Source organism: Alligator mississippiensis, chromosome 1 (genome assembly GCF_030867095.1).
Source record: "Alligator mississippiensis isolate rAllMis1 chromosome 1, rAllMis1, whole genome shotgun sequence".
Classification (NCBI taxonomy): Eukaryota; Metazoa; Chordata; order Crocodylia; family Alligatoridae; genus Alligator; species Alligator mississippiensis.
The window spans coordinates 207,884,018-208,172,375 of NC_081824.1; the positions used below are offsets into that span (position 1 = coordinate 207,884,018).

The following is a 288,358-nucleotide window of genomic DNA, read 5'->3' on the forward strand; positions in this document are numbered from 1 at the left end:
ACATGAGTGGTTGGACCTGGCTGACTGCTCCTCCCAGCAGATGTCTGGGTAGTTTAGGTCACCCATGACAACCACATCCCTTGACTTTACAGCCTCCATGAGCTGACCTGAGAATTCAGGTCCAGCTCATCCCCCTGGTGAGGCGGTCGGTAGTAGACGCCCACTCTCAAGTCCCTTTCCCTATGACCTCCTTGCATTTTTACCTGGAGTGCCTCAGTTTGTCCTTCCTCTGACCCCATCCTGATCATCGAGGACATGTACTGCTCTTTGACACAGAGCGCAACCTCCCACCCCCTTTTTTCCCTGCTCTGTCTTGCCTGTACAGCCTGTAGCCCTCAATGCCCACTGCCCAGTCATGGGTAAATCCCACCAGGTCTCCATGAGCCCCACTAGGTCTGGATTTTTGCTAGCTAGCAGGAGGGAGAGTTCCTTCTGCTTTTTTCCCATGCTTCGAGCATTTGTGTGGAGGCATTTGAGGCCTCCTGTAGGTGCACGTACTGCCCCCATGTAAGTCCCACCCATGTAAGTCCCTTACTGTGCTATATTTTTGTAGCTTAATGCACATCTGTCTACGGCCTTAATTAAATAGTAGAAAAATGCTTTGTAGGTTTGAAGATTCTAACCTGTTATTTATTGTTGGAGAAGGTCTGCAATAATCTTTCATTTGTAAACATAGGATGTTAAATCACATAGAATTATATGATACAGTAAAATGTCATGCCCTGTTTCTCTTTTCTAAATCTGTTTTATGTCATCAGCTAGTTATGTACTTGCTTTATATATGATATAGATTATAAGCACTCTAGGAGCATATAAATAGTTCCCAAATACATTAGAGGAAAATGAGCTCCAATTTTAAATGATTACAATTAAAAAATTTAAACAACTTCAGATTCTGATGTTTTGACTTAAAATAGGTTTGGAAGTGTTTGGACCTGTCTAGATCCTTATGTAGCTGCCATTTCTACACTGCCAAACACTGCACACCCCAAAGTGCAGCTTGATTAGTTCACTGGGATATTTGCATAATTTTATTCATGTGTGTGAGAGCAAGTGTAGCGTGGCTGTCTATGGCTGGAGTAGTTTTCTATATCCGAACATTAAGAGTTTTTAGGAGGTGTGGTTTGGAAAAGATTAATGATGTTTTAAGATTATTTAATAAAATAGAATGATGTAGGCTTCTATTTAGAGTGTGATTTTTCAAAAGCAATCAGTATGGAATTAACTGTGCTTCCATTAAAGACAGTGGTGATGCCCACTGACTTTCCTGGGAACAGTTAGATCTATACAAAAGGGCTTCTAAAAATCCTACCCATAATTAAGAGCCTGATCCAAAATATCTTGATGTTAATGGGGGCATTGACTTGATCAGGTACTATAAACATATATAGAAATTACAAAACCATTATTGAGGGCTTCATCCTCAATATGTCCAATGAACGGCACTAAGCACTGACATCAGTGAGAGCTGTAGATACTAGGCAACAATCAGTTGTGGGCTCAGAAAGTTAGGTTACCTCTGTGGCTTGCAACAAGGCTGTGAGGAAGAAGCAATGATAGAAAGAAAGATGTATCTTACCAACAAAACAACTGATTTAACATGCTTCATCAAACTTGGTGTTCTGCAGATATATCATTGTAGGCCACTTCACCTACAACACTTAGATTAGGGGTGGCCAGCCCACAGCATGGGAAGCCTCTCTGTGTGGCATGTAGCAGATCAGAGAGGGAGCAGGGAATATAGTGACAGATAGGACAGGGAGCAGAAACCTGAGGAACAGATCAGGGAAGGGAAGGGAATTAGGGCAGCACTCTGGGAGGATGCAGGGCTTACCTTGTGGCACACCTATCAAAAAGGTTGGTTCCCCACTGACTGAGACACTAGAGGGTAAATTAAAAGAAGATGCATGATGCTTATAGTAAACCTGACCTATGATTAGGGTCCTACTCAATTTGTGATTTCATGGATTTTGTGGAAATCTCAAAAGTGGATGATGTCTGTGAAATCTGCAGGGGGGAAGGGGCCTGCAGGCATGAAGAGGAGCAGGCAAGATAGCTGCTGCCCTCGCCCCTTGCTGCCGATTGACTGAGGGCTGCCTGTCATGAGGCCTTGCCCCTCTCCACCAATCAGTAGCCAGGGGCGGGGCCGCATAGCAGATAGCCCTTAGACAATTAGTGGTGAGGGCGGAGCCATATGATGGGTGGCTGGTCCCACTATCTGCCTCCAAAATCAGCTGCCTGCTTCCTCAAGTTGGGTAGGTCCCTACCTATCATTCAGAGACCATTGCATATTTAATATCACTGGGAAAATGCTTATTATGCCATGCTATAAGATGCAATTTCATACAGTTCATGGGAAGCTTAAAGGAAAGAACCAGGCTTGAGATGGCTAACTTACTTTGAAAAGCCACTTAACTTGCATATGCTCTGTGACTGTCCCAGTGTAAAAAAACAGGTTTTACTTTTTCACTTGTGCAAAGGTGAAACAATGGATCTGTTGAATTTTGCTTTTACATAAAAATTACAACAGGAATTTTAATTCCATTTTATGGAACGGGTCTGTCTTTTCTAACACATACACAAACCTATGCAGTGTAAACAACTTAGCTGAACATCTGCCGTTATCTAAATACAAAATGCAGTTAACTTTTTGCCCTGTTTCTGTTCACCCATGCTGATAACTTATTCTGTTGGCCAGATGAAATAAAATTGGTTTTTATACCAGATGTAGCACAGTTTTGGTTTGTATTACGCAGGTGTTCCCCCAGCTGGGGAAGTATGGAAACTTGCCATCTTGCTGAGATGATGGCTTGGTTTAGAAATGTGAGGGCGTTAAAAATAATTCTACATGTTAACAGTGGCTTTTGTCCCTGGTGGGCTCCATATGCCTAGCATCTGACCAGAGCAGCAGCTGTTCTATATTTTAATAGGAGAGTTATAAAGTTAGAAACATGTATGACCACTCCAAATATAAGCAACTGCTTGCACTCATGGAAACAGGATTCAACAATAAACTCTTATTTGTGAGGCCTCCAAAAAAAATAATCCCAGTACACTATGTTCAGGTGGTCTAGAAAAAGTGAATGAACGTGGCTTTCTATTTCTATTTATGTCTATTTCCATAAGCCTTGTTTACTCAAAATTCTACTTTTTTCTTTCCTATTTTTTTTCTTTTTCTGAGAAGACATTAAACTTTTTATATAATCCTATTTTAGCACTGTGCTTACAAAGGTGGCTATAAAGTCTTTCTGAAAAATATTTATAGCTCATTCAGTATAGCTATGTGTTTCAGGAAGAAGTAACCTAAATGAAAACATTTCCTGTCAGTATTGGATTGCTCAAGGTATTGTTAGCTCCTTTGATGCAAGCAACCAAAATTTGGAATTCTGTAGGTTGTTTCAGTCAAGTGGAGGAATTAGGATTGGAGTCAGATGCCGATCTGTTTATTTACAGTGAATGAATGTTCATTTACCTGAATACAGGAGAAATCAAACCTGAGTGTTTCTTTATTTTCAGCACCAGTGCCAGCTGTGAATTCTCTCAAAGTTTTTTCTTTGGGTCTTGTTACCAGATTTCTACCAGCTGCACTCTGTGCTAGAGCTTCCTTGTCACTGTTTCCATCTTGATTTTTCTCTTACATGAACATGCACAAGCCTGTAGGCCTTGCTGGAGCATGGGTTGGGGCAGCCACTGACAAGTGCACATAGAAATTACATGGAGGCCTGTTAGCAGCATGAACCAAAGTATGCCTCACTAATAGCACAGGGTGCTACAGGGCTGGGCTGGGGCTGTACTCTGTGTCCCAGGCTGGTATAGGGACAGAGACTGCTGACACCAAAGCAAGGAAAATGGGGGGTGGGGTGGGGTGGGGTAGGGGCACGGGAGTCCAAAGTGGCATAGGAGGTTAGGAGGTGAAGGTGGGGAACCTTAGGCTGCAGGGGGCAGGGGTGGAGGGGGCAATGCACCAGTGGGGAGGCAGCAGATGTGGCTCTGGCCCCAATCCAGGCTCAGGGCCAGAACCAGAACTGCCTGCTGTGCCACCAACCTGTACTCAATTCCCAGATGAGGGACTTTACCCCTGTGTTAATGGGAGGCAAAACCCCCAAAGCTTGGTATCAAGTAAATATAGTAAACAGCTTGGAGGCTTTTTAAGTTGCATGGGGGTCTACAGTGGCTACCTGTCAGTCATAGGACTGGGAGACGGTGAAGATATCTTAAATCACTCTAATCACCTTTGGTTTTGCATCTTGTACAGTTTTGACAGATGGGAGAACCTACACTAATATGAATAATAATCTTCATTTAAACTTAGTGAGTAAAATGGCATTTTTCAGAGGATGATGCCTGGAAACTTGCCAAGTTCAAAAGGTTAGGATCAAGGTCTGGGCTAGTGGTGATGGACATCAGTAAGTGAGTGCTGGAAATGTCAGGTGTCTCACTAGTCATATCTGGGATAGAACTATGGACTGGGATAATGTTAGTGTTGACAATAAAGAGGTATATGGTAGAATGTATGCTGTTTGCTGGCGATGGGAAAATTGTTGTTGGTTGGGGGGGTAATTTCTTAGAAGTTAGATAAGATCAGGAGGGTCAGCAGAGGTAGCAGGGGCAAGTGGGGAAAGTAGTGGAGAAAGGAAGGAGGTTATATCTGAGGCTAGACAGGGCTGGAAGTAGGAGTGGGCAGCAGAGAATGTGTGGGAAAAGGCATTCAGGAGATACTATATTTACCCAAATCCAAGATGACCCTGAATTTAAGATGACCCCCCCAATAATTTGAATATAAACGCCTTAGTTTGTCCATAAGGCTTTATTTGCACTCTGATTGGTTGTCTCAGCACAGAGACACACAGCAGGGCGGCGCCATGACAGCAGGGACTGAGGGACCCAAGTGGGGGGGGGGGGGCAGTTGAGGCCAGCAGTACTGGCCTTGCTCCCTCTGGCCCTGTTCCTTGGAGTCAGGGGCCAGAGCAGCCCCCCACCCCAACAATAGCTGGCAGGGAGAGGGAGAGAGAGGTGGCAGTGAAGAGAGGAGGAAGGGAGAGAGGGAGGGAGGGGAGTGGGAAGGGGAAGAGGGGGGGTTGCTGGAGACAGTGCCCCATTGCTGGCTGCTGCGGCCATGGCCATGGCTGTAGCTGTCCCTGCCGCAGCTGCAACTGCTGCCACCCGCTGCTGCGACCACCATCTTCCACCTCCTCTCAGCTTTGAGTCCCTACACCATTCCCCATCTGTGTGTAAGCTCCCCTCCCTCCCGCTGTTCCTGGGAAAAGGCAGTGGTGGCAGCATGGAGCTGAATGGCAGGGGGTGTAGTGGGGGCACATGGGCCTACACCTGAAGTGGCAGGGGATATGGGGGGTGATATGACCCAAAATTATGGGGGGAGGGGGGTAGCAGGCCCAGATCCAAAGAGGCGGGTGGGGAAGCTGGACCCCAACCCGAGGTGGTGGTGGGGTGGGGAGGAATGGACTCAGATGGGGGGGGGGGCAACACTGGCTTCTGTCCCTGTCTCCCCGCCCCCCCCTCCTTTGTTATGCTGGATGGACAATTGGCTAGTTAGGTTCTATATGTGGAAAATGTATAAATCTAATTATTGGAGGGTTTTCTTAAATTTGTCCCCATTACCACTGCAGCAGGGAAAACAGTGGTAGGGAGGCAGGCAGAGCAGGCAGTATGGGGGCACATGGTAGGGAAGGCAGCAGGGGAGGCAGTAAGGGGGCAGGCAGTGGGGAGAAAAGTGGGGGACAGGCAGTAGTGGGACAGGTAGTAGGCAGAAGGTATGGAGGCAGTGGTGTGTGGTGGGGCCATGCTGCATGCCACAGGCTGGAATGGGGATGGTGCTAGCTGGCACCTAATCAAGGGTTAGGGGTGAGGTAGGGGCATGGGAGGGGCAGAGGCTGTGCATGGGGGGAAAGATGGGGAATGGTGTAGGGGCTCAAGGCTGTGCGGGAAAGAAGTGGCGCAGGGGGGAAGATCAGGAAATGGGGGTAAAGGGAGGTGGAGGCCTGATGTTGCAGGGAATGTAGAGGCAGCAGGGGCGGGAGGCAGGCAGCAGCCAGAGCTGGAGCAGCTGCCTATCCCCCTCCCCCCAATTGTACTCAATTCCAAGATGAGGAGCTCCTCCCCTCCATGTTGAATGATAATAAATGCCTCGTCTTGGAATCAAGTAAATACAATATATGGCAGGCCAAAGGGTTCTGTAGTCAGGAGGATTTCAAAGTACTTTGCTGTACAGGTTTGACTGTGGGTTGATTGATTTCCAGAATAGGAGAGTGTCCTAAGGATTAAAAAGCCATCCAAAGAGAAGTCAGTAATTGACTAATACATTTAGTGGACCACTGACCCAAATTTCCTTAGCCAGTCTGTTTGAAAATTCAAAGCAAGAGGGAGAATAAGGCCAAAAAGTAAAATGTATTTTTCAAAGATAGTTTGTAGCTATCATGGCAAACTTTAACAACAGCATTTGTGAAAGGTACTGGATTTAACACCCCCAAATTCTTTTAGGGGTGGATTAAGAATAATTGGGGTCCTGTCCTGAAGGGTCAGGGCCTGAGACAAAACGCTCTCCTGGCTGCTGCGCTGCCTTTCTCCGGAATGCTAGCACTTCTTATTAGTCAGCCCATTCCACAAGCATCTGCTGTGCGCCCTTTGGCAGATACAGTATTTGCTCAAAGTCAGTGAAAGCATCAGAGCACATTAGAAAACAGGGTCCTGATTCTGGGCTTTGACTAGGCCTGAACTTCTGCATTTTAGAGCTGGTTCAATCTATACTTTTTGTCTTCTTTATGACAATACATAGTAGCTTTTAGTTTTTTAGAAAACTTAAAAAAAAAAAGGCTTGAGTTACTTTGGGCCAATGTGGTGTAAATTGTAATGCCACTGTAATCAGTGCATCTGTGCTGATTTCTGTAGTTAAGGTTCTGGCTCATTTACACTTGCACATTATACAATACCTTAAAAGACAAATTAACCCTGTATAAGAGAGAAATGTATTTATTAAAAAACTCTGTACATCAAAGTATAAACTATTATATTTTAAACAAGAAATAAAAGAAGTTTTAACATATTACAAAAGCAGGTGTAATTAGTTCTTGAATTACTACAAATTTTATGAACACTGTACATAAGACCAAAAATCTGAATGATAAAAACTAGGAATAGAACCAACTGCTTGAAAATATATGGTATAATTTACTAATGAAGCAAATGTTATAAAGCCTTAGTATACAACCAAACTGAAAAGTAGCATGTCATTTTTTTCCAGAAATGCAGTAACCTTCTGAACACGAACTATAAGTAGTATTCTCTTAAACAGTGATATTCATACAGAGATATTTTTCAGTATGATGGTTTTCCACTGAGTGTTTCATTCTTAGTAGACTGTTTCATTCTTACTAGAAGTTTTCCTATCTTGTCCCATTTTTCATGGATAATATAAAATATAACTGTATGGTATATTTAGAAAAATCTGCATAATATCTGGTGCTTAAGGAACACCCAATGCAAAATATACTTTTCTTGCCATGTAAATTTACTACAACCAGATTTGGACACCCCCCCCGCCCCCCAATATAGAGCATATGTATCTAAAGAAATAGTTCTGTATTGACTGCTCTCCTCTCTCATAAGGCAGTTAAAAAGAAGTAAATTTAACCTGTTAAAATAATCTTTTAATTTGTATAACATTTAATTTTATATTACTTTTTGCTTTTGAGATTGTCAGTGTAGCTGAATTAGAATTTAAAACTATTATAAACATAGATCACTTTTTTAATTGCATGAATTACTTGGCTAGGAAAAGAATGTGAACTTTTACAAAAGTATAAGCATAAATTTCTTGTACAGAAGTGTAATAGGTGTTTAATCCGAGTATGATAAGAGAGGCAAGATTTTAATCTTTATACAGAAAGTGACAATGCTCACATTATAATATGGAACACGTACTAATTTTGAGTTACAGGTATAATGTGTGGATTACAGATATCAATTTACTAAATAAATCTAAAAAAAGCAAAATCTATAAATAAAATAGTAAGTGCTTTCTTTGATAATATTCTTTGGCTGTTTTAGGTGCCAGTGAAGGGTCACTGATGACAACTAAAATGCAAAAGGTCCCACTATTATTGTTAATCTTAGCACTGAGCTTGTACGATAGTTCAAACTGTTGACTGTCAGCATCTCCAGATCTACAATATGTTCTCTTGGTCCTGACAGTGACTTCACCAATACGAGCATTGCACTTAGTGCACTTGTTTGCTGAAAGAAAAATGACAAAAACAACGTATTTTAATTCATACAATTCAAAACCATCAAAGTTGCTCACATTCGTTACTTCAGTATAAAAATTACACTAAAGTGACTTTGTATAACATCCGTGTTATGTGGAAAAAAGTTGTTGATGGCCGCATATCTACTACCTTCTAGGGTTGAGGATGGTCACGGCTCTAGCCTATAAGGATGATCAAGTGCATGGAATTATGAACAATATCAGTATAAATGAGAGTTCCTGGTATTCAGCTCATGGACTCTCTATTGTGTCATTAAAAAAAAGTTGCTAAGTATAAGGTAAAAAATAGTAGGGGTCCTTACTTTTAATTGATATGGTTATTTAAGCAGTTGTAGAGCAACCTGCGAGGCAAAGATTAGAACCTAGGAGCTTATAAATATTTGACAAAAGGGTACAACAAATTAAGATGCCTTTTCCAAATTTTTGAAAAAAGTGTAATTTTTTTACATCTAATTCTATGTGCATCTTTTTTGCCCATACAAAACCAACTTGAAATATTCAAATAATATGTATTTTTAAATTCTATGATTTGTTTTCTCAAAAATGTTTACAACATTCTTGAAAAATAAAGATATAAAACATAACTTTTGCTGCAACTGCAACTTATGGTGCTGCTACTGTCCCACTATAATTTTTAGTAATGCAAATAGACATCTTAATCTTGTCATATGGTTCCAGAAGCATGGGCTCAGGCCAAGAACTGACAGTGCGCATGCCTTAATTGTCCTCTGGTTGGAGTTGAGTGTTCCAGAGGTCAGCACATTAGATCTCAAACTATGACAGATGTTTTACTTTTTTAAAAGAAAGAAGGGAGAAACACAAACAAAAAATTAAACAAAAATTCCCCTAAGACTTGAAAGCTAAATAATGGTCATTAAAACCAGTTATTCTGGAAAGGGAAGTGAGGGTAGAAGCAGCCTTTCCATAGCCCTCAGTAAATACTTCCTAATTATAAAAGTAGATGTAAACCAAAAATAGTGGTGTTACACAGGAGTAACTGAAGTCTGAACTTAGCTTGCTGAACAGTTTTCCCCAGGTAACTGGATAGAAAGAACCTACCTTGATTCTCAATGTCAGATTGCATTTGCTAACAGTTACTTGACATGGAACTTAGGGAGAGATAGCAAACACGGTACCATTTTTCAGAGAACAGCATTTTACAGGTATGAAAGAGCCAGGGCTGCACCAGCACTCTGTATTCACACACTGCCAACCCTCTCCTTCAGCCCTTTCCCCCCTTCCCTGGATACTCACTCTCAGGTAGAACTCTCCATTTTCATTTCCAGACTTAATTCGGAAAGTATTAATAGTATTGGGATAAATAGTGGTTGCCTGGATTTGGAAAATATCGGAAGGCACATTTCTGTCTGAGCGGATACTCATATATTTGTATACAATAGAGTAGGGCAGCTCTCGACAAATGGTGTTTGACACCGGGCAAACACAGCGACTAGAAAAAAAGCAAACATAGATTAAGCATTGCTGATGTACAAACTTACAATATTCAGTTGCATTCAGTTGCACTTGGCAAAACTGGCTAGTAAGGATAACCCTAAAAACTGTACGTGGATTCTCTTACTTCTCAGATGTCAGGACATAGGGTTCTTGACAAGGATTTCTTGGATAACACCGAAATCCACCATGGTAATTCCAGCACATCTCATCCTCTCTGCATTCATTAGTGGTCTCACACTCATTTATATCTAGACGAGAAAGAAAGGAACCAATCAATTTACAGTACACACAAATAGATGGAACAAAAACTTGGTATTAAGAAAAAACTTAGGAAATGCTTTACTTTATAAAGCAAACAACAGTGCTTCTGGTTCTGCACTTCCTTCTCTGTGTAGTCTTCTGAAGCCTTCTGTAAGACAATGGAACAAGGTGCCAAGGGAAACCAAGGTATCTCATCCCCTGGAGGTTTATGGGATGGTTAGGAACAGCGAATCCTACATCTGTGCAGGGATTGGGCTAGATCAGTGATTCTCAACCAGGGTGGCATGGTACCCTGGGGTGCTATGAGATTCTTTTAAAGGTGCTCCGGAATATTATCAGTTGGGAAAATGATTCATAAGATAGACCCAGAGATTTCAAATTGGAGTCCACGGGACACGTCTACACGAGATGTGTTAAAACATTTGCACATTAGCCTAATTTACTGCACAATATGGGTGCATGTTTACATGTGTGCACGCTTCCTGCAAATGGATAATTGCAACTATATTTGATACCTGAAAATGCAGGTATCTAATTTAGGTGTGGTTGGTTAATGTGCAGTAATGCATGTATAGATGTGACCCAGCAATAACTTTAGTGTTAGGTCTGCCCAGCCACTAGGGGGCTAACCTGAGCCCAGCTCCAGGGCTCCTTGCTGGCTGCCTTTCCTGCTTCAGGGCTGGGCTGCTCCCTGGCTGCAGGATATAAAAGCCTCCACACATTTTGTGCCTTGGGGCACTCGCACCAGGGAGTCCGAGGGAGCCTGTTCTGTGTTCAGGAGCCCAGCAGGCCCCACGTGTCCCCCTGGACAGGCTGTCTCTGCCTGGCCTGACCCCTCTGCAGAGCTCCTGCTTGGCCACAAGTGAGTGTTGCAAAGGGCTGCAGCTTGCTGCACCCCTTGCTCAGGCCTGATTATCTCCCCAGGACTGCTGTCTGGCAGTGGGGCCAGCACCTGTTCGCTGCTGCTGCTCACCCCTAGCAGTGTCTCTTTGCTGCACGGCTCCCAGTCCCTGGCCGTGGCCCTCTACTGAGTGCTCCTGAGTGCTGTCCAGGGCCGGCCACACAGGTACAGCTATGCAGTGGCCCAGAGAGTAGGTGCGGGATGAGAATGTCATCCTTTCTGTTGAGCTTTGGCCCTACTTGTATGCACATGGCTGTGCCGACTGCCTGGGCCCCCAACTGGTCCCAGGAAGAGGCTGTGGTGCTCTGGGGCCATGCCGATATGCAGAGGCAGTTTGCACAGGGCAGGTACTTGAATAGCCACATTTTATGAAGCCCTGTCAGGTGGCATGCATGAGCAAGGGCACTCCCAGTCAGTGCAGTAGTGCTGCATTAGGGTCAAGGCCTTGCGGGCACAATGGATGGCTATGACTGACTACAGTCGTTGGTCTGATCATGCCCACAAGACCATGGTTTTTATGCAGGAGCTGACCCATATTTTGGCACCCGGGGACCCAGGCTACACCTCTGCAAGTGTAACCGGAAGAGCAGCCTGGCCAAACCGTCACCCTGCCCTGACACATCACCAGAGGGGCCCTCAGGCCTTCAGCATGCTGCCCTGTCCTTGTTCCTGGCTGCTGCATCCATTACCAGCTCAGGGAGCCCTGGCCAGTGGCTGCCTTGCTCTTGGTGGAGTCCAAGACCCCACCACAAGTCGCAGCTGGCAATGTCACTGCTGGTAGTGCTAGCTCCTCCACAGGGGATGGGGTCCTGACCAGGCGCTGGCCTACCATGGCCAATGGACACCAGGTGCAGCCACACACCATCACCGATGGGGAGGCCTGCACCAAGCCGTCAGCCTCACCATCTCAGGACACATGTAAGTCCCACACTGGAGGAGTGCCCTCTCACTCTCCACCCTGTCCCTGGTCCCAGCACCTGCCCCTGGCCCTGGCCCTGGCTGCTGCTCCCTGGCCCTGGCCCACCAGCACTCCCCTGGCCCTGGGTTCTCCCCGCTATAGCACATAGGGACATGGGACACAGTTCAGAACTTTATTCAGCAGCCTGTGTCCCTGCAGCTGGGTGGGCAAGGGCCTCTCAGACACTGAGGAAGGCATCAATGCTTGCGGCGATGTCCTTCTTTACAGCATGGGGCAGAGATGTGTAGTGCTGCCACAAGTAGCCCTCTAGGCAGTGGTGGAGGTTGCTGTGCAGCCTGGGCTTGCCCCCTGTGCTGTCGTAGCTCAGGGTCCCAAACCAGGAGTGCAGGTGTGCCTGGGGCACCAGGAAGATTAGCAGTAGCAGGGCATAGTGGCTCAGGCACCCCTCAGCCTTCACAAACAGCTCATGGCGCACCACCCAGGGCACACATAGCAGGGGCATGCTTGGGACACAGTGGCAGTGCAGGGGGAGGGGCTGGCCTGTGCTGCTTCCCCGGAGAGGCCCCCATCAGGAGGAAGTGGGTGCAGCCAGCCCCTTGCCCCAGTTGTCTGGGAGCCCTGCACGCCCTGGGCACCATGGCAGCACAGCAGAGTGGTTGGCCTGCAGGGGAGAGTGGGGTCTGGAGCCACAGCAGTAGGTGCTGCCAGCAGCCTGGCCTGTCCTGCCCTGGGAAGAGGCCCTGGAGCGGAAGCACTTAGAGCTGCTCTGACAGCAGGGGAAAGCTGGACACCCTCCTGGGCCTGGTGGCTGCATCCATGCCCCCCACTGTCCAGCCCCCGCCCATGGCTCCACAGGACCCCTAGTTCCCATTGCCCCATAGCAGGCCCCCACTTGGACCTGGGAGGAGCTCCTTGTGCACCTCTTGCCCACCAGACCCTGTGGCCCAGCCCCTGCCCTGGGCTTGCTGCCACCCACCTGCACCTGGCCCAGTCATTTTCCCTCATACCACGCACCTGAAGACCCAGCTATTCAAGAGGCTGCCACTGGCTGGGGTCACTGCAGCCCCTGGACCTGCAGGGGAACATCCCGAGGCTGGGGTGCATCTGCCCTGGGGCTGTTCCCTAGGCCCCCCTCCCAGCATGGCTCCCCACTCTGGGCTTGAAGACCTAAAATATTATAAATAGTGTTTCCATTTGTAAGCTGGTTTTTTATAGTTGGTGGGTGGGGAGGGTGGTGGAGGGGCTCTGTTAGTTGAGGGGGAGGGGATTCTGCTTGTTGAGGGGTGGGGGTGAAGGTTGAAGGTAATAAAGTTTTTTGTTTTGAACATGTGCGTGTCCTGAGAGTGGTGCTGGGGGTGGGCAAGGTGTAAGGGGGGTGTGGGTGGCAGGGCAGGTGAGCTGGAGTGAGGAGTGCAGGAGTAGGGGGTTGGCCAGCACCTCCTGCAGTCAATACCTGGGCAGCGCTGGCGGATGTGTAGCTCTCCTGGAGCCTGGGGGTAGGGAAGGGACTTACTGGGGGCAGCAGGGCCAGCACCATGCTCAGCAGGAGCACATGGCACTAGTCATCACTGGCAGGGATGTGGATGGAGCAATGGGGTGCTGGGTGTTACTGGTGGGGGCAGGAGCAGCCACAGTGTGGAGAGGCAGGGTGGGCAAGGTGGGAGCTGCTGCCTGCTGCCCCTGCACTGGGCACGTGGCTCCTGGGCAGGGAAGAGGATGACCAGGGATCAGAGTTTCAAAGATGGCTGCCAAATGCTGGCAGTGGTCAGAGGCTGGAGCTCCTCACAGTGGCCACAGGGCAACATGGCAGGACTGGTACGAACTGGCACTAATTTTAGTGCCAGTTGCCTGCATGTGTAGACACCTGACAAAAATCAGTTATTGCACATTAGGCTAATGCGTAGTACCTTTAATTGTGACTAACTACATGCAGATGTGCCTACAGTGTCATAAACATTCTGCCATGTTCTAATCTTTGAGTTCTTTGCAACAGAAGTATTGCTTTATTAGTATGAAAGCTCAGAGCTAGCATCTTCTCAGGGGTGTCCTGAGTCTAATTCAAGGTGCCTTGAGCCTAAAAAGGTTGAGAACCACTGGTCTAGACCAACCTTGAGGTCCCTTCTGACTGTGAGTCTATGAGGCTGTGGATGGGTGAATAGTGTGAAATGCCAGTAAACCAAGCTGGCCCCTGTCCAACCCTAGTTGGAAAGCCCTGGCACTGCATGCCATGGCTGTGATTTTGAAGTGTGCCAGTGGGGGTGTGCAATCTGAACTGCATGTCAATACAGCACTGAGGTAGAATTTGGGCCACTTCAAATGCATGTCTGACAACAGCTTGAGTCTCCAGTGGAAAAACTGAATATATCTATTTATTTGGTCTTGCCTCAAAGGTACTGAGTTATTAATGAGCATAGCCAGCAACAAGGTATCTGCAGCTTGCTGAGCTGTTTGCTGCTAGAAGTAAGATTTCTGATGGAGAGGAGAAGGCTGATAGATGGTCTTGGCTAATGTTGATTAGGAGGCTTATTTTGAATTGGCTGGATTTGAAAGGTTTGCTTTTTTGCATACAGAAATGAACATTTTAATTAACATGGCTTTAGTTAATTAATTTTATTTGTGTTTATCTCCAACTTTTTTGTCTGAGAATTTCTGTTAGTTTTGTGGACAGTATTTTAATGCAGACAGATAATGCAGTGGTAGACTGATTTAGGAAATAAAAAGATTACACCTGGGAAAGAGGTGAGGCCTGTGCTGCAGTGAAAGGGTTAACTGCAGGGGCAGGAAAATGACGAAGTGGTAGCTCTGTTCTGGCAATGAAGGGTGAACATCTACAGGGAAGTGAATAGGAAGGAAGAGAGGAAATATAGGATGCGAGCCTTGATATCCTGTTTCTGACAGATCTGGCTGAAAGTAGCCTCGGTTATCTTTTTTGACCTTCCCATCTGCTACCCCTGCCTATTAGCTCTGCCACTTTGCTCTGCCTTCCTGCCTTTCTTGCCTTTGTTTCACAGGCTAGGAACAGATTTTCAGAGAGGTTAGATCATAATAAAAGTGGCCACCTGATCTAATTTAGTTCACCCAGGTGTGGAGCTAACACTTAGATTGACCTAACTAGAAATCTAAGTGCAAATTGTACCAAAGCTCAGGTCTAAAAATGGCTGACCCTATCTAAGTTAGCTGTACCTCCGAGGTAGTCGAACTTGGATCAGGTCAGGCAAGACCAGTCTAATTGAAACTGTATATTTCCCAGCACCGCCCTGTAGCTGGGAAAGCCCAGCTGCTGGCCCCAGCTCCAGGGCTGTGCTTTTCCTACCTGTCCCCTGGCACTGTGCTACTTTTAGCTCCCTGACCTCTTTTGCCTCCCTCAGATGGACAACCCCTCCACCCCCAAGCCCACCAAACCCCACATCCTGCAAACCACTCCTGGTGCAGGGAGCCGATCAAAGTAAACTGGAGTGGGCAGAGGGGCAGGTGGGATTGGAGAGGGGCAGGCTTGCTGGGGGAGAGGGTTGTTTATTTGGGGTTGGGGTGGTGGGCAAAAAATAAACCCTGGTGTTGGAAGGGGGGTGAGAGAGCCTCCCCCAACCCCTGAAGCCACCTGTGGACTCTGCTTGCCCCTCTGTTCCCTCCTACAGACCCCACTTATCTTCCCAATTCCCCCCGCAGATCCTGCTTGTCCCCTGCATGCTTTGTTTGTCCCCAATGTTCTGCAGACTCTGCTTGCCCCCCTCACTCCCCTAGGCCTTGGGGATTGACCGCAAGGCCTTGACCCTCCCTGCTTGCCCTCCCCAATCCCAATTCACCTTAGATCGAGTGACTCGCTTTAACCTTCCCCTAACCTCACTAAATGTCTGTATGCACCCACACAGACTTTCTGCTTTGCTTTCCCATGGCTATGACACCTAGATGAAACTGAGCTCCACTGCACTGTGTGAGATGCCTGTGATTTGCTTTTTTCACTCTGCCAGTACAGCCCCACTGATTTGTATGTTAGTGTTCCAAATAACAGGTCATCTCAGTCTTGCATGGTTGGTACAGTAATTAATATGCCACATGGTTTCCAGGAACCTAAGACTCTGCTTTTTTCTCTTTCCTTGAGTTAAATAACTTTTTTTTTTTTAATTCCATCATGACCAAAGAAATGCCTATTACATGGAAGAAATGCCTCCCCACTCTATATCATCAAAGATGGTAATGGAGATTTTGGTTCTTGGGGGTGTATATGCATGCATGGAAACTCTGCCTATACCTGTCCCTAATACTCCCCTTGCAGGAGCTGAAGACAAAACATAGAAAACTTTTACTCTGCCTCATTGGGGAGGGTGGGGTGCAGTGTAGCCCTAAAATTTGCAGAGAGTAGTGCTGGGGGAGTTGCTACATCAAATAGCAAGTTTTAAGGGGAGTGACTAGGTGTGTGAATATTTCACCACTATCTCCTCACCCTTTCTGATATGAGCTGCATGTGTAAACTTGCTTGGGACTCAAGAGTAACTGCTAGGAGGGTTAGGGGTGGATAGAACATAAAAATGCAGATAACAGGTGGCTGGGCTACAGGGAGGATGAGAATAGTAAGGAAATGATTACTGTGTTTTCTCTGTGGTCAGTGTTAATATTCATGGCTCTTAAAAATAGTAGGAAAATTTGATTTCACTGGTATATAAACAGTTAACTGAGTTTATAGTCTTTGCCAGGGCATGCCAAGGATTTCAAAAGAGCTTTTAAAAATACTAAAAAGCATCCATTATCCTTGAGAAGAAATGAATGGAATAAATTTGAATTTTCTAAATCCAGCCATCCCAGAGGAGATGAATTTAAGGCATTATGCTTCTCCACAACTGAAAAAAGATCTTCAAGATGTTTTATCATACCAAGCTCCCTTTTTTCTTCTTTTTAATTGCTGCTGGGAAGAAAACAGGCAGGACAAACTGCAGGTGGAAAGTAGATTTTCTTAGGTTGCTTATGGGAAAGAATTGCCACATTAAAGTTTAGCTTAGTTATAACTTCAACTGTGCAGTTACTACTGAGACTGCAAAATAGTGATGGAAATTGTATGCTTAAAGTTCATAATATAAGTTACTCTCCTTGGTGATGGAGAATACCTCACTTCCTTCATTTAACATTTGCTCCTGCAGAGCACTTAGTACTAGATAGAAAAGAAAACTGATTTCAGGTCTGTTGTTGTTTGCACTTCATAAGCATATTGTGGATTTAACGTATTTCTAATTTTTTTACACCTATTTTCTGTTATTGGAGACAGCAGCTGTCCGTCACTTATGGTGTAACTTAGGAACCTTTTAAAACTGTAACAGTTGGTGCAAATCCATGTTTACAGACCTAAAACAACTGGGCAGCTTTCATCTCTGAATATTGCGCCCCTTCTTTATGTGCCTGAAAGTGGACGTGATGGCCTAAGTTTAGGCACTCCATTTGAATTTTTTTATCTTGGAATCATAAAACTCTCCAGAGAAAAATAAAAATGTAAAAAATGTAACTAATGTAAGTTATGTGATCAGTTATCACACAAGTGTCCAATCTCTCTTAGTGTAGTATAAACATCCCTATGGCATGTAGTCTTAGTCTTGTTTTAATATTGCAGTAGTTAAAATGTTAAGGTTAGTGCACTTACCTTGGCATGTTCTACCTCCTACTACTTGGTATCCTTCAGGGCAGACACATGAGAATTTCCCTGGTTCATTGACACATTGATAGTGACATATGTAACTTGAAGTTCCGCATTCATCAACATCTGGAGAGCAAAGAAACAGTTAGATCTTATTGTCTTAAAAATCTACTTTGTACAAAGACTAACCATTACATTTTAACCATTAAATTTTACAAAGACTAACCATTAAAAAATTCAACTGGTATTTTTTTAGCTATTTCCAAATATGAAACTGTAATGAAATGCATTTAGGTAAGTAGAGATTATATCAACACAGTTTCAGAATAGGCTTGAGAAAAGAGAGCCCACATATTTTTCTGTTTCAAACATTTTGGCGGCTTAGCTCTGAGAGATATTTTACCCTGGTCTGTGTATGTAACTTGCAGTGCAGTTAATATGAAATAGCCTTAGGAAGATGTTAAGGACCATTTTTTGCCTTCAAACACTGTCTACTATGTCCCGTTTTTACTTGGCTTTTGAAACTTTGCAAGTTGATCAATTGATTGCAAGACCATGTTAGGATGAAATGCTATTTAATTTCATTTTAATTCTATTTAATAATTCCCATTATTGTGAAAAAGTGAAGTAATAGAATTCAGATGTGGCACAGCAGTAGGCTAATGTGCCTGTTTGAGACCTGAGCTCAGTTCTTATGCTTGGGTGTGGAGTTCTTTGTGTAAAACTTTTTCCTGTTCCCTATTAAGAAAGTAGGGGTGCACTGATAAAGATTGTTTGGGTCAATACCAATGGCCGATTATTAAAAAGCCATGTTGACCGATACCAATCCGATTGTCGATATGCAAGCCTGGCAGCTTGGAGAGATGTGTCTGGCTGGTAAGTCTGCTGGGGAGAAGGGGCATGCTGGGGGCAGATTGAAGCCCCTGTCATGAGGGATGGAGTGGGAGTGGGGCTGGGTCAGGGGCAGGCGCTGCCCAACTGGGGTGGAGTCACAGGATGGAGCTGAGAGTGGCTCGTTTCGGGGGTATGGCGAAGGAAGGGCAGCTCCTGCCGCTGCACACACCGCAAAGGAGGCATGGGGGGCATGTGCCTCCTGGATCTGCGCATGGGGCAAGGGCTGGCTGCCTGCTGCATGCTTGGGGCTGGAGTCAGTGCCAGGCTATTCCTGACGAGGGGGTTGGGCTGGGACTGTGTTTGGGTTGGGTGGCAGGGGCACTGGGAGGGAGGATTTGGGGGGGGGGCTATGGTGAATTTTGGGGTGGCTGTATCCCACCCTGTAGCCCCCCTCCTAGCACCACCACTGCTTGCCCCAAGTACAGCTTCAGCCCAACCCCCCCGCCAGAAAGAGCCTGGAGCCAGCCCCAGCCCACAGTAGCAGCCTGCCCTCACCCTGTGCACAGATCCCCTCCCTGTGTCACCTGGACGAGCTCCTTGCAGCTCCGTCCTATGCCTCACTCTGCCCTGGCCAGGCAGCACCTGCTCCTGCCCCAGCCCCACTCCCCCTCTCAACGCAGGGGCCTCAATTGGCACCCCCTACACTCCTTCTCCTCCCCCTCTCGCCCCTTCTGCCCCACAGACTTAAGAGTTGGATGCTGCTCTCTACACTGCCAAGCTGCACTCCTGGCCGCATGCGTGCTGCAGCTGTGCCCATGCATGTGGCATTTATCGGCGACATTATCGGCCACATCAGCCAAAAAAAGCTGATTGCCAATAATGTCAATTTCACTTCTTTTGGTTCTGATATGATATGGACCAATGTATTGGTGCACCTCTATAAGAAAGTGGTTAAACTTCATAGTTCCATCATTAGTAGGGTCAGAAGGGACCTGATCAGATCATCAAATCTGACCCCCTGCCATGGCAGGAAAGAGTACTGGGGTCAAATGACCCCAGCAAGGTGTTCATCTAGCCTCCTCTTAAAGAGCCCCAGGGTAGGAGCCAGCACCACTTCGCTTGGAAGTTGGTTCCAGGTCCTAGCCGCCCTGGCAGTGAAATAGCACCTCCTGATGTCTAGTCTGAATCTACCCTCTGCCAGCTTGTGACTGTTATTTCTAGTCACTCCTGGTAGTGCTCGGGGGAACATGGACTTCCCCAATGCCTGCTAGTCCCCTCTGACTAGTTTGTAAATGGCCACTAGATCCCCCCTCAGCCTTCTCTTGTGGAGGCTGAACAGGTTCAGGTCCCTTAGCCTCTCCTCGTAGGGCCTGCCCTGATGACCCCTAATCATGTGAGTGGCCCTCCTCTGGACCCTCTCCATGTTGTCCACATCCCTCCTGAAGTGCGGCGCCCAGAACTGGATGCAGTACTCCAACTGTGGCCTGACCAGTGTCAGATATAAGCTGCAATTGGACCTAGACAGGTTACAGGGGTGGGCAGATGAGAACAGGATGGGTTTCAACACTGACAAGTGCAAGGTACTGCACCTGGGGAGGAAGAACCAGCAGCACACCTACAGGCTGGGAAACTCCCTTCTTGTCAGTGCAGAGGCAGAAAAGGATCTTGGAGTCATTATTGATGCCAAAATGAACATGGGCGACCGTGTGGGGACGCGTTCAGGAAGGCCAACCACACCTTGTCATGCATCCACAGATGCATCTCGAGCAGGTCCAAGGAGGTGATCCTCCCCCTCTATGAAGCATTGGTCAGGCCGCAGTTGCAGTGCTGCATCCAGTTCTGGGCGCTGCACTTCAGGAGGAATGTAGACAGCACTGAGAGGGTTCAGAGGAGGGCCACCTGCATGATCAGGGGGCAACAGGGCAGGCCCTATGGGGATAGGCTAAGGGACCTGAACCTGTTCAGCCTCCACAAGAGAAGGCTGAGGGGGGATCTAGTGGCCTGTTACAAACTAGTCAGGGGGGACCAGCAGGCATTGGGGGAGTCTCTGTTCCGCCGAGCACTACCAGGAGTGACTAGAAATAACGGTCACAAGTTGGCAGAGGGTAGATTCAGACTAGACATCAGGAGGTGCTACTTCAGTTAGAGCGGCTAGGACCTGGAACCAACTTCCAAGAGAAGTGGTGCTGGCTCCTATCCTGGGGGTCTTTAAGACGAACACCTTGCTGGGGTCTTTTTGACCCCAGTACTTTTTCCTGCCATGGCAGGGGGTCGGACTTGATGATCTGCTCAGGTCCCTTCCGACCCTACCAACTATGAAACTATGAAACCTCATTAATTCACAGAATTGTTTTTCAGAAAAATTACAGGAAGAGAGAAATGGTATTTATCATGTTCCAAGAATCTTTCTGTTAACACATTATATAGAAGAGAGCAGATTACCTTCACAGTTGATTCTATCACTGCTTAACTCAAATCCTGGATTACACTGACAGATGAAAGAACCAAGTATATTGTAACATTGTTGCGCACATGGGTTATTGGCATCACATTCGTTTATGTCTGAAAGGAAACATTACATATCTTTATCCACATCGAGGTCTTTGAATCCGGTAATTAAACTGATTAAGTGGATTAGTTGTAGTTTGGGTGCTTTGTTCTGCAGCCCAGTAAACTATCTCGGTAGACTCTGCAGCTGCTGGAACGATGTCAGATCTGTGCTTTTCATTCCTTGCAGAAAAACTGGAATAGTTTTCCAGGAATGAGAGTTATTCTAATGTGTAATGAACTCTTCCAAAATGTTTAGTGCAGCTATTAAACTCCACATTCCAGCATCTTTTTTCAGGTATGAAATGCCAAGTCTATAAATAATTGATATAAGGAACACACACTGATAAGACCTCTCAGCATGCAGTGGTTAAGATTTATCTGAGCTATTTATTACTCCTAAAATCTGTTCTTTTAAATTCCTTTTCAATTATAACATGCGCCTTTGAGACAAGTAGAGAGTTTTGCAATGCTCCAAGGCATAGACCATATTGGGGGAAGGCATTTTTCTATGTTAGATTCTTTCCATGATATGCCCATCTTAAGAACATATGTGAGGACAATGCAGTCTGAAAAGAGAAGAAAGGCATTTTCAATGGAAAGTTTGTGAACATGAAATTTCAGTATCTTTATCTGGAATCTTTAATACTTATTTTTCATATACTGTTGACTTTTTAAGTGCATACAGAGGAATAGTGAAGGAGAAAAAGCTTCCCATTCACTTTTTGATGTGTTTTGTAAGAAACCATCATTACTGTAATTCTAATGTTTTTCTATTTTTTGTGGAATTTTCAAATGCTTGCGAATTATGTCAGCAATAGCTATCTGCAGATACTAATACAATTGACAAAACTCTTCACTATATTCAAAGAATCTGTTAGAATCAGCTAATGTCAGGAGTAAAATATTTGGCGTCTATGATTTATGAAGGCTTCTAGTTTAAAATGAATAGGGGAGAATGCTTATATATTACTTCTATAGTTAGCTTTTAGCAAAAATGTAGTGAAGTTTATATGAAAACAATATTATTAGAAGCACTAAGTGAAAAGGTGGAAAATTCAATTTGTGAATATTCTTCTCTAGAGAAATTGTCCTACACACATGTATCCAGTAAAGATGTGATGTATAACAGTTACAGTCGTAACCTCTGACATATATTTGTGAAGTTACCTCTTGAGATAGGACAGCTTATACTTCCAGGTTGGTAAAGGTCAATGGATGGAGATGCCTGTAATACATCTGGTACTGTTCTGGAGTTATAACAACAATGACCTCTAAAGAAATGTTCTTTAGAAACCAGGGACTGTGCCTTTTCCGTCCCCAGTCCTCATCACAGTTCCAAAAGCATTCAATTTCCCACTCTAGTAGGGGAGGAGAGAGAGAACCCATGGTTTCTAAAGAAGATTATTGTTGTTACAGCTCCAGAAGGATGCTTAGTGTAATACAGGTGCTCAAAATCAAGGAATATTTGTCTTATGTATTTAAATAACCATTAGTTTAGCTATATTCAGTGAAAACAGATTCCTTCCAAACTCTCAGAGTCTGAACCCATACAATAACAGATGATATGGAAACATATATGGCTTCTTTGGTAAATGGAGTAGATTTTCCCATGAAAATATAGAAATAAATATATTCCCATAAAAGTATAGAAATAAATATATTCTTGACCCCTGAAAAATCATCCTGCTTATATGTTTAATTTTTAGAAATAACTTTCTTCTACTAAGTATTTACTAAGGAAACAGTCATGTGAAAGTAGCTTGCACCTTGTTAAGCAAACCTCTTTGCAGCCCAATGTCCTCCTTTAGTTATTAGAAGACTTTGAGTCAATAATAATAATCTTGTTGATTTTGTCAAACTCTGTCGCAATCAACTATCAGACCTCCCTCAGAAATTTACTTACAAAAGTCTGAATATGATTCCCTAACTCCTTCAGTTTTAGGTTTCAAATTACTTCTCAAAGGTTCGTATTTGAGATGGAAAGAGCTATATTCTGTTATTGTTACATAAACCATGTGCTACAGAGAATAAATACATGGAATCATTTCTTCTAGTTTCCAGCTATAGGGCCTGATTTTACTTGGACTGGTGTAAATCAGGAGTAACTCCATCAAAGACATTGAAGCATTAATATAAAACCAGCACAGTTGAAAGGAAAATTTGGCTTCAGATTAAATAATGAATTTCACTCCCTGATGTTCAAAGAACCAAACTTATGGCATACAGAAGCCAGCTTGCCAATACAATAATCCAATTTCAAAGAAAATTTCCATGTTTGTGTCCAAGAAATTTATGTTCCCCAAGATTTTCTTGGACCAGTTCCAGAAAACGTCTAAGCCTAGAAAGAGGTATGACAGTTTTTCAAATATTCTATTTAGTAACTTATGATGATGAAAGATAGTTTAAAAACACAACAGTATGCCAGTATTTGTTTTCCTAAACCAGACAGAATCATATATAAAGATACCCAGAAAAGTGCTTACCTACACAAGTGTGGTTGTTCGATGCTAATTGAAATCCTGGATTGCATTGGCAATAATAGGACCCAGGAGTGTTCACACATCTATGGTGACAATATGGAGGGAGGGTGCATTCATCGATGTCTGAATTACCACAAGAGCAAAACAGTAAAAAATGTTAGTACAGATTAATCACAACAGTTTACTGCTGCCAGCTTCTGTCCAAATAAAATGCAAAGTTAATTAGATCTGAATAAGGAAGTAAAAAAGAAAGGAACTAATATAAAGCTAGAGTTTACTCTTGCTAAATTTAATGGGAGCAGCACTGTTCCCTTTCCATTCATGAAGTAATTTTTGTTCAAATCTCTCTATGGTCATTGTTAAACCAATGTGGTGTCAATACATATAAAGGCCCTCCTTTATTTGGTGGCTATGGTATAGTATGGTATTGAAATCTATTAATTTTTGTTGACTATCACATGCCTCATTTTGGTTCTGAAACCCAGAACAAGCTTACTGATCACTTCTTAACCAGACCTAATGACAACCAGGATACTAAGTGTGGTTCATACACTCCTTTTCTGTGCAAAAGCAGAGTAACAAATTAATGCTTAATCTCTTTTGGTCTCTTTAGAGAACCCAAATCCTTCTCTGTTCTAAGTGCAAGAATGTATAAGAATGACAGGGGTATGTGATCTGTCTACATAGACAACAGAGATTAGGCATGAAAAAGAAGTGGGGTGCTGGAGTTCTATGGAGACATGGGCTCCATAACCCCACAGCTATATCTCTTGACTGTTCCCCACTCTTAAACTCTCTTACGTTCTTTCTGAAGTTAGTACCACTAAGCTACCAGCTGCAAGCCCATAGCTGTTTTCTTTGACTGTGTGAAGGAAAATCAGATTGCATGACTGAAGTCAGTGCTATCTCAGGCAGTATTACCTCGTTCATGCAGGTTAACCATAGTTTAAGGTACGGTAGTATGCTGCCTTTCCCAGTTCTGGCATTCCTCAGGTACACTGGAGCGTGCAAACTACATAAAGTGCAGAACAGCTGTCTTTATCTTTTGCACTTTAGATGGTGTGCATGGAGCTGCTGGAGTTCCTGCCTCAGCTCATGTGGATCTGCAAAACACTTTCTCCTACTAGCTAAATTGGCCACGCATGCATGTGCACAATCTTCCTTAGGCTGTGCCCTTCTTGAGTGTAGTCAGAAAAATCCACACAGTGTCTTGTGCACGAACAGAATGTCACTTTTTTTCCCAGCAGCTTGGCTTTCAGTCAAATAAATCCTGGTTTTCACTGAAATGAAGAAAGGAACTTCCCATTTCCATGCCAAATTTTGAATTTCCTACTTCCAGCTGTTTCCACTGTAGATGTGCTTTAGAAAGAAGCCAAGAGTTTTTATAATGGGAAAGCATTACTTTTTTCACTTAATATTAAATATTAGTTAACCCCCTTCACACAAACTTAGTATTTATATTCTGAGGCCAGATCCTAATCAGTGTTTAGATAGTGAAGTGAAAAAATGGGCTTAGGTTGAAAACCCTTTTGCAGCCTTCACTATTGTAATGGTTGTCATTACAACTGTTTTATAGCAGAGAGAATTCATGAAGTAGAAGAGGGATGGACCAGAAGATCCAGCAAATCCTTTCCATCTCTGGTTTTTATAGAACCTCATTGTAGCAGGACACGATGGTGTGCTTGCCGTTTTTGGGGGAGAAGCTGCCTGAGAGGCAGCTTCCAGGTGGTGTGGGGGCTGACGGGGTCTCACCTGACCAGCAGAGGGCCAGGCTAGGACAAGATAAGCCCAGTGTCTGAGCCAGTCAGGGAGCCTAGCTCTGATAGCCTGAGGAGAGGAGCTCTCTGCAGCATGGCAGAAGGACTCCTGAAGGGCCCAAGAAGGTAGGGGATGCAGAATGACTCTGCAGGCCTGGGAGCCACAGAATATTCCTCGGGGCAGAGAAGAAATGGTTTATGCAAACAAGGCACCTTTGTTTATGTTGGTATTATTGCTTGAGTTACAAGCTTTGAGCCCTGCTGGAGAGAGGCTCAAGACCTACAGAGAGTTCTCCAGCCCGGAGAAGGGGCTGAGCGGGGATACAGAGGGTTCCCCAGGCCATGGAGAGGGGGCTGAGTGGGGTATAGAGGGCAAGGGGATAGAGCCTAGCAGCCCAGAGAAGGGGCTGAGTGAGGTACAGAGGGCTCCCCAGCCCAGAGGAGGGGCTGAACAAGGGAACAGAGCCCTCCAGCCCAGAGAAGGGGCTAAGCGGGGTACAAAGGGCTTCCCAGCTCAGAGAAGGGACTGAGCCAGGAAACCGAACAGAGGACCTGCCGGCCAGGAAGAGTCGAAACAAGGTATTAGAAGGTATACAGTCTCCAAGAGAGACTGTGTGAGGGGTGAGGGGTCTGAGGACCCAGAGAAACAGGGTGGAGAGACCCAGAGGGTCTAAGAGTCCTGAGTGGGACTAAGAAAAGCTAACATCTGAAATGATAACACCTGCGAGGTTTGGGGTGTGATGTAGTGCAGGAATGCAGCCGCACAATTTGGCCATAAGGCTATAGATGCCCTGCAGGGGCACTGCCAGGCTGAAAGAGCCTACTTAGCATTGAAAGTAGTGGGGTCTGGGAGGGACTCATTGAGGAGTTGATTGGATTCAGGCTCTTTGTCTAACGCCCATGGGTAGCCGCCCTTACTTAACCTCAATAACAGTAAGGCATGGTGGGTGAGCAATTAAGGGAGGGCAACATTAGAGACGGAGCCGGGCAGGAGCCACAGCAGTAGCTGTACCAGGGGGCCTCAAGGCCACCCCTGGGGCATGAATCTGCTACACTCATCCTCACAAACATTCAATGGCTATTTAAAGCCCATATGATGCAAATTTAGGCATGGGATTAGTATCACTGAATCTTTGAGTTCCATGGGACTACTCGTATGTCTGAATGTTTGCAAGGCAGGATTCTAATTCATGGGGATTTTGCTTGGAGGAATAGGGTACATCTTTTGTGTGTGCATGTGATTCTGTAACAGGCTATAAGATGCCTTAGGTTAGTAAGATCTGATCAACAGAGCCAAATGTGTGTTTGAAGCAATGTTGCTGAAAGTGTTACCTTGCATTTGCAGCCCCCATTTTTCAGAAAATAACATCTTTGCTATATCTGAACACATGACTTAAAAAAAAACAAATCAAGGTATAAAAAAGAATCATTCAGGTTTCTAGATTAAATTAAAAGTAAAAAAGAAAGAATTAGAAATAGGTTTCCACCTCTGCCCCCATTTCCCCTCCTCCTCCCCTTCCCAACCAGCCTTCAAGCCAAAAATATCTGGAGCAATTTCACTCCAATTTCAGAGGAACACTTCCTCCCTGTTGAGAGTCTATAGCAAGATTTAGACCCAAAGGAATATTTTTGGCTGAGGTATTACAAAGCCTCAAAAGATGGGTTTCATTTTGAAGTGCTGACACTACAGACTGTAGCATTATTTTTATGATGTATTCTATTTTGACCTACATTAGTGATATATATATCCTTCTTCACTTCATCAGCCCGTCTTGGTTTAGACAGATGTAGGAGAAATTTCTCCTTCTAAAGTTGTTAATTATACATAAATCATGAAAAATGTAAGTTGTGCCATGTGGATTTCTTACTGTCAGGGTTGCAATATGTTTCCTATTAAACCTTTAAGTAGTACTCTAGCTCAGCTGATATTAAAAGGAGTAACTAACTGTACACTGGAATACATGCCTACTCTTACATTCTAGAGAAAATGTAACATTTTTACATGTATCAACAACGTGTCAAAAGTATTCTCCTACCTACATTCCAAACTACTCATCCTACTCCTCCACATAAAACTAACAAGTATTGGAAGGAGCTCTGTTTACAGAAATCTGCTTGTCAAGCACCCGATCCAAAGCCCGCTGAAGTGATTAAGAGTCTTTCCATTGATTTCCATGGGCTCTGGTTCAGACCCTGAAAGAAAAGGTGTACAGCTTTCTTTTTTTACCAAGCATTTAAATAGTAATAAAACCAAACAGCTATTGATATTACCTGTTCTTCCCTCCCAGTAATCCCTCTAAGGGGACTGCTAAGGGGACTGCTTGAATCTTAGCAAGCCTTCTAAACAGAGATTAGGGAATTTGCAAACTTTCAACTGCAAAATTCCTGATCTGTGAAACACTGGAGAACACCTTGAGTTTTTGTCTTGAAAATGCCTTTCCCTCACCTTGTCTGATACAAATGTTGCATCTTGTAGAGATCCTATTGGGTTCATCATGTTTGATTTGATTTCACACTTGTTCTCATAAATGTGATAAATGCAGAGCATAAGGCCGATCCCTTATGAAAAGGCAACTTCCACAGAAGTCAAGATTTAAGAGGTGCTCTGTAAGAACTGCAGGTTCAGAAAGATGGCGTCTTTGCATATCTTTTCAGGCCACTATCTTTCAGAATATTCCTGGAGGAGATTGGACTGTGTAAGATATAACTGAACAATGTGGTTTAGTATATCACTATATTGGCAGAAGTGCTGCAGTCTGATTTGCACAAATCCTGTTCTTTTATGTATTTGGGCTTATAATGATCCCAGTGGTGTCAGTAGATCAGTCTCCAGCCCCTACTCCTGGCACTAAGAGTAAAGACAGTGGTTAATGTGTGATAAATTTCATACCTCTGGGCCCAGAGCTTCCACTGGTTTGTTTTATGCAAATAAATAAGTGCAACTGAATTCTATTGTGAAAGTAAGCTCTTCAGACTGGGTCTTTCTGTGTCTCTACAGTGTGCCTAGGCCTGAAATGCTGGATTCCACTGAAGTTGATGGAAAGACTCCCATCCACTTACAAGGGACTCGTGACTGTGCCTGGGGCCACTGGGTAGTACCCAATACAAGTAAGGCATAACATAAATAGCTAAGTAATTTTTTGTTGGAAGCTCAATTCAAAGTTGAGAATACAGTATGCTTAAAATACCTGCTAGCTCTATCCACTAGAAATTATTGCCTTGTTCTCCCACAATCTACCAAAACTATGTGGCAAGGTATTTATGAAGTCTGAAAATGAACCTAGATAGCCAAAGAACATGGTTTATGCTAGTACACTTACCGATGCATTGTTCTCCTCGTTTCTGGAAACCAGGGAGACACTGGCATCTGAAGGACCCTCTTAAATTGACACATGCTTGATCTGTCCTGCAGTTATGGGCTCCTGTTGCACATTCATCTATATCTTTATAAAACAGCAAACAGAAAATTAGTTATAAACTCTGGTTCAGGCGCTCGCAGTTGAAGAATCTGTATTCATCACCTCCACCCCAAAGGTGCTTTTTTTCTTCCCATAGCTTATTCTGTTTACAAAATACAAGCACATTTTTTTGGGACAAAAACACAAAGCTTTCTAGTAGTCCTTAACTCTCACCTATATTTCTAATATATATAATTTTTCCAAAACCATATATTTTAGGCAGGGTTAGTAGCACTGCTTATTATTAAGGTTGTCTTATAGAATCAGAGAAAGCTAGGGTTGGAAGGGACCTCAGGAGGTCATGTAGTCCAGCTCCTGCTCAAAGCAGAACCATCCCCAACTTGATCATCAGCTAGATCATCCCAGCCAAAGCTTTGTTTTGCCTGGTTTTGAAAACCTTCAAGGATGGAGCTTCCACCACCTTTTTGACTAACCTGTTCCAGTATTTTACTACCCTCCTAGTGAGAAAATTCTTTCTAATATCTAACCTAAACTTCCCTTGCTGCAACTTGAGACTATTGCTCCTTGCTCTGTCATCTGCCACCACCGAGAACAGTCTAGTTCCATCCTCTTTCGAACTTCGTAGTTGAAGGCTGCATGTAGTTGAAGGCTCAGTCTTTTCTTTTCGAGGCTAAATAAGCCCAGTTCCCTCAGTCTTTCCTTATAAGTCATGTCCCCCAGCTGCTTCACCATTTTTGTTGGCCTCCACTGAACTCTCTCCAATATCTCCATATCCTTTCTGCAGTGGGGAGCCCAAAACTGAACAGAATACTCCAGATGTGGCCTCACCAGTGCTGAATGGAGGGGAATAGTCACTTCCCTTGACCTCCTGGCAACACACCTATCAATGCAGCCCAGTATACTGTTAGCCTTCTTGGCAACAAGGGCATACTGTTGGCTCATATTCAGCTTATTGTCCACTGTAACCCCCAGGTCCTTTTATGCAGAGACATTGCCCAGGCAGTCAGCCCCTAGCCTGTACTGATGCATGGGATTGCTCCATCCTAAGTGCAGGACTTTGCGCTTGTCCTTTTTGAAACTCATGAGATTTCTTTTGGCCCAATCCTCCAATTTGTCTGTCATTCTGAATAGTGTATGATTGCACAGGTAACTACAATTCAGAAATTTCCTAACCACTGACTGTTTGCAATTTTATTTTAAAAACTACATTAAAGGAATATTATAAAAATCAGTGACACATTTTAATGCACTTTTCCATCTAGACTGAATGGATATATACATGTACATGTGTGCATGTGAGTGTGTGTAGTTATATATGTGTGTGTGTGTGTGTGTGTGTGTGTATATAAAAGTGACAATGATTGGTATTTAACGACAACACTTGAAAATTGTTTCTGTTACAAAAAGAAATTACAATTTGTTTTATCATTTAAAAATCCAGCTTGTTTCTTACTGTAACCTGACACTTCACAATGAAAGGATTTTGTAATTTTGACATTTTGGAGAATGTAGGCTGAATAAACAAATTCCTTAAGATGTATGATCTCTAGTTTACAAATTTCAGCTGAACTCACTATTTGTACAGGCATTATGGATCTTCGAAATTCACCAGTGGCACATTCTGGGTGGTGCTTTGGAAAAAATTATGCATTCTTTCACATAAAAATAAAAACAATTTTGACCATGCAATTCAATAAAAAATAAACCTTCAACAGTTTAAATTAATTCCGCGTGTTTGCCTTTTCCCAAATGTCCAAATATTTTAGACATACTTCTTTTATTTGACAGCTCAAACTCTTGTGCTGTCCTGTCCTCTATATGTCTGAAAGGTTCAGTTCTGTAGCCACCATTCTTATATGGAACTAGCTGGCTTCATTCTTCCGCACTATCAGAGGAAAAGTTCATTCTCAGTTGTAGAGCAAGATTTAAAAGACCTATATTAAGCTAATATAGACAGACATATAATTAAGGGCTTGATCTAAAGCACAGTGGGCGCATCTACTAGTGCGCTTTACTGTGGAGTAGACAAATTATCTCAACAGTAGGGTATCTTCATCTACAAGTAGGCTGGCATCTTATAGCCTGTTACAGAATCTTATAGCCTGTTACAGAATCACATGCACACACAAAAGATGTACCCTATTCCTCCAAGCAAAATCCCCATGAATTAGAATCCTGCCTTGCAAACATTCAGACATACGAGTAGCCCCACGGAACTCAAAGATTCAGTGATACTAATCCCATGCCTAAATTTGTATTGTATGGGCTTTAAATAGCCATTGTATGTTCGTGAGGATGAGTGTAGCAGATTCATGTCCCAGGGGTGGCCTTGAGACCCCCTGGTACAGCTACTGCTGTGGCTCTTGCCCGGCTCCGTCTTTAATGTTGCCCTCCCTTAATTGCTCACCCACCATGACTTACTGTTATTGAGGCCCTAGCTCAGTAAACTAATTAACTCTACTGAAAGTCATGTGTAAATGCTGACCACAGGACTAAATTGTGGCCAGTCAGCCCAGCCAGCTGGGGGTCTGCTTTGCCCTGACTCAAATTGCTGCTGTCCCGGGCATGCGTGTAGATGCTGTGCCTGGGAGCAGTTTACTCCAGCTCAAACAGCTCTGGAGTTTATTGCTTTGCATTAATTGCACATGTAGATGCATCCAGTGAAATCTACTACAGTTTTTCCAGTGACTGTAGTGTTTTTGGTATGAACTCCTACTTCCTACAAAATAGGGAAGAAAGATGCCTACAATGTTCATATTGTTTCATCTCCTGGATTGTGTTCTTGGAACAAAGCATATTTAACCTCTGAATGCTTGTCAACATGGACACATTTAGAAAGTTAATCTGATTATTTTTAAAAGGATTATTATACTGAATTGAACCCTTTGTGGATATTCATATTGAAAATTAAAGTAGCTTTAATTCAGTTGCACTTATTTCACTTTGGAAAAGTGAAGTATTACTTTCAAAAGAAGTAAGCTAAAGTCAGCTGGGCCACTTCCATTCTGAAAAATAGTATCCATACAGGAGCTCAATGATCTACTTTGAAGTCACATAATCAGTTAATGTGGGTTAATTTTCCTGAATATTTCTGTGTAGGAAACCCCTCACTGGGACTAAATGGTTAAGGGTCTCACTGCTCCAGAGCAAGCAATATTCTAAGTAGCAGACCTCCCCAGGGCAGTAAAACTTCCACCTACTAGGCACTCCAAAGGCATATTACAATACAAAAGAGGAAATAAATGTTTATTTAATTTGTTCTTTGTGAACTGCTTGGTCTTTGATGAAAACTTTGGTACAACTGACTTTCATTAAGGACTTTTTAAACTTTAACCCATCACATAATGTACTACTGCTTCCTTCTCAGAGATACATTTTTTTAATTGTTAGGCCATTTTAACATCATTAAAATAAGTTTTTTCATTCACTGTTGCTTTATTGGATTGTTAGATACAGTTTAGTCTCAGAAGTGGGGACTATATCTCAAATGGCTTCTTATTTTCTGCTATAAACTAGGTAAGTGCATTTTTCCTAAGCTCTTACTACAGTCTGCCAGATGATTAGTCTTGGAGACAGTGCCTTGCTTCATCTGGAAATAACAATTTTTCCTTTGCATGTGATACAAGTATCCTTGTACCTCCAAAAACCCTAACCTAACCCTATCATTTGGTTGAGGATGTCATTAAATCACAGATAAGCTTTACTTCTATACAGTTCATTTCTACATAGATCTAATATATGCTAAGATCTTTTTGTTCCCAGATTACTTCACTCACACTGTCCTCCCCCCGACAATCTATTTTCCTTGGGTTTTTTTAATGATAACTTTTTATTAGGACAAATGGAATAGAATATCCAAATCACTATTAAACATAGAAAGGAGAGTGTATGATCTGAGAGGGTCATTAAATGTTATAAATCAATCATATTTCCAGTAATTTTCATTGCATTTTTTTCCATGCAAGAAGAATGCATGTATCTTTATAATGTCTGTTTGTAAAGAATGTTAACTTATTTCATAAGTCTTATGACGTTTTGAGATGTTATACTTGTGGAATCCACTCTGTGGTGCATGTGCCCTATGTAATTTAAACTAGATTATTTCTGAACAGCAGTGTTCATTATGGCGCACCTCTGCCCTACATGTCCTTCAGACCATTGTAGATGAGGGTACAAAAGGCAAAGTACCTTCAATAACAACTTTCTTCCTTCAAAATAAGAACCTTGAGAATAGAGCCCCAAATTAGTGGTGAAAAAGGGAGTTCATGGGATCTGTGCAGAAAACGTTTACTGTAAACTACATAACGATTCTCTCTTCTTTTTCTTCTTTCTGCAACTTTGCTCACACAAATTCTACTCTTAACTGATTAACAAGCAGTTATCTTGAGTTAGGTCCTATTAACCTAGTAGAAGAGGGGGGCTGTCACTTGAAAAAAAGCACTGGGTATTGCCCTTCAAATATCTTAACACCATGGGTTGTGAAAATGCATTGTAATCCTGTAGAATTAATAGTGGGGGTTGCTGCTAAGTGTACTCTGACAGTCTAGATTTCTTCAGAGGAAGCAAATAAGACAGGATAGTCAGAACTGAAGCTGATAGCTCAGAGAGCTGTTGCTGAACCACCTAGATGGACAATGCTTCCTCTTAGTTATTCTGGTAGAATTCCTATTTTGTGAACAATGTTTGAACATCAGGCAAGTAGCCACACTCTAAAGAAGTTGTTGAGTGCAAAGATGCTGGATTTCATAAATTTCATAGACCTTAGGGCTTGAAGGGACCTTGGAAGATCATTGAGTCCAGCCCCCTGCCCCAGGGGCAGGAAGTCAGCTGGGGTCATAGGATTCCAGCAAGATAAGCATCCAAATGTCTCTTGAAGGCATTCAATGGGGGTACTTGAACCACCTCTGATGGCAGGCTATTCCAGACCTTGGGGGCTCGGACAGTAAAGAAATTCTTCCTTATGTCCAGCTTGAAATGGTCTTGCAGGAGTTTAAAACTGTTCAACCTTGTTATCCCTTGGGGCACTCTGGTGAACAAACGTTCCCCCAGATCCTGGTGAACACCCCTGATAAACTTACAGGTCACCACCAGATCATCCTGAGCCTGTGCTTTTCCAGGCTAAAGAGTCCCATAGCTCTCAGCCTGCCATCGTAAGGTCTGTTTTCCTGACCTCTGATCATGCGTGTGGCTCTTCTCTGGACTCTCTCAATCTTCTCCACATCCTTTTTGAATTGTGGAGCCCAAAACTAGACACAGTACTCCAGCTGCAGCCTCACCAAGGCCGAGTACAATGGGACAATGATGTCTTGGGATCTGCTTGAGAAGCATCTATGGATGCAAGCCATTGTTTTGCTCGCTTTATTAGCTGCAGCATCACATTGAAGGCTCATGTTCATCTTGTGGTCAATCATGACCCCCAAGACCCTTTTGTCTGTAGTGCTAGCCAGCGTAGCACTGAAGAGCCTATAAGCATGCTGCAGGTTTTTCTTCCCAAGGCGGAGAACCTTGCATTTTTCGGTGTTAAACACCATCAGGTTCTCGTCCACCCATTTCCTGAGTCTGTCGAGGTCAGTCTGGATTGCCCTCCTGTCCTCAGGTGTGGATGCTTTAACCCAGAGTTTGGTGTCATCAACAAACTTGGCTAGTCTGCTTCTGACACCAAATGTCTACATCATTTAATGAAGATGTTATATAGTATAGGCCCTAGGACAGAGTCTTGAGGGACCCCACTGGTCACAGCACACCATGACAATTGACTTCCATCAACTACCACCCTCTGTGTCCGACCACGGAGCCAATTCCCCAGCCAGCGGATCATGGTGGATCCGAGGCTGCAGTTGGCCAGTTTTGCCAAGAGGTGATCATGGGATACCAGATTGAAGGCTGTTTTGAAGTCAAGATATACAACATCAATCTCCTCTCCCTTGTCCAGGTGATAGGTCACCTGGTCATAAAAGGAAATAAGATTGGTCAAACAAGACCTACCCACAACAAACTTGTGCTGGCTATCCTTCAGGATGTTGTCATTGGCCAGTCCATAAGAATGGCCTTTTTGATTATCTTTTCTGAGACCTTCCCCGGGATAGAGGTCAGGCTGATGGGCCTGTAGTTTGCCGGATCCACTTTCCTCCCTTTCTTGAAGATAGGCACCACATTTGCCTTCTTCCAGTCTTCGGGCACTTCACCAGAGTGCCAGGAGTTCTCAAAGATCCGTGCCAGGGGCTGAGCTATGATGCTTCCCAGCTCCTTGAGTACCCTGGGGTATAGATTGTCAGGGCTGGTTGACTTGAAGGTGTCCAGTCTCTCAAGGTGTTCCTTCACGAGGTCAGCATTGATGGAAGGCAAGGAATCTCTCTCACCTGGGCCTCCCTGTCCCGTAACAGGACTGATGAAAGACTGACGCAAAGTACCCATTTAGTAGATTGGCTTTTTCCTGGGCGTTGGTTGTCAGTTGTCCCATCTGGTTCATCAAGGGTCCAATGTTGCCCTTGCTTTTTCTCTGGCTCCCCACATACCTAAAAAAGGACTTTTTATTATCCTTGATACTTGTAGCTAGTTGGAGTTCAGTTGCAGCCTTGGCTTTCCTGGTTTGCTCCCTGCAGGTACGGACCAGCGCGGAATATTCCTCCTTGGAGGTGGATCCCATCCTCCATCCTTTGTAGGTCTTTCTTTTTAGCCACAGGAGGTCCGTTAGTTCCCTGGAGAGCCAAGAGGGCTGCTGTGCCCTTTTGCTGCCTTCCCTCTGAGATGGAATAGCATTAGCTTGTGCGTCAAGCATTGCTCCCTTGAAGAGCAACCACTCTTCCTGAACTCCCCTCCCCTTGGGGTCGTGGTCCCTTAGGGCCTCACCGGCAAGGCTCCTGAGTGTGTCTAAGTCAGCTTTCCTGAAGTTGAGGGCTTCAGTATTGCTGACTGACTTGCCATCTTTACGGTGGGTGGTGAAGGTAATCAGCTCGTGGTCACTGTCACCTGGCTTTCCATCGATCGTTAAGCTGCTGATTAGGTCGTCCCTGGTTGCCAGTACCAGGTTGAGCAGCGCTTTACCTCTCGTTGGCCCGTAGACTTCTTGTGTCAGATAGAGGTCATCCATGCACGAGAGGAAGCTTTGCGACCACTTGGATTTAGCCAAGTGCTCTTCCCACAAGATGTCTGGGTAGTTGAAGTCTCCCATGACAACCATGGACCTGGAGCGTGCGGCCTCAGTCAATTCCCTGGCAAACTCCTGGTCAAGCTCTTGACTTTGGGTGGGAGGTCTGTAAATAAACTCCCACCATTGTGTCCCCTGTGCCGTGTTCCCACAGATTTTAACCCAGAGGGTCTCCAGCCGTCCATCCTGGTTGCCAGTGTTGGCTTGCAGGGACGCGTAGCTCTCCTTGACATAGAGAGCTACACCCCCACCCCTTTTGTCCACTCGATCTCTCCTGTACAGGGTATAGCCATCTATTCCCATGGTCCAGTCATGGGTGGAGTCCCACCAGGTCTCCATTATCCCTATGACAGTGTAATTATTTGTGTTAAGCAGGAGGATACATTCCTCCTGTTTATTCCCTAAGCTCCTGGCATTCGTGTACAGACAGGCAAGTGTCCTTTTGGGGGCCCTTGCCTTGCCTACAGCTTGTTGCAGGGCTGGGGTAGGGGTGGGCTTCCTTAAGTGCCTTGGCCTGCTGGCTTTGCAAGGGTTGCTCAGTGGGCCAGCAGTGGCGGTAGTCCCCCCATCCCCCGGCAGGGATGTGGGTTCTGTATTTGGTTCTGTTTTTGATAAGCTATGTTGGGGAGAAGTGAAAAGGTGGGCAGATTGGCAAGTTCATCAGGCTGGAGAACTGGTGACATCATGATAAAACAGACTGTATCTTGCTAAGAACTCAGGACATCAGCAGAACTGGCAAAGGCATAGGACAGTCTTGGTATCCACAGAGGAAAAAAGGCATCTTTCAAAGAACTTGGGCTTACATCTACTTTGAAGCAGAACACTTGCCACTTGTTGAGGTGCAAAAGGGACAGGGCTACCTTTGAGAACCCCTCCCTGAGGTAGATGTAGATGACATGGGATTTTGTGAAAATTCCCTGCAGAATTGGTATGCTAAGGTGTTGTACAGAGTAGGTAGGTGGGTGGCAATGTATATTATATGGCAGAGTTTGGGCAAAGAGGGTCTAGCAAAAGAAACTCTACTGCATATTGTTAGTGGTTCTATTTGCCAGTTTAAAGATAACTGGGCTTTGAATGGGAAAGGGACAAACAGTTGTACTGATGTGTCTGTTGGATAGATATATTGATCACAAGCAACCTTGAAGAGGCTACCATGTGGCTTATAATTCTGAGGTACATCTTCACTGGTATTCTGGGATTTGCCCAGAGTTTTCTGATAAGCTATAACACTGAAACTGCTGCTGAATTAAGTATGCTGTCATTGACCTTGAATTGACCATCACTTCCTGGTGAACTCTATAGTCTGAGAAAAGGGCAGGATGGGTTTTTCTATATTGATTTTAAGCCACAGGAAAAAAAGGAGGATCAAACGAACAAGTTGATTACCTGCTGTGGCAATTTTCCCCACATAGGCTTTTTATCCAGCATTCACTGTCTGCAAGATGATGTAATCACTAGTGACAAAGACCCAAAGGAGTTTCATGAGGCTCTTGAAGCCAGAACTCTGTCAGAACTCTTCTACCATGAACCCCAGAGCTACATGGATAAAGATGTGAAATAAGTCTCTTGAAGATCAGGAGCTATGAATCAATCGATAGAATCTCTTCTGCCACTATGACAGGATACCAATAGAAACCTCTTCCACTGAAGTTTCAGACCAATGCTCCAAAACACAGTAAGGAATTCCATTCTGATTTAATAATCTTTTGCAAGGTGGGTCCCAGACAATGACTGGAGAAGTTACCCCTTGTCTATATGAGGAATCATCAATCCAAATTGAAAATAAGGAAGATGGCTTCCAAATGTGATTCATAGATTCATAGATGTTAGGGTCGGAAGGGACCTCAATAGATCATCGAGTCCGACCCCCTGCATAGGCAGGAAAGAGTGCTGGGTCTAGATGACCCTAGCTAGATGCATATCCAACCTCCTCTTGAAGACCCCCAGGGTAGGGGAGAGCACCACCTCCCTTGGGAGCCTGTTCCAGACCTTGGCCACTCGAACTGTGAAGAAGTTCTTCCTAATGTCTAGTCTAAATCTGCTCTCTGCTAGCTTGTGGCCATTATTTCTTGTAACCCCTGGGGGCGCCTTGGTGAATAAAACCTCACCAATTCCCTTCTGTGCCCCCGTGATGAACTTATAGGCAGCCACAAGGTCGCCTCTCAACCTTCTCTTGCGGAGGCTGAAAAGGTCCAGGTGCCCTAGTCTCTCCTCATAGGGCTTGGTCTGCAAGCCCTTAACCATACGAGTGGCCCTTCTCTGGACCCTCTCCAGGTTATCTGCATCCCACTTGAAGTGCAGTGCCCAGAATTGCACGCAGTACTCCAACTGCGGTCTGACCAGCACCCGATAGAGGGGAAGTATCACCTCTTTTTATCTATTTGTCATGCATCTGCTGATGCACGATAAAGTGCCATTAGCTTTTCTGATGGCTTCGTCACACTGCCAACTCATGTTCATCTTGGAGTCCACTAGGACTCCAAGATTCCTTTCCACTTCCGTGCCACCCAGCTGGTCATTTCCTAGGCAGTAGGTGTGCTGGACATTTTTCCTCCCTAGGTGCAGCACTTTGCATTTCTCCTTGTTGAACTGCATTCTGTTGTTTTCTGCCCACTTGTGCAACCTATCCAGGTCTGCTTGCAGCTGTTCCCTGCCCTCCGGCGTGTCAACTTCTCCCCATAGCTTTGTGTCATCTGCAAACTTGGACAGAGTACACTTCACTCCCTTGTCCAAGTAGCTGATGAAGACATTAAAGAGTATCGGTCCAAGGACCGAGCCCTGTGGGACCCCACTGCCTACACCCTTTCAGGTCGAAATTGACCCATCCACCATGACTCTCTGGGTGTGACCCTCTAGCCAATTCGCCACCCACTGGACTGTGTAGTCATCCAAGTCACAGCCTCTTAACTTGTTCACCAGTATGGGGTGGAATACCGTATCGAAGGCCTTCCTGAAGTCTAAGTATACGACATCCACCCCTACTCCTGTGTCCAGGCGTTTCGTAACCTGGTTATAAAAAGAGACTAGATTAGTCAGGCATGATCTGCCTGCTACGAACCTGTGCTGGTTTCCCCTCAGCATAATTTGTCCTGCCGGGCTCTCGCAAATGTGATCCTTGATAATTTTTTCAAAGACTTTGCCTAGGATGGTGGTGAGACTGACTGGCCTATAGTTGCCCGGGTCCTCCTTCCTCCCCTTCTTGAAAATGGGAACCACATTGGCCCTTTTACAGTCCTCCAGGACTTGGCCCGTGCGCCACGAGCATTCAAATATGTGGAGTGACAAAAGAAAAAAAGACCTGGAAGTAGCAGGATCAGGCCCTTGAATTCTTGGTCAAAAGCTGTTTTTTGCCAAACACAGTAAGTAGAAAAATGGAAGCAAGAGTTTGATGGCCACGGGCTCTCCTCCTTGGAGTTCTAATGGTCACTATTTGACAATAGTATTGGGACAGAGTGGTCCTAGGTATGACTGTAAACTGCATCCAGCTAGAGGGCTTGGTGGCAATGTGGTGGGGCTAGTTGTGGCAGGGTGGCTTCTGTAAAATACCACAATGCATTCTTCTTCTTCATGCATTCAAGAATAAAAATCATGGCATTTTTCTTTGAAACAGACTAAGTAGAGGCTTCTACACCATCGCCAGGTTTAGAGCAAAAATCAAGGTGAAAGAACTGGTATTGAGAGACTTCCTGTTTGCAGATGAGGCGGCCTTGGTTGTCCACAATGAATCTTCCCTATGAAATCTCTTGGGCAGATTTTCTGAGTCATGCAAGAACTTCAGAATGGCAATTAGTCTCAAGAAGACCGTGATCATGTACCAAGAGGTGGAAGAACCAATACCTGACATCGCTTTGGAAGATAAATCTCTTGGTGACATTGACAGTTTTTGCTACTTGGGTTCTATGAGCAGCAGAAATCTTGACCTTCAGATTGAACTGACTAACAGAATCAGAAAAACAGCTAAGACTTTCAGACTATTACAGAAATGTGCATGAAATAAAAGCAAACTATCAGCTAACGTGAAGATGCAAATCTCTGAGACTTGTACGCTGTCATCCCTGCTTTATTGTTCAGAAACATGGACTACATATGGTGGGCACCTCAGGAGACTGAACAGCTTCCACATGAAATGTCTGAGAAAGATTCTGAAAACAAAGTGGGAAGACAGAATAGCAAACACAGAGGTACTGAAGCATGCAAGACTGACATGCTCAGCAGCCACTATCAAGAGGAGGAGGTTGTGACGTTGGCCATGTCAGGAGAATGGGAGAAGACCGTATCCCCAAGAATATTTTGTATAGTGAATTTGAGATGACCAGGGAAATAAAAGAAGTATGTTTATTTGAACACATGAACAGGAAACCTGAGACCTGTGTTTAAAATGGATAGGATATCTCTTCCTGCTCTTTTCCCAGTTCTCCCAGAAATTTCTGAGGAGGTAGAGAAATTAAGTTTGCAGGAGAAAAAATCATGGAAGGTGGAAAGTTGAGCCATCGGTCACCAGTGTCACAGGAAGGTGAGACAAATTTGCTCTGGGTTCTCTGAAGTGGCAGACAGGTCAGTTTGAACTTTTCTAGAAGAGACAATTTGGATACATTTGCACTACTGGATAGGATCAGCCTCCAGGCTGCCTTCAAGCCTGTGTCCACTGATTACCTAAATTCAACCACAGAAAGCCTGGAAGTTTTGCTGAACTGCATGATCTGAACTTGAGCCTGCCTCAGCCTCTGCAAGGAGTACAGATTTTGCTCAGGTCTTTCTTGGTTATCCCTCAATATGAGAATGATGTGTGCCAGGAGGGAGGCAGGATTAGAGGGATTGCTGGTGAGTTTTAGATAGCTGAAGAATCCAATCCATGGTCTGCAAGTTTTTCCACTGATATAAGTGGTGCCTTGTGGGGAGGGGAAGGAAGGCACAGCTCTGGGCCAGGATGTAGTGTGCTTTCCTTCCTCCTCTGCCATTTCTCAGCTTCCTGAGCAAGATGGCTCTCTTCAAAGTGGACTGTAGCTTGATGTAAGGTGCAGCACCATTGACACCAGTTACCAGCCAGCACTTTCCAATTTGTAAGGTTGATGGCGCCCTTCTTAAGGTATGCTTTCAGGGTGTCTTTGTTGTGCTTCCTCTGCCCTCCATAGGTCCTCTTACCATGACTGAGTTAAGAGAAGAGGCCTTGCTTTGGGAGATGAGTGTCAGCCATCCACACACAGTGGCCAGCCCAACAGAGTTGATCTTTCATGATCTTTGCCTCAATGCTGGTTATCTTAGCTTCAGAGAGCATGCTGGCATTGGTGCAGTGGTCTTCCCATCTAATGTGAAGGATGTTCCTGAGGCAATGCTGATGGAACCATTCTAGGCACTTAAGGTGGCTTTGATATGTCACCCATGTCTCACACCTGTAGAGGAGCATGGGAATAACCACTGCATTGTAGACCAGGATCTTAGTTTCCATCTGCAGATCTTGGTCAGCAAAGACATGGTGAAGCAGCTTTCTGAAGGATATGCTGGCCCAATGAATCCTATGTTTGATTTCTACATCAAGACTGACTAACTGGGAGAGGTGGCTGCCAAGGTATGGCTTGACATTTTCCAGGGGTTCTCCACCAATGGTAATTTGTGTGGGGAGAGGAGCAGCTTGTGCTGGGGCAGGCTGATGGAGCACCTTGGTCTTTCCAATATTAAGGGATAGTCCTGGGCTATGGTAGGCACCTGAAAAAAGGTAAAGGGTGGACTGCGTGAGGATAACAGTAGTCAGCAAATTGAAGGTTGGTCATGCCAGTCTTGCTAACTTTCATTTTGTTCTGGAGGTGCCACAGGTTGAAAAACTTACCGTTCAGTTGCTATTCAGCCCCAATTCCAGGAGGAAAGTGGTCATGGATGAGAATTAAAATCACAGCAAGATAGATGGAGAAAAGGGTTGGGGCGATGACACAGCCCTGCTGGACACTAATATGGATGGTAAATGGGTCTGTCTCTGATCCATTGCAAAGGACTGTGGTGGTCATCCCATTACAGAATAGTCTGAGGATGCTGATGAACTTCTGTGGACAACCAAACCTAGCTAGCACATTTCATAAGGCTTCACAATTGGAGTCAAAGGCCTTGGTTAGGTCAATGGATTCCATAAACAGCTCCTGGTGTTGCTTTTTACACATCTTGCAGATCTGTCATGCAACAAAAATGATGTTGGTGGTACCCAGCGATGGTCTAAAGCCATACTGGGGTTCTGGAAGGACATCTTTGGCAAAGGAGAGGAGGTGATTCAGAAAGATGTTAGTAAGAATCTTCCCAGCAATGGAGAGGAGGGCAATGCCTTGGTAGTTCCCACACACTGACTTGTCCCTTTTCTTGAAGATGGTCACAGTGTTGGCATTTTTTGCCATGTGGAGCTTCCTCGTGAACCCATTGTGGCAGAGCACTTGTAGTGCCTGCCACTTTAAGGGCTGAGTCAAGCAGCCAGCAGGCACTTGATTGTAGTGGCCATTTTGAGACCCTAGTATATAAAGGCTGCAGTCTGGTGCTACCAGCCCAGGCAGAAACATTGTCTAGCTGAGCTGCAGCAGGAACAACCCAGGAGGTAAGGGCAAGAGCTTATGATGGCTAGGAGGCTCTTGGTCCTGGGCATGACCTAAAACTGCACCCTGCCATGGATGGGTGGTTTGGTGGGGCTCCTAGTGGCGTGGGAGCCCCCAGAAAATGCCAGGCCAGTTACCACCCCGGTGAGAGACGGATCAGGGCACCTTAACCCCTAGCCCCCACAACACTGTAGGTACAAGGCGGCCAGGCATGGCTGCAGCCACCTGAACCCAGAGATGGCACAAAACCCAGGTGGTGCCAGGCACGGCTGCGGCCACCTGAGCCTCCACAGGGGAGAGAAACCCCAGAATCCCAAAGGAGGGGGTTAGATGTGTAACCCCAGAATAGGGGCAGCAGAAAGGGCCCAGAAGAGGGTTGAATAGTGCTGAGGGCCAACTTGAAGGGCAGCCAAGGGGGTGTGCTGAGTAGCGCTGTGGGACAGCCTGAAGGGCAGCACATGGGCCAACCCCTGCAGAGCAATTTGAGAGAAGCGTGGAGCCCCAGAAAGGGGGAACAGAGGGCTGGGAGCCCAGTGTCTGTTTGTGTATGTCTATGTAGAGCTGCCCTAGGAGGGGCCAGGGCAAGTTTGGCCCAGGTCAGAAACTTGGCTGGCCACTACCCAGCTGAGGGTCATGGGAGAGGCCCAAAAGACTGTACTTCTGACACCCAAGGCATGATCCACATAAAGCCTATGGCCTACAGGAGCTGCTCCAAGAGGGAGCAGGGCGGGACAAGTTGTTGATGTGAGAAAGAGGCCCTAGTGAGAGGAGGGCAGAGTGAATGTGCGTGTGAAAGAGGCCTGACAGTGAGGGCTAAGCTTGGCCCGGCTCTAGGCCGGGAGCATTATGACACCATGGATGCCATCTGCAAGGCATGGGCTGCTGTGTAGGGGAGGTTCAGAGCTGCAGATAGCACCCCGTGGCATTGGGCATGTAGTGGGCAGTCTACCGCATTTTACTACCCGTTTTGAGAACAGCAAAGTTGTGGCAGGCGAGATTGGGCAGACTGCCCCATAGACAGGTGGGTGGGCTGGCATGAGACCCGGCTTCGAGAGCTGCCCCCTGTCACACCAATATTTTGATGAGAATTTGGTGAAGTTTTTGTGTTAGTGCTGTTCCACCAGCTTTGAAGACCTCTGCAGGAAATTCATCTGGTCCTGGTGCCTTATTATTCTTGGCCTGAGTAATGGCATACCAGACTTCCTTGAAGGGTGGGGGAATCAGCAAGAGATTTTATTACTGTGTGTTGAGGGATGGAGTCAATGGTGGCAGCTGAGACCTCAGATTCACAGTTGAGTAGAATCATGAAGTGCTCCTTACAGCATTGTTTGGATACCTTATCCGTGAGAAGGGTGGAGCTGTACTGGGATCACAAGGGGGTTGGACCATTGGAACATGGTCTGTGGATGGCTTTTATTGCTTGAAAGGAACATTTCATCTTATGTGAATCGGCAAAACTCTGGATCTCTATGGCCTTCACTTGCCACCACTGGTTCTTGATGTCCTGTAGCCTCCTCTAAATTACAGCTTTAAGCCAGTCGTAAGCCTCTTGTTCTTGCTGGTTGGAGGGGTTCATTTTGCCAAGTGCAGAACACAGTTCTCTTCTGATGGATAAGTGCTAAGGTTTCCTCATTATTCCCATCAAACCAATCTTGGTGATGGTCAGTAGAGTATTTAATTGAATCAGCGCATGCCTTGTGAATAATGTTCTTAAGTTTCTCCTAATGTGCTTGATGTCATCAGGTAGGTCAGAGAGCCTCTCTGAAGATCCTCATATCTAGCTTGGTCTTGAAGTGCCTTGATGTTAAATCTCTTCCGCATTCCTTTTGGTTGTTTATGGTGTTGTGGCGCAAGCTGTGTGTCCATGATTGATCTGACCAAACAGTGGTCTGTCCAACAGTCATCTGCTCCTCTCAGGACTCGGGTGATATGGACATCAGTATGATCATGGCCTCTGACAATAATATAGTCAAGAAGATGCCAGTGATTGAAGTGTGGGTGTTTCCAAATGGTCTTACATTTGTCATTCTGTCTGACAATAGTATTTGTAAGTTCAGATTTTGCTCAGGTGCTGTAGCACCAGAAGTTTGCCAGTAGGAATTCCACAACTTCTTAAGAACATAAAACATAAGAACTTCCATTTACTGGGTCCAATGGTAGGTCCATTTTGCTCAGTATCTCGTGTCAGTGACAGAGAGTGGATGCTGAAATGGACAGTGAACAGTGTGTGACCAGAGTTTTTAACCCTGTTTCTCTCCCACTTGCAGCCTCCAGCTAATCTAGGGTTCTTAAGGTCTATAAAGTTCTGATTCAGAGGCTGTACTCCTAACTCCCATGCTCAATAGCTACTGAGGCATCTTTCCTCCATGACTTTGCCCAATACTTTTTTGAATCTAAAACTATCAGCTTTCATAATGTCTTGTAGTAATGAGTTCCACACTTTGATTACATGTTGTGTGAATAATAACTTAGTTTTGTTAGTTTTGTTCGTGACTTGATATACCATTCTGACACCCTACATAGCATTACATTATTGTGGTATTACCAACATTTTTCTGAGTCTCACAATGATGATTGGTCCATGGCCTCATCTGAATTATGTTGAGCTTTTAAGTTATTCTCTCAGTTAGTTCCCAGCATTTGAAAAATCAACTAAGTCCCAGGTCTTAATTCCAGAACCCTGACAACTTATCTAGTGCAGATCAGATTTTTTCCATCCATCAGATTTCTAGGCTGTTAATCATAACTATTATAAATTATGTTGTCTGAAGGCTTCTGATTTTGTGCCATTGATTTGGAAGTCAACTCCTAAACTTCCTTATATTAAGGATAATAAATACTAGGATCAAGGCATCAATTATATAGGAACAAACTATGCAAATGATTTTCTTGGACTCTGCCACCTCTTTCTTTCTAGACAACCTCTACAACTGAACAGGAATTGCAATGTGGACACTGGTAGTGTTGGAGTGATGCTGTGCAGAAAAAATGGGATTTTTGCGGCTGGTAACTTTTTTATTGGACCAGCTGCATGATTGGGATAGACAAGATTTTGAATGCAATGGCCTTTATCTAGCAAAGACATTTTTGGTCTTTCCTTGTCCAGTATAGCTGTATAGCAATGTGTATGGAAGCATACACATTATAGAAAAAGAAAAAATAAAACAAGGCAGTCCATTGCACATACTTCATCTCCAGGGAGAGGATGAGGAAACAAACAGGACATATATTTGCCATGTTGCTTAAGGCACTACTAGAAGGCACTGTGATACCACACTGATGAGCACAGCATAAGAACCAATACAGTGTCATCATCATACAAAATTTTAATTCCTTGTGGATGCTATTTTTTTTTTGTGAAAAATACCTGAAACTATCCCCAATCTCTTTTTTGGTGAATGGCAACTGCATTTTTCTATGCCCTTTTTGCATGTCATACACACATTCCATATCTATATAGTAACATCAAAACATATCACTAACCCATAGTAAATACTGTCTTATACTTTGCAGATATTCTCCTTTTATTTTGTAATCAGAGCTAGTATTTTAGTTGGTATAAATCTTAAAACTAATGGCTGTAGATCTGTGGTAAATAGCTAAATGTCCTTTATCATGTTTAGCAGATGAGTGCAGTGTACACACTCTGATTTTTTAGCTTATTATACCTATTGTAGTTTTATCTACAACTTTTAAGTTTTCAGCAGCTACCTGTTTCTTTCCCAGACTTAGTGTAAGGTACTTTATGCCCAAAGACTTGTTTAACCTCTTTTCCAACTATACAGCTGGTTCAATAAAAGATATCACCAGGTTTCAATGGACAGTGATGTGGCAACTAGCCAACTCCTCACCAGAAAAGATACCAGGAAAACTTGGATTCCCCTTTGAACCTTCCTTGCAGTTATACAGTTAAGATTCATCCAGCAAAGCCTTGGATGAAAATCTGAGCATCATCTTTTGGAAGTTAAATCCTGGCAGCATGCCAGAGGAAGCAAGCTCCATTGTAAAGCACCCTTTACTAAACTTGTCTCTAGATGTCAAAAGTAGATATCTAGGGGCCAACTGGCTGACGTCAGCCATGGCCTCTGGCAGATGTTGCATTTTAAAGTGTAATGAATGTGTTAATGGAGCAATAAATTGTGACGTGCCACATGTCCAAACAATTTATTACCCAGTAACAAGCTGCCAAAATGGTTATACAGCCTCAAAGCTGTTACTTAAGTGCAGAATTTCTTTTCAGTCATTTGTAAAACACTTTAATTTGAATGAGTGGTATGTTACACATGATGATAGTGTTTGGCCAGGTCCCCCAGCATCTCAGGGTGGACTGCTCTTTTCCTGCAAGGGGACTCTCTGACTCATGCTGAACTCTCTTGCCCAGGGTGCCTCAGCAGATGTTATGTCTCACAACACCTCCTCACTTTCCCAAATCAGCCTTCAAGGCTGCTTCTTCAAGGAGCTATCTAGCACTTTTTCCCTGTGAAAACACAGTGTAAATAAACACTTGATATGACATGCTTTACTTGTATACAGTAGGAATGTGTTGAGGAGAGAGAAAAAGCACAAACACACAAGATGGGGAGAGAGGAAAAGTACATACACAAAAGCACCTCATAAGGTATCCGGAGTATCCTGCCACTCCTACCTCCCCTTCCCCCTGCCCTTTGTATGGGTCTCCCCTGCTCTGTGCAAGGGCAATCGACTCCTTTACCCAGGGGGAGCTCTGCTTGTGAGTTTAGAGCTCACTTCTCACTAACAGTAAAGGGGTGGTGGAGGGGAGGAGTGGTGGGGACCTGAATGACAGCCCGTGCCAGCAGCTCTCATGGGTGCTCTTGCTGGCGAGTGCTAGCAGAGTCAGTTTCCAGGACACTTTTTCCCACCCTCTAGATAGCTTGCCCTGTGAACATGAAGCACATTTCCATCATAGTAACTTAGGGTTGGAAGGGACCTCAGGAGGTCATCTAGTTCAACCCCCTGCTCAAAGCAGGACCATTCCCGATTAGATTATCACAACCACACCTTTGTCTAGCCGGGGTTTGAAAACCTCCAAGGATGGAGCTTCCATCACCTATCTGGGTAACCTGTTCCAATGTTTTACTACCCTTCTAGTGAAAAATTCTTCCTAATATTTAACCTAAACTTCCCTTGCTGCAACTTGAGACCTTTGCTCCTTGTTCTGTCATCTGTCACCACTGACAGTCCTGCTGCCTCCTCTTTGAAACCACCCTTCAGGTAGTTGAAGACTGCTATTAAATCCCACCTTGGTCTCCTCTTCTTCAGACCAAATAAGCTCAGTTCCCTCAGCCTCTTCTCAGAAATCATGTGCCCCAGCCCCTGAACCATTTTTGTTGCCCTCCACTGGACTCTCTCTAATTTGACCACATCCTTTCTGTAGTGGGGTGCCCAAAACTGAACACAGTACTCCACATGTGGCCTCGCCAGTGCTGAATAGAGGGGAAGAATCACTTCCCTTGACCTACTGGCAACACTTCTACCAATGCAGCCCAGTATGCTGTTAGCCTTCTTGGCAACAAGGGCACAGTGCTGGCTCATATTCAGCTTACTGTCCACTGTAACCCCCAGGTCCTTTTCTGCATAGCTGCTGCCCAGCCAGTCAGCCCCCAGCCTGTACCTCTGCATGGGATTCTTCCATCCTAAGTGCAGGACTTTGCACTTGTCCTTGCTGAACCTCATGAGATTTCTTTGGGCCCAATCCTCCAATTTGTCTAAGTCACTCTGAATCCTAGCCCTACCATCCAGCATATCTACATTACACCATATTGCGTATTCCATCGAATACATCATATTGCTCATATGGGCAGCGGTGAGGGAGGGGTGGGGCTGAGGCAGCCTAAGGCTACGGGAGGGGCAGGCCCTGCACAGCTGGTGCAGTGCAGGACTGAACTGCAAGCGGTTTGTCTGAGGAGTGTGGCTCCTGCTGCTACGTGCAGCCCAGGAGGCACGGGGGGCATATGCCCCTGGATCTGCATGGGGCAGAGCAGGCTGCTGCTGCACGCTGGGGCCGGGGCAGCACCAGGCTCTTCCTATTGGGGACGGGGGTGGGGCTTGGCCAGGCTGCGCTCATGGAGGGCAGTGGCAGAACTGAGAGGGGGCTATGGTGGGGGGCTGCAGCTGCCCCAAAATTTGCCGTAGGCCCCGTGACACCCCCCTCCCAGTGCTGCCACTGCTTGCTGGGAAGAGCCCAGTGCAGCCCTGGCCCTAGCCTGCAGGAGCAGCCTGCCTTGCCCCGCATAGATCCACAGGCATGTACCTGCCCATGCCCTTCAGGGGTGTGTGCAGTGGTGGGAGCTGCCTCCCCTCTCCCTCCCCGCATCTCCTGGACAAGCCGCAGCTCCATCCCATGCCCTGCCCCACTCCCCCCCAGCCCTTTCCCCTCCCCACACAGACTCGCCTGCTGGGGAGGCGCGGGTGTGCATGCATGCATGTGTGCACCCCCCCCACACACAATTTTTTCTTCCTCTGCCTATGTGTATATGTGTTTGTTTTAGATGATTACAAACTGTTTGGTAGTTTTTTTGACTTCCTAGAATTTGTATGAGAATGAGTAGTTATGTTCCCATGTTTTGTTTATAGTTATTACAACCTCATAAAATTACATTAGAGGAATATTAAAGTTGCAAAGTCAAGCACTCCAAAATTAGGAAATGTCAAATTAAGGTTCCCCTGTGCAACCTTAATTTCACTTCATTATGTGTACATGTATACAGTATTTAATTGTATAATTACATTCTATTTTTTCAGAGAGGCCTGCATTTAGTCAAACCTTACCATATTCAGAACAGGGTCAGGTTGTATAATTTTTCTTTACAAGCAGAATGTAGTTAGGCTCTTAGTATTACAATGATGGGTGCTGTATAAAAATCTTAGAAAGATGTAATGGGTCAAAGTGAAAGGGAAATAAAAATAACTGAAATTAATTAAATTAAAGTTTAGTATAATGGTGTCTCACGAATTCCAGTTAAACCAGAATGCTCTTTCAGAAATGTTTATGAAAGTCCACAGCTGTAATATGGTAAGCAGTGCCATCAGACCCTGGTGACTCATCATAATATAAATACTGTCTTTTGCAGTAATCTCCAAGTCTCTTTAAAAATCTGTTTTAGGAAGCTTTCATGTATGTAACTATCTGTAGATTAAGAAAGTGCTTGCTGATTTGCATTGCTACTGTTTGAAGTTTACAGGATGCTGCAGAAATAATGTGAGAACCATTAAGGGCAGAAGTTTGCCTCCTACATTCTTGCAAAATATAAATCAACTTGCATTTCATAGTTTTAATTCCACAAGCCTCACTAATAGCTATACCCAGTGATTCTCTCATTTTCCAAAAATGTACCCACGCTCCCTCTTGAAATGATTTACACAATTATGTCCTTCTATTGCTGACTTTGGCAGCTTCTTCCATATTTCAATCACTAGTTGTGTACAGAAACTTTTCCTGCATTGCTTTTTGCTATAGTTTTAGTTATAACTTTTCTCAAGTCTAATCTAGAACTTCTTGTTATAGAGTTAGTTATTTTTTCACACTCCTCACTGGAATCCATCCTGTCAGTCTCTTATCTATGTCTATATGATCCTCTTCTAGTCCCTCTTTCTGAACTACATGCCTGGCTCTATTCCTTCCATGCTCTGATTCAGTTTTTCCCAACCCCCCAGACTCATGCTGCTTGCTCACTTATGCAACATGTTAATTTTTTCAGTTTTCTTCCAATAAATTGGAATCAGACTTGCACACAATATTTCAATGTGCATTTCACCAGTGCTTCAAAGTTCTGTGCAAAGAAAAGAAAAAAAAAAAGAATCTATGTCTATTCTTTATCTAGCCAAAGGTTTTATCTCCCTCCTCTTTTAACTAGTACCTAGTACCAGATATTGAGTCTATAATTGCAGAACAGTATCCTCAACCAACCCAGATATGTGCTACACTTGGGGATGAAGTCCTATATTTGCTTTTGCTAACTAGTTTCCATATTTTGGCCTTCATTACACTGATTTCTGTGACCTACTTCTTACACGTACATTTATCTCTTTAGATCATTTTGAATGTATTTTAGGTTTGTCAGTTAACTGTCAAAAAATCAACAAATGTATCTGTTCTTTATATACAACAGGGTAAAGACAGTGGCTTTCAGAATGACACTTGTGAAATCCCAATTCTTACATCTCTTTTGTCTTAGTAGTTACAATGCACCAGATTCTGACTATAATTACACCAGTATAAATTTAGAGTAACTCAGCTAACTTCATTGAACCACTTGCCATTGATTTTAGTGGAGCTATTCTGGATTTGTATCAGAAGCCATTGGTAGATACACATTTAAAAATCAGGAATTGTTGAGGGGAAAAAAATAATGGGCAATTATTCTGGATAAATAAAATCAGAATCTTACTAAGCCTGTGCTACCATTAAAAACACTGCCTAAGATAATGTCACCCTGATATTGCTATGTTGAGTGCAGACTATATTTATATCAAATACTGAGGTAACTTTATATAGCTCAGGGGTTCCATTGCACTTTTCACTTTCAATCAATTTCACTAACTCTTTCATGATACTTTTATTGCCTTTGCAAGATAATCCTTCAAATAATATCACTTTCAAATAGTGAAAAACAGCTGTTTAATGGAAGGTTCTTAAAGGTAAATTAATTCACAATTCATTGATTTATGCTAACTTTAGTTTACAAAATTATATATATTGTCCCTTTCTCTTATTATTTTTACAACTGAGGCAGAGCTCACTACTACTTCATTTCCCAGGTCCTCCCTGTACCTTCCTTACATATAGAAACATTAGTAACCATTCAAATTCTGTTTCCCTCCCCAACCTTAGCAAGCTATCAACAATTTTGTAAAAGACTTTTCCTATTTCTCTTGCTCCTTCCTTCAACATTTGGGATATTATTCATCTGGGCTTGGTGCCCAGACAATATTTGACTCACTGGTTTTGGAAGCCTGATTTCCTTAATGGTGAGGATCAAGAGAAAACTCCTACATCACATCAGATCACCAGGTACAAAAAAGTTAGTGTTTTTAGTTGCCTATCAGTTTTGAAGTCATAGAACCTATTAATATTTCAGTACTGCTCCATCATACACAGTCTACACTAATTAATACTCTTGCTTTTTGGCCTTCTAGTGATGTGTGTCAGATGGATGCACCTAGCAATTGAAAATTCTATATTTAGAAGAAAGACTGCACAAACACTTTTTTACATAAGGAAAATATACGCATCTATGTGAGCCCAAGCTTGCATTTGTCCAATCACCACAGGTAATTGTGAGCAAACAGCTGCTTAAGTGTTTAGTTACCTGGAGAATTTTAATATAGGAATGGAAGTTTTTTGCATGTTCAAATATATACACCTCTACATTTTGTATAATAAGGGTCCTTGTAAACTTGTCTCATGCTCTACAGAAAATCATTACATACAGTACATAACTTCAGAGTGATGAGAAGAGTAGAGCTGAAATAAAACTCCCAGATGTAATGCCTTCATGCAGTCTCCAATAATAGGAAGAATTACCCCATAATAATGAATTTAGGAACATGAAGGCAAAATTATCCCTTCTCTGTGTGCTCAGCAGAGTTAAATGAAAGAGTGATCTGTAACAGTCAAGACTGGCTTGCAGTACTTTGTCACAATTCTGTATTAGTTTTTGGTATGTCCAAATGGAATTGACTTATCACAGCATAGCTAAATAAATTGAGTGAGCCATAGCTTTCAACACTGGACCATCTACCATGTTTGTTTGGGAGTAGCAGGCAGCTGAAAGGAACACAGTGAATGAAGTTTAGAACCAATGTGGCACATCCTTCCTGTTACCATCAGCCAGTATTTATGGTGCCATCTTTCTTCACTAAAGGAAATGCCAGGCAGTTGAAAATTGTAGTAGACAAGGTAAAGTGATCTTGATTCAAATACTGTTTTATATCACCTAACACAAGCACTATGTCATTGAACATTTACTATTAGAATATGTACACAACTATTTTCTTTTTGATGGCCTTTTGATTAAGATAATGTTAAAATTAAACTTTTGTTCTTAAATTAAGCACAAGGCTGTTCCAGCCATTCAGTGGGAAGTGTACAGCTTCCCCTAATGCAAGAATAACAATGTTAACTATTATTATTCAACAAGATAAATGTTCCACATAGTAAAAATGATTTACAGTTATTTTAAAGGCTTTATTTTTGGGGCTTCTTATTTCTAGTGGACTTGTAAACTGGACTGTATTTACTTCTAAGTTAGAATCTAACAGCACAGTGCAATAAGTAAACCTCAGAAAGCCTCACTGGCTTGTATGCTAATAGTAGTTATCAAAATGGTAAACTAACTAATTTACATTGTAATAGTTTATTTTTACATCCCACAAGCATTTCCTGCTGTTGCGTCTTATGCTAGAAGACTGCAGCTTAGGCAGGCACAAACCAAAAAAGCACAAGTAAGGCTCATCCACCCATGATGACCAATACTGTTGGACTGAATTCAAAAACAACAAGGGTGGATAAAACTATTCCATTATTGCAGATGAAAGAGCTTTTCCCGACATCTGGCATAGCATCTTCAGAAACTGATAGGAAATATTTCCACAAATTCAGATTAACAGTATTTGTGCGAGTGTTCCAAAGTTAACATGAAGAAATAGCTTACAAGCTAAACTTCCTATTTGAAAATTAGGGATCTAGTTTGTCTTCTCTAACTAAATAACTCAGTTATGAAAGGAGATGATCACTTAACCTGAGGCAAGATGTTTTGTTTAGTTAAGTTAATGGAAAGGATAGCTAGTAGTCGATGTAAAGCTGTCCCCTTGCTTGAAAGAAAACTAAATAACTGGTTGTGAATTAGGAATATCTTCTAATAGTTTCCAGAATTATCTGAACTATATATTTTTTCTTAATTACATACAGTTTAACAGTTCCAAGTTCCCTACTCATTTCCATTTTGTTTATTTTTCTCCTTGGAAACCACATAAGCATTTTCTTTTACTGGGCTTGACTAAACAAAATATTGCTGTTACAATTTGCAGTATTAGGCAGATAACTGCACAAACTCTTAGTGTGGGTTTCAATTAGGATGTTGAAAAAAAATCACATATTAAAATCTTCCTTTTCACTAGCACCTGCAGTCTTTTTCCAAAGAAAAAAAAACAAACAAAAGCCAAGTGCTTCTGTATGGTACACTTTAAAAAAAAAATCTATGTATGTTTTGGGGGCAGAAAAGAATTACCTAGAAAATTCAGTTACTGCACAAGTTGCCTTCTGACATCTTTCTTGGAATGCTATTTATAACAAAATCAATGTAAAGAACAATTCAGTTTGCATGAAAATCTGTATACGCTGTAAACCATGGGTTTTACAAAAATACATAGGAAAGCAAGCTTTTTAATCACCAAACTTTTTGGTGATACCATCTGTAAATCTTCTCCAGCTGTATCCCAATCCAATTTAAAATACTTTTTGAACCCCCTATTATAAAATAGGTTCTCTGTCTTTTTTCTGCCAGTTCAAGTTATGCTTTGGGAATCTTCTGGTTGCAAGAATTGTGACAAGATCTTAGAGCAGTGACCCAACAAGGGGTTACTACCACTGGGGTCATGTGATCCTGATGAAAACCTAGTTGTAAAAACTGATCTTGCACTCAGTTTTGAGGAATTGGGGAGGGTGAGCCTGGAAAGATTGGGGACTGTTGTCTTAAAATATACTACAGAGATTGTTGGGTTTCAGTTTCTTTAAGTAGTATTCCTTACCTCTAGGTGCTATACCATAAATAATATATATGAGGACTATAGTGACCAGCTTCTGCAATATAAAACAGTTGGAACATAACCATTACAAAGCTCAATCTATGACCAACTTGAATCCTAGTCTTCCCTAAATATACCAATGAGTAAAAAAATCTATTCTGTAGATAAACTGAATAAAATGTGGGGTTCAGGTATTCCTCATTTTGCCTATCCCAGTCATCATCCAGAAACAGATCAACAGATGGAAGAAGACAGGGGCTGAACAGCTTATAAAGGATGGACAAAATGAACTGTGCATTACAAGCACTGCAAAATGTCTGAAACACCCCTGACATTTTTCTCTGAAGCAGAACTATGTCACTTCTGGTAAACTTGATTTTAAAGTCTTTAAAAAAACTCAACACCTGGGTACTAACTCAGAAACAATAATAAGTATATAGATTTTTAGTTTTTTCATACTACTGCAAAAATCATATACTAAAAATCAAACAACTGCTATAGCATATTTTAATTTTATTTAAAAAATATTTTTGTTCTGATTTACGTGTGTTTGCATAGTGTATATAAAGGTGATTGCATAATAGCTTAAAATATAGTCTTATTCTTGTATATTGTATATGGGGGTAGGGGTGGGGTGTGTCAAATTTGGGGGGGGGCTTATTGGTGGGTGTGGGGATGTGTGTGAATGGATGTGGGGTTTGTGGGCCCCCCTGACACACAACCCTTGCCACAGGTAGCAGTGGCAGCAGGAGGCCCTTGGGGTGCTCCTGGCCCATGGCAAGATGCAGAACTCCCCCCCACCCCTCCCTGGTGGCATGTGGCTCTGGCTGAATCCTGGAAGCTGCATGTGGTGGCACAGAACCTGCCCAGCTCAGCTTGTTGGCATGCGCCTTCAAATGGGACTGGGTCAGCTCTGTGTCAGCATGTGGGACTCGCAGCACTGCAGGCAGGATCCATGCACCATCAAGCTGGGTCAGTTCTGTGCCTCCACATGGGGTTTCCAGCACTCCAGTGGTGAGCCGCACATGGAGGCACAGAGCCCACCCAGCCCAATGGCATGCAGACTGGGAGCTGTGGGGAGTTGGGCGCCATTGGGCCAAGTGGGCTCCATGCCTCCACATGCAGCTTCCCACTGGAGTGCTGGAAGCCCCATGTGGAGGCATGCAGCTGGCCTGATGGCATGCAGCTCTTGCCTGCAGGGCCAGGGGCCCCATGTGCTGGTACAGAGCATATAAAAAAATACATATAAAAAAAAATAGTAGAGGGAGCTTGTTCGAAGGGTTCTCCAGCTGGCACTGGCAGGTGGGGTGGGAGAATTGGAGCTCCTCTACCTAGGGGCGTGTGTGGGGGGAGGAGGTCAGGCTCCAATATACCCGCCCAACCCTCTAGCAGGGGCTAAAAAACCCTAGACTGAACTCACTCCTTTTCTTTTTCCCCCCCTCATGCAATGAGGGTTCACATTTTCACTTGATTGGCCATTTTTGAAGCAGTCTCCAGCTATGCACTTGTATTTGATCATGGCTATAGACTGCTTTCTGTGGCCAGATTGGGTGAACATTATTACTTCTGTCTGCACCTGCATTACATTTCTAACAGGAGAATCACCATTCTCCCAGTAGAAATGATAAGCATACAACCATTCATTCAATTTCTCCCAAGAGAAACATGCCTCTTCTCTGAGAATTATCTTCCAGGTGCTAACATGGATGTTTACCATTGCAAGAGAAACTCTTTGGCAAGAATGTCCCCCTCTCAGTATGGTCCAAGAGGGGAGGGGTGCAGTGGAGCAATCCTCCTCATCTCCTCCTCAGACCTGGGACTGTTGATTTGGGGAACAGGGTGCAGGGTTTACCCTGTTGCTGCACTGGTCTGGGAGGGGACTGGTGCAGAGGGGCAAGGCCCTTTACCTGCTCCCCTGGTCTGAGCAGAGCAGGGGTTTATCCATCTACTACATCTGCTGTGGTTCAGCAACTGGGAGCAGAGCAGAGAAGCAGCTCATCCTTGCTTCTTGTGAGGTGTGAGGAGTGAGTGCGGGGTTTCCCTGTCTTGCCCTCCATGGGCAGGATGTAAGGGCCCGGGGCCTAGGAACCATGATGGGGAGAGCTCTTCCTACTACTACTGATGGCTCCATGGACTTTGAAAGTACCACCTGTGCCACCCAGCTGGCTTCCAAAGCTTACAGAGTTGGAAGCTCTCCCCACCCTAGTTTCTGGCTTCACAGGCTTTAAATCATTGGTTCCCAAACTCAGGGCGCAACCCAAATCAGGGTTATGGGAGGTCCTCAGTAGGGTTGCGAAGGGACCACACACACAGGCACACTGCCTGAGAGCAGCGGGCAGGCGGGGTGTGGCCACCGCACACTAAGGGGGTAATGGTGGCTCCCCTGCCTCCAGGCCACCGCCACAATCCGCTCACAGCAGCCCCCACGGCACCGGGTCGGGAGGTCCTGCTGGTGGCCAATTTAGGGTCAAAGCAAAAAAAAAGGTTGAGAACCACTGCTTTAAATGCTGCATGTGCCGTACAGTTGGGCAGCACGTGGGACAATTTAAAAGTCAGGGATCCCTGAAACAGGGTCAGGGAGGCTCTTTGGGGCTGTGCTTACCACCATCCCATGTGCAGCCCAGATTTAAAAAGCTGGGGGATGCCTCTCAACATACTGCCCCCTTTCTAGATGGGAGAGGACAGGCTATCAAGTAAGGGGCTCCCCTAAGGGTGGGGATAGCCTAAAGAGCAGCCCTCTAGCACTACCTGGATGGAGAGCTTCCCCATGTAGCTCTCCAGCCAGTAGGTTAGAGTACACGTACGTTCCTGCTTCTGGTCTAGAAATGAATGCCTGTCTGTGGCTACTGTAGAGCAGTGCTTCTTAACCTTTTCAGATGAAAAGCACCCTTTGTTAGGCTCAAAGCACTCCTTGAAAAATGCCAGTTCTTACCTTTCACTTGTTTCTTGACTATTTTAAAAATAACAAAGCAAAGACCTCAGAAAGACCACAACAGGTCAGAATGTTTTTGACATTAGGGATTCCAATTTGAAATCCCTGGGCTTATCTTGCGACTTATGTGTAGGTGTACAGCTAACAACAGTGCTAAAACTGTGTGGCACTCTTAGAAGGATCTTAAGGCACCCCAGGATGCCATGATATCTCAGGCTAAGAATCACTGCTGTAAAGTAAGAGAAGGCAGGATTTGGGAATACCCCCAAAAGAGGGGGAAGGAGAGGCACTGAGAAGTACATAAAGATTATCCTCAGGGAGGAGACTAGGAATGGGGATTTTACTACTTATTTTCCTAAAAAAACTGTATCATTCAGCATTTACAATTATTGTGACTTTATTTGTAATATAGTTCCACCGAAAAGACCCAGTCTAGGTAGAGATACTTCTGTGTTATTGTACAGATATACTGGAAGAGAGAATACTCTGTCCTGAAGAGCTTGCAATATAAACAGATAAAACAGATGAGAGGAATTATCCCCATTTCACAGAGACCCATTTCACAGAGAGACTGACCTACCCTACGATGTCCAGCAAAGTTAGACAGAGAACCTACATCTCCTGAGAAACTGTTTTCCCGTCCTTCAAAAAAATGTTTTAATTTTCATAGGATAGAAAATGTTCCTATTCTACATACTACAATATGTACTACAAACTACAATACTATAGACTGTCAACTTTTTTTGCTAAAAATAAGAGAGAAAAAAAGAAATGGGCTTTCTTTCTGTACAAAAGTTTAACTTTTTGCAAAAAAAAGAATGAAAGAAAGGAAAAGAAAATACAGAATATTTAGCTAAAAACTGAAAATATTTCAGTTAAGAAATGCTGCTGGGGTGCCTCAGGGGTATTGTAATTCAGGAAATTCATGCTTCTGTTCACTTCTGTAGGCTGGACTCCCTGGTCAGACTACATCTCTGGATCACAATCTCCCCTTCTGGTGAAGGGAGGCAGTAACAGAGGCAAGTCCTTTGGCCCGGTGCATCAGGGAAGATGTGGACAGATAGGGCTCCTATAGACATGCAGATAGGGCTCCTATAGACATACTGGCTCCAATGCACTGTAAATCCAGCACAGAAATAATAAGCACAAAAATAAATGCACTTCAGCATAATCTAGTATCACGTGTACCAGAGTCCCCACGCTGAAAAACAGCAGCAGGGCGCTTTGAACTAAAGCTTGTTCAATGAGATTTAGTTCAAAGCACCCTGCCACCATTTTTCAGTGCAGGGGATGCTTGGACACTTTTAATTAGCACGGCTTGCTAATAAAAGTGCGCCCCCCCTCCAGAGCACATGTACAAATGCCCATAGAGACTTTTCAGGCTCTTTTTGGCATCTCTCATTACTTATATGTGGTATTGATTATTAATGGCAGATCACTGCAAATAGAAAAGTGCTTACTTAACACAGTGGAGGAGCAGATGTATTGAGAAGAAATTTCAGTCTGGTCCTAGCTTAATTTGTTTAGTAGCGATGTCTAAAACATGGCATAACCTGCCAGTATGTTTCTTTCACTTACTGAATTGAGATAGTATAGGTTTGTACAGCTTTAAGAGTTATTCCTATCAATAATGTTACTTGTTTGCTTAAGCCTTTTCAGGCTGAGCCCCACAGCGTACGGTCACTTACTATAAAAAAAAACCAAAAACAATAAGTCATCTGTGAAACAATTTAAAATGAGAAACATATTACCAACGTGTTTTTATTGTTTTTCTTTCTTCCCTGAATTAACTTCATTTGGTGAATGAGGTCTTTTAGGAGCTGAAACTATAGTCCCCAAGCTGAGGACATTTAAGTTCAAGCTGAATTAAATACAACTATCAGAAGTAGAAGCCTTATCTGAATGATGATATTGTTTTTAGCACTAATCATCCTATCTGTTGGCAGTACCAACATTGTACACCCTCTACAACTCCCTGTGTAAATAAGCAGATTCCTGATGCCATTCCAGCTTCAGAAATGCCTTTGAAGGCATTTTTCAGCTAGTTAGCCATGAATTTTTTGTACATGTTTGTCTGCTACTTTAGTGTGTTTCTGTGGGTGCCAAGGTATTATGTTTTGCAAGAAATATTTTTAGCATATATTTAATTGGCTTATTTGGGAGACACTGACCCAGTTATAAACGTCTTTAGGAGTCAAAAAATAGAATGAATAGTATAGTCAACTGATTTTTTTTCAGTCACATGTAACTGACAATGTAGTAAAATCCAATTGAACAAATGATGGTTTATTAAAAGACACAATGTTAGTAGAGGTCCAAAAGGTAGATGGTGGGCATGAGAAAGACAGACAGACAGACAGACAATGATATTTAGGTTACACTGTTCAAGTAAAATGAAAGCAAATGCAAAACTCAAGACTCCTACAGCAAAACTGGTTTGGCTGTCCTGTACAGAGATGATGTTATATGATGTGGAATGTAGAAATAAAAGTGGAGGCACACATGCAATTAAAACCTGAGTGGCAAAGACCAGATGTTTAAAGATACTGGGACACCTAACTTCATCAAAATCAGTAGGACTAAGCCCCTTTACAAAACTGGCCACTAAGTAATTGCTCAAAGTTGCACAGAAAGCTATGACGATGCTGGGGATAAAATGCACATGTCCTGATCATTCTTCTTCTCATTTTACAATACAATCAATGTTTACAGAATCCTCCCCAACCTATTATAGGTTTGAAATAAAACAAATGCCTATGATAGATGATTAGAAAAGTTTCAGTTGTAAAATATTAAAATTAAACTGATTACTTGCCTGAATGAATTTGATGAACTGCGAGATGCTGCATATTTGAGACTGTGAAATACAAGTCAGGACTTGTGATCTCTCAAAGATTTGGCAGTTGAAAATACTGTACCTCTAGCTCTCTTTCCATTGTTCTATACCTGCTAGAATTTTAACTTTGAAGTGTTTTGTTTAACAAGATCCATGTCTTACTTCTGTGCATTTGCACAATTATAGAAGAAAGCATGTAAATTCATCCAGAATTTAACAAGGAGCTAAATCTTCCCCTTCCTTATGGCTTGTGTTCAGGAAGAGAAAAGGGGCTGAGAAAAGTGGGAGTATAATCTTTAAAGGATCCTCCTAAGGGAGTGAGGCCAGGAAGCACCTTAAAGCCCCATTTTTTAGAAACCCCCACAATCTTTATAGATTCATAGATTCATAGATGTTAGGGTCGGAAGGGACCTCAATAGATCATCGAGTCCGACCCCCTGCATAAGCAGGAAAGAGTGCTGGGTCTAGATGACCCCAGCTAGATGCTCATCTAACCTCCTCTTGAAAACCCCCAGGGTAGGGGAGAGCACCACCTCCCTTGGGAGCCCATTCCAGACCTTGGCCACTCGAACTGTGAAGAAGTTCTTCCTAATGTCCAATCTAAATCTGCTCTCTGCTAGCTTGTGGCCATTGTTTCTTGTAACCCCCGGGGGCGCCTTGGTGAATAAATACTCACCAATTCCCTTCTGTGCCCCCATGATGAACTTATAGGCAGCCACAAGGTCGCCTCTCAACCTTCTCTTGCGGAGGCTGAAAAGGTCCAGTTTCTCTAGTCTCTCCTCGTAGGGCTTGGTCTGCAGGCCCTTGACCATACGAGTTGCCCTTCTCTGGACCCTCTCCAGGTTATCCGCATCTTTTTTGAAGTGTGGCGCCCAGAATTGCACGCAGTACTCCAACTGCAGTCTGACCTGCGCCCTATAGAGGGGAAGTATCACCTCCTTGGACCTATTCGTCATGCATCTGCTGATGCACAATAAAGTGCCATTGGCTTTTCTGATGGCTTCGTCACACTGCCGGCTCATGTTCATCTTGGAGTCCACTAGGACTCCAAGATCCCTTTTCACCTCTGTGCCACCCAGCAGGTCATTCCCTAGGCTGTAGGTGTGCTGGACATTTTTCCTCCCTAGGTGCAGCACTTTGCATTTCTCCTTGTTGAACTGCATCCTGTTGTTTTCTGCCTACTTGTCCAACCTGTCCAGATCTGTTTGCAGCTGTTCCCTGCCCTCCTGCGTGTTCACATCTCCCCATAGCTTTGTGTCATCTGCAAACTTGGACAGAGTACATTTCACTCCCTCGTCCAAGTCACTGATGAAGACATTAAAGAGTATCGGTCCAAGGACCGAGCCCTGCGGGACCCCACTGCCCACACCCTTCCAGGTCGAGACCGACCCATCCACCACGACTCTCTGGGTGTGGCCCTCTAGCCAATTCACCACCCACCAGACTGTGTAGTCATCCAAGTCACAGCCTCTTAACTTGCTCGCCAGTATGGGGTGGGATACCGTATCGAAGGCCTTCCTGAAGTCTAAGTATACGACATCCACCCCTACTCCTGTGTCCAGGAGTTTCGTAACCTGGTCATAGAAAGAGACTAGATTGGTCAGGCACGATCTGCCTGCCAGAAACCCGTGCTGGTTTCCCCTCAGCATAATTTGTCCTGCCGGGCTCTCACAAATGTGAGCCTTGATAATTTTTTCAAAGACTTTGCCAAGGATGGAGGTGAGACTGACTGGTCTATAGTTGCCCGGGTCCTCCTTCCTCCCCTTCTTGAAAATGGGGACCACATTGGCCCTTTTCCAGTCCTCCGGGACTTGGCCCGTGCGCCACGAGCGTTCGAATATTCCCGCCAGTGGCTCTGCAATGATGTCGGCCAGTGCCTTCAGCACCCTCGGATGGAGCTCATCCGGGCCTGCCAACTTAAAGGCATCCAGTTCTTCCAAGTGACTCTGCACCATCTCAGGGTCTACGCATGGAAATCTGGCGCCTTGCTGCTGTCTCTCTACAACCCCAGTGAGAGACTTGTCGTGTCCCTCGCTTAGGAACACTGAGGCAAAGAACTCGTTGAGGAGTTCAGCCTTGTCCCCCCTGTCCGTCACCAATTGTTTCTGCCCATTTAGCAGGGGTCCTATTCCTCCCTGGGCCTTCCTTTTACTCCCTATATATCTAAAAAACAATTTCTTGTTGTCTTTTACTTGGGTTGCCATCCTCAGCTCCATGGTAGCTTTGGCCTATGATTTAGGTATCATGGAAGTGAGCTTGGGTCTACTATCAGCTCTCTGGGAACACAGCTGGCTCCCCAGAGGAAGCAGCTGCTTATCTCACCCTTCTGCCTACCACAAGCTCAAGAATCAACAGTTTCAGAGTTTTACCATATTAAAACTTTGACAGGTTCTCTAACATTGGATAAGAATTAGAGATTATACTGGTGCTACTTCTCAAATAGCCATGACTTCTCTTTCTCGTGTGTGTGTGTGTGTGAGTGTGTGTACGCGCGCGGGTGCAGGGGGTTGGGGCCTTGTTCTCCCCTTTCCACAAGGCAGAACAGCAGGAAGCAGGGCAGGTAACATATTTGTTTGTAAAAAATTTAAACCTACTTAAATGAGGTAGGACGGGGTCTTTTGATTATAAGCCCTTATGTATTAGTGGGAGCAAAGCAAGGACTGATTAGGTTAACATATGGTACAGGTCTGAAGTTTGACATTTTTTCCTAAAATTTTCCCATATACAGTAAAGGAAACAATCAGTTGCTTGTCTGAATTATATGAATTATTGTCTATAGTTTGTATAAACTTAGAGGGACATCTGTCACATCATTTAGATGTGGTTTTCAACTTTTTAGAATCAAGGTACTCCTCCATAACCTTTGTGAATTGAACTGCACCTGTTGCGGCGCACCTCACTGCCCCGCTGCTAGAGAGGGGAGAACTGCTGGGGAAAAGCCTTAGCAGAGATTAGGGAGTACAGCTGTGGGTTGCCGGGGCAACTAATAAGAGTCAGCTGCCTGTAGGGGGCAGGGCCTGGCTCCTATAAAGCCAAGAGTCAAGGCCAGGCTGGCAGTTCCCTGCCAGCAGCCAGGGGGGCAGGAGTTCCTGGAGTTAGGATGAGGGGAGCAGCCTAACAGCAGGTACTGCTCGATCAGAGTTGAGCAATGTTAAGTTATAGCCAGGAGGCTCTAGTTTATGTTTGTGTTGTTGTGTATTACGCCGGTGGTTTGGGTGAGGCTATAGGGGTTGGAGGAGGCCTCATAGGGACCCCAGAGGGGTGGGGGCCCTAGCGCCAGTAAGGGTGCAACTTGCGGGGTGTGTAGACCCCAGCCCAGAGAGGGGCATTTAAAGAGCCCAGTGTGGGCACAACAAGTCCCAGAGAGAGGGGCGATTTTATTAGGGAGCCCAGTGTGGGCACAGTGAGCCCCAAAGAGGGGGCGGCACTATTAAGAAGCCCAAGGCAGGCACAACGAGGCCCGAGAGGGGCAATATGTGAGGAGCCCGAGAGGGGCAATATGTGAGGAGCCCGGTAACTGGCTAGCGCTGCAGAAAAACCCAAGAGAAGGGCAGGGTGCTGCGGTGGACCCCAGGAAAAGGGGTTAGCAGCACGGTGTGCCCAAGAGAAGGACAGGGTGCTGTGGTGGTCCCCAGGGAAAGGGGATAGCAGCACAGCGTCCCGGAAAAAAGGGGAAGCAACGCGGTGGGCTTGAAAGACCAGAGGCTCGATATAGAGTCCCAAAGTGAACAAGGGTCCCCGAGTGGGACGACACTTCTAGGGGAGGCCCCAGAGAAGGGGGCAGCATTTTAGGAAGCCCAAGGTGCGCATGGCAAGCCCTGAAGAGGGGAGCACCTTATGAGAGAAGGCCCCAGAGAAGGGGGCAGTGTACGTATAGTGAGACACACCAATGTCTATCACATCTGCGAGGCTTGGGGCGTGGTATTAGGGGTTGGTAGGCGCCACGCATAGCCCATAAGGCACCCATGGCACCCATGAGGTGCAGGATAAGACCCACGAGGGGTCCAGGAGTTTACGTGCCCAAGGAGACGCAAGGCAGCCTCCCTATTATATTTACCAGCAAGACGTGGCGGGCGAGAATCGAGGGTGCCCTTGGGCCGAATTGGTACGGAGAGAGGGCCTTAAGGAGATCACGGCCCTCCTATAGGACCCTGCCGTGACAGCACCCCATTTCAAAAACTAATTTATTTATTACAGTGTTTACCTGCTTGTAGAAATGTTAGGCAGTAGGGACAGGGGAGTGGCCAGGCAGGAAGGGCCTGAACTTGTCCTTTATCTGCTTCTCTTCTCATAGCTGGAGCCTGAGCCTGCCTTCATTTGCTTCACTTCCTGAATCACCCTTCAAAGGATCTCATAGCATCCCAGGGTGCCATAACACCTTGCCTGAGAATCACTGATTTAGATCTATCATCTCCCAAGAGATCTTTGTTGAAGAAAGCTATTCATTAATCAAAGTTATTGCCAAGGAAACTTAATTGCTATGGGCCTGACCCAGCTTCAGGTGAGAGTCTTGACTTCAACTGGATAAGGACCTAAAAGGATAAACAAGCTTCTTTTAAAATTCTTAAATGATCCACTCTCTTTAGTTTTGCAAAGTTAAATGTAGAGTTCATTAGAGATTGGCAAAAGCCACAAAAATTTAGTGTAATGTCATCTAAATCTAATTAAAATTTGTTTTGAATCCATTGTAGGTAAACTCCCCAGAGACCTATAACATTTTATTTTCATTTTGACAATACTACGCCCACAGTTCTCTTTGTTTTTTCCCCGCCGTATCCTTCTTTTCTCTTTACCTTTATACTCCTTTTATTTTTTTTCAGTGTATTACTCCTCTGGGTTGTGCTCTTCTAAATTCTTCAGGACAGTGAATGCGTCTACTCATCTTACTCTCTTTGTAAAGAGCCAAGCAAGTTTATGGCACCCCCATTTGTTATATATATTAATCATAAATAACTGAATTTTTCCCATAACCCAAATGTGGTCATTTGCCCAAAGACATTCCTCTCCTTGGATATATTTCTATTTATAAGGTGTATTTTAATTTATATCACAAGCTGAAGGAAAGACTTTCTGCTTGATACCACTTCTGCCAAATGAAACCCACAGAGAGTCTGTGGCCAAAGAAACTCTATATAAAAGTTGTCCAGGGTCTGTAATTTTGTTCACATGGGTGCATGGTAGAAAGTATTAGCTGCCAACAAAAACAAACAAAAAGAGACATCACTATGCAAATCCCAAGATATTAAAATCTATGTGACACAGGTAAGTGAGAACTGAAAAGAGAACACGCTCCAGTAAAATGCAGTTCTGTGACAATGGTAGCTTTGCAAGATGGTCAGGAAAGAATAAGAGATTTCTCTGATAGTCCATTCCACCCTACACAACCTAATAAAATTCCACAAAGAGTAATTTTTAACTGAATTAGAGAAAATTGTTGTTTTTGAAACGCTTTGTGGCTGTGACAAAGTGTAGGTGCTTGAGGGAGCATGTTAATGTTAAATATACACTATGGCAGGGAAAAGCTAGGAATTAACTCTTAGTGCTCTAGTGAGTTGTTGGCATTGGTAGTTCCTTGGCAACAGATTGCTGTTTTTTGCTTCAGGCCCTGTTTGCTAGCTAGTTCCACTAGGCACATCTGTGGATCAACTGGCTAAGTTTATGGGATGTTTGTCATCCAAAGCAGTTTTTGCATTCCTTGGCCTAATGTCTCATCCCAGACCTGTTCCTTTCACCACAAGAATTCCCATTAAACTCCCTTTTGCAAGCAAGGTAGATGGACAGGTTCTCAATGACCAAGTGGGCAAGTATTTGTGTTACTGGTTTTGTCTGTACAGAGATGCTTTTCCTACTCCCGATTCCACAGAGAATGGCAAGTATGGTAGCTCTGCTTCTATCACAATGGAAAATGAGTAGTACTGATGCCCTTTTCCTTATTCATTTTTTGGGAGGTGGTGAGCCTGCTATGTAATCAAAAAGCCCCATTCTTTCAGAATCAATATTTCTGAGCTACACACAACCATTTTTAAAAATTCTATATGGATGACTGTCTGTACTGCTTGGCCACAGAATAACTTGCCTACACCTTAGTTCTCCTGAGAGATGCATCAAGCTGTTCAGCACATCACTCAGCATAACTATTCCAGAGTCCAGTAGCTACAGCATCTAGCTCTCGAGGGATAGTTATAAATGACTGCTTAACACCTAATCCAGTACCTACGTAGCAGCTACTGAAGTACTGAAGTATCAGGGATCAGCCTACAGGGAAGCACAAGGAGGCTCTGTTCTTCTGGATAAAGGCCAACACTTGTTAGCTAAATATATTTTGCTCATATAAAAATGCATTCTGTATGGGGTGAGAAGAGATTTTTCACTTAATTTAAAGTTTAGAAACTTTCATTGAAGCTATTGGAAAAAGCTATCAGAGACACCTTGATGTTTTTCATAAAGCTCTATATTCTTCAGATGCCTTCCAGATGGGGTTAATCCAAAAGTGAGCATTTACTCGGCTTTGCGGTTCAGCCAAAAGGCCTGCATCCTGCTCATTCCAATGCTAGATGGCAAAGATAACTAATGGGTTTTTGCATCAAAGTGAATTTTCCAGTGTGTGATTAGGGAAGAGATGAATTGAGAGGGGAGATTACTTTTGTCCAAGTCATATGTACAAAAAAGAACAATACATAAATAAAGTGCAAAGCAGTGACAGGCACTTATGCATGCTTAACTAAAGAAAGGAAAACTGGATATATTTGATACGACTGCTATAATCATGTAACTGTATTTACAAAAAGAAATATAATAGCAGTGTAAGAGTCATGTTGTAGCCATGATGGTCCATAAATTATGAGGCAAGCTTGCAAAAGTTTAAGAAGATGTTGCTGTGTAGTCTGGCTTCTTTTTTTTCCTAGGTTGTGGATTTTCCATTGTAAGTAGCCTGTTGCCTCTCACAAAAATAACAACATTATATTTAAAAGACCCTATCAAGTTAAAGTAATGTTACAAACTGTAATGTTATAAAGAATGACTGATATAATTATAATGATTGCTAATTCATGAGTAAATTAAAAAGCATAAATTGTAATCAATAAATCAAATTACTCAGCCTCCCTCAGGAGGAACAATGAAAAAAGCCTTTCATGTTTATTGGCTTAGCTTCCACTCCACTTGGTGGCATAACTCTTTTGCTGTTGTAGTGTTGTAGCACTAGGAGGGGTAGTCATGAACCAGAACCCCATGGTTATAGGGTTTGCACAAACGGAACATAAAGTTAGTTCTTGCCTCAGGGAGATAACAGTGCGAGTATAGGACATAAGAAAGATGGATCCTGATGACAGAGGATTATAAGGAAAGTGTAGTTGGTGTTAGTCAGCATGATCAGCTATGATCTTACCAAACAAATGACCTAACTTTTGCCAAAATTGTTGTAAGTACCACAAAAAGGAATGTTAAGGAGGGGTTTGAAGGAGGAAAATAAAGAGTGTATACTTAACATGTCTGTTCATTGCTGTGTAATATTCTTTTTTAATGAAATGTGCAGTCAATTCCAAAACTTCAGGTTATAGATGTTAGGGGCTTGAATGGACCTTACAGATCATTGGGTCCAGGCCCCCTGCACTTGAGCAGGAAACACTGCTGGGGTCAGATGACCCCAGCAAGGTGGGTGTCAAGATTGCCAGGGTGAGTGACTGTACCACCTCTGGGGGGGAGCCTGTTCCAAAACTTCAGAACTCGACCTGTAAAGAAGCTTCTCCATATGTCTAGTCTGAAGCGATCTTCAGTCAGTTTGTGCCCATTATTTCTAGTCCTCCCCTGAGGGGCCTTGGTGAATAGATGCTCCCCCAGGACCTGTATGCCCCTGATATACTTGTAGGCTGCCACCAAGTCCGCTCTGAGTCTACTTTTCTCCAGGCTGAACAGTCCCAAGTCTTTCAGCCTCTCCTTGTATGACCTGGTCTCTAGGCTTCTAATCATGTGCATGGCCCTCCTTTGGACTCCCTTGAGCTTTTCCACATCCTTCCTGAAGTGTGATACCTGAACTGAATGCAGTATACTCAGCCTTGGTGAGACCAGAGCTGGAAGAGTGGGAGAATGACATCCTTAGCCTTGCTTGAGATTCTTCGGTAGCTGCATTCCAGTGTTTGATTAGCTCTGCCAGCTATGACCTCACAATGGGGGCTCATATTCATTTTGTGGTCTATCACAACACCCAGGTCTTGTTCAGTTGCGGTGCTGACAAGTGTAGCACTGCTGAGCCTGTAAGTGCATTGCAGATTATTTCTCCTCAGATGGAGCACTTTACATTTCTCCATATTAAACTTCATCAGGTTAAGGTCTGCCCACCTTGCAAGCCTGTCCAAGTTGGCCTGTATTGCCAGCCTGTCCTTGAGCATGACCACAGTCCCCACAGTTTAGTGTCATCAGTGAACTTTGCCAGTTTGCTTTTAATACCCAAATTCAAATCGTTGATGAACATGTTGAAAAGCACTGGTCCAAGTACCGAACCCTGAGGGATGCCACTGGTCACCTTCTGCCATGTTGACTCAGTTCCAACAAACAGTACTCTACTCTATGGGTCGAACCTTGGAGCCAGTTACCTAGCCACCAGACCGTAAAGTAGTCGAGGCCGTATTTTCATGGCAGACCAGGTTGAAGGCCTTTTTGAAGTCCAAGTATATAACATCAACCTCATTTGCTCCATTCAGGTGGCGAGTTACTTGATCATAGAAGGAAATGAGGTTGGTCTGGTATGACCTGCCCGTAACAAAGCCATGTTGGGTATCCTTTAGAATACTGCCTTCTGTTAGCTTAGCAATAACAGATTCTTTGATAATTTTCTCCAGGATTTTACCAGGGATTGAGGTCAAATTGATTGGTCTGTAATTCCCTAGGTCCTCCTTTCTTCTTTTCTTGAAGATGAGCACCACATTGGCTTCCTTACAGTCTTCTGGGACCTCTCCAGAGCGCCACGAGTCTCCAAATAACTTTGCCGTAGGTCACGCAATGATGTTGGCCAGTTTTTTTAGCACTCTTGGGTGTAGTTCATCTGGTCCTGCTGATTTGTAGATATTTAGCCTTTGTAGGTGCTCCCCCACAAGATCTTTGCTAACTACCTAGATGTTTTAGATGTTAATGGGAAGAGCCTTATTGATTTGGGGGGGACAATATGTGAGCTAATGGGAGGAAAATGAGTGATACATAAAACCCTTAACTGGCTTAGGCAAAACTGAAATTGCCTTTAGAGCACAGAACTGGATGGTCGTATCAGTTATCATCTTGCAGTATAACAGTATCCCCAGCACACCTCTGCCTGTTTTTGAAAATGAAGTTAACATGCCGACACCCTAAATGACTTTTATTCTAGAGAGAATGAAATGAATACTACTTGTGGAAGAATGAGTGGTGCACAAAAACCATGTTAGGGTGGTGGGAAGAAAGGAAATCTTGGCATGGGGAAGGGATGATTTAGGGTCTACACAGAACCCCTGATATCAGGAGAGTGGAACTCTGTATCATACAGAGCCCCTGGCACTGAGGAAGACTCTGCTACAAAAACTCTGGTATGGAAGACAGAAATAGGGAACCTTGGGTGAGTGGCAGGAATAAGAAAGAGAGAATAGGAAAACACAGTTCCCCTGGCTTGGGGTACAGAACGGGGAACTCTGATTTGGAGGAAGGCAAGGACTGAAAACGTATGCAGAGCACCTGGCATAAAGGAGGCAGTGCAGGTGACTGTGGGGAGCCTCTAAACTAGGAAAGGATGGAAGGGTGGCCCAGAGGAAACCTCAGTAGATGCAGGCAGCCCCCAGCTTGTGCAACGTAACTGGCCTGTAGAAGCTACAAAGTGTGCACTTCCAGATTCCCATGACTGAGCAAAATGCTAGAATACTTGGACTGCAAGTACTACATGGGAGTGAGAAAGGGAAAATCTTTTCTATGAGATTAAAAAAGTTCCCTGGTGACATTTATATTGGTCTCATAAAAGCCAATTTTAGAAACTCAACTCTGGGCTAAATTTGACCTTCCCAATTAGTGAAGTTACATAGAAATCTCATAGGACCTAATTTTCAGTGGTGCTGAGCCCTCAACTCCAGGTGATATTAACAGGAGTTTGTGTTTATCAGCTCTGAAAAATAAGGCTTCTAGCATGTCCCCTCCGAGTTACCATTTCCATGATGTATACTAAGAGAAGCAAAAGGGCCAGTACCTTGTATTTCAGGCTAAGATGACAGAGCTCCTGGGCAAGTCATTTAAACCAATTTTTTCAAATTTAGGTCCCTGAAATCAGGCACTTAGTCTACTTTTAAACCATTAAGTAAAAGGGCCTAGTTTTCTGAAATTCTAAGCACCAGTGCCATGTTCTTTTTTTGGGTGGCCACAGTTACTTCCTTGGTTTTACTGTCTGCTTCCAGGCTCTCTAGAGCAGAGGTTCTCAATCCCTGGGCCATGGTGAGTCAGCTGCCAGTCCACAGCACAGTCAGCTGCCAGACCGGAAGTGGCCATGGACTGGCAAACCGCCATCCCCCAGAGCTAGGCGGAGAGGCCGCGGCTCCTTTTGCAGGACCCGTGGCAGCACAGGGAAGTGGCTGCAGCAGCACTCAGGGGGGTGGGGGTATCCTTACCTGTCTTCTGGCCAGAAATTCCAGCTGTGGTTGGCTGAGACTGCAGGGCCACGGTTTGCCGGGCTGTGGCCATTTCTGCAGCATAAAAAAACTTTGGGAACCCCTGCTCTAGTGGAAAAATGGTAGGTGATTTCACTGCTGTGCCCTGTATACTTTCCTCCATCAGGAGCTGGCTCTCTACATTCCACCAGTAGAAAGAAACAGGTGCCAAAAGTGTAATCCCAGAACAGGTAATTCACCTGAAAGGATTAATACAAATATAGGATAAGACTAGTCCATGTAAGTAAGGAAAGACACTGTAAAAATGGCAGACATCAGAAAGATTTTGGATAAAGACAAAAATCTGGTCAAATTAATATCATTTCTTGCTGAAATGTAGATATCACACGTAATTAAAGAAAGTACATTTGGAACCCTTTCTACAGATGTAGGAGGGTAGCAACATTAATTCAAGTGCTTGTTTTAAATTACTCAGATGTTAGCCCATTCAATAGCTGTATGAATCACAGGTGAGGGAACAACCGCAAGATTAAATCCTAGCTATTTGTTGAACATTGTATGAGGCAGAGCCTGTCTAGACCTGCTCTTATGAAAGACCTTGGTGGGCATGTCTACACGTGACCCTATGGCACCATTGTTACTGCGCCATCATTTAGTACTTCCTTTTGGAAGTACTACATGGTGGTGCAGTAACAGCCTGTTTTGCGCTGTGCACGTTGCACATGGTTATTTTGAGCTGCTACATTGCTGTAGGTATGTGCTATACTGAGGAAGCATGTCACCATGGTGATGTAGCTGCCACATCATGGTTTTTGCTTGTGGACTCTGTTGCCATAGCACGTTGCTACAGTGATGTAGCATCACCCGTAGATACACCCAGTATGAAGAGACTATTTAGAATATATACTAAATAATATTACTATTTTTAACCCCTGTGATAAAATATCAGTGGAGACAACATAGTCACTTTAACACTTTAAGTTTATTTTATGGGAATATAAACTAATAACTATTACCAAATGTTCCATTGCTCTGCTGGCCAAAACCCTTTCATCCTGCTTCTGTGCACCTGACTATGAATATGGTCTTCATTAAATTAATATACGGCCAGATATTTGAAGGTATCTGGGCACATGAAGATGCAGATAGGTACCTACTGACATTTTCACAAGTTCCAAGGCACCTAATTCTCACTCAGTTTTGAAAATCTTGAGGTACTCATCTGCTTTTTCATGTATTTACAGGCTTTTTTAAAAGCCTGAGTTGTACTTTCCTTAAAGAATTAGCAACATGAACCTTGAAGCACAATCTGAAATAGTTTCCCTTGTCAATTGCTTGTACTCAATAATTGCAAGTGGAGTCAAGAAAGAAAAAGTGAACATAAAGAAACAGGGAAGGCGAAGAAAATGTTAGGTAAAACACTGGAAAGAAATAACAGTTGAGGTAAAGAGATGAATGTTGATATCCGACACAATTTTTGCCCCTAAAATATGCTCTGGTAACATAATTCTATTGTTAGTTAACAGAGCTGTTTTCTTAGGCTTGGGCTTACTCTCTCTCATAAACTTTGGTATTTTCCCTTCTTGCACTGGAATGCTTTAGTACAGGGGTAAGCAACCTTTTCTGGCTGTTGGCTGGAATGACCCACCCTGAGTCGGAGGTGGGTAGATGGGTGCTAGCACCCAGTCACAGCTGGCATTTGTCCCCTCAGTGGGATGAGGAAAGAGCCCACAGCCAAAGCCTCCCTCTACAGAACACTGCCAAATGTCCTTGTTTGCAAGCTGGATCCAATGGTGCTGTGGTTCGTGGGTTGTCAATTCCTGCATCTACTGTCACACCTTCAGACTCACCAGACAAACTTTAAACTGAAAATATTTTGAATATTGAAGTTTAAGTTTTAACAACTAACTAAAGCCACGGTTCAGGAAAGCATTCCTATCTAGGCCAGCACTTAAACAAGTGCTTAACTTTAAGCATGCACCATAAGTCCCTTTGAGGTGAAAGCATGTACTTAAAAAGTTGAGTGTTGTCCTGAATGGGTGCCAAAAAATAAGTAGTAATTCAATTTATTCAAGTGTGCACTGAAATATTTCCAGTGCCTTACAAAGAATTTGGTTGAAACTGGCCATCAGTTTAACTTTTACATAGCACTTTGCATGTACCAAATACTATGCAAATACTAACAAATTACATTTCACATCATCTCTTTCTGGTACATGGGTAAGCATTCTTAATGCTGTTTTTCTAGATGAGGAAAATAAGAAAGAAAAGTGCAGTGACTCACCAGAAGACAGAAGGGTCACAGCTAGAGTCATGAATAGAACTCAGGGCTTCCTGACTCCTCACTTATGCATACCACTGCTTTCCATTGAAATTATGTTAATGAAATTCATTGTTGCCCTGTCAAGTTGCCTTATGAAAAACTTCTTTCTCCTACGGGAAAATAAATACTATATATACATATGTACATATAGTATGTGATAATAATAAATTGGTAGCATGATTATCATATTTGGGGCACTCATCCTTTACTTTGGCCTGTATGTGCTATTGCAATATATATATATATATATATATTTTATTAGTTATTATTTGTATTAATTTGCTAAGAAAGACAGCTGAAACAACAATACAAATGAGTTAAAAATATTGAGAGAGAAGTAAAATATATATACACTGAGTATTGGGACTGTGAAACTTATGGGTAAGATTCATTAGACCAAATGGTCTCTTCTTGTTCAGCAAATTTGTTTTGCCTATTTGTATACCTGGGTAATGAATGATAAACATATTCTCAGCCATTAACAGTAACAGAATATATCTCATCTTTCCTCTGTTTGGCTTTTAAATACAAGATGCATATTTCTTAGAATAATAATGTTCCATAAGCAGTATTTGAGGTTCTTGCAATAATAAATTTATGAAGTCTGAATCAGAAGTTTGTTCCTTGTGCAAACTAAGCAATAAATTAAATAAATTCAGGAGAGCTGTGAAACGGAGCCTGAAAAAACTGTAAGAAAAAATTATTTTCCATAATGTTAAAACAGTAAAATTAGTATATAGTTCAATGTCACCAACTAGACCAAAAAGACTTTTTTCAAATGCTGATCGACTTAGATATCACAAGAGCAAAAAGAAGTAATTTTCATCATAGATTATCTTTTAAGAAATTAGTAGGTTTTAAGATTTAAAGACTTCTTTTGATAAATAATGTTTAAAGTAAATTACGAAGTCTGTGAAAGAAATACAGTGTGAAAGTGGAGCTTTTTCTTTAAGAAGAAAATCTATTAATAAAAACTAGCTTGCAGTTAACATGTCCTGAAAACAGTGATGGAGGCATGGGCCCAACTGCCAGCTTCTGAGGGTCATTCTCTTTCCATCCTGCGGAGACATGCAAAGGAGGTCCTGCAGGTCTTTGCTCTGGAGCAGGAATACAGCTTGCTATTGAGTGAGATTTTCCAGCTAGACCCAGCATCCATGGCCATTCAGCTTGAAATTGAATGGGTAAAACCTCCTCTCAACTGCCATTTTTCATATTTTTAGACACCGGAGATCCTTTTCTCTGGATGAACCTCAGATTAAGGATGAACACTAAAACTGGGAAAATCCCAGTTAGTATTTTTAATCTCTTTAATATTTTTCATAGCTTACTGTCATATGAAGTTGACCCCACCCAAAGGAAGAGGGACTATGCAGTGGCTTGTTAAATCATAGATTAGGTGTGTATTTGGAGACCAGGAGGCTTGTGCATCTTCTATGAGCAAGCAGTTGCTGAGACCATTTTTCAGCTGGCTTAGACACAAGAAATAATACAAAAAAAAAAAAAAAAAATACAAATGCAAAGAAAAATGATATACAAAGAAGGCACTTTCACCTTCATCTGTATGTTAAACACAGGAATAACTATGCTTAGAGCATATTTTATTAAGCTAAGAGAAGTGTCAGCGGCGTAAGCTGTAGGAAAAGGCCAGCTTTTGGTTTTATGTGTCTATGTTTAGATAAGTGGAACCCTAATTAGGGCCTGTATTACTGTCATACAAATAATAATACTTCTAGCCTGCAGTCTGAATTCTGTGAGCTAAATACATAAAACCAAAAGATGGTGTATTTTAGCTTTGTGCAATCGTTACAATAATACATTCTGACTTTTGGTGACAGAGATAGCTATCCGATTCCTACTTATTGACACGAACACACATTAAACTACATTTGGTAACCAAGGGCATTTACACATGCACTTCAGGTGTGATGGAGGAGAACTTTAATTAGAGTGGCTCCACTCTATTAATTGATTCGTTGAGTCTGCTCCAACATGCTGCATGTGTATAGGCACCGTAATGCTTTTATATCTATTAAACGGCTAGTACATCAGCTTGCCAAATTTACAGGAAATGTTTATGTTTTACCAGTTTTCCCTAAGTTCTTCATGCCATGTTAGACCTATGAAAAAAACCATACTGATTTGCTGGCTTTAAAACTTAGGGAAAAAATAATGCTAACCTGAGTTTCTTTGACCATAAGGGGGAAGAAATCCTTTATGACTACATAAACCTGGTGTGAACAAGACTAACGGATCAGGGGTTCAGATCACAGAGCGGAGGTTGAGGGGATCGGTGTCTGATTCATGCATAGCTGTCGGTAAGATGCAGGAATTGTCAGTGGCATGGGGCTGAGGTCTTACTAGTCCTCTGTCCTACCTCCAAACTGGTCAGCACCAGATTCTTCAGAGAAAAAATACAGGAATCCTACAGTAGGCAAATGTGAATACTCTGCCTACTAACATAGTTAATTATTAGTAGGGACCTCCCCCATTTGTGCTGGCTGCCTCTGGATTTCATGGTTCCAGAGTAGCATCAGGTACCATTTTCATGGCAGAGTGCAGCATGCCCAACCCTTTGATTGGCCAGGGGGCCCTGGAAGTCCCGCCTCTCCCCAGAGATTGACAGATGGCCATCTGGGTACAACTTCCAGGGCCCCCTGGCTCCTGCCCCTCCCTGGAGATTGATAGATGACCATCTATCAATCTCCGGTGTGGGGCAGGACTTCCAGACCCCTTGGCCAATCAGAAATGTGTGTGTGGGGGAGGGAGTTCCAGCGCTTTGCCGCAAAAAATCTCCCCCCTTCCTCCCCTCTTGCCACATGCTTCAGGACACCATAGCTTCCCACTCTGTTTTCACCTCTCTCCCCTGCTTTTTTCCCCCCAGTTGTTGGCCATTTTCATGTTTTTTTGTGGTCCTCATGCTTTTTTACGGGGACTGGGATTTTTCACAGGGGACCTACCAAATTTGTGCTTTCTGTGAAAACTGTGAAATTGTGAATCTGGTAGATCCCTAACTACTAGATATCAGAATGAAACAACTACGTTAAAGCCTGAGCATCACAAAATTATCCTTAGCAAAATTCTGACTCTTTTGCCTATACATATAAAATACCTAATTTTTTTTTTAAATCTTGGTTTCACCAATTTATTTGTGTTGTAGCAATAAAAGAAAAAGGTGGGGTTTTTTTGGTTGTGTCACCTTTCAGTTTCAATGAATTTGCCCTTTCTGTTGAAACAGGGCTATAATCCTGCTCTGCATTCTCTAGATAATTATCTATTATCTTGTCGTGTCTTCTCTTATTAGGCATCTTCCACAATTTTTCCATCACTCTGCATCTCTTAATTAATATCGCTTCCCTTCTCAGAACATTTAATATTACAGTTTCACATTTGAGGCAAAGTGGCTAGTACTATATGCATTACAAGCATTTCAGTAGGTTAGAAACTAATGCAAGTAAACTCTTTCTCCATCAAGAACACGATGGTCCTCTTTCTTTACTACCAGAGCTATAGCCCTTAGGAAGCTACAAGGGTGGGGAAGAGAGACTAGTATCCTAAAGCTGTGCCTAGGGTTAGAGGTTGAGGGTGTTGCTGGGTGGGTCTCTTTGGCTGGTTTTTGGCTTGCTTTATTACATGGCTCTTCTTTCAGTTATTTTAAAGGTGTCTAGAGCCTTATAAATCTAAGCAAATACTTAGGAAGAATATTTCTTGCTGGTGGATACTGAAACCCTAAACTACTGAAATTCCAAGAGAAAGGAGGGGGAGACTTGAAAGAGTAGAACAATGTTTCCATAAAGACTTATTCTGGAATGAGTTTGTAGCCTTTCATAACTATATGGCATGAATATTTCTGATATGTTGCTTCTTTTGCCATTTAACAAGCTCCTTATCTGTTCTGCACAACCTGGATAACGGGTCAAGTTTATGAACGCCTACTCTGGATATTCTGGATTAGTGAAGCAATAGAAGACAGTGTTGCTGGAGATGGAGAATCATATTCTAAACTACATCCAGACTTAGTCAGAGATTATGTCAAACTGCTGGTTATAATTGTCTAGTCCAGGGGTGCTCAATGCCTAGCTTGTGGGCCAGTTCTGGCCCCTGGTGATGTGCCACCCACCCCACACGGCTCCCTATGCATCTGTAGGGAACCCTAAAGACCATAGCCCTGCATGCTAGATCAGATGCACAAAGGTCCCAGCATGTAGGGCTGGGAGGGGGTGGTGCAGGGCCCCATGGTCCAGTCCTGGTAGGCAGGGATGGATCCTGCTGCACTGGGATAGACAGAGGCGATTCAGGGCCCTACAGCCTGTTCCAAGCACATGGGCCTAGGCAGAGTTGACATAGGGCCCCAGGGCCCGATTCAAGCATGTGGACCTGATCAAGGTACACAGTCTGATCTAGACTGCGGACCAGCCCCATGCCACTTGTTTGGCCTGTGGGGCCAAGACATTGAATACCATTGAAGCAGGCTTAGATTTTAGTTTAATCTATTGCTGCCCTTACGTCCAGTGACAGGTAAAGGGCCTCCAACCAGGGATTGTTCAAGTGCATTATGCTTCGGCCTCTTATTCCCTATACTAGATGAAGCAGGGAGAAAGGTACAGGAAGTGGCCCTACAAATCCTGGGAGCATCTTTAACAAGGGTCTTAGAGCAATTTTTATCTTGAATGGAGCAAAGGGAGTCAAGTGTGGCAGAAAATCTATCCCAGTGGTTCCAGATCAAGCCTTGGAGGGCTGGAAAGATATGGGTCCAAGGAACATGCAAGTCCTATCACCTCAGAAGGATTCATAGAAGTAGGGTCGGAATGGACCTTGTAGATCATCAAGTCCGACACCCTGCCCTGGGCGGGAAAGAAAACTGGGCTCAAATGACCCCAGCCAGGTAGACGTCAAGCCTCCCTCTTAAAGACCCCCAGGGTAGGAGCCATCACCAGGGTAGGATGACCAGAGGAAGAGGGAAGAATGCTGTTTCCATAGTCCTTGGGAAATGTGAATTATTAGTTTAGATTCTGTGTCCTTTAAGGGGCACTGGGGAAGTGCAGTATTTTGTTTTTAGATATTTTACTCCTTCCAAACATTACTGACATTCAAAATTGATTGACTTTAAGATTGCATCTTAATAAAGTACTGGTTCGTCTATATAGTTATTTGTCCCTTTCTGTAATGGTGCATAAATAACAGTGCATAGAAATTGTTTGAAGCTGCTTAGAATTGCAAACATGACAGCAACAGAGTTAAGGCTCTCTATTGTTTAAGATGATTCAGTTCTACCTTTTTAAGAATTTAATTGAGATCTTTTTCTTGATAGAACTCTTAAGACTGGTGAAGGATTAGAAGCATGTAAAATGCAAGAGTTTGTGGTCATAGCTGTATTGGCAAAGTTTCTTTGGGTAGATGTGATATCTTTTATTAGACCAACTGAGTAGTTTGTTCCAGCTACTCAGTTGGTCTAATAAAAGATACCATATCTACCCAAAGAACCTTGCCTGCAAATAAAACCTGGTAATGCAGATCCTAAGTACCAGCATATTTTTAAAACATGAATGTATTAAGTCTGGATTCATTTCAAACCTCTGAAAATTACTGCATTTAAGACTTTTGGTAAAAAGCAACTTTTTTCTTTTTAAAGAAGTTTGTTTGTGTCCCAAGTCAAATTAGCCAGATCAGCCAGATCAGTTCCAAATCCTTTGAATCATTCAAGAACCATATGTGGCCCTACTACCAGGAAGTATCCTCCACTCCAGACACTTTTTAGCTTAGGGCAGGGGTTGGCAACCCCTGGCATGTGTGCCAAGCATGGCAGGCGAGGCCATTTTCCTTAGCACGCATTGGGGCTGAGGCTGGGAGGCAGCAGCTGTTTGCAGCTGACCCAGGTTCTGGGTAGCTGCTGATAGCCACGGAGCCCAGGCTGCTTGCAGCAGGGCTTCCATCCTCCCAGCCACCTGCTGGGAGCAGTGCAGGCTCCGTGACTATCAGCAGCTACCCAGAACCTGGGCTGGCTGCAAACAGCTGCTGCCTCCCTGTCCCAGTCCTGGCCCCAGGCTCCGGGGAGGCAGCAGATGTTCCCCGCTGTGCTGCCCTTGCCGCCACTTCTGCAGAGCAGCGTTGGAACCTGGTGCAGCAGGGCACAGTGGGGGGGTGCAGAAAGCTGCCTGCTGCTCTGAGCTCCCCACTGCCCTGGCCACACTTCCCCTGCAGGCAGGGGCAGCAGTGATGGGCACAACCCTGCGTGCTGCCCATGCTGCTCCCGTACACACAGGGGAAGTGCGACCCAGCAGTATGGAGCATGCAGCAGCAGGTAGCTTCCTTGTGCAGCCCCTCTGTGTGCTGCCACTCTGGGTCACACACGCTGCATGCCCCAGGGGTGCAGGGGACGGCAGCAGGGCTGGGAGCACAACATTGGGTGACCCAGAGTGGCAGCACACAGAGGGGCTGCACAGGGAAGCTGCCTGCTGCTGCAAGCTCCATGCTGCTGGGTCACACTTCCCGTGTGCACGGGAGCAGTGTGGGCAGCATGCAGGGTTGTGCCCATTGCTGCTGCCCCGGCCTGCAGGGAGCTCAGAGCAGCAGGCAGCTTTTTGAGCCCCTTGCTGTGCGCTGCCGTGCCAGGTTCCATACGTTGCTCTGCAGAAACGGTGGCGAGGGCAGCAGTGGAGAGCATCGTCGGTATCTGCTGCCTCCCCAGAGCCCAGGGCCGGGAGGCAGCAGCTGTTTGCAGCCAGCCCAGGTTCTGGGTAGCTCCTGATAGCCACGGAGCCTGGGCTGGGAGGCAGGGGCACAAGCAGGGCATCCTGCCATGTACCCCCTGCCCTTGCCCTCGTTTTGTTTTTCTGGCATGCTGGCACTCCGGCACCTTCCAGGGTAGGCATTGTCGGTTTTTTTGGCACTCTGGCCAAAAAATGTTGCCTACCCCTGGCCTAGGGCTTCGGATACTTCCAAATCTTTTGGCAGGCATCCTATATACAGGCCCATCTCTAGTGAAAATTTAGTACAAGAACTGCTTAATTTAAAGACTTTGGAATGCATTTTGCCAAGGGAAATTCTAATTCTCTTTTATGCCTCAAGATTCTTCTTTTGTTAGTACTATAATATACTAAATAAGTGCATAGCAAATGCTTCCTTATTATACTTTTTCAGCTACTAAACTACTTATTTTACTATATAATTATATATAAACAAAAATTAGGCATTCCCTCACTATACTTACAATAGAACCAACTTTTAACATGATTTGAGATCAACAACACGGCAACAAATAAAACACCAAAATGTGAATGACTAGACAAGGTATTTGTATAATAATTATGTGTTCAGCAAACTAATTTATAAGTCTGTAATTTGCAAATCCCCCTCCTGCCCTGTATTTTAGTTGGGTCACAATTTAAATTAAAGAAGGTATAACAAGGTTCTTAAACCTCCAACATGTTACTCAGGTTAACCGTTATTATACTATCAAATTATAGTAAATATTTTTCTAAAACAATGATTTTATGGCTACTAATGAAAGGAAATATGTAGTGAGTAACTTGTTCTTAGAATTGATAGAAAAAAAAAAAAATCACTTAAACTTTGCTTGACAACAGAGTTAAGCTTTCATTCTTTTAATCACTGGCCATATCCTAATGCTCAGTCAGGCAACCTAGCCTATATATTATCCTCATCTCTCCAGTCTCAGTCTGAGATCCTTGAATTAGTGAGTAGAGTCCAAGTGAACTGTATGGCCAGAAGTAGGTATTTTGAGGAGTTTGCTGCTCCAGCCTCACTCTACATTGCATACATGATTTTGGAATCCATGGATAATGGTGGAAAAGCTGAGAAACCAGCCCATGTTTTAAAAGAGACAGAAAATTATGGTACTGATATTCTCGGTGTGAGTGCAGATAGATGGTCAGCAACAGATTATATCAAATGGAAAGGTATTAAGAAAATTATGTCCTCAGGGATTCCAGCTGGTGGAAGAGAAGTTGTTCTGATCAAGAGTGATACTGCACAAAGAGCTACAAACAGTTAACAGCAACATAAAACCATCCAATACAAATCCATCGTCTAACCTCTTAGCAAAACAACACAGTCAACTCTGATACAATGCAAGACCTAACACCCTAACCTGTGATAGGGGGACCATGGTGGTCAAAGTCCTGTTTCTGTGAAGGTCGTTACTATATGCTCAGGAGATCCCAGGGAGAGGGCCAAACCTTGTTATACAGAGGAAGGCATAAAACCACCACATCTATACTATGGGGTAAAATTCCTTCCTGACCCCAAATATGGTGACTGGTTTGACCCTGAGTGGAAGGTCAAAACCCTCTAGTCAGGAAACTCCAGGTTGAAGTTCCAGCAGGAGCACTTACACTCCCCAGTCAAACTCCCCAGCCTTGATTACAGCTGATATCAAATGACTCTGAAGAAGGCTTATAAAAAAATCCCCTGATACATTAAGCAACAGAAGGGGATGAGCTGAAAATTCCCTCCTAGCCCCAGGTGGCAGCCAGCAAAGCCCAGATCATCCCTGATCAGTGGCTGTCCAACCTCTTCTTGAACACCTCCAGTGATGGAGAGTCCACAACTTTCTTAGGCAGTCTATTTTTCTGTTGCACTGTTTTAACAGAGAAGTAGTTTTCTCCGATATCTAATCTAAACCTATTTTGCTGCAACTTCAAGCCACTGCTCCATGTTCTATTCTCTGCAGCAAGAGATAAAAAGTATTTTCCCTATTCTTTATAGCAGCCCTTCAAGTATTTGAAGACTGCTATGATGTCCCCTCTTAAGTATCTTTTCCATAAGCTAAACGTGTCTGCCTTCTTCAGCCTCTCCTCATATTACTTGCTTTTCAAGCCCTTTATCATTTTTGTTGCCTACCTCTGGACCCACTCTAACTTTATGTCCTGTTTAAAACGTGGAGCCCAGTACTGGCCACAAGTCTCTAGACGAGGACTAAATGGTGCCAAAGAGAGGGGCGCTATCACCTCCCATGTCTTGGAATGCATCAATAGAAGCATTAGGTGCAAATGTGCTCTTGCCTGTTGTGCAGCTGCATCACTGCAGATTTATATTGAGTTTGTGATATATCAAGACTGCCAAATCCTTCTCTATAGTGCTGCCATCCAGCCACGTCACCCATTTTGTAGTTGTACTTTTGATTACTCTTCCTGAGGTGTAGCACCTTTCATCTGTCTGCATTGCATTTCATCCTGTTAGCTCTAGCCCAACCTTCCAATGTGTCGATACCCTTCTGAATTGTGTTCCTGTCCTCCACCGTGTTCACAGTCCTTCCCAGTTTCATGCCAGAATCCAAATTATTAATAAGTATGTTGAACAGCAGTTGACTCAGGACAGACCCCTGTGGGACTCTACTTGAAACCTCCTGCCATTTTGACATGGATTCATTTAGAGTTACCTTTTGCTTGCAACATAATACGTGCAAAATTTCAGATATATGTGAAGAGGATAGTCCTTCATTACCATGCTCCCTAGAAATGATGTGATAAAAACAAAGACAATTTCTGTACTTTCCTACAACAAAGACATTATTAGCAGAGTCCGATAACTGAGAGAGTAGGAATTGACTGTGTCCTCATTGACGATATGAATGTGCAAATAAGGACAAACAACCACAGATGAGGCAACACTAATACCACACTTGGAATAGAAATGGAGAATGGAATGTCATTAATAAAATAATCTTGTAGTAGAAACACTTTTTCCCCTGAAAGAGGTTCACAAAACAACTCAGATACAGCAAGGAAAAAAGAAAGAAAGAAAAAGAATGAAATAGATCACATTTACATTTTCAGAAACTTTTGTCTAGCTCTTCAGGATGTTTGTATGTATTGAAGGAAAAACACAAGCAGCAATTATGGTGGTCAGGGCATGCTTACCATGAAAATGAAGTTAAAGAAGTTACTTGCAATGAAAGCAACCATGAAAATCTATATATCCAGACCTGAATCCTCCAACAAGAATGGAATCTGAACTTCAGCTCTTAGATTTTCACCTTGCTTGACTTGGGATTTTCCAAGCATAGGAAAGAACAGTCAGTCTGCAAGACCACATGGGATGCCATTGCAAAAAAAAAAACAAAAAAAAAAAAAACGAAACAGGTAAAGCTGAACCCCCTAATTGCTAATGGACAAAACATGGACTATAGAAAAATAAATAAGTGAAACATTTAGCAAGGAAAGACAATCAGGCATTAAAAATGGCTTGGAAAGTAGGGCTAACAGCAAAAAGACATACAAAAACTCTATTTGTGGATTGCTAAGGTAGAGGTGTACTGATACATCAGTCCATATCACATTGGTACCGATAAAAGGAAAATTGACATCATCAGCAATTGACTTTTTTGGCTGATGTGGCCCATACTCTGGCTGGGCACTGCCTACGCCTGTCCTAGCCCCACTTCTTCCCTCACAGCAGGGATCTTGATCTGTGTCTCCATGCTCCTTACCCTCCCCACCCCCTTCCCCCTCAACAGACTTAGAGAGCAGCATCTGGCTGGTAAGTTACCGGGCTGTATACTGGCTATCGGATCAGTATCGGTCAATATGGCTTGTTAGTAACTGTCTATCAGTATCAGTCCAAAAAGTCTTTATTGGTGCACCCCTAACAAGAAGGCATACAGGTGGCTTCAGTTGCAGCTACAGTAGACTAGTAAGAAACAAACACAAATATTCTTACCATCTCCAAAGAACCTATAATAGTGATCTCAAAGAGGGTGCCAGGGCACCATAGGGTGCTGCAAGATCCTTTGAAGGGTGCTGCAAGAAGCGTGAAAAGTGACGCATGAGGAGATAAGCAGATAAGGGCAGGCTCAGGCTCTTTCTGCCTGGCCATTCTCTATTCCCCATTGCCTGGCCTCTTGTCAACGAGGTAAGCACAACAACAATAAATTTGTTTTTGAAATGTGGTGTAGGTCAATTCACAAAAATTATGAGGGGTCCTCAAGTCTAATGAGGGGTGCACCTTAAGTCTAAAAAGATTGAGAACCACAGATATAACAAAAGAACTCCATCCATCTTCTTTATATTATATGTTCAATGACTTCTGCCTGAAACAAACTTTGAATTCAGCTTTCACAACCTACACAAGATGGAAGAACTGTAGCTTAACTGCAGGAAAATCATCTTGATGGAACTCAAAACAGCTGACAATGTACTACAGAACTATAAAACTGGAAGTCAAGGTAAAATAATTAAAGGTCAGTTCCAAAGAAGAGGTGAAGACGAAATGCTTCAACTGATTAGGAAAAAAGGAAATGAAAAAACAAAAGTCATCATAAAATTACCTATGAAAAGAATTTTAACTGACAGTAACAACTGCAGTGTGATCATACTGCTCAATCCCCTGGATTTTTTCTGCACAGTTATAGTGACCAGCACCTGCCATCAGAAGGCAGGGCAGATTTGCACCTTATCAGGTAGATATATAGCTAACATATTATATAATATGCATAAGGTTTCATACCAGCAAGATCAGATTTGGAGAACAAGCTGATTTTTATCTTATTGGCTCCTACATTAACCATAATTTCATGATACACAACAAAACAATTGCAGCTATCAATTACCCCAAATGTAATTAGGGTGTTATGTCACTTCAGACAGCTTTTGACAGTATAGCCTGCATCTTTTTTGGTAGATGCTGGAAATCTATGGATTTTTTTAAAGACTATTTAGGTTTTCCAGAACCTTTATCAGGGTGCCAAATGTCTCCTAATCAGTCACCAGGAACTAACCAACCAAAAGTTATTTTATACCTCTGGAAACAGACAAGGGTTTGTCCTTTTATGTGTTATTTGTTGTTGCCACTGACTTTGCTTTTTAGTAGACCACCAGCCTGAAAACAGAATTCTGTGGAAATCAGACCTTGCATAACTATATAAAATGCAAAGAGGAGGAGGAAGGGGAGAAAAATCAATAGCCTAGGCAGAACTGATGATGGTATGATAAATATATTGAAGTGGATTCCATGTTTGTACACTCAGAGGGAAGGGGAAGAAAGTTCACTCCATTCTTTTTTAAAACTGTATTCTTTGATCCCCATTTCTTGTAGAATTATATCTGCTCTCATCAGGAAAACCTTTTATAAGAGACTCTACAGGACGCCTTTGAAATGGAGTGTAGACTTCTTAAGTCACTACCTACATTACACTGCTTTCTAAAGAATAATAGAAAAGGATAATTTACTTATTTTTAAATACTAAATCACTGGCTCAGTTGTGTAAGAACTCCTCCACCTTGAAGTCTCTATGAGGCCAATGGGAGTTCCAACAGTATATCATGTACAAGAGACGTTCCAAAGATAATGATTACGGAGAGAATTGGAGAAAATAATTTATTCTGCCTCTGAAGATGCCAATGTAATTTCCCTGAAGGAAGGTAGAGAATTAAATTCATATTAAAATGTGGAAGATTTGCTAAAGATGGCCAAAGCTGCTGGTTTTTAGTATCTGAACTGATGATTTAGAAGTTCTAGGTCTGTCTAACCATAAAAAGCTATTGCCATTCACTGATGCCAATGAAACAGTATTACCACTACTATTACCTTTTCACCATGTAAACAATCAGTTTTATGCATTCATATCTGTATATAGGTACTTTGCATCGGTCTTTCATCAGTCCCATGGGACACCCATGCCCGCTACGGGACAGGGAAGTCTGGGTGAGGGTGATCCCCTGCCCTCCGTTGATGCTGACTTCGTGAAGGAACATCTTGAGAAGCTGGATACCTTCAAGTCAGCCGGCCCTGACAATCTTCACCCCAGGGTACTCAAGGAGCTGGCGAGCATCATAGCCCAGCCTCTAGCGCGGATCTTTGAAAACTCTTGGCGCTCTGGTGTAGTGTCCGAAGACTGGAAGAAGGCCAACGTGGTGCCTATCTTCAAGAAAGGGAGGAAAGTGGATCTGGCTAACTATAGGCCAATTAGCCTGACTTCTATCCCGGGGAAGATCTTAGAAAAGTTTATTAAGGAGGCCATCCTTAATGGACTGGCCGACGCCAACATCTTAAGGGATAGCCAGCACAGGTTTGTTGCGGGTAGGTCACTTGACCAATCTCATTTCCTTCTACGACCAGGTGACCTATCACCTGGACAAGGGAGAAGAGATTGATGTCATATATCTTGACTTCAGAAAAGCCTTTGACCTGGTTTCCCATGATCACCTCTTAGAGAAACTGGCCAATTGTCTCCTTGGGTCCTCCACGATCCACTGGCTGGAAAACTGGCTCCGGGGTCAGACCCAGAGGGTAGTAATTGATGGAAGTCACTCATCGTGGTGTCCTGTGACCAGTGGGGTCCCCCAAGGCTCTGTCCTTGGACCCATACTGTTCAACATCTTCATTAATGATGTGGACACTGGAGTCAGAAGCGGACTGGCCAAGTTCACCGATGACACCAAACTTTGGGGAAAAGCATCCACACCAGAAGACAGGCAGGTGATCCAGGCTGACCTGGACAGGCTCAGCAAGTGGGCGGATGAGAATCTGATGGTGTTCAACGCCGATAAATGCAAGGTTCTCCACCTTGGGAAGAAAAACCCACAGCATCCTTATAGGCTCGGCAATGCTATGTTGGCTAGCACTATGCAAGAAAGACTTGGGGGTCATCATTGACCACAAGATGAACATGAGCCTGCAGTGCGATGCTGCGGCTAGTAAAGCGACCAAAACGCTGGCTTGCATCCATAGACGCTTCTCAAGCAAATCCCGGGATGTCATTCTCCCCTTGTACTCGGCCTTAGTGAGGCCGCAGCTGGAGTACTGCGTCCAGTTTTGGGCACCACAATTCAAAAAGGATGTGGAGAAGCTTGAGAGAGTCTCGAGAAGAGCCACGCGCATGATCAGAGGTCAGGGAAGCAGACCCTACGATGACAGGCTGAGAGCCCTGGGGCTCTTTAGCCTGGAAAAGCGCAGGCTCAGGGGTGATCTGATGGCCACCTACAAGTTTATCAGGGGTGACCACCAGTATCTGGGGGAATGTTTGTTCACCAGAGCGCCCCAAGGGATGATGACTAGGTCGAATGGTCATAAACTACTACAAGACCGTTTCAGGCTGGACATAAGGAAGAATTTCTTTACTGTCCGAGCCCCCAAGGTCTGGAACAGCCTGCCACCGGAGGTGGTTCAAGCGCCTACATTGAACACCTTCAAGAGCAAACTGGATGCTCATCTTGCTGGGATCCTATGACCCCAGCTGACTTCCTGCCCTTTGGGCAGGGGGCTGGACTCGATGATCTTCCGAGGTCCCTTCCAGCCCTAATGTCTATGAAATCTATGAAAAAAATATGGATGGTCACTCTCCAGTTAAAAAGCTAGTATTAATGCTTTATTTATGGTCTTTAATTGTTTGGTAACATCCCTTTAATAAATATTTGATAACTAGTATCTTAGTATGGGCCCCAATTCAGAAAAAAACACCACACATAAAATCCACTAAAGTGAAAGCTAAGCAGCTGCTTAAACACTTTGCTGAACTAAAGCAAAACTGCATAATTTATATATATATATATCTTACATAATTTATAGAAATCTTGTCAACTACTGTATTTTCTTGCATATGACACATCCTCTAATGCCCCCAAATAAAACATTTACCTTGATTTTGGAAGACCAAATGTATTTAAATTTCCCACTCCCTGCCCAGTCATTGTCATCTATGCGATATTCTGCTACACTTCCTGGAAACTGATCTCAGGGGAATTTATACTACAATCACACAAGGTTGGGCCCCAGACCCTTGCTACAGCAGTAGCAAAACTGATTGGGCACCTATACACGAGCAGCAAGGCTGCTGTAACGCACTGCAATTACAGCACATCAGAGCAGACTATTTATCGAGTCTGCTGGAGCGTGGTAATTACCACACTCCAGCGTCTCATATATCAGCATCCCCACGCTTAAAAATTGTGGCAGGGGTGCTTTATCTAAAGCTCATTTAATATTTTAGACATGCACCATTTAACAAGCTTGATCTAAAGTGCTCCCACTGCCATTTTTAAACACAGGGAGGCCGATACACGAGATGCTCCAGGTGCTTTAATCAGAGCAGCTCTGGGTCCCCCCCAACTCACAAAGCACATGTATAAAAAGCCCTTAGTTATTTATTGTAGGTAGATCTTTATATAAATTTCCTGTAAATAAAGTGTAGTTTCCATATCACAAGATGTATCAAAATATTACCACCAGCTCATATGCTGCTTCAGGCATAAACTATAGTGCTCAGTGAATAGCTATAGTTGTGAGAGAATTAAACACAAGACTCCACCCCTTCAATTTCCTGAGCAGACACAAGTAGCAACCATCTTGGCAGCTGCATGGCACACAGGTCTCTAGGCATGCTTCTTTTCCAGCAAAGAAAAAAAGCTTCTCTGCTTTAAAAAATATCCACCCTAGTTTTGGAAGCTGATTTTGAGGGGAAGGGTGCATGTTTAGCATGAGAAATTATGGTAACTCCTGTTGGTTTGGAAAAAAGGCTGAGAAAGTCCAGGAATGACACATTTATTAGCCTTAATTCAACAACTTTAAGTCTATATACAAGATAGGGTATCATAGGTAATTCTGCATGCAGTTAGCAGGAAAAAGAAAAACATTATTAAGATTCTACAGTAAATCTGAGCTAACCATAAAGAAACAAACCCAAATGTACCTTTTAGGGGCTGTATATTGTGGAATATATGTAGAATATCTGTGCACTATAGGTGGATACTGTTAGATTGACTAAATATAAGCATTTGGATTTGGAATATATAGTACTTATAATCAGGCATTGGTCAACTCCAGTATAAAAAACCCACACATTTTGTGGTCACTATACTACAAAGAGTTACAGGCAGACTGTGTACAGTGTTGTAAAAAAAAAAAAATACAGCAAGCTAAATTAGGGATTTAGCTGGGAGCAAAAATAACAGTTTGCTTACTCTGTTGTTTGTGCAGCTTCCATGATAGGATCCTACAAAACCTATTTTTTCTTCCTAAACTTGGCAGTTTCTTGGTGCATTTATGATAAACTTTGATTGTCAGGCCATTCCAGTAACTGCTAATACTTATATATAGGCCAGATCCTGAAACTGACGTCACTGGGAGTTTTGCCACTGAATGAAATGGGAGCAAGATTAGTACCTCCGCCTTCCGAATAACTGAGAAAATAAAAATCTACTCCTTGTATATACAACAGGAGTGAAACGCTGGCCCCATTAGCATTAATGGCAACAACGGGAGCACTTTAATGTTGTTTCATTACATTGTAAATATTTATAATCCATTAGATAGCTCAAAAATTCATTAAAAAAAAACAAAACATTTTCTCTGCTGTTTCTGTTTAATAAGCTTGCTGACTCTTCCATTTGTGTAACATTTTCCTACTGAGCCTTGCATTTAGTAATGCGAGAGCAGCTGAAGCCGAGTACTTTTCTTAGCAGCCAGGCAGGTAAAGGACACACTAGTTAGCTCAGCAAGTCTGTACCACTTCAGATGCAGTCCTGTACATCCATTTAGAAGTGACAAGAATCTGTTAATAGGAATTGCCTACTTGAATCAGACAATATGGAGCAAGTTAAGGGCATACAATAACAGGGGGCAAAGGCTTCTGTTACTTTAAGATGGAGAGAACAGCAGGCTGGGGCTGCAATCTATTGGAAATAGCTGCGCTGGAGCAGTTGCATGAGAGGAAGCAGCTGCAGGAAGGGCTGAATTCAACTACTTGGGAGCTGGCTGCCTGGCACTGGACAAACAGGGTAGAGCTCCAGGCAGGTAGGAAGGGCTGCAGTTCAGCAGACCTAGCTGCACCTGAGGGAACACACTTCCAGCTGATCAGAGGCACCCATGACAAGAGGGGATGGAGCCCAGAGGAGTTACACGTTCAGCTTCTGAGCCAGAGCAGTTAGTTTGGCCCTGACCCCTGCAAAGAGGAGCTCCTGTCAACCTAATCTGTTGAGGAGCAGGAGCTTTAGACCTAGAGAAATACCTGGAAGGCTGGATGAGAACAAGCAGGTAAGGGATGAGATCTGCAGCAGTATGGTACCTCCAGGTGGGCTTTAAGTTTGAGTTGGAGATCAACTGGTTGGTGCTGGTGTTTGACTGGTGATTTGGGAGTAGCAGTAACAGGCAGACCAGAGGCCACAGAGCAGGGTGGTCCTGGTTCTAGGGCACTCTAGATCAGGATTGGCCAGAGTTACTCACTCTGGGAGCCACATCTGATCCTCCACTGAAGCCAGAGTAGGGAGTGGCAGGGAGCGGGGTGCTGTGCGACCCGGAGTGCACCACTGAGCCACTCCAGGTTTCCCCAGTGTCCCCCAGAGCCCCCTTAGGGAGAAGTGGGTGGGTCTTTGGCAGAGAAGCCCTGGAGAGCTGCAAGTATCATGCCAGCGAGCCACATGTGGCTCACAAGCTGTGGTTTGGCCACTGAGGCTCTAGATCTCGAGCCCTGCAATGCACAGAGATGCAAGGCTGGATAAGGCTTTGAGGGCTGAGGCCTAGGTAGAGGAGCTGGAGCCCAGGAGGGCTGAAGCCAAGATAGGGTCCGAGTCAGGGACCCAGTGGGTTCAGACAGGCCTGACCCTGACAGGACTGCTGTCTATCTGTCATGGAGTGAGGTAACCATGGACCTAAGCCCACTATGACAACCGTGAGCCTCTTTTAATTAGGGAGGCAACTTAATACATAACAACAGATTCCTTGGGATACCTCATTTAAAAAAAAAACAAACAAACAAACCAGGAGTTGGGGGGTGGGGTGGTCAGAGGTTCATAATAGTTTCGTAGTAGCTAGGGTCAGGAGGGACCCGAACAAATCATCTAGCCTGACCCCCTGCCACAGGCAGGAATGAATGCTGGGTTCACAAGACCCCAGCCACGTGATCGTCCAACCTCCTCTTGAATAAGCCCAAGGTAGGGGCGAGGACCACCTCCATGGGAAGTTGGTTCCAGATTTTGGCTGCCCTAACTGTAAAATATTGCCTTCTGATCTCCCACCCAAACCTATTCTCCATCAGCTTATGACTATTGTTCCTCATCACCCCAGGTGGTCCTGGGGAGAAAAGAGTTCTGCCTATTTGCTGTTGATCCCCCTTGATGAGCTTGTAGGCAGCCACCAGGTCCCCCCTCAGCCTCATGTTGCTGAGGCTGAACAGGTTCAGGTCCTTCAATCTCTCCTCGTAGGGCCTGTCCTGCTGCCCTCACACCAAGCGGGTGGCCCTCCTCTGAACCCTCTCCAGGCTGGCCACATCCCTTTTGAAGTGCAGCATCCAGGACTGGATGCAGTACTCCAACTGTGGCCTGACCAAAGTCGCATAGAGTAGGAGTATCACCTCTCTGGACTGGCTTGAGATGCGCCTTTGGATGCACGACAAGGTATGGCTGGCCTTGCTGGCTGCAGTCTGGCATTGGCGGCTCATGTTCACGTTGGAGTCAATAATAACTCCGAGATCCCTTTCCGCCTCTGTGCTTTCAAGAAGGGAACTCCCCAGCCTGTATGTATGCTGTGGATTCCTTCTCCCAAGGTGCAGCACCCTGCATTTGTCTACGTCGAACCCCATCCTATTCTCGTCTGCCCACTTTTGTAGTCTGTCTAAATCTAGTTGCAGCCTCTCTCTCCCTTCAAGTGTGTCCACCTCGCCCCCCATCTTAGTGTCATCAGCAAACTTGGACAGCGTGCTTTCCACCCCCTTGTCCAAGTTGCTGATGAAGATGTTAAACAGTGCGGGCCCGAGGACCAAGCCCAGGGGTACCCCACTGCTCACATCTCACCAGATCGAGTACAACCCGTCCACCACTACTCTCTGGGTGTGCCCCATCAGCCAATTTTTTACCCATCCAACTGTGCAGGCATCAATGCTGCAGTCACTTAATTTATTGATGAGGATGGGGTGAGAGATGGTGTCAAATGCCTTCTTAAAGTCTAGAAAGACTATGTCCACGGCGACACCATCATCCAAGGATTTAGTTACTTGGTCGTAAAAGGCAATCAGGTTGGTCTGGCAGGACCTGCCTTAGGGGCAATCGGCATGGGTTCACTAGAGCATGATCTCCCTTGCAGGCCCCCTACAGATATGCTCCTTGATGATCCTCTCCAAGAGCTTCCCAAGCACTGAGGTGAGGCTTACAGGTCTATAGTTACTTGGGTCCTCCTTCCTCCCCTTTTTAAAAATAGGGACCACATTAGCCAGTTTCCAGTCTCCTGGCACCTGGCCAGATGACCATGAATGCTCATACAGCCGGGCCAAAGGCTCCGCGATGACCCCTGTCAGCTCCCTCAACACCCTTGGGTAGAGGGCATCTGGACCTGCAGATTTAAAAATGTCTAGCCCTTCCAGAAGATCCCCAACTACATCTGCACTGACTGAAGGCTTGATACAGCTATCCCCAAGATTGTCCCTACCTCTGGTAGGTGGGATATCCCAGTTCCTGTTCAGGAAAACAGAGGCAAAGAAACTTAAAAATATCAGCTTTCTTGTCTGACGTGGCCACCAGATTACCATTTGTGTCTTGCAGGGGCCCTATATTGCCTGGTGCCCTCTTCTTGCTCCCGATGTACTTGAAAAAGGACTTTTTGTTGTCCTTAGTCCTGGACGCTAGCCAGTGAGTGCTCCAAGGGGGAACACAGAGCAGAGCGCCCCAGCCCATGTTCATGGATCCTTGAACAAGTCCAAGGACTCAGTGGATATGGCCCAGTGACGCTTTGTCTGGAGACATGAACAGATGAAGTACTGGAAGATGGACCCACAGTCACTGCAGGTCTTCCAGCCAGAGCCTCCTTCCTGGCCTGGTATTTGGTCAGCTTAGCCAGGGCTAGCTGCCATAGTCAGGGACCCAGTGGCTGGGTGAGTTGATGTGCCAGAGGACCTGATGAACAAAGCTAGAGTAAGGCCTGAAAAGCATGGGCATGGCCGTAGCAGGATAGAGGCCACGATTAGTGTTTTTAAGGAACAATTAGGGGCAGGAGGCCACAATTAAGGTGAGTAGGGTCCTGATCAGTGCCAGTAAGAAGCACAAGAGTCAGTGAGGCCCAGAATATTAGGTAGCAGACTTAAGGTCAATGCACATGATGAAAACCAAGGAGTTCAGCTAAGCAGATTGAACTAGGCCCAGTGCTGATCCATTAGGTTCACTCAAGATCTTTGAGGGTAGCCTCCCTTAAGGTAACGTCTGAAGTCCATCAAGCTGTGGCAGGTGAAGCAGTGAGGAGGATACCCCAAGAAGCCAAAGTGGGAAAGGCTCAGCTGCCAGGGAGTGGTATGCCCACTCAGAGTCATATTGATTTATCTTTGTTATGCAATATAAAATAAGGGAAAAGGCTAAAACTTCTACACTTGTAAATACACACTTGTATTTTCAACTATCCATTCATCTGATATAGGACGTACAGGATGAGAGATGGTCCCGTGTGTTAAAGTGTATGTGGCAAACACCTCAAATACAAGAGTCATTCATATTTGTCTGAATAAACGTATCACTTTTTTTCTTCCAGAAGCCCGAAGTGGCACAAATAGAGCAAATTATTTGTAATATTTCTCTGTTTAGCAAGTTGCATCAGTTACACTTTTGTTGGAGGAAGTGCAGAGTAAATAGCTTCCATGGAAGTCAATGAGATGTTTCTCACTGATGTCAAAAGAAACAGTAACTGGGGCCACTATGCATGCTTCACCCCCCTTGTTAGCTACCTTTATGGGCAGGAACCTACCCAATACACTGAGGCTGCCTCCAGATTTTGTGGTCAGGCACCATTTTTGTAGTGGAGTGCAACAGCTGTCCCCCCCATGCCTCCAATTGCCTGAGTGGCCCTGGATTGGAGGAAGGATTGCCTCTCCCCAGAGATTGATGGGTAGCCACCTGTCAATCTTTTGGGGGGGGGTGGGGGGGGACTCCCACTCCTCCCCAAAGATTGATGGGTGGCCATATGTCAATCTTTGGGGAGGGATGGTTCTTCTAGGGCCCTTACACTTGCTCCCACCTGGAGATTGACAGATGGCCATCTGTCAATTTCTAGCTGTGGTCCTGTAAGTCCTGCCCCTTCCTGATCACCAGGGATCCTAGTTTTCTCTGATAAACAAAACAAAACAGAACCCCCCCCGAATTTGCAAGTTGTTTAAAAATAAAATTAAAAAAAATAAATAACCCCCCCACCAAAAAAAAGTATTGTAAGTTCTCTAAAAAAAACCCCCTAAAATCTGTGATTAATATTGAAGGTCCCCTCAGCCCCTTTGGCCTTGCTGGTGCCCCTCACTCCCCATGCACAGCCACGTGGCCCTGTTCATGCCTCTCACTCCCCTCCCCCCTATCAGCCTTGTTGCTGCTCCTTGTCCCCGCATCCATAGCCCCTACTCCCCCAACCCTGCTGGAGGAGGCCCCTAGCTGCCAGGGCTATGGACCCAAGTCTGCAGCCGCCTGCTGCAGGCAGAGGGGACCTGCATCCCCCAGATCTGTATGCCTGCGTCTGCTCTGCTCAGGCTCCCCCCAATGCTCGTCTGCCCCGGGGCCTCTGCTGTTCAACAGGCAAGGCCTGGTGTGGCAGGGGACAGTAGAGCTGCACAGAAAAGATGCTTACCACTGCGAGCTCTGCACTGCACTGGCACTGTGCCTCCTATGCATGGGGCTGCAGTGAGAGCAGCAGCGTTGGGTTGTGCCCTTCGAAGCAGCGGCACGCACAGGGGGCCCAATCACCAAGGCAGTGCGGAGCTTGCAGCAGCAAGGAGATCCTTGTGCAGCTCTGCTGTTCCATGCTGTGCCTACTGGGCTGTGGAGGCCCCAGGGGAGGGAAGCAGGATAGGAACCTGAGCATGCAGCCCATGTCTGCCCCATGCAAAAATCTGTGGGGTGCAGGTCCCCCCTGCCCCTCTGGAGTGCACATGGCAGTGGAGAGCTGGCCCTTCCCATCCTGCAGACAAGCCACTTACGGCCGCATCCTGCTCCCTGCTGGGGCCCTGCAGCCACACATTACAGCCCCAGGCCCCAAGCACTGCCTGGCTGGGCAGCAGCCCCATCCCTACCCTGCTCCCTCCCGCCAGGGGCCTCAATCCTCCTCTCCTTCCCCCTTGCTCCCCCCACCCCCTCCCACTTACCTGTGCGAGCTGTTCCCTGGGCTTCCTGGGGTCATGTTCATGTACATGCACATGGTGCCCCCTGCCTGACTGCCCTCCTCCTGCTCCTTCCCAGCTGGAAGTCTGCCAGCCTGCAGGGAGCTTATTGCAAAACTGAAAAATACAGGTGCTTCTCTGGTAAAGTGAGAAATCTGCATTTGCCTCTAGTAAGAGGTATAAGTCTGTGGTTTACTCCATTTTTCTGCAGGAAACAGAAAACACGGATCCCTGCTGATCACCTTCCCCACTCCCATGTTTTAGGATACCAGGGCTTCCCACCCTTTTCTGCTGGCAGGTGCCTCCCCCCTGCCTTTCACTGGCTCACTGCCATTCTCCCACTTTTTCTATAGTCCCTGTGTGTGTTTTGTTTTGTTTTGTTTTTTTGCGGGGACTGATTTTTCACAAGGGACCTACCAAATCTGTGGCTTCTGCAAAAACCAGGAAATCCTGATTTTGATTGAGCCCTATTTAAGGGGTTTGAAGTGGGACCAAAACGTTATTACTAGTGTATAGACGAAAGTGAACATTTTTGAATTAATCGCATGATCAAAATGCAACATTTAAAAAAAATGAATAGATATTTTTGTTAAAAAACAGAAGGTCCTTCACCCTCCAATATAAAGTCAATGAAATAGCTCCTTAGAGTTCTCTTTTGTTAAACATAGATCTTCATACTTTTATACTGGTTATAAAGTATTATTTAGTGCTGCTGGACTGGAATTAAAGTGTCATACATCCGCAGATGATTAAGAGGAAGTGGACTGTTTGACTTACTAAATAATAAAAGAAGCTTAAGTTTGACTGTATGTATAAGTTATATTCCCTAGGTATTTGAAGCAGTTATCATATGAAATAAGCATTTTTAAACCAACTTAATGATCACCAGTGGTCCCACTGTGGGTTTAAGTATATCTTTACAAGATTTTTTCAGCAATGCATGAAAATATTCAAGTTTTAAAGCTTTGAAAATTCTTGTAAACTTTCAAACTTAACTACTGTTAGTTTGCAACTGAGACTCATTCAGTTCAACACATTTCAGATTTAAAATACTAGTAATTGCCTCTTTCTTTTTGCTTTTAGGGCGAGATCTTGGCCCAAGTCAATTACAAAACTCACTCCAAGAGGCCAAGATCTCACCCTCAGTTCATATATTTGGCTTCTACAAAACAAATTTGACCAAGTTATTTAAATTATTAATACAAAAAATTAATATTATATCAGTTTTGTGCAAGTTTCCTGGAAGCTAAATAAAAGTATTAAAATCACAATCAAATTTTAACTTAAAATGCTGGTATAAAATACTTTGGCTAACTCTATCACCCCATTAATTTCGTGGCCATACCTAGTGTCCGATGAAGCAGACTGTTGCTTACAAAAATTTATGATTCTCAATTAGTTTCTACTGTGCCACCCTGCCCTACCTTTTGCCTTCAGACTAACACAGCTAACCACTTCTTTGAACTCTTATGAAAATTCAAAAAAAACCCCCAACAACCCCCCCCCCCCAAAAAACCAACCAAACAAACAAAAAAAAAACAAACCCAAACCAACCAACCAAAAAAACCCACACATCCAAAACTCATGAAGGCATTAACACCACATAAAATTAAGCATTTCCATACAGGCACTCAAAAAATGGAATACCTAGAAGTGTGAACTCTTGAATTAAAAGTAATGTACTGAATATCACATGAAAGTTCCATGCTGAAAGTCAGACTTGGGACTAATTAAAAAGAGCATCCATTACAATAACTATGCTTAAATGTGTCTGAGAATTTATTTACCAGTAATAATTAGTATTCATATATACAATACCAATATTAAGAAGAAAAAGGACTACAGCTGTGATGTACTTGCCCTGATTATGACTACTTTAGTATTAATTTTATATAGATTATATTGACTTTGAAGCCAGATTTCACTGGGCCCAATCAAGCAGTTTGCTGGGAGCAAGAGAAGCCAGGTACCAGGCACCAGAGCCTGCTCCTAGAAGGCAAGTGAGCCAGGGCTGTCTGTGTGTTGTTTAGGTGTGTGCTCCAAAACAGCTGGCAGTCTTGCTGCCTGTATCTGACAAAAGCTCTAACAAGGGAGTAGAACTAGTTTAGTTTAGTACTCCCAGGAGAATACAAGATGGAGACTCCCTGGACCCTGGAGTAAGCAAATGGGGACAGCAAACAGGGCAGATCACAGGTCCGTTTGCTGCCTTCTTCTTTGAAGGGGAGCTTTTAAAAGGTAAGTTCTTTCTTTAATTCGGAATAACTAGCCAGATATTTAGCATAAGTAGCTAAAACTCAACAATTATATCAATACTTAAAGTTCATTCTTTAATTAGTGACAGAGCAAGTGAGGAGTTCGCCAAGGAGTTTGCTCAGAAACTCTCTCTCTCTCACCTTCCTTCACTGTAAGCTTGGTGAGAGGAACCAAGTTAGCAGGGGAAAGGGAACTTTTCAGGACCAAGGGGGACTGAACAGGCCAGCTTACAGGGGCATTTGATAGGGAAAGTTTGCTTGGAGAGCAGAGCAGGAGTAAGAAGATAGTGGATTTAAGAGATTCAGAGAGATGGATGGAGGATGTCGCAATGCCAGGTTTTCCCTCTGCTTGAACCTGTGAGGTGTCTGTCCAGGCAGGACCATTCACCACAGAGGCTTCTACCCAGGTCCAGGTTTGGTGCTGTAGAGACAGCAGCTTGCAGGTTCCTTCCAGTGACAGCCAGGTGGGGGAGTGCCTGCAATGTGAGTAGTGCCTCCTGGTGGTGTCCCTCAGGGAAGCAGGCAAGAGGTGGCAAGGCTCGGAAACATGCTCAGCCATGAGGAGTTCATTGACTTGGTGCTGGAGGAGACCTCTAGGACTGCAAAAAAAGGACTGCTCAAAGCAGTGCTGAAAAGAAAGAGGACATGGAGTCCCAGGGAAGTGAAAGCTTGTGACCTCTGGCAGCAAGCAGAAGTCTTCATCCCTACCTGCAGTGGTTTGGCTGGAGAACAGATATGGAGTCCTAGCAACAAAGGAGAAGGAGCACAGCAGAGGAGGGTCAGGCCAGGCCTCCCCAAGTTTGGAAGGATTGAGACCACTGCCACCAAGAGGAAGTGATGGCTGGTGGTGGCTGGCAACTCCCTTCTGCAGGGGATGGAGGCATTTATCTGCTGGCCTGACTTGTTGTCTCAGGTGGTCTACTGCTTGCCCAGAGAATGAATCAGAGATGTCATGGAAGGATTACTGAGACTCATCTGGTCCTCTGACTACTACCCCAAGCTGCTCATCCATGTGGGCATCAAATGATACTACCAGGGGGTGGGGGGGACCCTGACCAGATCAAAGAAGTGACTTCAGGGCTCTGGGTACAAGGGTGAAGGGGAAAGGGGCACAGGTCATGTTCTCCTCAATCCTCCAGTCAAAGGGAAGGATCTGGGTAAAACTTCCTGCAAATCAATGTATGGTTGCAGAGACGTTGTTACCGGCAGGGGTTTAGCTTCTTCAAATCATGGGACACTGCTCCAAGAAGGGTTGCTGGAAAGCAGTGGGATCCACCTGACAAAGAGAGGGAAGAGCATCTTTGCAGACAGGTTTGCTAACCTGGTGAGGAGGGCTTGAAAACTAGGTTTGCTGGGGGGATGAAGAGCAAAGCCCTGAGGTAAGTGGGTGACCTGGAGGAAGCACAAGCAAGATGGGGCTACAAGGGAGTCCTTCTCATTCTTCCTGAGAAACTAGGGTAGTCTGCTCGTTACCTCATGTGTCTGTACATGAATGCATGGAGCCCGAGGGGAAAAAAGCAGGAAGAACTGGAAGTCCTCACACAGTAACAGAGTTGTGATGCAATTGGAATAACAGACTTGGGATAGCTCACATGACTGGAGTACTGTCGTGGATGGGTATAAACTGTTCAGGAAGGACAGCCAGGGGAGAAAGAGGAAGATGGAGTTGCTCTTTAGGTAAAAGAGCCATTTGCTTGCTCAGAGCTTCAGTATAAAAAAAAAAAACCAAAAACTGGAGATAACCCTGAGATTTTCAGCAGGCCTAGGGTCAGAGGGGAGAGCAACAAGGGTGATGTCATGGTGGGTGTCTGCTATAGACCACCAGACCAGGAGGATGAAGCTTTCCTTCAAACAACTAATGGAAATTTCTGGATTACGGGCCCTAGTTTTCATGGGGGACTTCAGTCACCCAGACCTCTGCCAGAGGGAAATACAGCAGTGCACAGGCAATCCAGGAAGCTTTTGGAAAAAGTGTTAGAGAGACCAACTAACAGTCATGCTCTTCTTGACCTGCTGCTTATAAACAGGGAAGAATTGGTGGGGTGTGTAGTGGTGAATGGCAGCTTGGGCAGCAGTGACCATGAGATTGATAGAGTTCAGCATCCCGAGGAAAGGAAGGAAGAAGAGCAGCATAGTAAGGACCCTGGACTTCAGAAAACAAAGAATTTGCCTCACTCAGGGAACTGATAGGATCCCCCAGGAGTCCAGGAGAGCTGGTTGTACTTTAGAGAAACCTTACTGAGGGTGCAGGAATGAGCCATCTTGATGTGCAGGAAGACTAGCAAGTATGGCAGAAGACCAGTTTGGCTTAGCAGGGAACTCAGTTAGCTAAAACACAAAAAGGAAGCTTACAAGTGGAAACTTGGCCAAACAACTAGGGAGGGATATAAGAATATTGCTGGGGCATGCAGGGATGAAGTCAGGAAAGCCAAAGCGCAATTGGAGTTGTAGTTAGCAAGGGATGTGAACAGTAACAAGAATTTCTACAAAGTATGTCAGGAACAAGAACAGGATGAGAGGAAAAAAAAAAGAAGTGTGGGTCCCTTACTGAATGAGGGAGGCAACCTAGTAACAGAGGATGCAGAAAACACTAAAGTACTTAATGCTTTTTCACTTCAGTCTTCACAGGCAAGGTCAGCTCCCAGACTACTGCACCTGGAAGCAGTTTGGGGAGGAGGTGAGCAGCCAGCAGTGGCAAAAGAACAGGTTCGGCAATATTTAGAACAGCTGAATGTGTACAATGCCATTAGACCAGAAAGTGCACTTGAGGGTGCTGAGGAAGTTAGCTGATGCAATTGCAGAGCTGTTGGCTATTACCTTTGAAAAACCTGTGGTGATTGGGAGAGGTCCCGGATGATTGGAAGAGGGCAAATATAAATTCCCCATCTTTAAGAAAGGGCAGGAAGAGGATCCAGGGAACTACAGACCAGTCAGTCTCTGGAAAATCATGAAGTAGGTCCTCATCAAATCCATTTAAGTACTTATAGGAGAAGGTGATTAAGAACAGTTGGCATGGATTCACCAAGCACAAGTAATGCCTGACTGTTTTGATTACCTTCTATTATGGGATGACTGGCTCTGCGGATGCAGGAAGAACAATGGACATGGCATACTTTGATTTTTGATATTGTATTCCACAACATTCTTGCAAGCAAGCTAAGGAAGTACAGGTTGGATGAATGGACAGAAAGGTGGAACCTGGCTGGATTGTCAGGCTCAAAGGCTAGTAATCAATGGCTCAATGCCATTCAGAAGCCAGTATTAAAGTGGAGAGCTCCAGGGACTGGTTGTGTTCAATATCAACAATCTGGGAAATGGGATAGATTGCACCATCAGCAAGTTTGCAGATGACACCAAGCTGGGGGGTGGGGGCGAGCAGTAGATATGTGGAGGGTAGGGTCAGGATTCAGAGAGACCTGGACAAATTGGGGGATTGGGTCAAAAGGAATCTTACTGAGTTCAACAAGGACAAGTAAAAAGTCCTGCACTTAGGATGGAAGAGTCCCACACAATAGTACAGACTGGGGGCTGACTGGTTAAGTATCAGCTCTGCAGAAAAGGACCTGGGGGTTACAGCAGACAGTAAGCTGAATATAAGCTAACAGTATGCCCCTGTTGAGAAGAAAGCCAACAGCACACGGGCTTGCATTAGCAGAAGTATTGCCAGCAGTTTGAGGGAAGTGATTATTTCTCTCTACTTAGCTCTAGCGAGGCAACATTTGGAGTAGTGTCCAGTTTTCAGCCCCCCCCAAAAGGTCTGGACTCTCTCCAGTTGGTCCATCAGAAGGCAACAAAAATGGTTGGAAGGCTGGGGCACGTGACTTCTGAGAGGCAATAGAATTGGGCTTATTTGGTCTGGAGAAAAGATGACTGAGGTGGGATTTAATAACAGCCTTCAACTACCTGAGTGTGGTTGCAAAGAGGATGGAGCTAGAATGTTCTCAGTGATGGCAGATAATGTGACAAGGAGCAATGGTTTCAAGGTGCAGCAAGGGACATCTGGCTAGATACGAGGAAGAACTCTCATAAGGAGTGTTGTAAAGCAGTGGGACAGGCTACCCAAGGAGCTGGTGTAATTTTAAGATACAGGTAGACAGAGCATTAGCTGGGATGATCTAGTTGGGGCTGGTACTGCTTTGAACAGGTGGTTAGACTAGATGACCTCCTGAGGTCCTTTCCAACCCTAACTTTCTATTGGTGCCTATATACATGCAGTAAGGCTACAATTACATGTCAGAGCAGACTCGATTGAGTCTGCTGGAGCATGGTAATTATTGCACTCTAGCATGGTCTCAATGATGAAAAATGGCAACAGATGCATTTTAACTATAGCTCGTTCAAGAAGCTTTAGTTAAAGCACCCCTGCAGCCATTTTTTTAGCATGGGGAATCTGATATAAGATGCTCCAGGTGCTTCAGACTGACCGGGATATCATTCTTGGGATGCACTTCCTTCCCTTTTTTAAAGATGGGTACTTTATTTGCCTTTCTCTATCATGTGGAACCTCATCTGACTGCTACAAGTTCTAAAGCCAATGAATGGCTCTGCAATCACTTAAGTGTATCCTAGAGGACTAAAGAATTCATCTCATTGAGCCCAGATTGTCCAAGTAATTTCCAACCTATTGGGCACATCTACATATGTCCCTCCACCCCCCATGGCATAGTTGGTACTGTGCTGTTGTTTAGTACTGAGGAAGTATTAACTAATGGTGCAGTAACAGCTATTACTATGCTGTCCCAGCAGTGCACATTATTTTTTTAGACACTACGTTGCCATAGTGACATGCTATAGTGAGGTAGCTCATTGCTACAGCAATGTAGTATCAACATCACGGTTTGTGCCTGGTGACACTACGTTGCCATGGCTTCTCTAAGTCGATTATCTCCACCCGTAGCGTTACTGCTAAACTATGCTCGTCATCTGATAACGAGACCTTATTCAGGAAGGCTGAAGTAAAAAGACACTAAATACCTCTCCTTTGTTTGCATCATCCATTATTAGATTATCCTTCAGTAAGGGATCCAATGCTTTCCTAGGTCTTCCTCTTACAGCTACCAAAGGGCATAAAATAGCAAAAAACCCGTTCTACAAGTACGTTAGAAGTATCTCAATCCATTCATTGGTCTTTTCCCTGTGTGCCCATGAAGTATTCTTATACTTTTCCCTAGTAATATAAACAAAGTTTCCATTTTTCTTAAGATTCATTCTTGAATTGTAACTCATTGAAGAGTTTGCCATTTAGGTAGTCAACCTCTTGATGCATTTCCCTCTCTTACTTTCATAAAGTCTGTTCTTGTACTACCAATATAATCTTTTTTTAGACACCCCCCCCCCCCCCCCCATCTCAGTTGAGACCGGTCCACCCATTCTCAGAGTATGTTGGCTTCTTTGAAATTGAAGAGATTTAGGGAAATTTTAAGCAAATCTGAAGTTGAAGGGATATCCTTTGCTGCTTTTCACATATTAAATTCTGGACTCTCTTCAAGACAGTATATCTTTAAACACATTTAATGTAACCCAAAACGCATGACATAAACAAGTTTGTTTTCCTAGGCATTACATAAAGATGGGCAAACAGAAGGATTTATTCTGTTAATTAGCCTCCATAGCGGGAACACACAAGGTTGGTAAGTCTGCAGAAAAACTGAAAACACACTGTCATGTCCCATGACGGTAAAATACGAATGACAAATTCTGAAGGACATTCTAAGAAACTATATAAGTATACAGTGACGCAGCAATGCAGCTGCTGACGGATGAAACTCCTATGCTCTCTCTAGGTGTACCATTGATTTTTCCATCACAGAAAATATATTTGTGCTCAAAGTATACATGAGGCAACTTGCTTACCTTGGCATACATTATGTTCGCTTTGCTCATACCCAGTTGCACATTGTATTTGATGAGTTGGATTTGGAGGTCCTTGCTGAACATCCACAGGGGTACGTCGAATTACGCTGTTCCGTCCACCAGCAGAATCAGCAGTTGCTGCATCTTGCTCATTTACAATAATTTGGGCTGTTCTAGGTAGACAGAGGTATCCTCCATAGTGGTTAACACATTTCATCCCACCTTTACATGCATCTGGGACAATTTCACATTCATCAATATCTGTGGTTAGCAACAACAGAAGTCATGCTTTAATATGGAATCTTTGAGATTTTAAATACAAGTAACATAGCAAGGCATGCAAGCATGGTTCTACTGTCCAAAATCATTTGAGAGATTTGGAAGATAATACACTAGAAACTACTAAAAATATCATTAAGTAGTCTTTCTTTTGTAATGACTTACAGTACCTTTACACTGCTGCCTATAGGGATCCCATTCATAGCCATCTGTACATTGCTGCAGAAAAAGGAAATGCAGGAAAAAAAAAATGAATTAATACTTCAAAAATAAACAAAAAACAAACAATCAGTATGTACTTGCTACTGCTATAAACATTGTCCAGCAACACAAATAAAAAAAAGCTTAAATCATAAAAAAGAAAAAAAAGTCAGGCTTATGTTGTTTCTATATTGAGGACAAAACCAAAAATAGTTGTTACACAGCAATATTGCAACAAGATTAAATGCAAGTTGTGGGGGAAATGAATGATCCTTTTGTAAATTTTGCTCTCAAGTGCTCAGTGTGTCCTGAGCAGTGAGCACTTTCGATGCCTCCAGAACTCAGGGAGAGAAGATGGTGCTAAACTACTTTAACCCATTACAGCTGGAAGTGGTGATCCTGCCAACTGTTACTTGTTTTGACTTCAATAGTACTACAATACTGCCGACTCAGAAGTCATGAATAAGACTAGAGAATAAGAATAAAAAAAAATATATCATTTGGGGGTTCTTTATTTGCCTTTCCTTTTAAGCTAAGGTCCATTTTCTCAAGCTTTTCCATCAAACGTGATGACTACAAACTACATTCAGGATAAAGGGATACTGATAGTGTTACATAATTATTTTAGGAAAAACACCAACTATTGCAAGACTTGCAGTAAAATTGAGGGTGTTAATACCGTTATTGCTGGGACTATGAATATGGTTGTCAAAGCCAATGAGACTACAGTCCATGTAATCAATCATATCAACATGCTCTACAAACATGAGAAAGATTAAGGTGATGAGCCCCAGAAATTAAAAAGGCACCTACATTTTCTGTCTATTCAAAAGCATTCATTTCCAGAATGTAATAGCCAATTATCAACTGAAATTGCATGACTGAACAGTATTATGTAATTAAATATGGTCTGAATCAATGGATCAACTAAGCTGTGTAGTATGTGCATGCACCCATCTGTTCTGATTAGCATATTGTTCCCATAACATTACAGTAAGAAAGTTGAGTATATTAGGCAGCCAAAAAATGGTGAATAAAATTTAATTCTTGGTGTAATTTCTCCACTTTAGCAGAGCTACTCCAGAGGTGTATTTGACAAGTATTGTTGTGCATGTTACTTAATGTGCTATTTTGAAGTTGTTTTGTGAAACTTGTTACTATTGCAGATTGAGTCAGTAGAAGCTAAAACATTGTTTAGTCACAGGTGACACTAGTAATCTGCCAAAAATGCAGCACTGAACTAGAGTAGTCTCCAATGCTACGAAGGGGTAAAAGCACAGCTAATTGTATTATAATTCTAGCTCTCTAAAGGAATGACTACATGCCGAGTTGACACCAAAGTTAATGTAGCTATGAAAACCCAAGCCCACAGGAAAAACAGCAAATGCATGTATTTACTGAATCACCCAATTCCTGTTAATGCACAACAGAAGTAGTATCAACTACACATTGCTGAGCCAATTCTGCTCCTACTGAAGTAATTGGGAATTTTGTCTTTGATTATCTTAGTGAAACCAGGATTCATCATATATTGTATATTTGAATTTAAAAACATTAATCTATTAAAAGAGTATAACATTTTTAGGGACTTTTTGGAATTTTACATTAGGTCAAAACAAAATTAGGCAGGATTACAAGGAGGATGCTACAATTGTTAGCAAATACAAAAAGAAAGGGGTGGGGGTGGTGTGTGTATGCAAGACATCTGCATACTAGGTATTTGGGCCTACGTTCAACTCCCATGGATTTCACTGTATGCATTTAAACTATTGAAATCCATGGGACACAGGTGCCTAATCATCCTTTTGAACTCTAACTCTTATACATCTTAAAACCCTCAATAACACATAGATTGATCCTGGAATACTTACTCGGGCAAACCATCTGACTGAGTTCAAATGAGACTACTTGTGCAAGCTGTAACTGCATGACCTCAGGCTTGTTGGCCATGATCCTACAACTTGCTGCATGCTCTGTGCTTACTTGGATTTCTACTGATTTCAATGGGGCTCTGTACAGGCACAAGAGTCCATCCATATCGAACAAGTTTCAGGGCAGGACCTTTGCTTCTCATAGGGATCAAATATGAAAACATGGGATTTCCCCTCTTTGATCCACGTTAATATCAATGCCAGCTTTCACCAGGCCTTTTATTATATAGACTAGTGAGCAACCATAGATGGAAAAGCAACCTACCACCCTGCCCTATTCTAAAAATCACATCAAGTTTTGGGAAACAAAACATATTTCCAGTATCTGTTTGAATTTGGTTGAGAGCTCACAAATGACTGCTTAACAATATTATCAACGCTGACTTTAAAAAAAAACAAACAAAAAACAACCCCCCCCCCCCCAAAACCAGACCTACTAGAAAAAGCTCACACAGTTCATTACATTTTAAGGCTAACATTTCAGAGTACATACATGTTGTCAAAACATGTTGAAACCTCCCAAGGGAAATGGAGCAAAACAATTGACCCAATTCCTAAACTACATAACTACATGGTGTTTCACATATTTACTTAAAGACAAAATTACTAAACGTGTGTGTGTGTGTAAATTTTATTCAGGCTTTGACGGTCTTATTTCCTAGAATTAGGAAATGCATGTGTCAAAATAAATTTTCTATTACGGATGATACTACTTTGTTTTACACTTATCTTTTTAGCCTCTATTTTTCCCCCACCCATAAAACAGAACAAAATTTCTTTTTGAGTGTTCAGAACCTTGTGAAATTTGGCTATAAAGACTAAGTTCATAAATTTAGTTCAGTACCTTAAAAAACAAACACACACCAAACCCAAAACAAAACAATTTTTCAAAATAAATGAAAAACTAACTGCTGAACCCTGCAAAGCTTAAAATCCTAAGACACGGTTTCACTATAGAAGCAGTTTAGTCTAAGATTAACATATAACGTTACAGGACTTTTAACTGAGCAGTGTATATTGGTAGAGACCACAGTTTCTCTGCAGGGTCATTTAGGAAAGAATCTCTGCTAAGTAATAATTATCTCAAACTCTGTTAAACCTTACCGTGTATGTTATGGTTTCCTCAGTTTCCTGTGAACTTACTGTAGTAAGAACAAAAGCAGCCAAGAATGTAACTGTCAACATCATGAATCTTGAAAGAAACAAAAACAGGATTTTTTTTTTTTAGCATTTGTTTGCTGTAAACTCAGAATTTCCAGCTATGGGGCTTGGTTCTGCCCACCTTGTTAAGGTAAGACTTCCACTTGAGTCAATAGAAGGACTAAAATGGTAGAATGAGGAAGCCAGGACTGGGGTCCTTTTTATATTAGTGAGGTAAGTGCTGAAGTTTTAACAATGTTTCAAGCCCGCCTTAACTCAGCCGAAACTGACAAATAATGCAACAATTAATGCTGAAAAATACTTGACTTCTGTTCTCCAAAACAGTGTTACTCAAGTATCCTATACATAAAACTTCCTGGTAATTGTCTGTTTTGGTTTGTAAGTTAATTTTCCAGTGACTATGTGTTCAACCACAAGCTTGTGACCGAGACGCGCGCACACACACAGAGAAATCTCTAACAAGAGAAAGAAAAAGGGGAAAAAGATGGAAACAGGATTTACTTAGATTGTGCTAGTTCTTATAAACAACTTGCAAGTTGTATTATCTAAATATAGATCAAATGTAGCCTCACTTCCTGGGTTTTCCAGCACAGTACTCACACAACAGTGCAAAAAGAACCTAGATCTGGCACCTACATCCCATGGTTCTTACCATTTATTTATGCTTGTTGCAACCTGAAGATGTAGAGCTTGAGACCCCTCAGTATAGTGACAACACAAGAGGTCCGATTAAAAAAAAAAAAAAAAAAAAAAATCAGATCTTGCTAGACCTGCCTAAGCCCAAAAATGCACCAGGACATTATTAGAGGAAGTTTTGTGTTTCTGATTCCATCAAAACAATTGCAACCTTTCACCTCCTGGTACTAGAAGACTGCAAACAACTCCTTTGGCACCTGCACTCCACCAGATCTGGCCAGCTGCCTTATCTCTAGTCTCACCATCTAAATTGAGCACATAGGCATCATTGCTAGCTCACCGTGATCATCTGGATTCCAGGTTATCCGAGTGCAACAGAACCGCAAAACCTATGCATCCAGCAATTGAAACTGCCTGGGTTTGGCACTGAACAACTCCTGCCAATCACGTTTACCATACAAGCATGTGAGCCTTCCCTTCCAGGAATTCCCCTACCTTCACCCATGCATTTTGGTACCAGTCCGTTGTGTGGTGCTGCTGCTGCTACTACAGTTAAAGGTGTGTTAGAATCATAAGTAGGGCTGGAAGGGACTTCACAAAGTCATGAAGTCCAGCCCCCTGCTCAAGGCAGGACCTCTGACTAATCCACCAGCCAGGCAACTGTCTAGCCTGCTCTGGTGCAGTTATAAAAACATTCAGACTACCATTAACATGACTGTACATAGAGAAGTGCTATTTTTAAGCCATTTTGCTATAGTTTCTGATAGCACCAAATCTGGTGTTAGGTGTTGTGCAAAGGAAGGTGTGTGATCCTTGCCCTACACAGCAAATAATCTAAAAGCACAGGCAAACAGACAAAGACTAGTGCAAGACAACAGAGCACAAGTAGTGATCAGCATCTAGTTACTTGAACTATTTTTTTTGTTCTTTTAATATCGTGTCTCAGGCCAGATTCACCAAGTCAGTTCCAAATCCCATCTACCGAGCAGAGCTCACTGGCTCGGGTCTGTGTGGTGTTACCACTAGCAAGCATCTTATCCCCCACACTCTTCAGCCTGCAGCTTCAGATCCTCACAAATCCATGGCAGGCATCCTATGTGCAAGCCCCGAGTCTGGAGGTGTTGGGGTTCACATGCCTGAGTCTCACTTGCCCTTAGCCAGAAGGCTCAAGGGGCAAGAAAGGGAGAAATGCCCTATCTTCATAAAATAAAGTGTGTAGCTAAGATCCTCCCACTGGGAGACTAGAGTAGACCCTTGTAGCAGGGCGGGTCTGTGGTGCCATCCCTCAACTAGGCAAAGCCATCACATATCAGGGAGAAGAGGATCTCCCTTTCCAGGGACTAGAAAGCCACCTGGACTGATCTGACCTCTGCCATGGTGATCAGAGCATCTCCCCTGCCAGGGAGAGGGCTACATGCAAGCAGGGTTCAAATGACACTTTGCTTTTTTTTTTTTTTTTTTTGGGGGGGGGGGGGGGTCTCTGCAAAGAAAAAAAAAAAAATTGGACCACCCATCACAATGCCTTAGTAGAGATCCTCTAGGTTATGCTTTTCAAATCGAGGGGGGCTGTCATTAGTTCAAGACAGGAGTGTCCAGAATGTTGTTGCTGAACTCACAACACATCAGTCATCTCTTATGGGGGGGCTCAGCCCCCCCGGCACGCAGGGCCCCGAAGTTTTTGCAACAGCGGGCGGAGGGCAGACCGGTAGGGTCCAGCAGGCACATCCCGAGCGCAGGGCAGGGCTCATGCCTGGCACTCCCAGACGGGCGGCCAGGTAGCCTTGCGCTGGGGCACACACTTGGCAGCATCTCAGCCCAGGCCCTGCTGGCTTGAAAACTCCCTTTCTCCCGGGCCGGGAGCGGAGCTCAGTACCGCGCTCCGGCTCCCTCCCGCAGCCCCCTGCTCCTAGCAGCGCCGGCACGGGGCATCCTCCCAGCAGGCGAGCGGGAAGCGCCCCGCAGCCCCCGGGCAGGGCAGGGCAGAGCAGGGAGCGGCTTACCTGCGGGCAGCACTGCACAGCACAGCCCCGCTCCGGTGCCAGCGCTGGCTCTGCTCAGCTCAGCTCAGCTCGGCTCTGCCCGGCTACACACCGCTCCAGGGCTAAATAACGCGCTCCCGGCTCGCGCCGCATGTGCCGCACGCCCCCTGCCGACCCGCGCGCGCGTAACCCCTCCCGCCGCCGCCTCCCGTAACGCGGCCTCCCCGGCCCGGGCAGCGCCCTCTGAGGGGCCGCAGCGCTTCCTGCCCCTGCGGGCGCCGCCCTCCGCGCCTCCGCTCCGGACTTCCCAAGCAAGTGCCTGCCTGGCAGGGGAGCAGCGTGGCTAGCCAGGTAGGGCTTGGCTTCGTGGCTTGTGGTGACCCACCTGCTTCTTTCTAAACTCCTCCTTGCGCAGGTGTTAGTCACAGAAGTCATCTAGGCCAGTGGGTCTCAACCTTTGTTTTTTTCACCAGGACCCATTTGTCAACAGCGATGGGGAGCATAGATTCATAGATGTAGGGTCGGAAGGGACCTCAGTAGGTCAAGTCCGACCCCCTGCCCCTGGCAGGAAAGAGCACTGCAGTCAAATGACCCCAGCCAGCTGCTTGTCCAGTCCATTTTTTTTGGGCCCCCCTGCAAGATATAGTTTTGGGGCCCCCTGATGCAAAGTGGCATTGGCCAAATGGTGGCATTAGCAGTGGCGGGGAGGGAGCCAACGGCAACCTGGCGTGGTGGCAGCTGCCTACCCCACCCCTTGCCATAGCACTGATTGCTAATGTTCAGGGCTGCAGGGGGCCCCTTGGCTGCGAGGCCCCCACAGCCACAGGTTCTGCAGGATAGGGTGGGCCGGCCCTGATAAGGAGTCTTGGCCCAGTACCCCTCACATCCAACCTGTTGCTCCCGTCCCTTGAGGGGGGCTGAATCAGGGCAACCGCCCTGAGCCCCACGCTTTGGGGGGCCCTGCGGAGCCAGGTGGAGCGGCCACATCCAGCCACTCACTACCCGTCTCCCCACCCTGCCGCTGCCGCCGCTGCTGCTGTTGCTGGCCATGGCAGCCTTTTTTGGAACCGGGACACACGGGATTGGGGCGGGGCCTCACATGGGCTGATTTGCCCCAGCCCCACACCCTGCTTGGGTCAGCTCTGTCCCCGGTGTACGGGGCAGGGGCAGGGCTGGTCCAAGGGTAATTGGTACCCTAGGCAAACTGTGTACCTTGACACCCCCACCACTTCCACTTTTCTTAGAGGAAAATAAGAAGTCTAGAATGAACATTTACATGTACTTATTTGGTATTCAGAATGAACAATAAAACAATAAAAACAAAAATTTCTTATTGATTGTTTGGAGGCAATCAGGACTCGTAGTAGAGATGATATCTTTTATTAGACCAACAAGATTATTGCAAAAAAAAAAAATGTCTTTAATTGCAAGCTTTCGGGCACAAATACCCTTCATCAGGCACTGGAGAAAAGATTATAAAAGTTCTCCTGGGTAGAAATGAAAGTTCATATTTTATAGGATTTCACAGAGGATAGAAAACGCCTCTGGGCAGTCAGTTCATAGCTGGTATGGAGCCTCTCACCTTCTGTGAGGATCTGTGATGATGCAAATTACTTGGAAACAAAGGCAGGAGCAGGGTCTTGATTGTTATTATTGATTGTTTATTATTTATTGTTTTATTGTTCATTACTGTTGTTTATTGTTTATTATTTATTGATGGTTTATTATTGTATTATTATTGTATAATTGTTTATTATGTTTTGATTGTTTATTATTGATATAAGATATATCTTGATTATTGATTGTTTCACACCTGTTATTATACCTAACACAATTATATCAGACGGCCAGGGCTGTTATTTAGAAAGATGTTCCTGTTATTTTGTTCTGCATATAATTTTGGCGTCCCCCAAATTTTGGCACCTTAGGCGATCACCTAGTTTGCCTAATGGTTGGACCGGCCTTGGGCAGAGGGTGTATGTGTGGGGCATGGGGGTCCCCAAGCAGCCCCTCACAGGCTGGGACTCCGCCAGCCTGCAAGGGAAAAGCCGCAGTTTTCCACATTTTTCCTGTAAAAGAGAATTCATTTTTAAAGTTTACTGATTCATTTTTAAAGTTTCTTTGTGACCCTTTCAAATTTTCCTGCGACCCACTTTGGATTGTGACCCTCAGGTTGAGAAATGCTGATCTATGGCAACCCCCCTGCCTGAGGTAGGGTCATCCCTATCCAAATCATCCTGAATGCTCCAAAATCTAAACTCTACACAAGATGCTCGCAACCCTGACACAACAAGAGGTAACACGCAAACTTGCCACAGGTAAAGCAGGAAAACTGCGGCAGCCAATGTCTTGATTATATAAAATGTTGATTCAATGTAATTCCAGGGTAGAGGGCCACACCGCCTGCTACAGAGGAAGGCAACCCCCCCACAGTCCCAATCTGACTACAAGGGAAAATTCTTTCCTGATTGCAAATATGGTGAATGGTCTGACTCTGAGCATAGGGGCAAGACCCTCTAGCCCAGAACCTCTGGCTTTGCTCTCAGCAGGAGCATTGGCACACCCCAATCAAAGGCCCCAGCCTTGGCTGTAGCCAACACACAATGCTTCTGGGAAGGCTTAAAAGCACCCTGACATAAATAGCAGAAGGGGAGGGACACAGGGACAACCAGCAAAGCCCAGAAGCATGGAAAATGCCTATGGTAGAACATAGGTCTAGCTATATTTAGATCATCCCTGACCAGTGGCTGTCCAACCTCTTTTTGAACAGCTCCAGTGATGGAGAGTCCACAACTTTTTTAGGCAGTCTGTTCCACTGTGTTGCTATTCTAACAGTGAAGAAATTTTTCCACATATCCAATCTAAACTTCCTTTGCTGCCACTTCAAGCCATTAGTTCATGTCCTCCTCTCTGCAGTGAGAGAAAAGGTGCTTTCCCTCTTCTTTATGGCTGCCCTTCAAGGATTCGGAGACTGCTATCATTTCCCCTCTTAAGTGCCTGAAGTGTTCATGGCCCTCTCTTCTTTCTAATGGTCTTGATGTTCTACCAGTCAAGCTCTCCTTTCTTCTGCAAGTCTGCTGTCTGTTAGCTGCTCCTGGGGAATGAAGCTGCTATTTTACAGCCCTGCAGATTGTTTTCGACTCATTTCAATGATGTTATATTTGTTTTTTTTGCTTCCATTTTAAATGGAATGGTTTAGCCCTAGGCCCCTAATGTATTAGGAAAACTTCTAGTTTCTTTTTAATTGGAGAAAACTATGTGTTGATTCACCTCACCATCTGCACCCATCCCCTTTTCAAAATTCTAGATCAGCCCATGGGGTAGTTCCACTGGCTATATTGGAACAGCGGGCACGATGTGGGTTTGCGTGTGCTTGTTTTCAGGATCGAAACTAGCATGTGTAAGGTACTTACAGGGTAAATACTTGCAGGATTTGGCTCGACAAAAGGCAGGAGTGAATGGGAAGTAAAGAAAATGGCCAAGGGCATGGACAACTGGAAGGCCTTCAATGGTGAGGGAGGTAGGTATTCAAAAGTTGTTAATAAACCCCTCCTCCTCACACAAAGCTTCTCTCCTCCAGTTCTTTCAGCCAGTTCTTCCAGCCTTCCTTTGTAAGTCGTGTTTCCCAGGCCTCTAACCATGTTAGTTTTTTCCCCCTGGACTCTCTCCCATTTGTCTTTCTTAGAGTGCAGTTCCCAAGACTGGACACGGAATTCCAGATAAGGCCTCATCAGTACTGAATAGAATGTGGTACAAGAGCCAACACTGAATAGAGTGAGGGGTTGAGGACCTAACATAAAAACCAATGGATATGGTGAAGAATTGGCAGAGTTTTGATATATGTTTGTTGTCAGTTTCGCTTTTGCATTTCAATATGGGGTAGAAGTAGGGGAGCACTGAAAGGACCAAAGAAGTCATTAAAAGTATGGGAGAGAACTTGGGAAGTGAATTGAAAAAGGATAGTCACAGTTCATCACCTACCTAGCCATGAGCAGCAGGTATCATTGGAGATATGGAATTTTCAAAAGTTGATGGAAGTTGTGTTTGTTAATCTTTGTTAATCTTTTTAGCTTTTTGAAAATACCAACCAGGAAACTTGTATTTGATGTACAATTGAAGAGGAGTTAGTGAGAAGAATTAGAGAGGGGAACGACAGAGTGATGATCAAGAAAGATGAACAGACTTTAAATGTGCAAGGTTGCAGTAATCAACATCAGATAGGAACATTAGTCAAGGCAGAAAGGTCATTTTCCCTTCTGATATCAATCAAAAACTGTTAACAGGGAAGCTCAAAACGTTCCTTCGATCCTGGAAAGTTGAAGAATCATTATTTTATAATATGTATCTGAAATATTAGGTATAAACATAATTTCTTTAGCCAGTAGGAAGTCTGATGGGCATATTATTCCAAAGGCACAGATTAAGATACTTTCACAAGTATATTTTTCCTTTGAGAGAACAACGGAACAGATTCATATATGGGATTCAGTTATACTCCGTCTTTGCTCAGATACAAGGTAGTGGAGAGAGAGGGATGAAGAAGATGGTCCTTATGCATCACTGAATACAAGGGCTACTTAATTCTAGTAGCACTGGGTTCCCCAGGTGAATAGGAAAGAATGGCACTGTGCCCTCTGCAATCTTCCAGTCTGAGGCTAAGGTCTATGAAAAAGATAGCATAATCCTGGGCTATACTATTGTTAATGGAGAATCTCCATAGGTTTCAATTGTGTATCATCCATGACCTCCCCACTCCTCTCCCATCCTTATTAGTTTTGGCCTTCTCCCATAATACAGCAAATGAGAAGCTTATATGTTCACAGAGTGGTGGGAAGCAGTGTCAAGGAAGTAACTGAGGCCCCTGCTCATGTAGGAAAAGTTGATGTGCACACAAAAGGACCCCCTCTGTACAGGGGGCTAATGGATACCCTGGGCCAATGGATAGATCAGCAACTGTGCTCTCACAGGTGCTGTTCCTGCCTGAGGCATAAAGCTTCCTGGATCTCCTGCTGGGGTATTGCAACTGTGCACTAGTCCCTTAACGTAATGTAACCCATAAGGGAATTGGGGAGGCAGATGCATTCAATTATAAAAAAAATAGTCCAGTTAGGAGGTTATCTGGTTATCCAATGCCCTGCTCAAGAAAAGATGATCCATCTCTAAACCATCTCATCCTAGTGTTGGTCTAATCTTCTCTTAAAAAGTTCCAAGGATGGAGATTCCACAGCCTCTCTAGGAATCTCTGTCAATGCTTAACTGCCCTCAGAATTAGGAAGTGCTTCATACCATCTGACCTAAATTTCTCTTGTTGCAATTAGGACCATTATTATCCTCTATCACCATCTTCTTTAAAACAATGTTTCAGGTATTTGAAAGGTATTATCAAACCAACCATCTTAGGCTTCTCTTCTCCAGATTAATCATCCCAGTTCCTCCAACCTTTCCATGCCAGTCATATTTCCCCATTGTGGCAGGGCACTGGTTGTGTCTGCCATTTTAATGTCCTGGAGCTGGCAGCTGCTGGGTGCCTGATGAGGGCAGCCATTTTGGCATCTGGGGCTGCCCATATAAACAGGGCAGCTCAGCTGCTAGAGGCCAGGCAACAACATCGTCTGTCCGCAGAGCTGCTGATATCATCTGGAGCTAAGGGAGGGGCTGTAGGGGATGGATAGGAGGCTCCTGGTCCTGGGTATGACCTAAAACTGCACCCTGTCCGGAGTGGGTGTCCTGGTGGAGCTCTCAGTGGCGTGGGAGCCCCCAGGAAATGCCAGGCCAGTTACCACCCTGGTGAAAGGTGGGTCAGGGCGCCTTAACCCCAAGCCCCCACAACCAGCTGGTTTACCCCTTTGTTGGAGAGTCGGGAAGGTGGACCCCACGGCGAAAGAGTAAGGGTCATAGACTCAGGCCTGTCTGGACTTCCCCTGACTGGTCCATGCTGGGGCCAGGACCGGTAAAGGTCGAAGGGCCAGGGGCCCAACACAAGGAACACCCAAGAGCTGCAGGCCTGGGGTTCCACCTGGCCTCAAGGTGGGCCAGGGCTAGAGAGCCGAAGGTCCCGGGGGAGATCACACCCAGAAGGGGAAGCGGTTGAGGGAGCTATGCTGCCTAGTATGAAGGCAGATGAGACCGCCTGAGGAGAGGATTCTAGGTTGGGGTTCAATCAGGAGGATTCTGGGCCCCAGTGTGGGGCTGGTGATGATGAGAACAGCTAGATGCCATCTGCGAGGCTTGGGCTGCGGTGTAGGGGAGGAAAGGAGCCGCAGATAGCACCCCCTGGCATCGGGGCAGTAAATGGGCAGCCTCCTGCTTAATTAACCTCCATTAATTAATTATACCAACAAGGCGTGGCGGGCAAGAAGGTGGGCGGTTAGCCCAGGAGCAGGTGGGCGGGCCATGGTTAGATCGGCCCCGAGCAGGCCCCCTGTTACACCCGTCCTCTAATCATTTTAGTTGATTTCCACTGGACTCCTTACCATTTGTCTACATCTTTCTTGAAGTCCAGTTCCCAAGACTGGGCAGAGGATCCACACGAGGCCTCATTAGTACTGAATAAAGTGGAAAAATCACTTCCCTTGACTTGTAGGTAATACTTCTGTTAAGCTAACCCAGTGTGCCAGTGGTCATCAGCATTCTGTGGTGGATTTGTGGGCCAGGATGGCCAAGCTTAGGTCATACCTGGATTGGTGGAAGGACCCAGCTGTCACCATTGCTTCTCCCTGCCACCAGTTTTCCCTGATGCTCAGCTGCAGCATGGCATGGAAAGCTGCCTGCTGCCCAGCTACCTGGCTACAGTATGGCACAGTGCAGTGAGGCAAAGCCCATGTCACCCAATGCTGTCAAGAGCTCCTGCTTCTGAATGCTGCCAAAGCCGCAGATTTGCAGGATTGAATGGCTCTGTGAGCTGGATCTGGCCCAGGGGCCATAGGTTGCCAACCCCTGCTGTATATTATTAAGTCGTTTGCAACAAGAGCAAACTTTATACTCATATTCCACCTGTGGTCCACTATAACCCCCAGGTTGTTTTCTGCAATACTTAAGCCTATCCAGTCTTTCCCCATTTTGCATTTGTTCTGTCCCAAGTATAGGACTTCGCATTTGTCCTTGTTGAATTTCCTTCAGTTATTTTTCGATCATTTTTCAAGTTTATTCAAGGCTATTCTGAATCCTGCTCCTATCCTCTGACGCATCTGCAAGTCCATCCAGTTTGGTGTCATGTGTAAATTTGGTAATTGTCAATGAATTCACATGGGCTGTTCCTAATCACCTTCTTATCCTTGAGGTGTTTTGGAATAGATTCCTTGTTGACACACTTCATAATCTTTCCAAATATAGAGGTCAGACTGACTCGCCTATAATTTCCTTGATTGATTCTCATTCTCCACTTATTTGAAGATGGGCACCAGTAGTGTAACCATAGCTGGATGAGCACAGCATAAGCCACCCCAGGTGCTGCCTAAGAGAGGGTACCTCCTCACCTCCATCTCCCTCTACACTCAGCACCTTCCCTGCAGCAAATCTGGTAGCCAGGGCCTAGGAGTACCCATGAGGTTGGTGCTGGCCAGAATCTTGCTTCAAGAGGAAGCACTGTTCCCCAAATATACTAGTTATGCCTCAGCTCAGGCCTGCTTCATGTAGTGATATGAAGTACAGTATGTGTCTACAGCCTCTGTGGCATGCTGAACCTATTACCATTAAGCACTCCCTGTTCACTCCCCCCCCCTACACCGATGCCAAATTCAAGTTATGACCTCTCAATGTAGCTCCTGAGCAGGCACCAAGCAGCGCTGTCAGGCTCACTGTCTCCAGTATGGTTACTGCAGTGTGTGCTCAAGCGTACTCTAAGTGCATGGCCTGATTTCTGGGATTTGGCAATCCTGGAGTAGGAGCCCATGGACAGAAAGTGCTGCATAGCAGCCATCCCAGGGGCAGCACTACAGTAGTGTAGGTAAGTTTACAGAGTCTTCTTTCCAGCCCCTTTCTGCTTCTGCGGTGATGTAGAGGGGCAGTAAATGAGGGGATCAAACCACTGGGGAGTTCCTTGGCATGGGGAGAGTTATGTGTGCTGGAGAGCTAGCATAATTCTGCTCTGTTCTCTTTAAATTGTTAATCCGCCTTCATCACTAACGTATTCAAACCCCTTCCTATAATGGACCAAGCACTGTGACTAGCTTCTGCTGCAGATTCTGTCTCTAAGGGGAAAATGTTGTGTGCAATGTGCTACCTTGTTTTGGTTGTATCGTTTTGAGCATGGCTATTTATTTCTTTAATTAAAGTAAACCCCCTCTAACAATGCTGGAAAGTAGAAAATAATGTCTAAGGAAAGAGTCTGCGTGGTCAAAGTGCCGTTAGCACTCCAGCTAATTCTGGCTGCTGGAGGTGTCTCTGGGGGCTACAGACAGCTGGGTATAGTTTTAGAGTAGCTAATAGAGTGATCCTAGAGTTTGGCCTAAGGATAAGGAAAATACAATAGTGGTTTAATCTCCTTTATTCACAGATTCATAGATGTAAGGTCGGAAGGGACCTTGTAGATCTTCTAGTTCGACCCCCTGCCCTGGGCAGGAGAGAAAACTGGGCTCAAATGACCCCAGCCAGGTAAACATTGAGCCTCCTCTTAAAGACCCCCAGGGTAGGAGCCATCACCACTTCCCTTGGAAGGTGGTTCCAGATCCTAGCTGCTCTGACTGTGAAGTAGTGCCTTCTAAAGTGCAGTCTAAACCTACTCTCTAGCAACTTATGGCCGTTATTCCTTGTTACTCCGGGAAGCGCTCGAGGGAACAAGGTCTCTCCCAAACCCCGCTGGTCCCCCCTCTAGTAAGTTTATAGATGGCCACCAGGTCCCCCCTCAGCCCTCTCTTGTGAAGGCTGAACAGGTTCAGGTCCTGTAGCCTCTCATAGGGTCTGCCCTGCTGTCCCTGGATCATGCAAGTGGCCCTCCTTTGGACCCTCTTAATGCTGTCCACATACCTCCTGAAGTGCGGCGCCCAGAACTGGGTGCGGTACTCCAGCTGCAGCCTGACCAGTGTCGCATTGAGGGGGAGAATCACCACCTTGGCCCTGCTTGTGATGCATCTGTGGATGCACAAGGTATGGTTAGACCTACTGACAGTGTTCTCACATTGTCGGCCCGTGTTCATCTTGGAGTCGATAATGACTCCAAGATCTCTTTCTGCCACTGTCCTTTCGAGAAGGGAGTTCCCCAGCCTATAGGTATGCTGCTGGTTCTTACCGCCCAAGTGCAGCACCCTGTACTTGTCATTATTGAATCCCATCCTATTTTCATTTCCCCACCCCTGTAACCTGTCCAGGTCCTGGTATAATCTGTCCTTCCCTTCTAGCGTGCCCACTTCATCCCAAATCTTGGCGTCGTCTGCGAATTTAAAGAGGCTGCTCTTCACCCCGTCATCCAAGTTGCTAATAAAGAAATTGAACAGTGCGGGCCCAAGGACCGAGCCCTGGGGGACCCTGCTGCCCACTTCCCTCCAGGTCAAAAATGATCCGTCCATCACCAGTCTCTGAGTATGACCCCTCAGCCAATTTGCAATCCATCTGACTGTGTAGGCATCAGTGCCACAGTCACCTAGCTTTTTAATGAGAATGGGGTGGGAGACAGTGTCAAAGGCCTTCCTGAAGTCCAGAAAGACTACATCCACCATGACGCCTACGATCAGGTCACAAAATCACTGGACGCAGAAGGCAATCAGGTTGGTCTGACAGGACCTGCCCCTAATGAAACCATGCTGGTTGCCCTTGAGCATCATCCCCACTGCTGGCCCATCACAGATGTGCTCCTTCATAACCTTCTCAAAGAGCTTCCCCAGGATTGAAGTAAGACTAATGGGCCTATAGTTGCCTGGGTCCTCCCTCTTCCCTTTTACAAAGATGGGGACCACATTGGCCCTCTTCTAGTCATCCGGCATCTGGCCAGAGTACCACAAGTGCTCATAAAGCTGTGCCAGGTGCTCTGCGATTACCCTTGCCAATTCCCTCAACATCCTGGGGTGGAGAGCATCTGGACCTGCTGATTTGAACACATTGAGCCCTTTCAGAAGTTCTCTAACCCAGTCCTCCCTGACCCTAGGCTTGGTGGAGTTTCTCCCGAGTCTGTCCTGAATCTTGGTAGGGGAGTCCTGGTCCCTGCACAAGAAAATAGAGGCGAAGATATTGTTAAAGAGGTCTGCTTTCTCCTCTGGTGTGACCACCAGATTGCCAAACATATCCCACAGGGGCCCCACATTACCCGGGGCCTTCTTCATTCTCCCTATGTATTTAAAAAAGGACTTTTTGTTATCCTTGATCCTTGATGCTAGCCCTAGTTCTGTATCTGCCTTAGCTTTCCTAACAGCCTTGTTCCTATGTCTCTAGCCTTACCTTCTTTTCTTGTTGGAAGCATAGCTTACCAGAACAGAAAATCAAGCATAAAGTGAATTTAAGTAACTTGTATTTGTCAACTCAGGGGACTATCAGCATCAACTTAAGATAATATCTTCTCTCTGTCATGTCATATCAAGTAACAGTGGAGTTGTCTAAACTAAGAGTTGGAATGGAGGTATTATTTTCATTTTGGACACATTAGAATTTTTTAACATAAATTATTCTGATAACATGGCAAGCTGCCTTTCTGCTGTAGTGCCTGAAAACATTCAATTTGTTTCACATTTTTATTTGGAATTTAGAGTATGTTGGTGAAGGATACATTATAAAGAATTATATTTATAATTTTATTGCTGATTAAATATGATACATTTTGAACTGTTTGAGGGAAGAGATTACAGGTTTATGGATCTTAAAGGGAAATATTGTAAGCATATTAAAATATGATGCTTTCCACATTGCATGCTTTGTTATAAACCTATTTGTTTTTAAAAAAGGAACTATAATTGCAAATTGCTTTTGATTTTAGAGGAAACCAGGTAATAGTAAGAGGCAAGAATTTTTCTATAAAATTTCTGATCATAGACACTAACATTATACAAATACATCAGAAGGGTGGTAGTGGGGAACAGAAAGATGTTCTCCTTCTTTTCAGTCTCACATTAAAATTAATTAAATAATTTTATTATTGTAATTCACTTTCATTAGAGTATTGACTAGAGGCCAAGATTGGATATTGAACTAGACACTACACAAGTTCATAGAAAGTGTCCCTGCTTCATCTACCTTGCAATCTATGGTGAGGAAACAGGACAATTTGTCGGAGGAGGAGAAACTCTGGCATTTGTTTTGTAAAACCTCCTTTCTTCCTTTCTCCCCACCACCAAAAAAAAAAGAAAAAAAAAAGGAAAAGGTAAGAGTGTAATTCTGGATACTTTGAAGTCAGTGTCAAGAAACTTTCTGACTTGAATGGGCCAGGATTTTACCCTTGGTAATATCTTATTAAAGACATTTAGTGAATGGGAGTTGCGTTCATCTGCTAGGCTGAAATGTACTATCGCTTTTAGCTTCCTTATTGATTACATTCTGAATAACTAGTGATGCTTTTGTATAATAAGCACAGTGAAGTTATCCATTTTTTTTATCACAACCATGCAACTTGTTCTTCTGTAATTTACTCACTATATGGTTCTATATGCCCTGAACACTTATAATTTAGGGTGAGGTTACACATTATAATTAGATCATGTTAAGAGCACTTAACACTTGAATGATCACAAGTTATGGCTCATTAATTAGTGCTAAATGCCCTTTAGGCATCTTGAAGTTACAACGCTTCTGGCCAGGCTTTATCTTTAAGCTAGGCTACCTAGCTTAAATTAAATTTATTTCTGGGTGGTCACCTGAGATAAAACCACCAATGTGCAGTCCTTCAGTATCTCAGGGGGCACTGCTCCCTGGTGGACTATTGCCATGCAGGCAGTTTGCTGGGAGCAAGAGGAGGAAGGGGAAGAGAAGCCAGGCACCAGGCATCAGATCCTGCCCGGGGAAGGTAAGTGATCCAGAGCTGCCTGTGCCTTTGGTTAGCTATGTGTGTTTGGGGCATGCGCTGAGAAGCTCAGAGTATTGCTGGCTGAGTGGTTGTTGCTTACTGAGTGATTGCTGCCTGCGCCTGACAGAAGCCCTAACAAGGGGGTGCAGCCAGTCCAGGCCCAGCAGGGTATAAAAGGAGATTCCCTGAACAACCAGGGACACAGCAAACGGGTTGCAAACAGAGTAAGCAATTTGCAGGTCAGTTCGCAAATCAGTTTGACCCCCACCTCCTTCCCCTTTCGAGGGGAGAGTCTGTCAGCTTGGTGTGAGGAAGCAGGAAAAAAGGAACCTTTGGGGGCCAATGAGCAGTCAACAGGCCAGCTTCCAGGTGAGTTTGCCAGGGAAAGTATCCTTGGAAGAAGGGCAGTAAGAGAGAGAAGGCAGATTAAAAGACTCAGGGAAATGGCTGGAGGAGGTCACAATGCCAGAAGCACTGCCATGGCCTTTGCTTGCACCTGTGAGGCTTCTGTCCAAGCAGGACTGCTCATCATTGAGGCTTCCACCTATGTCCAAGCATGAATGCCATGTGCCCCAGCAGCTGGGGGGGCATGGCTGTGCCAGTGGTGGTGGAAGTCCAGTGGCAGTGAGCTCCCACAGATACTGCCAGCACTGTTGGGGGTGGGGGACTGGTGAGCACTGACCACTGGTTGGCGATCACCCGCAGGCACCACTGGCAGTGTCACCACTGCGTTTTTGCAGGGGTTGCGCATGCACACGTGTGCACCCCCTATGTGTTGCCCCTACATCCAAGTTTGGTGCTGTGGGGACTGTGGCTTCCAGGTTCTTTCCAGTGATGGCCATGTTGGGGTTCCTGTGGTGTGAGCAGTGCCTCCTGGTGGTGTCTCTCAGGACAGGCAAGAGATCTATGGGAGGAGGTGATGAGGCTCTGAAGAATCCTCTGCCATGAGGAGTTCATCAATTCAGTGCTGGAGGAGACCTCAGGGACTGTGGAGGAAGAACCACTAGAGGAAGTGCTAAAGAAGAGAGAGGACATGGACTCCCAGGAGGCTGGAAGCTCGTGACCCCTGGCAGAAATAGAAAACTTCACCTCCACCTGCAGCTGTTGTCTGGAGAACAGATATGAAAACAATATTTGGCAATACTTGGAATTTGGAGGGGGCAGGGGGCAGGCTGCACGGCAGAGGGGCTCTCTCCTCCACCCAGCCTCTTCACAGCTGCAGCCAGCAGCTGCAGCACAAGACTGCTCAGCCCAGTTTTTGGCTGTGCCAGGAATGGGGGTAGGGGAAGAGAGTCCCCTGCTATATGGACCTGGCCTAGCCCTCCCACGACCCAACCCAGCAATCGGGTGCGGGGGGGAGAGTGAGGGGGTGCACCACAGCACAGGAGGTCCCTCCACCCACTGCCTCCAGTTGCTAGCTGGTGGGGGGGCAGGGCTTGGGAGAGGGGTCGCTTTGGCAGCCTCTTGTGAGGCATGTGGAAGCAGCCCTTGCCTGCTGGCCTTAGCCAGTGTGGGCAGGCTCTGTGCCCCCCCTTCTGAACAGTGAACATCTATTCAGTTCACTCCAGCTCTAACTTATAGTGCTTTAGGTAAAGCATAATAGTTTGAGTGCTTCCACCAGGGGCTTTTGAACATCTGTACTTAGCCATATATTACAGCTACACAAAACATTTTTAAAGATTTAATTCAGTTTCATGAACATCTTCTGAACTTTGTGAGCTTTGTTCTGTTTCCCTTTGGGGGTGGGGGAAGCCATCAGTATCAGCAAATCAAAAAGCATTGTTTTATGTGGAGTGTGTGTGGGTGGATTTGGCAAATATTCTGTTGCCTAGTTGATCCATTAACCCATTGTTGCTCATGGGACCAGATTTTTTGTATTAGCTGATCATTTGTACATTAATACAAAGGAGTTTAAGTCAGAATAGAATATTAATCTAATTTAGTCCTTGTACCTAGCCCAGAAATTTGAAGAGAAACACTACCAGGAGCTTTTCTTTATAGGTCTGTTTTACCACCCCGTTTTTGCAAACATGTCTGATTTACAGGCATCAGAACTTGTATAGTTCTGCTGTGAGGAAAACTGAGGAGGGTGGTACTGAAAGCTCATATATGTGAGTCCACACACCTGCATGCTGTACATCTGTGATTTATAGGAATTTAGTCTTGTTGACATGGTCTGAAGGAAAGAAGTGGGGTTAGATGTGGGGGCAGAGGACGTGCAGTGATGGGGAGAGGGCAGTACTGTGAAGGATTTTTCCCTGGGGGAAAGATTCCTGTCCTCTGATGAATCCAGGAGACCAAAGAGTTAATCGCATTTACCTGATCTTTGTAAATGCCTGGAAGATGTAAGCTGAGGTTAGTTAAATGGAGTGAAATCCTTGAATGGCTTCATTTTGATTTCACAGTACTTCCTCTCCTTCCTGGATACATTCTATTTGCTTTTAGATTTTACTCTACTGTAAATGACCCTCACCAGCCCAAAGACTTGATTATAAAAAGTGCTTGATGGCCAGAGCCATTTTGATGTGTTGCTGTATTTTAAATGATTTCATTTTTGTTCACTTGGAATTTCTGAGTTGTACACCTGTTTGATATCTGCCTTTTTGTGGTTTCTGTCTTATGTGAATATCAGAATTTTTTTCCATCTCATTTCCTTTTGGTGGAATTCTCTCTCATTAAACTGAAGCTTCATTGTATTAGGAGAAGAGTCAGATTATTAAAAACTACAGTCTTTTCAATTTATTAACATATTGTTTTATTTATTGTACAGTTTGACTATGCTTTTGTACAATGTTTAGTGCTAGGCTCTGCTGCTTTTGAAAAACGTTCAGGGTGAGATCAGCAAAAACACACAGTATTGGCCTAATTCTGGTTGTCAACTTTAAACAAAGGTCAAAGCTTAGGGCAACACTGAGTGCTTTTAAAAAGCTACCCATACTAAACAATAACATAACCAATAATGGTTATTTAAAAAAAAAAAAAGGTAAGTGGATATTTGTTCATACAAAGTAAATATTAGAAAAGCACATGATATTGTTACTTGAAACTGAAGAAGTATGTTTCTTATAACAAGAATTATCAAGTAAGTTGCTGGTGTTGCCAGCGGAGAATAAGTAAGAGTTTTATTCTTCTGATAATTCTTCGCTTTATCAGAAATTAGTAGGTGCATTAGTGTAGAATGGGGGTTAGCTTCTCAGCAGGTGTGCCACAAATTAGCCCCGTATTCTCCTTAACTGCTATGCTGAGATCCCCTTCATCTGCCCAGTCCGCTGCTCTGCTTTCTGCTCCCTACTCTGCTCTCTGCCTCATCTCTTGCTCTGCTTTCTGTGTTTGCCTTTTTTGCTGCTGTGCTGACCTATTCCCTACCTGATAGAAGTGTGCCACACTGTGAGGCTGCTTGTGGCACTTGTGCTGCAGGTTAGCTACCCATGGTGTAGAACATGACCTTGAGACCCATGGCTCAAGAGAGGACAAAGGGCAGACTTCTATTACCCTTTGACCTTAACAGGAGTTTTTTAGCTGTGTTAGAAGCTTTTTTCACGCTTGCACATAGTTGACAATTCAGGGTGAATGTGTAAGCATGTGTGTGTAGACTAAACTTGTGCATTAGGATGCACATTGGCCAGGCACTGGTGCGCATACCTGAGTATGAGTCCTGAGGAGGGCACTCCTGTGTTTTAACCCAGTGGTTTTAAACTTGAGTGTGGTAGCACCCTGGGATGCCGTGAGATTCTTTTAAGTGTGTTGCACAATACTAAGCTTGCAAAGACCTACACACGATTCACTAGATAAACCCAGAGATTTCAAGTAGAAATCCCTGTCAAAAACATTCTCATCTGTTGTGGCCTTTCTGGGTTCTTTGCAAAGGAAGAATTGCTGTTATTTTTCTGTAGTCAAGAAACAAGTGAAAATTAAGAGCTGGCATTTTTCTGGGGGTGTCTTGAGTCTAACAAGGTTGAGAACCACTGTTTTAGCCCTGGTGATGGAGAGGTTATGGCACTTGCCTAGAAAGCTGGCAACTGGGTGGGTTTTGTCTGGCAACACACCTTCAGTAGGTGCACATATGTAGACCAATGCACAGTCTGCTGAGTATGCTCAATGTACATGCAGATGCTTACCCACACAAGCTGCAGGGGGACTAGACTTGCAAACTGCGTAAGTGCCAAAAATGCTACTTATGTGACTGGAAATTTGCCATGTAAGCACACAAAGGGTAATAAAATTCTGTCAGAAGTTTTAAAAATAAAATAAAAATATTTTTCAGGGTTTTCCAACTAGCAAATTAAGCAAACCTGTAGAACATCTTTATTTCAAGCTACACGCTTTAAAAGGAAATAATGTTTGACTTACAATATATGCCCTTTTTTCTAGTTGAATTAGAACTTAATTATTTTAAATGTAGGCATTGTTTCAATCTTGAGCAATTTAATGGTTTTTTTCATGAACGCCTGAAACCACTAGAAATCAGTTCCTATTCAATCACACCCAGCATACTTTAAGAGATATTAAAACTTTAAAAAAATGAGTGCTGCACTAAAAATGATAAAGGCCCAAAATAAACTGATTGCATCAAAGAAAAACAAACAGCCCCCAGTCACAAGCAGCGTAATGCAGTTCAGTTAACTTGCTGATGTCACTCAAAATGACCCAGAGCTCTGTTCTGCCAACAATAGTCTCAGTGTGTGCCTAACTGTGGGCCTCTTTGGTCCCACAGCTGCAGGTCGTAAATACAGTTCAGGAGATTAAGGTATTAAAATGACCCTCTTTGGTGACTGCAGAACAACGCCTTAGGCATTCCACCCTGCCTTGAAGGCAATCTGGAAACTCCCAATGATGTCAGGTGACCATATGGAGCTTACTTGAGGATGTCTTAACATGTGGATTTGCTCTTCCCTGGCTGACATAGCCATCATTTCCTATGTTAGCTAGGGAGTATTTTATATGTTGGAGTTGTGCCTTCAGCTCCCCAAAAGTCTCCACAAAGCTGGTAATACAGCTGGTCTGTTAAATGCAAACTCAATCCATATAATTCAGGGGTGTCAAACATATGGCTGGTGAGCTGGTTCTGGTTTGCGGAACTGATCCATCCAACCCAGCAGACTACTGCTGAGCCATAGAGTTTGGGGGCATGGCCAGCAGTGGACATGGCCTGCCACAGAATCCAAGGCCTTGGGAGAGGGGGCAAAATCTGTGGTGGCATCAGCGCTGTGCCCATACAGCCCTCACTTGCCCCACTGCTGCTTGGCCCAGTGCCGCTTGTGTTACATTCACAATGAGAAGTAGCCACCTGGTCAGTGGCCACAGTGGTCATTGCCACTGCCATGGCCATCACCACCACCACCACCAGTGCCTCTGCAGTGACCACTGCTCTGTACCTCAGGCCAGATCCAGCCTGCGAGAATCTTCCCACTCTGGATCTGGCCCGAGTTATAAAGTGAGTTTGACATTCCTGATATAAGTAAAGGAACATTGCTTGCTTTGAAAACTATAAGTCCTTTATGCAGCACAGGTTATAATTGAGGCCCCAAACCCTCTGTGTTCCCTGCTCCTTTCTCACAGATTTATGAAGAAATAACAAAAAGCCAGATGATATTTGGAATAACCACATCATGGTCCAAAGGACAAAATGTAGTAGGAGGTGTCGCATCCTTCTCTGAGCCTCTTTATTACTTAAAGGATCCTTTAAACTTCTTTGCTGTAATGATTATTTACTTTTTCATACCTGAAAATACCTCATGCCTAAAAATACCTTCTTCTCTGTAATTTTTGACAATGTGTTAAAATTGTGAGCTGTATTCAACAGGAATTTCCACTTCTAGAAGCAATAATATGAATGTGTTGGGTTTTTGAGTCTTGGCCACCTTGGTTCATATTAATCTATTATTTCTCAAATGCACATCTCTCAGAAAGAGCAGGTCACACCAGATAAATTAAACCTCTGAAGAAGAATGCTAGAGTCAGAGAGGCGTAACGATTGAGATTGGCTGTGCTTTCTTAAAATGTAGAGATATCCTGGTTCAACATTTTGTTAGCAAGTTGTGGCTCAGTGATTAATTATCTGATAGAAAATTATGAATCTTTCAAGAAGACATTTAAAGTACACATTTCTAAAATATGTTCCTTGAGGTCTTCCAATTAAGGACTGTCCAATTAAGCTCTGTGCTGTGTATACCAAGCACCAATACAACACCTTTGTGCTGCAGGGAGTCTGGCTGGGTCACGAGGATGCTCCAGTGTGGGGCCACCTTGCAGGCAGCCCCTGTACTGAAGCACCTTTGTGCCCCAGCCAGCTGGGTCAGTGTCTACACATGCGCTGCTGCACAAGAAAATAATACGCAGCAGGATAGTACTTGTATTTACAAGTACTAACCTGCTGTGGAATTTACTACTTTCCTGTGGACAAATAGGGCCACGTGTAGATGCCGAGAAGTTTACGGCGGAGCTAGTTATTCTATTGTGCAGTAAACATCTCGTGTAGACATGCCCTTACTCTGGGAAAAATTAGAAGTTAAACTACACTGGTGTAAATTACATCAGTGTAGATGTTGTATGTTTGCTTCTTGTTGGGGTAACTTGGTATGCTTAATGCAAACAAGCTATTTCCAGAGTCCTTGCCACCTAGTGGCAAAGCACTGTAACAGCACCTTTTGTCTCTGCTACCCATTGCTTTTATTCATACTGACAGAAAATGAGTAAACTGGCAGAGGACTAAAGGATCCTTTAAGACTACAATATAACTCAGTGGAATAATGATACAAAATACTTTCTGGAAAGTGTTAGGATTCTTAAGCTTGGCACTTGACAAGGATTCCTATATGCTCTCCTGATTAGCTGTGGAAATAAAGCATAATTGTGTGTGTGCACATAGGATCATAGGAAAGTAGAGCTGGAAGATACCTCATGAGGTCCTCTAGTCCAGACCCCTGCTGAAGACAGGATCATCTCTGACTAAACCATTTCAGGCAAGTGTCTGTCTCAGTGGGTGTGTCTACATGTCCATTAACGCGCTTTCGTTAATGCATATTAAATCTAGTACCTCCAGGTGCCTGTAGATGTGCCTGGAGGCTGTTCCAACATGCTGTAATTACAGCGCATCAGAAGACTTGACTAATCAAGTCTGCTGGAGTGCGCTTAGCACAGTCTAGCCAGCCTCCACATCTCATGTATCAGTGTCTACACACTTCAAAATGGTGGTGGGGACACTTTAACTATAGCTCATTTGACAAACTTTAATTAAAGCACCCCACTGCCATTTTGAAGTGCAAGGACACTGATGCATGAGACACCGTGGGCACTTTAATTAGAGTGGCTCTTGGAACGGCTCTAGTTAAAGTGCCCCCATCCAGTCCTGTAGCACGTGTAAAAATGCCCTCAATTGTGAGGTACTAGGAAAATGTGCATTAGCCCAGCTTAATGTGCCTTAACTAAAGAACACAGTTTTTAGTGACACTTTAATGCGCATCAGCCTATTTTAATGCACGTTAATGAAAGTGCATTTTTGGTGACACTTTAATGTGCATTAAAATAGGATAATGTGCATTAAAGTGCACATGTAGACATGCACAGTGATTCTCAACTAGGGTGCCACAGTACTTTGGGGAGTCTTGAGATCTCTTCAATGGTACCACAAGGTGCCATGCAATGTTAGTACTTTTAGGTATGCAAACCTGATTCACACAATAAAACTTTGAGATTTCAAATAGGAATTCAGAATGTTAAAAACATTCTGACCTTTTCTGGTCTTTGCAACATAAGAATTGCTCTATTATTTTTCTGGAGTCAAAAATTGTGCGAAAATTAAGAGCTGGTACTTTCTGAGGGGTGCCTTCAGTCCAACAAAGAGTGCCTTTGGTCTAAGAAAGTTGAAAATCACTAGTCTATCTATAAAGCTGCTTCTGAAAATGTTTAAGGCTGGAGAGTCCACAACATATCTAGGTATCTTGTTCTAATGCTGAACCACCCTCATAGTCAGAGAGTTCCTGCTAATCTCCAACCTAAATTTCCTCTTCTGCAGTATGAAGAAATTTAAGCTGGAGATTAGAGGTTGGAGATTCTCACACTCGCACTCACGTGTGTGTGTGTGTGTGTGTGTGTGTGTGTGTGTGTGTGTGTGTGTGTGTGTGTGAACTTCCGGATATAATGAGATCTGTAGTGTGAAATCCTCTATTTTTCACCAAACAGGTACAGCCTGGGCACTGATGGCATAAAGTACTGCTCTATTAACATGCCTTGATCCTTACATAACCTTCCAGAGATGAATGGGTAGTTGAGTTTATGTGACTGATCTAGCTCCTCTGCTGAGAAAGCCAACAAAGGTGGCAATTATTGCCAGCTGCTCTGGTGTTTTAGTGATAGGGCTGAACACAGAGAAATAAAGCGACCCAAAATGGTATGTTTTGAAATAAAACTTTATCTCAAAGATAAAAACTGTAAATATTCTTGTATTGAGAGGGAACCAAAACAGGTGCGTATGTGGTTAAATCTAGACCATGTATAGCAATGGCATTCTGCTTATCTTTCTACAATGTATAAAACCATCGAAATGTGTCTTTGCCACTAAAGATTCACTTTCCTACATGTCATTCTTATTGAATGGAATTACATATAGGTTGTACTATAAAGACAGAAAAACACACATAGCTTTCTAGCATGACTATAATTAATTTAATGTAATCAGAAATCATCTAACAGTTTGGAGCTGTGATCCAGATGATCTGATTCCATGCATTCAAAATACTATATTCAAATTGAGGGATGATCCATCTTTGAGCAGTGAGGCTGACTAGATGACCTTGTGAGGTCCCTTCCAGCCCTAGTTTCCTCTGATCCTCTGATCCTATAGGTTTATGGTCCAAGTTCATCAAAGTAATGAGGCACATTAGTAAATCTATCCTTCCTTAGCAAAGCGCTTACTCATATACCTAAGTCCCATTAAAATTACCAGGACTTAAACACCGATTTGAAGATAAGTATGCAAGTGCTGGGCTAGGTCCAGAGATTTTGTTTGGAGGAGCTGAAGTAGGTGTCGGAATTCCATGTCCACACTACACAATGTGTCTCTGCATAGTGCTCCCTGTCACTGCAGGATGGATTGCGGGTTATTGTCTAACTCCTCCTAGCTCCCCAAATCCAACCTGTATCCACTGTTGAATATATAGACAAGATTTATAGCAGGTTAGGGATGGACTCTGAAATGGAGGCAGAGGGGCTTGTGTTCAAATTTGTGTCCTCACCTGTTGCCAACTCCTCTTATTCATACTAATAGTTGCTTACACCCCTAATACTCTTACAGAGATCAATGTGACTAGTCACCAGGTGAGGTACAAAGCATCCTTTTAATCTCTTTCTTCTTTCCATTTTCAAAAAATAACACTAAGCTGTTTGAGTCAGAACTTGCTCTCCAACTCATCAGGTCTGTTCAACTCTCTTCACATAAAGAACAAGTATTTGGACTCTATGCAGTGAAAGATAAAAAAGCCCTTTTGACAATTTTGGCCCAAAATACAGTTCCCACCCTGTCTGTAACACCTGTAATGTGCAAGAGCAGTTGCAGCCCCTCAATATCAGCTGAGCCACACTGGTCCAGCACAGGTTGGGTAGAATCCTTTAGCTAGTGGAAGGGTACACAGGTATCAGAACATGAGCTGTTCTTAATCTGCACGGTAACTTTTGGGAACATAAATAGATACAATTATTGTTTCTAAAGTTGTCTGTTTCTAAAGGAAAAAATAAATTATTTTTCCTAAAGCTCTCTTCCTTACTCATTTTTTCCCTCTCATTTCTTTTGCTACCTCCTGCTTTTGTTTTTTACATTTCTCTGGGTGCAGCCTTTTGAAAGGCTGAGGCTTGCCACATATGCTTAATTTTTTTTGTTAAGGATTCTGAATAGTATAACACAAATTGAACTTGTGGTCAGTAATACTGTAACTAGAATGACCATTAGAGATCTCTGACTATATGCCCTTGTTATGACATTAGGAATTGCTCTCTTTCTTTCCTGTTGACCGCTGTTCTCCCCCTGTTTTATGTTCAGTGCTCTTTTCTTTTCCTAAATGTTCCCCCATTCTTTCCTGGCCATCTCTTCTCCCCTCTCCCCAGGCTTTTTCATGTTTATGTTCTCCAGTAAGCCCTTGGAAACCCTGTAATATGTAATTCACTGAGGATGCTCTATAGTTTTCTTCCCTGGCAGACGCTGTCTTTGGGATGGCAGTGTTTGCAAGGCTTTAGAGTCTTTTTCCTGTATCTCTCAAAGTCTTTGGACCAATGCTTGCTAGGCTGTTCCTTTAAAGTAAATGCATTCCAGACAGTGGAAGGTTAATCCAGTCTGCAGTAATGTCCATCTCCCTCCATGAGTATTGGAATTCTCTTCAAAGAAGCTCATTTGGCAGTATTCCTCCTTGCAGGCAACTAGGGACTATGCTGCCTGAACTGTATACTCCTGTGTTCAGACCTGAGCCAATAGCCAGAGCAGAAAAATGGTCTGTAAGCCTGGACATATCTGTTGGCATGGACATGCAGGCATGCTCACGTCAGTAATATCACAACTCATATTAGTGTTGCTGAAGCCCACAGTTATGCTCTCTTTTTCTTTAACTACTGGACATTTTAGTAAGAAAATGTACAACTCTTGTCTAAGGATACTTGCTTGTGGAAAATAAATTTTGGGGTGCTTACACAAGTGATCGGAAGATACTTCCGATTGCGTGGTAACTTTTGTGCTTTACACAAAGCACTTAAAGTTACAGCATGATTGAACATCTATTAAATTTCAATGTTTGATGATGGGGGCTGAGAGCCTCTATGCACCGGCTGCAGCCAGAGGGTATGGTTGCATGCCTCACAGCATGCTCTGCAGTCTCCTTGGGCTGTGGAAGACAGTGCCAAGAAAGGGTACCTGTAACCCCAGCTTTCTGGCCAGTAGTGGCAGGGAAGCTGCAGTCTTCCCTATGCCTTCTTCAGAGAAGCTGGTCTGGGCACACCCACCCCCCATATTGTGATTTTTGCGGACTGTCTACCAGCTCTGCCTGGTGGGTCCCCTTCCCCCAGAGAGGGCATTCTTCCAGGACTTCCCCATGGGGAGGGGAGGCGGGGGGCTCTCTCTGGGAGGGAAGGGGGGGACATACCCACTCTGCAGAGGTAGCTGGCAGCTGTCCTGTGGGGAGTGGGGGTGGCCTGCCTGGCTTCCCTGCTGGTAGCAGGGCACAGGGAAAACTCTAGCTTCTCCACTATCAGGGGAAGCCAGGCAGGGAACCACTATCTCCTCATCATGATTTTGCCAGTTGTCTACCACCTCTGCCTGATGGGACCCCCTCTCTTTGTAGAAAGCATTCCCTCTCCTGGGGATTCTTCTGTGTGGGAGAGCTCTCTCCAGTGGGGACCCACCATGCAGAGCCAGCAGGCAGTCAGCAAAATGATCCTGTGGAGGGTGGGGGTGGCCTGCTTAGCAGGGATACCTTCTTCCCCTCTCCCATGCTGTGCGGGGAAAAGACTCTCAGGGAGCTGGTGTTTGCCCACACAAGCACAAGCCTAGCCCCACAAAGGCTCATATGATGTGGGCAGAATCCGCTGAAATTAACTCACGCACAGGTTCTCTACTATGATGCTCTGCCTTAGAGTGGCTCTGTCTGATAGTTCATCGTTTGAGGGTTACTTTTTCACTTTATCAGTCATTTAAAAAGCACTCTGCAGCCATGAATGTTTGGTATGTTACAGCTGTACAGTACTTTTAGGAACCTAATTGAGCAGAAAATGTAACGTCTGTCAGTGTCCTTGGAGGCCACGTAGCTTTACAACATTCTTTAAAGGTAGCAATAATGCTAAGTTGGCACCCTATTCACAGAGCATTAATGTTTCTATGCAAATATATGGATATCAGATTAGTTTATAGATTGAAAATATATTATGTCTGATAGCTATGAAAAATGTTAGTGCTGTTTAAGGTGCTGCGTGGATAGATGTTACTCCAATTTTGCAGCTCAGTTCTGCCAATGGATCTTAATCATCATACACAACAAAGCTATTATTCCATTACTGTTGGCCTTGTATTAATCAGGGACTATAATTGATTTTTAACATATAGTAGTTTTGTGTTGCTTAAAAACTGTTTCCTTGGGTAAGAATTTAAATAATAAAAATATATTTTATTTGTAGTGTAAGCCACATTTGGACACTATTATGCAGAGTTAAGATTAGCACCTCATTATGACAAGAACAAATATTTTTCTGGAGCAGATCAACAGCTGCTCAGCTTCAGGAGATAATTTTAGTGTCTCTCTCCTTTAATTGAATAGGTGCCATGACAATATATCATTTTAGAGTCAAGATAATTTTCTTTCTTTGAATTACTGTATTAGCACTATGGTTTCCTAATGTCAGTCAAGCCAAATCCTGCAGGTAAAGAAGAATGTAAAAAAAGGATTTATTTGCAATAACTTTTACCAGAGAAAAGCTGCTGATTTTTCCAAAAGGAAATGAAGATCAAACAAACAGTTCCTTTATAGAAATGTAGTTTTATTTCCCATATGAACAGCTTTAAACCAGAATGAAATATTTATTGCCAGTTGTTAACATAATACACCTTTTGTTACAGAGTATGTGAAGAGTTAATAACCTTGTACATTTTCCAATGGAAATTTTCTAAAATAAATTCATTCCAGAACAATTAGAGAGCTTCAGTAATTTAATAATTCGAATGAAAGAGTGCCCAAATGGCATGATTTAAGTAAAAGCTACTACCAAATATAGGTGTTTGCTCACAGGTAACTTTGAGGTTTCAAGCTATCAATTGTTTACTGGACTGGATCAATGAAGTGCTAAAATCTAAATTTTGTGAAATGTTAAACATTAATGAAAGATATGAGGAAAGAAACTGCTTCTTTTGCCAACACTGTGGTCAACAGCAGTGCCCTGACCTGATTACTTAAGCTGATGTTTTTCCTAAATCTGTCATGAATCAGTAATTATCAAGTTTTGCAATACTCAATGATTCTCTTGTGAATAGCAAATAGATTTGTTATTGTAGGTTGGTATTTTCTAAAAAGAAGTGTTCAGCCCTTTGTATATGCAAACTCTATACAGTATATTTTGTTTTTTTGCCAGCAAAACTGTGGAATGCCGTGCAACATCTACTGAAGAGCTTCACAAAATGTGAAGAAAATTCAGTCTGGTCTAATCTGGAAGTGACCTGATTTATGTCTTTTAAAATAAACTTTTCCATTCATCCTTGGAAGACATCCAGATAAAGTATTAGCAATCTCACTCATAGGGGGCTCTATCAAAATAAGCAACTTGTACAGCAAAATGTTATTAGCAGCGATGTGCTATTAATATTTTAATGAAGTTCTCCCATGAAATTCACCTCTCTATCCTTTAGCTTATGATAAATTCTGAATGTGGGGGTCTAAATATTTTGGAGGAGGAGGAAGGATGAGGTTTGGGTCATCAGGAAGAGGGAGGGCAATGATCTCCCCTTTGGTTTTGTGGCATACTATTACTGGCTGGCTGCAGGGGGCCCAACTGGCTCCTCCAGTATGTGACTGAGTTTGTTATGATGATGTTAGTTCATTTTGGATCACTGCTGTGGTCTCTCTGTTTTCAGATAAAGAGCGGTTTTTAAGGGGAAAAAAGGACTGAGAGACCAAAATAAAGGTAATTTCTCAGTTAAAGGGAACTACAGATGTGGTAATAGAGTATGTTATCAATTGAGTCAGTTCAAAAAAAGATTTCAATTGATGTGACCACAAAACCTCAACGAGGCTTACTTGAAGGATTGTTTTTATTTATGCCCATGAAGTTCTGTGGCTGGAGCTCAGTGGAGCTCTGACTTCTCTTCAGCAACATCCTCAACTTCTATGAACCCTGCCATACCCTTATGCTTATATAAGGGTCACAGCTGAGAATGATGTCAGTGTCCTTGCACTCAAGGTGTGGGAGAGCTCTTGCAAGTTGTTCGACAGCAAGCTGATTTGTTGGCTAAGGATGGTAGAGCCTTAAAGGAAAAAAATACAAAGAAATCAACCTAAATGAAAATGTTGATTGAGGGCATCATCGTCTGATTCTGGTGATGATCTACACAAATGGAAGGGGACTTGACAGCAGAACAGAACAGCAGCACAAGTTGAACCAGATGGTCCTGCTCTGGTGAATATTGGCTAAAACAGATCTGGAGTTTTAAATGAAAGTGCCTATTGAAGGAATGCTTACCTTTAAAATCCCAAAGTGGTTTTTGATGTCATCATTGTTTTCATTTTAGATCTGTCCTTAAGAAGGATAAAAAATGTCACAGTGATGAAGGAGAGGAAAAGAATGTAAAATCAAACAAAAAGTAGAATCCTGAAAAAAACAGTGGAGTAGTGTCCTTAGTTCAGTGTTTGCCATTAAAAGTCAATCACCATAGTTATTTCTCATTTCTATATATAAACATTGTATTTTTTATTTTCCATGTATGGGATCTTACAAGTGTCTCCTGAGACATGGAAGAGTAATCCATGTCCCAAGTCCCAGTGGCCATCAGGGCAGTTTTTCTGTCAAAAGCTGAATCTTAGTATGAGAGTTTTTTTGGATTAAAGAGCCCCATATGTATGTTCAGGTTTATTAGGGATAATATCAGGTTTATTAGGGATAATTTTTTGTTCTGTTTTGTTTTGTTTTTCCCCCCCCCTGAGCTACTAGACGAGGGTGGGGATGGGGAGAATGCAAGGGATAATATCAAATGCTCTACTCTACTATATCCTATCCTATAGGATACTATACCCTAGCCAATAGGATATAGAAATGTTATAGCTGACCTCTAGTGGCAAAATGGAAGTACTGCCTGTCTTTGGATTCTAAAAGTAAAGACATGTTGCAAAACAAAGGAGAAAATTGTAAAGACTTTAATAAAAAGTAAACAGTAATAGTTGAAATCTCAAAGTAACAATCCTCAAGTAAAAACATTAAATACAGAGCACAGGCAGATTATTTTAGGGGGAAGCTGTATTTCAGAATTTTCATGTCCGGTGACGTACAGAAGAGTTCTACAGTCAGTATCTCATGATGATCAAAGAATGGTTAACAGAAGCATTTGTGAGAAACTTACTAGGGTGAAAATTTTATTGGGAGAAAATCAATGAGAGGAATTATTTCTCCTGGATATTAAGGTACCTTCTGGACAGTGAGCAAAGGTAGACAGTCCAAACTGCAATCTTGGATCTAAATCAGATCCAGAATTCCCCAAAGTTGAGGGATGCTTGGATCTGAGTTTGGTTGGTTGGTTGATTCAGCTCATTTGCGACAGAGGGACTGACTGTGAACCAGCTTCAGATCTGAATTTTGGGAGCTAAATTAAGAGTTGGGAGTTAAGATGGATGACTTTTTTGGTCAGTCTTTACCACATGGAACAATCTTTTCATGGCAGAAGAACAAGCTAGGGTATCTAGTAAGTCCTCTTCATCTCTAATTTGTGTGGATCTGTGAAGAGTATTCTAGGTGACTGAGAAAGGAACCTTCATGGATGGAAGGAGCCAGAACTATGTGATGCTTGGAACAGGTTGAGCTAGAAAGGAAGATAGTTTCTTCTTTGTAGCAGCCACATTGTGTAACATAATGCATGCAGTGAGTCCTATTTTTCTTTTAAACTGGCGTTAATAGGGAATAACTCTCTTTAAGTCAGTTTACCCATGTAAAATTGGCATAAATGACAGGAATCAGTCAGTCATTTGGGAGATATAAATGTTGCAATAAGCTACTATGTAGCTTTGTTCATTAGTGCATCAGAACCATTAACTAGTCCTATATGTTAGAGTTACTAAAGACATATATTCAATTCTTATGATCTTAATGAAAGATATAATTCCATTTAGCATTATAAAGCTGCCTCGGGGCTAACTGATACAATTGGAATGTCCCTGGGCTTGCTCGGTATTTTCTGAAGCTGCTGCAGTACGTATACATCCTGTGCTAAATGTGATTTTTGTTGCAAAGTTTGGTTAAACAGAAGGTTGGGTAGGATGAATAATTCAGAAGAAAATCTGAATCCTTCCCAACTTGGCAGGGTCAGGAGCCCTGTGTCCAAAGATTTGTCTTAAGGTTCAGGTTCTGGGAATAACAAAATATTTTAGGTCACTAAGGGTACACCAACAGGGAATTTGGGAGTGGTTGCATTGTTCAGTGTATTTTTAAGATGACAAGGAATGTGTGTGCACATGCATGTGTGTGGGTGAGAGAGAGAAGAGTATGAAAGACTCTTTTGGAGTAGTTAAACATTATCCATTTCTTGTATCTATTAAAGTCAGTATTGGTTATAAAAAGTAGCAGGCAAAATAGGGCAGGAAATAAAGAGAATATTAATTACACAATCAATAATAGTAACTTTTTTACTGACTATAAAATCTTCAAAACATTAAAATAAGAAGGGATAATATCTATCAAGAAAAATAAAGTAAGAGTGCTTCTCAGTCACTTTTTTGTCCATACATATTTACTGGGTGCTACCTCTTCTTTAATTCTTTGTTTTATACTCATCTAATTTTTTCTCTAATAATTTAATGTTTATGAAAGATCTTGGGGTAACATGGGCACAAAAGTCCATTGCTAACATACTGAACTTGTACACATGCACATACACAGACAGGCTTCAGGTAGTTTTCATTACACTGTCTGTCTTACATCTAGTCTAGCTTTCACACTGTATGGAGGGGGATCAGATTTGTGGTCAGCAAACTAATTGGGGTGTTATGCATTCCTTTCCCTCTGTACTCCATGGGCCATGATGGAAAGGAAATATAGCTCTAAGCTGTTTTAGTGTCTTTTATGGACAGGCGAAGTCCCGTTAACATGTCTTTGAAGAAGCTGAACTGGTAGGGATGGATCTGTAGGGTCTTACATGATTTACATGGAGTCATACAACTCTGCTGAGAGGCTTCTACCCTCCTATGGATCTATACAGCTTTTCCTCAAATGGAACAAACTCTTCCTCTCTCTCTGGTTTGGTGATGTCAGTAAATTCCTGTGGTGAAATCTTTATGGAGATATCCTCCCTCCAACGCCCCCTACCATGGCTTTTAATGCAAGAATGGACAATTTGGGCTTACATTATTAATTCAGTTTCTGTGGCTCTGTGATCCTTGGCTATTCCTGAGATTACCAACAGAAGTGCTATTAGTATTACCTAAGGGTGGTTTTATGGTATGATGATCAGTTAATTTTACAAAGGCCACGTGACAGCCATCAGATGGTAGAGTTCTGTGACGAGTAACCCAGCTTTGATTTGCACCAAAGGCCTAAGGTTGGAACATCAGTTAATTCTCAGTGCTAGTGTTAACTTACCTATTACCTTCTGATCTGTAAAACCGTTCATCTTTGTTTTTCTGAAAGTAAAATTTATGGCATGATCTTTTAAGCATATCACATATGAAACGTAAGTCCTAAGACATTGGGAGTTCTGTGCACCAAGAGCTTGGACGTCTGGATTCCAGTTAAATGACAGTTGAATCTTTAAGCAAATATCTAGTTGTTCAAAACAATGGTATTAGAAAATTGCAGTGATAAAATTATCATTTGAAAATGAGGAAATACTTTGTTAAGTTTCCATATCTATCCTTCCACATGAAATAGTTTCTACTTTTTTCTTCAAATGTTTCTCAAGAAGGATGCCTTCTGTTTTGGTCTTTCCCTTCTCTCTCAGTATTTCCAAGGGGTCAGCTCCCTTTGCTATGAATGAGGAAGAAGATGGCTTTAGTTTAGTATTTGTAATTGAAAGGATCAGCAAAAAAGGTCTCATCCTTGACTAGGGGGTATATTCCCCCTGAACGGCTGTTCTGTTCCCTAATGCCTATTATACCTTCTGTGATATCCCCAACACGAGTTGCAGTTTTCTTCAGACTACTTGCGGAAAATAAGTTGTATGAGTTCCCTCAGTGGGGTTTACAATATCCTTCAGGCATGTGGTAGAAATTGCAGTGCTTGAGCTCTCTGAGGAAGTTTATATTCTCCATCATGTATACTGCCAAAAATATAACTTGCACGAGATTCCCAGCAAAAGCCACATTCTCTTTAAGGCACTCAGTAGAAAGTGTAACCTCTGCTATGGACCTCACTTTAGTTCCAGAGTAATAATAATAATAATAATAAAAAACAAAACTAAGCACAAATGAACTGAGACTTATTTTCTCAAATGAGTTGGCAAATTTCCATGAACACTAGGTATTTGTCTAACTGAATTTACAAGTTCCCCTAGCAGCCCCTGGGAGCTTGGAAGTTCCTTGAACCTAGTTATTGTTTTCATGAAAGTTATAAGATGTGACTGCCCTGCCAGCAAAGTAGGGAAGTTCCAGTGGGTGCATCTACATGTATGCTTTACAACAGAGTAAGCTAATTAGCTCCGCTGTAAAAGTATCACCATCTACATGTGAGCTGGTATTAGAGTCCAGTAAATTAATTAACGCTGCTGTAAGATAGTACTATGGGGACAGTACTATCTTACGGCAGAGTACTTACATACATTGAAATGCATGTGTAGATGGTGATGGACTGGCTGGGGCATGAGGGTGCTAAAGTATGAGGGCTGCTGTTGCTTAGCTTCACACTTTAGCACCCTTGTTCCCCCAGCCAGCCCCTGTGCTGCCCGATCTTGCCACCCAGAGCCCAGGTCTGCCTTTTTGGGCTCCTGCCTGCCTGGGGTTGCTCCACTCTGGCTCAACACGTGGCAGTCCCAGGAGCAGGTGTAGATGCTGCGCCTGCGAGCAGTTGACTCTGGTGCGAATTGTGCTGGAGTTTATTGCTCACCTTAATTGCATGTGCAGATGCACCCAGTAAGTACTACAATGCTAGCTATACTGGTTGAACTAGAAATGTGTTTTAGTTTCATGAATCCTAGTAATTTCTTCATGGAATTTGAGCTCCTTTTGAATCTGCATTTAACTATAGTTTATGGCAGTCACATGTTTTGCCAGCAAAGTTAATGCATGAGACTCGTATGAGTTTCAAATCCTGCTGGTTTCTAGGCAAAGCTTGTAAGCTTACTGAGCCCTGGGATAAAATACTTTTGAGATTTAAAGTCTGTCAGTTTACTGTAAGAGATACTAAACCACAGAAGCCCTGAATTTCAGGGGTAACATACAATCAATGATGTTGCTAAAAGTCCTTGTACGTTTTATGGACCTTGAAATTAATGGTTTATGGAGATTATAAATTTTACCAGTTTATGGCAGAATTGGATATCTGTATGTGTCCTAAAATGAAGAAGAACCAGGAGTTATAAAGTCCAGCTTTCCGCTAGATGATAACATGAATTCTGAAAATCTTGAACAAAAGGATTTAGATGCCAGAAATCTGCCAGCTTTCCCTAGAAAATCCTTCTCTGCCAAGATCCATAGATGCCATTTTTCAAATGAAAAGAGGAAGGATTTTTAGTTTAAGAAAGGGAAAAGTAAACTACAATTGGACTTTACAGAAGGAACTTTCTTGCTGTCTGACCTAGTGATTTGTCTCGAAGATCTAAGTTCAGGATACACTGTCATGGTCACTTACAGTGTTTTCAAAATAATCTTTGTTATTGTTTTGTCTCTGCTTTTTGATATCTTCCCCTAGTCAGACTTGGAGTAAGATAGCAGGGATAAGATCTCAGGAGCAGTTTCTGTTCTAAGATAAGACCCTATTGTAACACTTAAACCAGGGTGATCATGAGAGTGTTTCAGGCCATGTACAGGTGTTACATTTCTACTGTCAGAATTGCCATTCTCCCAGTAGAAATGACAAGCGTACAAGTTTCCACTCAATTTCTCCAGGGGAAGATATGACCCTTCCAGGAGAAGATCTTCCAAGTGTCAACCTGCAAGTTTCTCTTGCAAGTGTGAATGTCTGTATGTTTCCCTCCCAGTCTAACCTGGGAGGGGAGTGAAGAAGCGATGCACTTCCCTAGATCAGGGAAGTTAGTTACCCTATAATGTGCCACTCTGCCCTACCTTCTGCCTGACTAACATAGCTAACTACCTCTCTTTACATAAAACTTTTAAGAAAAAAAACAGAAGAACCCCCCCCACTCCCCAAATCCCTTCTGGCAGACTAAAGCTAGATGAACACTGTCAACAGCCATGTATAGTGTACTTTGGTCAGCTTTTCAGTTTGGTAATTACTGATCCTAGCTTATTCTAATATTATAAAAGCCTTAGTCTGTCCGTTTGTCTGTCCATAATGCTTTATTCATGCTCTGATTGACTGTAGATGGATAGGACAGGCAGCGGAGCGCTGCCATGTCAGTGGAGACTGAGGGGCCGGGGGGGGGCAGGCCAATGGAGATGGCCTGGGCCCCCCCTCCCACTCCTTGGAGGCAGAGGGGGAAGGCGGGGACTGGAGCTCTGCCATAACAGACGGGATGGAGCTGGGGGGTGAGGCCTCACCCCCCCGATCTGCTCCTTGGAGCCAGGGGCTGGATCACCCCCCCCACACCCCCCAACAAGAGCCGGCAGGGAGGGGAGGGGGCAGTTACCAGTAGCCGTGGCCACCACCCCGTGGCTGCTACCTTGTGTCTGCAGCTGCCGCACCAGGTCCACGCCTACAGCCACCCCGCCGGGCCCAGGCCCATATGCCACTGCCCACCGCCATAGCTGGGCCTGCAGGTGCAGGACGGCGGCAGCCACAGGGGGGAGCATGTCTGGACCCAAAGCTGTGTGGGGTGGGGGGGCAGGAACAGGCCCAGGACCCAAAGTGGCGGATAGGGGGGGCAGACGTAGGCCTGGCCCTAGAGTGGCGGGGAGATAAGGGGGGAATGGCCGAAGTGATGGGGGCAAAGGTGGGGCAGTGGACCTGGCCCCAAAGCTGGGTCTGGGCTGCTGTGGTGGGGGCAGGGGCCCTTGGGGTCAGGCCCATGGCGGAGTGGGAGGAAGGAGGAGGGGCGCCCCCAGCCTGAACCTAGGCTGGCGGGGGGGGATGACACAGGGTCGGGCCTGAAGGGGGCAGAGCTGGACTAGCGGGGGGGGGGGGGGGAATGGGGGTGCAAGACTGAACGCTTGGCTCCGTCCCTGCCAGGGACTTTCCCAGATCAAATTTTACAAGCTTGGTCTCTATTCAGGGGTGAAATGTTCTAGGAAACTGGTTTTCTGGAGATGTATGAAGTACAATTTTACCTGTTTTAAAAAAGCCATATGCTCCCCCCCCCCGCAATAGATAACTCAAAAGCTGAATCATAGAACTTGTTGTGTACATATGCCTGAATATGCCATATTCTACAAGTAAGTTTGAAACTATTGATTGAAAATGCTGTTAAGAATTTAGGAAAAACTGGATATGAAACATGGACCACACAAAACAGCTCTAACGAACAAGTTACATTTACCCAGGGTGGCTTCACACATTTGTACACTCTATAAACCCTGGTTATAGGTGTAAACTGTTTTTAAATGCTTATGCCATTTTAATGACTTAAAGCAATGTATGTGTGTAATTTGACTGGTATCAACTCATGATAGCTTTGGTATTTATTTCATTTTAAGGCAGCTTAAATGTTGGCATTTCTAATGTTTGTAAATCAGGTTTTATCATCTTAGTCTTTTTTTTCTTTTTATAAAAATGACAAAAGGGATCAGAAGGCAAGCCATATTTGGAGAGGTTGAAAGAGCTAGGCATGTTCAGCTTGTGGAAAAAAATGCTTAAGAGGGGACATGATGGCAGTCTTTAAATATCTGAAGGACTACCATAAAGAGGAGGGAGAACACCTTTTTCTTTCATTGATTAAGGGGTCAGGACATGGACCAATGGCTTGAAGTTGCAGCAAAGTAGGTTTAGATTGGATATCAGCAAGAACTCTTTCCTGTTAGAACAGTGAGGCAGTGGAATAGACTTCTTAGGGAAACTGGATTATCCATCATTGGAGGTATTCAAGAAAAGGCTGGATAAACATTTGTCAAGGATGTTCTAGGAGTAGCTATGCCTGGAGTGCTTTCTGAAGAGCAACAGTTAGAAACCTAGGAGTCCCCCACATACCCCTGGAGATATTTTTTTATATTTATTAATATTAAAAAACTATTAATATTAAAAAAGTATTAGGAGATATTTGCTCTGCAACTTAAAGCAGGCGGATATTTGAGATAATCTTTAGGCCTGTGTGAAGCAGCAAGTATTTGCTTTGGATTTGGCCAATTCGGAGGGACAGTGATTTGATTCGGTGATTTGAATCACTGTCCCGATTCAGTTCAGCCAATTTGGATCCAAAGAGTTGGCACCAATTTAGAGATTCGGCCATAGACTAAACAGGCAGCAGTCCTCACCATGCCAGACACAGCTGCCTCCAGCTGGTAAGTCTGTTGTGGTGGTTGGAGAGGAGAGTAAAGGGGCATGCGGGGGGAGCAGATCAATGGCCCCACAGCGAGGGAGGGATTGGGGCTGGGACAAGCTGCCCAGCTGGGGTTGGGGGTGGTGGAACTTGGGGATTTGGGCTCCTGTCACTGCGTGGTGCCACACGCCGCTGGTCTGGAAGGGCATGGGAGCGGGTGTTTGTCCCCAGATCTGCATGGGGCAGGCTGGGGCAGGCTGCATTCTGGACGGGTGTTGGAAGGTGCTGGGAGTGGGGGCTATGCCCTCCTGCCACTTGCCCAGCCTCCCTGCGGCTCCTGGACAAGCCACAGCTTCGCCCTGATTGGGCGAGCAATGGCAGGGCATGGTGCCAGGCGCATGCATCTGGATTGGGGAGGGGTCAGTGGCAGAGGCTATGGGGAATTTTAGGGTGGCTGCAGACCCCCCATAGTCCCTGCTCGACTGAGCTCTGCGGGGTGGGTGGAGCCAGGGCTGTGCTCCAGGCTGCAGCTGGGGCTAGCTGCCCGGAGCACAGCCTTGGCTCCACCTGCCTCTTGGAGTGCAGCCTGGCAGTGGGCAGCTAGGGCTAGCCTCCCAGAGTGCAGCCCGGCCCAGCCCGCCCAGCACAGATCCAGGAGCACACACCTGCTCCCATGCCCCACCGGACTGGTGGCGCACGGTGGTGTGCAGTGGCAGGAGTCCTCCTCCCCAAGTCCCACTCCCCCCTCCTCCCAGCTGGGCAGCTTGTCCCAGCCCCAATCCTTCCCTCACTGTGGGGATGTTGATCTGCCTCTTTCTGTCCATCCTCCCCCACATCTACCACAACAAACTTACCAGCTGGAGGCAGCTGTGTCCAGCATGGTGAGAACTGCTGCCAGTTTAGTTTATGGCCGAATCTCCGGATCGGTGCTGAATCTTTTCTGAATCGATTCGGAGGTTTCCAATTTGATTCAGACCTTTTAATTGGTCTCCCAATTTGATTAGGAGATTCGGCCACCGAATCAGGCTGAATCTCCCCTGAATCAAATCAGCTACCGAAGCTTTGCACAGCCCTAATTATCATACTCAGAAAATCAAACACAGCAGCACAATTGGCTTAGTTATGAAATAAGATTAAAGGAGCTGGGATAGGTTTATGGTACAGATAAAGAAAGGAGAGTTCTGGTATGTGGGGTTACACTTGCTCTCTCCAGGTGACAGAGTAGAATGGAAGGTGTTTGGTATTTCCCATGCTTCTGCGCTTTGCTGGTTGCTCAATGGAGCTGGGAAGGATTCTTTTTCCTCTCCTGTTGTTTACAGATGTCAAGGGTTTTTTTTATGTGCCTTAGAATCATCAGGTGTTGGCTATAGTCAAGGTTGGGGATTTTGACTGGAGTTTGCCAACGCTTTGCTGGGACTAAAACTTAGAGGTTCATGGCTGGAGTGTCTTGCCCCTCTGTTTAAGGTCAGACTGATCACCACATTTAGGATCAGAAAGTAATTTTACCCCATGGTCAGACCGGTATGGACTGCAGGGGTTTTTGCTTCCTCTGAAGGGGGTCATGGCCCTATTCCTTAGATCTCTCAAGGGCATTTTAGCAACCATTGCAGCAACAAATGACTGATTACCATTGTCTCCCTGCCTTACCTTGGCAGGTTAGTGTGCTATGCTTTATACTTGTGCAAAAGGGTTGATTATGCAATTTTAGTAATAGGTTAGACAAGGATTTGTGAGGGATGGTTTAGATAGGGGTAGCCCTCAAGCATGTAGTTGGACTAAATGATCTTCCTAGACTCTTCCAGACCTACTTTTCTGATTTTATGATGCTATAAGAACTTGCTATGCAAACTATTCTAATGCAATGTTTAACTTGCTCTGGGAAAAATAAAACAGCATTAATTAAGCTGCATTGTGCATTTGTGAAAATCATATGTATTACTACTATATGCCTGCTTTCTTCCAAACTTTCTATTTCTGTTCCCTTGCTAAAGTTCTGATCTTGCAATGGAATCTTTATGGGTGAAAAGCCAGTTTCAGGACTGGCATTTAAATGAGTAGCTTTGTACTTACTGCGTATATTATAAAATACAGTTCATGTGTTTGAACTTAGGTTTTGTAACTGTGCAAATGGAATGTTGCAATAGCATGTTATATATGTGAACGTTTGTGTTGTATTTATACGTCTAGATAGATGCATGCAGAATTGTGTCTGGTAAAAATGACAGGAATTCTATTGTCTCTCTTTTCCCCAGGCAAAAAGAGAATCAAGAGCTTTTTTCTTAAGCTTCTGATTTAGTCACTGGCTATTAACTAGTTGTCTTTGTCTTTTATTCCTCTTCCTCCATTATTTTTTCAAATGATAGGTGTATTGTTGTTATAGTCTACTGTCATATTCAGGAGAGTTGTGAAGGAAGGGAAAGAAAATGATTAGTGATATGAGAAATCCTGGTAATATGTCCCACAGAAAGATCTGTCCTTCATTGGCTGACACATGGGTTGTTAATCTTTCTCCTTCTCTAGTGAAGGGAGTATGGCAATATATCTTTGTGTCAGAGCAGCCTTTTGTGTCAATAGTTTTTCTTTCTCTGTCTCACTCTGTGCATTAGATTACTTCACTTGTGTGCCAATTATGTAATCTTCTGTGACCATCTTCTATTCTGACGTAACTCTCTCTTCTAAATTCTGTGGGCAGTCATCTTCTGGGTGGCTATTTTACACATGTTTTTCCCATTATATTAATAGTAAAGTCAATTGGCAGTTGTGAATCTTCTTTTTTGGTTGGCAGCTCATTCTCTCTTTCATAATTAGCGAGTGGATTGAATTGCTGGAAGAAGTGAGAGGGCAGATCTCTTGTGAATTGAAAATTGGACTTGATGTGCATGACACTAAAGTTAATTTTGTCAACACTATAGATGCATAAAACTTTCCTCATGTTTTCACTATTTAATTAAAGTTAACTCCTACTTTACAAGCTTATTACTCATCTATATTTCTCAACCGTAATGGTTGCAACTGTTAAAAGGATAATTTAACTTAAAAGCTATGTTGTTAATGCTATGTTGTTAAAGCTAAACTCAAAAGCTGAAAATTTTGCAGTTAAGGATATTAAAATTCATTTTAACTAGTCCACAGTGCCTAGAATTCTGTAGCACACTAAACTGATTTGGTGGTTAGGAGACCCTTGCAGTACCGAGACAGAGTAACTTAGCCCACAGAATCTGACAGAAAGCTCTGACCAGTGATTTTCAATCATACTAGACTTGAGGCATCCCTTGGAAAATGCCAGCTCTTAGCTTTTACTCATTTCTTGACTACAGAAAAATAATACAGAATGTTTTTGTTGCAAAGAATTAGAAAATCCATAACATGTCAAATGCTTTTAGACTATGGATTCCTACTTGAAATCAATGGGTTTATCCAGCTACTTGTGGAGGTGTTTGCACACCTACTGGTGCTAATATTGTGTGTCACTCCTTAAAAGGATCTCATGGCACACTGACTGGTTGAGAATCACTGCTCTAGAATTATGATTATACAATTTTCTATATTTCTTTTAATAGATTTTGCTTTATTTTAAGGGGTGTAGCTAAAATTCTTTTTAGATAAGCTACAGACTTCAATCTAGGATTTTGCCTTAACTGTCATTTGTAAAAAATGTGAGCTGATGTTCCATTCCAAAATAATGACCAAAGGGCTTGATTCTGCCTTTAGATCTGTACATGTGAATCATCAAAAATTGCATTAACCAATGTGTGTGGGTGGTTAACTTTAGCCTATGCATCAAGTTGTTGCTCCTTCAGGATTGTACAGTCATCAAAAAGGGTGGACAGCTATGTGTGTCTTCTCTTTTTGTATTGCTAAATAATCTAAGTGGGAGGTGGAATGACCAAAACTGTGGAGGCCGTAGACCTACGTGCTTGTTACTCAGACCAACTGTCTGAAATGGACATTGGAGGAAAAAATGTCCTGGGTGTAACTTATTTCATACACTTGATGGAATAAATATTGCATGCAAACATCCTTAGCTATGCAGTAAGTAGGAAGGCTGTTAGTTAAAACATCTTTCAATTAGCTAACTAGATATTAGATACTTTTTATAAGATCTTCAGGCAAAAATACAGCAAATTTGTAACATTTCTAGAGAATTTCTTTGTTTCCATAAACAAGGGATTGCTAATTTTTCTTGATGGATTGATCCCCTTTTGTGATGTAGTAACCAGTTTCCTCATGAACCCCATGTGCTATTAAAAGCAATCTCCTTTTTCCCCTCCACTTTTGCCTGAATCCATTCAGACTTCCTCTACGGGGCTCTCAGCTTTGCAGGTGAATTCTGTTCACCTTCTTTAGTAGCAGCAATGGTGGGAGAATGTGGGAGATCAATAGTCTTTCTCTTAAGAACTCCGTTCATTAAGGTGGATCACAGCCAAGTGTTACCACAAGTGTGAAACAGGAGTACCTCCTTGCTAGAAACTACTATTCATGTATATAAATCTCTGGGAAATCACAGGCTGGATTTTCCTATCTACTAAGGACAGTAGGAACAGGAGTAAAGATGTAGCACCCTAACATGTAATCAAGGAAAATTGATATTTCCCCACTCTTTTCCTGCCCCTCCCCTAAATCCCTTGCTGTAGATTGATTGGGTGCTCCCCTTGTTACCATACATGGAGAACTCCGTTCTTGTATTTTTGCAGTCTTCATGGGTAATGTTAATTACAGAGTTTGGACCAGAAAGTAGAGGAATAGAGTGAATGGTTGTGATCCCTGGGGTGGGGACAATCTTAATTGTGACTGCACATTGTAGTACACTATTTTGGTTCTTTGGCATAAACATATTATAATTAAGGAAGGGCATTTCCCTCCCTGTTTTTTTTACCATAAGGGTGGGCTGGGTTGGGAAGAAAGTGTGGAACCCAGGCAGAAATAAACAAGAAGTGGGGAAAAAGTAGATAGTCCCATTCTGCACACTTACTTCAGAACAGAGCCTGGTGACTTCAGCAGGGAGTGCAGGATTTGACCATAAGCTTTCAGCACAGTGGAGGTGAAGGAGAAGTTAGAAAACTAAGCTTTGTGAAGGGGGCAGACATAGGAAACAAGACCTTCATGGCCCCTGCATTCCATATTTTTATGTGAAGCTCCATGCTCAAAGATTCCTTAAATCTATGTATAATTGTGCTTTTAATTGAAATAGGCCAGACCCTGCAGGCTGCACGGACTCTTGTGGGGCTTGGCTGGGGGCGGGGGGAGGGGCGGAGAGGGGCACAGGGTTGGGGCTCAGTGGTCTGGCATCATGTAAGAAGAAGCACTTCAGTCATGTTTCCCTTCCTGCCTCCCAGAACCAGCTGGGTTCTTTATGGGAAGCCTGAGATGCTTCATTCTTCCCCACTTGAACATTCTGGAGATACTTTTTGACTGATGCTGTTTGCAGCAGGAGCCGCAGCACACATGGCTTCTCTATTCTGAAGCAAATGCTACATTCCCAGGGAGCTGGTAAATGGGGTGGAGTTCTTTTTTCCTCCTAGAAATAGGAAGAAAAGAAGAGGATTAGATGAGAGGCCCTAAAACAATCTAGAATTGGATTAAAATGAGTTCAGTGATATTGGCCTTCTAGCTGTTAAACCCACTCATTCACTCACAGTACTCCTGCCTGAGTTGCGTGCCTGGAAAATGGCACTTACCTCTGATATGCTGTTTCCTTGGTAGCCAATTAGGCTTAAACCGGTCTGCTTGTCCCACTCTGGGTAAAATTCCCAACTCCACCCCTGTGAAGTTTACAGTGTATCTAGACTGCACAGATTACTTCCTTTCTATGGCAGGCCAAAGGTCAAACTTTGATCCAAGTGTCCCTGAATTCTGGGGATGTTCAGGTCCAGAATGAAAGAACACTGTCAACCTGAAATATAGTCAGTTAAAAAAAAATTAAAAGCAGTTACAGTACCTGCTCTGCATCCTCTGCAATATGTTGCAGTTTTCCAACCACCTTTTCTGATTTAAAAGAAAATGTTTCTCTTTCCTTTGTTGCTGCATGAAAGGCCCACCACAATGGGGAGAACTCACTGTTTTTGGTAGGAGTAAAACAGTAATACTCATGTTTTTCCTCCAGTTGCTTTTAAATTGTAATCTTAACTGGTTGCTGCTGAAGGCAGTGAAGTCAGTTACAGGAAAAGGGTCTCTGGTGTTACTCGTACAAGCAATTAGTAGAATCATTGTCAGCTAGATCTATGAATTTTAAGATCATTGTGGCTACTAATGTTTAATACAATCTACAGTTTAACACTTAACCCCCCCCACATTAAAGCATGTAAAATAAAGAAGCCGCATGCTCTGATCGCTGTAATTATCGCTGAAGCAGATTTAGCCCTCTCTCGGTTCTTGTGGCTGGACACTAAGGGAATGTACAAGCCCTTCCCCCCACAACCAGCACACTCCCAGACCCATCTGCCCACAAAAGAGACCCACCAGCTCCCCAAATCCTGCCAGGCACTCCCTGACACTCCCCAACTTGCTTGCCTTTAGCTGTCTGGATGAGTAATTGCAATACAGAGCTATTTCAGGTTTAGGCAGCGTAAACTAAATTGCCTAAACCTGAGCTGGGTCTTCTGAATGCTTGTTTGCACCCTAGCCAAGTAGCTTATGCCTCTTCTGTTTGGAAGCTGCCAGGGGCTGTAGCAATTCCAATTGCAGTGGCCAGTGTTGAGATTTGAACAGGCGCAGAATTTCCAGGGCATAGGATTATCCCAACCTGGTTTTTTTTCTGCCACCTTGTCCACAACTTGTCCATGTCCGGCAGAACTTACTTCAGAGTATCTCCTTCTGACAGGCTTCCTGAAGATGTAACACAGTGCTGGTGGAGCTAACTAGCATGATGAATTGGGCCCATTATCTTTTCTGTATCTCTAGCCCCTTTCTTTTGTATTCATTCATCATATTTTGCCTATGAGTGCAGGCTTCTGGAGATGGGGACTTTTATTTACTTGTAATGCATTGCCCACATTCTTGGCATTTAATTAGTAATAATAATAATAATAATGTCTGGTGGATTGCTACTTTAATAGAATTTTTTTTAAAGCATAGCCAACTGGGCAAGAAAAATTAGCAGGATAAATGATTCATAGATTCATAGATGTTAGGGTTGGAAGGGACCTCAATAGATCATCGAGTCCAACCCCCTGCATAGGCAGGAAAGAGTGCTGGGTTTAGATGACCCCAGCTAGATGCCTATCTAACCTCCTCTTGAAGACCCCCAGGGTAGGAGAGAGCACCACCTCCCTTGGGAGCCCATTCCAGACTTTGGCCACTCTAACTGTGAAGAAGTCCTTCCTAATGTCCAGTCTAAATCTGCTCTCTGCTAGTTTATGGCCATTATTTCTTGTAACCCCCAGGGGCGCCTTGGTGAGTAAAGCCTCAACAATTCCCTTCTGTGCCCCCGTGATGAATTTATAGGCAGCCACAAGGTTGCCTCTCAACCTTCTCTTGCGGATGGATCAGTGTTTCATGGGTGGTATGCTTGAAATACTTTTCCACTTTGAAAAACTTTTAATCTCTCGGAGCAAAGTTTAGTCCTTTCATGGTTACACATCGCAAGAGAAAATCCTTGAGGGTCTTTTAAATTCGGGGGGATAGCACCTGACAATCTGGTGGTCCACATTGGTTATCAGAGCTTCCTTGCCTCTATTAGTATGATTTCTATAGGAGCTTTGCTGGCCTCAGGTTAGGAGAAGAGTTGTTGCTGTTTTATGTAGGCATGAATACTCACCAACACAGAAGGGAAGAACACTTTACATGCACAGAGCACCTGCAGAGAAGGCCAGAACAAGCTGTGAGTGTGTCAGAGAAACGGTGGTGTAGAGTTGATATTTACTTTCCTGCTTTCACTAGGTGAAATCTAGCTGGTTAGGCTTCTTGCAATACCCCTAAAATTACCTTTGTCACAAAGTGTTTTCTAACTCTCAGAAATTGTCCAGAATTTATGCATGGAATAGCTGCATGCTTGAAATATTTTTGCTGTGCATTTTTTCTGAGTAGAAAATATGATTTTTTGTGCACTTACAAGGATTGGGCTTGAGCCAAACCTCTAGATATCCAAATGAAGGAACTTTGGATCTGAATCTGAATCTTGTCCTCTTTCTGTGTTATGAGTTGAAATATAACCTCTGATTCCACTTCGTAAAATGGGGATAAATTCAAGATTCATAGACTTATCCAAATGTTTTGGCCAAGCTGCTCTCTATACAAATGTAGTAGGCACTCATGGGAATACAGTTAGGAAGTTCTATTTACCATTTTTGAGCTTCAGTATTGAGTAAAAAGTAATAAGTGAAAGAAATGTCAAATGCACTGTAATTACCTTATTTATTTGAATCTAAGGTGACCCTGAGTATAAGATGACTCTCCAATAATTAGATTCTATATATAGACAATGTATAAATTTGTTATCATTTTCCACATATAGAATCTAATTATCAGAGAGTTGTCTTGAATTTATCTTTCTCCCACTGGTAGGGCAAATTGTGGCTGGGAGGGTCAGCCACTGGGGGCGAGAGGGGGGGAGGGGAGGTTAGAGGCCCCTTTGCCCTCTGCCTTGCCCCTCCACTTAATCCCCCTGCAGCCTTCCTACCCCTGCAGTCTCTGCATCCTTACTGTCAGTCCCTGCTGAGGTCTGTTCCCTCCCCAAGCATAACATGAGAGTTGTATGTGACAATAAGGGAGAAAGGGGCAGGGGCAGAAGCTGCAGAAGGCAAGCAGTGATGGGGCAGGAGGCTGCTGCGGGTCTGACTCTGTTCCTGCTGCAGACCTACAGCACCTGCCTGCCCCCAATGTCACTTTGCCTAGAAAAACCTTGTTAATTTGAAACACTGACTTTGAAATAAACATGCCCTTAGTAATTTGCATATATGCAGTTATTACAAACTTACTTCATCCAGTTTTGATGCATTTCAACTTCTTATGTACTTCTGCAAGTTTCAGCACAAGTACTCTATAAACACACTTTTGAGCAGCACTTTTGTATCTCTAGTGTACACCGTACAAACTATGCCTGATAATAGTCCAAAACAAAAAGGCTCATGATTTATCCTATAGTTCATTCGGCTGGGCTCCAGCCGAATCAACAGCATTTTGAGCCACGGTGACCCAGAGTCCAGCACTGCTCAGTATGTGTATGTACTCCAGATACCACCAACAGAGGATCCACATGTGAATTAGCCCCCACTTGTGACTAGAACCAGGTGTTCTTGTCATGTGTCCTGGAACCCTCCACATTTTTATATGCAATGAGGCATGAGGCTGCCTGGTATGGCTCCATTCCATGGAGGGCAGGGCCACACTAATCACATGTGATGGGTCGATAGAGGGCGTGACAAAACTCTCCTATATAGAAGCTTGGTGCTGTTTGCCAGACATAAGGTTGGTGAAGAAGCAGGAATAATTGGAAGCAAGAAAGAAAGGTGCTGCTCACCTGTGGAAGTGAAGAGGAAATTGAAATGTATTTGAGGTAGTGGTTCACCATGACTTGGAAAAGAGTTGGCACTGATGGGGCCTGAGCACAATGGGCACTGATGGGCTGTGCTAACTTAGCCTTGTGGTAAGTTACTATTGGTGTGTTTGCCCAGTATGGGCCATGTGTTTCAGGGACATGCTCAGTATGGGTTGCATTCAAACAACTTCATAGTTACTACCATGACTGAACACATGTAGCTTCTAGCAGCTGTTTAATGCTAGTCAGTTTATTTAATCGGGGGTGGGGGAGCTATGGTATGTGCATGTAAGACAAGGGGCTTTTTTCCCCATGCTGACTGGAGAAAATCCCTCATCATATTCAAATAAATACAGTAGGTTCGTAGCTGCAGCAATGTACGTGGCTGGGCGCCTAAGGCAAAGTGGAAATGATGACTTCTGGTTGCTGCTATGATCATGAATGTGAACACTTGGCAGCCACCGGGAACCACTCTTAATGACCCCTCATTAAGAGTTTAAAATCCCTTTTGCTACTCTACTAAGTATGTATTAAAATATGGATTGCAGACATGTCCAAAGAGAACACATTGACTGGATTGTTCAGTTGGCTGGGTCTCTTTTCCTTTGAGTGGTACTGAACTAATGAGTTGTTGTGGTATGAATGGATCAAAACCAAGGTTCCTATCACTTGTGGTGATTTAAGAACCCATAACACAGAAGCCCTGATGTTATGTCAAATTGCAGTTTGGGTAATTAATCATCTATGCATCTTTGTGATGACAAATAAATACAATATTCTTTAATTCTTTTATGAAACTGTTAGGTGGTGGTGTTATTTGCTGTGTTCTACCTCAGAGGTTTGTATTTAGTGAAGAATGAAATTCTTGTGTGCATGTTATTTTATTTATAAAATAAAAAAATAAAACATGCACACACAGAATTTAATTCCTCACTAAATATGCTTATTTTATATATAGAATATATATATTGTAACAAAGCTTGTGATTTTTTTTTAAATGAGACGCGCAATATTTGGGAAGGCTGACTTTCACAAACTCAGGAGACTGATCGGTCAGGCATTAAGAGACCATGGCCCTCTAGAAAGGGGAGTCCACAAGGAATGGTTGTTCCTTAAGAACGTAATCCTCGAAGCACAAGGAAGGTCCATTCTGTCCTGCAGGAAATGCAGTCAGCGGGCTGGGATACCTCCTTGGCTCAATAGGGAACTTTTGGAGTTCCAGTTCCGGAAGACTGGAAAAAGCCAGTGTGGTCCCGATCTTCAAGAAAGAAAGGAAGGAAGGAAGATCCAGAGAATTACAGGTCAGTCAGTCTGACACCCATCCTTGGAATGATCTTGGAGAAAATCAACAAGGGTTTCATCAGAATGAGGCTAATGGAAGATAACTTTCTAAGTGCCAGCCAATATGGCTTTGTTGCTGGAAGGTCTTGCCTGATCAACCATGTCTCCTTCTGTGACCAGGTGACACATTGCCTGGACAAGGGAGATGAGATTGATGTAACCTGATGGCATTCAATGTAGAGAAGTACAGGGTGCTCCACCTTTGGGGGCAAAACCAGCATCATACTTATTTATGTTTGCTAGCACCACAACCGAAAGAGACTTGGGGGTCTTGATTAACCACATTCAAAAGGTGCTTGGATGCTTGTCTTGCTGGGATCATTTGACCCCAAGAGACTTCCTGCCTATGGCAGGGGGGCTGGACTTGATGATCTCACGAGGTCCCTTTCAGCCCCTAATGTCTATGAAATCTATGAAATATAACTACAAGATGCTACTATAATTTCCTTTACCCTGATATTGTGGGTTCTTCTCACAAGTATTTTATGAAAAGAATATATTACTGAAGAATCTACCTTATGCAAGAAGACAAACTAAAAAGTACCCTCCTCAAATAACTCCTTGCTCTTCCCAGTGCCATTTTAACGCACTGATCCAATACAAAGGCAGGCAGGTGTCCAAGGCAACTCCCCTCAAAGGTAATGCTTTATTTTTAACAGACAGCTGTCAGGTTTTGAGGTGGGTTAAAATATGGCAAATACATAGTTCTTACAATATTCTAGCTCTTTCTGATAATATCATACATTCACAGATGCTTGTTTAGATGCTGAAGGCAATGCATTAGGAACTGATGGTGACTGATTATTATCCAATCAGTTCCTGATGCAGTATCTGCGACATCAAAAACTCTGGAGTGGCTTAGGCTCTACCCTAGATTTTGAGATGCACATCCTCTCATTTAATATTTTGTTGTTGCTTTTAAACTTTACAAATACTTGAAAATAAAGAGTGGGGAAACTGCATATGCCTACCCATTTTTAAGGAATGAGGTTGCTTTTCTTAAAACAGAATGGATAGTTTATTTCAAAATTATATTTTAAACAGCAGTCCCTGCAAGCCTTATTCAGTGGCAACATTTATTTTTTCCCAGTTGTCTGTGGGTAGAATAGTTTAAGGCAAATTAGCCAGCAAGTGTTTTGCTTCCCTAAAATGCTGTAACCATAAAGCAGGAAATTATATAGGTTTTTAGTAGGGGAGTTTTGCAAATCCACTTAGCTTTCTAATGGTGAAACTCATGCAGAATTGTATCTTCATGACAGTGTGTACGGGCTTTTTATAAGTAGTCTCCTGGCAAAGACAGTTGCAGACCTTGTGTTATGATCCTTTTTCTTACAGAATTGCTGGAACAAACAAGAATGCTTCTGTTAAAATGAATAATCAGGTTGGAGACCAAGGTTGCAGTAGCCAGCCTATAAGTTTCCAGGGCACAGAAATGTGCTGAGTTTATCTGTTGCTTTGATAATAAGTATAATAAATGTTTGCTATGCTGAGAGACAAAAACATGTCTATGATAAGCAAAAAGTGGCTATTAACACCAACCTCAAAAATATGCTTCCATATGTACCACTGATAAAAAGAGTGTGGTGAGGGTATGTCTTACTTCACAGCTGAATTAGCTGCTTTTAGCATTTCATGTGAATGGGTCCAGGATGAAATAATCCCATGTGTATTGGAGCACAAATAACACCAGAAAAGACAGAATGCTGTGGGCTGGTAGGCAATGTTTCTAGTGCCCACCATTTAATATTTATTACTACTGGGACCCAGCTCTTCTGGCTGATGGTGCAGGTGCTGGTACAAATGAACTCCCCTACATCCCTACGCTTATCACAAGGGTTCCTAGTTTTCTGTGATAAACCCCCCAAAATTCTCTAATAAAAACACATAAAAATCCACATTTTTCCATGGCAACCTTCCCATCCCCAATGCGGATGGGCTGAGGGGCCCTGGCCATGGCCTTGCTCCTTGCTGCTGATTGGCCAAGGAGGCTGCCCTTCAGGCAGCCTTGCCCCTTATTGGCTGAGAGGCTGCTGTTAATGCGGCCCCACCTCTTGTCATTGATTGGTGGAGAGGGGCAGGGCCACATGATAGGTAGCCAATCAGTGGTGGAGGGAGGAGGACACAGCTGCTGTCTTGGCTGCTTCCATATATATTGGTAGCTTCTCTCCCCCAGAGGGCTGCCATAGTTGCTGTGAGAACTGCTGACTCCCACTGGGGAGCTAGTATTTTATTTTCATTACATTGTTTTTTTCCCCAGAAGATTCTGAAGATTCTCTGTAATAACACAAATTCTATTTTTTTTCTTCATTTTTCCATAGCAAATGGATTTCTAGGATCCCTGCTTATCACAGTGCCTTTGATCCAGTTGCTATTTTGGTGTGTGTACAGAAGTGCTCCATGCACAGTTTAAAGTGCTGGAATTTAGAGCCCTTTTTCTAGTACTATAAAGTTACAGTGCTCTTAAACATGACAGAAGTGCAGTGTGTGTGCGTGTTTGGGGGGGCCTCTGGGCCTCCCTGCACTTTCCAAGCTAGGAGGCAGAGGGCGTTCTGCAGCCTCCTGGGGCTTCTCCACTGGTCAGAAATTTAAGCAGCCTATAGAAGTTATTTAAGCATTGTAGGTTGCTGTAAAAATGCTGTAAAATATAGTGCTTCAAATTTAATAATGCATTTAATAAGGGTTAATTTAAAGTGCTGTACCCATTTTTAAAGTGCTGTCAAGTCATACACCTCTGTTAAGTCACAGAAATAAAGTGCTTTAAACGGTGAAAAAAGCAATTTCTGTACACATCCTTGGACAGTATACTAATATTATATGAGTTGATTCTGGCAGAATATATATATGTTCTGGGCAATTACACAAAAATAAAATAAGGAAGACATCTCTGCTGATATCCCAGCTAGATTTGGCATCTTTAAAAGCCTGGTAAAAGTAAGGGCTTGAACATATTTATCTTATAAGTATTAAATATTAAGAATATTCCAAAATCCTTGATGTTTACAGACAGACCTGATCTAAAGCCTATTAAAGTTGAGAGGAGATTTGCCATTAACTTCAATTATCCTTGGATCAGATCCTTGTACGTAAGCCACTAGTATTACAAATTACAATTTATAAAATGATAACCATGCCATATGCATGTTGGCAGCCTTTAAAAAAAATGACTCGTTCCAATCATGGTTGAGGTGACAGCTGGTAGATGAGAGAAAAGAAAGAACCTTTGTCTTTACCACCAGTGAAAGCATGCTCCTTTGACTGTTTGGTAGCTAGACATTTCTAATGAATTCTGATATCCACCCTGAATTTGCAGCATACCTTCATGACTCTGATTAATGGAGGCAGTCTGGAGACTGAGAATGCCATTTTACTTTGTAGTTTTTTCAAATGTTATCTCCAGTATCTGTATTAAAATCAGAGAATTTTTTTTTGTCTGTTTAATTTGAGATGTTTGCAGTATTTTTCTAGTACATGAGACATGTATTTTTTCCCCTGGGAAAAAGGAGGTGGAAAATTAAGGTGTGTTTTATATGCCAAGGTTATATAACAAAAACAATTGAAATTGTTATAATATAAGGTGACTGAATTTCAATAAAGTTATTTTTTCCCTCACAATTTTTTCTTTTTTTGGGGAGGAGAGACTTATAGAGGGATGCATCATATATACTAGATGATCTGGTAATTTGTGCATATCATTTAAGTGACAGCTCTCACAATCCTAATTTTTAAGCAGTACATTAACCCCTGGTTCTATTAACGAGGATACAGATAGGGAAGCTTTGTGTCTTTGTATGGTAGATTAGCATCTTTCTATCATAACGCATGAAGATTTGACATCACCTACCTAAAAAGCCTCCAGAAATTGGTTAGAGTTGACACATTATCAAAGTAATAGGCTCAGCAAAATCTGGTTGCAGTTGTTTTGGTTAATACAGTAGCTACTACTTGCATCATTTAAGGTAGAGGAGTGTTTATGATGGTAAACTACTCACTTAACTTGTGACAAATCAGGAACTGATGTGCAATGAAATAGATAAAGATGATAGTAGAGGATTATGCCATTTAGGATTGTTAAGGATCTAGTGAAAAAGAAACAGTGTAACCCTCCTATGGAAAGGCACAACAGGTAGGCATTTCTACCATGTACCATTTTCAGTGGTTTTACTGTAGTAAGAATGTGTTAACTCATAGATTGTCGTGCTTCTCCAGGATGCTGTAACAGTGACACAGGGAATGATGTGTTATCAGCAGTGGGAACCTGGAATTCAAAATGTGCATTTAATAGTTTGAAAGAGCAGATGGGGTTAAACTTGTGTGCGTGTGGTTTTTGGTATTACAACTGTATCACTTGGTGCTGTAATTTAAGTGGTCATGCAGGTCTATTGATCCATTAGAGCAAAGAAATTGCTATGTTTAGCATAATCCCAGATACAACTGTGAGAGAATTTATGAACTGCTCACAGTTGCCAGCTGAGATTATGCCAATTCACAGCCATCCAGGTTAGGCCTGCAAGTGGAATCATGTCAGCTAAGTTCCTTCCCTAAATGCCTTAGATAGGAAAAATGGCACCATTCCACAGATAACACCTGGTACTATGAGGATCTGTCACTAAAACATTTAGAGTCTCTTCTCAGAAAAATGTTATCAAGCAAGTCCCTCTGCTGAACTGAAACCTTGTTCAGTGCTATTTGGCATATCCTAATAGGCATGTAAAATTATTACAGAATAACTCTGACTTGTTCTTTCTGGTTCAGCTAGCAGCTAATTTAGTTTCTCTTGTGTAATGAGGAATACAATAAAATTTATATTCCAGGGAGCTGTTAAACTGATGGACATGGAAAACATTTATGTTAGGGAGCTAGAAATGAAGAGCCTGGTTCTCCACTTCATTACACTTACCTCTTTATGCTTGTGTAATTCTACTGATGTCAGTATACTTAAACGGCAGTACCATGCCAAGACTAGCAACCAGAACTAGGGATGAAATTTGCATTTATATTTTATGTTCACTAGGAAGCTACTAGCAAAACTGCAGAGTATAATTACATATTTATATGCTAAATATTTATGCAGTGATTGTAAACAGATATGAGTTTATGAAGAGAGAGAGAGAGAGATGTACTGGTGACATTTGATTCATTTATAAGAAAAAACCATATGCCCCGTGAGACAGATATTTGAATAAGGGCCAGATAAAAGTTATCTAAAGGGAGATGTAACATATGAGCAAATTTTCTGAAAGTGATCACTTAGGCGCCTGGGTGATGTTACATCTGTTGTGTTATATGTGAGTGGCAAATTGTAACATGCCAGACATTAAACTGGTTTATCCCTGGATAAAATGGTGGATGAGCAACAAAGAATTTACTCATTGAAGAGCAACTTCTTGGTGGTGCAGAAGTATCTTGCAGTGATTTAACTTGAGCCCAATTGGCATATTACAGCTTGTCACTCTACTTGTATATAGCATGTGACAATGCAACATGTTCCAGGAGCCTTACTCCTTGGAAAAAAAAGAAAAGAAAGAGTATAATAATTTGCCTCATGGTTCATGATCGTTCCACCTTTTTGTTTCACAGCATTTGCAGAAGCAAAATATATCAGGAAAGAGAAATTTAATTTTCAATGTCTAAACTGTGGATATAGTTTAACTGGTAGAAGACATTCAAAGTGCCTGCCGTGCATTGCACATTTAGGCTAGGCACAGCCCGGCTGTAAATTATGGCAGGTTATATTAAATTAGCATATCATGTCTACTCAACATGTCCATTGCATGTACACAAATGCCAGGAACATGGGGAACAAACAGGATGAACTGGCCCTTTTGCTAAGCAAAATTAATATGAACTCATAGGGATAACGGAGACCTGGTGAGACTTCACCTATGACTGGACCACAGGTATTGATGGCTATACCTTGTACTGGAGGGATCATGTTGCAAGGAAGGGCTGTGGGTGTAACTCGCTATGTGAAGGAGCAGTACACTTCCCTACAAGCAGAGATTGGAGCCCAAGGAGGGTGACTTGAGATCCTCTAGGTTAGAACTGTAGGAGTCTATTACAGACCTCCTAACCAGGAGGAAAAGCTTGACAATGAATTTGCTAGGGAATTGGCAGAGGCTGCATGTTTCTGCATGGTTGTCAGGGGTGACTTCAACCATCCTAACATCTCATGGGAAGAGCAGTCAGCCAAATCTGATTGGTTGTGAAGCTTCCTCACTTGCATTGGCAAGTTCTATTTGACTCAAGAAATCTGTGGGCCAACAGGAGGTAAGGCACTGCTGGATCTGGTACTGGCCAAAGGGGATGATCTAGTTGGTGACCTGAAGATCGAAGGGAAGCTTGGTGACAGTGATCACAAGTTGATCACTTTCTCTATCCATCACAAAGCTGGCAAATCAGTCAGCAGTGCAGAAACCCTCGACTTTAGGAAAGCTGACTTTCATAAGCTCAGGAGGTTGGCTGTTGAGGCCCTGAGAGACCATGATCTGACAGGGAAGGGAGTCCACAATGAGTGGTTGTTCCTTAAGGACATGATCTTAAAAGATCAAGGGAGGTCCATTCTGGCCCATAGGAAAGGTAGCAAAACAGGTGGGAGACCCCCTTGGCTCAATAGGGGACTCATGGACCTCCAGAATCTGAAAAGAGAAGGTTATAAGGGATGGAAGTTGGGAGCTACCACTAAGAAGTAGTATGCAGCACTGGCCCACACCTATAAGGAGTGGACCAGAAAAACCAAGGCTGAAACTGAACTCAAACTGGCTATGGGAATTGAGGACAAAAACCCACAGCATACTTATAGGCTCGGCAGTGCTACAGTTACTAGCACCACAACCGAAAGAGACTTGGGGGTTGTGATTGACCACAGAATGAACATGAGCTGCCAGTGTGATGCCGCAGCTGGCAAAGTAAATAAAACCCTGGCTTGCATCTACTAATGCATCTCGAGCAAGACCCAAGAAATCATTCTCCTGTTTTACTTAGCCTTGGTGAGGCCGCAGCTGGAGTACTACATCTAATTCTGGGCTCCACACTTTAGAAAGGATGTGGAGAAGCTTGAGGGAGTCTAGAGGAGAGCCACACACATGATTACAGGTCAAGAGAACAGGCCTTATGTGGAGAGGCTGAGAGGCATGGGACTCTTCAGCCTGGAGAAGCAAAGGCTGAGGGGTGACTTGGTGGCAGCCTATAAGTATACAAGGAGTATGCATCAGGACCTGGAAGAACATCTGTTCACCAGAGCACCCCAAGGGAAGACAAGATCTAATGGTCACAAACTTCTGGAAGACTGTTTAGACTGGACAAAAGGAAAAACTTCTTTACCGTCTGTGTCTCCAGAGTCTGGAATAGACTCCCCCCCAGAAGTGGTGCAAGCATCTACTCTGGATAACTTTTAAGAAACACCTGGATGCTTCTCTTACTGGAGTGATTTGACCCCAGCTGACTTCCTGCCCCTTAGGCTGGGGGCTGGACCTGATTATCTCGCGAGGTCCCTTTCCAGCCCTAATGTCTATGAAATCTATGATACATAGCTGCTTTGAAGGACTAGTCCTTAGTGACACTGTGAAAAGGTAGAAAGCAGCAGTAGAGTAAATCAAGGCTGTCTAACTAGCAGTTCATGGGGTTAAGTTGTGTCCCCACAAAGCTGCTGCCTGGCTGCCACTCCACCCATTGCTCTGGCTGTAACGGCAGCCAAGGTCTCAGGGCCCCCCCTCCCACCTACAGCTTTTGCTGCCTGCCCTGACCCCACGGGGCAGGACAGTGCAGTGTGGCCTGGCTTGTGGAGTTGAGGATGAATCTGGGCACACATGTAGTGCAGTGAGGCGGGGGGAGGGGGATCTGTGTAACATGATAGCTAGGGGAGCCTAGGGATCATCCTGGAAGGCCTGTGGGCATGCAGCCTCCATTGGTGTGGCCTATAAAAGGCCACCAGGCAATAAAAATAAGGACATCAAAAAGGCATTAAGTTGTAAATGCCCTTAGTTTTCTGTTTTAAATTCAGGCAGCTGCACTGGAAAAATTATGTGTACTATCGTTAAGATTTCATTTGTTCTCATTAGTGGCACCACTAGAAATAGTAGCCGTGTGTTTATGTGAGGATTTTTGTTTTAGTTGGCAGAACTTACTAGTCTCCTTAGTTCCATGGGATTAGTATTTCTAGTTCTATGACTTTATTATTAATATGTGCAGAAAATATTTGGTGGTACAACTCTTGTGCCTTATTTGCCAATATAAGTGAATAAAACATGGAAGAGATAAAAATAGATAATAGATTAAAGATATAGGCTAGGTACAGAGGTTCAAAAAGCCTGAAGCGGATTTGCAGTAATTTTTGTGGCTTCTTTAAAGCACCCTAGATTAGTTTGTGAGCCAACAGAACTCATGTTTACCTTGCTGGGGGGAGGGTGGACATGGAGATGGCCTGCACTGGCTGAGGCCTGGAGGCTGGGTGGACTCACTGGAGGCTGCCAGAGAATTTCGAGCCCAGCTGAGCAGTTAGCCACTAGAGGTGTGTGAAGCAGACCCTCTTCGATTTGGATTTGGCCTGAATCAGGGACAGTGATTCGATTTGTAAGATTTGATGCCTATTCAGAGGATCAGCGATTCGGATGTAGACATAGCTTTAAAAGTTTTTTTCTACATACCTCTAGGTAGCAGGTGGCTCGTGAATGCTGTGATGCTGGGGTGGATGGAGCGTACCACAGGAGTGTCGGGGGGGCCCTCCATGTGTTTGGCGGCAAAACTGTAAGTGGACCAGAAGTACTTCTGGTCTACTTCCTGGCATGCCAGGGAGCGTGCAAGAGCAGGGGGCCCGTAGGACCACCCGGCTAAGCAATCGGCTGTGGGGGGACCCTGGGTGCCCTCCCCCAGACCCAGGAAGCATTAGTTGCTGAGCTGGGAGGTGGGGGGCAGCCCAGTGCACTGGAAGTGGATCGGAAGTGCTTCTGGTTCACTTCCAGGTCTGTTGCCAAGTGCTCTGGGGAGCCCCCTGCACTCCTGTGGCCCGCTCCATCCATCGCAGCATACATGAACTGCCTGCTACCTAGAGGTATGTAGAAAAAACATTTAAAGCTGTGTCTATCCCTGAATCTCCAAATCTTTCCAAATTTCTCCGAATTGATTTGGAGGGTTCTGATTTGATCTGGAAAGATTAAACCATCCTCTGATTCGATTTGGATTTGGAGATGTGGCCACTGAATCAGGCCAAATCTCCGCTGAATCGAATCAGAGACTGAAGCTTTGCACAGCCCTGTTGGCCACCCCTGATTGGCTAGTGCAGCCCTAGCCCTGCCCTCCCACCAGCTGTCAGCTGTCAGTGGCAGCTGGGCTTGAGAGGGAAGGTGGGAATGGATCCTGCACCATGTGGGTCTCCCCCTGCTATACTTGCTAGGGTCTGGAGGGGTCCAGGACCATGTGGCTGTCTGCTGCATGAGGAACTGTGGGTGGGGGTGGGGGGTGGGAGCAGAGCCTCCCACTGTGCAGGACTCCCCTCAGCTTGGTGGCTCAGATCTGGAAGGTACCAGGCTCTGTGTGGCAAGGGGTCTTTGCCTCCCGCTCCTCCCTGTGCCCAGTTCCTGGCCCAGTGGCAGCTGCAGCCAGGAGCCACTGCTCGGAGTCTCTGTCTCCTGCCTGTGTGGTGGGGCAGGAGGGGAGGGGGTAGGGAATAGGGGAATGGAGGCCCTGGCCATGAGACAGCAAGCTTGGGTGGCCTGCGTGCTGGGTGGCTACAGTCCCTCCCTCCCTGCCCCTGGTTCTCAGTGTGGTGGACTGGTGTGCGGCTCCAAGTCACGACTCCTGGCTGTGGCTGTGAGGCAGTCGGGCAGGGGTAGAGAGGTGGGGGAATGGAGCCCCCAACTGTGTGGGTCTCCTCTGCTGTGCTGGCTCAGGGCTGGGGCAGTGTGTGACAAAGCTGTGTTCCCCCATCCCCTCACTGCCCAGCTGCACAGGCAGGAGATGGAGTTTTTCTGGCTCCTGTCTCTGACAGCCTGGGGGTGGGGCTGGCCCAGTGCTCACCTGGAGCAGATGAGCACCGGTGGAGGCTAGCATGCCACCATGCGGGGGGTACCTGGGATGCCAGAGGACAGCTAAGGTGATTCACTATGGGATATGGGACAGAAGTTCGATATACTGCTCTAATCTAAACCCATTAAGTTTAATACTACATCCATCCAGGTCTATCTTAGACTGGGTTCTGCCATTTTGAAACTGGTCTATGTGCACTGACCTTCTGTTTTGTTACAGGTTTAGACCGGTTTCCGATCACTTATGCCAGTTTATGTGTAATGTCTGTACCCAGCTATAAAGACAAAGACTAAAATCCTTGGTACTACAGGCAATGGTAAAAGGCCTTTGATCTCATTGTGCCCAAATTTTTTTCCCACAGACTTTAAAAAGATTATATCACTAGCTATTTCTGTTTATTCTGACAGAACCTGGAAGCCTTCAAAAAAATCTACTTTATTTTTCCTTGTACAATATTTTAGTCAATATAATGGCAATTTTCTTTTAAAAAAAGACGTAAACGTACAGGGAATCCAGGCAAAATAATAATAGAAGACAGAAATATTTAGAAAATTCTTTAAGTTAACATACCTGACATGAACCACAGGCTTGTCTGATTAAGTAGAATACCAAGAAATTAATTTTTTTAATAATTCAGTTAGCAAAATGTGAGACTAACCCAGAGTGATTCTAGCATTGATTTGCAGTCAGTGCTTAGTGGGAATGAAACTTTGATTTCTTCTGCAGGATTTGATTTGCCAGCATAGCTTCTATTCAGTTCATTTCTTTATGAAGCTAGCTGTGTTGGCAGGCTGCATAATACTCATCAACAACATTTTCAAAAATGTATGGCACCATACTGGTGCCTTTGCAGGTTCATCTGATTGTGTAATTAAAGATGGATTTCAAAGGAGGGGATGCAAGAATGATTTTTTTTTAAGTTTACAAAGAGACAAGAGAAATCTTATTGCATTGCACCTTTTATACCTTATTGGCTCAATCTCTCTCAGAACACGGGATGGGCATAGGCTGATTTTTTCTGACAAGTAAAGATTATTTATTAGCAAAAACACACTGGTGCCTACTGAAATGCAACCCCCAATCCCAGAGCATCTGGATGCCTGTACTAAACTGATCACCAACTAAACTGTTGCAAGACATTGAAGGGCTTAATTAGATTAAGGGCATAAAAGACATGTGAAATTCTGACCCTATTGAGTTACAAAGAGCTTTGCCATTGATTGCAGTGGGCGCAACATTCACCCTAGATATGCATGTGCATACACGGTAGATCTTACTGTATTATCTGCATGCAAAATTATCAACAATCCTTGTAACTGCACACAGTTATGACAAAACTGGCCATATTTGGTCTTGTAACACTATATTTTGATGGAAAGAGCGTGTGGATCCTGGGTTCAATCTGTCTGCAGATGCTAGAAGACATCAATTACATAATCACAGCTAATTGTTTTCTGCTATACCATAAGAACTATAAATGGTTTCCTGTTGCGGTTTTAAAAATGGAAGCTTAAATTCTGCAAAAAATTATAGAGCCATGAGAGGAGTATTGCCTCAATCTGATTGCCGGGCACTTACTGGAAACAGAAACCAGCCTGGTGGGGGATTGTCTTTGTACATGATAATCATGTGTGTATTGGAAATAAGTAGAATAGAAATGGTGAATGGTGAAGCTGGAATAATAAGGTAAATCTGTAAATTTTACATTAGAGGAATAATAAAAAAAGCCTTTTATAAAACTATAGCAGGAAAGTCATAGCTGTGGCTTTCTCTGTGCCTCCAGGTTTGTCATGAGATCACAAGACACTAATTCCTTCTGACCCTTTCCAGCCTTCCAAACCTTTACGTCCTTATTGCCCCTGCTCCTCTGCCTCTATTCACACCATACTGTGCTGTTGTGCTTACAGGCTGCTCCCCACTCTTCAGCCTATGTCACTATTCTCATCCTTTCTTCTGTCATGCTCTGCCATCTGCCCGCATCTGCTGTGCTTCTTACTGGGCTTCCTTGGGCAGCCATTGAAGCGGACCCTCTCTCTTCTCTACTGCCCTGGTCCATCCTGGATTCAGCAGGGGAGATTACAGTTCCTCCACAGCTGCTCCAAGTGGTTAGGAGTAGACACTGCAGGGAAATCCCCCAGGCCCAGCTTGCTGTTTGACACTTCAAAACAATAGAAATGTGGTAGGACTGCCAGATACTTAAGGCTGAATGAGATACTTGTCAATTGGCAACTCAGAAGATCAGATATCAAAGTATTAGTCTGAACTGCATATTGTATAAGATTCGGATATTGCCATTGCTTTTTATCTTACATGGGGAATTAAGCATGACCCTTCACCATGTCCTCTGAAAGTAAATTGGCCTCCTACCCAACTTTTGCCCACTTGTGTTCCAAGACAATAAATTGATAGAATGTTGTCTCATATAGAAGAGACATTGAAATAAGAGCTCTGAGAGAGAAACTGGCTCCATTGAGATCAATTGTATGATAAGTCTGTGTTATGGAGTTTACACATGCTTAATCTATAATTATATATGCAGGTGATATAACAGACTACTTATTTAAGTGACTAAAACACATGAGAAAAGGTTTTGCAAGATTGAACTCTATATTTGTTGTTGCTTTTTTCCCCCTCATCAGTCAGGGAAAAAAGTGCACGTATTTTTGTGCCCAAACTTCAGTGCCTTTTTTTCCCAGAGAGAGCAAATAGGAGTTTTAGCCAGAGAAGAACTGCAGGATTTGGGCCTATTTATAGATTCAATGATGGGTCAGGTTTAATTGCATAAGTACAAGGATGTGCCATATCTACTCACTCTGTCTTTGCAAAGGTACTGCTGTGACATCCATGCTGTGGCAGCTCTCTTGTGGAGCTTCTGTTAGTGGTAAATGTAACAGAGCCAGGGGATCCTGTTACTTTAAAGGATGAGCCATAGCAGGGATGTCCACAGGTATGGAAAACAGCACATTATAGGCTATCTGTTATGCTAAAATGGAAACCCCCGCGGATGGCTGGAGAGCCACTTGACAGGAAGGGGCAGGGCTTTGGAGGCACATAAGGTCAGTGCCTGTGAACGAGTGGGCAGTCGGGCCCTGCAGGCAGCATAGGGAGTTGCTCCTGAGCTGGATGGCTGCAGAGAAGGGCTGATTGGAACCCAGTTTCCCTGCAGTGTCCAAAAGAGATGCCAGGAGAGAGCTAAGAGGGGTGTATAGCCTGTGGAAAAAAATATTAACCCATAGTGGGGAGAGGTTTTTTTTGTTATACGGCCAGTGGGCTTACATTTTGGTTCTAGAGGCTGTCCAGCTGTCCAGGCTACACAGTGAAGAGATCATTTACTTTTTTTTCTAGATGTTTTCCTTTACTACCAGGTTGGTCATCCACATGGTTGTCTAATTCCCCCTCACCCCCTGCAAAAACAAAACAAAACAACCCACAGGTTGGCATTCTGTTTTTACTTGCCCCAGACATGTGTATGGCAATGTATGTTCCCTGACTGGTTAAGTCTTCTAACAGCAAAAACAGGGGGTGGAGGGAAAAAAGACATTTTATCCTACCTCCCGTATAGCTCAGTGGGTAGGACACTCACCTGGGAAACCAGAAGATATGGAGACTAGGTCTGTCTTACTCAGAGAGGGTTTGCCCCTGCAACTCTAACTTCCCAGCAGAGCACTTTAACCACTACACTGCTTGTTAGTTATTATCCTTCCCTTCACGGGACCTCTTTTTGAAGCTGCCCCTCTGGGAAGCACTGAGATCTGTGGGAGATGTGGGGGCCAGCAGGAAGGGAGCAAGCCAGAGATTGTGTGGTTTAGTGAGGTGGTTCCCCACCTGGAAGGGATGGGGAGGAGGTGTAACAATGCAGCTGGGCACCCAAGGCAGCTATGGCATGCAGGGGCAGTAGCAACTTAATGGCTGCAGCTGTGAGCTAGTGTGATTAGGCCTCTGCAGTAGCAGCTGGTTTTTTTCCACTCCCCTCAAGTTGGTACCCAGAGTGATTGCCCTGGTCACTCCTGAGTTATGCTACTGGGAGGAGGTCTTGGGTTCTTGCTGGGGCCCTTTCTGCTAGTAAGGTAGAAGCTTCTGGCCTCCACACATTTTTTTTCCCAAGGCTGTTAGTGGATCCGCTTCAAAAGGAGAAGCAAAGAATGGAGCAAACAGTGGCTGACATCATAGAGTCATAGAATCGTAGAAAACCAGGGTTGGAAGGGTCCTCTGGAGGTCATCTAGTCTAACCCACTGCTCAAAGCAGGACTATCCCTAATTATATCATTCCAGCCAAGGCTTTGTCAGCCAGGTCTTAAAAACCTTGTAGAGTAACTTGAATCAAGCGCTGTACTGGCAAGTGAGAAAAGTCCTGGTTCAAGCCCCTGCTGGACAAGGAAGGCCTAGAACCCAAGAGTACCCTCTCTACTGAGGTATAGGATGAAAACACACCCACATGGCCCCTTTCCATTCCTGAGGCTAAGTACAGTTGTTAGGTTTATAGGCTGCTGTGTCCCTCCAGGGGGTGCATTTATGTGCTCTGGCCACTGCTGTGCATGGTTAGTTTGTGTGCTGCATCATTATCTATGTGCTTAGGGTATGTGCACAGGAATAGAATGCCAGCCTGGTCATAAGTGGCTTTTTTGGGGCTCAGAGGACCAAACATGCCATTTAGACATCCCATTGGATGCCTAAAGGATGAAAAAAGAATAAACTGACACCTTGCATTTTTTAATATCCTGAGCAGCATGGGCACATCTTGAACTTGCCCCTATTTTCCTTGAGGAGCTGTGCAAACTACATCTAGCTGCCTCTATTCAGCTGTAAGAAATTACAGGTGGCTTAGGCTGTTGTATCCCCAACTTCCACTGGTTTTTCAGTTGCCAGGGTCTATGCACAAGTAGGACTTCTAAAATGTGTGCAAGGCTGGTACACAAATTCCAGCAAAAACCACTGCTCATTGCTTTTTAGAAGTCTTCGCCTCCATTAGTCTATTAAGTAAACATGAATTTACTGGCTAGAGCTGTAGAAAATCACATAGGTGTATGATCTATTGACCTTTTAAGAGTAAAAGTGTTACTTTTTTCATTTGTAGGTAACTATTGAGTTCATCCTCCAATCTGACCTAGGAAAGATTTTTTTTCAAAGTAAATTACCATTATTCTCACATTATCCAGAATTTGCATTTTAAAAATCTTGTAAACTAAACATGTTTTAAACTGGCCATATTCATAAAGTTGAACTCATACAGGGGCTGCATGAAGTAATTGCATTAATGATGTATATTCAGTTTAGACTCATTCAGCAATAAGTGTGATCTGTTAATGAAATATTAAGGTCTCATTAATGAAATATTAAGGTCTCACGGTTCATATATAACTTGTAATAATTTTATCAAGTGGTATATAATTATAAGCAACACATTTTCAGTGTTCATTAAGAGTATCCGTGTAACTGTGAACCCTGCTTTTTTTAATTTGATGTGTGACTCAAAATAAAATTTATTAATAAAAAAATTGTGGTCAGTCATAGGTTACATTTTTAGCAATTTGGATTGAGTTCAGGTCAACTTGCCAGAAGTACTGTCTAGGAAGAATTGTATACTCATAGTTAACTGTGTATGAAGATGCCAGATTGAAGAATCTCTATAGGTAATTGTGAGATTACTATAAAGACATCACATTTGCCTGTAGAGATTTCCCAGTCTGCGACTTGTATCCAGGAGGGTTGAAAGAGTAATGGAAATGTTGTCATTTTAATAGATCATCTCGTAATAGATCACTTCACAATTTCACTATTTTTCAACTGAATTTTTAACAGGTTCTTGAAAAAGAGACTGTTGCCATAGAATCAAATGTAATTTCCCAGAATTATGCAAGAGTTCACTTCTAAATCCAATCAAGAAAGAAAGCAATTTCTTATTTCAAACATATGTTTGTATTCCTGATATTTGTGGCTCTGTATCTGTCATTTTGAGGTTGAAATGATAGTGATCCATCCAAATTGGCTAAAATGGAGATCATTATCTTTTCCCCTAGTCCTTTACATTTCTCTTCTCCATTCTGGTTGACAGCAACAACTTTCTCCCTATCAACTAGAGATCATCTTTGACTCTTCTCTATACTTGCATTCTGGATGTTGTCAAACACTTCTACTTTTCTTTCTATAAGAGTTCTAAACTGTGCCCTTTCTCTTCTGTCCTATCTGTTGGAGTTGGGGAAGAAAGGAAAGAACGAACACATTTTATACTTGGCTCTCATCATCTTCCTCTTTGAGTACTGCAATTATCTTGCGGGGGGGGGAGGAGAACGGAGGGCGATATTAAATCTGTTCTTTCTTTCAATTAATTTAGTTCTTTTCTGTTTTAGACTTTTATTTCTATCTTGTTGAATTTAGATTGTGCACTCTTTTTGAGGCACAAGCAATGGCTTGTATAGGTACTTAAAATGTAATAATAGAAAAAACAACTTGCGAATAACAACAAAATATAGGGGATTGAACATAGGCTTTCTAAATTTTATGCTGATTCCAAGTAGTAACATTAAAAAACATTTATATAAAAAAATAGGAATTAAAATGAAGATGGATGTATACTTTAACATTTTCAGTTGGCTGAACTGAATGAAAATTAAATTTCTCTTTCTAGATTTGTTCCACTTCTTGTTTTATGTTCCACAAATAATTCTGTGGAAAGGAATTACTGACAGCTATGTCCATGGAAACTGTAAATTGTAAGGGAGTATTTGAGAATGTATACAAAAACTGGCTTTTCAATTCTTTAGTATTCACACTGGTAATTTGTTTCATGATTTATCTAAGTGTGACACTTAGAAAAAGAAATAATGCCACACAGCATATCTGTCTAAACAAAAGTATCTAATGTGTCTCAAATTTCAGATCTCAGTATTACCTGTAATGAGCTCTTCATGAATAGTCTACAGACTGAACTTTAGCAGCAGATATTATTCACTGGAAATATTTGAATGTGGAAAAAATTGTAACCTGTTTGCAGATAATTTTTTAATCATGAAAAACCTTTAGACTAGTCCACTGTGAGTTATTTGCTCAGTTTCAGTAAGCAAATAACTTTATATAAAGTACATACAAATAACTAATACTTTGATAACTTTATACCTCTATGTGTTGGATTTTGCCAATGTGACCATAGCAGTCCATGGAACATATGGGCTATTTGATTAGGTCATTGATCACCATTAATTTGAGGAAACTGAAATGTTTTAGAAAGAAGCTAACTAACAATTTTCACTTTAACTTGTGATGGTGATACTTCAGGATATTGCATGAGTATGTTGGACCAGATATTAAAAAGTTTCTGCAAAAAAGTGCTTGCATGATATTTGATTCACAAAGAAGCCTTTTTTACAAAACATAAAATAAAAACAGATACATAATAACTAAGTACAATATCAAGAGAGGTGGGATAGTTCTTTCTGAACTATCTCTTACTGATATGAATAATAACATAGAACAATACATAATAAATAGAGAATAAACATTCTTCCTGTATTCACACACTATGCAATTTCAGACAAATTAACTGATATTTTGTAAAAAGAAATTATTGAGATTTAGATGGTACTGGGCACTTCTGTTTCACTGCATCTTTTGCACTGTGTGTTTTTCATTCAATATATCAGTGAACAAGTTCATATTGTTCTATCTCTACCTATTCCAATGTCTCTCCTAACTACTCCTTGGGAGGCATTATACTACCAATGGAAGTGCATAATGCATATCACATGTAGTCTATGACTCTTTTGGACCTAGCATAATCCCAGTGGAACATTACTATAATAAAAAAGCATTAATGAGAGTGAATGAATGATTGTTTTTCAAATGCAAAATGTGTATATCAATCATTTTTCTGTTTTACTTTTTTGAGGCAGAAGAGCCATCAGTTCACCCTAAGGAGAAAGCATCTGCAAAATATCAGGATGAAATCTTGGCCCCATGGTAATTGGTGAATGGTTTTGCCATTGATTTCAACAGACTCAGGATTTTACCCTTAGTGTTTAAAAAATAACTGAGAAAGAACTCAGGCAGAAGTCTAGTTCCCTTTGTGTGTCTAAATGACAGCTCTTCAGCAAGAATTGGCCTTCATTTTACCCTTTGGCCATATAGGCCTGAACATATACACACTGATCGTGTACAGTAAGGCTATTCAGTAGCCAGGCATATGTAGGGTAAGCAAAACAGCCTTTTTGGGGTCTTGCCCCCGATAGTAAGTGGTGAGGCCATTGGCTCAAGAAACCAAAGACCTACTCAAGCAGATACAGATCTCTGAGTTCCCACCATGCTACAGGTCAGATGCTGCTTATCTGCACTCTCCAGCTTGTCTTTTGAAGGTAAGGAACTACCCTTTGCATTTAATATAAAAGCTAGAAGGTAGTGTAGTGCAGAACATTCTGCCCCACTGGGAGCAAAGGTCTGGGCTAGAATACAGGGCCTGTCCCCAGCTAGAACAGTAGGTGTCACTAGGTGCTGACAGATCTGCAGGTCCCCCTTGCTTTAATTCATGGTGCTTCACAGGAAGTGCCATGAGTTAGAGCAACCCTCTGATCCAACAGATGATCAACTGTTGGGTCAGGGTGAGAAGTGTGGGGGGAAGGAGGATTGAGTTCCACTTTGAGCCAATCCAGCAGAGGAACCTGCCTGCAGCTTCTCCCCACTAGTCCCACCCTCCCGCTTCAGCTCTGGTGCTGTCTGCAGGAAGGAAGGGGACAGAGCTATGGGCTGGGGTTTGCCCAGTCTGAGCTGGAGGGGGAGGGGACTGGGAGGGACTGTAAGGTGGGAGGGCTTCAATCCACCCAGCCCACAGTTCCCTCCTCCTTTCTTCCATTTGCTTCCTGCAGACAGCACCAGGGGCAGGACTAGGCTACATCAGCCCAGCCCTGGTAGCATGAGGGACTGACAGAAATTCCCTAAGGTGCTCCACTTTGAAGCACCTTCATTAGATGAGGGTTAATTTGTCATGTGATTGGCCATTTTTAAAGCACTCTGCAGCTGTGCACTTCTGTCACGGCATGGCTGTAGAGCACTTTCAGGGAGCTGATCACGTGACAAGTATCACTTTTGTCAGCGCACACTGAGTCACACTTGTTTATGTCCTCCTGGCTGCACCTATCTCTTGCTATTGGTTACCTGGGGGGCCAACCCCAAAATGGGGGCGTGGCCAACATCTGTCCTATGGTATGGTGGTTATTGCACCATGCTGGGAAGCCAGAGAGACATCAATTCCTACTCCACCTGGCCAGCAGTGTAGCCTGGGAAAAATGTGCCCTGGGCAGCTGTCACTGATCTTTCCTCCTATGTTCTTGATTGCAGGTGCAGAAACAGAGGAGAGAGCTGGTTTATGGAGTACACGACATTCTAGGAATTGAAGTTCTCTGGCCTAGCAGTGGAGTTTGCTGCTGCTCAGGGGAAACTTTCACTCCTTTTATTTGCTGCCAAAGTCCATGTCCCAAGGGGAAAAAATGCTGAATTTGGCTGCAGAAATTGGGGATCAGTTCTCTTCCCCAATAGCAAACTCTACTGCTATGCTACAAAACTATGATTCCCAGAATGCCTTGTGCTCTATGTCACTCACTGTCTGTGCCAGCAATCTGTCATAGAGTCAGGTGGCTGGCGGGTAGCAGAGGCAAGCAGTACCCCTGAATTAAGGCAGCCCCCCCCATCCTTTGGGGGCCCTGCTTGCCCATCCCAGGTTATTCCACTGCATTCACTGCATCTGGGTGAGTGGGTTCTAGAATCCAGGTCTTTGGACCCTTGGGGGAGTGCCTCAGCTACTCTGTTTTTGGAGCTAAATAATGGGAAGGCCTTCCTCCCTGCCTGCTGTGTAATACCTGCTGGTCATGGGGTCTGGGTTGCTTAATTTGTCTGGACTTAGATACAAGGATGCATCCACAAGGGATGAATGTACCTAGTTGCATGCATGCCTGGCCAGTTTGCAAATTACTGTGCATGAGCTGTGCATGCCTACTTAGGCTGTGCGGAAGTAGAATCACTACCTGTGTGTAAGTGGCACTTTCACAGCTAAAAAGCTGCTATTTACACACACCAAGGGAACAGGGAAACACACCCCTCAGATGTATTTATTTGATCTCTCTGCTTGAGAAGGAACATAGTCAATTAAATCCATGCATAGAAGAAACACAGATTGAGGTTGACAGATTGCATACCACCTTTCAAGACGATGAAATCAACTGCAGCATGAACCTCCAAAGGCATAACATTTATAATGGTGAGGGAAGCTGGTATCTGGCAGCACCAGCAAACACCCTTTGAATAAAAAGCTCTCTTGTTCACTGTTTACCTTGTTCCAGTGACACAAGGCAAAGTGACCCAGTTCTCCAAATTATACCTGAATCTTTCTGATGTGGTAAATGTATGTTGTTAGAACCGCCTACCACACAGTGACTTGAGGTAAACTGGGTAAGGAAAATCCAAGTCCTAGAATGAAAAAGAATGTACTATACCTAGAGATCTGCCTCCATTTCAGAACATTAATATTGGGTCATTTTTAGGTATCTTAATTTTTATTGCTTATCTCCTAAAATGCCTCGAGGGTTTATATTGTTTTAATTGTAGCTAGCTTTTGTGATGAAGAAAACATAAGCTTACAAGGGGGCTAGCTTGTCCACTGACTATTATTTCCTGATGATGATCTACAACAATGGTTATTCAGTAACAGCTGGCCCATGTCTCCTTTAGACAAAGCCACTGTGGGGCTGAAGACCTCCTATTGGTGAACCATAACTGTTTCCCTGGTAACAGCTAACTAGCACGTGTTTTATTGTTTCAAACTGCTTTCCTAGGGTATTTGCAGGTGGTGGAAGATGCTTTCTTAAAGAGGGGTCATAACCTCATGAACTTTCAGATGTTGTAACAAATTGGGGGAGAAAAACATTTTTTCTTTCAAATGGATTAAGTAAATCTTATTATATATCATTTAGGAGACAGATGTAAACCACAGTTTGATTTTTTTTTTTTAGCATTATAGCCAGATGTTGATACAATCATTTCTGCTGTCAGAGTTCTGTTTTCAGAATATGAATTAATATCATATTCTAATGGGAGGATTACAACTGACTCTAGATGAAAACATGCAGCTACTAAGAGGCATTTTCTTTCTGAATAATAAGCAATTTTTTGGTTCTCTGTTTGAATTGGAACAGCTGAATTACTTGTTCCTAGGATTCTCTTTTTAATTAGATAGTGTGTTGGTTGGTTTATTTAAAAAATGCATTTAGCCATACCAACCATGAAAGATTGTTTTGACACATTTTCAGAACAAGCATAAAACCCTCCTTAAGCATTTTTTACTATGATGGTGATGATAATTAAAAAACACAACAACTCAGCAAATATATATCTGGAACTAGGAAATAGAAATATACGCATTTGATGCTGTATGTATGTCAGGAAATAGGCATGTAGAAGGTTGTAAAGGTGTGCCATACCCTCATTCTGTTTCCTATACCAATAATAAGAAAGTTTTTTTGGTCGGTTTTAGTATTTTGTTTGTTTTTTCTAACTCATAGATTAGTTACATTCCCCCCAAATAATTCTATATATTTTAGAGTTATAAACTTCAGTTTCAAAGGGAACTTCAGTTTCAAAGGAAAAAAAACTCTTTCTCTTTCATAACACATTACATTTGACATCAAACAACATTTTGTTACATTTTAATGCAGTAAGAGCCTTTAATAATATAATGAAAATGAAGAAAGAGCTCCCTCTCCTGTTAGCTGTATGGAATTCACAGTAACTATTAAAATGTGATGATAATGTTTTGAATATGAGTTGCTCTTTAAACCATGGTTGTGCTATAAAATTTGCATTGAAACTGGCATGTCTGTATTCACAGCTCTGAAAAAAAACTGATCAGGATACCTCTGATGCTTTCTTTGTTATGTCAGTTCTGAAACCATTTGTCTCAGGTACATATCATTGCATCTTATAATATTTAATCTATAATTCAAACAATGTTTATCAGAGGGACTTTTCATCTATTAAACATGGTAAAAAGTAATGACATTTAAAGTTAGAGACAAAGGGCCAAATCCTACTCTTCAAACTCATACAAATAACTATGGGTAAGTGGGACTAGCCCTCAAAGTGTTTCAGATTTAGCCTTTAACATAATGGCTAGTAACTAATTACTGAATGTTTTTTATTCTAAAGGAACAGTTCAATTTTAATTATTCTTGAGCTTTATTCCTATTTCATATGACAACACAGTTTACAACTACAGTGTTCTTAAATGAACTTAGTTAAACTATATTATATTATATTATATTTATATTAGCTCCTATAGTATTTTTTAAATCAAACAACAGTAGCTTAAGTAACATGGTGATAAGGAGGAATCCCTAAGGTAGACATATAGCTATAGAGGACAAGCAAAATTTCAAGAAATTTAAAGCAATCATATGTTAATAAAGGATTTAAGGACACAGTTGATGGAATCAAGGTAACCAGAATTGAATGGAACGTATTAAATAATGTTTGAAATTTGTAAAACATTCAATAGAACACAACTATGAATTATACCATGCATTTTCCAAATTGACAGATGGTGTTTTTTGACCCTGTATGAAAACTCATGTTTTCAGTGTGTGGAATCTGTTCAAAGACATGCAGGAATTCACATTGACACATATACTAGTAAATATAATTTAGTTGCTAGCCCTTATTTTAAGTTACTTCTGACAAGTTTGTATGTATGAAAAGTTTAATGTTTCTTTTTCTAAGTGACCTTCTTTTTTCTTACCTCTTAGTCCCTGTTTTCATGGCATTCTACCTCACAAATTTTCTACAAATAATGTGGTGCATTTAGGTCGGTTATGAATACTGAGTCTTTTTAGTGGAAAACTCAGGACTCAGTTAATAAGAAATAAGAAACACTCTCCACTAATCCCTTTATTTGTCCACCAGGTTAGACATAAAAAGATTGCTGAAGTGTCACTGATAGGTATCCACTTAGATTCCCAAAGGAGCTTGTGCACTGTACTAATTTCTTCTATGTTCCTGGGTTTGCCATATAATTGGATTAGCAGCTTGGGCACCATTCTTCATGTGGAAGAAGGGACAACTACTCTGCCATACCTTCCCATCTAAAATCATAATAAAGAGAGAGGTTCTAGATTTGGATGAGTGAGAGGGCTGGCAAAGAGCCTTCGGATCACTTTTTCTCCCCCACCTTATCCTCCCCCCCACCAAACTGTAAACATTGCTCCACACTAAATAAGTGAGGCACAACCTAAGAGGTCCAGAATGACCTGTAGTAGGAGGGCCCCTGAAGACATGATTCCTGTCAAGAAAGCTGTGCCAACTGAGGCTAAGTGACAGACCAGAACAAGAAGCATCTGAAAAACAGCCTATTTCCTGAGATCTGTGTAGGTCTGGGAGTTTCCTCTTTGTTAAACGGTTGGAAATATCCAGCTTCTGCAGAGACAAATCTGCAGACAAATCCAGTTTCTGCAGGGCCTTGTAGGCTTTCTCATGAAGGGTGACAATACAACCCAGATTTTATGGACTCATCATAAATACATTTCTAAATGATTTGTTCCTTCAGAATCATGAATAAACTACATGAAGCCTAACCTGGTCTTAGTTTTTGTGCAGGCACATTTTCCCCATGACCTCTAATGAATGTATTAAGTAGACCTTTGAAATACAGGAATAGAAATTGATCTGTGATAGTGTGGAATATAAAGGAAAGAAACAAAGTGTAATGGTAGATCCATTTCAATTTTTGATACTTACTTTCATTTAAATAAGATTAGCAACATGTCCAAGTATAATGTTCACTTTAAAATAAAAGTTAGCATTTGTTCTTGGGCTTATTCAGCACAAGTTTCAAATATATAAACAAGAGTGTCAGATGCTTTAAAAACTATTAGCATTATGCACAAAGATACAATATGATGTATTAATCAGAAATATAGTTTTAGCTGATCTGGGAATTCACAGTAGTCATCATTCTCCTGAATCATATTCATCCAATAAACAATAAGTGTGCCAAAGGGAAGTGCTAATGCTAATTAGAAAAATTTTGCCCCTGTCCTTTCTTCCTACTATCTAATTTTCAGACTGTAGGGTAACTGAAATTTAACAAATAATATACAGCCCCACCACTATATATGTCTGTGACACTCCTTCACAGTAAACCAGTATTGTATTTTTCTTCTGTTCGGTACAGATTACATTTATTTATTTATTTATTGGTAAAATAGCATTTTGTCCAAGGCCTAGCAATGAATCCATACTGAATTAATTATATTCTGTAAATTTCAAAATTCCATACGCTTGTTTTCTAATTCACCATCTTAGAAGAGAACAATTTAATGACAGAGGCTTTAGTGTCAACAACAATACATAGTTTTCAGTACTTTACCATTAACTGTGACTGAAGAGCAGCTGTTAGTAATTCTGTCCCAGTTTACTCTATGATTAAAACAATGTATCAGTTTAATAAACTATTGGACAGTGGTAAAGATTCTGTAGTTTACAGTGCTACATTAATGATTGGCTCCAGTTCAGCGTAACATTACAGTATTATTCTATTTCCAAACCAGAAACAAACAAAGTTAAAGGTTCAGACTTACCAGTACGCATGGGTGTTAGCTGTAAAAAAGGTTTATTTGCATTGCTTCTGATTTCAGTATTGCCATCATGCTTGTACACTCTCATACATTAATGGTTGGAGATACTTGTGCTGGGATAAGTGCTAGTTCATATAGGTTCAAAAGTAAATAATAATAAAAAGCATGGTGAATTCTCTTATGATCAACTCTTTCAGCCTTTCTCACTCCCTTCCTAGTGCTTATTTTGCCCAAAGTGCCCAAATACATAATGTCTAACAGTAGATTAACTTTTGACAAAAGATTTACATTTCACTTATTGCAAAACAAAAAAGTTTCCCTCTTTGCACTCTCATCCTTTGTGAAGTCACAAAACCTTGCTACTGACACTAGCCTGAGAGCAGAGCTTCCTAGAACCAGGCCTACCGTACCTCCTTCTGCTCCTGTGATTTCAGTTTCCAAGTTGTTTCTTAAATAGGAAGGCATGCATCTGCTTGATATGAAACTTGATTCTTCTGCTCAGAAGTTTTTGAAGCAGGAGAAAGATAGCTAAGAATGACATGTAAAATCTTAGTTTTCTATAGAAAGCAGACTGGCAGTCTACACTTTGTTATTCACTTGATAAGCAGAGTCTTTTTGACAGTCCTAACCTTCTAAACCATAGGTCCTGCTGAGCCCAGCATGAGTCAAACGCTGAGTACCATCTGTCAGAGCTTTAGTGTTTTTTTTTCTATCTATGCATTTACTACACACTGCTAAAAAAAATACTACAGCCTACAGAAAAAGTTACTTTACTGCATTGACACAAGAAATTAAAGAGACGCACAATCTAAAAAAAATCTATGGTACTATGGTTTGAAAGCACAGGGGAGGAAACACTTTTTTAATTTGTAACTAAAAATCAAAAGAAAATATCTACACTTTTCAACAAGTGCGTAACTCAATCTGAAAGCAAAGTTAAAGACAGAATGTTGAGATAACTTACAATATTATAAACTATGAGATCAGTTTTAGTTTTGAAAATGTTTCCTAAGTCATGTCTTTCATCCCTTTTTGAAAGAAACACATTCGTGATTTATTCTGATTTTCATACAGATAAACATTCAATATGAGTTACTGACCAAGATGAAATGGCACCCTGCCCTATTATAAAAACATTGCCAAAAGGACATTTTTATGTCTCATTAATTTATTTCTGTCCTACATCTCAATTATGAAGAGACTTGTTTCAAACTTGGCCTACATTTGCTGAATGTGTGTGGCTCTGTATGAATATTTTAGTAAAATAGGTTTATAACAATATCTCAGAACACAATAATCTGTAGTTTTGTTATAGAAGTAATAAACCCGAATACCACTGGAGGCATGTGTGTATAAGCATTCAAGGAAATTGGTGACAACCCCTTGATTTTGGGGTTGGTTCTTTTGCAGCCCTGTTATATTTTAGAACAGCCTTCTGTCACAGCCTTTCTATAGCAAAAGTTGCAGGACTGATAAAGGAGCCAGCCCTTCAGTACTAGTACCATGTTGCATAGAGCAGAGGAATTCCTGCTGTAATGGTCTAAGAGGTTTGTGGACTCTTTCTGGACATTGTAGCTTGGAAATTGGCCCTAGGTTTAGCTGGTCATTGGCATACATATTATATATACAATAATACTAATTAGGCAAGAAAATAGGTGCCTAATTGTATCTATGTTCATGCCCAGTCTTAGGTTTAAATGTATATAGATGAAATAAATGGACATAAATATCTTCTCACTTAGTCTAGTGTAGCATTAACTTAACTCCACTGATGGCCATTGAGTGGCTCCTGATCTGTGTCTGTTATGGAGATTATCATCAGGCTCACTGAAGTCAAAGTATGAAAAATTCTGAAACAAGTTTGTATTGCCCTTTTCGTCCTCTTTAATCATAACAATTTCTATATTACCAGTTTGAGATCCCCATTATGCAATGTCATTGGCTATTTACAGAACCTCCTTTGTTCTGCTCTGATACTGATCTCACAGCAGCTTTACACTGGTGTCTTCATTTACTACAGTAGAATTATTTCTCAGTCCAGAATTAGGATTTAGGAATGCAACAGTTATTTCTTGAACTTGTCTCTTCTTATCATAAAATTCAGTAAAATATTAGCTTTCAGAATCTATCATATAATCTAGCAAATACCATGTGAAAAGTCCCACATTTTTGGAAGTACTTTTCATTAAAAAAACAGGATATTTATGAGGTATACCTCCTTGGCATAGTTATGTCCTAGGGAGACCAGCTACTGTATAACCTTTGAACTATAATTAGTACTGTAGCAAGTTAGCCTGGGTGATCTTATGAGGACACCATCACTATTTCAAAGAAATAATTTTAAACTTTCACTATCATTGTTGTTGTCATCATCATCATCATCATCATTGTCATCACCAGTATAATAAACCCTGATACCTATATTATTGTAGTAGTTTGTAACGAGCAAGTTAGGATCCCCCAGTGTACTAAACAGCCCTACCATGAGGAGCTTGCAGTCTAAACAGATGCGAAAGAGAGGGCTGGGGAGCAGGGTACAACACAGTAGCAAAGTGAACAATGTGATAGTAGCAGAAGTCATGTTAGTTTCATCATTTTTTTTTCATTTTTTTGTGGGGTGGTAGGTAGATTGGGGTTTAGTTAGGATGGGATAACACAAGTGGAAAGAAAAATGAAAGAAGGCAGCAGGGTAGGGGCAGGAAATGTGCAAGGGGTTCTATTTACTTTGTATAAATTAATTTTTGTCTATTTGCATGAACTGGTATGGTTTTTTGTGTGTGTAAGCACTAATTTTCTAGCACTGTATTATTTTAGTTTCAGCAATGGACAGACTATTTATGTCTTCAACAAAATATTGTAGTGTGCTGTCATGTTGATGACGGGGCTTATTACACTATTCTTTCAGTTGTGGAGCCCTGTTTGTATGTTTTAATTTCATTTTGCCACAGACATCTTTGAGCACTTATACTGTATGCTGCACAGTTTGCCATACTTAGTTACAAAAATATGGATACCATAACCAGCAGTTAACTATTTGCATGCTACGGGACCTAGCAGCATCATCATTTAAAAAACATATCTGTAAGGGAAAATAAAGATCTTCAGGTGGGTGGCTATTTTAGACATTGTATGCAACAGCGGTAGCTGCTAATTCTCTTCTCTCTGCAGGCAACACAACCTCAGTAAGCCAGAGCACCTGTTCCTTGCACATTCCTGCTGGTTTGGGTTGTTTGTAACTGCTGCCAGAGGGGCCTCAGGGGAGATACAGGAGACTTGTAATGGAACAAGAAAGTCTGGGAGTGCGGCAGTTGCTTAACTAATGTGTAGACGTTCACTTTCACAGCAGTTGTCTCTCTAGCTCTTAAAATGACCATGATTCTGTGGCCAAAATCTGAGCCTTTTTATGTAATTAGTAAAATTGGATAGGAATTAATTGCACTTTTCTACAGCATGTCAGGCTACTTGGAAGGAGAACTCTGCTAGGCAAGCTACTATATGTTTCTGTTCCTACTCTTTATCTTTTAGAAACCTTTGTATATATACTGAAAAATTTATGCTTATAGGACAAAGTAAATGTGCTCATGGAATTTTTTTAGACTAACAAATAAATCTCTTCTTTTTCATCAAGTCAGGGAAGAATGAATGTAATTCAGTGAGAGAGACACCCTGATAATTCTGTTCAACAAAAGCACCTGCCTATCTTGAAAGAGTACATAGGCCTTAATTTAAAAGGCAAAATATTTATTTAAGATGGGCTCATATGAGAAGGACATTCAAAACATAGAAAAATCTGTTTTGTGCTGTTTCAGAGTTGATGTTACTGGTTAGCACTCTGGCTTAAATATCCATTCTGTTGTAGGGAAGTGTGATCTAAAAAAATATTTTCTAGATTTTTATTTGCTTTTCCAAGGGGTTAAATCCTGTACGGTAAGAACATTGTCTATGACATGCTGTGGGCTCTCAAATTCCTGTTAAGTCTCTGGGACTGTGGGTATCTTTGAGAACAAGGCCATTAAATTGGAAAATAAGTTATAGAAATGTAATTTTTTTGTAGGTTTAATCACAGGATCCATAATGAAAATATATATACTAGGACAGAGTATCATATACATAAGGCAAAATTGAGGGCAACAACATCATAAAAATACTATCAATTTAAATGTACTCTGGGAAGGTTATGGAGAAGAATACATAGGTAATGTTTCTGCTATGATGCTACAAAATACTGCTGAATGATGAACATCAGAGCTAAACTGTGGAGGGCTGAATCCTGAGCTGGAGCCAAACAAAGCTGAGCTTTAGCTGGTGGCTCAGAGAACAGAGTGAAAAGCAAATCAAAACTTGCATTTACATCTCCTCCCTGAGCTTTGGCTATCCAGTTTGCCCACAAGAGCAGTTTGGAGCACCCTTTTCTTTCTCCCCACACCCTAGGTCTGTGTCCAGCAGCAATCCCTGGATCACAATTTGGAAATCTTTGCAATAAAAGAGCAAATGAACTTGAGAGACATCCTCCTCCACTCTCTGGGGCAAAGGATGGTAGGAGCTGTGTGCTGGGACACAGTAGGAGCAAGCCTGTTCTGCCTGGCCATAGAAGTCAGGTGCAGGGACATGACAAGGGCAGTAGAGATCTTTGAGTCTCTGGGGAAGGTAAGAATTATTATTCTGGCAGTGCAAGGCTGCTCCTACTGTGTCCGGGCACCCAACTCCTACAGCCAGGATGGAGGGGCTACAGGGCTGCTTCAGATGCAGCAAAGGAGCACATGCACCTGCCTACTTGCCCCCTATACTCACCCCAAGTTTTGCCCAAAATTGATAGTTACATCTATGCTTCTTAAGCTCCCAGTTCTGCTGGTTTTCAGGGGTCACGGGTGGCAGGCACAGTCCCTGTGAATACAGACACCTTCCAGCACAGGTCCTGATAGCAGGTCAGTGGGGCCCTCTGCAGCATTCACGTAGACACTTCATGTTCTAGCATCTTCAGGAAAGGAGGGGTGGAGGTAGTGGACAGACTGGGGGATAATGGCAGTGGGGAGAATTGTGCAACAGGGGAGCTAAAGGTACAGAGGCTCTGTACTTTTGCTGTGGAAAAATGGGCTGGGAATAACCAAGCATTGTGTCCAGGAGCACAAAGATCATGTGGGGCTGAGTCTGGATTTCCTTCTGTATCCTCTGTCTCCAAATGTGTAGGGCCGGGATACCAACTGGCCTCATGAGCTGCATGAGTAGTGCGGGCCCATCCATGGACTGGATGAATGGCACAGAACTGGTCCCATGGGCCAGATCTGGCCCACAGACCACCCTTCTTTCTGCCCCCCTGCCCCTTTGAAGCCTGATTCAGCTTACCCCTTCCCACTACAGTGAGTATGGAACTGGGCCACATGCACTATTGTACAGGTCTGGTCGGGGATGGTTGCCACATGTGGTGCCTGATCTGTTTGGTCAGGGACTGGCAGGAAGAAGCCTGACACCCCCAGTGCTTGGCTGTGGGAAGCTCACAGTCCTGGGTTTCTTTCCATGGTGCTCCTGGGGTTCCAGTGCCACTGCTTTTTCTTGGGTGCTTGGCAGCCAAGCACATGAGCCATGGCTTTGGAGCCCCAGCAGCACTGCAGGATTAAGCCCAATATTGAGGGTAGTTGGCTACTGCAATGGGAAGAAGCTGTGGCATCAGGCTTATTCCTGTGATACTGCTGGGGCTTTAGCACTATGGCTCTCACTTGGGCACTTGGCTGCCACTGTAGGAAGATCACCCAACACAGCCAGGGTCAGGATGAAGTATGCAGGCCAAATGACCCAGCTCTGTAGACCAGATCTGGCCTATGGGCCACACCTGATGTAGGCTTTCAGTACTATGGATACTGAAACCTCTTCAGGATAAGAGAGGATTCATCTGTTTTCCAGGAATTGAGAGCTCCGAAGTTTTCTGACTAGTTGTTCTCATCTTGCTGCTATAGGGGAGAATACATACTATGGCATTTTACTGACATAGGGGAGAATATATGCTTTATGGTCAACATTTAGCAGCATGAAAGGAATTAAAAGTACCCTTGCAAACTGGATCTAAGCAATTTATGTGCATTTTCTCTGTTCTCCTTTCAACTTACAGCAGTGTGGAGTTTTGGTCTGTTCCATTTATAACTGTGACTTTAATATAATAAAAATCCCTTTTACAAAATTCTGAACATTTGGACTTTATGCACATGCAGCTACAGGACAGCAAAATGCCATGAATCTAAACCATTAAAATTTTTTTGTTTCTGTTTCCATAAGAGGTAAGGTTAAGATATTTAAAATGTGTACAATATAACATGAGTTGAGCAGATGGAAGAAGAAAGAAATATATCACGATGTACAATTTACCTTTGACCTTTCCTAGTTGTTATGTTTTCTTAGTTTTTTTTTTTTTGTTTGGTTTTATTGTAGAGGTTTAATCATGTTTTTATAATGTGTGTTTATATTTTATATATTTGTTCATTTGGAATTATTGTACTCTGGGTAGAACCCATTTTTAGTGTTTACTGATGATGATGATTATTCTTTATCATAATTTACATGAGAGCATTTCAAGTCTCTTAGAATTCTTTTAAATTTTACATACCCAAGAAATATGCCACTGATTTTAATGACTGTGGGCTTATACCCTAAGGTAGGTAAGTTTTCAAAGTTGCCATTGAGTCAATGACCTGAGATCAGGGCTTTTTATATTAGACACAATATTTTTAAAGATACTTTGTGAAAAGATCCTTTTCTTTGGGAAAGATAATCTAATATACCTGTATATATTTTTAAATGTGTACTGTTGTACATTATAAAGATGACTTGCTGCATCAGATATTTTTTGTTTGCAGAAGAAAAGGAACAAGGCTTTATATTGTAGGCTGCATAAATCCCGCTAAATATGTCAGAGATATCCTGGAAAAGAACACATCTTCATTTGTAAAGTCACTAAGTAACTGGCAAATGGAACCTTTAAACAATTGCTCTCAGAGTAAAATGCAATTTCATGACATTTATGCAGCCTACAAAATAGATTTTTGCCATCTAGTATCTTTCCATGTTATTCCTATAATGTCATTTATTTCAGCTTGTTTTATGGGATTATGCAATTTCACTACACTATTCATGTCATATAACATGAGGTTGCTAATAGAGGTATGGCTTGATTAAATTTTACATATCACTACAGCAGTTTACACTGAAATTTGACTTTCAGGCTTATGCAAATGTCTAGCATTCAATTTAAGCACAAGAAAAATTACTGACCTTTCGAATGTTCAATTGGTTTCAAGTGTCCACTGAAATCAGTATATATATACATCATTGTCTTTATTTTATGCCACTACACAACACCTTGGAACAGTTTTAGTTCCTTACTTTTACACTCCGATAGGTACTGGAAATATTTATCATTGAACGTCAGTATTTATTGATTCTGGAGAGGTTAACTTTTCTTTTTGTTTTTTCTCTTTTTAACCTTGTGTTCCATGAGCTGCTTATTCCACTTTAGAAAAATTCTATTTATTACTCAAAAGACTTGTCAATTAAATAATGAGAGAGTTTTCATAACCATTAACTTTTCATTTTACTGCATTACTACTTTTGGCTGCAGGTGACTTTAAAAGCAGATAAGGTTTGTGGACGGAGTTCTGCAGGTGGTAGGTATCTTCCCTTCTGGCTAAGAAGCCCTTTAATACTTTTAAGAAATTGAAAATATGAGCCTAGTAAAGCTCATCAGTAAATAACAGATGATTTCAGAGTCACAGTCATTCAGTCAGTGATGGGAAATATAACAAATTTTGGCATTTATCACCTGCCTATCTGGAACACTGTGAACTGGTTGGAAGTGAAGTTTTCAACATATTGAAGAGAAATATCAGCTGTCACATTTAAATAGTTATGAAGTGAATGAGTGGATTTCTAAGTGCAAGTCTTTACTGCTCAAATTCAAAGTCAATAATGTTTTGATGCGTTCCTTCCATTATTGCATTTAGTGGAGTGAATTGAAGAATTAAATAAGATCTGTTAAATAAAAACATACTTTCTTGTTTTAACTATAGTATGGTAAATTTGACACACTGATACTTTTCTCCTCTTTTTAGCTTTTATTCAGTGTGCACTATAAATTGTGACCTGCTAATTTTAACCTTCACTTATTTTATATTGATTTATTGTGAACAATATAGATATGGGGAAAGATTCAGCTTTCATAATAAAAAAGAACAATTAGTCAGTAGAGTAGTTCTCATAACATTTTCTACTCATCATTGTAAAAAAATGGAATTAATGTGTTCTTTACATTAAAAAGCCAACACGTCATTGAATATTGGTTTTTCCATCCCCCCCCCCCCCAAAAAAAAAGTCTTATTTTAATGCATAGGTATCAACGAACCTCAAAATTCATAGAAGGTAATTTACACATCTTCCACAAATATAAATCTATTACATAGGGTAGATCCTGGCTGGGGTAAATTGTCCTGCCTTAATTAAAATGCTTTTGAGAATTGATATCAGGTGAGAATATGCTCTCATGGATTCAAGTAACTTATTACTCTTTTATAGGTTCTGTCCATAAAGTAGATCTACACAGCAATTAAAAGTTGAACATACTTTTAATTAAATGAATAAACAAGTTTTTAGAAGTTACTTTTAAAGACAATCATAAGGTATCACCAGCAAAATGAAAGAAAAAAGTAGCAATTGTTTGAATTAAAGCAGAAATAACAGTAATATTTGTCCTTACCTGTCTTTTTACACCCAGTATTTCTGCTGTTATTAATTTCACTAAATCCTTTAAAAATTTTTCTTTCAGTTATCTCAAGTGCCCAGTCTTCAGTAAGACTATGAACATCAATTTGTTGTTAACAGCTCTGTTACCTGCTAAAACACATGATATGCCAGAGCAAAATAATAGGAGCAAGTTATTAACACTTCAAGGTTGACCCGCCCTTTATCCCAGAATTCTTTCTGTATGTCTTCTTATTGATCAGACTTATACAGCCTTTTGTCACCTGGGAATTAACAATTCAATGTTTTATTTGACTATTTATCTCTTTAGCAAAATTGTTGCAATCTCTTTGACCTTTTCAAATGTTTATGACAAGGTGTTTGCAGTTAATTGCACACATAAAAGACTAAAACCCTGAAGTCAAGTTTAATATCCATTAAGAACTAGCTCAGACTTCCTTACAAGAATATAGTGAAATGCTATGCAAATGTGTCAGTTATTTGCAACATAGGAGTAAAAAAGTTTCAGTGAGATTTATAGTCCATCCTTTTTGTGGCCTTATGACAAGGTATTTAGCAGAATTCACAGATTTGTTGTAATCTGACAGGACTGTGCTGTGAGCACTTCTGCTATGGCCTTGAACTCCTGTGACTTCTAGACTGTCAACTGTGCTCCTTAGCACCTACACCACCCCATCCCCTATTTTTGGATTGATAGTGGGGAGAGATCTTGTGATAAAATCACAAAATTCATTTCTTTCCACAGAAGAAATGTTCTAACTACTTCCTATTCCTTACTTTTTAAAGAATCATTGATTATGGTTGTTTAAGTGATGCTACAAAAGTACCTTAAAATACAGTCAGTAATTAGAGCCACAATTTATTAGTAGACACACGTAGATATTTTATTACTTGGTACCCATGTCTAGAGTAAGAATACCCATCTATGCTATTCATAGTTAGTAGAGTGGGAAGGGACCCCAAAGGATCATCGTGTCTGACCCCCTGCCCCAGGCAGGAAAAGGACCAAGGTCAGATGACCCCAGACAGGTACCTATCTAGCCTCCTCTTGAAGACCTCTAAGTTAGGTGATAGTACCACCTTTCTTGGCAGCCCGTTTCAGATTCTGGCCACCCTTACTGTGAAAAATTTATTTCTAATGTCTAACCTGAATCTACTCTCCGCTAGTTTGTACCCATTATTCCTAGTTACTCCTACGGGTTCCCTGGTAAATAGCGCATCTCCAACTCTCTGTTGTCTTCCCTTGACAAACTTATAGGCTGCTACAAGGTCTCCCCTCAGACATCTCTTGTGAAGGCTGAAGAAATCCAGATCTCTCAACCTCCCCTCATAGGATTTTGTACGGAGGCCACTAATCACACGAGTGGCCCTCCTCTGAACCCTCTCCAGATTCTCCACATCCCTCTTGAAGTGCAGCACCCAGAACTGGAAACAGTACTCCAACTGCGGCCTGACCAATGCCACGTAGAGGGGGACCATCACCTCCCTTTATCTGTTGGTCATGCATCTGCTAATGCATGATAAGGTGGGATTGGCTTTGTTGATGGCTTTGTTACACTACCAGCTCATGTTCATCTTGGAGTCAACTCTGACTCCAAGATCCCTCTCAGCCCCTAAACTGCTAAGGAGGTCATCCCCCAACCTGTAGGTGTGCTGGGGATTCCTTCTTCCTAGGTGGAGTGCCTTGCATTTGTCTTTGTTGAATTGCATCCTGTTTTGTTCTGCCCATTGACCCAACCTGTCCAGATCAGCCTGTATCCACTCCCTGCCCTCCGGTGTGTTAACTTTGCCCCATAACTTGGTGTCATCTGCGAACTTGGACAGGGTGCTCTCCACACCCTTGTCCAAATTGCTGATGAAGATATTAAATAACATCAGTCCAAGGAATGATCCCTACGGAACACCACCGCTCACCTCTTTCCAGGTCGAAAACGACCCATCCACCAACACTCTCTGGGTGTGGTCCCTAAGCCAGTTTGCCACCCACCTGACTGTGTAAGCGTCCACTCCACAGCCTGCTAGCTTCCTTATGAGACTAGGATGCAAAACAGTATCGAAGACCTTCTTAACGTCCAGGTAGATGACATCTGCCTCAACTTCAGTGTCAAGGCAGTGTGTTACCTGGCCGTAAAATACCTATTGTCGTTACCTAAAATGACCTATTGTCAATACCTATTGTCATTACCTAAGCAGTATGGCGACCAGATGTCTGATGTCAGCAGGCCCAGGCCTTAGTATAAGTGTGGGAGTAGAGGAATGTTGTCTAAGGCTACAGAGATAAATGTAACTGGTTTGTTACTCTTCTGAAAAAATAATGTGAGACTTCTGCTGTACCTTAAGTGCAGCAAAACACTTATATAGGTGCCTAATGAAAAGAAGATGCATTCTGTGTTTATATAGAACACATTTCATGTTCAGACCCCTAGTTTGTAGGGTATACTAGCTAAGTATTCTCCTATTGAAGCAGAATCACTATGTAACCACAAGGTCAGAGAGAATAAGCAAGAGGGAGCCTGATGCTGTACCCTAGTGGTTATGGGGGAGCCCTGGGTTCCAACTGCTGCTCCTTGGACTTTTTAATAATCATTGGTGGAAAAACAAAAATAGCCGTAGCTGTTTCCACCAGAACTTGGGATTCTTACCTTTCAGGGGAGTGCCATAGTTATGAACCAATGAAGAAGCCACAGCAGAATCCTCTAGCACCTCAGGGTTCCCACCTTCTTCCCTCAGGACACAGTGTGTCACTTGCTGGACTCTGCTGCTGCAGCTGAGCTAGGAGTAGAACACATTCCTTTCACAATCCCACATTGTGCTGTAAGGAGGTATAGACTGACTCTGAGCAGTTCGGATCAGTCAATCAGGGCTGCCCTGTACACCACTGCCATCTGTCTCTGGGCAGACTGGGGAGTCTGTAAAGCATTATGATGTGAGCACTCACTGCCAGCTCTTTGCTCTTCAATGGATCAGCTTTGAATATCTGTTCAGGTGATTCCAAGTAAGTTTTCCTACCAGGAGAACAAACCTGGGAGAATTCTTTCAGATTATTTGAATGTGTGTACAGAGCCAGAGGTATGCAGCCCTTTGGTACCATTACTTGAATTTGTCCCTGTACACTGGTACAGCTACAACAGGAGCGGTGAAATCTTATTTATAGCCTGTTTGTTAGGAAACCCATGTTCCTGGAAGATGGTGTTCAAATCCCTTTCAGGGTGAAGTGGACCTAGAATCCAGATCTTTTACTTCCTGCATTAGTGCTGTAACCACTAAATTATTGCGAAAATCACAGATGCTACCACCATCTGCCCTCAGAAACGAGACTAGCTGCAGTGAGTGTTAAGTGACTGGAGACACTGAGGCTCCTGAGAAGAGTCAGGCACACCCCTGTTTAATGATTTTATTAGATAACTCTGGGCAAGTCTGGGCTTTCTAAAGTGCCTTCTTCTCCTCCTTTTCTACATAAAGCATCTAGGGGCTCATCTACATGTGCTATTAATATGAAGCAATAAACTCCGGCACTTATTGTGCTGGAGTTTATTGCTCCAAGGCATTGCATTTACATTTGTGCCCAGGATCACAGCAAACTGAGCTAGGTTGGAGCAGCACCAACTGCCAAGAGGCCTGGGGGGGTCAACCAGCCAGCCCGGGGCTGCGCCAACCTGGCTCAATGTGCTGCGGAGGGGCTGGCTGGGGCATGAGGGTGCTCCATTGCAAGGCTAGCATAGAAAGGAAAAAATGCCCAGCTGGCCTTGCCAGGATTTTGAGCTGGTGGTTCTAAGGAGCTATAATTTGTGCCTTTCCTCTCAACTGATTTGTTAAGGTCTTGCATAAACCTAATCCCAATAATTGCAATGCTTGTAATCAAATCAGAGAGGAAGAGGCCATGGCTGCCTTAGACCTTTAAAGCGATAGTTATAAAAATGTAAAAAACAGAACGACAACAAAATAACCCCAGCAGTTCAGAGGGAGATCATTTAGTCTAAAAATACAGTATAGCTGAGATGCATATTATGAAATTAAGAAAACTAAAAATGTAGGGAACAACTTTGAATACAGAGAGATGGACTAGAGAACTAAATAGATCATTTATATCTTTAAATGTTACAAGTTATATTCTCCACTGTCTTCCACTTTGTATAATTGTTTACAGCTATGGGGGTAAATGCTACCAAATCAAACAGTAGTTTTATGCCTACTTTGCACACCAGCTCTGCGTCACTTAATCCTCTTTCAGCATGCAGGCAAGATTTACTATGGGATCAATTCCCAGTGTGTAGGTTAGTTTTGTATAGGTGCAATAGTAGCTAAGTCCAGGTTCAGATTCAGCATAAGTAGAAGAGACTATACAAGTCAGAAAAAAAAAATCAGGCTTCACTGCTTTGTTTCACTTAATTTTAGTGGATGAGACAATACCATTGTATTAACTCAAATACAAGACAAGTTTGTTTCCCCCAATTAGCATGGAGAAAAAGCCATTCATCTTATAATTGCATACAAACAAATTTCAGTAAATGCATTGTCTGTCATTAAACTGCTGCCAAAAGCAGCATGTGGTCAGCAATGGAAATCAACTATGAAGTTGATTAAATGCAGCCAATACTAAGCCTGGCTGTAAAAAACATGGCTCATGCTGGGCAAACATGTTGGTGGGAACCTACCACAAGGATAGGTTAATGTAACCTATCTAAATAAGACATATGGTAGTGTCCATTAAGTGCAGTCCCTTTCAGCGCCAACTCTTTTTTCAAGTCATGGTGAGCCACGACAGTTCATTCAGAATCCTTGTTGACCCCTCTCTCAGCCTGATGCATATGATTAGTGTGGCCCCCACTCCATGAGGTGAAGCTGGACCAGATTGCCCTGAGCCTTATCTGCATATAAACTTCCCAGGATTTGTGACAAGATCACTCAGTTCTAGTCATGAGGGAGAGCTAATTTGCACATGGATCCTTTGATCCTTTGTGGGGGTATCTGGAGTACACACTGTGAACAGTGCTGAGCTGTGGGGTTACTATCGCTTGAAATACTATTGACTCTTGGGGGGCCTAGTCCAATGAACTATATGATAAATCATGGGCCTTTGGCTTAGGACTAATGTCATGCATACTGTGACCATTAAGGCAGTTTTCCCAGGGATAGGGGATTTCCGCTTTTCTGACATGGGGTAGGAACTGGGGCAGAGGTAGTATATAATTACTCTCCCACTTTCATTTCCAGTGGGAAGAACTTGGCATTATGCCTACTTTATGGAACTGGGAAACTTTTCCCCAGCTTGCTTCTGTGACCATATGGCTGAGGGCAAGTGAAGCCTGGGATCATCTGAACCCCAAGCCTCTGGGCTTGCGCCTGCATGCAGGATGCCTGCCAAATGATTTGGAAATATTTGAAGCCCCATTTGGGGTGAAGGACATTTGCTGGTAGTAGGGTCATATATAGTTCTTGAATGATTCACTGATTTGAAATTGATTTGGCTGATTTGGCCTGGAAAACAAAACAATTTCCCCTAAAAAAAAAAAAAAAAAGTTTTTACTACATTTTCTTTTGTACTACATATAAGTGTCAAAGTGCTGCTCAAAAGTGTGTTTATGGAGTACCTATGCTAAAACTTGCAGCAGTTTTAAAAAAAAGGCAACATACATAAATTATGGATAAACTGAGTGCATGGGAACTAAATGCAAATTTCTATAGCCATGTTTAATTTCAAGGTTAGTGTTTTCAAATTTTCTCTTTACTCCCATGTGCTCAGGGAGAGCAGAGTCTGACAGTAAGGAGAGGGGGAAGGGCTGCTACGGGAAACAATTGCAGGGAAGCAGAGAGCAAAGGGCTAGCTGATTCCCATCAGACTTACTTTCCCTGCTGTAGCAGTGGGAGGGGGGCAAATTCAAGACAAACCTCCAATAATTAGATTCTATACTTGGAAAATTATAACAAATTTATAATTTTTCTATATATAAATTCAAATTATTAGGGGGTCTTATCAGGGCCATCGTCCATTTGAGTAAATATGGTGCTTTAATGACTTTAAATATTTTATATTTTAATAAATATTTAAAACCTACAAATATCATATATCAGGAACTTTCATTTGCAGTTTTGACCTATCATTACCTTTCTGACATGTTTTAGGTGCCAGTTGTTCCAGTTGGGAGAAGATACCTTCAGTGCAAGAATTTTTAAAGACAGTCTTCAGGCTTTCTTGCTAGGACCTCTTTATAATCATGTTGTTGGGGCTCTTAGCATGTCATCCTAGGCACACATAGGTATTTGTTCTATCTGGGATACATATGCACACTTTCACTGAAGTTAGTGAAATTTAAGCAGCTGAACATATAAGCCTATGCCTATGATTCTATGCAGAAGCATAGGAAAATTAAATTACATAATAGAACAGACAGTGAGATCAAAGTGGCACTTCTGTGACATTATTCTGTTGAACTTCACAAACTAAATTATACTGATACTCTGAAAGTAGCACCAGACAACATGGTATCATTTACTTATTTTCTGTATTCATAGAATATTTTAAAGATGTGAGTAACTAATCAAGTGAATCTATTCTGACCACTTACAAACTGCTGCTTCTGTTTTATAAAAGTAAACTACACTTTTTGCAGCTTCTCCAGCTGGTTTATTTCCCATAGCTAAATTAACACATGTTCATTGTACTTTCCTGTAATTTTCAAGGCCTCACTTTAAACGATAAGGCCTGAGGTTGTTGGCTTATTCACATCTGCTGCTTTCCTGGAGGTCAATCAAACAGTTCTTCATTCAAAAAGTAATGGGGACTTACAAAGGAAAACAATTATTTCACTTGAAAATCTATTGATCTAGGTTCTGTGGTTCATGTGGTGTTTTGGGTGCAGAACAGTTGCTTGAAACAATCTGAGATCAATTTGAGTGTTACTAAATCAATAGATAACCATAACTGAAATGTGCTGGTCTTGTGTTTTTAAGGGTGCATCTTATAGCGATATGAAAATGCTGAAGGTGATCAAAATAAAAGGTCACAAGTATAAGCTCCTATATATTATTTAAATGTAAAATCTATCTCGCTTCCAGACTCAAAATATAATACTTTAAGAAGACATTTCTACTGCTTCCCTGAGGAAATTATGCAAAATAGGTTTTGGTTTAGAAGAGTAAACCTTGTGGGTTTGTGTCATTCCTGTTCCATTCTGAGTTTTAAATTCATAGGGATTTAATGAAAGATTTAGACAAAACTGGGAAGTTTAATGGTATCTATCACAAAACTGTTTCTTAATAACGAGTTTGCAATTTCAGTCATTATATGATGCAATTCCTTGATTATGGCAATTAACCGCATTCCTTCTCTTGTGTTGATTTCAGAGTCTTGGGCAGCAAAATGATTTAGAGAACATTGTGCTGAACTGTTTACATTGAGCTTCAGTGCAACCTTTTTATACAGTAGTGTTGTAAATATTTTTATTTGCATTTTGTAAAATAGTCTATTCAGTGCTTTTGAAATGTATGGAATTAATAACCATGGAGACAGGATTTTCATAGTCTGTGGTATTATAGGATTCCATTTATTGTTAATCTTGTTCTTTATGTTAGAATATACATTAATACTTTTAATCTATATAGTCCTAATCCCCTGCTAGTCTGAAAATATTAATAATTTCTCTTTAGTGACTCACATGCCTTATAATTTGAGGCAATTGGGATTTTTTTACTTCCAAATATGGTATAAGAAAAAAAATCCACTTGAAAGTTCAGAATAGATCCTCCGATGTGACAGATGCAGATGCAGGAGGATGGCAGTGGAGTCCTTTGCATCTCCATAGTTTGTGAAAGTTCTTAATCAGGCTAGAATAGACTTTATTAGCAATCAGTGGCCCAAAGGGGAGACTGGTACAGTCAAGTTTCACTTGTTAGCCCTCATCATGCTCCCTTTTCTGTGCTGGTAATTGTGAAGTGTTGGAATAGGAGCTGCTACACCAACTCTGTGGGCACGTCTACACATGCAACTAATGTTGCAGCTCCTGGGTGAGCTGTTTGCACCTGCATCTTGGACTGCAGCACATTGAGATGGGGTGGGACAGCCCTGACTGCTAGGGTTGATCCCTCTGGCTCAACATGCTGTGGAGGGGCTGGCTGTGTCATGAGGTGCTCCAATGTGGGGCTAGTCAGCAGGCAGCCCCTGCACTGAAGCACCTTTGTGCCCCAGCCAGTTGTGTCAGCATCTACACATGCGCTGCTGCCAAGTAAAAAAAACAACTCCTCAGATGGATAGTACTTGTGTTTACAAGTACTACCCTGTCACAGAGTTTATTAGTTTACTCCAGCCTAATAGACTTCACTTGTAGACATGAGACATTTATTGCAGAGCTAATTAGTCTACTCCGCAGTAAATGTCTCATGCAGAAGTACCCTGTGTCACCCAAACTCTCACCATGCAGGTGAGATCCAACAAGGGCCTGCTTCCCAGTGTATAGATTAATTTTGCATAGGTAAACAGTATTAAGTATAAAACCAAGGCCAAGGCTCTAGCTTTAAGGGAGAGTAGAGGCACAGGGCACCCAAACTATGACTGCCTTGAGGTACAGTGTCTCTGTAGGCAGTAACAAATAACTGTTAGACTGATTTAAAGACATTTCATTTTATTTCAACAAACCAAAATGCTTGATTTGAGCTGAGATGACCAAAAGCAAAATAATGTGTTTAATTTCCTAATGGAAAACTAAAAAAAAAAAAGGCAAAATCATTTCCCCCCCCATGGGAACTGCATTTTCTATTGCAAAGTCATATAGATGGAAAATTCTCAATTAGCTCTAATCAAAATCCCAATTAGCTCTAGGATGCGAGGTGGGGGAAAGCAAATAACAAAATCAGAAAAAAAATACCACAATGTGGTACCAGTCCTTTGACTTCCACTTCAGTTCCAGCTGACAGCTAAAGTTGTGAGATGGAAGGACCTTTTTCCAATGTAGTTATTGCTACATACCCCAGATAATAGTAATAATTTGGTGTTTAAGAGCAACTGTGGATTTAACATTTTTTCTGTCGTATACTGAATTTTCACAGAAGCCAAGTAGACACTAACATAGGCAAGTTAGACTTTTTCAAAGTGTATACTTAAAGTTTTGCACTCCCTTATTAAATAGTCTGTTTTTTGACTCTGTGGAGTGTCTCTGGCAATTACATATTCTAGAGGAATGAGAGTTTTTGAAACTTACTGGCTCCACATACGTAACTCATCTTCTGAATCCCTCATTTCCTGTGAAGAAGTCAAGATCCTACCATGAGTAATGGAGTATGCCGCTATTCAGAGAATAAAAACCTACAGATAAAAATATAAGTCTTTTTATCCAATCTGAAATGTTCTTCTGGTTAGGGAAATATTAAGTTTTTTAAAATTCTTGATAACTTGCTTTGTGGAATCTTTTCTGACAAGTGCTAGACAAAGGATATGGGGGAAAAACTGCATTAGAGCAATTACTGAGTGGTCCAGATTTTTCACAAGTAGTCACACAAGTAGCTAATTTTGCTATCTGCAGAAATCAGTGCTTGGCTCAGGTCTGCAGCATCAGGTTCAGGCTAACATTTCTGGGGAAAAAAGGAATACCTACATGCCCTTTGTTTCAGGGCTGCTGTTTATCTATAAATAAAGAAAGTTATACTTAAGTATGCCCAGATAACAAGCATTTATTTCCCTCCCCTGTCCCACTGGGAAGCTGACCTGTAGGGAGAACTGCTGGGATGGGAACCCAGTGAGGCCAAGCCAGCAGGTAGAAGCAAAATCTGTAGGCAGCTGGTCAGACACTCACTCTAGCCCTGCCTAGTCTGTCCCCTGGAGACAATTGATGAGGAGTCAGATGACCAGGAGGAACCTATGGGAACTGTGAACCTCTTGGCAGGGGGACTGTAAAACCCCTCTTACTTTCTGTATGCTTCGTGGGCCCCAGCTGGACCTCTCAACTCTGATCTAGCATCCACCCTGACCATGATACCACCTCAACCCTTGGCCTGATGACTTGGATAGGAATCAAAACTTGATGTGACCCTAGCCTGCCTATGGTAATTTGTTAAGTGACTGCCCATGGCCCAGTTGATCCTGACACCGTGCTGGTTTTAGAAATGGAACTTTAGTGTCAGAAGAAGGACAGCAGTATAAAGCAAGCACTGAACAAACTGCTTGTGTATTATGGATAGTGCCGAGGTTACACTTAGATTGACTTAATTAGGGTTAGGCTGATCTCTGTTCTGATCTGTGCAGATGTTCAGGGAGGTTAGATCCAGCAAAAATGGCCAGGCCAATCTAACAAATATTTCTGCATATTGAGAGTACATCCCTGGGACTGGGAAAGCCCAGCTGATCATCCTAGCTCCAGGGCTGTGCTCTTCCATGCCTTCCCTTGACCCTGCCTAGGCTTTTTTTAGCTCCCTAGCCCTCACCTATAGACCTGCCAATCTCCCCACGGGCCCCTCTTGATCCTGCCTGCCCCCCTCACCTCACTAACTTATTTAGATCAGGTTCCCGGTGTGGCTCCTGGCACCGGTGAACATCCACACACGTGGGACCTGATCTATGATCAGGTCTGGTGAACAGAATGTGCGCATGTACCCTATGAGAGCTTGATTGGAACATTTTTTAAATTAGGTGTCTACACTGTATCTAAGGTGAATTGGGAGCACTTCTGCCAAAACATACCCCACCAGTTCCTCCTACTTCAATTGTATTACAGGTAAAAAAAAATATCATGCAATTGCCAGTTGAATGGTGCTGAGGCTGCTCTTATGAGCATGCCTGAGCCTGAGAGTGGCTCTGGGTATACTTCAAAAAGCAGCTGTGTGACATTTTTTTCTCTGGCATATGCCTTGCAAGAGTGGGCCCAAGTTGGAGTAGGAGGGAGGCATAGTTTCGCAGTACTGTTCCCTAGCATCATCTAACACAGTGTAGACATGCTCTTATATGCTTGTTTTAATTGGTTAATAATCTCTGTAACTGGCATACAGTATGCATGTCAGCTACTGTACTTAGTTATAATGGTTTTGATTTAGCTATAAAAGAATACATTTATATTATAGGACTGGGGCATCCTTTAGGCAATTTACTCCCCCCCTTTGTATTATGCCGAATTTTTAATAACACTATATGTTTAAGGGATACCCCAGATTGAAGGCTCTCAATGAGTTCATTAGACTCATACTGAGATAATTTATGCTAAGTGGAGCTGGTCCAAAAATAGCAAGACTTCTCCATGAAAAGTGTTGATGTCTTCCTTTTTTTTAAATTAAAAGAATGAAAACCAAATATGAACAATATTTTCCTCTATCACTTCCCCATATTTCAGGAGCAAATTAAGAAAAAAGTGTAAAGGGTTTAAGAGAGGGGAAAAAGCCAAAGGGTAAAGGAGGAAAGGGGAAAAAAAGAGCAAACCACCTCAAAAGCTGAAAACTAAAAAAATCAGAATATTTTGAAAACTGAAACATTTCTGCAAAAATATTAGTTTTAGAAAAATAGGACAATTTTCAGCAAATAGTCTTGAAGACATTTTCAACAGGCCTCTAGTAAATATTTTTTTCTTGTTTTCTTTTAAACCTCTGTGCAGATTGGTGTTTTGGGACAAGGATCATCTATTATTCTGTTTATTCACTGCTGAGCCCAGTGGAGCCTTGCCTGGAACAACTGACTGGGTCCTTTTGCCACTCCCATACAAAGCATAATAATAATTCTTTAACCATCCTTGCCCCTACTGCTGTATGTTGCTGTGATTCTCCAGTCCCCTCAAGCTGACAGGTAATTGTTCTATGTATCGTGGGTGGAATTCTATTTCTTTTTGGTTGTGCAAGTGACAGTTTTTTGGTTGACATCAATGGTTGGCAATGTTTTCATCTAGTGAGCTGGAATGACCCAGTTCAGGTCCAAAGTGCTGCCAACACTGCTGCTTCTTTATGCTGCCCAGTTGTGGTCTCTGCAAACAGTAGATATTTGATCCCTGCTCTACGTGGCATCTTTGGCTCTTAGGCACAAGTAGTCATTTTATTTCCAGGACATCTGAAAATGAAGTGTGCATGTCTATGCACACAAACTTGGCATGCAAATTAGGCTACACATTAGCCATGCACGTGGCTGACTACATTTCACCCTTTGTGGACATGTAGCAGCATCTCCCAAAAACCCATGACTAGCAGATATCATACTCAGGAGGCGGAAGCCCTTCTATGTTTTAGTGCTAATAAGTGAGCGTTTAGGGCAGTGGTTCCCAACGCGGTGCCCACAGGCTCCATGGTGCCCTCCAAGGTTTATTCAGGTGCTTGTGTGCATTTTCACGATGAGTAAAAATCATTATTCCAACAAAAAATGCTGTCATATTGGCACCCACTGCTTTTTCTTTTAAATTTGAATGTGCCCTTGGGCATATAAATGTTGGGAACCCCTGGTCTAGGGCATTTACCTGGGAAACAGGAGACCTACATTCTAAGCCTCCCTGACCTGGAGGTCAGTTGAACCTGGATTGATCTGACTTCAAGCATAGGTCTCTAACTAGCCTACCACTGCTCAAACATTATCCAGGCCCTCCTCCAGTGCACCTTTTTGAAGCTGGACCCTGAGTAGCTGCAAGAAAGAGGTATGTTAGAGCTAGGAAGAGATAAGCAAGATGGAGGGTGCATGGCTCAGTGAGGTGGCTGTGCCTCTCCATGGCAGTAAGCCTTGCATTCTACCCTTGAGCTTTGCTTCCCAGAGAAACTGCCTCCTCTCCCATTTTTTCAATGACTCTATTAAGCTCAAGGGCGCTAATTACTAGGCTCTACAACCTAGTGCTCTTGGTCCTGTTAATACCAATTAATTTCAGATATGTGATATGGGATTATTGGATGGGGCTAGCAAAATTCAGAGGTGTAAATGCCTGTGGCAAAAAGACAGTTGCAGCAACAAAATCAACCCATTGTCCCTACCCCAGTTATAGGGTGTAATAGCAACAGCACCTCGTTAGGTCCCTCAGTACTATTCTTTTGTTCTGGATATGCCTTATATCCTGCAGCTGCCCCTTGCCAACTATTCTCTATTTCTACCCCAGCAGTCCCAGCCCTTTTACCGAACCCTTCCTCTGAGACCTAATTTCAGGATGCAGCCTGGACTGCTGCCTCAGTTCACTGAAGCCTTTTCCTGTTCTCTTGGCATTTTGGTACCCCGTTCTGGCTGGATGTTGACCATAGCACTGTGCCCTTCAACTTTCCCTACAGCTCTGCTAGAGACCATGAATGACATCCATTGTGAGCAAGAAGGGCACAGCATCTTAGACCTGCAACCTGTAGCAAGAACCCTTGAATTCTGGTAGGCGTCTTAGATATACGGTGGTGCCCTCTCAAGCTGTTTCACCTTACTGAAGCTTTTTTGCTTCAGTAGAATGCAAATTGTACAGGATCTTTTGTGTCTCTTTTCTATAAGTTTGATAGCAAATTTGTGTAATGCATCCCTGAAACATTCAGTTTTCCATATGCTGGTAGATGTTTGTATTGAAAATATATAACCCCATTGCAGCTCTTTTTGGGGTCAGGCTAGAATTTTGACAACTAGGCAAGGAATTTTTGGGGTGATTTCCAGAACAGTATGCATATGGGGGAGGAGGGTTAAAGGGTTAGTTTGATTTGTTTTTTGACTACCAGAAAGTTACTGACATTTTCAACACAAAATTCATTTACTTTTTCCCTCGTCATTTTGCCTAAGGAGATGTAGTAATTTTATAATTAGAAAAGGGTGTGTGTGGAATTTGGCAGCCCTACCCCAGCAACATTTCACAATACCTAGCTGTTAGAGTTCATCAGAAGTTAATTAAAAATATAGAAATAAAAATTCTTTTAAATCCAAATTTCCCATGAAAAAAGTTTGATTTAAAGTAAAAAAAATATTATTCTGAAATATTTCAGGTAAAAAGTGACCCATTTTAATTTGGTAATGGTGCTGCAGTGTCTCCTGGAAATTGTACTTGTAATGACCCTTATGAAGAGGGAAGGTAATTGAATCATTTGAGTCCATGGCCTTAATGAAAAGGCAAAAGGCAGTCTGTCTGAGGAGCCTGGCTTGGCATTTTTGATGGAACATTTTCAGCCAGCCCTACCAGGTACCACTTGTACCCCTAACATGGCATGCAAAAGAGTAGAGAAACACTTTTCTTTTTTGTTTCTTCTACAGTGGTTATCAGGGAAATAGTTAACAATATTGTCATGCAAAGTATCAGTATAAAACCTCAGAGTCAACAGGTCACTGAAATGAGTGGAAGGAGTCCTCACTTCTGTCAGAGATAGGAATTCAGGCAGAAATTACTACATTGGTTTCTGTTTAGTTCATGAGTTGGTCTTCCCTGCACTGCTGAATTTCAGCAAAAGTCTAAATTTGCTAGGCCCCATCCCCTGCCTGCTGCCCCAGCCCTCCCCCCCATGGCTGCCCTGCCTGGCCCCAGGTCCTGGCTCTTTAAAAAAAAACCCCAAAACTAAAAAAACCCCAAAAGCCCTACACTCACTGGCTGCTACATTGGCCTCGGGGCTTCTTGGGGCTCATGGGAGATCCCCCCATGCAGTGAGGGGCAACAGGGATTGCCCCCCTGCCTGGCAGGAGCCAGTGAGTCAAGGCTTTTTATTTTAAGAGTGGGGAGCTGGGGCTGGGCAGGGCTGGGCAGCCATTGACAGGGCTGAGACAGTGGGTGGGGAATGGGGCCTGTTCAATTTGAAGATTCAGCTGATTTGGCAGCGGCTAACTCTCCAAATCAGATTCATCTGAATCGATTTGGGACAGTGGTTCGAATCACCTAATTGAATCACTATCCCCTGAATCGTCCGAATCAAAATCCGAAGCAAATACTAGCTGCTTTGCATAGGCCTAGCTCTCATATATATCTTATTTAGTTAGTCTATAAAGGTGCATATTGTATCTTATTTGTCTGGGGTTTATTGCTTCCAGGTGCCATGTCTTCACGAACTCCTGGGAGCACAGAACGTTGAGCCAGGTCAGAGCAGCCCTGGCTGGCAGGCAGTGTGGGGGGTCAGCTTGTTAGCCCAGGGCTGCTCCCCCTGGCTCAGTGTGCTGCTGAGGGGCTGGCTGGGGCATGAGGGTGGGTCAGCATGGGGTTAGCTGGCAGGAAGCCCCTCCACTGAAGCACTCTTGTGCCCCAGCCAGCCGGGGCAGCATCTACACATGCACTGCTGTAGAGTAAAAGAATCTGCAGTAGGATACTACTTGTAAATACTTGATACAAGTACTATCCTGCTGTGGACTTAATTAGTTTATTCTGGCCTAATAGGCGTACACGTGTAGACACGTGATGTTTACTGTGCAGCTAATTAGTCTACTGCACAGTAAACGTCTTGTGTAGACATGCCCTTACATTGTTATTTTAATCCCTTTTCTGTATGTTGGGTGTTCTTTTTGCTGCTTTTTACTGCATATTATAAATGCTAGGAATGCTGAATCCTGAAGCAACAAGTATAGAGAATTTTATCTCACAAAGAATTTGATTACATTCAGCTTTCTTGGCTGGCCCCATTACCTGACCCGGGCATTGCAGAAGAACCAAATTTTAAGGATAGAGTTGAATAAGAGAAGATGACATCAGTAGACATCCTTCATCCTGAATAGTGTATAGCTTTTTAGCGAGAGAAGACAGGAAAAGTAAAGTGGGAGAAGTCAAGGGAGGGAAATCATAACAAAATCAGAGACAAAAAGAGTCAGAAAGAAGAAGTAATAGAAATGAGGGACAGCTGCTGGGGTATCCAAGAAAAAACAACTTGGCTCCCATAATTGCACAAATATATCATGAGCATAATTTCCATTCCTCCTGACTGTGCAATTTAATTACATAGTATATTCTGTGTACAGTGGTAATGAATATGCATTGCTGGATGTGATTGGAAAGAGAATGTCCTTTTTGAGTCTTTCACAAAGTGTAGGTGCTTCCTATGGTGCACTGATGTGGCCTGCTGCTGGCAACTGGAATCTCCTTCTGTTGCTAGCACTGCTGCACCAGTCTGGGAGAATCCAGAGCCAATTAAAGACTCCAGGTTTTTTGGGTTTTTTTTAAAGATTCTGTCCCATAAAAGTGAAGTACTGATGCAGAAGAGCTCCAAGTACTGCAATCACCTTGTATAGATTAGAAGTATCAAAGGGCTCTTCAGGGTTACCATACTACTGTAACCTTGATGAACTCATCACTGTTGGCTTTGAACACTGTTGGCTTAGTGTATCAGCTGTGAGAGTGTTTTGGTTCTTATCTATTGCAGCTGTGTTAAGGTCAAGTATTAAACCTGTACCTGTGTGTTTTGGACCTCATGGGCGTGTCTATGTATGCTACTAGTGTGCTGTAAGCTAACTGCACAGTAAACTTTCCCTAGAAGTGTGTCTACATGTGCGCCTGTAGGGAGCAAATTTGCTTCCCACGGGAGCAGTTCAGTGCAGGGCTACTCTAGCCCTGCTGTGTCCCCCTACAGCAGCCAGAGGAAACTTCAGGCTCCCCCAGGTGCCAGCCCTGGGCTGTCAGGGGGCACCAGAGCTAGGCCCTGTTCTCCAGGGAGTGGGGTAAGCTATCCTGCTTCTGGGGCAGCTGCTACCCAGCCCTGTGCCTGATCTGTGGATCATGGAAGGGGGCTGAGAAAGAGTATGTCTGTGTGAAGCAGCTAGTACTCACTTCAGATTCAGATTTGCCTGATTTGGGGGACTGTGATTCGATTTGGTGATTCAAATCACTGTCCCGAATTGATTCAGTCAAATCTGATTCAGAGATTTGGCCGCCGCCGAATCGACCAAATTGGCCCCATCCCCTGCCCGCTCTCCCAGCCCTGTCAATGGCTGTCCCGCCTAGCCCTGGCTCCTGGCTCTTTAAAATAAAAGCCCAGCACACACCGGGTGCTGCTTAACCACTTCTGGGTTTGCCACTGAGCATGTGGGGGGTCCCCCCCGACGCTTCTGTGGGGACGCTGCATCTGCCCCAGCATCGCAGCATTCACAAGCTGTGCCTGGTACCTCAAGCTATGTAGAAAAAACATTTAAAGCTGTGTCTATGGCCGAATCACTGATTCTCTGAATCGACATCAAATCTTCAGATTCAGCCTAATTGAATTGGGACAGTGATCTGAATCAAGGAATCGAATCACTGTCCCCAATTTGGGCCGAATCTGAATCGTATATGGCTCATTTCGCACACCCCTACTGCTTACAGCTCTGCCTTTGACTCCTTAGCCTGAAAGATCAGGTCCCCATTTGTAGCTGGGTAAACCGGGAACAGCTTTTGGTCTGAGTCCAGAGCAAGCCTTACATGAAAGCAGGTCTTCTGCCTCTGGACTCATAGCAAGATACTTTAACTGCTCTTCCACTCTATGGAGGAAGAGATAAATGATGTTTATGACTGCCCAACAAAATATCTGCTGAAGATGAAACTTCCCTTGTAAAAGGCCGTAATATTCTTAATGACTACTTCCCTTCAAGAAACAAAAGAAAAGGCCAGTTCTGGTCTTCAGGAAAAGTGCAAGGTTATATGCCAGTCTAGGTTAAGCAGCACTCATAAATGAAGTTGCTAATTTTGATGATAACATCTTAAGGCTCAAGCTTTGCAGCATTATTTATTGACCAGCTCCAGAGAAGAGCTCTGATCTGTTACAGAATCTTTAAAGACAAGCCTTAGAGGTGGCTGAGTCAATGCCAATCAACGAGTGTACCAGGATGCTTCTCCTTCTGCAGAGGAAATCTGTTTCTGCTGTCATGGACATGGGTTAGTTTTCTCCAGCCTAAAAATTTTAAGGTAGTTTAATTAATGGATCTCTTTTCTGCAGTGCTGACCTCTGTGGTATATTCTGATTACACAACTCCCATTGCCATTGCTCTGCAGACTATACAATAGGGGCTGGCAATTATTTTGGCTGGAAGGCCATTTAATGAGTTTTGGCAAGCTGTTGAGGGCTGCAAGAGTAGCCCTGTGCCCCACCCCTTGCATGCCATCTTGGTACCAGAAGTTCTGCTCCTAACCTCCAAGCTTTGCCACCAGAAGCCCCTCCCCTCACTCCAGAAGTACTCCATTTGGGAAGAGCGGTTCCCATCTTGTAACTGGGGAAAAGAACAAATTATATACTACAAATCAAACCTCCACAATAACATAGTTTAATTTTATTAAAAAATATATTTTTGTCCTTATTTGTGTGTGTTTGTGTTGTGCATATAGAGGTGTATGCATAACAACTCAAAACGAAGTCTTACTCTTATATATTGCAGAGGTGTGGGTAGGTGTGGGGGGGTATGAGTGGGTGGGTATGTGGTTTGTGGGCAGCTGTGGGTGTGTTTGTGTGTGGATGTGTGTGTATGTGGGGTGTGGGAGTGTGTGTGCATGTGGTGGGTGGGTATGGAGGGTTTGTGGGAGGCGTGTTTATGAGGATATGTGGGTGGGTATGGGGTTGGGGGTGTGGAGAGGGAGGGTGGTAGGGTGTGTGTGTGTGGGGGGGGTTGTGGTTGCATGTTTGTGGTGGGGTGTGTGCATGCAGCAGTGAGCGGGACTCCCCTCAGAGGCACATGGGGGTGTGTGTGGTGTGTAGGGGGGGTGGGGTTTATGGGGGGTGTGGGTGAGGGTGTGGGTGGTTGCAGTGTTTGTAGGGTGTATGATTGTGTGTGAGGGAGGGTGTGGTTGTGGAGTTTGTGGGGGAGGGTTTATAATTCTGGTGCTGATGCATGGGAGTCCCTTGCATGCGTGCCAGTGAGCTGGTCAGCATCCAACCCTGCCCTGCAACAGGCTGGAGCCTATGTGCCCTGCAGTGCCTCCCCACCACTACCAGCAGCGCGCGGCCCCAGCTGCATCCTGCACCTGCTCCAGACTGACCTCAGTGGGAGTGGATCAGCAGGGACGTGCACCACAACCCCAACCCTGCATGCCTATACCTGCTCTGGACTTGCCTGCTCATGGTAAACAGCAGCAGCACCAGCCAGGCAGAAACTGCTGCTCAGCACTCCCTACTACAGCTGCGTGGAGCCTGCGCTGGGCTGCCCTGTGGCTCTGCTATGTTACTAGATGGCAGTAGCAGGAAGTGCTGGGCAGCAGTGAGGGGGAGGGCACACTTTTCCCCCATGCTGAGCAACAATTTCTTCCTGGCCGGTGCTGCTGCTGCTGTTTAGCATGAGCAGGCAAGTCCAGAACAAATGTGGGGTGCGTGGGCTCTGGGCTGTGCAGTGCAGGTCCCCCCGGTACTGCAGGGCTGGGGCCAACAGCACATGGAAGAAGCTGCCGCCACCTGGTCCTCTTAGAAAGGCAGCCCAGCTGTGGAGCTGCCCCAGGCCCACTGTGTGCTCAGGGGGTGGCAGGATGAGCCATGGCTGGTCACTGTCCGGACCAGGTGGGACTGAGGGATCTGCTGTGAGCCAGACAAAGCCCCTCCATGGGCCAGATGTGGCTCATGGGCCATATTTTGCCCATCCCTGATATATAATAATCAGCTAGAGTACAGAATGGAGAGGAGACTTGTAGTTATATTTAACTTGCAGTGTGCATTAAATTGTGACAGCAGCCTTAGACTCTTAGGTTATGACGTTCCTGACCTGTATAGAGTTCTTCTGCAGCATCTGTTTCTACACCATTAGGAACAGAGTCTTGTCCTGAAGAATATTTTTGGAAAAAATTCACTGCAGGTAATATCTAGCAGTGGTTTAATTTTGCCATGGTTTCCTTAATTTTTGTCGCTCTGACAAAAAAAAATCTAGTAAAAGAGCTTGGGATGAAGTTAAAATGCACCACCCTGGATACTAAATTGCTTTACTATAAGGTAAATAAACGTTATTGTTTATTTACCTTATACACATTGAAATAAGACATTACCAGTTAACACAGCAAGTGAAATATCACAATTCATTTAGTTTATAGAACGCTGCAGTCACTAATTAGAAACTGAATGAAAGTCAGGTATCATAAGGGGTAGTGAATCCTCTAATTAGCCATGACTTAAAAGCTGACAGAAAATCGAGATGTTGAGGGTCAGACTGAATGAAGCAGGAACATACTGCAAAGTGGGTGAGCAGAAAGAAATGCCATACAGGTGCACTATGTTCTTTTATACATTGGTCCTTAGTAGCATCAGGATACCTATGCTCATGTATTTCTGTAGTGCATTTCATTATATATATTTTAGGCTTAAGGGTCTAAGTCAGTGATTCTCAACCAGTGTGCTGTGGTATGCCACACGATATGAGTAGTTAGGTGTGCAAATACCTATGCATGGTTTACAAGATAAGCCCAGAGGTTTCAAATTGGGATCAGTAAAAATTCCAAACATTTTAACTGGTTGCAGTCTTTCTGCAACAGAAGAGTTGCCGGAAAAAGGAGCACCTTGAGGCTAATGATGGTGTCTTGAGTCTAAAAAGGTTGAGAACCAATGGCCCATGCATAAGACCTTAAAGTTATAACCATAAGCTTATTAATGTAACATTGATGGCTTTCTTCATTACATGATATAAGAGAGTTATCGTGTGTGGGACATGATAGATCTCACATTGTTTATGGAACAGACTGAAAGAATGAACTGGGAATGATGTATGAACAATATATCTTATGTTCCTTTATAAATTGAACAGGCATCCTAGACCTATACTCTGACAAAACAGATGCTGCAGAAATAGCATACCTATACTCTGGCCAAATAAATGGTAGGACAAGGCAAAGTCATTTCCTTCCTGTTTCTCAGAAAGTTCAATACCCTGTATTCTTTTAAGATTAGGCATAAGGGATTTCCAAATGATAATTTTATGGAGAGTTATGAGGATTATTGTATGAGCTGGTTTCATTATTTAATAGCTAATTAATGCAGTTAGGAGAATGGTGGGATAATATGCTCATCAGCTTGTTCTGCTTAGTAGACTGGTCTTTGTGTTCGGAACCTATTGTTTAATGTGAGTAGTTTTATTTGGGTACGATGAAGCACAAAAGCTACATCTTCAACATTTTTTAACTTTCATTATCTCTCAGTGAAACTTCTTGTGCAAAGAAGTGGATGAGTCCAATGAAATACTAATAATGGCTTACTTCAATCACTAGCGTAAAGATTGCTCATAGAGGAGTAAGTTTAGAAAAGTAATTTCTTGACACCTTAAAGCATGGCTCTGGAATGTTTAAGAAGTCTGTTCTAGATTTTAGATTTTAACATATTAGTTTATTCAAGTCATAACTACAGCTGTACCACTGTGTGAGTGAGTCATAATGTTATAATCCATTTTAACATATTTGGAGGTGGTTTCACGCCAACGCTGAACAGTAGAAAGCATCACTTAAAAATGAAGGATGGAATAAAAATTCCTAAACTAAAATTCTTACAGATAACCATAGCATTAGTATATTTGGGATTTAAGCATAAAAATGAGGCACAGACAGAAAAAATGGGGAGGCAATAAACTGCCCACTGTGGTGAAATGGCAAGAAGTTATTCAAGACAAATATTAAAAAAATAGAATTCCAGCTCAAGTGAAACCAATAGAAAAGACTATAGCTGCTGGTAGTTAAAATGGCAAAGCATGAGTGCCAAGAGGGAATTTTAAGGAGCAGATAGCCAGTAGTTAGTCTATGGGCAGTCTTTAAAAAGCATGTTGACACCCATCTTGCTGGGGACATCTGATTCCAGCAGTCTTTCCTGCCCAAGTGCAGGGCGGGGCTGGACCCGATGATATGTAAGGTCCCTTTTAGCCCCTAACAACTATGAAACTATGAACTGCTTCTCATGCCTGGTATTGTATCAATTAAGATTTCATTTGATAACTTTCAGTTATATGACTGCATATGTACAGTGAACAGACTGCCTATTCAGCAGCGCCTTGGTTGCCTATATAATATAGGGGGTGTTTTTTGAGTGAGGACCAAAATGACAAGTTTGTTTAAGACTACTCTGGTTATGCTTCTGTGCCGTAAACACTCATGCATTGGCTGGGATCCTGCTGGGGAATTTTTTTCCCCCTCTAAAACATAATGGCAAGTTTTTGGGGGTTAATGTTGTGGAAAATACTTGCATGCTTTTGCAAAGCCCTTTCAGCTTGAAAGATCTCTGTTGGCTTAAGACATGAGGGACCTTAAAAATTCCCTGTGATGAAATAACTTAAGCTTGACTTGGTCTGTGACCAAATCCTCTAAGAGAAGCTGGGAAGCTGCTAAAACATAAGGAAGTAGTTATACATTTGGCTATTCCAATTATTATTTTTTCCTAAAACTCACCTAATTTTGGAGATGTGAGCACAAATATGGATGTCAGGCAGGGTTGGAAAATACTTGTATTTTTGAGAGTAGCACAAGTTTTGGTGCTGGAAGATTATCAAAGAAGCTGCTTTTCATTCAACATATAACACTGATGAGAAAAACAAGATGAAGGTTTAAAAGCAAAACAAAAAGTTCCTGTATTACAGCTAGCTGCAATCTGTACTATGTATCAACCCTCACTTTCCTCATACATAAAATTTATCCAAATAAGCATTTCAAAAGTTATTGGTATTATGGTGCCTTGCAGATTTGAAGCAGGGAAAAAAGCTTCAAATGTGTTGTTTTAAAATGGTTAAATTATCCACATTTCAACTTTTAAACACATAAAAATTCTTTAGGATGTATTACAGGTATTGCATTAAGGTAGTTAACAATGCTGTGTTAACAATACAGTTAGTATCATTAGTTCCAAGTGTAAGAGTCTGTATTCACTCATATGTATGTTTACTAAATAAACTAGCATATGAGAGGTTCCATATTAAAGGTTAAAAAAATGAATGAAAGGTCCTTGGCTCTCGGGACTGACAGACACTGCTCCATGGACCTCTTCACTGGTTTATATATACAAAATAAGCATGCTAATCAACCCCAGATGTCCAAATTTGGCTGAGTGTCCCCCATATTTTTAAATTTAGTCCTGGGTATTTTTCTAGCCCTTCCAAAGTTCAAGTCCTTTTGAAAACAAATAAATGAAAGGTCTTCAGGCACTAAAGGCTGCTGTGAAGAATTATCCCTGACACCCATTTTTTCCATCTTGGCTATGCTTATGCTGAAGTGCCCCAGAGAACTGCAAAGAAGATAAATCACAAACAGTTACACCATTCACTTGCATGACAGGGGAAACTAGTTGTAGGAATATGGGGCTCATGGTTGTTTGGTGTAGCAATGAGATGCAGGGAGATGAAAGATCATGGAGGGAGAGGACTTAAAAGGTGGAAGACCCGCCAGGAGGAAAGACAAGAAAGAGGAAAGTCCAAAGGCCAGATGGTTTTCGGGGAAGATGGTGGTTCCAGGCAGGCATGTGTGGAGGGGAAAATGTGAGGCCCAGGAATGAAGGGAAACTCCTACATGTGTAGCAGAATGTAGAGGTCTGTAGGGCTGTGCAAAACTTCAGTCCCTGATTTGACTTGGTGGAGGTTCAGTTTGATTTGGTGGCTGAATCTCCAAATCGAATCAGAGGACCCTTTAATCTCTGAATTGCTTTGGAGACAGTGGAAAGATTTGGAGATTTGGACATAGACACACCTTTAAATTTTTTTTTTTTTTACATACGTCTAGGTAGCAGGCGGCTTGTGAATTCTGCGATGCTGTGGGACATGGAGCGCAGGGGGGTCCCCAGCATGCTCACCAGCAGACCCAGAAGTGGACCAGAAGCACTTCGGATCCACTTCTGGGTCTGCCAGAGAGTGTGCCGGGGCCCCCCCCGCACATGCCTCTGGCTTGGTGATTGGTGCCTTCTGCGTCTGGGCACCCAGGGTCCCCCTGTGGCTGATCGCTGAGTCGGGGGGGATGCCTAAGGGGGGGGGGCCCTGCATGTTCCCCGGCGGACCCAGAAGTGGACCGGAAGTACTTCCAGTCCACTTCCAGGTTTCCTGCTGAGCACGTGGAGAGCCCCCTGCACTCATGTGGGACACTCCATCTGCCCCAGCATTGCAGCATGCATGAACCACTCTGGTACCTCAATGTACGTAGAAAGAACATTTAAAGCTGTGTCTATGGCCAAATTGCTGATTATCCGAATCAGCATCACATCTTCAGATTTGGATTTGGCTGAATCAAATTTGAGTAGATCGAGTAGATAAAAGGGGCAGGTGTGTAGCTCTCTATGTTAAGGAAAGCTATGCGTCCCTGCAAGCTGATGTTGGTGACCAGAGGGTCTCCTGCAAGCTGACTGGAGACCCTCTGGGTTAAAATCCGTGGGGAACATGGCACAGGGGACACAACGGTGGGAATCTACTACAGACCTCCCATCCAAAGTCAAGAGCTTGACCAGGAGTTTGCCTGGGAACTGGCTGAGGCCGCATGCTCCAGGACCATGGTTGTCATGGGTGACTTCAATTACCCAGACATCTCATGGGAAGATCACTCAGCAAAATCTGAGCTGTCGCAGAGCTTCCTCTCGTGCGTGGATGACCTCTACCTGACTCAAGAATTCTACGGGCCAACAAGAGGTAAAGCGCTGGTACTGGCTACTAGGGATGACCTAATTGGTGACCTAGTGATTGATGGGAAGCTGGGTGACAGCGACCATGAGCTGGTCACCTTCACCATCCACCGTAAAGCTGGCAAGTCAGTCAGCAACACTGAAGTCCTTGATTTCAGGAAAGCCGAGTTTGACAAGCTCAGGAGGCTTGTCAGTGAGGCCCTAAGGGACCACGACCCCAGGGGGAAGGGAGTTCAGGAAGAGTGGTTGCTTCTCAAGGGAGCGATCCTCAATGCACAAGCTAATTCTATTCCATCTCAGAGGAAAGGCAGCAAGAGGGCACAGCAGGCCCCCTTGCTCTCCAGGGATCTAGCAGACCTCCTGAGGCTAGAAAGGAAGGCCTATAAGGATGGAGGATCCTAGAAAGGATGGAGGATGGGATTCACCTCCAAGGAGGAATATTCTGCACTGGTCTGGTCTTGCAGGGAGCAAACCAGGAAAGCTGAGGCTGCACCTGAACTCCAGCTAGCTTCGAGTATCAAGGACAATAAAAAGTCCTTTTTCAAATATGTGGGGAGCTGGAGGAAAAGCAAGGGCAACATTGGACCCCTGCTGAACCAGATGGAACAACTGACAACTGACGCCCAGGAAAAAGCCAACCTATTAAATGGGTACTTTGTGTCGGTCTTTCATCAGTCCCATGGGATGCCCATGCCCACTACGGGACAGGGAGGTCTGGGTGAGGGAGATCCCCTGCCCTCCATCAATACTGACCTCATGAAGGAACACCTTGAGAGGCTGCATAACTTCAAGTCAGCCGGCCCTGACAATCTACACCACAGGGTACTCAAGGAGCTGGTGAGCATCATTGCGCAGCCTCTGACACGGATCTTTGAAAACTCCTGGTGCTCTGGTGTAGTGTCCGAAGACTGGAAGAAGGCCAACGTGGTGCCTATCTTCAAGAAAGGGAGGAAAGTGGATCCAGCAAACTATAGGCCCATCAGACTGACTTCTATCCCAGGGAAGATCTTAGAAAAGTTTATTAAAGAGGCCATCCTTAATGGACTGGCCGACCCTAACATCCTCAGGGATAGCCAGCACGGGTTTGTTGTGGGTAGGTCTTGCTTGACCAATCTCATTTCCTTCTACGACCAGGTGACCTGGTGTGATAAATCTTGACTTCAAAAAAGGCTTTGATTTGGTATCCCATGATCACCTCTTGGCAAAACTGGCCAATTGTGGCCTTGGGTCCACCACGATCTGCTGGCTGGGAAATTGGCTCTGTGGTCGGACCCAGTGGGTAGTAATTGATGGAAGTCACTCATCATGCTGCCCTGTGACCAGTGGGGTCCCCCAAGGCTCTGTCCTTGGACCCATATTGTTCAACGTCTTCATTAATGATGTGGACATTAGAGTCAGAAGCGGACTGGCCAAGTTCACCGATGACACGAAACTTTGGGGCAAAGCATCCACACCATAAGACAAGAGGGCAATCCAGGCTGACCTGGACAGGCTCAGCAAATGGGTGGACGAGAACCTGATGGTGTTTAACACTGAAAAATGCAAGGTTCTCCACCTTGGGAGGAAGAACCTGCAGCATCCTTATAGGCTCGGCAGTGTTATGCTGGCTAGCACTACGGAAGAAAGAGACTTGGGGGTCATGATTGACCACAAGATGAACGTGAGCCTGCAATGAGATGCTGTGGCTAGTAAAGCAACCAAAATGCTGGCTTGCATCCATAGATGCTTCTCAAGCAAATCCCGGGATGTCATTCTCCCCTTGTACTCGGTCTTGGTGAGGCCGCAGCTGGAGTACTGCATCCAGTTTTGGGCTCCATAGTTCAAAAAGGATGTGGAAAAGCTTGAGAGAGTCCAGAGAAGAGCCACGTGCATGATCAGAGGTCAGGAAAACAGACCTTACGACAATAGGCTGAGAACCTTGGGGATCTTTAGCCTGGAAACGCTCAGGCTCAGGAGTGATCTGATGGCCACTTATAAATTTATCAGGGGTGACCACCAGTATCTGGGGGAACGTTTGTTCACCAGAGCGCCCCAAGGGATGACAAGGTCAAATGGTTATAAACTACTACAAGACCGTTTCAGGCTGGACATAAGGAAGAATTTCTTTACTGTCCGGGCCCTCAAGGTCTGGAACAGCCTGCCATTGGAGGTGGTTCAAGCACCTACATTGAACACCTTCAAGAGTAAATTGGAGGCTTATCTTGCTGGGATCCTATGACCCCAGCTGACTTCCTGCCCTTCGGGCAGGGGACTGGACTTGATGATCTTCTGAGGTCCCTTCCAGCCCTATGTCTATGAAAGCTATGAAATTGGGGGCACTGATCCAAATCAACTAATCGAATCACTGTCCCTGATTCGGGCCAAATCTGAATCCAAATTGAATAGGGCCCGCTTCACACACTCCTAGAGGTCTGGTGCCATTGGAAACTGGCTGTTACAGTCTGACTGCTTGGGGCAAGTTCATTGTACTCTGCTGTGTAGTGACATGAAGAAGGGTGCCATTAAAGAGCAGAGTTGAGGTTATTTAAGTGCCTTGACTGTACATTTTCATAGCTCAGTATTGAATTTTTTGAATATGTAACTGTAACTCTGAATCTCTTAGGTTTGAAATGCTTGCTACAATCATAATTATAACATTCCTGTTATGCTTTTTTACCCTTACTGATGCATACTAAGCAGCGTTCCCTCTAAGTTTTGCAGCATGCGCAGACACGCAGGTGCGCCTGGCTGGCCAGCATGGGTGTGCCTGCGCAGCTGTACATTCTGTGCAGCTTAGAGGGAACGCTATTACTAAGCCCTACCTCAAATTTAACATAGTTTTTATTTGAAATAAATGTCAGCCCTTTTGGCTGAAGCAGTTGTCCCACAGTCAATGCTGCTAGTGGGCGTGAAGCTAGCAAACTGTGTCTTCAAAAAAACCGGTTGTTAAGACCTCAAAATTTAAAAAAACCCAAATTTTTAAGTTCCACTGGCATATTACCAAGATGGTGTGTGTTCTGCAGATGGTTAAACAGTAGTACAAGGCTAACGCTGATAATTCTGTTTTATGATTGTCTACCATTTCTTTGATGTGAAAGTGGTATAGCAAGCACTCAATAATTTACATACTGTACTATATATCCAAAAATAAATGATGCATTATTCTTCCATTTAGCCCTATTTAAATTGATTGCTTACTAGGTCTTCCATTTATTGTTTATCAGCATTGTAAGTATTTATAACTTCTGCTGAGGTTAAGGATCTTTTTTACCAAGTAGTGCATCAGTCAAGGAGCTGAGTTGCACTTTTAAAATTTATAATGGATAATTTAATGCCCATCATTTGATCTTTGTTTGTTTATTTTGCCAACATCAAGCTTTTAAGTAGAATCAGAAAGTTTTTTGTTACCAAAGCTAAGATAAATATAGTTTTCTCTTTGGCTTTTGAATTTGAAATTATTTTCTATTGGCTTTTATTATTTATTTCTATTTTGGCTTCCTGTAATTGAAACATAAAATATTTTATGAAAAGGAGAACCAAATGCTTTAAGCTTTTGCAAGTGAAAACAATTGATAATAGTACAGGACGGCTCCTTTGCACTGGGATCCCTTTACACCCAAGAGGGCTGGTCAGCTGCGCAAGGAACAGTACCACTTTACAAAATGAAGGCTGGTGGAAGCAGGTTATAATTGGGTCAGGGTCTTTGTCAGTGGATAAGTGTGGTGCCATGGATGTACTGGCTCAAAAGCCTATGTAGGAAAAAGGTGAAGATAAATGTGCTGCTTTCATCAGACCTGTATTAGCAGCGATGGCCTGCTCTGCATCCAGCCTGCCTGACTGGTTGAGATTTCTGTCACTCAGCTCCTGGAATTCTCCTTACAGAACAAAACCATTTTTTTGCATGGGCTTTTTGCATCTTTCCACTGATTGGGCCCTAGATGCTGGACATTTTTGTGACTGAGTTTGGTTTTTGTTTTTCCCCTTTTTTCTTAAAACCTATTTTAGATCTGCATTTATTTTACATCTACATGCCATCTATTTCATTCTTTCCACTACTGCACATAGGCTGAGAGCCAAATGTGGTATGATGGAGAGGGATGATATCACAGGGTGGTCCCACTTTTTCCTTTCTTCAGCTTTCCATTTAAAATGTATGTTTTCTCCTGATCACAGTTATCACTTAATTGCTTCCTAGCTTTCCTGTGTCACACTCTGCCCTTTCTCTTCTTAATAAAACCCTGATTTACTTCCAGGCCTTGTGATTAGGCTATAGGTGTGTGTGTGGGGGGGGGGGGGGGGGACGGGACTCTGATACATTTAACTTACGAAACTCCTAATTAAACATAACTATCTGGATTCTTTCCTGTGAAGTCCATGGAGTTTGCACCAGTGGTAACTTTGTGCTACTGACATAGAGAAGGTAGGAGAGAGCCATTTACTTTCTGCTTGCTGAAAATGTCTTCAGGAAAATCATTTAAGCTGGGGGAAAAATAATATTCATTGTAATTGAATAGGCTAACCACAGAATAAATGAAGTTTTTTACAGCTGATGGCTTTTATATTTAAGGGATCTGTAACCTTTTGTGGATTTTGGGATCACCCAATTGATTTTTTTTTTGGTAGATTGAGCTAATCCATGGTTGCATAAGTAAAATGTGTTGCCACCTATCTACATTGCATATAGATCTTCAGGCTTTTAACCTATTTACTATCCTTATTACCATTTGCTCTGCTAAAAGAAAAGAAGATTGAACATAAAAAGCTGAAGGTCATCCATACAGTTGTCCCAATAGCAATCTGTGTGACTTTAACCCTGTTGAAGAAAAGTAATTACCCTTTGGCTTCTGATGACCTCAACTAACCTTTGTTGAAGGACCAGAGAAAATAAAGGCTGACCAACAGCCTGCCCTTACTGCCCTGTGGTTAACCTACTCTGTGAATGAAGAACACCCTCAACAATAGAATGTGAAAATGTTGCCATGGAAATATCATTGGAAGAAGAAACAAAAATCTATTACAATTAATAGTGTTTTATTAGGTGACTCCCATAGAACTGTTTAATCCATGAAAGTTGCTCTATCTTAAGCTCGGGGGGTCAGAAAATTCTGCAGGCATAAAGGAGGCAGGGAGGATTTGCCTCTTTAAAAATTCGAGGGATGTTGACAGAGCAGGGATGGCTTGCATAAGATAAAAGAATCAGTTATATCTTGCAACGGAAAAAATTGTGAAATGGTAACACAGAATAAATGCAGTGACAGTAATTACAAATGATAGCCACTGGCTATCTAATTGACCAGAATTTTGTATATTTTATATACAAATGTTTTGCTTTTGCTATGTGGTGACTTACCAGGGTCATTTATCTTTTCATGTTTTCACACACGAGTCTTTGCCCAAAGCAGTCTTGATTATTTGAAATGTGAAGGTGATATTTGTATGTTGGGGATTTTCAAAATTGGGTAGTAAACACCCTTTATGTTGTATGTCTTTGCTTTTCTAATGATCATAGTTAACATTAAATAGAATACACCTCTGCTAAATTACATGATTTCCTTACACTGGTTTTGGGTCCAATCCTATGATGGTGAGCACCCTCCATTCCCTTTGACTTCAGCAGGAGCTGACAGTGCTAGGTGCCCTTGCAGGAGTTCAATACCTCTTTGTATTTGGTCCTAGCTGAGTAAAGTATTCTATTAAAGCAACATTCTGATGATATTTACTTATATAATCTACAAAACCATGCTTGGCCTTCAAAAATGAAACAACATTGCTAGTAAACTGTAATACTACTTTCTATTGTATGATGCTTGAGAAAAGTATTTTAACTAAAGAAAATTAGTATGAGATTAGTTTTTATTTTAATGCTATTAATATTCTAGTATTATTTGTAATACTTATATGAAACCTAATTTAAAAATAAGAAAAACTGTTTTTGTATTGTGTCAGTGTGTGTCTCTATATACGTGTTTCAACTGAACAATTTTAACGTTTTCCATTACATCTCAGTGCAATTAATGACTGTATATAAATATGCATCAGCTAAGAAATCACCAATAAAATAATAAATATTAATGTCTGTAGAATTTTTCTAGTACCATGCAAGTAATTCAAAATATCATTTTGTGTGTCAAAAATCACATGGATAACCATTCCCTATTGTTACTTTCTTTCTTGTTTCAAAAGTATAGAACATTTAATGTGCTGGAAAGCTGTCAACTACAAGATTCTGAATTGATTTTGAGGACATGATCCTGTTTTCATTGATGCTAGTGATAGTTAATTGACGTCAGCTGGAACAGGATTGGGTCCTATCTGTGAATTTTCTCCATTACAAGCTTAAAAATATTATGAACTATAGTAAGTACCAAAGGATGGCCTCTTCTTGTTCCTTTTGACATTCAGGAACATGGATTCATTTTTCCTTAGTAATCTTGCTAAAAATGCTTATTTCTTACAACAGCTATAGATTGCAAACATGAAAATAAACCACACTATATATATTAGTATGTCTAATGGTTATGATGGATAGAATACATTAAACTTAAAGGGGGAATCTGATAGGAATAAAGCTTAGTTTGAAAACTGAAAATAGTCCCCCTTGTAACATTTCATTGATTATATATAGCAGCATTCACTGTATATAAGTAATCTTAAAAAATCCTAATTACACTTTATTCATTTTTAAAGTTGAATTGCCATCCAGAACTTCTGAACACACACTGGATTTTATTCAGGTCTAGTCATTACACAAGTAATATTGCATAGTGCCTTATAATGTGTACTCTAAATGTAATGTTTATTGCTAAATTAATTAAAACATTTTGCAACATTTATAATGGTTTGGCCAGTTTTCTTCTTCTACATAAGCCTATTTTGAGTAGTACTTTATAGTACAAAGAATGTAGGCCTAGGATCAAGGCTATGTGCTTACCTTAATTTCCAGTATTAATTTCCATATCACTGGCTGTAAATCATTATAGTTGCTTGTCGAACTTACCTGCTCTTGATTCTCTGGAGATCATAGCCTCCTTTTCTCTTTTTATCTCTGAGCAAGTGCCAAGCTGTTCATATTAATCCCTCTCCATTTCCAAATGGTTCAGGTCCAAAGCATTCTGGATGGGTCTCAGAACAAAAGTGAAGAATGTCTGTTAACGCGTTGGAGTTTCTGTGGCTGTGTATGTTAGATAGACAGAGACAGAAACAGAGGAGAAAGTATTATTATTTATTACTCAAAGGTAAGATTATTGATAAGCTGTCCTGGTCTCTGCTTCAAATAAGTAATTAGGGGAAACTTTGAGATGAGTTTGAGCAATCATCCATGCATCCGATTTTTTTGTGTGTGTATTAGAAGGTGTTTTAAATATCTTACTCTTTTCATGTGGATCATGCTTTTGGCTAGCTTGAATAATTCTACATGTTATACATTTTTTCCATTTCAGCATAATTGTAAGGCCTCTTTAATGAAACTATATTAAAGTTTGGGAGTTTACAAAAATGTAATGACTGATAGATCTTCACCAAAACAGCACAAATTGTTTCTATTTATTGTAGGATTTTTTAATAATATTTTTGACAGAAACATTAATGATCTGTATGTATTTATTTTATTTTAAGATGTACCTCTTATTTTCACTTTCTAAACTATATTACTGCTTGCAGTAGCACCCTAGGGATTAAATACAAACCACTTAGGTTGTGATTTTAATATAGGGCTCTTAAACCTGTCATGCAGATTATAGTTTACACACTAGGAAGAGTATAACTTTTACAAAAGAAACCAAGTTAGTTAATATTAATTCAAAAACATAGCAAAATACTGTAAGAAATGGTCTAAATTCAGTAACCAAAATGAAAGTACAAGATATAGTCAGTTTTTTTCTAAAACTTAAAACATTCTTTTCCTTAAATATCATTTTAGGAGTGGTTTTGTTATTTGTTAATAAGTACACTGATATTTTCACCTTACAGCAGAAAGAAATGATGCTTTAACAGGTAATCTTTGATATAGACAGTACATTTTTATATAGATATGTAGTAGAAACTCAGAAATGTTATAGCTCTTGTATGATTTTCCCATTATATTAACAATACAAAAAATGGAAAAACAGAAATATACTATAATTATGGAAAACTTAATTGATCAAATGTTGCATAACTGATGTATTTAACTAGTGGCCTCCTATTGTTCTATCATATTTATCAAAATTATGTTATGCCAGTGGTTAAGGAAAGATTAAACTAAACAGATTTTAATACTATATACAGTAGATACTATTCAGGGAAAAGATACATAATTCAGCCATCAAAGCTAGTTGTGGCAAAAATATTAATGTTGTCACAAGCTTACTCCATGGCAAACTATAATGTCGAAAGTACTGCATGAGCATCTGATTCTTGGAAATCTAAATACAATCTGAATACCTGAGGCATTACAGACAAATTTGAGGGTTTACTTTATCAAATACCACAGGTATGGAAAAGGTATTTTATAAAATAGCACTATGTTTATGTAGCAAATTGCTGTCTACTCAAAGTCACAATTAGAAGGTATGCTTTAATTATAACACACACATAAAGCATTGAATGTAGTTTGGATAAGTGTTTTTTTAACCTACATCATAAATAAAATAATAGTAAATCTTAATCTTGGATGGTTTTCTTTAAAATCAAAAATAATATTAGATAACCTAAAAAGTTACTATAGCCATTAAATACCTTATAATGCTGTATCCCTGGTAATCCAATTTACAAAACTATATTCTCAGCAGAAACTCCTGTGGATACAGTAGTTCTCTTCAGTAAACCTTTCCTGCTTTTTTCTCGTCATGAAGCAGTGATGGTACAGTTTTATTCTGTTGATAATTTGACTCTCTTTAAACTATTTCTTGTTGACCCACTGGATTGGTCTTTATTAGGGTGGAGATAGCTGGAAGCTTGAAGGACTGCAGACCATATATCATTCTTCCTTTTTAGTGTACCTTAGTATTAACATAGCATCATTATTCTGAGGCAAAAGGAGAAAAGCTGATCCATCATATATATTCCACATATTGCTAGTCTTTCCCCTATGTCCTGCAGTGCTAGAGAGGGGGATTATTGCTGCAGAAAAAAAAATCTAGCCATACAGTAGGAATAATCACTGCAGTCCAGCTCACCCCCACACCTCTTTCTCTCTCCCTCTCTCTCTCTGTTCGAGGCCCCAGCTGATTCAGTCTGCATCCATCCATACATAAATCATTGCCCTTATTCTATTGGTTACATGGTACATGGCAAGTATTGATTTTTTCGTTGCCTCATTGCTGGGGAACCCATGGTTTTTGTGAGACTGAAAATGCTAAATTTTTTGCTGGAGTTCTTGTCAAGGAACAAAAATGACAAGGCAGGAGGGTGCTATTTTAGGGTCCATGTCACTTAAAAAAATCCCTGTTCTGTGTTACTAGTCAACATTTGCCTGTGCCCTGAAAAGTCATGGCTTATTTAATCCCTACTGCTTTAGATAGACTCAGTGCTTAACAGCAGGACAATATGCATGCAAAACCAGGGCCTGATTCTTCAGGGAAAGGTATTGCTTAATTGTTCATGGCTGACTCCAGACAGAAAAGTTTAATTAAATCAGGAACAATTTCCAAAACATTAACAAGTGGATGAAAAATAACGTATCAGGAGAGAATGACATTTAAGGGCATGGAGGAGTCCCCAACACAGTGTGATAATTTGTTGTGGGAAAATGGGTATTTGTTTCCTGTCTGAAATACATATAAATAGAATCAACTGGACTCATTTGTTGAGGCAGGACTTTAGACCATTTTGAAGCAGATTTATTAAGCCCTTATAAATATGACTTGCTGTAAGGTATCAGCCCTTTTCAGCTTTCTAAACTGACTGAAAGGGCTTGAACAGGTGACAACTTGCTCCCTCAAAGAGGGTTTTTTGAGGAATAACCAGACTAGATGATGAGATCTGATTATGAGGTGTTCTGCTTAGATATTACCGAATATCTCAGCCTCAGGCTCTCTCTCCTTGGGGGCCTGATCCAAAGCTCACTGAAATCAATAGGAAGCTTTTCATTGACTTCAGTAGGTGCTGGGTCAGCTTCAGATGCTATGGAAGTCAGCATTTTTCTTTGCTGGTTACACAGTGTTCTTCCCTGCTTGGATGAAGGGGGCAGAAATGGATTGCGTTAGTTGGAGGTAGACTATTGTTATACTTCAGGTATTCTAACTTTTAATGGACTGTATTTTCTCTGAGTTTTCTAATGAGGAAGCAGTCCTTAGAAAGAGTTTAAAATAGCAAACACAAAATTACTGTTTCATAGATTCATCGGTTCAGATGACCCCAGCCAGATGCCTATCTAACCTCCTCTTGAAGACCCCCAGGGTAGGGGAGAGCACCACCTCCCTTGGGAGCCCATTCCAGATTTTGGCCACTCTAGAAGTTCTTCCTAATGACCAGTCTAAATCTGCTCTCTGCTAGATTGTGGCCATTATTTCTTGTAACTCCCAGGGGCATCTTGGTGAGTAGAGCCTCACCAATTCCCTTCTGAGCTCCCATGATGAATTTATAGGCAGCCACAAGGTTGCCTCTCAACCTTCTCTTACGGAGGCTGAAGAGATCCAGGTGCCCTAGTCTCTCCTCACAGGGCTTGGCCTGCAAACCCTTAAGCTTAAGTTTCATTGCAAGTCTTTTGCTGGGTTGAGAACTAATGGAAGATGCACTTCATTTTTTTGGATCTGTTTTACTTTTAGACCCTGCTGTTGCAACTGATAGTGAGTGGACCATGCTGAAGTCTTTGCATCTCTCTCCTATCAGGTGCAGTATTGCGGCCTCCAAGTGTAAGTGGGCTGCCTTTTCCTTTTTTTTTGGTATTATGATATGCTGCCAGAGCAGTGCAAAGTGGCCATAAAGAGAAAATACCTAAAATAGGCTGCTAACAAGCCCAACTTAAAAACAGACAAACCAGGCCATCTCCTTCCAACCCTTTTGTGTTTATGAGGAGTGTAAAGGGAGAGGGTCCTGTTCTGGTGCTTGCTACCAATACTTTTATTTAATAAGCTGTCCTATACCCACCTTCAGTGACAGATAGACCATGAGGTTGTTGAGGAGAACTTTGGCTTAAGAATGTGGGCCATAGTTTTCACAGATGCAACTGAGTTTTGGTTGAAGCAAGTGCTTCCCTACCAAAATTACTAATTTTATTTTGATTTAAACATATAACTGTTTTAGTTAGATGCTTGAAAACATAAAAATTAAAAAAAAAATGAAAACAAGCCCTAATGAGGGAGACCTGAAAATTGTATTTAGACTGTTATGGGTTTCTTTTGCCCAGGGCATTGCCTTAAGCAAATGAGCACTTTTTTCACTAAAAATTTATTACAGGTCACTGGTGATATGTTGACCATCCTGCTCAAGAACAGAGTAACTTTTTCCAGTGCAGGTCATGTCCCACTAAATAAGGTCGTATCCTACTTAAGCCATATCTTTTTTATAATAATTCAAATTAGGACTGCCCTTTTTGTCCCTTTGTGGAAGGGAATACCTAAATAAGGGATCTACTTGAGTTTTTCATCTAAAGATCCTGAATTGTTTTTCCTGTACCTCTTTGGCACGGATGGATGGCTGTTCCTGTCACTATGCCACATAGCCAACATACACAAAAAGAACACCTCAGTCTCTGTTGACAATTGGCCAAAATATTTAGATGTAGATTCCTAATATGTATTGAGTGTCCACTTTTATCAAACGATGGAATTATGCATTTCCTTAGATTCTAAGTCCACCTTCAAAGAGGCAGCCCAACTATTTGATAATACCTGGGAATTCCTAAAATTCATAGGAAATAGGTTGAAAGCTGCCTGCACAAATATATTGCTCCTCATGATGGCTGCTTGCTAACCTTTGACAGCTAGATGCTTCCCTGTCTTCAGTAGTTGCTGCCAGTGTGTGCATTTGTGGAATTTTTCCATATTAAAATGAATATAGCTCATTTTCAGTCCTTCCCCATAGAGCTGTGGTTGGAAAATTGTACTCATGTTACCAGTTGCTTCTATGAAAATGGGATAGAGGAGACATAGGTTCAGAATATGGTTGTCTAGGCCATTGTTATGCTAAGATGCTGTGGAGGAATCCTGCTCATGACTAGGACAGTATAGTATCTGGTACAAACAGCATGACAGGATTTTTCTCTTATTATCCAGAGATTGTCAGGAAGGAAAAATCCATCCCTTGGGTGAAATATACTGGCTGTTGGACACAACAGCTCAGCAGCCAGCTATATGAACTCTGTGGTCTGGAGTACAGGCTGTTATTCTGGAGTTTGAACTGTTGCATTATAGTGCAATGGCCTAGTGCCCCCCACTGTTATCTTTGGCCATTCTTCCTACAACAGAATGGTATTAGGCCAGGCAGCCCAGCCAGCAGTGCTCCAGCCAACTCCCCTTGCATGTTTCACTCAAATAAGGACAATACCTTGCCCTTTCAGATAGAAATGGGAATTGCCAATAACAATGGTGAAAGAGATTTTCTGGTAATAGCCAATAATGATATGTTTGTTGAAAAGGTAGTTGTAAAGAATAGGCAGGAATAATTGCTACTTAATTGTACAAGCTAAGCCCCTTGATTATCCAAAGGTGAAACTCTGGAGTAACGGAAGGTTCCAGTAGTTTGGGGGAGCTGGCTCAGCAGCGTCCCCAGAGTGCAGACTTCAGAGTAGGCTGGCCTGTTTCTCCAATGACATCCAGCTATTCAGCTTACCTAGGGCTGCCAGCTCAGCAGGACACAGCAAGTTGTTAGACCAGAAATACTGGATCCAGAGTTAGGAGGTTCCGCAGAGTTAGCCAGCCACAAAGAAGCCATCCCACTGTCTATTTCACCCACTTTTTCCAAAACCCCTAGGGGCATGACTTTGTTTCATCTGACGGGATATCAGATAAGTGAGATTCAGCTGGACTTGGTGCTTGTTTTAGATAGGGTATATCAACAAAGTAAACTTACAGTGTCAGGCAGTGCTATTTTCAGATACACTCCCTGTTTCCATGTTGGCTGCCTGCTAAACTGGAAGCAGTGTAGCTGCATCTCTGTGGCAGTTTGGGTGGGCTGTTGAACATAGGGGCAGGCACTGTGGCACTTTCACTCAGCAGTATGTATAACCCCACCAGATGCACAATGTGGGCATGATTATTCAGGATCCAGCCCATTCAGAGCAGTGTGGGATGCTTGAAAGTGTGGCAGCTGAACATATTACGTGCTGTGTAAACATGCCCATAGTCTCTTTCTTTTTCCAAAGGGCTTTGCAAACATGTGCTAATTAATTCCTTTATACCTCTATGAGGTTGAGCTATGACAATGATTGGTATCACTCTCACTCTTTTTATAGATGAAGAAACTGAGGCACAGAAGCTAAGTGGCTTATCCAAGGCTACACAAAGGACTTTGATGTTGGAGCATCAATTGTTTGGAGCATCCATGTTGGAGCATTAATCTTTAGGAGTTCCAGTTTATTTGTAATAGTTGGGGAAAACTGCTGAAGAACAGTTCATGCATGTAAAAGTCTGACCTCTCTAAATTGTCAAGATTGGTGGGGTCTTTAGTCATTTACTTAGTGAGCATTAGTGACAAATGCATCTGGGTCAGCTATATCGTATACATAGAATTTCCTTAAGACTTTGCAGTGGAGAAGAAAATATTAGCTGAGAACCTTTTTTGTAGCAGGGGTTCCTTTCTCTGCATTTACTAGCCTCTTGTTTATATGTCACTCTTGTATAACTGGCAAATTAACCAAGCTGCATGTCAAAACATGTTGTAGGAGGTCTCTTGCAGATTTTGAGTAATTTGAAGAGAAGTATAAAGTAGGGCCACTTCATTTAACCCTGGTTGAATGGTGCGTAAGATCTCTGAGAAGTTATTTAGTAATCATCTTAAATTCCTAATGCTGTGTTTAGGGGGAAAAAGAATTCCTTGGACTGTACCTTGGAGGCTATAGTTGCAATAAAATCTAGGAAAAGGTTATTTTACCTGAATGTATCGCTTAGCAACCAAGAATCCACCTCCAGAGAATGCTGTTCTGTGGGTTACCAAGTAACTGACTGTGACAATTACCAAACAGCTGGTCCACTAATCTACATACCCTTTAACCTTAGTCAGCTGAAAGATGGACTGATGACAGCTAACAAACAATAGAAACACACCCTAATATTTTATTTAAAGGCTGAGGAAAGCCACAGCTGTATGGATCATTCAGCCAGCTGGATTTAACTGTTTCCACTTGTCTATCATGCCTACAAGAAGCTGTTACATAGCACAGCTCTGCAATGTATTTGAAAACATATTAGTACTTCCATTATCCAAAAATGTTACATAATGGTAAAATCCACTGATTGAGAAGATATTTCTACACTGTAATGCAGAAATGGAAAGCAGCTAATTATGAACTGGCTTGGTGATAATAGAAAATCTTTGTTTTAGCTACATTCATTAAAATGTAGTAAGTCTCAAAATTTGTCATAGTGAGTTTGACAGAATATAGCCATTTCACATACAATCAGCTGTACTTATTAGGTGCTGTTAAATATCAAAAAAGGAATTATTTACAATACTGAATGGTGGCATACCTAGGAACAATGGGAACACTGGGAGAGAAAATTTAGGCTGAGATCTGCAAAAAACTTCTTGACAATGAGAAGCATTCTATTTTGGAGTGGTCTCTCAAGGGAAATGACAGTGCTACAGACATCAAGAAATGTCAAAATGGACTGGAAACATGAGAATGAATATTCCAGTGACCAGTCCTGGACTGGTGAAGGAGCAGATATAGTTTCTTTTTCATTTTGAACTTTGGAGCTTTACAAAGACAAGCAAATAGCAAAACAATATTGTAATGATGTTCTAGATCCAGGGCACTCAACCTCCGGCTCACAGGCCAAATGCAGCCTGTGGAGCCTTGGAATCTGACCTGTGAGGCTCCCCATGGGTCAGGAAATTTGGTGGGTGGGGGAGCAGTAGCAGTTAGTACTGCCATGCCACCCCACTGCCAAAATCCCAAACCCTACCCGGTGGATCAGAACTAGGCCATGACTCTCCCCCTGCCCAGCCAGATCAGTGCTAGGCCATGTCCCCTTTCCGCTGCATGGCCAGGTTAGTAATGTGCTGTGACCCCTTCTCCCCATGGGGCCAGGACGTGGCCCCCCTATGTGATTGGATCATGACCAGGACACAGCCTTTCCAACCCCCCCAGATTGGGGCCAAGGCATGCCCCTTTTCCTCTGTGGGGCTGGGCCATACCGCCCCTCCCCCCCAATCTGGACAGGTTGGGGTGGCCAAACCCCTCTTCTTCCATGGGGTTGGGCCATGCCTTCTCCCCCAGCAGAACTGGATCAGAGCTGGGTTATGCCCCCTTCTCTACACAGGGCCAGGTTGGGGCTGGGGCAAATCCTCTTCCATGTGGCTGAATTGGTGACTGGCTGTCTGTTTCTGTGGCCAGATGGAGCCCCATAACACCTTCCCTGGGTGCTGGATTGGGTCCACCAGCCAGATCTGGCCCAAGAAGGGACTGCCTTATCCAACCCACTGGACAAAAAGGTTGAGAAGCACTGTTCTAGATGCAACTTGCTTAGGCACTGAGTCCACTGACTTGGGCATATGCCTGACTTCGTAACCTTGAAGTACACATTCCATATATAGCAAAATGAAAAACATAAGATGTGTTATAGGTCTGGAGCCTCACTTGTAGTTAGAAACCTCAAATACTCTGCCTGTGGGAGAGTTCAAATTCTCCCTAGATGAAATCTTGGCTAGGTGCATGTAGCAGAGTGACAGTAATGGGAACTCAGTTGTGTTTCACTCATTCTGTATTAGGCTGGCCCTTCATATGGATTAACTGGAACTTTATGCCGTGTCCTGCCTGCCCTTTTCTCTCTCAGCACAACCCAGGTGCCAGGCAGTTGGGATGTAGTGTTAAAAGTTATAATTTTGAGATGCTTCCCAATTGAGAAGACCTAAGAAGTTGGGAAATGGTACCCAAGTTTGAGAGTATTTGGTTAGTCGTGGACAGGAGGACCGCAGAGGCTTACCTACTGCACCACAATAAGAGTTTCTGTTTAATTCTTTTCATTCCTTCTTTATTGAAGTCAAAGAACATTTTCTGGTGTCAGAATGGCAAATGAGAAGAAACTTGAAAGAAGTTGAGATTCAAAATCAAAGAAGTTGGAAATTGAACATGGAGCAACATAAGCATGTGGGAGGATAACGGCATCTGTAAGAGATCTGCCTACCCAGCCATAGTTTAAGAAAGAAGACAGTTTTGGAAGCGTTGCAACCACCACCTGCCCTTCTAGAGAAGGGAAGGGCAAAGGCTTGAGTGGATAAGCTATAAGGGCAGAAGAGAAAATTGATAAAGTCAAATCCTTACATGTCTTGCAGGAAATCTTCACACTGAGGCAGGAATCCCTGGGTGCTTATAACAACTTGACTTTTGTAGTTAAATGCCAAAATATGTCATTAAATATAATACTGTCCAAATTTGAGGAATATTGCATATCAAAAAGAGACTGCGACCCTTGAAAGACAGATTTTTGTGTGCGAACAAACAGGAGAAAGTATAGCTCAATACATTACTGAAATAAAGAGGCCGAGTAAGAACTGTGCTTTTGGGAACTTGACAGAATCTCTGATTAGAGATAGGATTATTTGTGGCATTGCAGATAATTTATTACAAGAGAGACTATTGAATGAGGGAGACTTATGCCTAGGAAAGACTATTCAGATTGGCAGGGAAGTGGAAACTATGAAGACCCAGGCTGCAGAGCAGAATACACTAAAAGGGGGCTTCCATGCATTATGCATGAAAGAATGCATCTGGGAAAAGCCACCTCACAGCATGGAGTTTTTCATTGGTAAGAAGCTACCTCACAGAGTGGAATTTTCCTTGGACAAGGAGACTACTAAGGGGTGGGCATGCAGCACGTGTGGAAGATAGCATGGCCCCAATCACCGACCTCCATTTGGAAAGCTCTGTAATAAATTAGGTAAGAAGAACCATTTTACCAACTGTTGCAGATCCCAAACATGAAACCTTCAAGTGCCTATAACTAGAATATAACCTATAGCCAGATAAAGAGTTTATGTAGATAGGGTGGAATTGAGCAAAACCCAGGGACTTTGCCAGTGGAGGTGCAAGAAGAAATTGGAGCTCAGGCTAGTATTTTACCACTGTCAGGACCTAGTCCCAAACCCCTGACCCAAGCACCAGCTCAGCCCTTCACCAGGCTCACAGCTCATGAAGGAAAGCAGAGAGGTAAGGGAAGGCCTTCTGCTGGCTCCTGATTGGCTTAGGTCTCCTGGCCCCTGATTGGATCCTTCTGCCTATTTAAGGCTCCTGTTCTTGAACTGTGCTGCTGCTGCCTTGCCTTTGTGCTCTGACACTAGATTTGACCAGCTGTTGCTGATCCTGCTCAGACTTTGACCTCCACCTTTGCCTCAAGTCTTGGATTGTTGGAACTTGGTTCTCACAGGTATCTGACCTGGCTTGCTCCCTGACCTTGCTCTGTCTAGTGTTTCAGCCCTGGCTTGGACTCTGACCCTTTGGCTTTAACCCTGGCTTCCCCTCGGACCTTGGCTAACAGCTTGTGCAGCCCAGCAGCCAGATCACCTATGCCTCAGTACTTGATATGGAGCATGAATATAAAAAAATTGAAATTGAAGCATCTAGTCTTACAGGAGAGTATATAAACTCCCATTCAGTATGGTACCTAGGAGTCCCAATTTTGGGCAGCGTATGAGAAACTGAATCTGAATCTAGGTAAGTATATGCTTTCAGTACAAGACTGCAAGCATGGGATCTGAGACACATATGTCAGCTTACAAGGATTTATTCAGAGGGCTAGGTTCAGGGGTGATGTGTAGGGGGTGCACATGCACCCCCTGAGCATGGCGGTGCACCCCCTACATAAAGGCACTGCTGACAGTGTCAGCGGTGCCTGCGGGCGGTTGCCACTCACCACCCTCCCCACCGCCAACACCTCTAGTGGTGTCTGCAGGTGGTCAGTGATCCCCACTGGCTGCTGTCGATGCTGCTGCCAGCGTCTGTGGGTGGTCACCAGCCCCTGGCTGTCACTTGCCACCCCGCCGCTAACAGCACCGGTGGTGTCCGTGGGAGCTCCCACTTAACGCTGCTACACTCTTGCCACCACCGTGTCCCTCCCCAGGCAGCAGGGGCATGTGTCATTCATGGCTAGGTTGCTTGCTAGATGAATGATTAGTGATATATTAATTTGTCAGTGACAAATTTATGCATCCTGATGATCCTCTTGGCCATCATGGTCCAAATCTGGACAGTTTTCTTAGAAAGAAACCAATTGTTCCAGACGACAAGAAACAAGCATGTATTTATGGGAAGAAACGTACATATGGCACAAATTACAAATACTCGTATCCGGAAAGAGAGAATCTGCTTCAGCTGTTTGTAGCTTATGAACTTTGTGTCATGTCCAGAAGCACAGCTTCCAAAATTGCAAATGAAGGAGGACTAGGAAAAAGCAATAGTGTTCTATGTAGCACTAAGAATGAAGCCACTTCCAATCTCAAATATACTACTCCAAAGAGGCAATCAGAGCCCAGCATATCAATCCAAGACATGGAGAAAAAGCTTCCCACCAAAAACAAACTGGAAACCAGGTCTGATATTTTGTTGAAGTGAGAGGGGAGTGAAACCACCTAAAAGAGTCAGAGTTTTGCTAGAAGAACTGAAGAAAAGGGGGAATGAGAAAGTGAGTGGTAAGAACTCACTTCAGAGTAACTTGCCAGTAACCTCTCCTCTGTAGATGACTGTGACAGAGCACCTTTGGGTGCCTGCCACTTTAAGAGTGAGAGCAGACAGCAGGGCAACTGGCAGGTGTGGGCCAGCCTTGATGGGCCAGGAAACTGGCTACAAGGTAGGACCCAGAGAATTCTCATAAACAGATCTCATAGAGTTCATAGACATTAGGACTGGAAGGGACCTTGGAAGATCATCGAGTCCAGCCCCCTGCCCCAGGGGCAGGAAGTCAGCTGGGATCAAAGGATCCCAGCAAGATAAACATCCAACTCTGGAGGCAATCTATTCCAGGCCTTGGGGGCTTGGACAGTAAAGAAGTTTTTCCTTATGTCCAGCCTGAAACGGTCTTGGAGGAGTTTGTGATCATTTGACCTTGTCATCCCTTGGGGCGCTCTGATGAAAAGGCGTTCCCCCAGATCCTGATGTACACTCCTTATATACTTATAGGCAGCCACCAGGTCCTCCCGGAGCCTGCACTTTTCCAGGCTGAAGAGTCCCATAGCTCTCAGGCTCTCATCATAGGGCGTGTTCTCCTGCCCTCTAATCATGCATGTGGCTCTCCTCTGGACTCTCTCAAGCTTTTCCACGTCCTTTTTAAATTGTGGAGCCCAGAATTGGATGCAGTACTCCAGCTGTGGCCTCACCAAGACTGAGTACAGCAGGAGGATGACATCCTGGGATTTGCTTGAGTAGCATCTATGGATGCAAGCCAGAGTTTTGCTCACTTTACCAGCTGCAACATTGCATTGGTGGCTCATATTCATCTTGTGGTCAATCGTGACCCCCAAGTCCCTTTCGGCCGTGGTGCTAGCAAGCGTAGCACTGATGAGCCTCTAAGTGTGCTGTGGGATTTTTTTCCCCAAAGTGGAGTACCTTGCATTTTTTGGTGTTGAATGCTGTCAGGTTTTTGCCCACCCATTTTCTGAGCCTGTCAAGGTTGGCCTGGATCACCATCCTGTCCTCAGGTGTGGATGCTTTACCCCAAACTTTGGTGTCATCGGTGAACTTGGCCAGTCCACTTCTGACACCAATGTCTACATCATTAATAAAGATGTTAAAGAGTATAGGCCCTTGGGGGAGTCTTGGGGGACCCCACTAGTCACGGTGCACCACAATGATTTATTTCCATTATTACCACTCTCTGGGTCCAACCTCAGAGCCAATTCCTTAGCCATAGGACTGTGATGTAGCTGAGGCCGCAGTTGGCCAATTTTTCCATGAGGAGATCATGGGACACCAGATCAAAAGCTTTTTTAAAGTCAAGATATATGATGTCAATCTCTTCTTCATTGTCCAGGTGATATGTCACCTGGTCATAGAAGGAGATGAGATTGGTTAGGCAAGACCTACCTGCAAGAAACCCATGCTGGCTATCCATCAGGATGTTGCCATCAGTCAGTTTGTCAAGAATGGACTCTTTGATATTTTTTTCCAAGATCTTCCCTGGGATAGAGGTGAGGCTGATAGGCCTGTAATTCCCCGGATCTGCTTTCCTCCTTTTCTTGAAGATAGGCATCACATTGGCCTTCTTCCAATCTTCAGGCACTTCAGCTGAGCGCCACGAGTTCTCGAAGATCCGTGCCATTGGCTGAGCTATGATGCCTCAAGTCAGCTGGCCCAGACAGTTTACACTCCAGGGTACTCAAGGAGCAGGGGGTCGGGCACAATGATCCATTGCGTCCCTTCCAACTCTATAATCTATGAATTTAGGAACCCCCTGTTGGGGGGGACGAACCCCCTGTTGGGGGGTTGTAGCCCTTGTGTGCGGACTGCATCCCCTGTTGGGGGCCAGAACCCCTGTGTGGGGGCCATTGCCCCTTGGGAGGGTAGCAAAATATATATTCATGTATTCATGAAACATGTATTTAGAGTTCACTTTATTATTATGATAAGAGAGGTACTTTAACACTGTACATATATCAATAAAACGTTGTCCAACTGGTCTCTGTCTCTGTTTCTCTCTGTCTCTCTCTCTCTTTATAGTGGTCTTTTGTTTTACTTGTGGAGGAACATGGATTTTGGGGTATTTTACAGAGTGACTTTGGGATTTTTTTTAACAGGGATTTTTCAGTTTTCCAATAGGGAGCACCAGAATTCCTGCTAGGACTCTGCCTGCTCAGAGCTGGCACCTTGGACCCAGCTGGCTGTGGCTGACCTCCTGGCCAGTTGTAGCCAGGAGGACAGGCTTTGACAGTTCAAAGCAGGCCACCATACCCAGAACATCTTTCGGGCGATAGCTGCCCAGATGGCCAGGCAGGAGGCACATGTGGCAGTAGTGCCGCACAGAGGCCAACCCTGCAGCCACAGCCCACTGGCAGCTGGCCCAGAAGGCAGATGCCTCTACCGGCTCTGCAGTCGCCATCTGGGTCTAGCAGGTGTTCAGCAGGTCACAGCCAGGCAGCAGCCCCCACTGCCAGACCCCTGCAGTGGGTAGGGGGTGCAGGGAACTCTCAGGTCTACTTCAGCAGTCCAGCTGGCACAAAGGGTAGTGTCCCCAGATACCAATTGGCTGGGCCCCAGGAGCTCCTGAGAGTTTAGTAGCCCTGAGCTACGTGCCAGGGCGGCTTTTTATACTGCTGGGGACAGCACAGGTGCTGGCCCCAGGCTCTAGCTCCCCCTGGCTGCAGATCTGGGAGGAACCAGGTAGGGTTATTTTGCCCCAAGTGGCACAGTTTGCTTCACAACAAAGTGCATGTCCAAGCATGTGTGCTGAGTCAAAAAGCCCAGCTCAAATTTGCACCGCTTCTATTTGAGCTGCTGCAAGTGCGCGTGTTTGCATATGTGGATGTGCCCCAGAAGGGAAATTGTTCACTTGCCACTTATGGCCAGAATCCTGCTCTTTGGCATTGCCTGGAAGGCACAAATGGGCAATGTCATGCCAAAAGATGTGCCCCACTGTTCTTGAATCATTTTTAATCACTTTTCTCTAAGGATTGTACTTAACCAGGTTGATAGGCTTTACATTTTCATCACAGCTGAATGCTCTACCTATCAGTGTCCAGACTTCAAAGCACTTTCTGTTTTATCCAGGGGATAAAAACTATGACCAGAACTTGATGTGAGTGAGTTTCCCCATGGCATGACGCTACCCTACCACACAGAGAGAGGGTGTTTTAGAGGAACTTTGTTCCAGGGGCAGGAAATGATGCTCAAGTACTGTAAATTTGAACAGCCCTTGTGACTACGGTAAATAATGCTAGGGAATGGTTTAGCCCAGGCCAACTCCAGAGTTGGGGACAGAAAAGAGACAAGTTGTTATTTTGTTTGCTTTTTTTTCTTAATCATTATTTTGCATTGAGTGAAGACATGCATTGAGCTTTCCACGGTAACATCCAGTCTTCTTTCTGAATGGTTAGGACTTCTTTAGAATCTAGCAGGACATTTTGGTAGCTCATATTATTCTATCTGTTGCACGAGATTTTGCATTTCTCAACAGTGAATTTAATTGCTTCATTCTGTTATGTTCTCCTGCAGTTGTTCACAACTTTCTCTAGTCTTTCTAAGTAATTTTGTGTCACCTGCACTTTTGCCTGAAGCATTTTTCACTTACTTTCCAGATTATTATTAAACAACACTGTTTCTTGCCTAGCACTTCACAACATCCCACTGTTTACCATAATGAAAACTGACAGTTGATCTTTAGATTTTATTTGCTGTCTTATAATTAATTTTCCACTCCATGATATTACTTTTTCTCTAATCTGTATATTTATTAAGCATAACAAACCATGCCAGAAGAGTGTTAAGTTTACAATTAGGTATTCAAAATTGTGGATGTACTACACAAGAAGTTCCCTGTGTAACCTTAATTCAGGCCTGCTTTGGCACGTGCATTATAACACGTACAGTCTGAAGCTATATAATCATAAATTACTTTTTCCATCAGGTTCCCAACCTCATTCAGTGTACTGGATGGACAGTGCTCACAGAATAAACCATTATTCAAATTGTTATTCCAGCTGTAGCTTGGGGCCCTCAGACTCACTGAATCCAAATGAAGCCCTCTAAACATAGAATGGGAGAGAAACAAGTAATTCTATAATATCTGGGTGCTTCACAAATATGAATGGATTTATATTTGTAGCAGGCCTGTAACATAAATGAATATTTTTAGGCCCATCTTACAGATGGGAAACTGAGGAACAGGGTGAGATTGAGAGAAAGAAAAAAGGTAAAAAGCATAATATTGGTGACCAACTTGAGCTAGCTAGGGGCTGATTTTCCAGAATACTTAGCATTATGTAGCACACTGTGTGTTCAAAGCACAGCTTCCACTGCCTTCAGTTATAGCTGTGAGTACCTAGCTTCTACAAATCGGCCTCCAGTCTCAAGTTGGATACCCAGGAAATAGAGAATACACCTGTAAAAAGTTTGGTTTGAGCAATTTTCTTAACTCCACACAGTAAATTTGTGGCAGAGGCAGGAATAGAATACAGTTCTGTAGGCCAGCGTGTAGATGTTTTAATTATGATACCATTCTTGCTCTGGTCCCAGTAGTCTCTGCCTAATTCATGCTTGTAGCAGGACAGTCTGGCCCTTTAAGTGGGGCAGCCAGACCTGGGGTAGGTGGCCAGCTGTGAGTGATTAGTAAGGAGATAGAAAACAGCTTTAGGCTCAGTTTATGGGCAGGAAGCAGACTAAAACCCAGAGGAAGAGGCAGAGCTAAAGGACCTCTCCTTCTACCTGAAGAAAGGCTAACAGTTGGCTTTACTTGCTTATTTTTTTGTTTCGATCAAGGATTATTGTTTCATGTTATGAGGCCTAGCTGAGTGGCTCCCAAGGGAGCAAAGCCAGACAGAGAGGCTGCAGGCATGAGCCCACTTACAGATTATTGTTTGGAGGGACTCATAAGGGGGGGCAAAGCCTGCCTGTATGGCAGCAGGGGCCCCAACTCACAACACTGCTGCAATAAATCAGGGTAAATTTCTACAGACACCAGCCTTCTTTTCTGCACAATTCTGATTCATTCCTATTCATTCTGTGCATTGACAGAGGTATGGTTTGTTTTGGTATGGAAGCCTTATGATTGCAAAAATTCATTCAAGCCTGCACTGAAGCAGGCTTAGTACAGACAGCTTCTTTGGAGTATTTAGTGGCCAAACTCCTAAAAAGTCTGGAGTGAACATGGGTAGACAGGTGCATTTAAAAATGTCAGATTTGGCCAGATGCAAGTGAGTTTTCATGGGAACAGTGAGTGGCATATATTGGACAGCAAGGCAACATTCTTGCCAAAATTCAATCTGATGCTGCAAAGCATAAACACTTCCATAAATTGACTGTAACCATTTTTCAACATAGGCAAAACAGCATACATTTTTCTGAAAATGGCTGAACCCTTTTAAAAATAATAATAATAATAATAAAAAAACCCCCAAACAGTCCAAGTAGGCATATGGTTTGGAAATTTCAGCTCATAAGACTGAAGTCTGGAAAAACTGAAAACAGAGCCTTATGGGAAAAGATGGACAGCCTTAAGTATAGATAATGCTGCCATTTTCATATATAATATGACTCTTATCATCAAATTATTTAGTCCCAGTCCATGAGAACTTAAGTTCTGTAACACAATCTTATTTGAGTCTTTATCCAAAGGTGTTTTGAAAGTTCAAAAAACTTTTATATTGGGCATTTTCCTATATCAGTTATTATACTAACATGTTAAAAGAATTCTAGATTTAAATGAAATGATTTTTTAAATGGAAGCTCTATGTCCTTTCACTCTTCTAGCGTATTTTTTTCAATGAGTTTACAGAGTATACAATAAGACTCGATGGTTCAGAACACACTGGTGCCCTTGTAGATAAATACACATTTGTTACATTGTCATCTTCTAAAATAGTCATGAAACATTAACTGCTTTACATCTTTGTTGGCAGTTTGGCCACTTCATGCCTTATGTTCTTCAAAACTATTTTCTTTATATTATCCAACTGTAGTGTTTTGTTGCTTTTGAACTTACCCATTTCTTTTGGCACTTCCTGTTCTATAATTAAATCTGTGAAATAGTCTCAGTACTTTTTTATCTGCAAAAATAGGTCTTTGGTAGATGTTTCCCCAATGTCCTCTGTGGTGAGAACTGATAAAATGAAATAATGTAGTTTCTCTGAAATGTCCTTGCTCTTTTTCATAGTACCCTTTACTCTAGGGTGGTCCACCAGACCCAATGATTTTCATATGGGCTGTCTTCTGATATATTCAAAAGATAAAACTCTTTCACCTTTTGATTTCAATGGCAAAATTCCCATTAACTTCAGTGGAATGATAATTTTACCCTTATTTATTTGTTGTTTTGTCTTTAGTTATTTACTCTTCAAATTCACCCATCCTATTTTCCTTGCTTTCTTCTGTTTCCTTCTTTTTTAGGGCTATGCATACCTTTGGAAGCCCTGTTATGGTATGCCTAAGTAGTTTTCCTACTGAGTCTAAGGATTTTTATTTCCTCAGTTTTGACTATATGCTGCTGCTGCTGCTTTTTAAATTCAGAACTCTAAAATGTAGTGTTTTGTTTTCTCTATTGACTCCAATAGAGCAGTTAGTAGCTATTTTTAATATATTTACTCCTCTGGAGAAGTTGAACTTAACTGTTATGATCATTTGTCAATTATTGGATCGACTATAAGTATTTCTTGCGTTTCCCTAATTGGCTTGGACCTTCATTTTATTTGGAGGGGTATCACAAATGTTGAGGCACCCACATAAAAACTTGGAGGCAGGAACAATATGACATAACTTTGGGATGATGTTTTATCAAATATGGCCTTAATCAAAAGTACTTTGCTGATTATAGGATTTTTCAGAGTAGTACATTTAATGAAGAAAGCATCTTCAAACGTTCTTGGTAAAACCTAAAATCTCCAGGATCAAAGGATATCATCCACACTTTTTAAAAATATAGTATTACTTTAAATTAGGATTGGGCAATTTTTTCAGTGTATGAAATTTTTGGTCAACCTGACACCCCTTGGGAATGTAGATCAAACTTGGTAAAAAGGTTTTGGCCAAAAAAATTGAAAAAAAAAAGAAATGCTAAAATTAAATGTTTTTATTGTTTTGAGTAAATTCACAAGCAGATAGCACAAAACAGAGTTTTTGTTTCACAAGAGAACATGTATTTTATTTTCAAACCCACAGGGAGGCGTTTGAGGTACCCTTTCTCTTATGCTGTATATATCTAAGTATTAGGATATCCACCTGAGATGTAGAAGGCACAGATTCAAAATCCCTCTTTGATTCAGAGCAAGGCTCTTCTATCACTTGGGGGGGGGACAAAAGTTATAGGCTTCAGAATGTTTTTGAATGGGATCTCTCAGCCTTTGAAACTGTTTTACTTTGTGTGAAATACTTACTAGGCCAGAGAGAGAGTGACTCAGAATGTCCCTAGCTAGAAAATTTGGGCCAATTCCCGTTCCATTCCAGGAGTGATCTTGATTCAAATCCTTGCTTTCTGTCGCAGAGAGAGCGATTGGAACCTGGATCTTTTTATTTGAGTGCTCTAACCACTGAGCTATTTGGTAGAAGAGGACTGCCATCTCTTCCTCTTTACTTGTTTTTTGGATGATGCCTAAGTCCCCTTGAGAATCTAGGGTGTCCAACTGTATTACAATTGTCCAGCAAAGAAACAGTTATTTCCAGTTCACTGCAAATTCTGAAGAACATTAGTTTCAGATTCATAGGAAGGGTTGGAAGAGACATCATAAGGTCATCTAGTCCAGCCCCTTGTTCAAGGCAGGATCATCTTATAGATTCATAGACACTAGGGCTGGAAGGGACCTTGGAAGATCATCGAGCCCAGCCCCCTACCCCAGGGGCAGGAAGTCAGCAGGGGTCATAGGATCCCAGCAAGATAAGCATCCAAATGTCTCTTGAAGGCGTTCAAAATAGGTGCTTGAACCACCTCTGGCGGCAGTCTGTTCCAAACCTTGGGGGCTCAGACAGTAAAGAAGTTCTTCCTTATGTCCAGCCTGAAACAGTCATGGAGGAGTTTGTGACTGTTTGACCTTGTCATCCCTTGGGGCGCTCTGGTGAACAGATGTTCCCCGAGATCCTGCTGACCACCCAGATAAACTTATAGGTGGCCACCAGATCACCCCTGAGCCTGCGCTTTTCCAGGCTGAAGAGTCCCATAGCTCTCAGCCTCTCATCATAAGGTCTGTTTTCCTGACATTTGATCATGTGCGTGGCTCTCCTTTGCACCCTCTCAAGCTTTTCCACATCCTTTTTGAATTGTGGAGCCCAAAACTGGACGCAGTACTCCAGCTGCAGCCTCACCAAGGCCGAGTACAATGGGAGAATGATGTCCTGGGATTTGCTTGAGAAGCATCTGTGGATCAAGCCAGCATTTAGCTTGTTTTACAAGCAGCAGCATCGTATTGAAGGCTCATGTTCATCTTGTGGTCAATCATGACCCCCCAAGTCCCTTTCGTCTGTAGTACTAGCCGGTGTAGTGCTGCTGAGCCTATAAGCATGCTGCAAGTTTTTCCTCCCGAGGTGAAGAACCTTGCATTTTTCAGTGTTAAACACAATCAGGTTCTCGTCCGCTTATTTCCTGAGCCTGTCAAGATCAGCCTGGATCACCCTCCTGTCCTCAGGTGTGGATGTTTTACCTCAGAGTTTGGTGTCATCAGTGAACTTGGCCAGTCCGCTTCTGACTCCAATGTCCACATCATTAATGAAGATGTTGAATAGTATAGGCCCAAGGACAGAGCCTTGAGGGACCCCGCTGGTCACAGCGTACCAAGACGATTGACTTCCATCAACCACCACCCTCTGGGTCCTACTGCAGAGCCAATTCCCCAGCCAATGGATTGCGGTGAGGCCGAGGCTGCAGTTAGCCAGTTTTGCCAAGCAGTGATCATGGGATACCAGATTGAAGACTTTTTTCAAGTCAACATATGTGACATCAATCTCTTTTCCCTTGTCCAGGTGATAGATCACCTGGTCATAAGAGGAAATTAGATTGGTCAAGCAAGACCTACCCGCAACAAACCCATGCTGGCTATCCCTCAGGATGTTGCCGTCAGTCAGTCTGTTAAGAATGGCCTCTTTGATAATCTTTTCTAAGACCTTCCCTGGGATAGAGGTCAGGCTGATGGGCCTGTAGTTTGCCGGATCCACTTTCCTCCTTTTCTTGAAGATAGGCACCACATTGGTCTTCTTCCAATCTTCGGGCACTTCACCAGAGTGCCAGGAGTTCTCAAAGATCTGTGCCAGGGGCTGAGCTATGATGCTTGCCACCTCCTTCAGTACCCTGGGGTGTAAACTGTCAGGGCCGCCTGACCTGAAGGTGCCCAGCCTCTCAAGGTGTTCCTTCAGGAGTTCAGCACTGATGAAGGGTAAGGAATCTCCCTCACCCGGGCCTCCCTGTCCTGTAATGGGCAGTGGCATCCCGTGGGACTGGTGAAAAACCGAAGCAAAGTACCCATTTAGCAAGTTTGCTTTTTCCTGGGTGTCAGTTGTCCCATCTGGTTTAGCAGGGGTCCGATGTTGCCCTTGCTTTTCCTCTGGCTCCCCACATATCTTTTTATTGTCCTTGATATTTGTAGCTGACATGACCCATGATTGTGTGTGCGCTTCGGCACTGCAGAATTATTTCCCGCCACATGGAGCTTTCTTTGCACGGTGCAATTCCCAGCTGCAGAGAGAACACCCCGGTGCAAAGGAGTTCCCGCCGCTCTCATGCAAATTTGTTCTCCATTATTGGCTGTTTCTAAATTATTCCCACGTGGCAGCTAGCGATTGGCTTGCTAGCCGTATAAGAGGCTTGAGCAGTTTCCGCCTAAGTCAGAGATCTCCGGGGAGGATCCCGCATCCATCTCGTGGAGAACTCTGGGCCATGTGATAGAGCCTAGCAAACTCTGCGCGTGTCTCGGAGCCGACTGGTGGTTTGATCACCCATCAAGAATCTCTCCCCGTCGCTGACCGATCCCTCGACGTACCCTTACCCTGCGCACTCGTGGAGAGTCACCTTTCGGACTCTCATTTTGGTATCCAGAGCTCTGCCTGGTTCGTTTTACGGAGCCTAGCAAACTCTGTGTGTGTGTGTCTTCGGTGGAGCCTAGCAAACTCCACGTGTGTTTATCTGTAACTGCAACGCAAGCAAGTTTTCCTGCCTGGACCGCGACCATCTACAGTGTAAGTAAAATAATCTTTAATCAACCTCTGTGCATCAGTGCTTAATTCTAGTTCACCATGCCGACTTTCCCCGGCCCACGTGCCCGGGCTGCTGGCCACAGCCCCTCGGCCCCGACAGTAGCTAGTTGGAGTTCCGTCACAGCCTTGGCTTTCCTTGTTCACTCCCTGCAGGTCCGGACCAGTGCAGAGTATTTCTCCTTGGAGGTGGATCTCGTCTTCCATCCTTTGTAGGTCTATCTTTTTAGATGCAGGGGGTCCGCTAGTTCCCTGGAGAGCCAAGGGGGCTGCTGTGCCCTTTTGCTGCCATTTCACTGAAATGGGATAGACTTTGCTTGCACATCCAGGATTGTTCCCTTTCAGTAACCCATCCTAGTCAAGTGTCTGCCTAACCTACTTTTGTTAATTTCTAAGGATGAACATTTTCAAGACCAGGTTGACTTGAATTATTTTTTATTTTTCAGTTTAGTTACTGAATTGAAAATGTACTTGTTTACACAGCTGTAGTCTTGACAGGCTGCTTATTTAGAAATAACTCTTGCATTTGTTTTCAGTGTCTGGAGACAAATTTTTAATCCATTAAAAATGGGGGAAGCTTGGCTGCTAGCTGGCTGGGTGCTGCCTCAGCTCAGAGGTGCTTGATCCAGTGCTTCCCCGAGCCCACCCGGGCTTCCAGTGTCCCATGCACCATCCCTGTCACCTACTCCGTCCACCATCAAACCCAGCTGCCCACCTGCTGCCTTCCCATGCTGTCCCAGGGCAAGCCAGCCCATTCCCGGACAGCCCTAGGCATCCTTCCAACTGCAGGAGCCTGCTGAAAGCAGAAGTGGTGATGGGACTGATCTTTTTTTTCTGTGGAGCCTGCCCACCTGTCCCACAGCTGGAGGAGAAGGCGGGGCAAGCTGAAAGCTACATTGTTGCAATTTGCAAGGTTGCAAACTCATTTAAAACCCCCCAAACTCTTGCATGAGTACAATGTGAAACCATTAAGCCACACAAAGTGACATTTTCATCATGTGTACATGGTAACAGCGTCACATGTACAAGCGCCTTAATATGATAAGGAGATGCTCCTTGCTTGAAAGGCCTAACTTGACTGCATTTGGAGAGCACTGAGGATACATTGTTTTGCTAAATAATCAGATGCTGTTCTTGTAAGTGCAGTTAACATATGCTAAGTGTAATGTGTAACAACCCTCTGCAATGTGGCATTTACCCTGGCACCCTGCAGCTGCTTCTACAGGGGCTGAAATACTGGCTCTTATGCAGCTATATTCTCAATGGGATGGTGTACAAGGGACCCTGTTACTTTAAGGTGATAACAGCTGGCTAGGCCCAGAATTTACTGGTCCCTCTACCTTTAATTAAGCATCCAGGTGATGGTCAAGATAAGGGATGCAGGTCTGCAAGTGGCTACCTGAAAATTATCTGTGTTTCAGTAGGCATAAACGGGAGAGCTCCAGGCAGGGAGGAGGGCAATGACTGCGGCTGAGTTTAGCAAACTGCAGCACATGAGGGTAGACTGTTCATTGAGCTAACGGGAAACACCTGAGGCTAGTCAGAGAAGCACATGACTGGGATGGGTAGACCCTGGGGAAATATAAGCTCAGGTCCTGCAGCAGAGCAGTCAGGAAAGAGGAAAATGGCACTAGCTTTTGGAAAGAGGAACTTCTGTCAGCCTAAACTGTTAGGGAGTGGAGTCTGCAGGCCAGGAAAGGTACTCTGAAGGTGGTGAGGAAGCTATCTCTAGCTGTTTGAAATGAGTTTCTTGTAGTATAGAGGCCTAGTGTGAAATTTAAACTCTTTAATTATAGACTGCTTTGATTTTGATTTTGTTTTGGGTTAACTGGTAGCTTGAGAGTGGCTGTAAGGGGCAGACTGGAGGCCAGGCTGTGGGATGTCTGGGGTCTCTTCATCTGGAGCCCCGCACAGGGAAGGGGCACGAAGTGAGCTGAGGCCACAATCAATGGTCTGAGACTGATGGCTACAATCAGAGAGAGGGGGATAAAGTCACAGAGGCAGAAGTCTGGGCTGAGAGGTTGGACCTGGTGAGCTGGGGCAGCCTGCCAGGGCTAGAGGCCTGGTGGCTGGGGTCAGTGGATGAGAGGATGGAGCCAGAAGGCCTGATGAGTGGAGCTAGAGTAAGATCTGTGAGTTAATGGCGTGGCTATGGGGGAGCTGTAGCCATTAATCAATCTGGCTTCTGTTGGTGTTTGTCTTGCAGTTTCGTATCAGTGGGCCATATAATCCAGCCCAGAAGTTTTTGGGTGCATGCATGCTGGCTGGAGCCACAGTCAGTCCCCACATATACACTCAGCCTCTCTGTGGGAGCAACGATCAACACTCTACCACTTCTCCAGGAACAATGAGGGGCCCCTTGCAACGCAGAAGGACCCACCCTCTCAAGCAGCTCCCTGCAGTGCTATGAACCCAAGGAGCAGCTTGGGACTCTCTGGTGTGAACCTCTCTCTCCAGCCCACTGCTGAAGGGCAGGTATAGGGATGCAGGCCCCCAGAATTACCGATTGCGGAGCCGCAAATCCCAGAATGCCTGGGTATGTGCAAAGCCTCCTCAACAGGGTGCCACCTATAGTCTTTGCTCTGTAGCTGATAGTGTTTTAAAACGTATATTTAATGGGGTTTGGTTTTTTTTTGGTGTTATTTTCTGTAATAAATGTTGGTTTTTGTGTTTATACTGCTTGTGAGACAGGGGTTTTGTTCACATGGGATGCCCCAGCAAATCTGGGGTTTCCAGATTTTCTGGGTTGGGGTTTGAGCCACTGGTAGAATTTGAGGTACCCTGAAATTTGAATCCAGCTCTTTGCTGCTGACTGGTGCCCCAGCAGAAGGGTTACATAAATGGGGTGGGTGAGGAGGAGAGGGTAGTCTTGTGAGGCTAGAATCAGTGGGGCATGGTAAACTTGATAACCAGGTGCCATAGCTGCCCTCAGGGGCTGGTCCTGTTACTGATGGTTTTGAGCCAATGGATCTACTTATTCTAAGACCCAGTGGCTGATCTACCTGCAATGCCCATATGATTGTTTGGAGCTAGCCTGATGCCTTGCTCCTCTCCTACCTCATTCTTCAGAAGGCTTAAGATTTAATCCTACAGTTATGAATGCCTTGGACGAACCCTCTTGGGTGAAATTTATGAAATTTATTTACTGCATCTAGGTACTGCACCCAGGCTCAAGCTAGGTACTTTGACATGCTCTTGGTATAAGCTGCTGATGTGCCCTAGCTTTTGATTTCCATGTTTTTGGTGCTTTCAGTAAGAACCTCATTTATCTCTTATTGCTGAGGTGATTATTCAGCTTATAAAACAGGGAAGCATACAGGAAAGGGTTAGAAATATTTATGAAAAGCAGGCAAGCCCTGCCGACTATTCATTGACATTGATGAGATTAGTATTGCCATTACACTATCTTTTTGTTACTATAGGGTCAGTATATATGTATGAGACATTCCAGTAAAAAAACACCTCCTTCTGTGGACATTATGGCAAGCTTGTGAGCTCATTTAACCTGATCAGCTAGCCAGATGGATACAGTATAATTTATGTTTGTGCAATCTTAGACACTCCATTGACAATACAATAAATCCTTTGGCAATTCAGAACTACAGCAATATCTATGGAACCATTATAATACATATTTCTGCCTGAGTGATGGTTATACTCTGGTCTGTCTGTGGAGGACTGATGCCAAAGACAAATAATCTTCTGGGTTGCTAATTGGCTCAGACAGGAATATAGAAATGGGTAAGTGTCACAGGTTTTTTTTGGGTTTTGGTTTTTTTTTTTCCCCTGTGCTTCTATCTCGTGACTCCAGGTATGGGTTATGGATCTATGATGGCCTTGAGAGCAATTCCTGCTCCCTTTGTCATCTTTTGGTGACAAATCAAGCTTCTCTGATACTTTTCTGCTGCTGTTCTGGACTGAATAATGTTCAAATGGTGGCCTGTGGGACACTCATGGCCTGCAAGTTTAGAAATTGTGGCAGGGTGAGTGGTGGTAGTGTTAACCCCCAGGTTGCCAGAGTTCCTCTGTTGATGGAGCCAGAGCCTGGTTGGGTTAATCATCAAAACTGGACCAGTGTCATGGATTATTTTGATTCTAACAAACTGGTATTCTCTGACTGGAAAATAAAGATCTATCAGTGTTTCTAACCAGTTCTAATGATAAATTTTCCTTTTCTCCCCAGTCCACATGCGTAGTCTAGAAAGCAGAACAGATGGCATCTAAGAACAGCTTTTCACCTCTTCTCAGAGGTTACCGAAAAGAAATGGCCTCTCTCCTCTTCTCTCTCTGACTATTGCAGAGCCAGAAGCTATTTCCTTCTGGTACTATTTTTTTTTTATAATTAAAAAAGTCAGCTAATAATAGTTTGCCTCACCTGAGTAAGAGAGAACCATCTCCAGAACCTCATATTGATAAACAGGTGGTTTCTTACTGTTTGAGGGCCAAAAATAAAACGGTGAATGCTTTACCCAAAGCTTAACAAGCTCTGCAGATGGTTGTAAGGAAAATGTGGGGTTAGGTTCCCAATGCTATATTTCATGTAGCTGCTGTTTGAAGAAATCTGATATTCCTCTAGAATGGACTGTCACAGAAATGAAAGAAAAATGCGTTATGCATTCAAAGAAAGGAGAGTGCATTATGAAAAGGCTATGACTAACTTGAAGAGGTGGGGATATTTGCTCCCAGTTATTCTTTTTCAAAAGTCTTGATCACTTGCTTACAAGAATTATCTAGAAATAATATAGTTTAAAAAGAAAATGGCCAGGCAAGAACTGGCCTAGGCTGTTCTAATCTCAGACTTCCTAGAAGATACTAAGACAATAAGATATTTGCAAAATGTAAATTTCATAGAATGCATAGCTCAGGCCCTGAATCAAACAAATCAGTAACAGATGGAAGTCTTTTTCCAACCCTTCAAAAAGGGATGACTGACTTACTGATGAGCCTTTAATATAGACCATTTGGACATAAACTGTCAAATGGCATGCTATACAGAGTACCTATGGTAGTAGAGAAAGTTGGTAGCATGCTGCTCTGCCTGCACAGGGACATATGACATGAATAACACTTTCCTTTCTTTGTATGAGATACTTGCATCCTTTGTCGTAGTGCAGATGGAGAGTAGCTACCATTTGCTACACCCTAATTTGGGCAGAATGGTAAGCTTGGGAGAGACCCCAATGTTTCCTTTGTACTGCACTGTGCTGGCCATTAGGTCCAAGCTGGCATGGAGGGAGAAATAATCTGCTGCTAGCCAAGCATATTTCTTCTTTCCTGAAAAAGATCACTTTTTGGCCTTGGAACAAAAAAATTGTTACTCTTCCATCAGCCTTTTTACCTGCTACTCCCTTATGCAGTGTAGCTTGTGCAGTTACAATCTAGCCTGTAATTAATAGTGCACTTTTGTAATTCATATAGTCAATGGAGAGACCGTAATGACAATTAGACACTGGATAAAGTAGAAAGGTACAGTTAATAAATATGGAGTGGAAAAAAATACAGCAGAGTCTACTTGATGCAAACTTTTAATTTCAAAAGATTGGAGTTGAGATTTTTCATGTGTTTAGCATTTGGATAAGCACCACTTATCCACTTGGTACTGGCCAGATGTGTCCTCTGTTAAGCAGAATTTATGCTATTTTAATTAAGTAGCAGTCATTCCTGTGCACTATCACTAGATTAAGTCACTTTTTGGGCTTCCCAAGAAACTATAATGGTCAAGCAAGCCTGGATGAAGCTGACACCTGGATAAAGCCAAATGTGTTGTAATGCTTTATGTTGTAAAGCAAGAGGCAGCAGAACTACAATGGGAATAAGGGAGTTTAGAAGCTACTGAATTGGAACCTGAGAGAAGTTAGATTCCTTGAGACAGTGTGTAAAGTTTTCAAATAAAATTAAAAAAGAAAAGAAAAAAAAAAAGCTGTCTGGAGTCCAACTCTTATCAGACCATGACATTTATTTGGTTCATAAGATGATAACCAGAAGAGCACTTACATGAATCTGAGTGTGACCTTATATTTGCCAACTGTCACTTTTATTATTGTTGAAATATTTAAGGCTGTGCTAGTGCCATGTGAAAAACTACACACAAATGCATTTTAGTTGTAGATAATTGTATAATATATAAAATATTATGTATTTGACATACAAATATCTCTGCGCACGTGCGTGTGCGCACTCCCCCCGATGAAATATATATATTTCTGTAGTTCTTTAGTACAGTCAAGATGTCAAATAGAATGTTTGTTTGTGAAGGCTGTGCAGGGCACTACGTGTGTTAGAATATGCTGTGTCCAGCAAGTACACATGCAAGGCAGAGGAGGACTCGCCCATATTTCAAACTAGTAGTCTAGGGGTTAGGACAGCTGCCCAGGGAGTGGGAGATCTACATTCTGTATCTTCCTTCACACAAAGGGGACTTGAACTGACATTTCCTATTTCTTAGCTAAGTGCTTCAACCACCAGACCAGGCATTATCCAAGCTCTTCTCTTGAACACCATTGAGAGAGATGCTGCCCTAAAAGTCTCTCTTGCCAAACTATCTCCAGGGCCTCTAGCTTGCACTCTTCCATCTTGTCTCAAACATTTCCTACTCTTGGCTGCCTAGTAGGCCAGTTTCTACAGGAAAGTTTAGAAAAGCTTGAGCAATACCTAGTCTATAGCCTGGTACTTAAAGCACGTTGCTGGAACATAATAGACATATAAATTCAAACCTCTTTTAGGTGGACTTAGAACTTGGTTTTTCTGGTCCCTGGCAAGCGGCTGAACTGACCTTAAAGGCAGGAAGGCCTACATCTAACACTCACTAGTTATGAGTTTTTACTAGTCTAAAATTTCAGGGCTTACCTGGGCTCACAGGGTATGGACAGACATAATAGTTCAACTGTTTTAAGACTGTCACTGATTGGGACCTCATTCACAACAGTCCCAATTTACAGGTGTTCATATGTACGCTGGCAAGGGTTCTAAGTAAAAAAAGAAGTCACCTTTCAGGCATTTCATTGCTGTTAAATCATCACCAGGGTGGTAATAAATACCCAGCCCAGAATGCCTTGCAGTGACAAGTGCCCCAGTTTCCACAATATTCAATGAGCAGGGAAGGAAGACCCCAATTTTCTGGATGCCAAGGAAGGGGAAGAAGATATCTGTTACCTCTAATTGCAGTTTTCTAATCTTCCTTCTCACTAAAATTTTGTTTAATGAAGAGCATTCCTGCTGTTTACCAAAATCAGTGAGCGGTACCCTGATGTGTCCAAGTATATGTGTGTATTGGGGGGTTGGGGGGGTCAGAGAGGGGTGCCGAGATGGCAGCCTCTAGGTTGTGAGAGCTGGGTACTCTGGAGGTGTCAGAGCTTTCATGACTTTTAAAGAATTCTTTTCTCCCAAGCCACTCATCACTTTATTTCAATTCCTGGCAATGTACCAGGCTTTGGTGTGCCCCAGACTGATTAGGGGTGGGCAATTGGTTGTGGGGGGATATATCTGGGCCCCTGCTTCTTCCTTCCAAGGGGCCTGAGTTTTCTAGAGGGCTGTCTATGGTCCCTGCTTTAAGAAGACTTTCCCTAGGGGTAATCAGGTAGGAGGGTGCCTGGACTTCTGCTTCTGGGTTCCCAGAGAGCTAGGTATTCTGGGAACTGTGCAAACGTTTTTAAACAATGGTTTTCCCCAAGCCACTAATTGGTTTTATTCTATTTGTGGGACTTGACCAAGCTTTTGGGCATCCTAGGCTGATTTTCTTTTTGTTGAGAGGGGAAGCAGAAGGGATACTCCTGTTTCTGGGTTATCAGGGTGCTTTAGGAAGCTGCTCAAGGTCTTCATGCCAATTGTCAGGAATGGAATGAAATTGACTAGCAACTTGTGGCGGGGGAGGAGTGCTGTTTTGAAGCTGCCGACACCTTGGGCAACCTCTCAGGAATGCAGAAGGTGGGATACCTCCACTACCTACCTCTCCACCCCCTTCCAGAGCCCAAATCAGCCAGGGATACCCCAAAGTCTGGTCAATTGCCACCAGTGGAATAAACTTAAAATTAATTTGGGGAAAAGTGCTTTTTAAAAGCTGCAGAGACTTTGGACAGTGTCCTAGAGTACCATGTAAACCCAGTACCATGGAAACGCAGAAGCAGAGATACACGCTCTATGCACCTGACTCAACCCCCATATCAGTGAGTCAGCTTTTCAACTAAAATTAAAAAAAGCTTTACACACTGTCTCAAGGAATCTAACTTCTTTCAGGCTCCAATTCAGGAGCTTTTAAACTCCCTTATTCCCATTGTAGTTCTGCTGCCTCTTGCTTTACAATGTAAAGCATTACAACACATTTAGCTTTATCCAGGTGTCAGCTTCATCCAGGATGGCTTGGACTGGGACAAGTGCAGGAAATATAGATTGGGGTAGTGGAGTTTTGGCTGCATACCAGATTGCAGGGGTTGGAGTGGGCAGTCAGTGGGTTAAGGAGCTGTGCAGAGTAGGATGCCTAGAGGATTGGGCAGATACTAGTCACAGAAAGCTTGGTTTCTGTGCATAATGATAAACTGGTTCAAAGAGGACCACTTCAAGATAATACCTGATAAACCCAGGTATGCTTTTGAAACATTCCAGGAGGTTTTAACAGTTCTAAATTGGCTTGTACATCTGGGACGCTTGTACGTGTAATAACAATTCGCCATTTTTGTGGTTTAATTATGTCGTGCTGCGCGTGTACAGGGTATTTTTACAATTTAAGTGAGTTTGCTATGTTGTAAACTAAACCACATCCACATAGCTATTTGTAATGTTGCAGCCTTCGACAGGTTGCCCACTGCCATGGGAGAGGTTGGGCTGAAGGCAGAAGCAGTGAGGGGCCTGATGCTTTTTTTTTTTTCTTTCTTTCTTTCTTTTCATGGAGTCTACCTGTGTCTCCTGCAGCCGGTGGGTGAACTCCCAGTGGGCTGAGCTGCGGAGGGCCCCCATCCTTCAGTCTATGGCAGTGGCACCCCTGGCACTGTCTGGGCAGGCTAATAGTGGATAGGTGCTCACGCAACTTGGGCTCCGGAAACAGTTGGATCAGGCTAGGTACTGCCTGTGAGTTGGAGCAGCAATTGCCCACTAGCTGCCCGCCGAGGTGGCCCCACCACAGCTCAAGGGCTCTGCGGCCTGGCGGTAGCTTGCATGGGGGGAGAAAAAAATGGCAAGGCGCCTGATCCTTTCTTTCTCCCCTGTGGAGTCAGCCTGCCTCTCCTGAAGCTGGGGGCCAAGCTTTCGGTAGACCCTAAGCTGTGGGGGGCCCTGGACCTTCCCACCATGGTGTCAGCACCTGCCTGCTAACAGCCCACACAGGCTTCATGTTGACCAGGGCCCACCACAGCTCAAGGGCTGCTGAATCCCCCAGCAGCTCACCACCCAGCTGCAGGAGAGGTGGGCAGGCTCTGCAGGGAAAAAAAAAAAAAGAATCAGGCCCCTCATCGTAATTGTGATGGAAGCCCCTGAATTGAAATGCCAGGTCTTTAATAGATGCAATTAAAAATGCACTAAACCCCCATTGTGTACAAGCAGCCAAGGAAGCTTGACATTTTAACAGCATTTAAAATGGTTTAAGTGTATGTCTTCCTGAAGCCCCAGATATACAGCTCTAACTGACTTCAAAGGACCAGTGGAATCTGTGGCAGAACCAAGAACTGATGCTCCATTTTCTGAGGCTTAGTCCAGTGCCTCAACCAAAACATCAACCTTCCTTCTCATTTCACCAGTTCAGATGATTAAAAAAGGTGCTAAGAATTACTCTATAACCTTGTACTAAAAATGGCTTTTCCGTGGTATTCCAGCTTTCTTGTTTTTAAAAAAAAAGTTTTCCCTTGGGCAGGTGCTAAGCGTAAAAAACTTTAAGACAAAAATATGACCATATAAAATTAAAAGTAACTGAAAAGCAAGGGTTAGATTGCAAGCTGTTATTGAACTTTAAACAGTAACAGTTACTATTGTTCCCTTCACAATATTTTAAAAGATAATATATTCCATAGTTTTTCTATAGCTAGCAGTTATTCTTCAACCTTAGCAAACTGGTTTAAGGCTCTTGAAAAACTGTCATCAGTGGAGAGACCCTTCCAGAGAGAAGGTAAAAAAAACCTATATGGTATTTCCATTGATGCTGGCTTTTGTTGAAACAGTGTTATTTTATCATTTGTTCAATTTTCACATTTTGCAAAGATGTTGCCTCTTGTATGTCAAGAAGCTGGTTTTGATCCTCTTCTTTTGTTCACTGTCTCTGTTTGCAGTTTGTGGTACTAAAAGACATAGGGCTTAAATTTTCAATTGTATTTGCAATCTAAAAGCCAGTGGGTGTGAATTGACTGTAATAGTGGCATCCACTGGTTTGCTTAATCCAATATGTATTTATCAAGATCATGAGCATATTTATTGACTAGCCTTAATAGAGTCACCTGGATAACCCTTGTTTTAAAGTTAAACCTATTTATAAATGAAAATAAGATGATATAAAACTCAAATGTAGAAAATGAATATTTAAAAACAACATAGATGAGTGAACAAATTGGTACAAAGGACAAGTCTGATAGAAAATATCAACTAGTTGAGTCCTAAACAAAAAAGGAGTTTTAGGCTGGGGAAGTGGAGAGGATAAAGATGAAGCACTGAGTAGGCTATGTAGTATGTTGGAAGAAACCCCTATAAAAGAGTATTACCATATTTGCTTGAATACAAGATAAGGTTTTTTTTTCCCTGTGACAGGGTACTGGGGTGTGCCTGTCCCTTCAAGAGGGTAAGCAGCCTGAGAAGCAGCTCGCAGGTGGTGAAGGAGGCTGATTAGAGACTCACCTGACTGGGAGAGGGCTGGGCTGGAGCTATATAAGCTGGGCTGGTCAGGTAGTTTAGCTCTGAAAGCCATGATAAGAGGAGTTTCTGGCAGCAGGGCTTCTGAAGTGACAAGGTTACTGGGGTGAGCAGCTCTGCAAACAGGGAATAGTTACCTGGGGCACAGAGAGAGACTTGTAATTGCTGGCAGGTGGCCTCTATTTTATATTGAATGCAGAGTGGGCTTGGGTGTCTGCCAGAGGGCTATGATGCTTTTTATTTAGGTTGCACCAGTTCAAGGCCTACTTCAAGAACTGGTAGCCCAGAGAGGGGCTGTGTGGGCAACTTGGGGATCTGAGAGCCTAGAGGGGGGCTATAGCCAGAGACTTCAAGACCAGGGAGACTGGCAATCCCAAGAGGCCTGAGAGTGGGGCTAGGGCTCAGGAGGGGCTAAAGGTCCAAGAAGGGCCATGGCAGGAGACCGAGTCCAGGGTTTTAAGTTGGGCCAGACAGCCTGGAGGTCTCAGCTGGCCTGAGGGTGGGACCAGATCCCTGGAAGGGCTAAAGGTCCAAGGTGGGGGCACAGCTAAGAGCTGGGGAACCTGGAGATCTCTACTGGCCTAGGAGCAGGACCAGGGCCCAGGAGAGGCCAAAGGTCTAAGACGGACCACTGCCAGAGACTGATAGGGTCAGGGACCTGCAGGCAGAATTGCTGGAGCTTAGGGGCATGGACAGGCCAAGAGGGCCTATTAAGTTTAGAGGTCAAATCAAGACTAGGAGAGTCTGAGAAAGTCCAATCAAGTCCCACTGGGTCCAAGTCTCACTTTAAGTCCTGTGGGCAGCCTTACCTAATATTCATTAAAAACAATGCATGGTGGGTGAGCAATCAGGGAAGGGCTACATTAGAGACTGAGCTGGGCAAGAGCCACATGGCCACCAAGGGGCATCGCAGCCACTTCAGTAGCCTGGTCCTGCCACATCCCACATAAGCATGGGAAAAAAAGGCTTCTTGTGAGCAGGCTGCCTGGATCACTCAGTGGGCATGTTCAGACCCACTTCCCGTGCCTGTGCTTGTGCTCGTCTGCCATGACTTGATGGGAGTAAACAGAAAAAGATAAAGTGAGCACAGGTGAAAAGCTTCCGATTTAATGAAGGGTACAACGTGTCGGCCCATGTCCGGCTGCTATCTCTGGCTGCTGGCCAGGTTTAAGCTCTGCTGGTACAGTGCCTCAATAAGCTTGGCCAGTGTCGGGGCTGAGGGGCTGTGGCCAACAGCCCGGGCATGTGGGCCGGGGAAAGGGTCGGCACGGTGAACTAGAATTAGGCACGGACGCGTAGAGGTTGATTAAAGATTATTTTACTTACACCGTAGATGGTCGCGGTGCAGGCAGGTAAACTTTCTTGAGTTGCAGTTACAAAAAAAACCCACACACGAGCAGAGTTTGCTAGGCTCCACCGAAGACACACGAGTGGAGTTTGCTAGGCTCCGCTAAACAAACACGAACAGAGCTCTGGATACCACTCACGGAGTTTGCTAGGCTCCGTGGACCGTCCGAAATGAGAGTCCGAAAGGTGACTCTCCACGAGCGTGCAGGGTAGGGTACGTTGAGGGATCGTGTGGTGACGGAGAGAGGCTAGAGGTTGATTAGGCCCCTGTATCCTCCTTTAAGGCACACGTGGAGTTTGTTAGGCTCCACAGTGAGCTTAGAGTTCTTCACGAGATGGATGTGAAGTTCTCCTCCTCCAACTTGGGCAGAAACTGCTCAAGCCTCTTATACGGCTAGCAAGCCAATCGCTAGCCGCCATGTGGGAATAATTTAGAAACAGCCAATAGTGGGAAACAAATTTACATATGGGTGGCGGGAACTCCTTTGCACCGGGGTTTTCTCTATGCAACTGAGAATTGCACCGTGCAAAGAAAGCTCCTTGTGGCAGGAAATAATTCTGCAGTGCTGAAGCGCGCACACAATCATACCCTTTGGGTCATGACAGCCAGAAGCCTTTATACTTAGGGAGCATGAACGATGGCACTCTCTATGCTCCCTACCCCGTGATGAAATGGCAGTTTGCCATACCAAAACTGCAATGTCAGCCCGTGATCCTCTCTTCCTTCGTCCCCATCCCCCAGCTAGGATGATTAGGACTCTCAAATAACACGCCGTTTCCGGGAACTTTGCAGCAGCACCTAGTCCTCTCCTTACTCAGGCAAAGTCTCTCAAAGTCATTGGAAATAGCCAAAACTATGTCCCTCAGTCACAGTCTCTCAATAACAGGGAGTACCTGTCCTGGCGATCGCCATGCTGGCTTCACTCGCAAATTTTCCAGTGGATCCTCCGCCTGTCCTTCTGGGAGGGAAAACTTCTCTGCTTTCTCCTCTGTGCCTGCGCCTCTGCACAGGAAACCATTTTGTCGCTCGGGCTTGTTTCAGCCCCTGCGCCGGTTCCCCTTCCAGGTGAAATCTTCAATCAGCCTCTGCTCTTCTTATACAAAGTCTCTAAGTATCAATTAACAGTTCCCAGCTGGCCTCACTGCCGGCCAGAGAACCCTCAGTTGCCAATTAACAAGTTTCAGGACAGGCTTCTTTGCCGGTCTAGGCGTTCCTGATTGGTAATTCACGCCTCTCTCAGGTGGCTTCATAGCAGGGTCACTGGTTCCCTGTAACCACTCCTCTTCTAATAATCACATACAAGGAAATCTCACTAAATATATTGTCTGTCTTTAAACTGCTGCCAAAAGCAGCATGTGCTCAGCAACAGAAACCAACTAAGAAGTTGATTTAAATACAGCCAACCCAGCATGACTATAAAACATATGGCTCACATTAGGCAAACGTGCTGATAGGAACATACCACAAAAATAGATTATCAAAGCCCATTTAAATAAGACATAGCAGTGCTCATTAAACACAGTCCCCCTCACCACTGACTCTGTTTCAAGTCACGGTGAGCCACGACGTTGCATATACTTCACCCAGAATCCTTCTGTCACCTCTCCCCCCCATCCTCATGCATATAATTAATATGGCCCCACTCTCTGTGAGGTAAAGCTGGACCAAGATGCCCTGCATCTCATCTGCCTATAACTTTTTAGCATCTTAGGACTCATGACAAAAATACCTGGTTTCAGTCATGAATGGGGGCTAATTAGCAGATGGATCATTTGTAGGGGTTATCTGGAGTACACATACATACTGAGCAGTGCTGAGCTGTCAGGCCATCATGACTTGAAATGCTGTTGACTCTGCTGGGCCCAATCGAATAAACTATGTGGTAAATCACCAGCCTGTGGTTTTGGATCAATGTCATGCAGCAGATACTTACCTGGCAGGGAACATGGATCTGGGTCCAAAAAGTCAGTTTTACTTAAGCCCTCTCTGGGATAACTGTTCTTCTGGAGTGGTTTAGTACCCGCTGAAGTGTTAGGGCTTAAAGCCCATGTTATGGAAATGAGAGGCTCCTCCCTAAGTTGCTCCTGTGTCCATATGACTGCGGGCAGGCAAAACTTGGGGGCATCCAAACCCCAAGGCTTCAGGTTTAGACCTGCATGTAGGATGCCCACCAAAAGATGCTGGGAACATCTAAAGCCCCTGGTGGGGATGAAGGATGTTTGCTGGTTTTAGGGCCACATATGGTTCTGGACTGATTCATGGATTTGGACTTGATTTGGCTTGGAACACAAAACATTTCTTTAAAAATATGTTTAAAAAACCAGTAATGTACATGAATTCTGGATAAAGTTAGCATGTATGGACTATATAAAAATTGTTATATCCATGTTTAATTTCAAGATTATTGTTTTCATCTTTGCTCTTCATTTTCATATGCTCTGGGAGAGTGGGGTCTGACAGTACGGAGAGTGGGAAGGGGCTGCCAAGCAAAAAAGTTGAGGGGAAGCAGAGAGCAAAGGGCTACCTGCCCCCTCACCCTCCCCCACCAATTTATTTACTCCATTGTAGCAGTGGGAGGGGGACAAATTGAAGGCAAACCTCCAATCATTAGATTCGATACCTGGAAACTTATAACAATTTTATGAATTTTTCATATATAAAATCTAGTTATTAAGGGGTTCACTTATAAACAGGTTCATCTATTTGATTAAATACAGTATATGCCAGAGGTGGGCAAAATACGGCCTGCAGGCCAGATGTGGCCCACCAAGACATTTTGTCCAGTCCATGGCAGGTATCTCAGTCCCACCAAGCACGGACTCAGGGGGTAGCCTGGGTTGTGACACATGCAGCTAGTCCCACCACCCCTGAGTGTACAGAGGGGCTAGGGTGGCATGGCAGCTGGACTTATTTCCTAGCAGCCCTGGCAGTAGCAGCTCCTTCTGACTGCCACTGCCACTGGACCCAGCCCCACCGCCCTGGTACCCTGGTCCACCTGCCCCACACCCACTGTTGGAGGTGGGACCCACAAGGGCAGTGCATGCAATCGGGGAGTGTTGAGAAGTAAGATGGGTGCGACCGGGATTACTGGGCAGGATCATGGGGTGGTGACAGTGTGGGGCTGGGGCCAGGGCGGAGCTATAATCTGGTTCCTTGATTGCTCTGTGATGGGCATGAGTTCAATGGGTTAGAGTGTGTGGAGCCCCGAGCTCCACCCCATGCTGTCATTATCCCAAGATCTTGGCCTTGGACATAGACCCTTGCCCACCTGCGGCCCCATTCAGTCCACCCAGATGCATGCCTTGCCCACACAGGTCCCGGCCTGTCTCCAGTGAGACCCCGGGGCAGTGACAGTGTGGGGTTGGAGGCTAGGGCAGAGCCGTGATCTGCTCCCTGCATGACCCTTTCTATAGAACCAGTGACCATTGCAGGGGTGTGCAGGCAGTGTATTGCAGCTCTGCCCTGGCTCTGGCCCTGTGCTCACCACTCCGTGATACCAGCCCCAGCCTTGCCAGTTCATCCTGCTCTTGGATGCTGCTTCCAGGCCACGCAGGGAGTTTTGATGAGCTGTTGTTGGGGGGAGTGTGCTGACCTTCAACAGCTCACCAAAGCTCCCTATGTGGCCCTTGGGCCCACCCCTGGTATATGTTTTCTGGGGCTAATACCATAGGTACTACCAATATCACTCTTGACACATTTATGAAGTAGTGCTGTAGAGCAATATCATCAACTCATGATTTTAACATTTCAAAGACAATAATTTCCTGGACGCATCTAAATGATCTGGCAACAGTCAGAAGGATGCATTTGTTGGTTATCAGACTATTGGATTACTGAAATCAGTTCTCCAGAGCATTCCATCAATTCTGACAATTGGAAGAATATTGTTTACCCCTGACCATTTTTTTCCAATAAATTTCCAGAGTCCTGAAGTGCAAAACAATCCTCCTGGTTGGCTTGGGTGAGTTTTTACCAGATACGCTTGTACTTATTTCTTGAGCATAATTTCTGCTTACTTAATATACACAAAATTGAACAAGCATGAGTTTGCCTTGTAATGTGGATTTTTACAGTTGTGTGTAAAGTACTCTGTTTTCACAGGCATCTAGGGATCCTTAGCACCTCAGGGGATGAGTCCCTAAAAAGGTTAGACTACTGAAATTAAATAGTTCCTCTCCTAAGGTCTATGTAGCAATAAATCCTAGGGCCTGTGTAATGTAGACATGTATCCCTATGAGGAATATTTCTGTTCTGAAACACAAAACACATAAAAGGCAACTTGTAGCTTTGTATTCTGCTGCCCACTCACAGATTGGGAGACATTTTTGGACCAGATACTCAGTTGTACCAAACTGATTTCAGGAAAACTGTTCTTATTTATGACAACCGAGAACATAGCCTCTTACTCTGATACTATACTGATCCCTAAAGCACTTGTTCAGATTTTTGCAACTCTTCCTGTGCTGTAGCCTGTGCCAAGTGGTAGAGACAGAATCAAGGAGTGCATATGAGAAAAATGGCTGTAGGACTTGACTCAGCAGCAGAAGCAGAGCTGGAGTGGGAAAAGGGGTGTTTGAAAATTGTGCAAGGCACCGATTTTCAAATAAAATGTTTTGTCTGCAGCAGAGGGTGTATGTAGGACTGTAGTGTTCATGGTCACCTTGCTGGGTTCACCTGACCCCAGTTGTCTTTCCTGTTTGGTGCAGGGGGCTGGACCGGATGATCTTCCGAGGTCCTTTCCAGCCTTACAATCTTTGAATTAAGGCATTAATACTTGTTATACAATTATTGCCCTAATTATCAGTGTTGAGCAACCACAACTTCCAATTACTCCAGTAGATGTTCAACATTTTTGAAAATATGGTCACTCTAATTTATACAGTTACCTGAATCTTTAATTTGTTTGAAATACTTGACCTCTAGGCTGTATTTGTTCAGGTGGCTGGGTTAAAAATTTAACACACATGATGGAAACCTGTAGTTGCAAGGTTAAGTAATATGCATCCATATTAATGAAAGACACGGAAAACAAATATTTTGACTCTGTATAAAAATTTTAAAATCATGATTTACAGCAACAAGTCAGAACTCACAGAAAAGAAGGGAAAAGATGGTGAAGGAGATAAAGTTCAATGTCATGTTCCTTCAGATTACTTTTCCCATTTACTGTAGTTTATGGTAAAGTTATTTTAAAAACAAGCAAGCAAACACATGTGACAGCATTCTTTTAAAACAATGCTTATTTCAGAGAGGGCCATGAATATAAGAAACTTTCAGAGGAAGTAAAGGCTTTCTAGTTGAACTTGTAGGTCACATTTGCTTGTATGTCACCTTTGGACAGGTCCAGAGGGTGCGTGGTGGTACCACTCCCCAGCCTCTTCCCCCCACCCCCGGCCCCTGTATTCAGACCATGCTGCAGGAGTGCCAGCTGGAGACTTTTTAATGTCCTTGAAACAGGTAAGAATTTCTACCCCACCTCTCCTTCCCTTCCTTCCCCCAGGGGATGGGGAACACCCGGGGACTGAGCAGGTTAGAAGAACCCACCTGCTGTTGCCACTGTCCCCAGCTGACCTGAGTTAGGGAGGAGCTCCAGAGCCTCTCCTGCCCTGCTCCAACTGGGCTGCAGGGAGAGATGGACTTAGCCAGGGACAGTGGCAGCACCAGGTGTGTTCTTCCCTGCTCATTCCCCGGATGTTGCCCACCAGCCCAGGAGCAGGTTTAGGGATTGGGAATCTATCCACTGCTGCTGCCATTCCCAGTTGAGCTCTGTTCAAAGGATACATAAGAGCAAGAATTGGAGCTGTATTAGCCAGTGTAGGGAATTATATCAAAGACCGTGAAAGAATGAGGAAATAAATAGCACTGGCCATGACTTGGCCAGTCCAAAAGCCAGCATCCATTACCAGGAGACCCTCTATGCAGCAACAGCACTTCTGTCACCGCACAACCATTTGTTGGAACAAACATAAGGCGCCCCTATACAGGAGCAGTGAGGTTGCTCTGACACGTTCTAATTACAGCGTGTCGGAACAGGCTTAATTAATTGAGTCTGCTGGAGCATGGTAATTACCAGACCACATGTATAAACACACAAGAAGATGCCCCATTCAAGTCTTTGAAGATATCTTCTCTTCCATGACACCCTGCCTGTGTGTGTGTGGCTGAAGTCAATAATTTTTATATTCTTCTCCCCACCCACTATTCAAAGCAAGATATAAATGAGTTTGCTGAGAAGGAATCAATTGTATGGACCTGAGATCAGGAGGTCCTTAGAAAGGTGTTATTCAAGGTGTATATCAGCAACTGAACTGTGAATGAGATTTGTCAACAAGACGGGCACCTAACACGGTGGAATAGTAAGTACTTTATAATATAGCTTCTCAGAGAAGTATGGAAAAGGATATTATAAGAATTGTACTTAAGGTTGCATCCTTCCTTTTTATAGTCACACCTTTCTGTTAAGCATGTGGCTAAATAACTATCTTACATTATGCCAAACTGCATATTTGTTGAAAAAATTTCCTGCAGTTTTATCTTTTTCACCTTATTTCCAGGTTTTGCTGAGTTGAATTGGCTTTTTTGTAAATGGGGGAGCAAAAATGTTTCATCTTTATATTTATTTAAGTTCTGATCTTAAATTACAGAACAACTACTAGAAAAAAGTTCTGTTTTGTTTGTTTTTTCTGTTCTAAACAGACTGTGTTGGGTTAAAGACACAGTATTATTTTTATTCATTGTGATACATTAACTATTCCACTGAAAATCACATTAAGATTATAATTATTCCATGTGTCAGCGTGTATAAATTTAATATCCTTCAGCTGCTCAGTAGGAAAACTTGATTTCCATCTATGCTCAATATGTTCAATAGGCCAATTTTATTTAAAAAAAAAGGTAAGAATCTTCTTCAAAAAAGACTTCTTTAAATCTGATGCATATTAGAAAAGAACTAATTTGTAAAATCAACTAGATTAATCATATACCTAGTGTTAACAGCATTCTATGACTCTATTTTAAAATGAAGAAAAACAAAGAAAAATCACTAATGTACATTCCTGACAAAGTAACTGAGTAACAAAAAAATTCTGGAATTAAAAATATATTAACAATGGAAAAACTAAAAATCTAAAGATGGGGAAAAAGCATAGTTACAACAAGTTAGCTTGCTTTGGCAAATCAAGGTTGAAACCATAAGGCTTTTAAGAGTCTAATAGATGTGTGTTTTTGCAGCAGGATTAAACTGATTATAGTAAGCTCATAAAAAGAGATTTCATTCTATAAGTTTCTTTATTGTTAATATTTTATTTCACTAAACTTCAGTTTTAGCTGTATTGAATAAAGGTACAGAAAATAGTACATTAACTTCACCATCTGCTCTACAGCTTTGTTTTTTGTTCTGGAGTTCAAATTGAAATGCATTACTGGAAATTATGGGCTAAGTCTCTGAAATTAGATGGGACCCCTGCAGTCTAATCCATAGGAACCAGCCAATTCTTCTGAGTTTTTGTCTGATTAGTTGTACTGTAATTAAAGAAATTGCTAATAGACTTCTGTCGGAAAGTGATTAACCCAACAAGTGTCCATATCTATATTTTCTAAGCAACTTTTACCATTTTAAGGCTTTCTCACTAATAAGAAAAAAAAAGAGAAGAAAAATGTATGCCATTGCTCAAGTGTTGTATTTTTTTCTTGCGTCTCAGCTAGGTCTGTTTAATGCAATCATTTATAATTGTTCCTGAATTATATTTAAAGGAATAGAATTGCTTTTGTATAACTAGATACATGTTTTTGAGTAGCATAGTCCATACATTTAGAAAGAAATAATATGACATTTAAAGCAGTCTGAACAAATGAATCAACTCTGGCATGCTAACCCTATGCAAGCATGGAGATATGGATATGATAATTATGACCTTTACATTTTTTTCTGTTTTTATCAGAATCTGAAATTTCATTTACAAATAGTAGTAGTAACAAAATATTGGTATATTAACAACACGTTAATTATTTTAATAATTTGATAATTAATACTTTTATTACTGGTACTATAACATAATAATAGTAAAAATGATAGTAACTTGAGCCATCGAGCTTGTGATGCTATGCTTGATCATAAAACTGATACAAAGTTGTCTTGTTGAGTCTGGAAACTGAAGCCACAGGAGTACAACTGACTTCTACAGTTCATCTTTGAGGGGTTTAATTTTAAAATTGAATTATGGGGGACATTTGATGCACTTACATAGGCTGGTGAAACAGAATTTGAATTTCATGCCAGTAGGAATGTAGAATTCTTATTTGGGATGTAATCCAAAAAAGGATCAGAATCTATGGATAAGCTCGTATTGACTTTTGTAGGCATGGGGTAGATGCCAAGTGTTTATAGGCACTTGTATATGTGATGAAGTAGCCCTTTTAGCAGGTTAATTGCCCATTTATACTGGTTTATGTCATGTTTCATGTGCAGCAGCGTATTGTGATTTAATTTCATCACACTGTACACATGCAACAGTGCATTGCGATGTAAGTGACTTTGTTATATAGCAAACTAAAACACATCCTGATGCATTTTAGTTTGCTACCTAACAAATTGCAGTGATACATCAATCCCTGAGCCCGCCCAAGCTTCCAGCACCCTGTGCACTGTCTCTGCTGCTGGCAGCCCCTGAGCTGCAGGGGGCCCCAGTCCTTCCCTCCACAGGTCCCCCAGGTCACCTGGGTGGGCTGCTAGCGGTCTGGGTGCTCCCCCAGCCTGGAGCCAGCACCCGGGCCACTAGCAGCCCACCCATGTGGCCCTGGGGGGTGCTGCCACTGTGGAGGGAAGGTCTGGGGCCCCTTACAGCTCAGGGCCCACTGGCAGCTCACTCCTTAGCTGCAGATAGGCTAGACTGAAAAAAAAAGAAAAAAGAATTGGGACCCTTGCCATAACGGTGATGGAAGCCCTTAAATTGAAATGGTGGGTTTTTAATCATCACAATTAAAACCCACCAATTAAACACCCCCTCCCCCTCCATTTCAATTTAGAGGAACTAAACCCCAGTCATGTGTGCGAGTAGCCTACATCACCAGAATACCTTTCTGACTTTCTGTTGCTGCCTTCCTGGAAAATGAGTCCTGGGTCAAGCCAAAGCCCTATGCTGCTTGTCTAATGACTTTTGGCTAGACCACAAGTACTCATTGTACTGCCACCCAAGGGATTCCAAACAGCAGTCACCAGCCTTTCTTTGCCCTCAAATTCTGGTGTGTGTACCACCCTGCATCTTTACCTTGCTTCTTTCTGATCACCTCTACTTTATATACCCTGCAGAGCACCTGGGAAAAAATAATAAAGTTAAAAAAGGGAAAAGAAAGTTCTCCACTCCTACAGCTGTGCAGTACCTGCTGGATTTAACATGTGCCTCAAGCTGTTAGTCAGTGTCCTGACACCATGTCAGTGTCCTGTCATATTCAGGGCATTTTTTTCACTAACAAACATAATGCCCATTGAGGTAGCAGTACAGTCTCCAAACATAGTTTTGTTTTGTTTTTTAATAATCTAATCTTCCCCACAACTGAACAAAGAAGGGTCCCCAAAGAGGGCTAAATGAAGGTTGGACAAGTGGGGATAAATTGTTTTTCATCCATCAAATACTCTTTGCACTGTTCATACATGTACTTTTTTAATAAATAAAGCTACACATGGGCTGGACCCCTGAGTCCAGCCCATGTGTAGCTTTATTTATTAAAAAACCCCTGATAGATATATCCATCTAAGCAGGAACTGGATCCAGTGCGGACTAGATTAGCTAGTCTGCCTCCATTTCTTGACCAGTGCCCCTTTCTATATTTAACTATACATCAATTAAGTGAGAGTGTTCACTTATTTAGAGTTCAGCATTTGCCTAAATGCTTTCAGGACTGGGGCCTTAGGGTGAAGTTATACATCACTCTTTGCCCATATTAAATCTGTAGAATGTTAAGCAGTGTTGAAGTTAGAACATGCTGTGAGCTGTCACACATTAAGGGTTAATACTGTTTCTGGCCCGCACAGCTTTTACTTGTCACTATATAGTTGGTTAGCAAGGACATGGCTAGGAGTGAGGACACTGAGTTCTATCCCTACCCTGTGTGGTGGGAGTGGGCAGCTGGGAGGGGTGTATCTTGGGATGCTGCAGGACTGTAAAATTGCTCGTTTTATCTCAGGGTAACTTCAGTCTGCTCCACAAATACGACCTAGGTACCACAGCCCAGAGTTAATCCTTGCCTAAAGTGGCATAACTTTGAGATGTTCAGAAGGCACTTAGCACGAGTTAATGAGCTTTAACATGTGGACACTTGCATTTTAACATGGTCCCCTAACGTGGTCTAAGTGTAATGTGTAACTTCGTCCTTAGCCATTTCCCAGGGATTTTGCAAGAATATTTCTGCACCATTTGGGCAAAAGGTTGTGTAGCTATTAAGTTCACCGGTGTTAAAATTCTGGAAGAAATGATCTAGCAGGTATGCCAGATAAAATCTCTATGTCCAAAATTTTGTAATCGGAAAAGTACCTTTTCATTTGCTATAAATCACAGTTTCCTATGAGACGGATAAGACTAAGGGGTTGAAATGTTTCCCTCAGACTAAGAATCATGTGCAGCTTGTTTGGCTTGCAGTTCTATTTTAAATGTACAACTGTTACCTTTTTAAACTTACGTGTTAATGGAAACCTTCATATCTGCACTTCAACTTCAAAGATATGTAATGAATCACAAATGAAGCAAATGTGAAATAAATAAACACCAGTTGCAGTTTTACCCCATGAACACTGAATAGTTAAAATAACAAGAGATGAGGTTGAAAAACCTAGGTTCAAAGTGCTCCCTTAATTTGTCGCCATTCCATATTCTTTGTTCATTTTGCTGTCCACTTTATGAAATAAAAATATGTATTAAGCCACACATTTATCATGAGCAATGAGAAAATATGTACTTTGTGTGTTTATTATTAAGATAGAGTCCAAAGATCCCAATCACAATTCGGATCCCACAGTGCTAAGCATATAGGTATGGATCTCGAGCCTGCTTAAGTGGGTTTCTGTTGACTTCACTGGATTTTGGATTTAGCTCAGGTTGAAAGATGCTTCCTGTCTAGAACTTGACTTTACTGAAAAAGTCAAATTACTTCATTAAAATCAGTTAAAAATATGGCTCCCATGTCCTATGTGGATGAGCCGGAGCTGCTGTTGGAACATGAACTCTTTCAGTTCTGTCTCCTTGTGATTTTATCTGGATGTCAGCTTCATTGTTTAATTGTACCTTGCCCTTGTGCAGATTTCAGTGTGGAAGATTTAAATGTGGTGGTAGCAACTGTAGATATAGGAGCCACGTCTAAGGAGTTAGAAAGGGAGAGATGGCAGTGTCCTGGCCCTTCCTACCACATTGCTCTTCAAAACTAGGTGAGAAAAGATTAAAAATATTAACTCTCTTCAGGGTCAGCTTAGTGCCACCCTCCACCTGGGTGCTGGCCAGTTTTCAAAGGCATCTTTCGCAAGTTCATGTAAATAATAAAACAATTCTGGGCAGACACCAAAGTCATCCCCAAAAGGCAGTGTTTCAGAGAGTTCATGAAAAAGGGGTTACAGTATCAAAAAGTCATGAAAGGTCATGACAATAGCAACTACTTAGCAGTCTTACAGTTGCAATCACTATTGGCATGATTATGCCAAAGAAACTTGATCTCTTTCTTTCACAAAGTAATTACTTGGGTGGTTGAAGGGAATGCTGTGTGGATATAGTGTATCTGGCCTTCAGCAAGGCTTCTGACAAGGTCCCACATGACCTTCTCATAAATAAATTGGACAAATGTGGGCTGGATAAAACCACTGCCAAGTAGACAACTGGTTCAATAGCTGCAAGCAATAGGTAATTATTAATGGGTCCATGTCAGAATGTGAGGAGGTTTTGAGTGGATTCCCACAGCAGCCTGTCCTAGGTTCAGTTCTGTTCAATGTGTTTATTAATGATTTGGCCTAGAAACCTTCCTGAACAAGTCTGCAGATGACACAGAACTGGGAAGGATTGCAAACAGATTGGGGGATGTGAGCACAATTTCGAAGGAACTTGGCAGTTTGGAAAGTTGGGTTAGAGATAACAGGATGAAGTTTAATGCAAACAAATGCAAGGTGCTACACCTTTGGAGGAATAATAAAAAACACAGGTATGAAATGGGTGATACCTGGCTGAATGGCAGCACTATGAAAAGGACTTGGGAGTCTTGGTAGTTCATAAGCACAATATGAGCTTGCAATATGATTGCAGCTCCGCAAAAGGTGGTTGCAGTTTTGGGATGCATCATTAGAATCATTAGGTGCAAAACATGGGAGGTGATGGTGCCTCTCTTTTCAGCACTGGTTAGGCCTCATTTGGAGTACTGGGGGCAGTTCTGGGATCCACGTTTTCAAAAGGACACGGAGTAGTTAGAGAGGGTTGAGAGGCAGGCAACAAAGATGATAAACGGCTTGGAAAGCAAGTCATATGAGGCAAGGCTGAAGGAGCTAGACATGTTCAGTTGGTAGAAAAAGTGCTTGAGAGGAAACATGACAGCAGTCTTCAAATAGTTGAAGGGCTGCCAAAAAGAAGATAGTAAGCACCTTTTTCCTCTTGTTGCAGAGTAGGACGTAGAACAATGACTTGAAGTTTCAGCAAACTAAGTTTAGATTGGATATCTGGAAAAGCTTCTTCACTGTTCTGACAGCGAGGCAGTGGAATAGACTGCCTAGGGAAGTTGTGGACTCTATCACTGGAGGTGTTCAAGAAGAGGTTAGGTAAGCATTGATCAGGGATGACTTAGGCCTAGCTTTGCCTATGTTCTATTATGGGTATTTCCCATGCTTCTGGCCTTTGCTGGCTGCTCCCCCCCTCCCCCCCCCCTTCCTACCCTTTCTGTTAGGGCTGTGCGAAATGGCACTGTTTGGTTTCGACTTCTGTTTCGCTGTTTTGATGGGACAGTGTTTTGTTTTGAGTTTTGTTTTGTTTCAAAACCACTGTTCCGTTTCATTTTGTTGAAACTGTTTTGCTGTTTCAATACTGTTTTGACGTTTTGCCCATAGGCTATAATGGGGAATCATGAAAATGCCTAAAACGTTGTCATTTCTTGCCTGATTCAGATAAAACTTGTAGGGATGGTAGCCCTTTCTGAGGGCATGAAGCCTGCCAAGTATCAAGGAGATAGGTGCAGAGGTTTATGGGAAACTGCACCTCAAACTGTTCAAAGCAAAACTCATGACACTTGCTGACAGTGGCAGCCTTCTGTCATCCATCCTGCAGATCTGGGGGCCTGTACTCCCAGGACTGCGGGGCTGTGCCAGACTTCTCCTGGAGGTGCGGGCCCCTGATCTGTGTGCCGGATGACAGGAGGCTGCTGCTGCCACCAGGGACTGGCACTGGGCATAACCCACACCCAGCACTGGGAAGATTGGTGCTGCCACTGGCCCCAGGCAGCAGTGGCAGCCTCCTGTCATCCAGCATGCGAATTGGGGGCCCACACCTCAGGAGGAGTCTGGCACAGCCCTGCAGCTCTCCTGGGGGTGCGGGCCCCTGATCTGTGCGCCAGATGACAGCACGTTGTCACTGCCAACTGCAGCCAGTGGCAGCAGCAGTCTTCCCAGTGCTTGGCATGGGCTACACCCAGCACCAGTCCCAGCTGGCAGCAGCAGCCTCCTGTTATCCAGAGCACAGATCGGGCCCACCTGCATCCCTGGGCAGTCCCCCGATCTGTGCACCGCATGACAGGAAGCTGCTGCTGCCAGCTGGGACCGGCACTGGGTGTAACCCATGCCGAGATCTGGGGACACTGCTGCTGGCCCCAGCTGGCAGGGACAGCATGCTGTCATCCTGCGTGCAGACCTGAGTGCCCGCACCCCCAGGAGGGCTGTGGGGCTGTGCCAGACTCCTGCTGGGAGGCACGGCCCCCGGATCTGCGTGCCGGCTGACAGGAGGCTGCTGCTGCTGGCTGGGACCGGCACTGAAGCCAAATAAGCCCGGTTTTGAAACTTTTGAAATGTTTTGAGTGCCCTTGTTTCATTTTGAAGCTGTTTCAAAAGCTTTTGTTTTGTTTTGATTTCACTGTTTTGAGCTCAGAACGCATCACAGCTTTGAAACAAAACACCTGGTGAAATTTTGCACAGCCCTACTTTCTGTTACATGTGTCAGGGCGTTTTTAAGCTTTCCTCAGAAGCATTGGGTGTTGGCTATAGCCAAGGCTGGGGGTGTTTGACTGGGGTGTGCCAGTGCTCCTGCTGGGAACAAAACCAGAGGTTTGAGGCTAGAGGGTCTTGCCTGTCTGATCAGGGTCTGTACGATCACCATATTTGGGGTTAGGAAGGAATTTAACCCCATGGTCAGATTGTATGGACTGTGGGGGGTTTTGCTGCCTTCTTTAGCAAAGGGCATGGCCCTCTACCCAGGATCTCTAGAGCATTTATGGGCAATATTTCATAAAATCAGGATGCTGGCTGCTATGGTTCCCCTCCTTTACCTTTGACAAGTTAGAGTGTTCGGTCTGTATTGTGTCAGGGTTGACAGTAGTCTTATGTAGAGTTTAGATTATGGATTGTATGTGATAGTTTGGATAGGGTTGATCTGGCCTCAGGCAGGGGGGTCGGACTAGACCTCTGGAGTTCCCTTCCAGCCCGACTTCCTTATGATTCTATGAGATGACAAGGAAGGTTTTTGTTGTATAAAACAGCTTAATGTAAGACTGAGAACACCTAACTCTTATTTACTAATACCAGACTTGTTTCAACATTTAACATTTCATTTGTCACTTTTCTACATTGTTAAATATATTTTAAACATCAACAAAGAATACTATGTATCCTTATGGAACAAGTTGTTATGGCTCGGTAGTATACTATCTTGGTAGCATATGATTTTTTAATTATAGGAGGTTGTATAACTTTTATTTGAACAATAACGTTTTAATTTCACACACAGAATGTTCTTAGTATTGTTCTCTCTCCTTTCCACTCCTTTCCCTCCCTCCATTATGTCAGGAAACTGAAATGGTGCTGAAATATGAAACGCTTATTCCTGTCTTGAAGTGCAGGTAGGTTGGAGGACCAATCAACCAGTTGGTGAACCATAGAAAGATGTAAACAAATGAAAAGTTGTCTCTATAGCCAAAATTAATTTACTTAGCTGTAATTTCAATTATCAATCTACCTTAATAAATGCTCAGGAAGAAAGTCCATGAGTCTGAAAAGGTATGTACATTACCTGCCAGATATGACTTTCTAAAGATACTCAAAAAACCAGATAATAAATGTAACAGCCTGGGGGAACAGAGGTATGGGTCAGTGCAAGGATGACTTGGTCTAATTAGAACTAACTGCTGGAGGGGCTTTGACATAGTGAAACTGTCTTGCAACAGCATTAGGGATTTAATCTACTGAAAAAAAAGAAAATTATTAACTTTTAACAGTCTTGGCTTCTAAGAATGAGGACCAGAGAATAGTTCTGGAATCATTCTGAATGAGAATTAGCCAAGTTCTTCTGATGTTAGATGCATATAATTATGGGCATATCAAGGATTTACTAAAGAAGGAGCATGGCGTGCCACCCTACAGGGTGTGGGTGGAGGGAGGTGAGGCATGCCCACTCTTCTTTTCAGTTCAGACAGAAGTAGTGGTGGTGGAAGGGGTGTGCAATCATACCACTGCACCTCCCTGGATCTGCCCCTGCCTATGGTGTATTTGCTCATGGATCTTTGGCCAAAATACCCAGAGGTGCTGCATTTTAATGGTATTATATGGAATAGGCCCAAATCCCGCTATAAGCATTTACAGCATCTTATATGGATTCACATACAAGCCAGTGGATACCTTAGGGCTAGATTCTGCCAAAGGTTATTCCCTGTAGTGTTGTAACTCCTTTGAAAAATCCCATGGACTTCACTGAAACTACTCACGTGAGGAGGGTTACTGAGGGTCCCATTTTTAAAAATGGGGCAGGAGCATATGCAAAATTTAATCTGTGAAGTTGCGCTTTGTGTCTGGATGTGTACAGAGCATAACATAGTGAGTTCTGGTCAATGACTAGGAATAGGCAACATGACTCAGACATCTGACTTATTCAGAGGTAATATAAATATTAAAAATAAATTCAGGAGTCATTGCATAAGTGCACTTGCAGGATCAGGGCCAATGGGCTATATCATGCCATGGTTTTAAACAAAACTCAGTACTAAAGTCCATATCATTGACCCAATGGACTATTGAGTTCTTTAAGATCATTGTCTGTAAAGAATTCCTATATAAGGAAAGGCATCAGGTAAATATAAAACACAGCTGCGCAGAAAATCTTTCCTTCACTTTTAAAAAATCGCTAAGTGGAGAGTTATATCTTTCTAAGTACAAGTATAGAAAGGAAAATACATATACAGTGATGCTGGAATCTTATTGTTGTGTATGAATACTGACTGACTAATGTCTTTACGTGGGATTTAGAGTAAATCATTCCTTGTGTTTAACTTATTTTCTGTGGTGTTCCTGAGCAAAAGAGATCCCTGAACTGCATTTGAACACAGGCATTTGATAGTAAAAATACCTTCCTTCTTGAGGTTATTTTAAACAAAATCTTGTCATGTACATGTCCTGTGGTTGTATGAAACACAAAATCCCTTTCTATATGGCTGTGCAGGAGAACATTAGTGGATAAAGTGCAGAGCAGGTCACAGTATTTCTAATTCAGATTAATGACCCCATTCAGTCCTGTCTCCTTAGCAGGAAATTAGAAAGTGCTAGGAAGGAGAAAATAGTGATTCATAATGTGTGATTTCATGTATTGGCAGTTGCACTCATTTAAAGCTAAGATATTGTTTTGATATAAGATAATTGAGTCTGACTTATTAATGGAATATAGCTTTCTCCACCTACAGAGATCCTTTGAAAAACCTGATAGTTGTGTGGTTTGTAAAGCCTACATCACAAATGAAGAGAAAGATATGCAATACCAGACCCCTGTCATGTTATCCATGGAAATAGCTTTCCAAACCACAGAAATGACCACTTCTCTTCACAGAGAACCCTGTTAGTGCAAATGCCTTCTGCAGACAGGTTTTGAGGGGTGTCAGTGAAAGTCGCATGGAACCTGGCATTGTATTTGGTTTGCATATTTGTGATGGCTAAACCTGTTTAAGTATCAGGGGTATACCTATTCATAAGGCTAAAGGAACATGTTGTCAGCAGTCTCCAGATAACCAGGACACTGGGCTGCATTTCGACCAAAGAGAGTAGGCACAAGAGAAGTTTGGCATTAAAAATGCCATTCAGAATAAATGGATCATTTCTTCATATGAGTGTTTGTGGACTACTTCAATTTATGCAGGATTTGTTGGATAAACTGAATTTTCCCCAAATATTCGTACAATGGAATTCTAAGTCACAGCCTCGAAGTCTGTGTGGCTTGTGTGTGTTGAGTAGGTTTAGACATTAATTTGTCTTCTCAGACAAACAGTGGCATAATAGGGAGGTGGGGGGAGGGAGGCATAGTGATAGGGGCAACTGGCCTGGGCACCAAGTGGAGTGGGGGGGAAGCAAGAAAAAGTGGTTGCTGCTGTCAGCCACAGGTTTGTGAGGGTAATAACTGGAAATCACCACTTCTGCTTTGCCCCAGGTGCTCGGCCACATCCCTACACTGTGGAGATGGGCATTGAATTAATCCTTTATGGCAATGGAAAGAAGCACACTTTCTGTTTAAATAGCTGTACCAAATCTCCTCCAAATTAACTAATGTAATTCAATAAGAATAGAAAACTTTTGATTTCCATATGAGACTGGAATAAGAAGGATACCTGTGGATGGAATCAACCCATCTCGCACACAGGAAGGTCATGGGACTTCAGTTTATCCACTTTTCTAGTGAATGGACTGGGAATGCAAACTGAGTTGTGGATGTTAACTTTATGCCCACCAGATACTGGATATTCTTAAGAATGGATGGAGGGGTGGGCTTCTATCATGTCCTGGGTGTTTGTATCTGCCCTGTTTGTGCAATGTAGAGACTATCAAGTATTTTTGGTATGGCAGGTTCCTCATATTCTAAGCCCTTTACCCAAATATGGAACACAGTTGGGAGATGAGGTTTTCTACAAAGGTGAAAGTCTCTCTATCCATGCCTCATCCACTAGAAGTTTGCTTGCTGCCTCAAGTCAGTCAGATGCAATGCAATTTACAGCTAGCACCTGGAGTTGAAAAACTGAGGAAATTGCAGCAACTTCCACGCTTGGTGTTTTAGCCAATTGACTAGCTTTTCTTTTCAGGCAGTTTATGATGAATGAGCTCCTCATTGTGGCTGCTCTTCCTTTTTCTCTCTGGCAGTCAGCAATTAAACAATCAAGCAAGTAGAAGTTGACTGTGTCTCTTGACCCTATTAAATCCAAACAGCGGAGGAAGGTTTAGGGGGCAGTTCCAGTAAGACTCAAGCACCTAAAAGCTAGATGTTTCAATGTCTAACTGCTAGTTACAGGGCCCTCTGAGTGGATGGAAGCCTGAACTGAGTAAAGTGCCTAGCCTTCCTGTGCAGCAGCCAGGGAAAGGTTGGGTGTCCCAGGATGACACACTTTGAAAGTACCTATTGAACCAAACCCTTCAGGGTGAGGGACATGTTGTTCAGCTAAATCCTCGCATGTCTAAGTGGCACTTAGGCAGCTGTAATGCAATTTTGGGCACTTACACATTTAGATTTCGTTTGCACTTGCATAGCTGTGCTTGTCCTGTATTTCCCTGCTGAGCATGGTCAGAAGGCTTTAGTAGAGCCAGGGAAGCTCTGGGACAGAATAGTGTTGTCTGCGTATGAATATAAGCCTGTGTAAGTCCCTGAAACTTTAGTCAGAGAAAAACCATGACTAGGAACCCATCTTTAGCCCAAAGGCAAGGACACTTGCTCAGGGCATAGGAGGCTCAGGTTTTAGGCACCTCCTATTGAGAGAAGGTTGCCTACATGTTGTAAGGCTCCTGCTCTGCAGCCTGGGTCAACTCTGTAAGGCTTAGTCAGGTGACTGCCTTGCCATCCCACTCTCTGCTCTACCTACTAGGCCGGCTGTAGGCTTGGCACTACCCAGAGCTCTTGTCATCTCTCCTTTTGCAGCTGGCTCACTGGGCAGCCAAGAGGGGCAAATATGCCAGGGTGCAGAGAGCAAGCTAATGTGTGGCTTAGTGAGAGGGCTCATGATTCTGGTTCTGCCTTATGTCTGCAATGTGATAGAAACTAACGCACTGCTGTTACTGATTTTATCCAATAAGTATTAAATCCAAGGTGTGGAAAAGACTTTGCAGGCAGAGGTCAGAAACCATGGCCCCTTACTTCCATGGTTGTGTCCCTTTCATTGAGCCATACTCCATATAGCTTGATTTTCTTTTGGCCTAGGGGAAGGCTGGTGATGCTAAGCCCATAATCAGGTGCTCTCTGGGAAGTGTAAGATGTTGTTTCAAACTCCATCTGGGTGAGGGGTGACTGAGCAGTTGCCCTGATCATCAGGCTATTGGACTGAAAGACCCTTCTCCATTTTACTTTGGATAGTTATATATGTACCTGGACAATAATATTCTGCTACTGGTGGAAATACAATCTAAAAAGACATCTAATGCCAAAAATTGTACTTACGTGGCTGCATAGGTACCACTGAGGGTGCTGATACGTGTTACCTTTTCCATATGCTAAAGGCTCTCAAAACAGAAGTATTCAAATGTTAGGGCAGCAAGAGATAGGCTAAATGGGCTTAGAAAATCGCAGAGACAATCCTCTTTGGGTGAGGATTGTGTCTAGCTCATTTTAGGCAGCTTGTGTTGTAGTAATGTTAGACTGCAACACAGGGCCAATACGGGTTTGGAGAGGTCCTCCAGGATCCTAGGTTGTATCATTTCCAGTGCCCCCCAGGTGGATGACCTGTCCTCTGGAGTTCTACTGCCTCAGACACAGTCAGGGGCAGTAAACAGCAACTGGTGGGGGTCCCAAAGCAGACAGGGATTGTCCTTCCCCTGTGCATTCAGAGGCATGTCCCCACTTTCCACCCCTTCCAGACTAATTGCATCCTCCCCTGCCCCCAGCTCCCCACTCACCTGGTTGCCAGTGCTGTCCTGCAAGTGAGAGAAGCCTAGATCGAGGTGCCATGTGGGGGCTGCCCTGAGAGCAGCAAAAGTGGTGCAGTGGTGGATTTCCTCTCCTGGCCTGCTCCCAGGCTCGGAGGAAACACCCAGGGCTGGTCTCAGCATGGGAGACTGGCAGCACTGGGTGGCTTTCCCCTACCTTCTGGCTCCCTACGCTGCTGTTCCCCCCCCTCCCCAGGTGTTCTCTGCCAGCCTGGGAGCAGGCAGAGAGCAGAAACTTTCTCACCTGCTGCTGCCACCACTGTCACCATCTGGACGGAGGCCAGCCCCTGTGCAACCCCTGAAGCGGGGCAAGAGCTCCCTTCACTCCCCAAGACAGTGCTGGCAGTGCAGGTGAGCAGGGAGCCATAGGGGGAAGGGTGGGCCCTATCCAGGTGGGCAGGGGTGGCATGGGCCTGGCTTGGGTGGGCAGAGGCAGTGTAGGCCTGATTCTACTGGGCAAAGGGCCTAGTGGGGACAGCTCAGGCCCAATTCAGCCTTTACAGAGGATCCTATACTGCTTCTAGAGAGCTGGTGAGCTGGGCAGTTTTAGCAGCTTCTAGCCATGCCCCCACTTCCCAGCCCTCTTGTGGCAGGTCAGACCTTGGAGAAGGTATTAACTCTTAGCATGTGACCTGCTAACTTTAATACTGCCTAACATGCCATAGGTAGGCCATTCTAATTGTAACAGATAACTTCACCCTCTGAGGCACAGAAAAATGAAATACAAATGAGCCCTTGTTTCTGCATCCTGATTGGGCTTAGGTATGAGCAAGGTACTGGGCTGCTTAGCCTAATCAAACCCAAGGCATTTGCATGCATCTGCAGAAGTAAAATATTTAGAGGCATAGGGAGTTTTAAGGTAGTAAACCAGGCATCTCCAGGGTTTGGGTGATAGCTAAATGGGACTTTTAGGATTGCAACTTTGGATTTAGGTGCCTAAATTCAGCTCAGATTTTCCTCTGACTACATACGTCTTTTTTTGGATCTGGCCCTTGGTTTTAATAGAGCGTTAGTTACTAGGCACCGGTGTTTGCACTCGAATCTCTCTGGCAGCACAGTTTGATTGAAATACTCAGGTCAAAGGGCAGCTAGAAGTCAAAGGTCTTTGAAATCTAAACACATGCACGGGCTCTCCCAGCTCCTCTCTTTGGTGTCATAAAGATGAATGGCATTTTTAAAAATTCTCCCAATGAAGTAGCATTCATTTTCTAACTTCTTCTCTTCCCTCTGTTGTTTCCTAATGAGCTGCAGTCCTGTCACCTCTAGACCTAATGCTTTCAAACCTGCATTTACCCTGCTGGCAAATGAAAGATTTAAATTGGCCAAATCAAATCAACCTTTCAAATGCAACTGGCTATAAACAAATGTACTCTATAGTTTTGGTTGCTAGGTGTCTTTTCTGGCAATAGGACTAGACAACAGTCACTGAATTATCATTGTATTGTGTCACAGGTACATTAAGAAGTACATTTCTGCCTCTTTGTGCAGCTGTTTTGTTGTTTGGGGTTATATTATTGTGGACAGTGGAGGTCTTTTCTTGGAATAATGCAGATATATAAAGTGCTCTTGTATCCTCAGCTATAATTTAGGGGTAGAGGTTAGAAATAAGAAAGTTAACCACATTTTCACTCATCTCTTCATTATGGATTGGTCTTGTTTTTTTCCTTATTGCTCCAGTGCTGCCCAGTTCACAACATGAACACTTTGCCACAGGGAACCCCTCTGCCACAGGGAACAATAGCTCCAAGATGAGACATTACTTGTTCAGAGCAGATGGGAGAACTGAGAGGAGCCAGGATGCTACACACCATGGGCTAGCTCCCAGTGGTGGGGGAAGTGGGGAAATATATTCTGTATCTTTACTATTGGATCTTGGGTCCTGCTGCAATCCCACTTACTCCAGTGGACCACTGGAGTGGCTTCCTGCCAGTCTTAAATGTGCCATTCAATGGAGCTTTGGGAAACTGTTAATTTGGTCCATGGATTTTATTCCTCACTGCCACTGCCTTGACCTGAGGGAAGAAGCTTGGTCTTTCTGTGTTGCAGACTGCCTGTCTGCAAAATGCACATAACACCTTCTGTGTGCAAATTAATTATTGCTTTGAGAAATGTTGGGGAATTGTGAAGAATTATATTGAAACTACTGATACTGCAGCTTTTGAGGTTAAATATAGGTCTAAGAGAGGCTACATGAGTCCCACCATTTTGTAATATCTGCTGGTGTCTGCATATAAAGCAGTCGGTGTGATGATTGCTCTTTTGTACAAGACCATGCCTTTTCATAAAGCAAAGCTGGCCCTTGTAGAAGACGCATATTATCAGCTACTTGTTTTCTATTAGTAATGTTTTGTCACTCCTCCTACCCCATCCCTTTTCTGCAAATTATTGTTTTCCTTATAAATACGTGGATATATTCCTTATTAACAGTTTCATCCCCTTTTCTGTAGTTCATCCCTTTACTAATCAGAAAAAAATCTTACATTCCAGTAAAGTGGAGATTTTTTTTCGTACATAGGGGTCTTATTTGCATTTGGAAGGAACTGGACATGAAAATAGTGCTAATGGAAGGCGTAACATTCCATCCATTGAAATGGCACTGGGGCTGGATTTTGATCCCATTTTGGCTTTTGCAATGTCATTGACTTTAGGGGACTTACTCTACTGTTGGGAAACAATACTCTGGCTCTTTAGTTCTTAAACATTCATTTACTCTATTCTGTGTCAGTATGGCAAAGGGGAGTGGTATGAAAGTTTGTTCTCTTTTCTTACCCACATACAGTTTGTCATGCAAAATTTTACCATGATACAATTATCTGGTGGTACATCATATGATATCTTTAAAATGGGCATTATTTTCTACTCCTGCTACCATATTATCTAGACTGTGAATTAAAACCTTTACTTTCATTGGCCATTTCATTAAAAGCACTGTATTTTAAATCTTATTTTTGGGTTACAGTAGTGTGGTGATGTTAGCAGTATTCTGGCATTATTGCAGGTATTATGGTGTGGTATTATGATCATGTTAGCACTATGCAAACTTATGGGTCTAAGGAAATAATGATATTAACAATCACTGTTCATTGACAGCACTCAGTTGAGGAACCAGCAAAAACAAGTCTACTGGCAATTTTGGAAAAATAAAATATACCTGCTGTACATGTCCAGAAGTGATGTCTGTATTGGTACAATCCAAAAGAAAAGACACCATATTGAATCTGATTTTTTGTTTTCATGCTGTACAGAAAAAGTGTATATTTAATCATGAACTAATTTCATATCTGTGTTATAAATAATAATAATATTGCTACTTAGCATGTGTCTAGGGCTAAATGGTATTCTCTGTAGAGAGCCATTCAAGGGGGTGGAGGTTAGGGAATAAAGACGACCATTTCACTCGCCTGCCTTTTTCTCCCTTGTGCATAAGGGCTACCTTGAATTAGAGGTCCGGATTCAAAGGAACACAGGAGCAGCTTATTGAAAAGAGAGTTGGGAATTGGTGAAAGAATGTCTTTACTCCCCTCTGTAGTGACTAGAGCTGGAGCATAAGCTGGATTGCTGAAAGGTTTGTAGTAATTTATCCCACTGCTGCACAACTAGGCAACTGCACACACATCCTTAGTCAAGGCTGTCTTTAAGGCACAATGTAGTCCATAGTGATAGAATTTATTTCCTTAAGGTGCTTATAAATATGTGAGAATTAATTCTCATGACATCTCTTAAAAGGTAAGTAGACTGTAGATATGGAAAATGGATTACAGACAAGTTAAGTGAGTGGCCTAAGGCTACATGCTATGCTGTATTTGTCTTGTGGCTAGGGTACACAGTCAGCACTTTTTGTGAAAACCAGGTTCACTAGATTACAAAGCAAACAAACAAAACAATAATAGGAAGGTTACATAAAGCTGAGTTAAGATTTGGTAAAAAAAGTCTCTTGAGCTTTACCAACTCCGAAAACCTGGTTACTTATTAGTTTTCTTAAGAGACGTTTGAGATTCTTATTTTAGTTCCCCGTGTTTGAGAGTGATGGACTCATCTTGTAAAAACAGAATGAATGAGTTAAGATTGGAATAAATAAAAAAATTAGTTACAGAGTGAGTGATGTTGCATGTTGGGTAAAACAGGTCTCCATACATTTTGTTATTGTAGATGACAGGGTTGTGAGGTAGAAGTGCTGTCAGCGGGTCTTGCAGAAGATGTACGTTGTGAAGAGGTTTTGGGTGGAAGTACAATAGACTGGGTTTGAGTTCTGCTTGAGCTATAGTATTCAGTGAGAGTAGGCTGCATAGCATGGGGATTAGAGGGAGAGAGAGCACAATGAGGGAGAAGAGGAACAATGAAGAAAGGCAGAAGGTCTTTGTAGGTTTGGTATTTGAAAGCCTGTGCATCCAGGAAAGGCTGACAGTTTTTTTCATTTGTATTATGTAATGGTGATACCTGAGAATTTACAGGTATCAGGCAGAGAGGCAACAAAAGTGAACCGGAACCTCTAGCAGCAGATGAGTCAAATGACTATAGGACAGTCTCATCAATACCTCTTGCGTGAGTGTCACTGGCTGTAAGATTAATGACTCTAGGATACTTGTTCTCAGATGGGATTTCTTCCCTCCTAGCAGATTCCCTGCAGCCTGAGCAATAAGAGCTCAGTTCATTCTGGAGTGTAATTCCAAACACAGAAGGATACTGTATGCCTTAGACAGGTTTGAATCTTGGTGGAAAGGCAGTCACTGGAGATAGGGAGACATGAATGGCTTTAATCCCTACAAGACTCAGAATCTAAATGAAATATAAAAAGATGCAGAGGAAGCTTACAACACATGAGGAATCTTTACTTTACCAGCCCTGCAGTTTTTTTTATAGCATCACATTAAAATCCTACTTTCTTTTAAGTGATTAATAGACTCATGGAAGATATCATCAGAGGTACAGCTGTCCCATCTCCATGCTCATTCATATTGCCCTCTATAGCCGTGAAATGATCTTGCCTGCCATGCCCATTGCTCCATCTCTGAGTAAATCCACTTCCTACCCAGGCAGCAGCAATACAGTGAGTTCCTCAAGCACTGGTACACATGACAGTGGTTTCAGATAGGACTCTAGCCTTACAGGACCTTTGTGGCCAGATGTTTCTCCACAATCGGTGTGCCCATCTCTTTGCTCAGGGATACCTAGCAAGAGCTTCTGCTCCCCAAGGCCACTAGTCATGCTGTAGCCTGTACCTAGTCCCATTTTTGGCAGTAGAGGCTCTGTTAGCCTCGGGTGATCCTGACAGGTACAACTTCGAAATCTGCCTGCAACAATAACTCTTTTGGTGACCACAGGCATGCACTTAAATCTCTTGGCTCAATCTCCCCTTATTTTATAACAAGAATAATTATGTTTATAGCAGACCATGTCACAAGTATGTTGGGAGTATAAATTAGTCAATATTTACACAACATTTTGAAGATTAAGAGAGATAAGTATGATTATTTGAGATGGCAACAAAATAAAATGAAATATGTTCTGTGCATCTGTTAGAGCCAAATCCATTTTCAGTCAGTCTTCCATGCAGGAATCAAAATCAAAACAAAGAGCCTTGCTAATTGGAATCATCTGATGTGAAACCTAAGCTCATTTAAATTTTCTAAGTATCTGTCTATAAATTGCTTCGCTGCAACAATTGGAGTTCTGGTCCTATCACACACTTTCATCAACAAGAAACTATTAACTGGAAACCTGTTTGCAGAAGAGAAAAAGTATTGTGCTGTCAACATGTAACACAACTTAGAGAACTTTCTGCATGCTCATTGAACTGCAGTTTCCATATCATGCTGCCTTTTTTCAGTTATTTAGAACATTAAAACTGCCAAACTTGCCTGCAGTTGCCACAAGAGCACTGAAGTGGCAGAGAGAATTATTTTTGTACTTTAAACAATATAGCCTCTTTCTTTCTTCATCTTTTCTCCCTCAAACATTGGTGTTAAACCAGTAGTAGCCTCCTCTACCTTTTGGCTCTGACAGTTTCTGCTCCATAGTTCACTGCCTAGTACAAGAATCAGCATCAGAATCAGCCTATTGAAGTTTTCTTTGATGCAAATAAACAGAGCATTTTGGATCAGGATTCATTGTAGAGATGCAGTGTGATAGAATGGTTAGTGTAGGATGAATGAATTCTCTTTCTGACTTTGCCACTGGCTATGCAACCTTGATCATAGCAACCCCTAGCTGCTCCGATTAAAGTTTAAGACAAATAGGGATTACTAACCTTTCATTTTGTGTGTTTTTATAACAAGGTATTTAGCAGAATTTGCAGATTCATTGGAATTACAGAGCCGCACTATAAGTGTTTCTGCTATTGCATCAAGCTTGCAAGCTCTGGACCATCAACTGTATGTCTTAGTAGCTGCATCACCCCAGCCCCCCCATTACTAAATGGAATCAGACTAGTAACTCACTTACTCCAGAACAGTGGCCAGTGCCAACTAGTCCAGAGGAAGTAGAAGAAAATCTGTCATAGACAATAATTAAATAACCTGTGGCCTAATTAGTATAAACCATCTGTAAAATGGGCATAATAATACCTATCTACCTTATAGGGACATTTGCAAATAGCAGTTAATGTAAATGATTAGGGCTGTGTGAAATTTCGCCGGCTGTTTTGCTTTGATGCTGATTCAACTTGTTTTGAGCTTGAAACAGTGAAGTCGAAACAAAATGAAGGGCTTCGAAACAGCCTCAAAATGAAACAAGGGTAGTCAAAATGTTTTGAAAGTTTCAAAATGTTTTGAGTTTCGATGCTGGGCTTGTCTGCAGGGAAACAGAAAGTAAGGAGAGGGAAGGAGAAGAGAAGGGAAGGACTGCTCTGATATTGACTGTGTAGCTGGCAAGTAACTGTGAACCTTCCCTTAGGTCCCTTCCAATCCCAGTGCTCTGGGGGAGGGATGGAAAAACAGCATAAAAAGGAGCATTGTTTGAACTGAGCTGCTTTTTGCCTTGGGGTCAGTTACTGAGCTGTGTTTTCCAGCAGCTCAGCAGCATCAGACAACAAAGGCTTTCATTTTCTACTTGCTAGTCTGTTCCTAGCACGTGGGATTCATCAACACCTTTTACTTTCTATATCTTTTAATTTTATTATTATATTCATTCATTCATTTCAATTTATTCCTCCCTCAAAAGCCTCTTTTTGTTTTTGTTTGTCTATTTTGATTCTTTTCCCCCAGAAAAGAAATCTGTACTTTTTCTCACAGTGTGCATTCATAGATGTTAGGGTTGGAAGGGACCCTAACATCTGTAGATCATTGAGTCCGGCCCCCTGCGTAGGCAGGAAAGAGTGCTGGGTTCACATAGCTCCATCCAGATGCCTATCTAACCTCCTCTTGAAGACCCCCAGGGTAGGGGAGAGCACCACCTCCCTTGAGAGCCCATTCCAGATTTTGGCCACTCTGACTGTGAAGAAATTTTTCTTAATGTCTTGTCTAAATCTGCTTTCTGCTGGCTTATGGCCATTATTTCTTGTAACCCCCAAGGGTGCCTTGGTGAGTAGAGCCTCACCAATTCGCTTCTGTGCCCCCATGATGAATTTATAGGCAGCCACAAAGTCCCCTCTCAACCTTCTCTTGCAGAGGCTGAAGAGGTCCAGGTGCCCCAGTCTCTCCTTGTAGGGCTTCGCCTGCAAGCCCTTAACCATATGAGTGTCCCTTCTCTGGACCCTCTCCAGGTTATTCACATCCCTCTTGAAGTGTGGCACCCAAACCTGGATGCAGTATTCCAATTGCAGTCTGACCATCGCCTGATAGAGGGGAATTATCACCTCCTTGGTTCTGTTTATCATGCATCTGGTGATGCACGATAAAGTGCAGTTAGCTTTGCTGATGACTTCATCACACTGACGACTCATGTTCATCTTGGAGTCCACTAGGACTCTGAGATCCCTTTCCGCTTCCATGCTGCCGAGCAGGTCATTTCCTAGGCAGTAGGTGTGCTGGACGTTTTTCCTCCCTAGGTGCAGCACTTTGCATTTCTCCTTGTTAAATTGCATTCTATTGTTTTCTGCTCATTCGTCCAACCTGTCCAGGTCTGCTTGTAGTTGTTCCCTGCCCTCTGGCGTGTCCACTTCTCCCCACAGTTTTGTATCATCCACAAATTTGGACAGAGTACACTTCATTCCCTTGTCCAAGTCACTGATGAAGACATTGAAGAGTATCAGTCCAAGGACCGAGCCCTGCGGGACCCCACTGCCCACGCCCTTCCAGGTTGATACCGACCCATCCACCACCACTCTCTGGGTACGACCCTCTAGCCAATTTGCCACCCACCAGACTGCATAGTCATCCAAGTCACAGCCTCTTAATTTGTTCACCAGTATGGGGTGGGAAACCGTATCGAAGGCCTTCCTGAAGTCTAAGTAAACAATATTTATCTCCACTCTTGCGTCCAGGTGTTTTATAACCTGGTCATAAAAAGAGACTAGATTAGTCAGGCATGATCTACCTGCTACGAACCCGTGCTGGTTTCCCCTCAGCATCATTTTTCCTGCTGGGCTTTCACATGTATGAGCCTTAATAATCTTTTCAAAGACTTTACCAAGGATGGAGGCGAGACTGACTGGCCTATAGTTGCCTGGATCCTCCTTCCTCCCCTTCTTGAAAATGGGGACCACATTGGCCCTTTTCCAGTCCTCCAGGACCTGGCCCATGCGCCATGAGTGCTCAAATATTCTTGCCAGTGGCTGTGCAATGACATCAGCCAGTGCCTTCAATACCCTCGCATGGAGCTCATCCGGGCCTGCCGACTTAAATGCATCCAGTCCTTCCAAGTGACTCTGCAACATCTCAGGGTCAACGCTTGGTAGTCTGGCGCGCTGCTGTTGCCTCTCTACGATCCCATTGAGAGACTTGTCTTGCCCCTCGTTTAGGAACACTGAGGCAAAGAACTCATTGAGGAGTTCAGCCTTGTCCCCCTGTCTGTCACCAGTTGCTTTTGCCCATTCAGTAGTGGTCCTATACCGCCCTGGGCCTTCCTTTTACTCCCTATATATCTGAAAAACAATTTTTTGTTATCCTTAACTTTGGATGCCATCCTCAGCTCCATGGTAGCTTTGGCCTTTCTAACTGCCTCTGTACAACTGCGAGCTGAGTAGGTATACTCCTCTTTAGTAATCTCTCCCTGTTTCCACTGCTTATATGCCCCCCTTTTTGCCCTTAGGCTGCTCTGGATTTCTCTGGTCAGCCAAGGAAGCCTCTTGGCCCCTTTCCCCCTTTCCCCCCGCATTGGGATTGTCTTCCTCTGTGTCCGAAGGATTACTTCCTTAAGGCACAGCCACCCTTCCTGGGCTCCCATCTCACCAAATCTCTTGCTCTGCAGTGCATCATTGACTAAACGCCGAGCTCACTGAAGTCAGCCTTCCTACAGTCTAGCACTTCCACCCTACTAGTTACCTTTTCCACTCTACTCCTTACGGTGAATTCTATTATTTGGTGATCACTGTCCCCCAGGTGACCATTGATCTGTAGGTCCCTTACCATGTCATCCCCTGTTGCCAATACCAGGTCCAGTAAGGTATTCCCCCTAGTGGGAACATGTACCCCCTGCGTCAGGTGGAGGTCTTGTACACAGGATAGGAACCTGCGTGAATGGTGGAAATTTGCTGTCTGCATGTCCCAGCAGATGTCAAGGTAGTTTAGGTCCCCCATGACTACCGCCTCCCTAGTTTTTATGGTCTCCGAGAGCTGCCTCAGGAGTTCCAAATCTAGTTCTTCCTCTTGGTGTGGGGGTCTGTAGCAGACCCCTACCACCAAATCCCTTTCCCCTTGACCTCCGTGTATCCTAACCCACAATCCTTCTACTTTCTCCTCCTCTGATTCCATTTTGATAAGGGTCAATGTATAACGCTCCTTGACATAGAGCGCAGCCCCTCCCCCTCTCCTCCCCACTCTACCCTTTCTGTACAGCTTGTAGCCCTCAATGTGTACTGCCCAGTCATGGGTAGAGTCCCACCAGGTTTCTTTTAACCTCACTAAGTTGTGTTTTCTGCAAGCAGGAGTGCTAGTTCATCCTGCTTGTTCCCCATGCTCCTAGCATTAGTGTATAGGCACTTGAGCCCTGTGACTGGTGCCTTTGTTGCCCCCCGGCCCTGATGCCCAATGGGCCCTTTATAGCTTACCTGCTTATTGCTTACCTGTGCTGTACTACTGGACGTCCCATGGATTGCAGGTTCCTGACGTTCTCCTTCTTCTGCCTCCCCATCCCCCATCTGAGCTAGTTTAAAGCCCGACATAGGAGATCAGTCAACCTATTGGAGAAAAGACTTTTACCTTTCGCTGAGAGGTGAAGTCCATTGTGCCCCAGGAAGTCTCTTGCCAGGAAGTGTGGGTTGTGGTCCAGGAAGCCAAATCCTGCACTATGGCACCAACTCCTGAGCGTCAGGTTGACCTCTTTGATGCAGGTGCTGTGGTGCCTACTGTGACCTCTGACTGGGAGGATGAACAAGAAGACCACCTGCACCCCTATCTGTGCATTCATTCTCTGTGCAGGGAAGCAGAGCATATATTGCATATTATAATATATTATAATATAGAATTCTAATATAGATAACATATATATATATATATATATAATATAGAATTCTATGTTATAATATAGAATTATTATTATTAATAATTATATAGAATTATTCACAGACGAGTCTATGAACTGCACTTCATCAACTTCCTAGGTACAGAAACTCATGGACTCAATATAGACAGTGGAATTCGGACACACTACAACCTGCCAGAAATCTAACTCCCTAGGTACCTCTCCACTTTTACCTGTGCTGCTACATCCCCCTTTCCCCCCCCTCCCCAGCCTGTTCCTTACCCCCTGATGCCTCCATTTCCATTTTCACTGATTGGCTTTCTTGCCTGCATTGCATATCAGCCTCTGGCATCTTTACTATTTCTTCCATCCAGGAAGAGCACACACACACACACCAACTGCAGGTGCTTCCTCAGCCTGACAAAGGGTTTGTCAGCCTGAAAGTTTGCTCAGATATATTTCTCCAACTATTCATTTGGTCTACTAAAAGATACCAGATTGACCCAAAGAACCTTGTCTGCCAGTGCCATGTCCTTAGACCAACACCCCTAGCACCTGTCCCTGGTCAGCTGACCGGAAGGGCGCAGAGCCCTGGGCACATCTAAGCCCCAGGGCTGGGGCTGGCAGGGAGAGTTCTCTGGCAGCTGCTGGAGAAGAAGCTCTTGCAGGAGAGGAAAGAAAGGCCCTGTCACAGTTTGGCTGCCTGAGATGCTGCTAGTGTTACTGTTCTACTTACTAAGTTATTACCTGTTGTCATTTAAAGTGGTGGACTGGGATGATGCTGTAGGGGAGGAAGAGGCCTCATTGGGGCACACTACTGTCATATAGAGGCCCCAGCGCCAGTGAGGGCGCACCTTAAAACATACACAAAGTTACATATGTCATGAGTTTTGCTTATCAGCAGCTTGAGGTGCAGTTTCCCAGAAACCCTTATCTCCTTGAAACCTGGCAGGCTTCATGGCCTCAGTTGGGGCTACCATGCCTGCTGTTTTCACCCTGCTGCACCTTAACACATACACATGACATGAGGTTTGCTTGTCAGCATCTTGAGGTGCAGTTTCCCAGAACCCCCTGTGCCTATCTCTTTGAAACTTGGCAGCCTATTTTCTATTTACTATCTGCTATTTTCATTCAGATCAGGCAGGACACGACAAAGTTATAGGCAGTTTTGTGATTCCCCATTATAGCCTATGGGTGAAACGTCAAAACAGTGAAACAGCTTCGAAGAAACGAAATGGAACAGTGGTTCAAAATGAAACAAAATGTTGAAACAAAACACTGTCCTTTCAAAATGGTGAAACGGAAGTCTAAACAAAATGGTGCTGTTTCGCACAGCCCTATAAATGATCATATCTCTATTTAATTTAGTGACATTAAGCTAGTTTGTGCTTGGAGAGACTATATCTATACATGTATATAGATAGAATCTATAATAATCTATTTTTTACTTGTTGCTTAATTTTCAGAAATGCTGAATACCTCTCACTGTCCCTTAGCTGAGTGTGATTTCTCAGTGCTAAGTACCTGCCTCTGAAAGTCAGGTTATTTACCATTATTCATTTAGACCCGTGGGCGCCAACCTGTTTGGCAGGTGTGCCACAAATTAGTGGCAAATGCCACTCTGATTCCCTTCGCTTGCACGATCTCCCTGCTTTACTTTCTGGGCTAGCCTGGTACTGCCTTTCCTATCAGCTGCTCTGCTTTGTATCTCCTGCTCTGTCTGCAGCTATGCTGCCTGGCCCCTCCCTAATCTGCCATCTGCCACACACAGAGGCTACCTTTGCCAGTTGTGGTGCACATGCTGCAGGCTGGCCACCTCTGATGTAGACTAACTGCTTTAGTATACATTTAGCTTTAACAACCTGTATTTATTTGAGGGTTGTTTCTGCTTGCAAGGGATATACCTTCAAACTATACTTCCTTTTCTTAACTAGATAGTAAGAAATATTTTATTCTTCATATTTTATTAATAAAATATGAATCTCAGAAAACATTCCATTACTTATTTTAATTTGTGCCTAAATTTACATTTGATTATTACTATCTCAAACATAATTTTATGAGGAAAATAAGGTACTATAGCTCTGGAAGTATTTATTTTCAGTATCTCATGGTTGCTCAAAGTGATACTTACCAGTAGCTGCTTGTAAACAGCATTACATTGTGGTCTGTTGTAGTTCAGTTGAAGAGTGTGCAGTGTGGATTGCAAATGGCATATTATATGGCAAAGGTTCTGGAGGCAAATTCAATAAAACCGCAGCAAGGGTTAGTTCATTGACTATGCGTGGGCCTACATTTAATAATGCAAACTTTCTGTATCACAAGTAGTAAAACGAGAAGGAACATGTGAATATTTTAATATATTAAAATCAAATAATAATAAGCCACTTTGTATTTCCTTTAAAACAGTTATGACAATGTATTTTTTTCTGTAGCTCACATTCGAAAGCTGCTTTCTGAGCACGTATGTCTAGGGATCCACTTAAAGCAGGGGCAGGCAATTATTTTGGGCAGAGGGCCGCTTACTGAGTTTCGGCAAGCCATCGAGGGCCGCATGACAGGCAGCCAGGGTCAGATAAATATTAATTTTCTAAATTTTTTAGTGGCCCCATGGGCCAGATCGAATGGCCTGGCAGGCCACATCCAGCCCCTGGGCCGCATTTTGCCCACCCCTGACTTAAAGCATACCGAGGTGAAGGAAAAAATGCAGGCTGCTCATGACACCCAGCACCATTTTTTGGGGTGAATCCTCCCCGTAATTGGCTGAGGGCTGCCTTTGATATGGTCCCGCCCCTCACTGCTTACTGGCAGAAAGGGGCGGAGCTGCATGTAAGTCAGCTCTCTCCACCAATTAGCAGTGGAGGGAGCGGCCACCCTCTTGGCTATTCCCTTTTGTACCAGCAGTTTACCACCCTGGTGGGCTGTGTGGTCAGGCTGCAGCAGCCACCGTCTCCCACTGGGGAGCCAGCATTTTATTTTTATTAAGTTATTTTTCCAGTGATTCCATGCAAAATTGCAGAAACTGTGATGTTTGCAGAAACCACTGTTTTTTGCAGTTTCCACAAAAATCATGAAACCACAATGTGAATGGGTACCTACTTATATCATCATATATTAAAAAATGTTTAACCGACACAGTGAGGGTGAGCATTTCTTTAAATGCTTCTGTTAAATATTCATTACTTATGGTCTGCCAAGAAACAGATTTTCTTTTTCTACAGACTGTGTCATGTAATTAAACAGATGGGTATATATTTCACAGGCACATCAATATTAAAAATATGCAAGGATCTTAGAAATCATTTTGTCTTGAATTAAAATAAAACAGGAATATTATGACAAACAAGAACCAGCTAAATCATTAATTTTTAAATATAATTAATTTAAGATTCGTACATAGTGTGATAGGTATGTATTACACTTTGAATAGAGGAGAGCCATGTAATCCCTGCCCCAAGGATCTAATTTAGGATGTGAGAGCACCATCTAGCAAACAGTTTTGTACTCTAAATTTGCTTATTCCTACCAGAATCCCATGGGAGGCTGTCTTTGCAGAACCAGCCTATAAACTGAATACAAGTGGCGAAGGCGAAGTGGGACAAGGAAAGTACTGTGGGGTTGCTTAGGTAGTGGTGGTACATCCCACATTTTGATGACCTTTTCCCCATCCTATTTCTTCCTTTTTTTTCAGCGGTGTGTTACTGAGAAGGTTAGGCTTGGAAAAGTACAGTTCTGGTATGCAAAGGTGAGAGACTGCAAGGAGAATTTTCCTTCCTCCATTGGGACCACAGTGCAAAAGTTGGCTCCAACCTTTGTTAGTGCTACTTGTGAAGTAGTCACCCCAAAAGGTGGGGAGATGGTGGAGTCATGGGGCAACCACTCTCACTGGGTATGGCTGGATGTGGAGAAGGTAGAAAGCACATTGTGATGTTGAGCACTGCTCACAATCCTTTAGTTGCGCGAGGATGGGTATGGTATAAGAATCGGAGTAGAAGCACATTCAACAGCTCTTCAGGGTACTAGGTGGCTCCATACAACCTTAGCTCAGAATTGCATCTTACGGGCACAGACATGACCTCTCTATTGCTGCTGACTATTTATTATAGCAGTGGGGTGCTCTACAAATACTTTAGAGGGGTGGATAGATTACAGAGACAAAAGGTATGTGAGAAATCTTCCCTTTTCATATCAAGACATGCAAAAGGGAAAATGTATGTAGGAAACTCCAGGGCAATTATTTAGGATTTGCAGCTCTCACTGGGCAGGCTCACAACACTTGTGTCTATGAATTCTTTTATAGCAATGGCTTTGTCTACAGACTTATTATGCATTCCAAAAATCTTTTACTTTACATTATTATATTGTTTACATTCTTGGACCTAATTCTCTGCTGCTTTTCACCATGAAAAATACTGCCAAATTACATCAAGTTTCTTGCAGGATAAGGCCCCACCTTCTTAAGGGCCTGATCCTACTCTTTGTGAAGGCAATGCAAAACTTCCCTTGAATTCAGTGAGAGCAGGGCATGGCCCAGCTGGGCCAGTTTGTTCTACCCTCTGAAAGGAGAACCCTCCCACACAACTGCTGACAAATTCTGACAAATTAAGGGCTATTAACTGATGGGCACATGCGATTCTTTTGTACTAGCAGTGTCTTGGATGTCACCTGTATGAGACTGCATGTGTTAATTAAGGCAAAGTGTGTTGGTGTGTGCAGTTTTTGTTCAGCTTGTTCCTCATTGTAAGACTAATGGACTTATTTAACTTCACAGGCATGAATGAGCTCTACAGGTACTTTTGCCAGCTGCTTTTGACAGAGATCCCTACAC

At 43.2% G+C, this 288,358-nt stretch overlaps 1 protein-coding gene and 2 long non-coding RNA genes across 9 annotated transcripts; 1 reads left to right on the top strand and 2 right to left on the bottom strand.

The window, feature by feature from the left end:
* Nucleotides 1–6,971: 6,971 nt before the first annotated feature.
* EFEMP1 (EGF containing fibulin extracellular matrix protein 1) lies at nt 6,972–109,141 on the bottom strand. 4 transcript variants are annotated; one of them, XM_006270872.4, is made up of 11 exons: nt 109,046–109,140; nt 106,353–106,440; nt 103,287–103,335; nt 102,838–103,098; nt 28,379–28,501; nt 23,305–23,424; nt 20,714–20,833; nt 17,444–17,563; nt 9,861–9,984; nt 9,536–9,731; nt 6,972–8,250 (listed from the first exon to the last, which is right to left on the bottom strand). In XM_006270872.4, exons 2-11 carry the CDS (start codon nt 106,434–106,436, stop codon nt 8,092–8,094), a joined length of 1,356 nt encoding a protein of 451 aa, XP_006270934.1. In that variant the 5' UTR covers nt 106,437–106,440; nt 109,046–109,140; the 3' UTR covers nt 6,972–8,091. The 4 variants fall into 4 exon arrangements, with proteins under 4 accessions (XP_006270934.1, XP_019356265.1, XP_019356266.1 ...); XM_019500720.2 differs by lacking the exon at nt 109,046–109,140 and adding an exon at nt 107,541–107,618; XM_019500721.2 differs by lacking the exon at nt 109,046–109,140 and adding an exon at nt 107,386–107,507.
* An 87-nt stretch (nt 109,142–109,228) lies between these two features.
* Nucleotides 109,229–232,491, top strand: LOC132246413 (uncharacterized). 4 transcript variants are annotated; one of them, XR_009457657.1, is made up of 8 exons: nt 109,229–109,375; nt 112,455–112,544; nt 198,948–199,135; nt 200,584–200,674; nt 217,927–218,100; nt 218,844–218,978; nt 222,489–222,552; nt 225,116–232,491. It is a non-coding gene; the product is annotated as an uncharacterized LOC132246413 (long non-coding RNA). The 4 variants fall into 4 exon arrangements; XR_009457656.1 differs by lacking the exon at nt 200,584–200,674 and having other exon boundaries at nt 109,234–109,375; nt 222,489–222,575; XR_009457655.1 differs by lacking the exon at nt 200,584–200,674 and having other exon boundaries at nt 109,236–109,375.
* On the bottom strand, nt 146,451–149,709 carry LOC132246298 (uncharacterized). Its single transcript, XR_009457653.1, has 3 exons — nt 149,653–149,709; nt 148,872–149,086; nt 146,451–148,711 (listed from the first exon to the last, which is right to left on the bottom strand). It is a non-coding gene; the product is annotated as an uncharacterized LOC132246298 (long non-coding RNA).
* Nucleotides 232,492–288,358: the final 55,867 nt, after the last annotated feature.

Bases quoted from the DNA above. Each gene is read 5' to 3' on its own strand.
- EFEMP1 (XM_006270872.4), bottom strand. From the start codon at position 106,436: ATGATGTTGACAGTTACATTCTTGGCTGCTTTTGTTCTTACTACAGTA. The intron at 28,502-102,837 runs GTAAGCAAGTTG...TGTTTTATAAAG, and splicing joins CGAACATAATGTATGCCAAG to ATATAGATGAATGTGCAACA. The intron at 23,425-28,378 runs GTAAGTGTACTA...GTGGTAATTCAG, and splicing joins ACGAGGAGAACAATGCATCG to ACATCGATGAATGCACCCTC.